Source organism: Capra hircus, chromosome 20, assembly GCF_001704415.2.
Source record: "Capra hircus breed San Clemente chromosome 20, ASM170441v1, whole genome shotgun sequence".
Taxonomy (NCBI): domain Eukaryota; kingdom Metazoa; phylum Chordata; class Mammalia; order Artiodactyla; family Bovidae; genus Capra; species Capra hircus.
This window is the reverse complement of record NC_030827.1, coordinates 4,788,271-5,049,324: the sequence shown is the minus strand read 5'-3', so window position 1 is coordinate 5,049,324 and position 261,054 is coordinate 4,788,271. Positions and strand designations below refer to the sequence as shown.

General features: G+C 45.3%; 4 protein-coding genes and 1 pseudogene across 5 annotated transcripts; 1 reads left to right on the top strand and 4 right to left on the bottom strand.

Moving 5' to 3' along the window:
• On the top strand, positions 83,079 to 86,031 carry NKX2-5 (NK2 homeobox 5). The gene is made up of 2 exons (XM_013972667.2): positions 83,079 to 83,585; positions 85,099 to 86,031. Exons 1-2 carry the CDS (start codon positions 83,255 to 83,257, stop codon positions 85,737 to 85,739), a joined length of 972 nt encoding a protein of 323 aa, XP_013828121.2. The 5' UTR covers positions 83,079 to 83,254; the 3' UTR covers positions 85,740 to 86,031.
• LOC106503300 lies at positions 121,966 to 122,471 on the bottom strand (annotated as a pseudogene).
• On the bottom strand, positions 140,723 to 150,785 carry BNIP1 (BCL2 interacting protein 1). The gene is made up of 6 exons (XM_005694537.2): positions 150,601 to 150,785; positions 148,359 to 148,451; positions 147,030 to 147,121; positions 146,109 to 146,210; positions 144,352 to 144,470; positions 140,723 to 141,290 (listed from the first exon to the last, which is right to left on the bottom strand). The coding sequence occupies exons 1-6, from the start codon at positions 150,682 to 150,684 to the stop codon at positions 141,094 to 141,096; spliced, it is 687 nt and encodes a 228-aa protein (XP_005694594.1). The 5' UTR covers positions 150,685 to 150,785; the 3' UTR covers positions 140,723 to 141,093.
• CREBRF (CREB3 regulatory factor) lies at positions 154,982 to 213,432 on the bottom strand. 2 transcript variants are annotated; one of them, XM_005694535.3, is made up of 9 exons: positions 213,264 to 213,432; positions 189,734 to 189,929; positions 187,329 to 187,454; positions 184,806 to 185,892; positions 178,421 to 178,615; positions 176,365 to 176,554; positions 174,865 to 174,938; positions 167,334 to 167,456; positions 154,982 to 160,640 (listed from the first exon to the last, which is right to left on the bottom strand). In XM_005694535.3, exons 2-9 carry the CDS (start codon positions 189,740 to 189,742, stop codon positions 160,525 to 160,527), a joined length of 1,920 nt encoding a protein of 639 aa, XP_005694592.1. In that variant the 5' UTR covers positions 189,743 to 189,929; positions 213,264 to 213,432; the 3' UTR covers positions 154,982 to 160,524. The 2 variants fall into 2 exon arrangements, with proteins under 2 accessions (XP_005694592.1, XP_017921086.1); XM_018065597.1 differs by lacking the exon at positions 213,264 to 213,432 and adding an exon at positions 211,723 to 212,414 and having other exon boundaries at positions 159,731 to 160,640.
• On the bottom strand, positions 226,281 to 254,536 carry ATP6V0E1 (ATPase H+ transporting V0 subunit e1). The gene is made up of 4 exons (XM_005694534.2): positions 254,342 to 254,536; positions 249,601 to 249,648; positions 234,630 to 234,759; positions 226,281 to 226,773 (listed from the first exon to the last, which is right to left on the bottom strand). The coding sequence occupies exons 1-3, from the start codon at positions 254,443 to 254,445 to the stop codon at positions 234,666 to 234,668; spliced, it is 246 nt and encodes an 81-aa protein (XP_005694591.1). The 5' UTR covers positions 254,446 to 254,536; the 3' UTR covers positions 226,281 to 226,773; positions 234,630 to 234,665.

The window sequence follows — 261,054 nt, the reverse complement described above, 5'->3', positions numbered from 1 at the left end:
CTAGTGGCAGGGGTGGGGGTGGGGGACATCTGAACTCGAACCCAGATCCCTGACTCTAAGTCCACATGCTTTCCCCTTCTTCAGGCCCAGATTCTTCACATGCGATTTATTTTTAATTTAAACCAATCAGTACGATTCTATTTTACACAGGGCTTAAAGAAAGAATAATTATACTCTTATATTTATAGCACCAGGCCTCCAAGGAATTCTGCTTTAGAATGGAAAGGAAAATTGATGCTCTCACCTTTCCTCTCTGCAAAGACTCAGATTTTAGTTCAGATTAAGGGAGGGGAGGAAAATCATGGAGTCTGATCACTTTTCAGTGCATATGAGTAATTTTTTTTTTAAGATGCTTCTTAAGTGTTTCTAAGGAAAGCCTTTGGGGAGTGGCTGGCTGGAGTGACCGTGCAGGCTGAGTTTTCTCCACTAAACCCACCAGATCGCCAGCCCTGCCTTGAGACGTCAGGCTTCGCTGAAATCTTCACCACCGCCATCACTCTCATCATGATGGCTGCAGTTTCCTGTGAATCTGTTACGTGCCCCCTGTGCTGCTTGGTGCTTTACAGATATCATTTCTGAGCTTCATTTTACATATGAAAACACTGAAGCCCAAAGGCATCTTCATTTGCCTAGAGCCATCACAAGGCTAGCAAGCTCCAGAGGGTGGCAGGGCTCAGTCAGCATTCTCTTCTATCTGTCGATTACCCCTGATGTGAAAATATGGGTTAAATACACCCAGTGTTCAGAAACGCAGCTACCTCCCTCCCCTCAACGCTCAGAATTGCTCCAGTCCACTGGTTCAGGAATGATGAGGCTGTGGGAGGGCTAGAAGATCTTCCAAATATGCTGGATTTAAGCAAAGTTTTCAAAGGAAGCTGGGGCTGTGGGTCCCACAATCTGGAGACAGAAATCTGAATTTATTCTAAAGTTGACAAAAAAGAAAGCCTCCTACTGAAGAGGGAACAAGTCTTGGCCAGAGAACAAGTTTCATGTGAAATTGTTCTGTGGAGTCAGAGAGATCAATACAAGCCTAGGGCTAGGAGTCATATGAGGCTGCTAGCATAAGAAGTTCAGTTTTTATCACTCCCCAGAAAGAACATGCAACTCAAAAGGCACTCCCTAAGGAGAAGTGGGGGAAAAGCCACAAAGCCAACCTAAGCTGATGCATGAAATGGGCCTGTTTCACTCAGCAGGATGAACCCTGCTGTCCCACAGGACCTGGGCATGTGCCCACCACACCATTTAACATCAGGTCTGCCTGGGTGAGCTAAAGCTTGGGAGAGACAAGAGAAGCCCCTCCAGGAATTCTGATGCAGGTCAATTGTTCACAAGGTACAGAGGAGAACTGGCTAGTTCCATGTTCCACTGGAGAGTTTCCAGAGTTTTCTGTGGCTCTTAAAGCAAAGCCCACATAAAAAGCAGTGGCACACTGACAAGGATGGGGACCGCAGGCTTACTCGCCCTCACAAGCCATGAAGAGCACTCAGCAGAGGAGGAGGGGCACCAAAGAGGGCTTTGTGCAGGGAAGACAACTAGGCCCCTGAATTTTGTCCTGATTGTTTTTTGCTGTGTTAGCAAACAACTCCAAAACTTAGTAGATTGAGACAACAATTTTATTTTGCTCACAATTTTGTGGGTCAGAAACTTAGAAAGGGCTCTGCTGGGTGGCTGGTCTCTTCCCCCAGTGGCGTTAGCTGCCTTCCCAGATGGATGGATGTGCCCTTCAAGTAGTCAAGGTGACTCCTCAGTGCTCCCAGTCCCTTCCCCCTCCCCCTTCTTGCTCTTTCTCCATGTGACGTCTCACCCCTGAGGCCTTGCAAAGTGCAGCCATTTCAGGGTGGTTAGTCTCCCTTCTTTCATGGTGACTGGCTTCCCCAAGAGAGGCTAGAGAATTTTACAGCACACTCTGCAGATATAAACTAGGGTTTGGACTTCATCCTTGGAAATGAATGTCACAAGGGCAGAGACTCTCACTTCTGCACACAGTTTCATGTCCCTCCAGTGACCTTGCCATCACACAGCTAGAATGAATGAATGAATGAAACCTCTCATCCAAAAGGATGCCAAATTGTCAAATCAGATAAGTTTCTATTCACTTTAACTTTTAAAGGAAATGTGCCCTTGTGTCCTTGTAAGGAGCACCAACATGTCCGTGAGTCAGTGGGTGGGTGTCAGAACTAAAGGTCACAGGGAAGTCTAATAATTTTGGAGTCAGGAGACAGAATATTAATCCAACCACTCATTGTCTTGCACCTGGTAAATCTTTATATTCTTTTTAAAATAACAACTGAAAAGAGTCAGGACTGGCCCCGAGATCCTGGCAAATCAGGTACACTTTCTCAGCTACAAAATAAGGAAACTGACAGCCACTCTATTCTCTCACAAGGGGTAGTAAGGAGGAAATGACTGAAGCTATACAGAAGTGGCAATACACAGAGGATGCTTTGAAGAGCCTGGATGCCATCTCAACGGTGGGGACTACTTCTCCTGGCCGTTTTGAAAGGCTTGTGTCTAAGTCAAGAGCACAGAGAGGATGAGCCAATCCCATCCTTTGCATTGTCCTGGTCTGAGGTCTTCTACAGCCAGGATAGAGGGTCAGCCCCACACGGCAGCCTAGGAGGGGCACTGAGGCTAGAGGTGGTCTAGAACCGGGCATGAAGGGGCAGAGCCTAGCTAGAGGGCTGAGGGCAGCCCCTGAGCCACTCCCCAGTGGCAGACTGGGCTGGGGAGCCACCAACAGCCTGGGGAGCAGAGGGCCTTCCTGCCAGGCTCTCCTGCTGCAAACCTCAAGGCAAGGGACCCACAAAAGAGCCGGTTCATAAACTCCTTAATGAGAAAGGAAAGCAGAGACTGACAGAGATGAGGGAGGAAAGAGATTCGGGGCCAGAGTCCACTCCACTGGGTGCCAAGGTTCCTGAGAGTTTGACATTTGGAAAAGATCTGGCCTGGAGGAGCCAAGGATTCGGGACAGGACTCCTTCCGGCTCCCGGGACTGTCAAGAAGAGAAGGAGGGGGAGGAAAATGACTCAGCTGAAATAAAGAGAAATGTATTTTTTAAAAGGGAAACGACAAGAGGCACAAAGGAATGAGATGGAGCCCCAGGACAGGGTCCAGATGCCTTCTCAGATGAAGCGGGGCCAATCTGCAAAACGCTAACAAACTCACGAGGGCTTCCAGACCAAGAATAACACCTCGAAAATGAAGAGCATCTTCCAGGCTTGCCAGGCCGACGCCCTCAGAGCCCTCCAGGTCTGGAGTCCCCAGGGGCTGGTGCCCACCTCTGCAGGAGAAATGCTGGGATTGACCCAGCAGCACAGAAGCTCCTCCAGAGTTTTGACTCTGAAGATGGGGGCAGTTTTTGCATAGAGGAGTTAGACAGAAACTTATTTCACATTCAGGCTCACACTCACCCAGCAGGGCAAGGCTGGGAGGAGGGGCTAGAATGCCCTTCAACTCCTCCCTGGCTTCATTCCATACACCAATCCCTGAGGGGTGGGGGAGGCGTGGAAGCAGGCTCCCTCCCTGGAAGCTGATGCAACTCTCAACACTAACCCCCTACCCCCAACAGCCAAGGGCAGATGACCCTGATTGCAGAAGTGTCAATGGACACTGAAAAGAGATATGAGAATAAAGAGAAGCTGCTGGTACTTCCATGGGGTCCCGTGGTTAGGGGACTGGTTCCATCCTTAGTTTGGGGAAATAAGATCCCACAGGCCACGTGGTGTGGCCAAAACAAAGGGGGTAGCAGGGTGGTCATTAAAAAAAAGAGAGAGAGAAGCCGCTGACTGACAACTCTGCATCTCTGTCCCCCAGATCACCCAGTGCTGGGTTCATGGTGGGGTACACCTCCCCCCAGCATGGAACTCACATTTCTAGAAGAGGAGAAATTAGGAAGAAGAGGTCAGCTCAGCATGGCCAAAAAACTGTGAACCCCTCGCCCAAGTCTATCAGGCCCATCAACCTTTCCGAGTTGCTTGGCATTTACCCAGAGGCTCCTGTCACTGGGGAAACATCATGTGTCTTGGGAGGATGCAAAGCAGGGAGGCCAGCCTGCCGGGGAGCACAATGACACGTGCAGGGGAGAACCCGGGAGGGAGTCAACAGACCAAAGCCAGCTGTCCCACTGTCCAGAAGCAAGGCTGGGGTGGGAAGCCTCCCCTGACAGTAGCCCTACATTCTAGCAGAAAACAGGAAGCCAGAAGAGAATTCCTGGCCCTCTGCACGCTGGGTTATCCCAGCACCTCCGAGACGAGAAGCTGTCCCTCTGGACCACTCAAGTGGCTGCCAGCACCTGGCAGGGGGGCTTCAGGCACCCAGAAACCGAGAGCGTGGGGCCGACTGGCTGCCCTCTGAGGTCGCTCCCATAGCTGTGGCTGCCCTGAGGTTCCTTTACCAGCCTGGGACCTGCTACACAGACAACCACAGGCAGCGTGGGGAGCACATCCACACCTGTCTTTCCAGGGCCTGGGACCTCGGAAACCGGTTTGGTGAGGGAAAGCAGAGACAGAATTAAAACTGTGAGAGATCTGTTAAGAAAAACAGCGTGAAAGGCCAGGTGAAAGGAAGAAGCAGGCAGGTGGCGCCTCAGACTGAAGTGCGGGGCTGACACCCAGGAAGGGAGAGAGGGAAGGAAGCAGCGCTGAGCAGGACTGCAGGCAGCTCTGAGAAAGTCTCAGCCAAGAGGGTGCGGAGCCCGGGGATGCCGCTCCGTGTGGGCAGGAGTGGCGGGCTCTGCCCCAACCCCCACCATGAGCTCAGTCATTGCCAGGAGCAGCCTGGGAAGAGGGCGGCTAGGGATGCAGACAGCGATGGCACAGCGGGGGGGTCTGAGCAGCACCCTCCTACAGCTACCTAAGAGCCAACGCCTTCTTAAACTTTAGCCAACGCCTTTCTTAAACTTGGGCTCCCCTGCTGCTCAGATGGTCAAGAATCTGCCTGCAATGCAGGAGACCTGGGTTTGATCCCTGCGTAGGGAATATTCCCCAGGAGAAGGGATTGGCTACCTGCTCCGGTATCCTTGCCTGGACAATTCCATGGACAGAGGCACCTAGCAGGCTACAACCCATGGGGTTGCAGAGTCAGACAGAACTGAATCGCTACCGTTTTTTTTTTAAACTTGCTTGGTACTAGGTGAAGTAAGTCCGACAAAGACAAACACGTCTCTCATATGTGAAATCTAAAAATGATACAAATGAACCTATTTACAAAACAGACTCACAGATAGGAAACAAACTTTTGGTTACCAAAGGGGAAAGCTGAGATGGGCATAAATTAGGAATTGGGGGTATATATAAAGTAGATAAACAAAGACCTATAGTAAAGCATGTGTATAGCACTCAATATTTTGTAATAACCTATACAGGAAAAGAATCTGAAAATCTGAAATATATATATATATATATATATATATATTCATTTTCAGATTCTTTTATCTTTCACTTTTCATATATACATATGTGTGTATGTATACGAATCACTTTACACATGAAATTAACACAACATTGTAAATCAACTATACTGCAAAAAAAAAAATTAATTAAAAAACCAAACAACAAAAATAAATCCTTTAACAGAGCATTCAATTCTTGAAAGAGGTTCTACCAGCCCTTTGGTAAGCCCTTTGATAACCAAAACAAGTACAAGAATTAAGGTAACACTGATTGGCAAACTAGAAGGCCCCCACTAGAAGTTCGCAAAATGATGGCTCACAGGTCACATATAGCCTGAGGTTCTGTTTGACTCACACACTGATTTTTTTTTTAAGTTAAATTAGTTGCCAGCACAGAGGAGCCACCAAAATCCAAATTTCCAGCTTCCCTTCAAAAATAATAATATCCATCCGTCCTGAGACTTCCCTGGTGGTCCACTAGTCAAAATTCCACCTTCCAGTGTAGGGGACATGGGTTTGACCCCTGAGCAGGGAACTAAAATCCCACATGCCAAGGGCAACCAAGCCCAAGCACCGCAATGCAGACCCCGCTCACCACAACCAAAAAGGCCTGACGCATCCAAATAAATTAAAAAAATAATATCCATCAATCCTGAGCCCACATTCCAGCTCACCACAGTTCTTACTCCCTACTACTCCCTACTACTGTCTTACTCCCTACCTGCTTCCCTCACGTACTTGACCAGACTGGCTTCTGCAGGCCTCCTGCCTACACTCATGGACGCATCTCAGCCATTCATGGCCATTCCATTTCCTAGGGGGATGAAAAGAGGAACATTTAGAACATCTAAAAAGAGCTCTGGGTAATGAAAATATAGCAGAGAAAAATGAAAAAGAATCAATAAAACAACTGGGAGGTAAATTCAAGAAAATCCTTCAGAAAGAGACTAATTACGGAAGAGAAAGAAGATCAATCTAGGAGATTTATCCCATCAGAAGGACTTCCAGAATAAGGGAGTGAGAAAATGGTAGGGAGAAAATTATCTAAGAAATAGTACAGAATTGAAGCACAAGAGCTTTCAGACTGAAGAGGCCTAATGAGGACCCAAGACAGTGAATGAAAAACTCCCCAATAATATGTATCCTTGAGAAAGTTCAAAATTCCTAAGGGTAAGGGGAAAGCCCAAATGCTTCCAAAGACTGGAAAAGACTTACAAGGAATCAAGATCAACATGTACACACTGCTATATTTAAAATGGATAACCAACACTGACCTGCTGTACGGCACAAGGAACCCTGCTCAATGTTATGTGCCAGCCTGGATGCAAGCGGAGTTTGGGGGAGAATGAATACATGTATATGTGTGCCTGAGCCCCTTTGCTGTTCAGCTGAAATTATCACATTGTTAATCGCCTATACCCCAGTACAGAATTAAAAGATTTTTTAAAAAAGAATCCGTAAGGCCTCAGACTCCTCACCAGCAACTTTGGAAGCCAGAAGACAAAGGAGCCATGCTTCAGCATCCTGCGGGAAAGTAACTCTATCCCTAGTCAGATTATCAATTAAGTGGAGTACAATCCAGATATTTTTCAAACATGCCAGGTCTCAAAAATTTTCCTTCTGAAATATCCTTTCACAGGAAGCTCCTGAAGCTGCATGCTGCCAAAATAAGGGAGTAAAATTAGAACAAAGACATAATCAGATCCAGGAAGCAGAGACCTAGCCCAGGAGAGAGGGAAGGGGCTTCCCAGGACGATGATGAGAAGAGTCTAAGGACTTCCCTGGCAGCCCAGTCACCGTGCTGCCACTCCAGGGAGTGGGGGGTTCAATGCCCTGGTCTGGAAATTAAGATCCCACATGCCATATGGCATGCCAAAAAAAAAAAAAGTCCAGGCTGACAGTTGAGCAGCCAGCCCCCCTGGGAGCAGAGGCCCATGGGGACTGCAGAGGATCACTTCATGGTCTGGCCAGAGGTCCTGAGGGCTAAGTTAGTGATGGTTAAATTACTTACAGGAGACTAAGCAAACCAAAATAAGAGAAAGACTGGATGGGCATTTCACAAAGAAGATCTCCAAATAGCCCATAAGCACATGAAAAAGTCCTGGACACATCAGTCAATAGGAAGATACAGATTAAAACGCTTATGATCGTCACTGTCTACCCAGCAGAACAGATCAGACAAAGAATAACAGAGTCCCAAGCACGGGAGGGGCAACGAAGAAACTGGCTCTCTCATGCGCTGCCAGTGGGGCGCCGGTGGTCCAAACACTGTGGGAAACTCTTCGGCAATTTCTTAGAAAGTTAAGCATATGCCCATCCTATGTCCCAGAAACCCCACTCCTAGGAATACACCCAGAGGAATGAACACAAACAGAGCCACTACTAGCACAAGAATGTTGAGTAACTTTATGCATAACAGCCAAAAACTGGAACCAGCCCTAATGTCCATCCCACTGGAGACGGATGAACCAAGCACGATTCTTCCATCCAAGGAATACGAGCTGGCAGTCGGAAGGAAAGAGTGACACACACAACCGTGTGGGCGAAGCTTCAAAACACGAAGAGGGGAAGGAGACAGGAGAGAACACAGAGAAGACAGAAAAGTATGCTTGCAAAAGTTCACGCCCGGGAAATACAATCTGTGGGGTGAGAATTCAAAATACTATTGTTTCTAGGGGATCAAGACTGACAGGTATTGACCGACTAGGACAAAAGGGAAACTTCTAGGATGACATGGTCCTGGTGTCACAGGCATATTGTATTTAAAAGTCATTAATCGGGGAACTTAAAATGCACTTTATTATGTGTTAATTTATTCCCCCAAAAAAGTACTGGGGGGGAAAAAGAAAATGAAATAAATTTTAAAATTATTAATTTCAGGAAAAATAAAAACATATTAAAAAAAGAAAATGTTACCATAGGACACTCCCTGTAATATGGACCTAGTTTGGCTGTGAACTGTGAACACAGTTCTCATAGATAAATATACTATATATGGATTCAACCAGAAATCTCTATTGGCAGGATGAGCAGAAGAGCAGCGTTTATGTATTGCAGAGGGCTGGGGGTCAGCAAAGAGAGACAAATCCTAATATTTTATAGAAAGAAGTCAACAGATCATGTGTAAAATCAAATATACAAATAAACAAGACATAGCAGTGAGGTGTGTTCAGCAGTGAGGCTTCTAAATGTAAATACAGGAAGAAATAGCTGAAGAGCAGCAAGTGGTTGCCTCTGGGGAGCAGCATTCAGTGGTGGGGAGGTGTGGGCCAGATCACTTGAATCTGCTAGAATTAAGTTTGGCAAAAAGAAACAGGAACCCAAAACAAAATCCCTTAATTAAAATGGAAATGTAAAAGTCTAGAGATAGACAACCTAGCACTGCTCCACAAAGGTCTCAGAGATTCAGGCTTCTTTTTCTCACTGCTATACCAAACACTGGCTCCAGTTTCAAGACCACCTTTTGCTTCAGAATGGCTGCTCCTGCTCCAGCCATCAAATCCACATTTCAACCAGTGCAATGGAAAAAGAGATAAAGATGGTAAAAGGTGCCTATTTCCCCAAAGCAACCCCACAACACTTCTGTTTAAATCTCACAGGTCAGAACTGAGTCCCACAGTCACTCCTAGCTGCAAGGGAAGCTGGAAAAAATCTTCTCTAATCTGAACAGCCATGTGCCAACCATAGAAGAGGGTAGTCTCTGTCATTAGGACCCATGTTTAAATTTTTTAACTATATATAGGTATCACTTTGATGTAAAGATAAAAATTTGAACAAAAAGAAGTGCCATGAGCAGTCAACAGACACAGTGAAGAACAGTTCTGCCGCATTACTGTACTGCAGGCGGCATCAGTGCCAGGTAGGCAGCAGAAAACACCAATGATGCATAACCACCACCTCAGTCTTCCCACCACAGCAAGGGAGCCAGAGGGGGCCCAGAGGGAAAACTAAGGAGGTGATATATGGAATTAAGGTATTGGGTGGTGCACGCTGGGGCAAGAATCCACCTGAGGGCCAAGTAACTCCACAACGACAACCTTTCAGATAGCCCCAAGTTCTGAAACCTTTCCTAGCCTTCCACATTTAGAACAGCTTTTAAAAAGATAAAAATCACACAAGACCCCAGAAAGGTAGAAACTGCTATTCCTCCTTTACAGATAAACAGACTCCCAGAGGTTGAGTAACTTCCTGCAGGTCATATCTGGAGAGGCTAGGACTTGACCTCAGGAATCCCCAAGACAGAGTCCTGGTTTCTCTCCTCCATGACACAGGCACTCCTCCAAGGGGTCTGGGCGGCCACCCGAAGCTTTTGGATTCTCTGCAGAGTCACATCAGGCCTGTCAATAAGTCACAAGATGCCATGACTCATCTGAAGACAAGATAAACAACAGGGAGGCCCGGTGGGATGAGAGGCCCTGTTTCCTAGGAAGTTGCCTTCTGCAAAGCTGAAAGAGTACACAGTCAGCAGGCAAGAGCCTCTTCCGCAAACACCAGCGCAGCAGTTTGCAGACAAAGAAAAAGCGCTGCTGGTCCTGGAGATGGGTGGCAGAGCTGGGAGCCATGAGTTATTTCCATCCTGAAAGGGCTTTTGTCAAGCCCAGGCCACGAGCCTGAGCATATAGAATTCCAAGCCTTTCCCTTCCAATTTCTCCAAAACCAGAAGGGAAGGTCCGTCTGCACTGATCTAACATGAGTTCTCTACTGCATCCCTTCCAAGAATCCCAAAATGTAACCAGTGTTTCTGGATAAAAACTGCAGACCCTCCAAGCGACCTTGGGGTAACCGTTTCCTCTTCCTGCACCTCGGCTCTCAGGGGAGAATAAGATGGCTCTCAGGGAGACAAAGGAGATTTGTCAGAGGGCGGGAGCTTATTGCCCCCAGCACCCAACCAACCAGGTCTGTCTGGACACAACAGGCTCATGGGACCAGTCAAAGCCCAGAGGCCAGATGGCCCAACAGGAAAGTGGCAGGTAGTCAGGAAGGGTGGGGCAGAGTGTGCAGAGGCCAGCAGAAGGGACCCAGCCCAGGGCTCAGGGACAGGGCTCAGTCCTGCAAAGACTCAGGCCACAAGAAGAAGTCTACTGTCAAGTGAAGGATCCAAGTAGAGCCTTGAGGCTTGGTCATCAGGAAATATGACAAGAGATAGGCTTGCTGGACTGTAGGTCAGAATGAGGACATAATGCTGATTCAGCCAGAGAGAACTCAGAGGAAGTTTTCACTCTCCCTAATCAGTCACGGAGATGATGCCAGAGTCTGCAATTGAGGCAACTCCGAATGTTTGGGGATGAGAGGACAGGGAAGCCCCAGAGTGCTTCAGGAAGCAGCACGTGCCTGGCCACCTCCTTCCTGTCCACCTGCTCATAAGGACCTTCTCCACCAAATCATCACAGCCAAGCAGGTGGCCTGGCCAAGCCCCAGGACTCTGTGACAACACTCAGAACAATATCTTGCTTATTCATGACCTCTTCTTGGCCACCTCCAGTTTGAATGGACCTTCCCAATGCATGCATTTCATCTCTGACTCAATTCTAATCTTCTATCACTATTGGCTCAGCAGTAAAGAATCCACCTGCCAATGCAGGAGATGCAGGTTTGATCCCTGGTTAGGGAAGATCCCCTGGAGGAGGAAATGGCAACCTACTCCAGCATTCTTGCCTGAAAAATCCCATGGACAGAGGAGCCTAGTGGGATACAGTCCACGGGGTTGCAAAGAGTTGGGCATGACCGAGCAACTGAGCACACACTGTTATTTTTTTTTCACATTGTTATTTAAAAATGACTGACTCTCACTCGATCCCAGCACCATGCAGGTACTCAGAAGAGCTTAGTAAATATCTTTGTCTTTGACTACACTTGAAAATAATATATTTAAGGAGATTAAAAAAGAACTTCATGAGAAAATGACAATATAAGGACAAAATGATGCTATGAACACAAAAGTCACAAATCCTGAGGGAGCATTGAAAAAATAAGTAAATCAGAGAGAGGGGCCATTAATCTGGGAGGGCTTCTTAGAAAAGGTAAGTTTTGAACCAGCTACTAAGAGAAATAGAGAATATATTAGAATTGCAAGCAACAGCAATCTAATTCAAAGTAGCTTAAGCCCAAAAAGACAAGAAAAAGTAGGAAGGGGGAGGGAAGGAGTCAAGGAGGAAAAACACAGGGGAACTGCATTGACTCATGAATGAAATGTAGGCATGGCTGGATCCAGGTGCTCAGATAATATTATCAGGAATCCACCGTTCTCTGTTCTGGTTTCCTCTGTGATGGTGTCATTCCAAGGCTGGCCCCCTCTAGGGTGGCTCCCTAGACATGGATCCTACAGCTTAGCAACTTTAGGAGGTAGAGAAAGCTTCTCTTTTCCATAGTTTAGAGGTACTCAAAACAAACAAACAAAAAACTTTTGTTGTAAAGAGATTCTGAAGGTTTGTTTTTGCAGCTTAACTTGGTCTATCCTGACTAATACATGCCCTGTATGTCTAGCCTGGGACACAGACTCACCCCTATAGTCAGCAGAATATGCTGATCTGATTGGCCAGGCTGAAGCAGGGTATGGTGCTCTGATTGGCCAGGCTGAAGCAGGGTATGGTGCTCTGATTGGCCAGGCTCAAGCAGGGTATGGTGCTCTGATTGGCCAGGCTCAAGCAGGGTATGGTGCTGTGACTGACCCGACTGAGCTGCACACCCAACGCGGGAACCAGGAAACTGAGGCCAGCCCCACCTTAATCATGTGGGCTGAGATTTCCTCACAGGAAAATCAAGATCCTGTTACCAAAAAGAAAGGGGAATATTCTCTGGGCAGCAAAAAATCTAAAGAGCTTAATACACACTTGGCAGAAAGGTGAAAGGAACCTGGGCATACTTCACAACCACGATTCTTGCATCTGGGGCCCACCGTTCTGTCGGATGATCCCCCTCCCTCCAAGGTACTCCCTGTCTTCCCAAAGGAGAGTCCCCAACCAAAAGCTGGGTTTCGGAAGAAAACTTGCAGCACCCAGAGAAGGGACAGGTGTATCCCCTCACCCCATCTTTGCAGCTCACCACCTGCTCTGGCCAAGACACCCAGCTGTGAAAGCTCCCGGCAGTGCAGGGAGGCTGCAGGCATCCAGCGGCGGCCTGGAGGCCCAGCGCCCACACCTGCAGCCTCTGAGGGCCCCACCAAATCCTGCCGGGACCCTCCCAGCAGCAGGCGCGCGGATGCTCACAGGGCACTCCAGCGGGGCCGGCTCGTCGGGGAGCTGAGCGCAGCGCATCAGCACTTTCAGCTCTATCATTCCCTTACAGACTTTTAACCTCCTGGACGGAAGAATTCAGTCCGGCTTGTTGCCTCTCTCCGCTGACTCGAGAATCCAGCCGGAGTCGCTACGTCACACTTCCTGCAGCAGCCCAAGGGTCAGGAGTTCACCCGCTGAACCGTTTGCCTGGGGAGCCGTGGTCCTAATAAGCATGACATCCTCCCCCAAAGCTTCAGCAGCTGTGTTTCCCCCTGGCTCGGAAGGGAAGGAACCAAATAAAGCAGCAGGAGGAATTACGTGGTGCAGAACTGCTCAGCGTGGGATTCCAGGTCCAAAGGTCAGATGCTCAATTATGGTTTTGAGGAGGTCAGGCTTGGGGGTTTTGCCTCAGTTTTCCTGTTGCTAAAATGGAGGGAGAGGGGATCGTTTCTGGGAAACGAGCGGTGTCTGATAAAGTAGGAACTTCACCCAGGTTCCAACAGTCGCCCAAAACCAAGCCAACCCTTTTTTATAGAGAACTTTCTAGACTGCCAAACCCACCCTAGGTGCAGAGAACTGCAATCCAGCTGAGCTTGCATCTTCAATTCTCGGTCTACACTTTTCACTGGATGAAGCAGAAATCTGGAAGGCTGAACCACCAGCTGATGGCTTAAGGCCCCCAAGCATCTCTCCCAGGCGATGGAAGACTGGCAGAGGGCTAGAAGCTGGGCAGACAAAAGTGTCCCAGTCCCTAGAACCTGTGCTCCTACATTATTCCTGGGAGCACCAACGTAAAAGAGATTTCTGAGAACTCACAACCTACCACTCACCACCAAAGGCAACAGGAGCGGAGAGATCGAGGGGCTGCAAAGTTTGGGAGGGGGTTGAAGAGGAACTAAACACCTGACTAGATCAGAACAGGCGAGAGAGAAGGGGGCTCCTGGCTGTTAGTCTAGGACTCAAAATTATTATTATTTTTAAAACCAGTAGGAAAAAAATTTAACCTGAATGAAACACCTCTGTGTACTAGGCTAGGGAGCACACAGCCAAGTATAAAGGGCAGAGCCCATTTGGGGGGCAAGACTGGCTCTAAGGCACTTGTAATGGTGCTTCCAAAGGACGCATCTAACAAAATCACTTAAATGGAAATTAGGCCAAGTCCTGGCAATTGTATTAGAGGATTTTCGTTGCCAGTGGCAGCCACCCAGTTTAAACTGGCTTAAGCCAACATCGGAAATTTACTGCCTCACTGGCCTAAAACAAAAACCAGGGGTTCGAGCTTCAGGCGTAGTTGGATCCAGGCTCAGACAGTGCCATGAAGACTCAGCCCCCTCCTCTCAGCCCTGCTTCCCTCCACACCAGCTTCATTCTGAGATGCTATGTGGCATCCCCAGGAGGCTGAAGGCTTACAACCTCCTTCCTGCTAGCAATTGCAGAGGAAAAAGAGCTTCTCCTTCCCAAGGGCCTTCATTGACCCCTTTTGTGGCACAGTCATTGTGCAGGGAGAAGGATCCGTTGATTGGTCAGACTGCAGCCATGGACAGAGTTTCATATGAGGGTCTGGAACTTCATGAGAAAAGCCTGGTCTGGAGATTTTAAAAAAAAAAAAAAAGGACTCATTGGGATAGAGATGTTACCAGTTTTGCTATTACTGGGCCGTGGGGTCTTGGGCAAGCCAGTGACCCACTGTGAACCTCTGTCTCCTCTTCTGCAGAAGAGTGACAGCATCTCCTGCAGAGGCCAACTAAGAGAACTTAGGTGAATTACCTAGCACAGAGTGTTCAACAGATAGTGGCTGCTCTTCTATTTTTCTGGGTTTCCCAGGTGGTGCTAGTGGTAAAGAACCCGCCTGCCAATGCAGGAGACCTAAGAGATGCAGGTTTGATCCCTGGGCTGGTAAGATCCCCTGCAGGCAGGCGTGGCAACCCACTCCAGTATTCTTGCCTGGAGAACCCTATGGACAGAGGAGCCTGGGGTCGTGAAGAGTCAGACACGACTGAAGTCACTTAGCACAGCACGCATTCCTTTTTCTATTTGTTTCTCACTTGAGTTGCCCCTTGCCTGTTTCTACCTTAAGACTGCTGGAGGCTCACTCTTCGGCACTCTTCAGTACTCTTGCCTGGAAAATCCCATGGATGGAGGAGCCCGGTAGGCTGCAGTCCATGGGGTCACTAAGAGTCAGACATGACTGAGTGACTTCATTTTGACTTTTCTCTTTCATGCATTGGAGAAGGCAATGGCAACCCACTCCAGTGTTCTTGCCTGGAGAATCCCAGGGACCGGTGGGCTGCCGTCTATGGGGTTGCACAGAGTGGGACATGACTGAAGCGACTTAGCAGCAGCAGCAGAATCCTGGGAAGAGCTGGGAGAGGAGGGGGCCTCCCGAGAGAGGAGGGGCCTCCCGAGAGAGGAGGGGCCTCCCGAGAGAGGAGGGGCCTCCCGAGAGAGGAGGGGCCTCCCGAGAGAGGAGGGGCCTCCCGAGAGAGGAGGGGCCTCCCGAGAGAGGAGGGGCCTCCCGAGAGAGGAGGGGCCTCCCGAGAGAGGAGGGGCCTCCCGAGAGAGGAGGGGCCTCCCGAGAGAGGAGGGGCCTCCCGAGAGAGGAGGGGCCTCCCGAGAGAGGAGGGGCCTCCCGAGAGAGGAGGGGCCTCCCGAGAGAGGAGGGGCCTCCCGAGAGAGGAGGGGCCTCCCGAGAGAGGAGGGGCCTCCCGAGAGAGGAGGGGCCTGGGCTGCCAGGCCTTATTACAACTACCCTCTGTTCCCTTTGGCATGCTTCATCTTGCAGCTGTGGGCTGGGAGATGGGGATTGGCCATGCCAGGTGCCAGCCAGAATGCCAGAGCTAGAGCAGGGAGTTCTACCTGAGACATCGCAAACTATCAAAACTACAGGGCCTCTGCAGGGAGAGCGAAATGCAGAGCCTCCAAGAATGCACCTCTGATACATCATGGCAGGAGTGGGGTTGGGACTGCTGCGTCGAGTGAGTGGAGACAGGGAAGGGAAGCGAAGATGAGCAGCGGAGAAGTGACCCAAGGAGTCCTACCACTCGCCAAAGGCCGGGAAAACACAGCCTGGCCGCTCCAGGGCCAAGACAAGGCCATCCCTGAGTTCTAAGGGACTGGAGAGATTCTTTGAATTCAGAAAAACATCAGAGTAACTCCACCCGCTGTTCCTGGAAGGGGGCCATGGGATGACACCAGCAATCCTGGCCCAGATGTGGGTTACGAGCCGCCACAAGGAAGAAAGAGCAGGCCACTGATTTGGGGAGGCTCTTCCCAAGCCCAGCCATCCTGCCTTCCCTTGGCCTTTGCCTTTTTAAGAAATTCTCTCCAGGACTTCCCTGGAGGTACAATGGTCCACTGCCACTGCAGGGGGTACAGGTTCAGTCCCCGGTGGAGGAACTAAATCCCACATGCCACTCGGCGTGGCCTCAATAAATAGATAAATACATAAACATTTCTTTAAAAAAAAAAAAGATTCTTTTGTGGAGAACCTCCCTGCAGACCTTCCCAAGGGTAGGAAGTGTCCTGAGCAGGGGAGGTGGGCTCCAGCAGAGCACTTGCAAGAGACTGAATGTGAGCAGGTGATGCTGGGTTTCTGTCATTTCTGGACTGGGGGACCCTGGACAGGTCCCATTTCCTAGTCCAGGAAGCTGGAATAACCACCAGTCACCTCTGCTCAGGGCTGGGCCCAGACAGGGGCAGGATGAAGGAGGGAAGGCAGTGGGAGAGCTGTGAGCCTGGGGGAAGGTTCAGGGGCCCTCCTCACTCCATCCACCAGGCAGCAGGCCCCCTGGATCAAGCACACCCAGCGTGGGGGCTGAGGGCAACTTTTAAAAGACCTCTAGCTCTTCCCCTTCAAGCCCAACCCTGGCAGCCAACCTTGGCACATCACCGGCCTTCTCTGAATCAGAATTCCTGATCTGAGTGGCACTAAGCTTGCTAGGAAGCAACAATGCACCTGCGTTTGCCTTGCTGCTGCTGCTGCTGCTAAGTCACTTCAGTCGTGTCCGACTCTGTGCGACCCCATAGACGGCAGCCCACCAGGCTCCCCCATCCCTGGGATTCTCCAGGCAAGAACACTGGAGTGGGCTGCCATTTCCTTCTCCAATGCATGAAAGAGAAAAGTAAAAGTGAAGTCGCTCAGTCGTGTCCGACTCTTCGCGACCCCATGGACTGCAGCCCACCAGGCTCCTCCGTCCATGGGATTTTCCAGGCAAGAGTACTGGGGTGGGATGCCATTGCCTTCTCTGTTGGAGTTGCCTTGGCTGCATTCAAATACTGGCTCTAAGCCTTATTCGGTCTGTAATTTGGGGCAAGTCATTTCCCCTTCCTGGGCCTCAGTTTTACAGTCTGTAAAATGGTGATAATTGTCTCTATGTTGAATGACGTGAGCTTTGTGACTGGCACATAAAAATCACTCAGTGATGGTAAACTGCTATGATTGATTGTTGTTGTTAGGTTTAGGGGGAAAAAAAAGAGGTCTCCAGCAAAACATTTCAAAATTCACAGATTCAAGAGAGGTGACTCAGAACCTAAAATCCAGTTTTATTGCTCCTTTAACTACTGTTCTGCTTTATTGTCTCCAGGCGCCTTCTTTGCAAGATCGCCCAAACATCTGCCTTTGTCCATCAGTAGTCCAAAAGTAGATGCTAAGAAATCCAGACAAGCAAACGCAAAAAGCTAATATCCCAGCTTGAAAACTGGACTGCCCTGCAACGTTGGCATTTGATCAAGTGCATGGGTACCCAGGGAACACTCGGTCATGGGTGTGGCTAGCAGACAGAAGTCACGCGCAATTTCCCAAGGGGGCTTGCAGGCCAGAAAGGGCCCAGGAGCCACGTGGCAGCCCTGTGTCATTCTTCCTGTAGAAAAATGACATTGAAAAAGTCAAAGTGTTCATCGCTCAGTCGTGTCCAACTCTTTTCTTTTTTTTTTTTTTAATTTTTGTTTATTTTTTTATTTTTTAAATTTTAAAATCTTTAATTCTTACATGCATTCCAACTCTTTTCAACGCTATGGACTGTAGCCCACCAGGCTCCTCTGTCCATGGAATTCTCCAGGCAAGCATACTGGAGTAGATTGCCATTTCCTTCTCCAGGGGATCTTCCCGACCCAGGGATCGAAGCCGGGTCTCCCCGCATTGCAGGCGGATTCTTTACCTTCAGAGCCACCAGGGAAACCCATGAGTGTGTCCTTCTTCCTATACTGGTTTGCAATCACAAGCAGCAGAGCCTCAGCAAGCCCTGGGGGAGATTTGCACAGATTCTCTTCCATGTCTCCTCGCCTCCTTGCTTGCTCCTCCTCTTCCCTTCTCCACATTTATCTAAGAACCAAGCTGCCCATCTGTGGGTCATGGAGAAATTGAGGGCACATCCCTGACCTGAGATGGAGGGAGAAATCTAGAGGGTTCAAGGAGGAAGGAGCCTCACCTCACCCTCAGTGATACCCACTCCCTCTCTGAGACTTTGATTTGGCTGAATTTAAAATGAAGTTGGCCCCCTCCTGCGCAGCAGCTGATGCCAAAGATAGCAGGAGGTGGGAGGGAAAGGTGCTGGGGCATGGACAAACGGAGCAAGGCCAGGCAGGCCTTCCCCAGGTGAGCCAGATTTTCACACTAGTGGACCCTGGAGCTGGGTTCCAGCAGCAGAGCCTTTCCTGGGGTGTGAAGGTAGCTCGGGCAGTGAAGAGAAAAGCAAGAGAACAGAGGCAAGGGGGGAGGTGATGAGAGGCAGGGAAGGGTGAAAGGACAGATGGGGAGAAGAGGAGAGCCTGAGGTTGCAGCCAGCTTGGGGGAGGGGTGGAGGAGAAGGCAGTTGGCTTCTTCCATGCAGACTCCCCCTGCCCACCTGGCGGGCTACACAGGTGTCCCCAGCTGTCCCAAATCTAAGCCAAGGGCAAACCCCTGTGTGCTCTGTGTCCACACACTGCAGACCGTGTGTATGGTCTTTGTCAGTCTTACAGAATGAGCCTGCACAACTCCAGGGAGCCCCTGAGCGCCTTGGCACCAGCGCTGGCCCGTGGTTGCGTAGCCCACAGCCAGGGCGGCTGCGCACCACGCCCTAGGGAGCAGCCATCCCTGCCGCACTCTCTCCTCCACCTCCACCTCTCTGGCCTTGTCAGCCTTCACCCCAGCCATGCCCCTGACGGGTGGTGAGGATGCAGCGTGGCCACAAAGGCAAGGGCCCAAAGAAGGAGAAAGAGCCGGAAGCATTAGACCCGGAACTTCCCTGGTGACCCAGTGGCTAAGACTCCAAGCTCCCAATGGAGGGGCCCAGGCTTGATCCCTGGTCAGGGAAATAGATCTTGCATGCCATAACTGGCACAGCCAAATAAATAAATATTTTTTAAAAACACTATCACCACAACAGTCACATGGGAAAAAGAAAAAGAATACTAGACCTACTCTCTCCCCCATTAAAGGGGCCAAGTGTGTGCTGTGTGCGAGTCACTCTGTTGCGTTCGATTCTTTGTGACCCCATGGACTATAGCCCACTAGGCTGTTCCTGTCCATGGAATTCTCCAGACGAGGATAATGGAATGGGTTGCCGTGCCTTCTCCAGGGGATCTTCCCAACTCAGGGATCAAACCCAGGTCTCCCGCATTGCAGGCAGATTCTTTACCATTTGAACCACCAGCGAAACCAAACAAATAATAGCCTTGTTGAATCCGCTGCAAGGTAAGGCTGCCTGCACCCAGCTGCTCCCACCTGTGGCATCCTGCTGGCTGCTGAGATGGGAGCTCCCAGGCCATCAGACACAGGTGGGCCCACCTCCTCCAGGCACACACCTGCCATGGCAGCCTCCTCTCCTGCCTCAAACTGGACCCCACCCCAGGCCATGCTAGACCCAGCCCCGTCACAATCCAGGAGGACACAGGCAGTTTCCTACCCAAAAAGAATTCCCCTAAATCACCTTCCCACCTGCCTGCCCCATTTTTGTAAGTGTTATTAAAATGGACATTGAGACTTCCCTAGTAATCCAGGGGTTAAAACTGCGTGCTTCCAATGCATGGCATGCAGGTTTGATCTCTGGTTGGGGAACTAAACTCCCACGTGTCATTTGGCCCAGCCAGAGGAAAAAAGAAAAAATGGACATTGTTTAGACATCTTGCTGTGTGAAGCCAGACTCTCTCTCCCAAACTTAGGGGATAAATTATGCTTCGTCTATGCCAGCCTTGGTCATCCTGTTCCTCCTTGCCAGTGAGAGTCCAGGAATGAGCATGTGACTCAGCTCTGGTCAATGAGATGTAAGAAGTCTGCCAAGATTTTCTGAGGTTGCTGACTAAAAAAAGAACACTGTGGAGAAATGCCCTCTTTGCCATCTTTCCTGCTCTGTGTGAAGACGTGAGACCTGGAGCATCAGCAGCCACCTTGTGACCTAGAAGACAACTTAAGGCCAACACGCCAACGCTAAAGATGGCAGAGTCGACCGAAAGAACACGTGTTGCTCTCACGCAGCCATCATGAGATTGCTGAGCCAAAGCTGGAACTGCCCTCTCCAGATTCTTTATTGGTGAAATAATTAAATGTTTCTATGACTTAAGCCATTGTGAGTAAGGTTTCCTGCACTTGCAGCCGAAAGCAGCCTAGATGGTACAACAGTCAGCAAGTCCCTCTCCAGTCACCCTGGCCAGGCTTGAGGTGCCCTTACCCAGCAGCCAGACCTCACACACATACCTTTCTTGAGTATCCCAGGCACCTGCCCATTCCCACCTGGAAAAGAAACTCCAGCCTGCTTTGCCTGTAGAGGGTGGGATGACCACTAACCAACCTAGGGTCCATGAACTCCAACTCATTCTGTCCCCTCTGTTCATGTCAGCTGTCTCTTAGCAAGCCACAGCCTCTCTGGGCCTCTGTTTCCTTGTCTGTAAAATAAGGGTGATTTTTTAAATTGCCTTATTTGCTCATAGCATATCAGAATGGAAACTAGATGAGAGAGGACAAGCAAAGACATTTTGTGTATTTTAAAGTGCTCATTATTACTAAAATCATCTCTGGATGGGGGGCACATAGAAAAAATATATAAATTGTTGTGGATCTGTATACTTCAACGGAATGAATTGTTTGATAGGTATGATTCAAAAAACGATGTAAAAATCATTTAATACATATGTATGTAGTGTATATATATATGTGTGTGTGTCTATATATTCATTGTTATCAAAATCGTTCTTGTGATGATAAAAGGTTTTGGAACAAGCAGGTCTAGGTCAGACTTCTGCCTCTGCCACTTAGCAGCTGTGTGACTTTAGGTGAGTCACTTACCCTCTCTGAGCCCTGTTTCAGCTTGAAAATGGAGAGTTAGTTGCTCAGTCATGTCCAGCTCTTTGCAACCCCATGGACTGTCCTGCCTATGGGATTCTCCAGGCAAGAATACTAGAGTGGATTGCCATTTCCTTCTCCAGGGGATCTTCCCAACGCAGGGACTGAACCCAGGTCCATACCCAAGAGAATAATATCTAACTCACAGGGCTTGAAAAAGATTAAATAAGATAGTGTGTGTGTTCCTGGCCCCAAATGGGTGTGCAATAAATGTCAGTTCCCCTTCTCAGGGGACCCCTGCGGTTTGGCCATGGAGTGGCTTCCCTCCACCATTCACAGAGAGTCCAGGTTCTTGTTCCAAGTATAGTCAGTGACCACTTCCGTCAGAAGCACTGCGGTCCTTCCAACAAGCCCCTGGACTGGCACCTACACAGCCAAGGTCTGGGGAGCCTTCTGCTAACAAGCATAGCCCTGTCCCCAACTCAGCCCAGTCCCCGAGCTCTGCGGTTTAGACAGACTTAGTGCTCTGAGGGCCAGGTGCCCAGCCCAGGTTCCTGGATCCTCGCCACACACCCCGAGAGGAGGGAGACAGTCGAGATCTCTCTCGTTCCACGAGGCCATCTGATGGAGGAGTGGGCAGAGTGTGTTGGCCTAGATCAGTCCCTCCAAACCTGTAAACTCCCCCTCCCCTCTCCTTGCAGATGAGACTTCAGCGAGCAGGGGGCCTTGAACCTCAAGAGTCCCTGAGCATCCAGCCCTCACTGCCCACGCTGGCACCCTTAGGACCTGGCAGATGCCTGTACAGGGCACCGCTCCTCCAGGCCCCGAGCCTCTGCAGCTGGGCACAGCAGGAAGGGCTGCAACCAAGGCAGGCTTGCTTTCGTGGCTGCCCCAAGGATGGGCATCTTGGGCCTGCATGCCCAGTGGCCCCCACGAGTCCCAGTGCTTCAGCTGGGCCCCTGGGGCTTCCTGAGTGGCACCCCTCCCTCCTCACTCTCTAGCCTCCCCCTCCTCCCCACACCAGTCCCCTTTCCTGCCTCCTGGCCTTGCTCTTGCAATCCCTGAGCCCAGCTGACGGGGATTCCAATCTCCCTATCCAATCCCCAACTGTGTTCAAGGCCTGACTCATTCCTCCCCTGCTCCAAGAAGCATTCCTGGACACCCCATCTGATGGCCTGTAGTACTGACTATCCCTCCCGCAAGTTGAAACCTGTGGCATGTTCTAGAGTGTACATTTGCTCAACTGGTTCAATATGTTGTGTGGGCTCAGTTGTGTCCAACTCTCTGCGACCCCATGAACTGTAGCCCGCCGGGCTCCTCTGTTCATGGCATTCTCCAGGCAAGAAGACTGGAGTGGGATGCCATTTCATCCTCCAAGATATCTTCCTGACCCAGGGATCAAGCCTGAGTCTCCTGCACTGGAGGCAGATTCTTTACCTAGGAAGCCTCTGATTCTGTACGGCTTCCCTGGTAGTTCAGCTGGTAAAGAATCCCCTACAGTGCAGGAGACCTGGGTTCGATCCCTGGGTTGGGATGATCCCCTGGAGAAGGGAAAGGCTACCCACTCCAGTATTCTGGCCTGGAGAATTCCATGCACTGTATAGTCCGTGGGGTCGCAAAGAGTCAGACACGACCGAGCGACTTCCACTTTGCACTTTTTTGGGCTTCCCAGGTGGCTCAGATGGTAAAATGTCTGCAATCTGGGAGACCCAGGTTCGATCCCTGGGTTGGGGTGATCCCCTGGAGAAGGAAATGGCACCCCACTCCAGTACCCTTGCCTGGAAAATCCCATGGACAGAGGAGCCTGGTGGGCTACAGTCCATGAGGTCGCAGAGTCGGACATGACTGAGGGACTTCACTTTCTTTTCACTGGGCACTTTCTCTGTACAAAGCAGCAAGACAGATATAGTGCAAGATGACAGGCCCCTAACCCCCAGTGAGAGGATGGAACACTGCCTAGGACTCTGGCTCACGGCACCTCCCCAGCAGCTGTGAGAGCCATCCTCCTTTCCTCATCTACCCTGCAGCCTGGCCTTTTAGAGCCCTGGCAGCAGCCCAAGGACCACCCATTCTACAGATGGGGAAACTGAGGCTCAGACACTAAGCAGCTAGCTATGAACACGCCACTAGTAAGTGCCTGACCCTGGATCTACAGCCAGTCTGTGTGGCCCCAGAACCCACAGGAGTTCCCTCTACGTCAAGTAGCTCTTATATTAGGTGTCAACAACATGTTAATTGCCCCATTCATGCTGGGGTTTTTTTTTTTGGGGGGGGGGCGGGAAGGGCATGCATGGCAAGCTCCAATACTTTGGCCACCTGATGTAAAGAGCTGACTCATTAGAAAAGACCCTGATGCTGGGGAAAATCGAGGGCAAAAGGAGAAGAGGGCAGCAGAGGATGAGATGGTTAGATAGAGTCACCAACTCAATGGACATGAACCTGAGCAAACTCCAGGAGATGGAGAGGGACAGGGAAGCCTGGCGTGCTGCAACATGGGGTCGCAAAGAGTCGGACACAACTTAGGGACTGAACTACAACATGGCAAGTGGGATCTTAACTTTCTGACCAGGGATGGAACCCACACCCTCCCACTGGCAGCCTGGAGCCATCTTAACACCTGGACCCCCAGGGAAGTCTGGTGCTACATCTTTCTTCCCCAGTGTTTTTCTACTTTTTCCTGGGGTCTCCTTAGTCCTCGCCCTGCGTGCTGCACACACCTTTGGTAGCTGTACCTTTTCAGTTAGCTTCCTTCTCTCTGAAGATCGCCGTCTATGACTTCTTTCTTCTTCCATAAGCGGCGAGTTCGTTTCCGATTTCATAGCGCCACCTTGCGGTCACGGAGAAAACAGCGCGTTTTTTATCAAGTGGGCAAAGGGAGGACGCCTCGCTGCCCTCTTAGTTCAGTTCAGTTCAGTCGCTCAGGCTCAGTTGCGTCCGACTCTTTGCGACCCCATGGACGGCAGCACGCTAGGCCTCCCTGTCCATCACCAACTCCCGGAGTTCACCCAAACCCGTGTCCACTGAGTCAGTGATGCCATCCAACCACCTCATCCTCTGTCGTCCCCTTCTCTTCCTGCCTTCAATCTTTCCCAGCATCAGGGTCTTTCCCAAGGAGCCAGTTCTTTGCATCAGGTGGCCAAAGTATTGGAGTTTCAGCTTCAGCATCAATCCTTCCAATGAATATTCAGGACTGATTTCCTTCAGGATGGACTGGTTGGATCTCCTTGCAGTCCAAGGGACTCTCAAGAGTCTTCTCCAACACCACAGTTCAAAAGCATCTGTTCTTTGGCGCCCAGCTTCTCTTGGTCGGGAGATATTCTATCTGGCACACAGTGTTTCCAGCACAGCCTGATCCACCTCCCGAGGAGCTCACGCTTGCACTGCCTCCATTACAGCCACCCTGCCCGCAGGAAACAGACCCGGCAGGCTTCCCCTCCTCATCAGGTGGTTTCCTGAGAGTTTGACGGCCGCTGAGCACACTTAAGTACGAACCAGAGGACTCCCGGCCCTTCGGTGGAGTCCAGTGCTCTGTCAGGGCCCAGGCGGGGAAAGGGCCACCCCAGCAGAGGCACCGGAGGCAGCTCTAAAGTGACCAGCAGAGAGCTTATGCCTAGGTCTGCCCCAGAGCCCCAAGGATGTCTTTCCGCTCACTCAGGAAGAAACGTGTGAAGAACAGTCCTCATTCTTACGACCTCATTTTCAGTGATAAATGCAAATATAACACTGACGGACTGGATGACCTTTCTTCTTTTTACCTAAACAATCACATGTTACAAAATTGCACCAAAAAATCTGGAAGTATGTTAAATGTTAATGGGGGTTATCTGTGAGTGGTGGGATTTTTAATATACTTTTCTATATATTCCAACATTTTCACAATTATCCTGAAGTGCCTTTATCACGAATAGAAGGGGGAGAGGGCAACATGGAAGATGTTTATTTATGGAGTTGTAGTATAGGAATGTGCCTTGAACTGGAGGCCCAAAGCCCAGGTCCTCCACTCACAGGCTGGGTGTCCTTGGACAAGCCACCTCCTTAACCCCCATGTCTCCCCCATAAACTAGAAATAATTTATCTACCTACCTTACTGTGTTAGTCTGAGGGCTGAAGGAGATCATGCATGTGGAAATTCTGGCATGAAGTGAGCCTTCATGAGTGCTCTTTGAGTGAATAGTGTTATATATAGTTAGTATCGAGCAGTTCAGCGCAAGTGACAGAAACCCACCTCAATCCAGTTTAAGAAAAGCAAGAAGACAGAATCTGTTAAGTCACAAAATTGAGAAGAAGAGGGTTTCGGGCACAGCTGTATCTGGTTGCTGAACAAGTGTCTTTAGAGAGCTGCTTTCTCCCTCTCTCTCAATTCTTTCCCTTGTACTGGCTCAAATCTCAGACAGGCTCTCCCTGGAAGTGGCAAGATGCCCTCAGCCAGCTTCAGCCCACATCTCATCATCCCAGGCCGTGGGCCCTTAGCAGAGAGAGTGTTTCCATCCCCTGGGATTTCTGACCGAAGTTCCTCGGCCCTCATCCGAACACCAAGGCAAGAGTCTGACTGTCAGGCCTGGGAAGTCATAAGAACTCCTCCGGGAAAGGCAGTCAGCGGCGCCCCACCCAAACCATGTGCTCACCCAGGGAAACTTTGGGTACAGTTACTACAGAAAGAAAGAAATGGCAGACTTCCCCAGTACACGCCTGCGTCAATAACACAGCACAAAGGCTGTCGTGAACATAGGGTCCCACCTCTCTTAAGAGAGAGATTCTGATAATTAGCTTCGACACTTACGCCAAGAGCTACCTTGGAGTGAGGAGCCTGGGCTGGGGCCCGGAAGGCATGCTCTCTCCTTCCGGCCTGGCCCACGTGACCTGGAGTAACCCGCCTGGGCCTCAGGCTCTCCACCTGTCCGGGTAGGGTGCTGGGCTAGGACCCACACTCACATGCCTCCAGACTCAGGCGGGTAGCGAATGAGTGAAGGGCCGGCTCTGGGGCCACTTGCGAGCGCACATCCTTTAGAAGGCTAGGGTCCTTTAGAAGGCCAGGCCTCGTTGTGTTGTGAGGGGGGCCCCGTGGGCCCGGGTTGTCTGGCTTTTCAAGGTTTTCTGTGAAATCTCCTGACTTGGCAATGTTGGAAACTGACTTAATCGAGGTGATGGCCGCACACCCCTGGAACTATGCCCATGACTGAGAGAGCCACGAAGCTGTATGCTCCAGGGGGTGAATTGGATGGAATGTGGTTTCCATCTCAAGACAGCTGTTGTAAATGAATTTAAAAGCTTTCTAAAATGAGTGACAGAAGCCTTTAAAAGAATGAACCCCCATATCTACTGCAGCATGGAGGAACCTCAAAATCGTTATGCAAAACGAGAGCAGTCAGTCACAAAAGGTCATCTATCACACGATTCCTTTTATATGAAATACCCAGAATAGGCAAAGAGCATTGATTGTTGCAAACTATTATATACAGACTGGATAAATAACAAGGTCCTACTATGTAGCACAGGAAACTATATTCAATATCCTGTGATAAACCATGATGGAAAAAATATGAGAAATAATATATCTAATATAAATGCATTTATATACACATATACCTGAATCTCTTTGCTGTGCAGCAGAAACTAACATGACATTATAAATTAACTATACTTCAATTTTTTTAAAAAGCCTGATGCTAGTAGTGGCCAGGAGGAGAGGGAAGTCGGGAGGGATGAGTTTCCTTCTGGAACAATCAGACTGTTTTGGAATCCGATTGTGGTAAGAATTGTACAATATGGTGACCACACTAATTGCCACTGAATAGTACATGTTAAAATGGTTAATTTTATGTAACAAGAACCTTACCTCAATTTTTGTGTAAGTTTTAAAACAAGTAAAGCACACCCATGGACTGGACTGCACCCAGTAGCTGCCGGCTTTTAGTCTCACTAAGGTCCCTTCTAACCCTCAGATCCCATATTTCCAGGGACAAAAAATGTCAACTCCTGTCAGAGGAGCAGCGGCAGGCTCACCGCAGTTTACGGCCAAGAGGAAAGAGGCATTCTGTCTCCTCGAAGCAGAACCTCCCCACGATAATTTGAGGCCAGAAAATAAAAGTCTGCTGGAACTGGAACCAGGCCAAGGTTTTCGGTTTTTTTCTAACTGCCCTTTGCCACAATGAAGGGCAACGAATTGCATCTGGGTGACAGCAAATGGACCCTGTTGACACGGCCCAACTTTAATTTTTGTGAAGTTAATAATTAGGCTGTCATCCCTCCGCTCCAGAGCAATTAGTGGCCTGCAGAGGGAATGAATGGGCTCTATTATCAAGGGGAATTATAAATAGAAGGAGGCGCGGGGCAGCTCTGCACAGCGTCACCCCTGCCCTCTCGCACGCACCAGAGTCCCCACCAGCCCGACTGCGATCACTTGCCTCCAGCTGACAGCTTGAATCCCAGCTGCCATCCAAAAGGGCTCTAAATTCTGCCTGTCATCCGGGCCTGACTTTTTATGCTGTCCAGAGCAGGGCCGGCAGCCCCGCTGAGCCGCACGAGAGCCTGCGTGAGATAAAGGCCTTTGTTTCGGTGGCCTCCTGACTCCGGGGTCTGGAGGTGTCTGGCGCTGAGCAGAAGGGGCTGGGCTCAGCCTGACAGGCCGCGGTGTTGGGGACACTGAGCGACAGCCTGCTTGGTGATCCCCCAGGTCAGCTCGGTTTCCCAGCAGGAGCGACGGCCCCCCAAGTCCCAGCCAAGGAGGGAGGCAGCTCGGGTTCACATTGGGACCCTTCCTCTGCTTGTCTTGCTTTGTCCAGCATCTCGGGGAAGTTCCGAACCCTCTTTGCAAACTCTTACATGAGATCAGATCGAGAAGGGGTTTGATAGTTCAAGAAGGTAAAGCATTTGTCCCCGTGAACTGCAGTTACCAAACAATGCAAATTACAATAATGATTATATTACATGTTTCAATACACTACATGCTTTTTGTTGTTGTTCATTTACTTGGCTGCGCTGGGCCTTAGTTGTGGCGTGTGGGATCTAGTTCCCCTACCAGGGATTGAACGTGGGCCCCTGCATTAGGAGCAAGGAGTCTTAGCCACAGGGTCACCAGGGAAGTCCCCAGGACCTTTTTATATAAAGGTCCCCAGGCCCTTTCTCACTTAAGCTCCCCCAGACAGCCCTATGAGATAGGTGCTGTCATTATTCCCATTTCACAGGTTCAGAAATTTAGGCAGCAAACAGTTTTGATAACTTGTCCAAGTCTCATTGCCACTCCGGCTCAAGTCCATGCTCTTAACTATTATCTCTATGGCTTATGCTTGAGTCAAGGAGTGACGCAGACCGGGGTGGGAGACAGGCCAGGGCAGTGGGTCCTGAGCTGCCCTGGAAACACCACACCCAGACTAACAGAGGAAGCAGCCGCTGACGGGGTGCCTCAAGGGGACCGAGATGCTGATTTTTTTTTTTTTTTCAAGAGAAGCTGGAAGTCTAAATTTAACATGCAGTTTGATTTTCAAACATTGGCAACTAATTCAAAGCTTTTAAAAACATTGCAGAAACAAGGCAGCTCTTTGAGGCGCCACTTGGCAATTCTGATGCAGAGTGATGCTCCTGACTCTGGCCCCACCTCTGGCCTCACTGGGATTCAGTCTCAGTTAAGTGCAGCCTCTTGACTCTGCCAGGCATCTTTCCACCGAGAGAAAGTGAGAGATTGAGAGAGAGAGAGGTGACAATCCACCATCCAAGGCTGGGCTCTACCAATAGTTGTGTGACTTTGGACAAGTCACTTGCCCACTCTGGACCCTAATTTTCTCACTTGTTGACTAGAGGTGATAGTTCCTGTCACAGGGTTACTGGGGGGTCTGGATGAAAAGAACGCAAGGACCAAGCCTACAGATAGACTGTAAGTCACCTCCCTCAAAGCTCAGTTGATAAAGAATCCGCCTGCAATGCAGAAGAGCCTGGTTTGATTCCTGAGTTGGGAAGATCCCCTGGAGAAAGGAAATGGCAACCCACTCCAGTATTCTTGCCTGGAAAATCCCCAAAACTGTAGCCTGGAGTTGCAAGAGTTGGACACGACTTAGCAACTAAACCACCACCAAGGCACCTCCCAGATGTGGGAGCTTCCTCACCCTGTGGTCCACCAGGATGGATCAAGGGGAAGGACCCCTCAATCCCATGCAGCCCCACGTCCTGCCCATCCACCCACACAGCCTGTGATGTCAGGAGCCCACACACCCCAGTCCCGCCTGACCTTGTCTCCACAGCTTCTAGAATGGAGACTGCCTGCCTGCCTGGACCAAGAGAGATTGCAGGCCAGCCTCTCACATGACACAGAATTTCAAAATTAAAATGGTACAGACGAACCTGTTTGAAAAGCAGAAATAGAGACATAGGCATAATGAACAAAGGTATGGAGACCAGGCGAGGAACGGGGGATAGGAGGAATTGGGAGCTTGGGACTAACACAGGTGCACGATTGACTATTCTTAGTCACTCAGTCTTGCCCGGCTCTTTGCAGACCCATGGAATGTAGCCCACCAGGCTCCTCTGTCCGTGGGATTTCCCAGGCAAGAACAATGGAGGGGATGGCCATTTCCTTCTTCAGAGGATCTTCCCATCCCAGAGATGGAACCTGCATCTCCTGCATTAGCAGGCAGGCTCCTCCCCACTGAGTCACCAGGGAACCTCATGCACGATTGAGACTGTATATAAAACAGAAAACCAGTGAGAACCTGCTGTGCAGTGCAAGGGATTGCACTCAGTGATCTGCGGTGACCTGAACGGGGAGGAAATCCAGAACAGGCTTCCCTGGCGGCTCAGTTGGTAAGGAAGCTGCCTGCAATGCAGGAGACCCCGGTTTGATTCCTGAGTCAGGAAGATCCCCTGGAAAAGGGAACGGCAACCCACTCCAGGAGTCTTGCCTGGAAAATTCCATGAACAGAGGAGCCTAGTGGGCTACAGTCCATGGGGTCACCAAGAGTCAGACGCGACTGAGCATCTCCATGGGGTCACCAAGAGTCAGACGCGACTGAGCGTCTAACAGCTGATTTACTTTGCTGTACAGCAGAAAATACACAGCACTGTAAAGCAATTACACTTTAATAAAAAAATTTTTATTAAAAAATTTAATAATTTTTTATTAAAAAATTATTTTTATTAGAAATCACACAACCATCTCTATCTCCATAAATAGTTTGGTGCGTATTTAACTAAGTATTTTTCTACATAAAAACAGAAACTATGCCCAGTATGCTTTCTATGAAATGGGAACCAGAGGCACGTGGCAGCCAGCTTTTTTATTCACTGTCTTGGATATCTTTCTGTGCGTTAGCACATATACCATACTCATGAGTGGTGCCACAGAGTTTCGTTATTTTTTAAAGTGGTCTCCTGTAGGTGGACATTGCTTCCGATTTATTTACGGACACAAGCAGAACCACCATGAGTGTCCCAGAACCTGTAACTCTAGTCACTAGGGGTGGGGGTGCCGTCCATGTCTGGCCAATTCTCAGCTCTGGAAATGCTGAGTCGGAGAGGCTGGTAGAATGCAAGTCTTTCCATTTTCTTTGACTTACGCGAGTTATCTTAATTTTTTCAATGTATTTGCTAAGGAAAGTGAATAAACTGAAAATAGACACCAACTATTAAAATCACCCTTGCGACCCACTCAGATATCATTGATCACAGTAGGTTAGGTGTAGCTGCTTTAAAGACTGGGACTAAAATTCAGAGCTTGCACTTAGGGTTTACTATTTAAACAGAGGGAAAACCCCTAGGGGTTTTCTTGAGACCCTTGCAATTACTCTGGATGGGGAGGGGTCACTGTGTCCTCCCTGATGGGGAACGAGACTCAGGCCAACAACATGGGAGAGTGAATGATGGGAAAGAAATTGGTAACTGGAGCTGAACTCCAGGAGAGCATATGGCCATGGACAGAGGAGACATAAGGGGAAACCAGTGAATCAGGAGGCCTTGCTGGGATCTTGACTCTTGACCTACTACCCTGGTGGTCTTGGGCAAGTCACTTATCCCCTCTGACCCGTGGTCTCTTCCTCTGAAATGGGTGTAGTAGTCTGACTTCACAGACACATGAAGAATCCAGCTTGATGCGTGGCATATAAGTGTCCAAACCTCATTGGTTAAATCGGAATCCAGGAAATTCCCTCTGCAATCAATCTAATAAATTCTGTGACTTCATGAGGGATTACTCAGATGGTAAAGAATCCGCCTGCAATGCAGGAGACCAGGGTTCCATCCCTCGGTTGGGAAGATCCGCTGGAGAAGAGAATGGCAACCCACTCCAGTATTCTTGCCTGGAGAATTCCATGGACAGAGGAGCCTGGCGAGCTACAGTCCACGGGGTGGCAAAGAGTCGGCCAGGACTGAGTGACTAACACGGGCCATTGAGTTAATTTCTTTATCAATTGACTGATGAGGACAGCAAAAACGGCTGTGACTGATTTTGATCTCAGAATAGGCTGGCTGTTTCGCTGGCTGTGACTGATTTTGATCTCAGAATAGGCTGGCTGTTTCGCTGCCCTAGGCTATCTTAACAGATCTTCTTAACAAGGCCCACTATTGTGTTTTTTTGGCAGGTGTACTGGCTAACAGGCTGGCGATGTAAGTAAAGCCATACCACGGCACCTTTGTGAGAGAAAAATATTTTTGCTTGTGAGGTCCCTTCATCCTGAGAAGGAAAGTGAAGTCGCTCAGTCGTGTCCGACTCTTTGCCACCCCATGGACTGTAGCCTACCAGGCTCCTCCTTCCATGGGATTTCCTTCTCCAGGGGATCTTCCTGACCCAGAGATTGAACCCGGGTCTCCCATACTGCAGGCCAGATGCTTTACCGTCTGAGCCACCGGGAAAGCCTGAAACACCCCCTCATCTTCTCTTTAGCAACATGCAGCTTGCAAAGCTGACTAAAGATTTGTCTCTGCAAGACGCCCACACCGCCCGACCCTCATGTTGCACTGCTTCAGCCCACAAGCCTACAGTTTGGGCACAGCACAAACACGCACCTCACACACACGTGTGCACACAGTGCTCTCACATCTGTGCTTGCTAAAACTCTCTGCCTGCTTATGTTCCCACATCAGGTCTTCCCAACTGAAATGTAAGCTTCCAGATTCAGTTCAGTTCAGTCTCTCAGTCGTGTCCAGCTCTTTGCGATCCCATGAATCGCAGCACGCCAGGCCTCCCTGTCCATCACCAACTCCCAGAGTTCACTCAGACTCATGTCCATCAAGTCGGTGATGCCATCCAGCCATCTCATCCTCTGTCGTCCCCTTCTCCTCCTGCCCCAATCCCTCCCAGCATCAGAGTCTTTTCCAATGAGTCAACTGGCCAAAGTATTGGAGTTTCAGCTTCACATCAGTCCTTCCAATGAACACCCAGGGCTGATCTCCTTCAGAATGGACTGGTTGGATCTCCTTGCAGTCCAAGGGACTCTCAAGAGTCTTCTCCAACACCACAGTTCAAAAGCATCAATTCTTTGGCACCCAGCTTTCTTCACAGTCCAACTCTCACATCCATACATGACCACTGGAAAAACCATAGCCTTGACTAGAGGGACCTTTGTTGGCAAAGTAATATTTCTGCTTTTCAATATGCTGTCTAGGTTGGTCATAACTTTTCTTCCAAAGAGCAAGCATCTTTTAATTTCATGGCTGCAATCACCATCTGCAGTGATTTTGGAGCCCCCCCAAAATAAAGTCTGACACTGTTTCCACTGTTTCCCCATCTATTTCCCATGAAGTGGTGGAACCAGATGCCATGATCTTCGTTTTCTGAATGTTGAGCTTTAAGCCAACTTTTTCACTCTCCTCTTTCACTTTCATCAAGAGGCTTTTTAGTTCCTCTTCACTTTCTGCCATAAGGGTGGTGTCATCTGCATATCTGAGGTTATTGATATTTCTCCCTGCAATCTTGATTCCAGCTTGTGCTTCTTCCAGCCCAGCGTTTCTCATGATGTACTCTACATAGAAGTTAAATAAGCCAGGTGACAATATACAGCCTTGACGTACTCCTTTTTCTATTTGGAACCAGTCTGTTGTTCCATGTCCAGTTCTAACTGTTGCTTCCTGATCTGCATACAGGTTTCTCAAGAGGCAGGTCAGGTGGTCTGGTATTCCCATCTCTTTCAGAATTTTCCACAGTTTATTGTGATCCACATAGTCAAAGGCTTTGGCATAGTCAATAAAGCAGAAATAGATGTTTTTCTGGAACTCTCTTGCTTTTTCGATGATCCAGAAGATGTTGGCAATTTGATCTCTGGTTCCTCTGACTTTTCTAAAACCGGCTTGAACATCCGGAAGTTCACGGTTCACGTATTGCTGAAGCCTGGCTTGGAGAATTTTGAGCATCACTTTACTACCATGTGAGATGAGTGCAACTGTGCGGCAGTTTGAGCACTCTAGATTAGGTACTTTCTAATTCTTGGATACACTAAATATCATTCACTGAGTATACACCATGCACCAACTCTTCCACCTACATTATTTCATCTATTCTTCTTCAAAACTCCACATGATTCAAATGGCATTATGTTCAATTTACAGAAGTGGAAACTAAAATTCAGAGAGGAGAAGTAACCCATTCAAGGTCACAAAACTTAGCACTTAAGGTGTACAAGGCGGCACTCAACAGGTAATTCAGAACAACTGGAAGGATGGACGGATGACTAAACGGGTGGTGGGTGCGTGGCTGAGTGGGTGGATGGGTGAAGAGACAGGAGACCAGGGCAGGTCCAGGTTTACCTGACTGCAGGGAGCTCTTTCCATCTGAGCATGTGGAGCTCCCACCTTTTTGCGCCCAAAGTAGGCATGGTGCAGGCACCTAAGTACTGCCAAACATCCCCCAAACACAGAATAGCATCCTTTTTCCAACCAGTTCCCTTAGCAACAAGGCTGGGTGTTGGATTCAGCCACAGGTCAGGGTGAGCCATTAGGGGAGGACCAAAGATGCTCCTCCCTCCCTCACAACGGGAATGGGCTGATAAGCTGAGGATGGAGAATTTGGGTGGGATTCTTGGGCTTCCCTGGTGGATCAGATGGTAAAGAATCTGCCTGCAATGCAGGAGGCCCGGGGGTTCGATCCCTGCATCAGGAAGATCCCCTGGAGAAGGGAATGGCAACCCACTGCAGTATTCTTGTCTGGAGAATCCCAGGGACAGAGGAGCCTGGAGGGCTACAGTCCATGGGGTCGCAGACTGAGCAACTCACTTTCACGCAGGCTGATACAGGAGGCGCCTCCTCACCAGACCACAAGGGGGCAGCATCTCCCTGCACCCGCCCACCCGAGGGGCACAGGGCTGGGTGAGGAGGCTGCTGCTGGGTCAGCAAGCTCCACCCCAGTGTCCTCATCCGGCCCTTGCCTGTCAGTTCACCCCTGCACAGGCTGTTGGGGCGCGGGGGCCATGGCTGGGAGTGCTGAAGGAAACAGTGCAACGACCAAAACCACCGCCCTTTAGAGGGCAGCTTAAAACAGACGTGGCACACACAGCTCAGCCCTGAGCAGCCCTTATGAAGCCTGTGGCGCCTGCCGGCTGAGGGAGAGTCCCCAGTACCCCAGGTGAGAAAAAGCAACAGGCCGAACGCGCGTTTAGGGCAGCCTCGTCTGTGTGAATTGTAAACACGTGTACATCAGTGCGTGTGTTATTCGTGTGATGCGAATGTGTTCTGTGATCTGTGCAAAGGAAAAATCTTGAAGAAATTCCACACAGCTGTGTGACTTTAGAAGTAGCTTGCACTTTTTCTTTTCAGCCTGTACATGTTGTTTGAATTACTTTTTTGCCATTGGAAAATATTGATGATTTTTTTTTAATTAACAGGTTATCTGGAAATTGGGAATCTGTGGAGACTTTTGCTTGTTTGCTTTTTCTTTTTTTACACTGTCTTGGTTCTTTAACCTAATCAGGAGGAGGAGAGATGTTTAGGGCTTGCTGATGGCTCTGCCTTCGTAACCATCCCCCACTCCCCCAAACCACCCCAGCAGGAGGCCCAGTTGGCAGGGCCCAGCTGCAGGGTGCCCTCTCTCCAGGGCAGGGCGCAGGTCCAGCCCTGGGCCACTGGGCCCCAGCACCCCGAACTGCAGGGAGGCAGGCACCATCTAATTTGTCCGAGGCTGCCTTTGAGGAGTCACAGCAGTCCACTAGGTTCCTTCCAGGTAAGGCCCCTAGCCCCTGATGCAGACGATGAAGCTTTGCAGCAGGGCCTCTGAAGCAGAGCTGGGGTGAAGAGCAGGGCCCATGGCGTCATGAAAGCAGCAGGCATGGCCTGGGGTGTGTCAGTCCAACCTGGGCTCAGGTCAGCACTGTTCTAACAGTCCAACAGCAGACAGGCCGGGTGTAGTAAGACGGGTGGGGCTCCAGAACCCAGTAGACTTGACGTTGAGTCTGGCTCCTGCATCTCAAGGCTGGGTGACTTTGGGCCACAGATTTGACCTCTCTGAGCCTCAGTTTTCTCATTTGTCAAATAGCAGTTATAACTGCTAAGAGCATTGTGATAACTAAGAGCACTGTTATGAAAGTGAGCATTGATCAGACTCACAGACATAAAGAATAGATTTGTAGCTGCCAAGGAGGAGAGAGCAGGGAAGGGAAGGATTGGAAGTCTGGGCTTAGCAGATAGAAACTAGTATATGTGGGATGGATAAGCCACAAGGTCCTACTGTACAGCACAGAGAACTACATTCATTATCCTGTGATAAACCATAATGGGAAAGAATATGAAAGAGCATATATGCGTGCATGCTCAGTTGCTTCAGTTGCATCCAACTCTTTGTGACTCCATGGACTACAGCCAGCCAGGCTCCTCTGTCCATCAGATTTTTTTCAGGCAAGAATACTGGAGTGGGTTACCATTTCCTCCTCCAGGGGATCTTCCTGACCCAGGGATTGAACCTGTCTCTTCTGCAGCTCCTGCACTGACAGATGGATTCTTTACCACTGAACCACCTGGAAAGCCCCAAGAGAATATATATATACACACACACATATATATATATACACATATACATATATATATATCTGAATCACTCTGCTGTATAGCAGAAATTATCACAGCATTTTAAATCAACTATACTTCAATAAAATTCAGAAGAAAAAAAAAAGAGGGGGGAGAACTGATATGCACAAACCACCTAAGAAGAGATCAGCATATAGAAGGTATTTGATGAATGGTGACCACACTAATTACCATCATTATTACCTTCTCCTTCTCCTTGAAGGAAAATCAACCATCAGACTGAATGGAATGAAAACTGAATCCAGAGAGTCTCCAGCCTGGTGACTGTGAATCTGGTCCATCTCTGAACCAAACTGGCATCTTCTTATGACTGCTGAGGACGCTGCTCTTCCCTCAGCCCTACATCTGAAACCAAACCCCCAGCCCTGGCCTCTGCCCACCCTCATCCACCCCTATCCAAGGCATAGGCCGGGCTTCCAACCCTGCAGTTCCTACAAGTTCTCACTTGAAGGCAATATTGAGCTTCGAATTTCAACCTGTCCAGGCGCACTCATCCTCCTCAATTCTCCAGCCTCCAGACCAGTAGAACTAGGCTGCTCATAACACAGAGCAAAAGACACACTGCTTCCTGTCACCTAAATGTAGCACTGGCTGAAAAATGTAAAAGGGTTTCAGCAGATAAGGAGCAAAAATGAGATGAACAGGGGGGACCTATGTATGCCTTTGCAGACTCATCTACGTCCATGGATGGAGGAGCCTGACGGGCTATGGTCCATGGGGTCACAAAGAGTCGGACATGACTGAGCAACTAACACGCTTTCACTTTCTACGAGTGATAAAAAATTGCAAGCAATGTAAATGACTGATAACTAAGTAAATTATAACATGGCCACTTGAATAAGCATTTAAAATTCTGATGATGAAGATAATGCAGCAACTTTGGACAATTCCCTAAGTGAAGAGAAGAATGCAAGTTTTTTGTATATTTTTACTGCAGCCATCTAAAAATTAGATTTGCTTGTAGAAGAAAAAAAAAAACGAGAATAAATGAAAAATTAAACAGCAGAGGCGAGAGGACTGGGGGTTTCAGATAGTCTGCTGTGCAGCCGTGCTGTTTATTCCTTCTTTTTAATATTCAGGACTATTTCATGGGTGTTGGCGGAGCTTAATGTAACAGAAAACACACACTGTAATAACACAATCCACACGCTTCTGCCCACTGAAGTCACAGATTATTCACAGCACAGACCCATCTGTGCGTGGATACAAATATTCTCTAGAGAGTTGCTGAGACACTGTTCCACTGGAGACAGGAGACAAGCACCGTTCTAGGCTTCATTAAAACACAGTGGAAAATAAGAATATGTGCGTTTATTAGGTTATCTCTCTTTACTATAGAAAAGCAGGATGTCAAAGTGAGGGAAAGAGAATGGAAAGAGATACTATTCCATAATAATAATCCCTAATTTGGGCAGACCTGGTTTGTCTCAGTAATGACGTGCCATTTATCAAGCATCCCCTTGCATTAGGAGCCAAGCCACGGCACTTCATGTATATTACCCCACGTGATACATACACTCAACCATTTCATGAGATGGTAGAATTTGGTTTCCGCCTTTTATAGTTGAAAAAACGGAGGCTGCGAGAGGTCCTTTGCCCAAAGTTGCGTTGCTTGTTTGTGACTGGGCCAGAATTGAACCCAGGTTGGTCCCCCTTTCTGAAACCTGTGCTTCGCACACAAGGAGTTGGAGCTCCCCGGAGAGGCAGATAGAGGAACCCCAGGGGAGGGGGGCCCAGCAGGCAGGCCCTGGGCGTGGCTTTGAGCACTAAGCAAGGAGCCGAAAGTATCACCAGACACTTGTCTTCATCCTAAGGATGGCACGAATGGCACCTTCTGCTGCTGGGCGGGATTAAAGGAAAGCATTTGGGGGGCAGGAGGGCAGGGGCAGCGTCAGAAGACGTTGGCGGGGCCTGGTCTCCACCTTTGCTTGTCTCCTGTTCCAGACCTCTGGATTGCGCGCCTCTTAGCATCAACGGGTGAGAGTCCACAGCCCGCTGGCCCAAAAGCCTGGGCGCCGCCCATGCGGGCAATCTCCAGGTTCAAAGAGCTCCATTCGGGGGACTTCCCTGGTTAAGACTTCACCTTCCAAGGCAGGGGGCGGGGGTTCAATCCCTGCTTGGGAAGCTGAGATCCCACATGCCTCACAGCCGAAAAGCCAAAACATAAAGCAGATATTGTAACAAATTCAATAAAGACTTTAAAATAATCCACATCAAAAAAAAAATGAAGTTCTATTCAAACCACATATTCCCAGGACTCAGGTGAGCAGAGCCCATGAAATCAATGTTGACCAACATGCAAATGGGCTAAAAGAGATGATTTTTCATGAGACAGTTTGGGTTGGGTTGGGTTGAACTAACATCTGTATGTCCAGGGACTCACCAAGGAGGCAGTGTTAGTGTGTCCATTTCACAGATGAGAAACCTGGGACTAGAAAGAACTTTCCAAGGCCCCTTAGCTGGGAAAGTGTGACAGCCTCCAGAGTCAAGCTCACTGTAGCCCCTGCTACAATGTAATGCCTTCTGCCTGCCAGATGGCTTAGGGAGGAAAGAGGACAAAAACTTCACAGCAACTTCCCTGCACCTCAGGCTCTTCATCTGTAAAATGGGCCAATGATAATAACAATACCTACCTCAGAGTGTTGTGAGAATAAGTTCGCAGGTGTAAATCTATACATGTCCTCACTCAGCAGATAGTAGTTGTTGACTAGTATTGAGATTATAGAGTCAAGACTTGGAAGGAACAAAGTGGCCTGGTCTGACATCCTTGCAACTGCCAGTTGCTTAAACTGCAAAGACGCCATCCTTGCTGCATGAGGGGCTTGTTCTTTCAGGAAGACATTCATGATTAGAAATGTCTTCCTAATGTGTTTGGCTAATTCTGGTTCTCATGACATACGTCCGCCCCCGGGTCTATTTCTGCCCTGGAAGAGAGAGAGAATAAAGCCAGTCCCTCCCTGAGCAGTGCTTCCGAGCTGAGGAGGAGCCCCCCGCCCCTGGGGCCCCCCGGAGCCCTCCCCAGCGTGCCTGCTCCAGGGCCCCCTCCCCACTCAGCATCCTTGTCCCTGGAAGCCCAGAACAGGATATAGGCATCCAGCTGGACCCTGCCCCCTCCCTGACCCTGGGGACTATTAATGCAAAAGTGATCCCCTTCTGCCTTACACTGACAGGATGGAGGAAGAAAAGACACGGGCAGTGTAATATGGAACGTGAACAGGACGGTTGTGTCTGGGGCACTTTACAACGTGATGAATCTCAGTTCATGACACTTGCCAATTTCTCAGCTTCAGCCCCCAACCCATTCTCGCTGACTGCTACAGCTTCCTGGAGTGTGGCCTTTGTCCTGGTTTCTGTTCTAGGGGCTTTCTGGGCCGCAACCTTCCTTCTCTAGCACACCCGAGCACTGAGAATAAGCCAGGCAAACACATTTCTGTCTATAGGGCCACAGGCCATGGGGGCCAGGCCTGCCTGGAGCCCCCTCCACCAGCGTTCATCGCTGGCACCATGTCCCCCCTGCACTCAGGGGAGAACCAGGCTCTGGGCCGACTGCTCACAGAAGCAGAGCTGGCCTTTTAAGTATCTTTATCTCCCAAAGGCTGCAGGGAGCTGGGACCACTCGGGGTGCCGTCTCTACCAGAGGAAGATGTTAATGGGCAGCGGGAAGAACATAACAACACAGGGTTGTTGTCTCGTCAGGATTCTTCTGAATGTGTGGAAGTGTCCTGGAAAGTTACATCTTCATTCCGAGTCTGGGCTAAGAGCTTCTCCCTTGGTGCACTCCTCCCGCCCCGCCCCCCCCCCCGCCCCTACCCCCCCCCTCCCGCGCCTCCATCTCAGACTTACCGCCACACTGCAGTTGTCTGGTTACTGATCTAGGTCTCTCCTTATGGCATGAGTTCCTTGAGGGTAGGGATGCATGTCCCTTTGTATTTCAGTTCCCCAGTGCCCAGAGATAGAAGATGATCCTGGTGTTGGTTGAATGAATTGATATAATGGATGACTACCACTTAACCACCTGATCCACATTCTGTACTTCCTCTTTTATAAATATTCTATTTGGGATTTAAAATTTTTTATCTTTTATTTCAACCGTGCTGGGTCTTCATTGTGGCGTGGAAGCTCTCTAGTTGCCCCGCAGCGTGTGGGATCTTAGTTCCATGGGATTGAACCCGAATCCCCTACATTGAAAGGCAAATTCTTTACCACTGGACCACTAGGAAAGTCCCAACATGTTCTGTACTTTTGACGAAGCTACACACCCATGGGCAGACTTCCAGTTTCAAGATGGAAGAACTAAGATTTTCTTCTTAGAAATCAACCAAGGACCAAAAAAGAAACACATACAAACTCTATCTTCAATAAACCAGGAAACATCCGTAAGCCTAACTCCTATATAGAGAAGCTCAAGTACATAGAGAAATGTAAATGACCCAGCAGAGAGGAAGCAAGGCAAACTCAGGGATCTAAAGGATAGGGCTCAGGGGACCTACACTTTGCTCTACAGAACCCCAAAAGGCTCAGGAACAGCAAGCCTCAAATTCTCACATCAGATACAGGTTGAACAGGGAATGAAAATAGAAAACTTTTGGAAAAAAATCTCTTTAAAGAGACACAAAGTCCATCAACTGATGACTAGACAAATAGGATGTCCCATATCCATACAATGGAACACTGTCCAGCTTATCAGAAAATGAAGCGCTGATGCATGCTGCAAGAGAGAAGAAGCTTGGAAACATTCTGCTAACTGAAAGAAGCCAGACACAACAAGTTACACATTATGTGAGTCTATTTAGACAAAATGCCAAGAATAAGGGAGTCCGGAGAAGGCAATGGCACCCCACTCCAGTGCCTGGAAAATCCCATGGACGGAGGAGCCTGGTAGGCTGCAGTCCATGGAGTCGCGAAGAGTCGGACACGACTGAGCGACTTCCCTTTCACTTTTCACTTTCATGCATTGGAGAAGGAAATGGCAACCCACTCCAGTGTCCTTGCCTGGAGAATCCCAGGGACGGGGGAGCCTGGTGGGCTGCCATCTATGGGGTTGCACAGAGTCGGACACGACTGAAGTGACTTAGCAGCAGCAGCAGAGAGACAGAGGGTATATTGTGGTTGCCAGAGGCCGAGGAGGGTGGAGTGGAAAGCGACTCTAATGGTTACAGGACTTATCTTCGGGATAATGAAAATACCCTGGAATCAGAGAGTGGTGATGGCTGCTCAACCTTGTAAATGTACAAGCAACTGAACTGAACACTTTAAAGGGATAAATTTTGTAGCATGTGGATTATATTTCAATTTTGTTAAAAGACACAAAACCTATGATCAGCTTTTTCTGGTTTAAATATGAACTAGGAGACAAGAGTCACCAGAATCTTGAAGAACATCTTGACCATAAAAGACAAAGACAGGAATATATAAAAACACAAAAGAAATTCAGAGCAGAGAGAATGCAGGGCTCCGAAGAAAGCTTCAAATACTTGCTCCCACAGTAAAAGAGTTTTAGCCAAAGGGTTTGGATAAAATAAAAGATGGCAAAATAATCCTGTATAGTCAGTCATTTCTAGCCATCCTTTTTTAATAAAAGCCCTTGTGGCCAGAGCCACGAATTATCCACCAGTCTCTTCCCCCTTCTTTCTTTCAATCACAGAACCCCCACCCGAGTCTGGCTGCCCAGGTAAAGACCGCGTCTCCCGGCCTCTTTTGCAGCCGGGGTGACCGCTGACCCATTGCTTGCAATGACTTGGGAAGATACTATGTGCGTGACTTTCACATCACTTCCTCAAAAGAAAACTGCCTACACTCCACTCCCTCTCTTTCCCCCATCACACAAGCTGATTCAGGGTCATGATGACCAACAAGACAGAAGGAATCTGAGTCCCCAGATAATGCAGGTGAGCAGAGCTGTCTCCTTGCCCCACGGTCCTGGGAGGGGGGTCCTACCCGAGCTCCTGGTCTGTCCTATCCAAGTGTTTACTAAACTGGCACTGGATGTGACGGGGAAACACAGGAGCCAGTTACAGAGGGACTCCCTGCTTCACTCAGTTCTACAGTCAAGCAGCAGTGAAAGTGTGTCCTTAATTAATTTGTGTAATACATACACATTTCAAAACCCAACATATGTAAAAATGTATATTACAAAGGACTTCCTTGATGGTGCAGCGGATAAGAAGCCACTTGCCAATGCAGGGGACATGGATTCAATCCCTGGCCCAGGAAAATTCCACACGCTATGGAGCGACACAGCCCATGCGCCGCAGCTATGGGGCCCACCCTCCAGAGCCGGCGAGCCGCTGTTTCTGAAGCCAGTGCGCCCAGAGCCCATGCCTGCAACAAGAGAAGCCGCCGCAGTGAGAAGCGCATGCGCCTCAGCCGGAGAGGAGCCCCGCTCGCCACAGCTGGAGGAAGCCCGCGCACAGCAACGGCCAAAAAATCAAAGGTAAGTTTCAAGATCCGGATCGTGAGAATTCCCCTTTAAGTTTACCTGGCCAGATACCACCCTACCTGCTCCCGTTACTGGTTTCTTGTGGATTTTTCAATAATTTCTTTGTTGTTGTTCAGTCACTCAGTCAAGTCCGACTCTTTGCGACCACATGGACTGCAGCATGCCAGGCTTCCCTGGCCTTCACCAACTCCTGGAGCCTACTCAAACTCATGTTCATGGCGTCAGTGATACCATCCAGCCATCTCATCCTCTGTCGTCCCCTTCTCCTCCCGCCTTCCATCTTTCCCAGCATCAGGGTCTTTTCCAATGAGTCTGCACTTCACATCAGGTGGCCAAAGTATTGGAAGTTCGGCTTCAGCATCAGTCCTTCCAATGAAAAGGTTGATTTCCTTTAGGATTAACTGATTGATTTCCTTTAAGTTTGATCTCCTTGCAGTCCAAGGGACTCTCAAGAGTCTTCTCTTACACCACAGTTTAAAAGCATCAAGTTTTTGGCACTCAGCCTGCTTTATGGTCCAATTTTCACATCCATACATGACTACTGGAAAAACCATAGCTTTGACTATACAGACCTTTGCAGGCAAAGTAATGTCTCTGCTTTTTAATTTAATAATTTCTTTATGCAAATATAAATATAGGTCCTTATATTTGCTTCTTATTTACACAAAATAGTTTTCTACATTCTACACCCAACATTCTACCGTGGTACCACTTTTAAGAATCTATTCTTAGAAAATAACTGGAAATGTTGTTGTATGACCAGAGATATTAATTGCAGCATTATTTAGTTTTTTTTTTAAAGAAAGGAACCCTTAATGCACAAAAACAAGAAGCTTAGCTACAAAGATTAAATTTACAGAAAGTACTCCATGACATGAGAAAATGCTTATGATTTTATGCCAAGTGGAAGGATAAGATCAGAAATACAATGTGTCTTCAGCTATGTAAAAAACATGTATGGAAAATGAAACAAGGGACTTCCCTGGTGTGGTCCAGTGCTTAAGAATCCACTTTGCAATGCAGAGGACACAAGTTTGACCCCTGATCAGGGAACTAAGATCCCGAATGCTGCAGCAACTGGGCCCACACGCCACGACTCCTGAGCCCGTGAGCCAAACGAGAGTCCACGCACCACAGCGCGACCGGCAGGCGCGCCACAGCTAAGACCTGGCACAGCAAAGAAATAAATCAATATTTTTTAAAAAATAAAGAAAATGAAAGGAAAGTGCCACACCTAAATGTCAGCAGTGCTGTTTGTCAGTAGGTGAAATTATTTTTTCTTCTGCTTCTCTGGTTCCCAAAATGATGACAACAAGTTTGTAATTCTTCTATATAATAGGAGAGGCGATGGGACAGGGGAGGGGCAGACATAGCCCCTCACCTCCTTCCAGAGGTACCTGCAAGGTGGTTCATGTCAGAGTGACTCTGAGCAGGGAGGGTAGAGTAGGGCTGAATTGCACTTTCCTTTCCTCCGCTTGGAATCCCTTGGCCCAGATGCTGCCTTCTTGTTCGCCTTTCTTCCGCTTGCTCCCTGATGATTTCCAGGCCCATGTAGCTGAGGGGGGAACCCACTGCTGTTCCAGGTTAAGGCAGTGGCATCAGAGGTTGAACCTTCGTTATGAGAGGGTTGGAGCTTTAAGTGTGTCTCTCCTTTCACCCCGAGGACTGAATGTTCCCCAAATAAAATGCTGCCTTGGCTTCTCCTTTGCCACCACCCACCCAGCACTCTGGCCCGTTCACATCCACCACTAAGCCCCATCCAGACACGTCCCACCCCGGGCCAACCCAACAATGGCTCCATAAATCTTCCGTATTTTCCCACCTTTCTTTCAGTTAGGCCAGAATGCATAGTATTTCCAATGCACAGTATTACTTGGATTTTTAAAAATTAGTAAGTATTGACTTTAGATAAACAACAAAGTCCTATTGTATAGCTCAGGGAACTATATTCAATATTCTGTGATAAACCATAACGGAAAAGAATGCGAAAAAGAATAGATATGTATCTATATTTATGTATAACTGGGTCACTTTGCTATACAGTGGTAATACAACATTTTAATTCACCTATACACCCATACATCAGTAAAAATTAAGTACTGACTTTAGAGTATATTAAGACAGAATACAACAAGGGTCTCAAATCCATGATTTCTTGAACATTATTACTTGGGGTAAGGCTAAATTAAGTTTTAAGGTTAAAAAATGTAGGTCATGTCAATAAAAATATTATTTTAATAAATATATTATTTTACTTGATATGTTTGTTCATCTTTATTTATATATGATTTATCTTACAAAAAATAGCAAGGTCTAGGAAACTACATTAAGGTGTTAATTTCTTTCAGTGTTTTTATGCACACCTGGGAGGGGTAATTCGTTGTCATCCTTGAAATCCCCACCGTGAAAGGCCGGCCTGGGCAGAGACGCGCAGATGGAGGGGGAACCCCACTGGGGGCGTATGGGAGACCACACTAAATGTACTGTTTCTCAGCGTCTATCCGAGCATCTTCCTGACGGGGTCTGCAAGTACCCAAGGTGAGAGGCCAAGGCGTGGTGTTGTCCCTTTTCAGCCAGGAGAGGGCGTGAGTCTGCAAGCAACCTGCGGGGGCAGTGGGAGAAGCCCCCTCCTCACGCACCAGGGCGAGGAGCAGATCCCACCTGCTAAATGACAGACTGTGTTTTCAAGTCACTTGCTGAGGTCATCCAGTCCAATCCTAGGGAGACAGAACATACTTTAGAAAAAGCTCTCCATTTCCGAAAAGAAGAGGATTTCCCCCACCTTCTCCAAGGCGGAGGGTACCGAGAGAGGGGCGGAAACAAAGATGGACCAAGTTAAATAGAGCAAGGCCTTTTAATCCACTTGCACTTCAGTTTGGGACTCTCCGGCACTTGGCACTTTTCCGGGCTGCCTGCAATGGGGCCCTTCAGCACTCCTCCCATGCAAGTGTGGGAGGACACACGGGTGGGAGTGGAACGGGGGTGGGGGACAGGCGAGCGGCCTCCTAGACTGGAAGACTTCGGAGGATTAGGACAGTGACGGGTGTCTTCTGCAGGGAACGCGGCCAGCCCCCACCCCCACCTCCCCCAAGCCCGGGGTCCAGCCTTCGCCAGCTACCCCAGAGCCCAGCTTCTCGGTGGGTGCGTCTCCGTTCACGACTCTGGACATTTAGGGGGGCTGGCGAGGGCTTGGCAGGGCTGGTCCCCACCAACTGCCACCTTGCTGGGGGAGGGCAGAACAGCAGGTGGGTCCCGCAGGAAGGCACAGTTTGCCTATGTTGGCATCTGGCAGCATCACGCTGCAGCTTCCACGATATAAATACAGGCAGCGAAAATAGCTAATCCCAGATAACAGCAGTGTAATCACCCAGCGCCCGGCCTGGAATCCCAGAGAATTTGGAGGGAGCAGCTGCAGGGGCTGCCCCCTTCACAGCCCACTGCCCCTGGGTGGCCCGGGCTGAGAGTGTAGGCCAGCAGAAGCTGGGGGGCGGGGAGCAACTGGAGGACAGAGGCCTGATGAAAAACACCTCTAATCGCCACTCTGCCTGGGGAGAGATGGTTTTTCTAGAAGGACCATGAGAATTCTGAGCTTGCAGCAATGTGAACCTGGTCTCCCAGCGTTAGCTGAGACATGTGATGATATACATGGAATCATCTAAGTTTGCTTTTTTTTTTTTAAATTCTGGGTATTATTATCAGCACTGGTGTCACTATGATCCTCCAATCTGGAAGGTCAGGGCCTCTCCCATGTCCCTCCCACAGTCCTGAGAGCCAGGGTGGTCGGTCTGTGGCTGGCAACCCCAGGCTCTTGAACTCAGTTCTGACACCCTGGCTGCCCTGAGGGGTTACCACTGAGGTTCCGAGCCGTGCGGCCACTGCTCCTATGGAGACCACCAACCAACCATCTGGGAGAAGTTGCTGGGCTTGCTGTCCTCAGCCGTTCTGCTCAAACAGCACACTTAATTAGGGCAGGCTGGGATGACGCAAGCGGCTCAGGCCTCCCCTGTCCTGTTTCTGCGCTCCTTGACTCTCTGGTTGGTGGACAAGCCGTCCGCAGCCACCAGTCCCGTCTGTCCGCACACTTCTCTGTGCTTCGTTCTGGCTTCCCAGGTTGCTTCTGAAGGGCGCTGGATACCTGTCCCTTCTGAGCGTCGTGAGGCGTTCTCTTGCCCAGATGCAGCTGCAGACAGAGCCCGAGGCCCTGGAGTCAGCTCGGCCTGGGCCGTTGTGGATGGACAGTGATGGGTGAGGCCACAGAGGGGCTCAAAAGTAGGGTGAGGGCTGGGCCTCAAAGGTACATGTTGGTGAGCACCCAAGCCATTTGATGAAAGTGTCATGGGGCTTCCCTGCTGGGTCAGTCAGTAAGGAAGCCTCAGGAGAATGCAGGAGACTGCCTGCAATGCAGGAAATCCAGGTTCGATACCTGGGTCAGGAAGATCCGCTGGAGAAGGCAATGGCAAGCCAGCCCAGTATTCCTGCCAGGGGAATCCCATGGACAGAGGAGCCTGGCAGACTGCAGTAAGCATCATTACTACCCTCTGTCTCTCCAAAAAGAGGAGAGAGGAACAGTCCAGAGCAAACCAGAAAGAACGGGAAATAGAATCATTTGTCATCTCTGTACAATCCAGGGCTGACAGAGAACCAGACTCCTCCATCTGACGGGGTTGTGAGAGGCTGTTCTCTGATGCTCTTGATTGGAGAACTCAACTTATTACAAATAATGCTATGTTCGTTTGGAGTTTCGTGACCCTTTACCACACAGGCTTTATTATAGTCACTGCAGAAGGAAGTCACTGTGTTCTTTCCCTGGAATACTATCATAAAGACCAGCCGCAAGTGTCTCGGTGAAGAGCAGACCCCGAGCTGTGCAAGTGTGTGATCCTCCGGCTCAAGATAGCAAGTAGAGTAGACGGAAGGTTTGCCTGCCTCAGAGCCCCCAGGCCCATGTGAGGTGGAGACCCTTGAAAGAAGGGCCTGTGAGGCTGAAAGGCCACCACAGCAAGCTCAGCCACCAAGATCAAATTTGAAGAGTAGTTGATGACATGGGGAAATGTTTACAATTTTATACTAAGTGGGAAAAGTGCATATTATATGATCTCAACTATGTAAAAATACACATGTAAAAAGGTAAAAGAGCCACTCAACTAAATATGTTCTGTGCTTTTTGTTGGCTTAATCAAATTATAATTTTTTTCTTCTGTCACACGAACCCATCATGCTGTGGGTTTCTCCCAGTTTCTTTCCTTTCTAAAGAAAAAGCACCGGGCCTGTCATCTGTGCATTAAAGAAACCCATGATTTCCTGGCTATGATTACTTTGGCTAAGGCTGAAAAAAAGTTTTTAAGTTAAAAAATAGAGTCAAATTAAAATATTAAACAAAATTAAATTAAAATATTAAAAATAATACTTTGCCTAGTTGTGGCAAACAACTGATGTTTAGGAAACTCTACATAAGGTATTAATTTTTAAAAAGAAAAAAATTTAAATATGTACCAATGTCTGACTTGGTGAGAGATAATCCATTTCCACTCCTGAGATTCCTGCTCTCAAAGAGGGACAGACAGAAAAAATGAGAGAGCTGGACAGAGCTCCACAATAAGCGTAGAAGGTCAGAGGCCCCTAAACAGGGGGTAACACTCAATTCCCTCTTCAACTGTGGATGAATCCATGAGGCTCCAGCTAGAGTCCCTGCCTGGTCCAGTCAGCCTCAACCTCGGTCCCACATTGCACATCCACTACAGCCCTTGGGAACAGCCCCCGGAAGACTGACATCAAAGATGACCCTTGAGGGACTTCCCTGGTGGCCTAGGGGTTGGGATTCTGGGCTTTCACTGTGGTGGTCCAGGTTTATTCCCTGGTCAAGGAAGATCCCACAAGCTGCGTCGTACAGCCAAAAAAAGTTGACTCGAGATCATAACTATAATGCATCCTAACTATATCTAAATCTCTTGCTCCTCATCACAAAGGTTTTTCTTTACATACTGAGCAGAAAACAAACCTCCAAATAACAACAGGATAAAGGGAAATGCCATTTGTTGAACACATATGATGCACCAAAAAGCATACTAGAGACAGGTTACACTTTACTTAATGTCGCCCTCACAACTAAGAGATGGATTTTAGACCGTCTATTTTACAGGAGAAAACTGAGCCTCACAGAGGTTAGAAGACTTGTCCAAGGTCATCCAGATAACAGTGGTCAAGCAAAGATTCAGATCTGTTGAATCTGACACCCAAGCCCAAGGTCTTTGCAACAAACTATACTGCTCCTTGCCTCTGGAAAGACTTACCTATATACAAAAGGCAATGAGGGGGTAAGAGGAGGAAGGGAACATGAGCTGAGGTTGACAAGATTCCAGGTGACTGATAACCTTTCTCCCCAGATATTTCAGCACTGGGAAGACACATGAACTCCGAAAAAGAAAGAGAAGGGAAAGAAGCAAAGGCTCAAAAGGAAAGGCATGGGGCAGCACAGTGCAGTCAGCTTCCCGGCTCTGTGCTTGCTGGGTGACTGCCTGCTGGCCAGGATGTAAATGTGGGTTTCACTGCACAAGACACCAACAGGCCCAGGTCTTCCGTCTCTGCCAGACGGCAACTCCAGCTGTAATCTAATCACACCCCTCAGAGCCCCAGCCAGCAATCTCTTTCCCTCACCCTGTCACAAATGCCATCACAGTGCATCACAGACTCCCCTCACACGCACAGCCCGGCGGAACACTGGGACCCATCTTGGCCACACATCCACAGATGGGCAGGGTCAGCCCTGCTTCTGCACGGCGCACCAAGGCCAAAATAAGAGTGAGACCCAGAGAGGCCCCTGCAGCTGGCAGACCTGGCTGGCCGAGTGAGGTCACGACACAGAGGCTTGCTCTCAGCTGAGGTTCCTTGCTGTTGCACGCTGTGGATCTCCTCATGAAAAGTTACTAGGGATAAAAATGAAAGAAAAAAAGATAATCCACGCATGCTTCCAGAAATACAATTAGTTTTTCAAAGGTGTGAAGAAACATTTAGTAAAACGCATCTGATGATCCAGATTTAAGATTTGACTGCTGTAATGAACTGCATACCATTAACTGACCTGATGCTTGGAAAGTCACAGAAGGGCCTGCCTGATGCAAACTGCGTGGGCACCACCACCCCTGGCTTGGAACCAGCGTGGGCCCATCTTCCAGAAGAGTTCAGAGACCACTGAAAATCTCAGGATGAGGATCAAGGCAAACTGGACTTCAGCACTTTTCATTTATATTGGATCCCATGTTTCCATGTAGCTTATCTCATTTGTTCCCTCAGTAATCTGTGAGCCTGCTATTATTATCTTTTTTTTTTTTTTTTTTTTTTTTGGCTGCAGCATGCAGCTTTCAGGATCTTAGCTCCTGGACCAGGGACAGAACCTGGGCCCTCGGCAGTAAGGGCACCGAGTCCTAACCACTGGGCTGCCAGGGAATCCCCTTATTGTCTTCTTGTAACTGAAGAGGAAAGGAAAGCCCAGGGCCCCATGGTCCCATAGCTACTCTGTGGCAGAGCTCAGACTACAGCTAAAATCTGGAGGCGTGAACGCTCATCCCCCGTCATAGCGAACTAGGTTATAGCGAACTGGGTTGTTCAGACCACCTGCCATTCTGCTAAGGACACATGGCAAAGCTGCGGAACAAGCACATTCTTAATTGAGCAAATGGGAGGAATTCACGAGTTTTTGGAAATATATAAAGAAGAAGAATATGGCAAAGCTCTGCTGTTATGTTCCCTGGCCCATTTAAAATTAGAAGATTATTAATAGACTCAAAGGCAGTAACAAAATTACCCTGCCCTTCTTCTTGGTAAATGTCAAACCATAACTATTATTTTTATTATGACTATTAGTCCTAAGTAGCGATGGCTTTGCCTCAGGAGTCAGGCTTTATCACTAACGCATGCAAAGGCAGAATAAACGGAAAGAAAAATCGATATGTACTTGTTTTAGCAGTGGTTTCACTGTAAGAATTGTGCCCGCCAGAATATCTTTTGAGAAAGGAAAGGGGTAGATCCAGTGAAATGTATTGTCACCTTACACTGTTATTATTTGTGAATGTTTGTGTGTGTGTGTGTTCAGTCATGTCCGACTCTTTGCGACTCCATGAACTGGGTCTCACCAGGCCCTTCTGTCTCTGGAATTTTCCAGGCAGGAATACTGGGTTACCAATTCCTATTCCGGGGGATCTTCCTAACTCAGGGATTGAACCTGTGTCTCTTCCCTCTCCTGCACTGGCAGACAGATCCTTTATCATGGCAGCACCTGGAAAGCCCATAAACATCTGTTTATGCTTTTAATAAAACTGGTAATTATTCAAAGTGAAAAAAAAAAAAAAACCCACACACAGAAAACCTGCTTAAAGACATCAGACAGCTAACAAAATAATGAAGAATTACCAGCCAGGACACAAAGGAGGAAGGCGGCAGCGAGTCCATTCTTTGAGTTGCTTTAAGGCCTGGGGGCATTTGCTAATTCTGCAAGTAGTGGCTGAGTGGCACTTCTGACATCCTCAACGGGAAAGGAGGGCAGAAATGGAATCTGAGACCTGCCAAGAGTAGGACTGGGGCTAGCTTTGGACTGGAACTACAAAGGGATGCTCTCTCCAAATAAGTGCGAATCAGAAGTAGACAGGCAATTGCAGAGAAGACAACTTGGCATTAAGTATTCCAAAGCTCTGAAATTAGATTTAAGTAATCCTGGATTGTTGGTGCCCCAGGAGCCCGGGAGAAGCCGACAGAAACCTTCTTAGAAGGAAAATAACTTCATTGGCGGTCTCAAGTTGATTATGCAAGCAATTTTGCGAAAACAATGCCCCAAAGCACAATAAAAAATACTAAGGCAAAAGGGATATAAAGCAGTATTGAAAAAAACAAAAACACAGAAAAATCAACACACAATGGGGACAGACCCACAGAAATTCTAGATATCGTCATTGCCAGAGACTTTAACGTAATGGTGCTACCACATTCTAGGAAATAAAAGAAGTAAAAGATAAGACAGAATTTTGACAGAGAACCGGACACTATAAAAAAAAAAAAACAGATGCATCAGAATTGGAAAATATAATAACTAAAGGAAACAACTCAGAGGATAGTTTTAGTCTAACAAAACGGTGAACTATGTTAGGTCAGAAGAAACTATCAGAAAAGAGTAAGAAAGACAGATGGACGGCAATACAGAAGACAGGGCAAGAGATGTAAACGGCAGTGAGATCCAACATGTGTGTTATTAAGGGCCCGGGAGGAGAGAGAGGGAAATGTCAGGAGCAATGTTTGAAGAGATAACAGCTGAGAATTTTCCAAAAGTGATGAAAGACATCATCATACCACAAATTCAAGAAGGCCTTACAAATCCCAAGCATGATAAATAAAAAGAAACCCACACTTTGGACACTGTTTTAAAAGACTGCTGAAAACCAAGGATGAAGAGAAAATCTTAAGAGAAGCTAGAGGGAGGGAAAAGATGGATTACCTAAAAAAGGAGCAGGAATCACGCAGTCAGCTGACAGCAACAATGGAAACAAGAGGGTGATGAGACCGCATCTTCAGCCGGCCAAAAGAACTTATGCCCCCTGACTGCAAGTCCGGTTCTTGTACTATGCTGCCAGCCAACTTTCATTCCTTACTGGCTTCGAGGGCTCAACAAACCTGAGTCCAGACGCTAGCCATTAGATGTCAAGTCTTTGCTAGTTTTCTGTACAATGCAGAAGAGAAAGATTTAATAGAAAATGTATACCAAGCACCTGGTATTTAGTAGCTCAACAAAAATGAATTCTTGCTCCCTCATTTTATTTCTTCCTCCCTGAGACTCTGATATCCCCTCAAATAAACATCATTGACAAATACTTTTCCCCCTTCTCTGGTTTATTCTCGTGCAATTCAAGTCCTAGTGATTTGCTGAACCATGGTTCTATTACACAGATTTAAGTTTTCTGGGGAAACTGTGGGCTTTATCCCGTCTCACCATCCTGACTGGTTCCTTCTTCTTGAGCTCTCCTTCTCGGTCCTGTATTTGGATCTTTCGATTATAGCCCCTCTAAGGCAGAACTCGCCAGCCTGGCCACCCTACCTCCTGCCTGCCACGCATATGAGGTGACTTCTTTTCTGCAGTGATACATCAGATACTCGACTGCATTAAGGTTGGAGTGCAGCTATATTTTAGAAGACCAGAAGTTCAAACTTGACCACAGCAAAGCTAGAGCTCCAGGGAGACAGTAGCTCCTCGCTCGATCATTTGATCGTAGGTCATCAGCTAACACTTGGTGAGAACCTGTCACGGATCAGGCAGCGTATAGAGCGTGGCCAGTGCAGAAGCAGGACATGGCGCCCACCCCTAAGACACTCCCGGTCTGTGGAGGAACAAACTGTTTCAACAAGTACCAAAATAAGGTGTGAAGAGTTACAAGGAGGAGGAAACTAACTTGAACAAAGAAAAGACTAGTCCCGAGCCCTCTTCTCTCTCTACACTCTCCCTGCTTAATCTCCTCGATTGCCACGGCTTTAAATACCATAAGTACACTGAAGTGAAGTAAAGTGAAGTCGCTCAGTCGTGTCCGACTCTTTGCGACCCCGTGGACTGTAGCCCACCACACTCCTCCGTCCATGGGATTCTCTAGGCAAGAATCCTGGAGTGGGTTGCCATTTCCTTCTCCAGGGGGCCTTCCCGACCCAGGGATCCAACCCAGGTCTCCCGCATTGCAGGCAGATGCTTTAACCTCTGCACCGCCCGGGAAGCATTGATGGGCTCCAAATCACACCCAGCCCAGATCAATCCACTAAACCCTGGAGTTTGACAACTGCCTTCTAGAGGCCTGGATGTCTAAAAAAATCTAAAAAGCAACAGATCTAAAGAGAACTATTGAATATCTGCCTCGTATCCCATACCTCACTCTCAAACACATACACTCACAAACCTGATTTTCCTCAAGTCTTCCCCACCCCAGGAGATGTTGCTAGTTACCTAAGCCAGGCACCGAGGTACTGAGGTGTTATCCTCAGCTCTCTTTCCTTTATTGCCCACAGACCCTATCGGCACCACACTGGGCTCTACTTCCAAAACGATCTTGTTGATGAGTTTGAGTCTGTGAGCTCATTTTCTTCCATCAGTAACCTTTCTTCCTAAATGCAGGAACTTTGTTTTTCTTTTCCTTTCTATGTGATTTATTTTTACTACTGTATCTCAGCTCATGGAGCAGTGACTGTCACTGAACAGGTTTTTGATACATCTATGTTACCAGCTAAGAATGTCAGGGAAGGTGTCGGTGGGGAGAGGCTGGATGATATTTCAGCTGTGTATTAAGTGTTTACCTACTGGAGAAGGAGGAAGGGAACACCCAAAAGAGGGACTAGTTCAAACAAAGAGAGAGAAGCAATAAAAAGGGCAGAGTCCCTGATGGCTCAAGTGGTAAAGAATCCATGTGCAGTGCAGAGACACGAGAGACCCGGGTTTGATCCCTGGGTCAGGAAGATCCCCTGGAGGAAGAAATGGCAACCCACTCCAGTGTCATTGCCTGGAAAATCCCATGGCCAGAGGAGCCTGGTGGGCTACAGTCCGTGGGGTCGCAAGATCGGACACAGCTGTGCACACGCATCGTCAACAGCCAAGACTCAGAGGTCAGGAGTGCTGTGTTCAAATTGCAGCTCAGCCCCTAGCTCTGTAATCTTTTGAAAAGTAGCTTCTTGATCTGAGAAAAATGGAACTAATGCTACTACATTCTTAGAGCTGTGTAAAGAATTACATGAGAATGGGCAAAGCACACTATGTGTATGAAATAAACGGTAGTTTTATTAATATGAATTCATTAGAATTACACGTGTATAATGAGTAACCATTTTTTAATCACTTGATGTGGCTAGAATATGGGATGCATGAGAAATTTCTGGAAAATGTGACTAGATAGGTTGGAGTCAGAACACCTGAGGTCAGGGGACCCTCAAAATCATGTAGCATCAGCGGCCAAGTGACCACAGCTCTGCAGATTGTTCTGTCACTCAAAGGGGATCGGCATACTGTAGCCTGAATGCCTTGATGCAGGCTGTATAGCAGTCAGCTAATGCAGGTAATTCTCAGCTCTGACAGCGGTATTTTATCCGTCTATGGCTGCATAACAAATTATCCCAAATCTTGGCAACTTAGGAAATAATGAACATTTATTCCTTCATACAGTTTCGGTGGGTCAGAAATACAGGAACAACTTAGCTGGGTGTTCTGGCTTGGGAGTCTTTCAGGAAGCTATAGTCAGCTGCAGCCATCTGAAGGCTTGACTGGGGCTGAAACACTCACTTTCAGCACTGTTCAGCTGGCTGGCAAGTTCAAGCTGGCTATTGGTAGGAGGCCTTAATCACTTGCTGTAGAGACCACAGGGCTGCTTGAGCACCCTCACAATGTGGCAGCTAGCTTCCCCCAGAGCAAGTGATCCAACAGAGAGACAGGATAAAGTCACAATGTCTTTCACGACCTAGCATAGCAGATCATACACAGCCATTTCTAATTCCTTACTGGTCACCAGGTCAGCCTTACTCATTGTGGAGAGGGCTGGGGGCCTTAGTTCTTCCCCACTTGGCCTCTTATCTTTCCAGAATGCCAGGAAGTGAGGATCACTGAGGGCCATCTGGGGAACCAGCTACCACAGTTGGCCAGAGCAGAGCTGAATTTTCCCTCCCTTCCTAATGGATGGAACCAAATAACTAGGCTGAAAGAGAAAGTACAAAAATATAAAGCAGAACAGGACTGTTAAATGGATAAAGTAATAATAATAGGATAATAATAATAATACCTATCATTTACTGTTTCCCTCATACTAGGCAAAGGCCAAGATCCTTCCATGCTGTTACCAGGGTTGACAAACTATGGCCTGTGGGTCAAATCTGGCCCACAGCTGGACATGTGAATAGAATCTTAATGGAATTCAGCCACACCCACTCAAATATGCACTGGTTATGGCTGCCTTCACCTACAACAGCAGCTGAGCAATTGTAACAGAACATTACGGTCTGCAGAGCCAAGAATATTTACCACCTGGCTCTGTCAACCTGTGCTCTCTTTCATTAAAAATCCCTAAAAACCCCTAGTTCCCTGGTGACAATGCAGGTAGACCTGGGTTCGATCCCTGGGTTGGGAAGATCCCCTGGAGAAGGCAATGGCAACCCACTCCAGTACTCTTGCCTGGAAAATCCCACGGACGGAGGAGCCTGGTAGGCTATAGTCCATGGGGTTCCAAAGGAGTCGGACACGACTGAGCAACTTCACTTTCAAAAACCCCTAAGGTTAAAAAAATTATTTAAAAATTAAAAATCCCATGAGGTAAGTGATATTACTTTCCTCATTTTATAAATGAAGAAACTAACAAGATCAGATAAATTAAGTGGCTTGCTCAAGATGTTATTTACTGTAAAGTTCCTATAAGGGAGCCCAACCTCAGGGTCTAGATTATGCTGGGCTAGGAATCAGAGATGCTGGCTATTCTGAAGAGCTATGTGACTGAGCAGTTACTTAATGTCTTGCTCCTCATTTTTCTCTGCTAATGATTGGTTTTTAAATGTCTGTTCAACCACTTTAGGGAAAGTCAAAGGATAAATATAAAAGGTGAATGAAAAAATGGCAAACACTTCAACAAAAGTAATTAGTAGTCTTAGCACGTGATGCTAAGGCTTACAAAGAGAAAGAGCTCTGGGAGGAACTCCTAGAGAAGGAGCTCAGTCACTCCTGAAAAACAGACCACCTAAAGCGTAATGACTGAAGGCAATGATTTATTACTGTTCCTGACTCCGTAGGCTGGCTAAGTGGTTCCTCTGCTGGTTCCCCCTGAATTCATTTATGTATCTGCTTTCAACCAGAGCAGCAGTTCTCAACCAGGAGTGATCTTTCCACCCACCCAAGAGACACCTGGATATGTCTAGAGACATTGTTGGTAGGTATTAGTTTCATTTAGTGGGTAGAGGCTGGGGAGGCTGAAAAACATCCTATAGTACCCAGGAACCAAATATCCATAGTCGTGAGGTTGAAAAACCCAAGCTAGAGAGTCACCTGAGCCAGGTAATTCAAGATGCCCTCACTCACGTGCCTGGCATTGGTGCTGGCAGTCAGCTAGGGGCCTCAGCTCTCTCTTCTCGTCCCCCAGGAGGCTAGCCCAACCTCCTACCATCATAGGCTCAGGGCAGAGTCCCAAAAGGGCAAGGGTGGAAACTGCAAGGCCTCTTGAGATCTGAACTCTGGAAATCATCCAAGGTTGCCTCCATCACATTCAACTGGCCAAAACAAGTCACAAGGTCAGCCCAAATTCTAGGCAGCAGGAGAAAAGATTCTACCTCTGCTGGGGAGAAGCAGCAGGGTCACAGTCAAAGGGTGTGTATACCAGGCTGGGAAGAATCTATGACTATTACATAATCTACTACAAGAAATAAGATTAAAGATCTTTCAGCTTGAGCCCCACAGCTCAGGGGGCAGCTCTAAGCCAGAGGTTCTCAAAGTGTGGTTTCCGGACCTGCAGCCTGAAGGTCACTTGAGAACTTGTTGGAAACACAAACTCTCAGGTCCTGTCCAATCCAAGTGAACCAGAAACACAGGAATAGTGACCAGCAATCTGGTGTTAACAAGCCCTCCAGGTGATACTTCTGCTCATTCAAGTTTAAGAATTCCCAGCCCCAAAGGAGCGAACAGTTCAGATGTCCGAACAAGCCCAAGAAACTGGCTTGAAGGAGGCCAAAGTACCCCTCCCTGCTCCAGCGCACCGCTCCCTCATCTCCGGTCGTTCACCCGAACACAAAACTCTCTCCTTCATAAAGGAATTTGGTAGAAATAGTCTTGACACTCCTGACAAAATCATGTCAGCCGTCAAGGGGACAGGAATGTGAGCAGCTAGGACTGCTTGACAGAGTCTGCAGGCCAGGCATGAAGTAAGCCAGGAAGGCAGAGAGCCCTTTTTGGGAGCAGGAGCAGAAGAACCAGAGGACTCTTTTATTTATTTATTTATTTTGTTACTCAAAATAATAGTGAAGGGGAAAGTTTGCATTGAATAAAATATTTTTAAGGCTTAAAAAAAAAAAATTCTAGCAGAGCCCATTTAGAGGTTGTTTTTTGTTTGTTTTTTTTTTTTTAATCCTCAGACCAGAACTTAAATTTGCATCACTGATAAAGAAACAAAATGACAGGGAATTTCCTGGTGGTCCAGTGGTTAGGAGTTCAAACCTCCAGTGCAGGGAGCACGAGTTTGATCCCCGGTTAGGAAACTAGATCCCGCATGCCACATGGCTCTGACCAAAAGAAAAAAGAAACAGAATGATAAATATCACATGATATTGTTTATATGTGGAAAAAGAAGTGAGTTTATTCACAAAACAGAAATAGATCGACGGACATAGAAAGAAACTTATGGTTACCAAAGGTTACCCTGCTATATATAAAACAAATCACCTACAAGAATCTACTGTACAGCCACGGAATGCTACTCAATATTTTGTAATAACCCATAAGGGAAAAGAATTTTAAAAAGAATATATATATATATACACATATATATATAACTGAGTCACACTGCTGTATACCAGAAATAACATCGCAAATCAATTATACTTCAATTAAAAATAAAATAATGTATAATTTTTTTAAAAAGCAGAATGAGGCAATACTGCTAGCTGAAAATCACGCAGAGGGCAGTAAGAACGCCTGCCTTCCAACCCCACTGTGTTCTGCAACGCTTAGGCGAAACCAGAGGCAGATACAGTTAAGTTCCCAAGCTCCCCTTGAGTCCCATCTGATGACTACCCCCTGGTTTTTTGCTTTTGTTTATTCTAGAAATTAGTGGAATAGTTTGTGACCTGCCTGAATACTGCCAGCCCAGTGCTAGGCAGGGGAACACGAGATTCTGCACTGTCCCCATGCACCAGGGAGCCTCAGGCTGGAGGGGTCACTGCGAGAACAGGGCCTAGGACTCAGAGCCTTTCCCACCTCCATCCCACCACACACAGGGGCCAGCTCCTGATGGAGGAGCACGACGTGAGACCCCTGACAGTGTCCATTCAATCCCAGTCAAGGTAAACTCTCCCAGATTCTAGATAAACCCCATGAGCCAACAAAAGGACCCATCTTTGTTTAGCACAAAAAATGGCTCAGCAGCCTAGGATATTCACCATCTCCAAGTCAGGGACTAAATGCAGGACTCCAGAGTCTCCTGAAGGGCACACATTAGGGAGAGGAGAAGGTCAGAGGACTTTACTGGCATTAATATAGGTCTTTCTGAAAATTGACTGGATTTTAGCATTGTAGAGGCAGCTTCCCACAGTGGTGAAGCCCTCTCACTGGAGTTATGCCTGCAAGAGCTCAGTCACTAACAGCCAATCGCTAGGGGATTTAGGAACTAGATAGAGAATTTAAACACAGCAGTTTCCAAACAGGAACCACCATGAAGACAGGAAGACTCTCCTACATTCAGCCTTTCTATTTCAGGAACTGGGATTCTGCATAAAAAGATCATTTGCAATAAAGATTCCACTGTTTTAAAGCAAAACTTTGAGAACAACTGAACTGGAAGATGGGCAGGGTTCCTTCCAACTTTCAGACAGCTGAATTTGGGTATTAAGCATCTGGGTGCCCAGAATATAGTCAATAATACCTAAACTATAATCACTCTCCCTATAATAATCTCTAACATATGGATATAAATTACCATCACAGCATAAACAACCCAGCACAACACTGACTTCCCCTTCCACTGAAAACATTAAGTTCATCCTGCTTGGCTTGAACAGGGGTGGCAGGGTGTTTCATTATTTACCTTTTCCTCTTCTTCGCTATGAGAAAACGGTGATGACATCTTTTTGGCCAGATGGAACTGATGCGAGATTTATGGAGCAGCTGAGAACTGTCAGAGCCAGGCCAGGCCAATCCCGCAAGACAATGACTGTGGCCTTTTCATCAAGGAGCATGTTACTTTCTGGAATCTACTAACACAAGAGGTTCGTATCTACCCAGTCATCAGCAAGATTATCCCAACACCCCACCAGCTGCTGCCACCCAATCCGGAGGCCTCCGCTTCTGCTCTTGAGGGACAGCATGTGAGCACGCAGGGGTCTCACCCCTCACCCACCATCACGCCACCCCACCCCCGCCCCGTCCGGCACCCACCACCCTCCCAGAGTGGGAAACCTCATCCAATGCCTTCTCGGTTACAGAGATTTTAAAAATTAGTCACACAGAGGAGGGCGGGAAGAGAGTGGAGGTTTCCTGAAGGAATCGGTAACAAGATCTGGGCTGTTTCACCTCGAGGTCACGACAGCTCAGACTGTCCCTGAGTTAGCACTGAGTGGTCAAGAATAAAATCACCCTCTGCAAACCCTCTGCGGACTCGTCCACCATCTATTAATACTTTGTACAAAGAGCTTCCTTGAGGAGAGGCCTCCAGCAGAGGGGCTTCCCCATTCATGGAGCATTTCGTTTTGGAGATTTTGATCCTTCTCTCACCACCACCCTCAGAAGATGGCCCCAGTGCCTGCCCACCCATTATCAGAAAGGAGGAAAGGGTAGAATTGGAGACTAAAGTCCAGCATTGGTATGAAAGAGGGGTTCAGACGAGCTTCCCATCCTTATCTTGTACAGACGCACACAGGGACCCCTACGGCCTTGGTGACTGCACGTCCTGCTTGCTCTGCACTGGACAGTCCCAGTTTGTCTCTCCTACTGTCCCAGGATTGCTGCTGATGTTACTGCCTTTCTCTCTCAAAAGCCCCTGTTTGGACAATAACCTAGATAGTCCCTCTATCCCTGGCCTGGTCACCCTTATGCTTTTCAGTAAGATTTTTTTAAAATGGAGGGCTATCTGGAAAGCCCTAGATAGCCCTGCAAGTCAAGAGATGTGGGGATTAAAAAAAGAGAAAGAAACAAAGAGATAAAATAAATTTAAAAAAAAACAACAACAAAGAACAGCAATGTTCATTGTAACAGGCAAACATGGAAACAACCCAACTGTCCATCAGTAGAAAATGGTCTAATCAATCCAGGCTGGTAATATGGAATGCTCTGCATCAATTTAAAAGAAAAAGGTGGATCTGTATATACTAACAAGGGACGCTCTCCAGGCAGTTTGATAAGAGAAAAATAGCAAATGGTTGATCATTGCAACATGAATGATCCAGTTTTCTTTTCTTTGTAACTATGAGTGTAGATGTACAAAGGACCTAGAACACTGTCTGTCTAACAGGAATATAATGTGAGCCACTATGTAATTTTAAATTTTCTAGACCCATATTTTTACAAAGTGAAATTTATTTTATAGAATCCAGTGTATCCAAAGTACGATGTAAATCAACATAAAATATAATTAACTTTATTTATTTTGTACTAAATTATCAAACTTGTGCTTACAGCAGTCTCAATTCTTACAAGCCACATTTCAAGGGCTCAAAAGTCACATGTGGCTTATGGCTATGGTAATAAGATAGCTCAAGGCTAGAAGGATGCACACCAGGTAACAAGTTATCTCTGGAGAGGAAAGTGGAGTTAGAAAAATGGAGTGATTTGTAGAGGATTTTGAAACTTTCTACAACATATTCAATACCTCAGTTCAGTTCAGTCACTCAGTCGTGTCCAACTCTTCGCTACCCCATGGACTGCAGCATGCCAGGCTTCCCTGTCCATCACCGACTCCTGGAACGTGCTCAAACTCATGTCCATTGAGTCTGTGATGCCATCCAAGCATCTCATCCTCTGTTGTCCCCTTCTCCTCCTGCCTTCAATCTTTCCCAGAATCAGGGTCTTTTCTGATGAGTCAGGTGGCCAAAGTATTGGAGCTTCAGCTTCAGTATCAGTCCTTCCAATGAATATTCAGGACTGATTTCCTTTAGGATGGACTGCTTTGATCTCCTTTCAGCCTAAGGGACTCTCAAGAGTCTTCTCCAACACCACAGTTCAAAAGCATCAATTCTTCGGCGCTCAGCTTCCTTTATAGTCCAACTCTCACATGACTACTGGAAAAAACCATAACTTTGACTAGACAGACAGACCTTTGTTGGCAAAGTAATGTCTCTGCTTTTCAATATGCTATCTAGGATGGTCATAGCTTTTCTTCCAAGGAGCAAGCATCTTTTAATTTCAAGGCTGCAGTCATCATCTGCAGTGATTTTGGAGCTTACATAAGTTTACAAAACAAGAACTGGAAAAAATTTTAAAGCAGCCAGAACATGAGATGGGAAACTAATAAAATCTATTAATGAGGTATGAAGAAACAGTATTAAAATCAATTCATCAGTCAAAGACTGTTTCCATTTTTAAAAAAGTTTGACCCCCAGCAGCCTCAGGGACCATGGGGCTGCACTAGCCTGCCCAGTAAGTCAGCTTCCTCAGTGCCCACTTGGCTGCTTCTCCATCTAGAAATGGGGAGCCGTGGGGAGCCACGGTGCCTCCCTGAGGAGTCTATCACATTGGAGGAACAGCACGGTGCTCTCAAATACTCAGGCTGAAGCTCTGTCAAAGAGCCAACAGGCAAACCAGTGCCACCAAAATAGCCTAGAGTGTTTGTTTTAAAATGTAGAGTCTTGAGCCCCACAAAACAGGAGTTTCTGAGGCAGAGCCCAAGAACTCCAGGGGATTCCTAAGCCCAAGTAGGACACAAAAGGATATCTTTTTCTTCGAGCCGGATTTCCACTGCCAGGTTCCTAGCTAAAATCTGATTCCACCTAGAACATACTGCCAAGAGCTGGTGGAAGACAGGAAACCCACTCAAATTTACCCTGCCCCACCCTGGAGGAAGACGATCTTCCACTGTATGTGCTGAAAGATGCTTAACGGCCTCACAACTTAAACACAGGCCACCTCTTGGTATAGACTTCCTTGTCCAGAATTAGCCCTGCTTCTAACTCTCCAAATCAGAGAAAGCTGAGGCTGAGGGGTCTGTGCCTGCCCTCGGCCCCTGGGCCTGCCGTGGGAATGCGAAAGGTGTTTCTTTCCACTTCCGCCACCCAAGTGATGACACTGGGACATCTGGGTGACAGGTTCTCCCTTAAGGTGAGATCTTCTATCTATGCGGTTTTGTTGCTGTTGTTGTCGTAATTGATTTATTTAATTGGAGGCTCATTACCATATTGTGGTGGTTTTTGCCACACAACGACATTAATCAGCCATGGGTGTACATGCGTCCCACCAAACCCCTCTCCCACCTTCCTCCCCATCCCATCCATCAGGCTTGTCCCAGAGCACCAGCTTTAGGTGCCCTGCTTCACGCATGGAACTTGCACTGGTCATCTGTTTTACATATAGTAACATACATATTTCAATGTTATTCTCTCATACTGTCCCAAGCTCCTCTTCTCCCACATAGTCCAAAAGTCAGTTCTTTACATCTGTGTCTCTTTTGCTGTCTTGCATTACCGTCTTCTTTTTTAAACATACCAAAGGTGCAATTCACTATTAAAAGGGGTGGCGGGGGCCCCGAGGCAATTTCTTCAAAGGTATATTCTTAACAGTGAAAAATTATTGCTTCCATGTGTATAACATCTTTCTCCTAAAACTCAATAACCAGAAATTGACGGGAGGTGTCAATTGAGGTGTGATCACCCTCATTGTACAGAAAAAAAAAAAAAAAGACAGGAGGCTGAGCGGGTTTAGGGAGGTAGGTGTGGAGGGAGAAAGTAACCTTTCCACTCTCTGTTTAGTCTTGGAATGGCGACCTCGCGAAGCCAGTGAGGGCCAGATTATGTGCTGGGCTCCCCTACCCCGCCCCCTTCACACAGAATAGCTCCCTCGGACATAAAATGATTCACTGCCTACTTCACCCCCACTCAGCCACATTTAACTGATTAAAAGGCCCTCTCACCATCGTTAAACAAGCAGATGAACGTTTTCATCAAAGCTAAATGCCCTTTAATAATCTGATGCCCACTCTCCTTCCGTGACACCTGGCCTCTGTCCGTCTCCGCGTAGACGACAGGGAGAGAGTCTTCCTTCTCCCCTCACCCACAACAGATCTCTTCACACTTGGAAACTCCTTTCCCTGGAAGTTTCTCCCCGCCCCGGCCCACCCCACCGCCGTCTCCACCTCCATCGTCACCATCTCTCTTCTCTCTTGATCCCTCTTTTCTCGTTCAATCTCCCTCCCTCTCTCTTCCGCTTCTACAGGAAAAGCAACCAGCAGCGCGGGCAGCGGCAGAATGAAGAGCCGCAGGCGAACCCTTGTCCGCGGCGGCCTCCGAAAGCCAGGGCTAGGTGAGACGCAGGGGACCCCGGAGCGCCGAGGACGCCGAGAGCGGGCGCGGGCGGCGCCGCGGGGACCGTCCGCCCACAGGTCCCGCGGTTCCGGGAAGACCTCTCTGTGCCGCTCTGCCTACTGCGCTTCAGAGGGAGAAGAGCCTCTTTGACCTGTGGAGTGCTGAACGGCGGAAACCGAGAAGATCCGGCACTCCAGGCCCAGGCCCCGTTCTCCTGGAAACCCCCTCCCCGCCACGATGCTGCTGGGGCCTGGACACCGCCAACCGCTCCGCTGCTGCTCAAACTCTGGCCACGTTAACTTCACCCAAGCCTTTCCCTTCTGCTGGTCTGACCCCCCCACATGGAACAACAACAGCAACCCCTGAGTTGCCTCCCCTGAACCCTCCCTGGAGGGAGACGTAAATAAGCAGGTAAACCCGACCAGGGCGCGCTGGAATTCTGAATCCCAACCGCAAACAGATCCCCTTCCTAGGAGGGGCTGCGCACGCGCGTGGAGTTGCTCTCAAGTCACTGCGCATTGGATTTCCAATGCTCAGTCTGAAAGTATTTGTTGTACACCCACAACCTGCTTGGAAGTGTGTTAAAACGTATTCTCTGCCTTCAAATACCTGAAGACAAGGTCATGCAGAGACTTAATAAAATGACAAGTAGTGCCCAGAGGCAAAAGGTTACTCTTACTCTGCACAATTATTTAACCGTGGTACTATGGTTTTATAGTTCAAGCAACAAAATGATTTCTCACACCTCCTCTGCTCCTCACCCCTATATTCCCCAAGCTCCACTCCAACCTACAACGCCTACGAACATGCCTCTAAAAAAAACTTTTTTTTAAGAGGAGGGTGCGGTGGTGCAAAAAGAGAAAATATTAAGGCCCTCCAGCCACTTTATTTTGAAACTCTGGAGGGAGGGGGCGATGATCTAACATTGGAGCCGAGGAAGGCCTGAAATCATCTTGGGTAACTTTCCCATAGTAGGCCTTTCAGCTCTTTTTCCCTTACACCTTATATTCTTCACTCTGGGATAACCCTGTCACCAATACTACTACTAAGAATCACTGTTTATTGTTTTTTTGTTCAGTCACTCAGTTGTGTCTGACTCTTTGCAACCCATGGACTGCAGAATGCCAGGCCTCCCTGTCCCTTACTGTCTCCTGGAGTTTGCTCAAGTTCATGCATTGAATCGGCAATGCTGCTTATTAAGTACCTGCTACCAAGCAAACAGTAGGCTAAATCATTTTGCCTGAATAAAGTTCTGGTTATCTATAACTGCCTAACAACAACAACAACAAAAATCCCCAAACTTAGTGGTATGAAAACAACCATTTTATTATATTCACTGCTTCTTTGAGTTAGGAGTTTGGACAGGACGTAGCAGGGAGGGCCTGCCTCTGCTCTGTGAGGTCTGGGACCTTAGTTATGAAAACTGGAGCAGCTGGGTGCTGGAGTCATGTGGCAAGATCATCACTCACAGGTCTGGCTCCTGGAATCACTGTGAAGTGGGTTCATGCAGCGCTGCCAATCAGCAGCTTTCACATGGTCTCCTCCCAAGGCTGCAGCTTCCTCACAGTGTGGTGGCCTCAGAGGAGTCAGACTTCTTACCTGGCTCCAAAGCAGATGCTCCAGCAAACAGCAAAACAAAAGCTACGTGGCTTTTTCTGATCTTACCACATAAGTCATGTGGCGCCACTTTTAGAGTATTTTACTGGTTACATTGATTGAAGCAGTGACAAACCTGCCCACATTCAAAGGGAAATAACCACCCTCCCAGCCAACCCCATGGGAGAAATGTCAGAGACTCTTTGCTTTATAATACTATCCTCTTTAATTCCCAAACAATAATCTTTTGAGGAAGCATGAATATTATTCCCATTTTACAGATGGGAACATTGAGGTTCAGGGAAGCTAAAGAATCCAAACACCTGTACTCCAAAGCCTGAGCTCCAAGTCATACCCCAAAGACTCACTGCCTGGCATTTATGATGCCTTCCCTTGCTCTGGATGCTCCCCAAAACCATCCCCAGCCCAAATTCCAGGACCCTCCTTTCCTCGCCTCTTTCTGTTGGTTTACTTGCTCTGAATTTCCATCTGTCCTAGAAGTAGCCAATGATATTTCCACCTCCATCCCATCTTCACCAGCTCTAGGACCCAAGATAGAAATTTCAAGGAAGGCAGCCCCCCAGATTTGACCAATCTGTGATATCAGCTACTTATGGCTCCTCGTGGTCTGCTAGGCCAGAAGAGGGATGGCCTTTGTCCTGTGGAATCCCCACTGCCTCAGGGCAGCTGCTGTGGTGGGCTAAAGCCCCATCATTCACTCAGCCATTGGCCCATGGCCAGCCCTAACTGGGAAACAAAACCCCACCAGTATTTGAGTATCCCCTTTATATATTATTATATCATGTGCCTTAAAATTAAAAAATGAAGTCTTTAGAAAGACAAAAGGGAAAATGGTAAAAATATTTGTAGCATAGGATAAAATTACAAAGGGATACTAGCTAATATAAAGAGCTCATAAAAATCAATAAGTAAAAACTAAGATCTCAATAGATAAATAGAAGATGTAAATAGGTGGTACATTTTTAAATGAAAAATACAAATGGATTATAAACATTTGAAAATAATTTAAAAGAATTATAGTCTGCTGTTTTCACCTCATATATTTACAAAGATTCATAAAATGAGAATTCACAAGTTGCTTTCCAGAAGGCTTATACACAATTATATTCATGTGTAACCCATGTTCCAAGAGGAGAGCAGCTGTTCTTGAGTTCCTCTTGAGGAGAGCTGTTCCTCTCCTGAGGAGAGGCGAGGCAAGGATTGGGACCTTAAAGAGGGACAGGATGTCTCATCTACACCTCTACATTTACATGGTCTATGTTTTAGAAACTCACGCAACTTAAATTATTCCACTTAAATTGCTATATAAAGATTTGATCCACCACTATTTATTAAAAAAAAAAGATACATAATAGTGAATTCAGCCCTCTCCTTCAAATCCAATGAGTTTTATTGGAGTCTCCCCTATCTAATGAATGACTAAAATATTCTTAGAAAAAACAATGCTCCAGCAACCATAAGGAAAATAAGCAGAATCAAGCATATGTTATGTATCCAAGGAGTTTACCATGGATGGCAGAGCTGGTTGCTCAGAACCCAAAGAGATACTAAGCCACAGACACTGCAGACATATAAATCAGCAGTGCTACTGCTTCAAGGTCGGAAGCATGTCACTAGGCCAGAGCCAAAAATAGATGTTGTGGCATTAAGAGAGTAAAAATGCAAATCACAAACTGGGAGATGATATTCGCAATAAGTAAATATCCACCAAGAGGATAGAACGCCCACAAATCAAGAAAAAGACAAAGGATTTAAACAATCACTTCACGAAAGAGGATGTTAGAAAATCCAATGAACATTTGAAAAGTTGCTCAGTTTCATTAGTCAGTAGGAAAAGCAAATAAAACCACACTGAGACAGTCCTACACTGCAAACAGAATGGCTTAAATTTAAAACAGATAATACCAAGTGTTGACAAAAATGTGGTGCAACTATAATTCTCAAACACTGCCAGCGTGAGTATAAGCTGGTACAATTGTAAATCAGCAAACTGTTGAGTAGAATCTACTAAAACTGAATTTATGAGTATCCTATGGGCCAGCAATTGCACTCAGAAATATGCCCAACAGAAATGTATACGTGTTCAACAAAAGACATGTATGAGGGTGTCCACAGTAGCACTCACTATTCATAACAGTCAAAACCTGTAAGCGAGAGAGAAAAGGTCTAAAAAAGAATGAAATATTGCCATTTCCAACAACATGGAGGGACCTAGGGATTACTATACTAAATGAAGTAAGTCAGAGAGACAAATATATGATAGCACTTATACGTGGAGTCTAAAACATAATACAAGTGAGCTTATTTATGAAACAGAAGCCAATTCACAGACATGGAAAACAGGCTATGGTTACCAATGGGAAAAGAGTGGGCGGGATAAATTAGGGGTATGGGATTGACAGATATAGTACCATATATAAAGCAGATAAACAAGGATTTACTGTAGAGCACAAGGACCTACGTTTGGTATCTTGTAATAATCTATAATGGAGAGCCATTTTTTAAAAAAGAACATATATATATATATATATATATATATCCAAATCACTTTGCTATGCAACTGAAACTGACACCATACTATACATCAACTATATTTCAATTAAAAGGGGGGGGAAATGGGGGGGGCACTTCCCCGGTAGTCCAGTGGTAAAGAATCCACCACGCAATGCAGAGGATATGGGTTCAATCCCCGGTTGGGAAACTAAGGTCCCATATGCCTCTGAGCGCCTAAGCCCGCCTGTTGCAACTACTGAAGCCGGAGTGCTCCAGAGCCCATGCGCTACACCTGCCGAGCCCACACGCCACAACCAGATCCCACACGCTGGCAACAACAGATCCCGCACGACACAAGGAAGATCCTGCAAGCTGCAATTAAGATCTGACACAGCCAAATAAATAAAACTTTTTTAAAAAGAGAGAGAGAGAGAATGGGTCAATAGTAGTAGATTCATACAACAAAGTGTTAAACAGACATTCAATGAGCTAACTTCAACTACAAACAATATAGACGCATCTCCCAAACATATATTGAGTAAAAACCAGCCAGACACAAAGAGTATATGTACTACATAGTTAGCTATATGTGACATTCAAAAACAGGCAAAACTAACCTATATTGCTAGAAGTCATAACAGTAATTATCATGTGGGAAAATGGAAGGGGCTTACTGGTCATGTCCCATTTCTTGAAGTGGGTTCTAGTTACACAGCTATGTTCAGTTTGTGAAAATTCACAGGGCTGTTTACTTTTGTGCACTCCTGTGTGATGCTGGAATAAAAAGTTTCCAAAAACTGGGACACCTGCAAAGCCACACACATGCTTAGTGAGGGGTAGCATGCGTATTGCTGGACTGGATTAGGGCTTAGGACACCCAGGGTTTGTCATAGGAACAAAGCTCACTTTCTTACCCCAAAGAGTGTCTTCCAAAGTCACTGCTCACTAAGTCACTGCTCAGGACCCAGGAACCGGCTGAGACCTGTCCCCAGCGCTGCCCAGTCCCACAGCCTCTCTCGCCACTTCTCATGGATGAGAAATACAGCTTCCCCTTAAGAAAACTGCCTAAAGTTTCTAGAAGAAGATGGCCACATCCAGGAAGAGAGCAGTGTACTGAGGATCCACACCTGATCGCCTTGGCAGATCTCACCACTCTCAATTCTAAATGTCCCAACTTTCCCACCTCTCATCCCACGCATACCTGTTAGAAGGAAAGAAACAAAGCACCCCGGATTCCTGCTGCAGAAAGTTCATTCAGAACTGCTTTTGGTGAAGGCCCCTGCCTGGGGGCATGGGGGAAGCAGCCCTCTCCCCGCCCCACCCCCCATCCAGGAGGACCAGCTCCAGGTCAACCCCATGAATAACTAGGTCACCGTGTAACTCAAATGACCAAGAGATGGGGGCATTGGGCCATGGGTTCAGGGTGCAGTTCACATTCTGCTAGTTCCAACACAGCCAGTGACCCACCCTGCAAGAATGTACAGCTAGAGTCTCCCCTCCACTGCCACCAACAAAATGTGTAATAATCAATTTGGTATTTTTTAATTACACATAAAATAAAATGGAAAGGCCCACCAGGAACAGGAAAACCCAGACAAGGCCTTAAAGAACGGGAAGATTTAGAAATGCCTGCTCCTCTCCGTGAGAGAGAAAGGCGATGTTTCCCCTACACAAGTTCCCCCACAATAATTTTTATTTGGATAAATAAATCCTGGTAAGTGAGAATCCAAATTTCCCCAAGGCCTGTATTTCTCCCCTGGATGTGTTTGGTAGGTGGTCCTTCCTCAGCAGTTGGGATAATCCTGACGATCCTGGGCAAGCTGGAAGGGAGCAAGTCTGTAAAGAAGCCAAGAAGTAATCCCCGCGCCCCCCCCTCTTCCCCGCTCCCCACTCGCCGCTCCCCCGCTAGACTCCCAGCGTAAGAAAGAAACCTTGTAAGGAATCATGAGACTGGAAATTAAGGGAGGCTGAATTTCACATTATCTAGATGGTTGGTGAGTGTGCGCATCCTTAAGGGGACGAATGGTATTTGTTATTTTTATTGGATTATTTTTCTTAAAAAAAAAAAAAAAAAAACACGCCAGAAACAACCGCCTTTGATACAGAAAGAGAAAAATGAGGAGATTCGGGTAAGCGGGCTTAGAGGGTCAGGGCCCACCGGCAGGTCATCACATCTAAAAACACTTCTCCGACAAGCCTGGCCTGCACATCTCCGCGCAGGGTTCACCGCGGGAGGGGAAAAGCCGAGAGCGGCCCCAGGGCCTTTGCGAAGGCTAGAAGACCAGCCAACCTGGGTGGCCTCTTTCTTCTGCGCCCTGTCCTCAGACCCGGCTGTAGGCTGGGGAGGCGCCGCCGCCAGAGGCTAGAACCGCGGCCGGATTGGAGGTCCCACCCACGCTCGGGGGCTCGAGGGGTTCGCGCCTGTGCCCTCGCGAGCCGCCCGGAGGCCGCAGGCTGCGGGGCGAAAGGCAGCCTGGCGTGCGGCAGGAGCGTCCTGAAGCCCAGGCGGCCTCCTCCAAGTGACAAAGCCGATTTTCCTCCGGACGCGGGCAAGCAGGGTTGCCCACGAGTCGCCAAAGCGCTGCTCTCAACAACTGTTTTCGTGGTTAGAAAAGGAAAAAGAAATCACCCCCACCCTCGCGAGTAATAGGCACCCCAAGGCGTCCCCCAGACGGGTCGGTTTCAGCCTGTCCGTTTCGTCCTGGGCCCGAGTTCTAGCCGCCGCTTTCCCGGCACCTTCACCCTGGCCCCCGCCTCTTCTCCCCACCCTCCCAGACCCCGAAGGGGCGGCGGGGCCTGGCCGAGGGCGCTGCGCGTGACCCCGAGCGGAAGGGCCCCAGTCTGGGTCCTAATGCGGGTGGCGTCTCCCTTGACAGGCGGCGTTTGGGGACAACAGCGGGGACGGGAGATAAGGTGACATACCAGAGCAGATTTGGTGCGCGCGCTGATACTCCTCTCCCGACAGGAAACGCGGAGCTATTTAAAAGACCCTATCGATTACTTTATCTTTCCCGGAGGAAAGCTTCTTGCCGAGACAAAAGATGTTCCCTACCTAGAGATACAAGGCCACAGCCCTCCACACACACGGGGACGGTCTGCACACGCAACGCCCAATGAGGGCGCAGGGACAGACGTGCCCCGGCGTGTGTGCCAAGCACGGCTCTGGAGGGCCAGAGCGGCCAGGGGAGCAAGGGGAGTTTCACAGGATTGTCCGCTGTACCCTTTGAAATATTTTTGACCGTATGCACTTGGAACACACACAAAGAAAGTACCTATGTACTTAAAATACGTGTCTGGGTACCCGTGTCGTTTCAACAAATTTAAGGCGCGCCAGTAAGCACATTCAAAGCGGGTTTGCTGGTCTCTGGGAACGTATTCCGTAGATACACGTCTCAAAAGTAACCGCTCCACTGTGCTCTAAGTGCGTGAATGTCTACAACAGTCGTGTGTACACTTAAAGACTGGGGACGCGTCAGCACGGCCCCTTAGACTCTAAAGTTCAGCGTGTGCTCTTCTCGTGTCTGAATTCCCGCATTTCGCCGATCTGTTGCGAGCGCAGAATGCCATCAGCCATATCCCCTCTGCTGACGCTGAATCTGCTCTGGAATCCCGAAGTTTGTTGTCCTCCGGGTCCCCTGCGCCATGCCCCAGGGAAGCTTTTAAGAAATGCCTACTGAGCCGAATTTCACGGAATCGAATTTTTGTTTTTTTTCTATGCAGCGATTTGCAATCTAGGCTTTCGCAATGTGCTCCACGCGGCTGTGAAAACTTCACCGCGTTTCGCAGAGCAGGCTAAAGGCGGGACAAGGAAGGAAGGTGCGTAAAAAGGAAAGGTGGCGATCGCCCATTTCCAGACCAGGCCGCAGCAATCCAGGGTGGAAGATCCGGGGGCCGCGGTGTCAGCCCGAGCCAGGGAGGCCTCACGGATTCTCGAAGACCTCTCTGGAAAGCCGCGGCTGACGACCCCAGCCGGAGCCCCAGTACTGCTGACCCCGAGACGCGCCCCCACCCCCGAGCTTTGGGGAAAAACAGGCACCGGTTCTCCCAGGGCGCTTCCTCCCAAAGCTTCGCGTTCTTGCCAAAGGCTCTTCCAAAGCCGCGACTCGCAAGCTGTCCACCCACCGACCGCGCAGGTGTGACCCGGCCCTAGAAAATCCATTTTCCTTCTTCAGGGTTTTCCGAATCGTTGTCTACCCAGTTCGAATGTCACCTGACTTTTCCAGCTGTGCCCTTCAGCGGTGGGATCCTGAGTGACTAGTTGCAGCGGCAGCGTCTCGGTTCTCTCCGCCGCTCCGCGCTGTGTTCACTGGAGAGATTTGCAGCAGGAAGGTGAGGCGGGGGACCGTGGGACAGAGGAGAAAGCACGAAATTAACACGAAACGACAACGGAAGTTTGAAAGCGATCTGGGAAACCTTAACACGAGTTTTAAAGCGGGTCGCACCTACGGACGCAGGATAAATCGGTTATAGAAATAGACTCCCCAAAGCAGAAGAAAGTGGCTTAGCCAAAAGATGCTGTTAACAAAAACTGTCAAGTCAGAAATGCAAAGGCGTCGGCAAAAGGTAGTTCCTCTTTGAAAAAAAGAAAACAAAAAAATATTTTTTAATGTATAAGAATCCTTAAATTTGCAATAAATGTCTCTAGAAGGATGTATATCTGTTTTCAGCCAGTAACCACTTGTGTGGGGGTGGGAATTAACTGCGAAGGGGCAAAAGGAAACCTTGTAAAGTTATGCAAATATTTTTGTATTAAAAAATTTTTTTTTGTAATTTGTGGTGCTCCTTTTACGGGTTTATTCGTATGTCGAGACTCATCAAACAGTACAGTTAAACTGAGTTCGTTTTGTTCTAGGTTAATTATGCCTCAATAGAGTTGATTTTTTTTTAAATAAATAAATAAACCCAGAAACAACTTTGTCTTTAGGGATGGGAACTGGGTGGCTGGGGGAGAGGCCTGGGATACTTTGCATTGTATTACCCTTTTTATGTGTTTATTTTGGGTTTTCGTCATTGTTTTGTTTTTACGGTGTATTACTTATTCAAGATATATAATGAGGATATTCTCTGATGTGAATATAAGGCTATTGTTAAGGAAACCAACAAATGGAAGAAGATGCTAGTACATCTCCTTGTAGGAATAAGAAAAAGTGCACCTTGCCCAAGTCCAAAACATATTTGGGAAAGTGAAACATCTTTAAGGTATGTTCAGATTTGTTTCACTTGCTTGTTTGCTCCTATGTTCCAGATACCAACGGAAAATGAGGACCTGAAACTTTTCTGGTGCTTGCATACGGTGTGGGTGGTTGTCATCTTCTTGAGGACTGGAGGACTTAAAGGGCAGGCCAGCCACGGGAGCGCTCCACGCAAGGCCACACAAGGCTTTCCTGGCCACTGTGCCCGGTATCCCACGAGTAGAGAGCACTATCCCGCTTGGAGCAAAAATGCGGTGGCCCCTTGCGCCGCCGGGAGAAGGCCAGATCCCAAACACCGTAAGAGTCCTCCCGAAGGCGGAAGCAAGGTCTCACTGAGGCTAAGCAGGCCGGCGGGATCTACGGAGCCCAGAGCGGCCGGCCAGGCGGGGCGCAGCCTCTGTGGACCCAGGGCCTGGCCCACCTCCTTATGGAGAGCAGGGACTGCAAGGGTCCCACCTCTGAGTGGGGAACCAGATATAATATGCCTCCATTTATCGCCCTCAAGATAGGGAAGAGTCATTTTGGCCTTGTTAGGACAGATTCCAGATCTGGTTCCGACTCAGAGCTATTTCAGATAGAGTTTTGGAGGCTGGCCCTCAAGAAACAGATGGACAGTGGGTCCAAGGCCAGGAGCCAGAAAATCCAGGACCTGCCAGAACGGCTAGCCTGGGGGCAGGGCCTGCGTGGGGTTAGCAAGCCTTCCCGCCAGCCTCATCGACTGCCACACTCACAGACACCAGACCAACATCACCGTCAAGCAACAAGCCAGGGCACTGACTAATGTGGGGGAGCTGCATTCCCAGTGACCCCCTCAAAACTGGGGTCTAGCCCTGGACCAAAGAGAAGGTCAGGGAGAAATCAGGAGGGCCAATTTGCTGAGTGGTGTTTGGGACCACTGAGGTCCTGTTCCTCCACGCACGTGTGTTAAGTCCTTTCAGTCATGTTTGACTATTTATATCCCTGACTGTAGCCTGCCAGGCTCCTCTGTCCATGGGATTTTCCAAGCAACAATACTGGAGTGGGTTGACATGCCCTCCTCCAGGGATCTTCCCCACCCAGGTCTCTTAGCCATCTGCATTGGCAGGTGGATTCTTTACCACTACCACCACCTGGGAAGCCTGCCCCTTGATAGTGCTGCGAAAAGCTCACCCCACTCCATCTGAAGCCCCACTGACCACTCTCCTCACTCTTCCTACCACTAATGCCCTAGCTCCAGTTCTCTCTCAGACCAGAGACTTCACTGGATGGCTGCATGGGCAGAAGTTTCAAACTAGACACACCTTTGATTTGTAAACTCCCAAAATGAGGGGTGGGGCCCATGTAAATGTGCATTTTTGAAATGTATCCCCAGGGGATCCTGGCCTAGCTGTTTCCACAGCCCAGGAATCTCTTCCCCTTTTGTAAAGGTATAACTTGATTCATTATATTTGGGGTTTATCTTGTTTTTAAGTCTCTTTAAAGGTAATAGATGCATGTGGTAGGCAACAAAAACAAAACAAAAAACAAAAGGAGGAAGTTGTCCGTAAAAATGTACTAAAACTCATGTTTTATTCCTGACCTCCCCTCCTCCATTACTCTTCCCCAGAAGTTTCCATTATATTTTGCTTACCCTTCAAAAAAAGAAATTCATATAAGCACACACATATATATACATATGCCCATATTTAAAATAGAAATTCTACATCTTGATTTGATATTTAATGTCTCAAAATGTATCCCTAAGAATACATGCAAATGAAGTAATTTTTTCTCATGGCTGCTAGTTTTCTGTTTTATTGGTGAACATAATTTTTTTCCAATCAATCTTCCAAGATAGATATATTGGTTTTTAAAAAATGTTTTGATTCTTTAAAAAAAAATTAGAACTGCAATGAAAATATTTTTCTATACATACATGTGTATAGAATACCCCTAGAAGTGTAAGTATTTGTTCAAAGGGCTTATATATTTTTTATTTTGATAGTACTAAATTGCTCTGAAGAAGTTTACCAATTCACTTTCAATCAACAATGTAAGAGTCACTAGGCAGAGTAATTATCAGACTTTGTGATCTTTATCAAGCTGACGAGTGAAAACATTTGCCTCGTGGTTTGTGGTTTTTTAATTTCTTCCTTCCTTCATTCCTTTGTACTAGCAAAGTTCTGCTACTCATGGCCAATTTTTCGATTGTTTTGCTGTGTCATTTTCTTGTTGATTTACAGAAACTCTTTTCATATTGTGGAAGTCAGAGGGGTTTTGGTCACTATTTCTAGCACTTAAAATGTGCGTCATTTTGTCTTTGATTCTATTCTGTTTTGTTTATTAAAAAAATATTTATGTATTTATTTGGCCTCCTTGGGTCTCCCAGTTGCAGCATGTGGGAGCTTTAGTTGTGGCACAAGAACCCTTCATAGTGGCACTGTGGGATCTAGTTCGCTGACCAGGGATCCCCCTGCAGTGGGATCAGGGAAGTCCCTCCACTCTGATCTTGTTTTGTTTTTGTTTACTGTACACAAGTTATTTTTATGCCATTAGGTGATACAATCAGTTCCTAGGTCTTTAGTTCTGCTTATCCGCTCTTCCAAATATATAAACACTACAAACTTATTATCCTAGTCATCTATAGCACTGCTATGTTTCATTTCTTAAGTTTAAATTTTTAATCTCTCTGGAATTAAAATATATGTAGTGTGAGATTCAGAGAAGGCAATGGCAACCCACTCCAGTACTCTTGCCTGGAAAATCCCATGGGCAGAGGAGCCTGATAGGCTGCTGTCTATGGGGTAGCTAAGGGTCGGAAACTCACTTTTCACTTTCATGCATTGGAGAAGGAAATGGCAATCCACTCCAGTGTTCTTGCCTGGAGAATCCCAGGGACGGGGGAGCCCAGTAGGCTGCCATCTATGGCGTCGCACAGAGTCAGACACGACTGAAGCGACTTAGCAGCAGCAGCCGCAGCCGCAGTATGAGATTAGGGCTATCCAGGTATCTTAGCTGGTAAAGAATCTGCTTGCAATACAGGAGACCCCGGCTCGATTCCTGGGTCGGGAATTTCCCCTGGAGAAGGGATAGGCTACCCACTCCAGTATTCTTGGGCTTCCCTGGTGGCTCAGACAGTAAAGAATCTGCCTATAATTCGGGAGACCAGAGTTGGGAAGCTCCCCTGGAGGAGGGCATAGCAACTCACTCCAGCATTCTTGCCTGGAGAATCCCCATGGACAGAGGAGCCTGGTGTGCTACACAGAGTCTATGGGATTGTGAAGAGTCCAGCGTGAATGAAGATTAAGCACAGCACCGTGTGAGAGTAATCCATTTACCTTTCCCTAACATCACTTTCAATTTATGTGGAATGTGTGCTGTATGGACCACACTCCCCCAAATAGCATAATGTCACAATTAACAGGTACCTTATTTCCTATGTTAGCCAGTTTCATTTTGTAAGTTAGACAACCACCAATACGCCTCTGCACCCTTCCCAGCTGCCCAGGTGAGTCCAAGTAACAACACGGGATGTTTCTCAGCACAGCTGGGAAGGGACCCTAAGTACACCTAAAACCACCAAGGAGGGGCTCCCCTGGTGGTCCAGGGGTTAAGGCTTTACACTCCCAATGCAGGGGCACAGGTTAGATCTCTGGCTGAGGAAGTAAGATCCTCAGTGCTCTCAGGAAGGGAGGGAGGGGAGCCAGGGGGAAAAAACACCAAGGATACAAAGATGAAACCAGTAGCCAGAGAAGAAAAAGAACGTGCTCAAGATGAGCCAGTCAAAGGAGCAGGGCTAGAACCCAAAACTGGCTCACTGTCTAGCACTCATTTGGTACAATTCTGCCTCCTTCAGGGTCCGTGTGTCTGGAGCTGTGCAACCCCCGTCCGTCAGTGTGACTCAAGGATGCATGGACTCTGGTGGTCCAGGGGTTAAGAGTCCCCGTTCCAGTGCAGGGGACGTGAGTTCGATCCCTGATGGGGGAACTGGGATCCTACGTGCCAGGGGGCAATCAAGTCCTATGTACATGGCTACAACCGAACCTGCACTCTGGAACCCACACCCCGCAGCCAGAGAGAGGCCTGCGTGCCGGGGTGAAAGATCCCACAGGCTGCAACGAAGATCCAAAAAGCCAAAACCAAATAAATAAACAACTTTTTTAAGAGAAAGAGATGCAGAAATCAGGCCAAGTATCCATTAGTGACTAATGAGTCACCTGGAGGCTGGGTGGAAGTTCTGGCCCACTCTTCTAGGCCTTTCTCCTGGCTTCCCCCACCTGACTGCACACTTTCACACATACACACACACAACACCTAGCAGCCAGGCGGATCTGCCTGCTCTTTCCACTTCTGTGTGCTCCAGGCCCTTCTTATGGCTGAACAACTTTTCTTTCCACTTCTGTGTGCTCCAGGCCCTTCTTATGGCTGAACAACTTTTCTTTCCACTTCTGTGTGCTCCAGGCCCTTCTTATGGCTGAACAACTTTGGACAGACAGTCTTTAAAGCAGCCCAGAGGACTTCCTGCCTGTCCCAGCAGGCTAGAGAAGGCTAGACCCTGGGGCAAAGGAAGCCGCAAGGCTGACAGATTACAGGGGCCTGGGGGACATGGAGATAGTATTTCCAAGACTCGACTCAGACTGACCAGAAATCAAGACCAGTGCACAACAAACGAAATGTGGAGCCTCTTGTTCAAAACTTACCAAGAATTTCCAGACAGCAACAACAGAACACAGGGCCCTTCTAAGTCCAGGCCCTGTATGGGTACACAGTTGGCACACCCATGAAGCCAGCTTTCAGGGAAGGATAGGGTTAGTTAAAGGGGCAGGCAGAAGGGTCCCCCCCCAGATTTCTACAGCTCAGATTTTAGGGTAGAAGTGAACTGGGGGATTAGTCGTAATAGTCAAAAAGCTGGAAACAACCCAAATGTCCATCAACTGATGAATATAGAAACAAAATACGGTATACCCATACAATAGGATATCATTCTGTCATGAAAAGGAGCAAAGTACTGATACGTGCTATAACATGGATGAACCTTCAAGAAAATATTATGCTAAGTGAAAGAAGCCACATGTTATGTGATTCCATCTGTCTGAAATGTCTAAAATGGGTCAATGTATAGAGATTAAGTAGTAGTGATCTCCAGCTGGGGAGGTGGGAGATAGGGGAGGGTGTTGGGATTGGTGGCTAAAGCCTACAGGTTTCCTTTGGAGATGATAAAAAAATGTCCTAGAATTAGTTGTCATGATTGCAACTCTGAAAATACTGCAAGTCCTTGAATTGTATCCCTTAAATGGATGAATTATATGGTATGTGAATTATATCTATTATCTCCCAATAAGTTGTTACCTAAGAAGAAGAGGAGAAGATGAAGGAGGTGGAGAAGGAGGTGGGGGAGGTGGAGGGAGTAAGAAATGGAGGAGATTGTGGAGGAAATGGAAGAAGAGGGGGAGGAGGAATTTTAAATGTTTCCCTCCCCTCTCTCCCTCACTCAGGTGAACTATATGTCAGAAGTCCCCTTGGCTTTGGCGAAGCCCGCATCCCCAGTCCAGCAGCCTGGCCCTCCTCTCTAGCTATGTGGGGTGTGTACTGGGGGAGGGGGTCGTGTTCTGCTTCCTCTCCAGAGGATACGGTTCTAGGAGGCAGCGACGTGTACTTAAAAAAACAATAATAATTCACAGTTCAGTTCAGCCACTCAGTCGTGTCCAACTCTTTGCGACCCCATGGACTAAAGCACGCCAGGCGTCCCTGTCCATCTCCAACTCCCTGAGTTTACTCAAACTCATGTCCATTGAGTTGGTGATGCCATCCAACCACCTCATCCTCTGCCGTCCCTTCTCCTCCTGCCCTCAATCTTTCCCAGCATCGGGGTCTTTTCAAATGAGTCAGCTCTTCACATCAGGTGGCCAAGGTATTGCAGTTTTAGCTTCAGCATCATTCCTTCCAATGAATATTCAAGACTGATTTCCTTTAGGATGGATCTCCTTGCAGTCCAAGGGACTCTCAAGGGTCTTCTCCAACACCACAGTTCAAAAGCATCAATTCTTCAGAGCTCAGCCTTCTTTATAGTCCAACTCTCACATCCATACATGACCACTGGAAAAACCATAGCCTTGACGAGATGAACCTTTGTTGGCAAAGTAATATCTCTGCTTTTTAATATGCTGTCTAGGTTGGTCGTAACTTTCCTTCCCAGGAGTAAGCGTCTTTTAATTTCATGGCTGTAGTCACCATCTGCAGTGATTTTGGAGCCCCCCAAATAAAGTCTGTCTCTGTTTCTACTGTTTCCCCATCTATTCTCCATGAAATGATGGGACCGGATGCCATGATCTTAGTTTTCTGAATGTTGAGCTTTAATCCAACCTTTTCACTCTCTTCTTTCACTTTCATCAAGAAGCTCTATAGTTCTTAGCTTTCTGCCATAAGGATTCACAGGTCTGTAGTTAATCCTGTGTTCGAATCCTGAAATTGTCCCTTTCTGTCTGTGTGACCCTGAACAAGTCACTTCACCTCTCTGAGCGTCTTTCTCCTCTCCGGAGAGATCAAAATAAACTAATCCGGGATGACGTTCGAGGGCAAATGGCTCCTCCAGCGGGAGCGCAAGACACTGGAACCAGCTGAGCCCCTGGAATAAGGCAAGTCCGGGGCAGGCAAAAGCCAGTGCCGCGGAGCCCGCCCGGACTCTTTCGGAGCCCAAGCGAGGGCGGCAGCCCCTAGAGATGCCCCCAAGTCTCAAGCCCCGGCCCGGAAGGAAGCCAGGACGGCTGAGGGGCCCCGCGGCCGGGGAGCCAGGGAGCCGGGGCCAGGGCCGGGAACCGGCCGCAGCGCCGCTGCTCATCCATCAGCCGGACGAAGAGCAGAGGCGCGCTCTCGGCCCTCTGTTTGCTTTCTCGCCAATTATTGCCGCGCCGTAGCCCCTTTGTTGATACAGTAGTCCGAAAAAGTGCTAATGTTCATTTATCAGGGGGCCTGCCGGGGACTCCCACGAGTTGCGATTCTTTCCAAAATATAAACACGGGGCGAGCGTCCCAGACAGAAATCCCCATCTGTTTCCCCGGCGCGGGCCGAGAGCGAGGCGTTGTTGAAGATAAAGCCGAGGATAACGCCGCCTGTCTCCAATGGACGTCTCCCCGGCGCATTAATGACATTCCCGGTGATAGTTCCAGCTTATCTTTCAATTAATCATATATACCTTTTGCGGCCGGCCGTGCTGATTGCAGGAAAGCGGGGGCCGGCTCAGGTCGCTCCGATCGCTTTTCAATTAATAATATTTTATGTGCGCAGAACGCGCTCCAGTCACCCTGGAATTTGGCTCATCTCAAAGCACCGACTCTTTAAAAGGCAAGGAAATGGATAGATTTTCGATCTCTCCTCTCTGCCCCCTTTTGTCTTTCTCTCTGTCTCTGCCTTTCTCTGGACTGAAGGCTGTTTGTTTGTCCTACTAGTTTGGCCAAAGTGCGGCTTAGAGAGGCGGCCAGGTTGGGTCAGTCGCCCTTGGGAAGGAAGATGCATCCCTGGTGGGGAGAATCAAGTTTCTTCCTTCCCCACCTCCTCACTCTTCCCCCCGCTCCTCCCCCCTCTCCCCCAACCACTGCAGCTTCACTGAAAAAAAACAAAAATGTTTTTACTCAGAAACTGTGAGGACTGCAAAGAAAAGTTAGGAATTACTCTTCAATTACTCTTAGGAATTATTCTTTGTCTGCAGAGACCAACATGGGTCACTTCAATTTGGATTTTGCATGTATATACCCAGTTTTGCCCTGTCTTCCTCTCTTTGGCAGCGCTAAGGCCTATTTTAGACCCAAGAGAAATTACCAGATTCACAGAGGGTGTAAGGGGTTGAAAGTTATCGATTTTATTCAAATATGGAAGGTTTTCTTTCCTCTCCTTTTCATGACACCTGACCCACAAAACTATTTGTCAGCCTTAGGGACCTCCTCCATGCCCCAAAATAGGTGATAAATCTTCACCGCCTTGATTTGTAGAGGACATGCTGAATTTTTCTCTTCCTTCAGAACTCTCTCTTAAAACACACACACATACACACACACACAAACTAAAAACAGAGATCCCGGATGCAGCCTCAATGTCCCCCATTAAACGGTAATATTTCAGGCGTCGGCTCACACTAATCTTTCAAACTGTCATCGCCAGCCGCCCGGCCAGCCCATTCACTTAACAGCGCTCCCAGGACCCTCGCTCCCAGCTCTTTTCAGCGAGACATTTAATTGAATCGGATGTGCCTCGTTTGCCAGACGTCACCGCCTCGGCGATAGGCGTCCTCTCCCACTCCCCAAAAACATTCTTGAAAGGAGAGGTGGGCCCCCAAGCTGGGTTAGTTGAGGGCAATTACTGTACTACTGGCGGAAAGCCCGATTCGAGGTAGGGCCGAAGACAGGCCACTGATCTGGAGATCCGTCGAGGGAGAACACGGGCTGGGAGGTGGGCGGATGAGGAGGGTTCCTGGGGCTTGAGAATTCTCCACATTTGAAAAAGAGTCATCTCTACGAAAGACCAAGCTAACAGTCTCAGAACTGACCGTGGTCCCCGGCTGGAAGACTTGAAGCGGGACTCCCCCGCTGGCCCTGGCGGCTGGCGCCTGCAAGGCGAGTCGGAGGGCTCTGAGACTCCGCGATGGCTGTGCAAGGCTCCGCTCCCCTTTGCCCTAGCCCGGGGGCCACAGGTCCTGGGAGTGCGGATCTGACTAGGGGCTGGCAGAGTCCCAGCGTTGGGCCTACGCTTGACTCCTCGCGCGCCCTTCTCAGTGGCGCTGTGCAATGGTTCACTGTCAGGCTTGAGGGGCGCCTTGAGCGCGCAATGCGGAGCCTAAGGCCCTGAGCCCTGTCCCTAGGTTGCCTTTCGCCCCGTGCTCCTTTCTTCTGGTCCAAACGCTTCTTCCCCAGTTCCCAACTAGTCCTGCGCCAGGAGTCGAGCCCTACAAGGCTCCGTTCTGCGAGTCCGCGGGCTCCCCCGGACTTCCCACGGAAGCCTGAGTCGTGGGAAATCTGCGCTTTCCCCCCGACAAGCCTCGCCATCGCTAGAGATAGGATAAGGTGGAGACCTTAACCTGGGGCCATTCTGTCTGCCCGGACCCTTCCTGAAATTGTACACAAAATAGAATGCCTTGCTACAGTTTTCTGGGGGTGAGCGAAAGGCCCTACAAGTTTTAATCAGATCTTCCAAGGGACCCAGAGGGATGAGGCGGACTAGCACAGAGCTAGCCCAAGATCTGAAACACTCAAAGACTGGTCTGACAGAAGATCCCTACTTTACTGATCCTGGGCTAAAAATTAACACCCCCCCGCAGGCCCTCCCGGCATTTGCCTGGCCCCCTGCCGCCTCGCCGCTGCCACAGGGGCACCCCACTCGCAGCCAGCCCAGAGAAACCTTGGGTGGCTGGGTTCAGAGGAGCCCGACTGCCTGAGACCTAAACCTGAGCTGGGGACAGAGGCCATACAGACAAAGGCCTAGGCAGGGAGGGCAGGTGGGGAGAAGGAGGCCACAATGACTGACGGGCCCTGAGCTAAGACTCCCCAGAAGACAGCTCTACTCGAGTCGCTGAGCTGGCCTGCTGGGATTCTGGACTTGCTTCGTTATTAAGAGGAGGGCTGTCTCTGGGGGGTGGGGGGGGACTGGCAGTGACTGGCGCCCCCTGGAGTTGTGTGTGTGTCACTTGCCCTGTCAGCGGTGCTCCCCCATCCCACAACCACCCGCCTGGCTTTTCAGCTTGACTCACTCCAGGAGTTCCCAGGGCCTGGCCTCTTGGAGAAAGGCCACCACTAGGCCTGTGAGCCAGCTACACAGAATCCCAAATTCTCCAGAACGCCTCCCTTCAGCCATCACCCCAGAGCAAACTCTTTCTCCAATGCATCTCTTCCTATTCAGACTTCTACCATACCATCAGTAGTAAATAAACTCCTGGAAATAACTCCATCCCTGAAGCCGCACCCACCCACCCACCTACCCACCTACCCACCTACCCACCCAATCCTTCACTTTCCTATTCTGTTTCAGGTGCTGAGGAACATTTCCTAAAACCCCAGATCTACCCAACCCGGCCTAAAGGTCGGATTCGGAGAACAATCACGTTCTTTCTTATGCTTGCATCCTAGTAGGATTTTCAGGCTAACGCTAAGGACGAATCTTAGGCTGCAGGAGCGAAAGGAGTCTTCCAAATGCGTCGCGGCCCCTTTAAAAAGCTCAGCGGGATTTTTTTTTTTTTTTTTTGAGCCGTATGACTATATTAGGTGACACGAAAGTGCTCATCGCTCCTGTCAACGAGGCCCCCGGCCCAATGGCAGGCTGAGTCCCCCTCCTCCGGCCTGGTCCCGCCTCTCCTGCCCCTTGCGCCCCGCACTACCTGCCGCCTGGCCACATCCCGAGCTGGAAGGCGGGTGCGCGGGCGCGCGGCGGGCACCATGCAGGGAGGCTGCCAGGGGCCGTGGGCAGCGCCGCTCGCTGCCGCCCACCTGGCGCTGTGATTCGCGCGCCGCCACCATGTTCCCCAGCCCCGCGCTCACGCCCACGCCGTTCTCGGTCAAAGACATCTTGAACCTGGAGCAGCAGCAGCGCAGCCTGGCCGCCGGGGAGCTCTCGGCGCGCCTGGAGGCCACTCTGGCGCCCGCCTCCTGCATGCTGGCCGCCTTCAAGCCCGAGGCCTACGCGGGGCCAGAGGCCGCGGCGCCCAGCTTCCCCGAGCTGCGCGCAGAGCTGGGCCCCGCGCCCTCGCCCGCCAAGTGCGCGCCCGCCTTCTCAGCCGCCCCCGCTTTCTATCCGCGTGCCTATGGCGACCCCGACCCTGCCAAGGACCATCGAGCAGATAAGAAAGGTGAGGAGAAAACCCAAGCTCCTTCACTTCCCTGGGATAGCTTTCGTCCCCAAACCTCGCGGCCCAGAAACTCTGGCGTGAGTATAGAAGAGGCGAGTGCCTGGGCGGATGGTGGAGCAAAGGGGGCTCCGAATGTGAGAAGCGAGGTTGTTGCCAGGGCCCCTGGGCGTCCAGTCGGAGGTTTAGAGGAAATGCTGGATCGTGGTTATCAGAAACAGGAGAGGAAATAAAGGGAAAATATTTATATGTTTTTTCCGGCCTAACAAAGCCCCAGGCGCAGCAGCCCTGCTCCTGGATCTGTTATGAAGTTGAAGTTGAGCGATCTGTTTGTGGTGGACACAGCGAGAAAGATTCTCTCTCTCTATTTTTTTAAAGGTCTTCTTGAGGATCTGACCAAAACCGCTGCAATTAAATTGCTGCACACCAGAAGTACTTTTACGCGCAATTGGAGGAGGTCCAAGACCTTCTCTAGCCTACCCGTTTACCCGGGGTTTCTGGGGTCTTTCCTCCTTTGTGCAAGGAGAGTGGCGTCATTGAAAACAAGGATCTTGAATTTAAAAAAATGGGATACCTCGGACTCAAGAATGATTTTAGCAGCTTTCTTTTTCCATAACAATTTCCTCACGCGGCCAGAGCCTAGAGTGTCTTTCCTGGAAATAGAAAGTGTCTCCCGAAGAAAGGCGTGTAGCAATGGAAGAGATGACTGGGGGAGGTGGTCGTATCCCCGCGCACATCCCGAGGTCGGGGGGAGGCTGGCCGGGCAGTAGAGAATGCGCGGCGGGAAGACGGTAGCCCAACGCCGGGTGGGCAAGAACCCGGGGGCTGAGGGCGCGGGTGTAGGGCCGCTGTGAGCCCAGGAAGGGTCTTGTGAGCCTAGAAAGATTTGTCTAGTAGCAGAGGGAAAGTCCCGGAACAGCTGCCGGCAGGCACTGCGGCTTGAATTGGTCCATGCGGATTCGAATCCATTTCGATTTCGAGGCAGGTTCCAAGGCCGCCTGCCCACCCACTGCTTTTTGGGCGCTGCACAATTCTCACAGCATTTGAACGGGAGCCTTCGCTCACCGAAGCAACAGCCTATTGACGTTCTGTTTCTTCGGTTGCCCTAATTTTGAGACAGTGTGACCAATTCTAGGGGCAGGCCTAGGTCTCCTTCCTTTAACTTCGCAAACCAAAGCCTTCCTAATGTCTTTCACTCCAGCGCACCACTGAGCTGTATTTTCTTTGCCGCCTGTCTTAAGTCACTGTCCATCTGTCTCACCAGAATGTGACCTACCCGAGAACAGAGACCTCTCTTGTTCTCCAGTGCCCACAGCCGTGCCCGGCACATAGTAGGCAATCAACAGAAGCTGGCTGTCGAGCGGAAGCCCAGTGTACCGTACAGACTGCCGCAGCCAAGCTACAGGCTCCAGGCGGGACAGGGGTGGCGCCCACTGGGGCCCATCGCCCGGCGAGAGCTCCGGGGGGTTGGGTGGCCGTGACACAGCGTCTCTCCGCTTTTCTGTTCCCCGCTCAGAGCTGTGCGCACTGCAGAAGGCGGTGGAACTGGAGAAGCCAGAGCCGGACAGCGCCGAGCGACCCCGCGCGCGACGGCGGAGGAAGCCGCGCGTGCTTTTCTCGCAGGCGCAGGTCTACGAGCTGGAGCGGCGCTTCAAGCAGCAGCGGTACCTGTCGGCTCCCGAGCGCGACCAGCTGGCCAGCGTGCTGAAGCTCACGTCCACGCAGGTCAAGATCTGGTTCCAGAACCGGCGCTACAAGTGCAAGCGGCAACGGCAAGACCAGACTCTGGAGCTGGTGGGGCTGCCGCCGCCGCCGCCCCCGCCGGCCCGCAGGATCGCGGTGCCAGTGCTGGTGCGCGATGGCAAGCCTTGCCTCGGGGACTCGGCGCCCTACGCGCCAGCCTACGGCGTGGGCCTCAACGCCTACGGCTACAACGCCTACCCTGCCTACCCCGGGTACGGGGGCGCGGCTTGCAGCCCCGGCTACAGCTGCACCGCTGCTTACCCGGCCGGGCCGCCTCCGACGCAGACGGCCACGGCCGCCGCCAACAACAACTTCGTGAACTTCGGCGTCGGGGACTTGAACGCGGTGCAGAGCTCTGGGATTCCGCAGGGCAACTCGGGAGTGTCCACGCTGCACGGCATCCGAGCCTGGTAGAGACGGGACCGGTCTGGGAGGCCTCCGACCGATCCCACCTCTCAAGAGGGACACTGACTAAAGAGGGGAGAGGGAGGGCTCCCGACACGATCCTGCGATCCCTCGGATGGATGTCACATGCTCTCCCACGGAGGCTTCGGAGCTTTCCCACCCCGTGCGCCTTTGTCCCCCGAGAGGGAGAGTTTGTGGCCAGGTTTACGCAGCTTGTGGTGAGTGAAACGGCAGCCTGGTGCCTAGCTGTGGCCCCAGGAGTGCCCTCCGGGCGCCCAGGAGCATCCCTAACCGGAGGAACACCAGCCCATTGGGACTGGGAGCCTGGGAGCAGCAGGCTCCGTTAACGGCCGCCTTTCCCCAAGCCTGGGCCGGGCGCCCGGGCCCTTGCTGCCTTGCGGCTGCCCCCCCACCCTCACCCCCACCCCCACCCCCACCCCCACCCCCACCCGTATTTATGTTTTTACCTGTTTCTGTAAGAAATGAGAATCTCCTTTCCATTAAAGAGAGTGCGCTGATCCGGGCCGTGTGCTTCTTTCAGCTTGCCATTTTTCAGAAACTGAATTTTGGAGGGCAGAGGCAGCCGACCTTGAGTTGTAGGGATAGGTATTCACTGAGCACATTGATGTTGATATAAATAAAGGCTCTCCTGTGCTGGGTCCTGTGTTAGGTACTTTCTGGGGTTGCTCACGTCATCCTCAGTAACTCTGGAAAGGGAAGTTCTGTTTTAAAGGTTAGCAGACGGAGGCCTGGAGAGGTCTAGTGACTTGTCTAGAGACAAATAGCCAGTGCTGGGAGAACTGAGGTTCCATTCTGGGTCTCATTACAGAGACTGAGGACATCAGCCCAGAGGTTCCAACCTCACCTCCTTAAACTCTACTGCTCCTGGCGCTGTTTAAAGTAGGGGGCATTAAATGGAAAGTAAAAGCGCCTGAGTCCTGTGAGATTGCAGGGCACCCGAACTCATCCTTCTTAGAATAACACTGCCTGCAGTCCTTTTTATAGATGGAAAAACCCAGAACCAAAGCCCTTGTCAGGGTTCTCAGAATGCCCCAGACCAGTGATACTCAGATACGCCAAATGGAAGTGCCGCATGGGTCCTGTGGTCTGGCCTCACCGCTGCTCTGCTGGGTGGAGAGCAGAGCCTGGACCACAGAGGTGACTAAAGGACCTCGACCGCCTCCTTCTGCGGCCAGGCCCCATAAATTCTCCCCCATTTGACAGTTTTTTCAGCATGTAACGAATTTTGTCCTAGCCCTGACCAACGAATGCTACTGTGCGGATTTTACAGACGAGAAAATTGAGGCTCAGTGAAATCAAGCTAAAAACCTGCTCACTGTGGGAGTTTCTGGCTGTGTGCCCTTTTTTTTTTTCCCCATCAGTAAAATAAGAATAACAAAAATACTTGCTCGGAGTCCTGGACCACCAGTTCGTAGGGGCTGACTGCAGCTCCTTTACCTCCAGCTCCACTCAACTCTCTAAAAGGGAGGAAGATGGGAGGGCGTCAGAGGTTTTACGTTCCTATGGAATATGGGTTTTTTTCTGGATTTTGCCTGGAAAGTACCGGCCTGGTTGCCTGGCCCCAGGGCTCTCGGTGGAAGACAAAACATTGCTCCTGGCACATCCTAACCTCTGGGAAGAGCCCCTAAGCCAGGCCTGGGGCCATTCTGCTGTCAAGCCAAGGACCCATCGGCTCGGCCAGTGCCTGTCTGTCCCTCAGGGCTCTGCCCACCACCCTTGGGGAGAGGGGAAGATGCCAGGAGACTCTAAGTGCTAAGAGCTGAGCTGGATGCCGCTTATGATACAGGGATGCAGGGTGTATGGGCTGAGCTCTGTAAGGAAGGGGGGAAATGCTGCCTCAGAGCTGGGCTCTGGGCCCTCAGACTTTAATCTCTCTGAGGGCTGTGGGAGGGGGATGTGTTCAGCCCAGGCTCGCGCTCTGCCTCCTGTGCCTACAACCCTACTTCATGCCTTCAGCACTCTGAGATGTACGCGGCAGTCCCATCCCCTGGAAGGGCACCAGACCAGTTCTTGATTCAGACAACCCTTTCCTGCCAGGCTAGCCACAGCAGGTGGCCTAACTCACACAACCAGGGAGATCCTTCTACCTGGAGCTCACCCACATTCTTGTCTTTCGTCAGTGTCCACTACCTCCTGGGGGTCCTGCACACCTCTGGGCCTTTTTCCCCTTGCACTCAGCTACAGTAACACTGTGTGCGCGCTCAGTCGCTCAGTTGTTTCCGACTTTTTGTGACCCCATGGACTGGGGCTCGCCAGGCTCCTCTGTCCCTGGAATTCTCCAAGCAAGAATACTGGCGCGGGTTGCCATTCCCTTCTCCAGGGGACACCACCCAGAGATCGAACCCGTGTCTCCTGCGTCTCCTATATAGGCAGGTGGGTTCTTTTTGGCTGCACCACCTGGGAAACCAGCCTTTTTTTCTATGACATTATGCTAACAGTAACATTAGAGAGAAAAAATCTTTCTCATATTATCCCGCGAGGTTTTCCTATGATGCCTCCCTCTCCTTCTTTGTCATCCTTCAGGGACCAGCAGAGTGACTCCAAGGTCTCTCACAAAGGGATAAGGAGGGCTGGCTGGCTCTGGCTTCACGGAAAGCCAGGCCTACCGGCTAAATGCTTAGGGGAGTTTGCTGATCTAATCCATCTTAATTTGCAAACCGGGAAGCTGAGGACCAGAGGTTAAGGCAATGGTCAAGGTCATACATTCCCTAAGCACAGAGCTGGGAAACCCACCAGGCAGATACCAAAAGGCAGGGTGGGGACAGCGTCTGAGAACGGAGAGCCGGTCTCCTGAAGATGCAGGGGACCTTGCTGTCTGCCCTGGGGCAGCCCACGCTCTCACCAGTGGGTGGGATCTCAGGCCTGGTATCCAGGCTCATTATGGAACACACTGTAGTCGCAGAGCCCTGGGAAGCAGCACACAGCTCTTGCCGGCTGAGGGTGTGGGGTCCAGGAGCCAGAGGGCTGAGGGTCAAGGGGTCGTTACTATCTTAAACTAATGACGCCTGCCTTCCCGTAGCGATCCCTTCCCGAGGCAAATCGGCAGATTTGTTTTCCAAGTATATCCTATAAACGACGCATGCTGAGTGAGAAATTTCAACCAGGACAGAAAAGTGAGAAAGCCCGGGCGCCTCCGAGGTGGCAAAGCTCGCGGAGATAAGGATGGTGCGGGCGGGCTCCTTCTATCCGGGGCTCTGAGGGTGCGCGTAGAGAAGTAGTTATATCTAATAGTTTAAAAAAGAAATTAGACAACTACCGGCCTCACCGACCCAATGGACATGAGTTTGAGCAAGCTCAGGGAGATGGTGAAGGACACAGAAGCCTGGCGTGTTGCAGTCCACGGGGTCGCAAAGAGCCAGACAGGACTGAGCGACTGAACAACGGCAAGCCCCTGCGGTTAAAAATTGAGAGATAAGCGGTGACATTTAAAAGAAAAAAGCTGGCTCCGCAGGCTAGGATGTAGTTCCCTCAGCCCAGCGCCGCCCTGCACAAGCTGGCAGAGGAGAGCCCCGACTGGGGATCCCCAGAATGGGAGACTGGAGACCTCCTCTTGCTTCCTCACGATACTTCCAGCCAGCAGACACAGGTTTTGCCTAATCAGAACAGCTCCCATCTTATTTTGTAGGGCTTTCTGCTTAAATCAATGCCATGCAGCTCATTTCAATACTTGCATTTAAACAAATTTGCGGCAGACCCACGAACTTGACACCTTGACATCAGCCGGAAAACCTGCGCAGCTACTGGGCAGGCTCACCCGTCCTGGCTGGGCCCTTGCCTTCTCTGGGAGGTGTTCCCAGCTTAGGCCGCTGGCCCCTGGGGAGCCAACAGATCCACCTAGCCCTGGGTCTTGCTGACCTCGCTGCTAGACGGAGTTCCTGGAAAAAGGGACCCGCAGCTTAGATTTCACTTGTTTATCATTTGTGGAGCTTACTGTGGTACTAGCGCTGTCCTTGCTCTAAAATAAACCCATCTAACCGTCTTTCACATTTCTGAGTTCTGCTGAGGAATCCATCTTAGGCCCAGAGAAGGGGAATAACTTGCTCAAGGTCACACAGCCAGAGCTTGGTTTCAAACTGAGGCAGTCTGACTCCAGAGCCCAAGAGCAAACAAACGTTTCATCCTCAGTTCAAAGAGTAGGCACAAAAATGTCTGTTGATTGATTGAAGGTAGGTATGGTAGTAAAACTAGCTAACAACTCTGCAAACATTTCTGTGTGCCAGACTTATCAAGCATACAAGGTAAGCATGATTATTCCTCACTTGGGGCAGGAGAGGAGACTGAGGCACGTAGAAATGGCCCACCCAAGCTCTCACAGTAGGGGAGGCAGGGCAGCTGGGATGCGGGGAGGGGGGTGGCTGTCCTGCACCACTCTGATGCTTCTCAGGAGAGCTTACTGCAGAAGGGCGTAGGCAGTGAGCAGGCTGGTTCCCTGGGGCCACGATGCGCTCCCCACCCCGCTCCCACCCACAGCTGCCGAGGATAACAGCGGGGATTAGTGCCTAACATCTGTTCTTGCTTCCTTTGTGCCAGGCCCAAAGCTAAGTGCTGAACCTGCGAATCTCATTCCGTCATTTCCCAAGGAGGAAACTGAAACTCAGAGAAGTTAAGGACTTTGACTACCTAATGCCACTCTGGCAGTGTGGCCTGGGGAATCCTAGGCGGGAATCCAGATGGTTCCAATAGAGGCCTGGCTCTTTGAACTGCTCTCAGGGGTTGCCAAACTTGCCTGAAGACACAAACTGCTGGAGTCTGGGACAACCTCAACCCCTCCCTGCCCCAGCTCCCTTGAATTGGACTCCTTGGGGAAGGCGCCTGCAAAACCACATTTATAACCAGGTGATTCTCATCATCTGGCAAGTTGGAGAACTGCATCTTTTCCCAGAGGCCTCTGATTCTGCAGGCTCTTCTCCTGATGGCCTGGGAGAAGCTGGAGTCAGGTTTCCCCTCTCCAGGGCCTGCTTTTCCATCTTGGGATCCAGTGGCTGAGCACAAGCCTGGTAGCCTAGTGACCCTGGGAGCGGGGAGGAGGGCAAAGGGAGGGAAAGAGGAGAAGTCGGAAGAGGTACTGGGGACACAACTGACATAGCTCAGCCCAAGAGCCGCCCTGCGGCTTACAGAGCCAGTGCCTGCCAGCGCTGCCTGCACGGACGGCAAGGGGAATCGCGGGAGTGGCGGGGGCGGGGGGGACTCTTCAGGGACAGTCCACCTGTGCTGGCCAAATCCTAAGCTCCAGCTGGAGCCCCAGAGGGGAGTAGGGTTGAACCAGACTCCATAGGCATTTCACTTCAGTTCAGTTCAGTGGCTTTGCGACCCCATGAACCGCAGCACGCCAGGCCTCCCTGTCCATCACCAACTCCTAGAGTTCATTCAAACTCCTGTCCATCGAGTCAGTGATGCCATCCAGCCATCTCATCCTCTATCGTCCCCTTCTCCTCCTGCCCCCAATCCCTCCCAGCATTAGACTCTTTTCCAATGAGTCAACTCTTTGCATCAGGTGGCCAAAGTATTGGAGTTTCAGCTTTAGCATCATTCCTTCCAATGAACACCCAGGACTGATCTCCTTTAGGTTGGACTGGTTGGATCTCCTTGCAGTCCAAGGGACTCTCAAGAGTCTTCTCCAACACCACAGTTCAAAAGCATCAATTCTTCAGCGCTCAGCTTTCTTCACAGTCCAACTCTCACATCCATACAAGACCACTGGAAAAAACAGAGCCTTGACTAGACAGATCTTTGTTGGCAAAGTAATGTCTCTGCTTTTCAATATGCTATCTAGGTTGGTCATAACTTTCTTCCCAAGGAGTAAGTATCTTTTAATTTCATGGCTGCAATCACCATCTGCAGTGATTTTGGAGCCCCCCAAAACAAAATCTGACGCTGTTTCCACTGTTTCCCCATCTATTTGCCATGAAGTGATGGGACCGGATGCCATGATCTTCGTTTTCTGAATGTTGAGCTTTAAGCCAACTTTTTCACTCTCCTCTTTCACTTTCATCAAGAGGCTTTTTAGTTCCTCTTCACTTTCTGCCATAAGGGTGGTGTCATCTGCATATCTGAGGTTATTGATATTTCTCCCTGCAATCTTGATTCCAGCTTGTGCTTCTTCCAGCCCAGCGTTTCTCATGATGTACTCTGCATGTAAGTTAAATAAGCAGGGTGACAATATACAGCCTTGACATACTCCTTTTCTTATTTGGAACCAGTCTGTTGTTCCATGTCCAGTTCGAACTGTTGCTTCCTGACCTGCATATAGGTTTCTCAAGAGGCAGGTCAGGCGGTCTGATATTCCCATCTCTCTCAGAATTTTCCACAGTTTATTGTGATCCACACAGTCAAAGGGTTTGGCATAGTCGATCAAGCAGAAATAGATGTTTTTCTGGAACTCTCTTGCTTTCTTGATGATCCAGCAGATGTTGGCAATTTGATCTCTGGTTCCTCGTCTTTTCTAAAACCAGCTTGAACATCTGGAAGTTCACAGTTCATGTATTGCTGAAGCCTGGCTTGGAGAATTTTGAGCATCACTTTACTAGCGTGTGAGATGAGTGCCATTGTACATAGGCGTTTACAGGGTGCTGAAGTTTCATCTGGCCCTCTGTCCACTGGAGGCTGTAAAAGGTTTTGTCATTTGCTCTCTTTAAGAAGTTAAAAAGCAGCCCAGCTGAATTCTAACACCAAACCCTCCTCTTTCCAGCACACCACCAACGAACCCCACCCCACTGAAATTCCATCCTACAGAAATCTCAGTTGCTGCACTGGCTTACTTTAATTCTGCCTCTCACCCCAAAGTAGTTTCCTTTGCCTTCAGCTTCTTAGGGTAGGTTTACCTCCCAAGGTTGGCACGTTCCTGCCTCTGGGCCTTCGCACTGACTGTTCCCTTTGCTTGGAATGACCTTCCTCAGATATCTGCCTGCCTGATGCTTCATCTGTTTCAAGTCTTTACTGAGATGTCACCTTATGAGCCCCAGCCAACTATCCTATTTAAAATCACATCCTGTGTGGTAAAAAAGGAATCTTTCTCTGCACTGTTGTAGGAATGTAAATTGGTGCAGCCACTATGGAGAGCAGTATGGAGGCCCCTCAGAAAATTAAAATTTAAATAAATTTTAATTTATTATTACAATTAAGCATAAATTTGCCATATGATCCTACAATCCCATTCCTGGGCATATATCCAGAAAAGATGAAAAGTCAAAAACATGTGCACCCCAATGTTCATAGCCGCACTGTTTATAATAGCCAACACTTGGAAACAACCTAAATACCTATCAGCAGATATATGGACACACACACATAACATAATATTATCCAGTCATAAAGAAGAATGAAACAACGCCAGTTGCAGCAATATGGATGGACCTAGGGATTATTATGCTAAGTAAAGGAAGTCCAAATGCCATGTGTGTTACTTATATCTGGAATATTTTTAAATGATACTGATTTACAAAACAGAAACAGACTTACAGACACAAAAAAGAAACCTTTAGTCACCAAAGGGAATAGATGGGGAGTGGGGAGGGAGAGATAAATTAGGAATTTGAAATTAGGATATACATAATACTATATATAAAATGCATAAACAACAAGGACCTACTGTATAACACAGGAAACTATATGCAGCATCTTACAATGAACTATAATGGAAAAGAATATGAACAGATATATATGTGTGTGTGTGTGTGTGTATATATATATAACTGAATCACTTTGCTGTATACCAGAAACTAACACAGCATTGTGAACCAACTATATTTCCATTTTTAAAACAGAACTAAACCAACTATAAATATATTTATTGACTATAAGATAAATTTATTCTCCTAATTTTTCATTTCATCTTCAAGACAATGTTCCAAACTAATCTTTCTTTCTGTTTTTTTCCTAGAATTCTTTCTTTTTTTTTTACATTTTTGGAGTCTGTTTATTTTAAATGCTTTTTTTCCGTATGTGTTTTCTTTAGAAAATTATGACCCCCTGATCTAACTGTCTTAGAACAGAACTTTCTGTTACACACTCACAAATACATAGTCTTGGATTTGAAGTTTCTACCTCCTGAACTCCTACCCATCCATCAAGGTCCACGTCATATGGCCCTCCTTTCTGAGAGTGTCCACCGTTGTTAGAGAACTGACTTTGTAACTTGGCAGTCACCATAGTGTCTGACTCACCTCTACGCCCACAGTGCTCAACAAAGAACAGGCTACACAGTAGGTGCTCTCATCTGATAAATGAATGAATGAGTAGGTGACTGAATAAAGCCTGCGTGTGGGAAGCAGCACACCCACAGATCCATCATCTCCTGGACTTTTTACACTCATGGCATTTTAAGTCCCGTGGTAACACTCTCTCTGCTACCGAAGTGTGGGTTCCATGTAGGAAAGACAGTGTGTGCCCACCCTGCACAGAGCCTGCTCATAGCAGGCATGTGATAAAAACGCAGTGCCTGAGGGATTTCCCTGCTGGTCCAGTGGTTAAGAATCTGCCTTGCAATGCAGGGTACATGGATTCAGTCCCTGGTAGGGGAACCATGATCCCGTATGCCAAGGAGCAACTAAGTCTGCAAGCTGCAACTATTGAGCCTACGCCACAAGTGAAGAGCCTGCAATGAAATGTCCCACCTGCTACAAAGAACCGGCACAGCCAAATGAGGACGTAAATAGATATTTCTTTAAAAGTATGCACTGCCTGAATGAAGGAACTGATTTGCTTATGCTGACTTGTAAGGTTAAAAGGTGCGTTTCTGGAAAAATATTTTTTTAAGAGTTTATTTGAGCAAAGATTAATTCAGATAAGGCAGCACCAAACTGGAAGTGGCTAGGAGCACGGGAGCCAGGGCGAAGACTTCCACTGAGGAACTGCCAAAGCAATGCAAAGAAACCATTTGACTGGCTGTACTTTACTTGGTTGGCTGTGTGTGATTGGTTGTCCCTCCTGTTGTGGGTTTTTAAAAAATTTTTATTGGAGTATAGTGTATTTATAATGTTAGTATAGTGTTAGTTTCTACTGCACTGCAAGGTGAATCAGTTATACATATATTTTTATCTCTACTCTTTTTTAGATTCTTTTCCTATATAGTCCATTACAGAGTATTGAGCAGAGTCCCCTGTGCTATACATGCGTGCGTGCTGAGTTGCTTCAGTCATGTCCAACTCAGTGGGACCCTCTGGACTGTAGCCCGCCAGGCCCCTCTGTCCATGGGGTTCTCCAGGCAAGAATAAGAGTGGGTTGCAGTTCCTTCTCCGATGCGATAAAGTAGGTCCTTGTTAGTTATCTACATTGTATATAGCAGTGCTTATATGTCAATCGCAATCTATCAGTTTATCCCGCCCCCCTTTCCTCCTGGTGACCATAGTTTATTTTTCACATCTGTGACGCTATTCCTGTTCTGTAAATAAGTTCATTTATACCTTTTTTTTTAGATTCCACATATAAGCAATATCATATTTGTCTTTTTCTGTCTGACTTACTTCATTTAGTATGATAATCTCTAGGCCAATCCATACTGCTGCAGATAACATTCTTTCTTTCTTTTCAGCAAAATTCCATCATATATATGCACCTCATCTTCTTTGTCCATTCCTCTGTCGATGGGCATTTAGGTGTCTTCCTAAAACAGTGCTGCACTGGGGTGCATGTAAACTTTTGGATTATGGTTTTCTCCAGATAAATGCCCAGGAGTGGGATTATTGGATCATATAGTACTTCTGTTTTTAGTTTTTTAAGGAATTTCCCTACTGTTCTCCATAGTGGTTGCATCAACCTACATTTCCACCAATAATGTAGGAGGGTTCCATTTCTCCACACTCTCTCCAGAATTTGTTTATGGACTTTTTGATGATGGCCATTCTGACTGGTGTGAGGTGATACCTCATTGTAGTTTTTTCTTTCTTCTTTTTTTTTTTTTAATATTTATTTGTTTATTTGGCTGCACCGGGTCATAGAACCATGTTGGAACACGCAGGAACCTTCAGTCTTTCATGGCAGCACTTGGGATCTCTAGCTGCAGCATCTGAACTCTTAGTTGCTACATGTGGTATCTTGCTCCATGACCAGGATCGCACCTGGCCCCTCTGCATCGGGAGCTCAAAGTCTTAGCCACCGGACTGCCAAGGAAGTCTCTCATTGTAGTTTTAATTTGCATTTCTCTGATAATTAGTGAAGTTGAGCATCTTCACGTGGTTTTTGGCTATCTATATGTCTTCTTTGGAGAAATATCTATTTAGATTTTCTGCCTATTTTGAAAAAAGAATTTTAAATAGGCCTATTTGCAACTTACTCATTCCCTTTTCAAACTTCCCTCCTTTGCTCCTCCTTGGCAGCCCTGAAATTGGTTCAATACATATTTAGCAAATATTGTGCAAGGCACAGGGGAGCCCACCAAAGAGCAAGATCCCTGCCATCCTGAATCTTTGGTTCTGATGGGGAGACAAACAGTAAACAGATAAATACATATATAAGGCCATTTAAGACAGTTATCTTTGCTGAGAAGAAAGTTTGGCTAGATGATATGACAGTGGTTACTGGGAGAGGGTAGGTGGTGGGGGTAGGGGGAAAGTAAAAGTCGCTCAGTCGTGTCTGACTCTTTGCGACCCAATGGACCATAGAGTCCATGGAATTCTCCAGGCCAGAATATTAGGCTGGGTAGCCTTTCCCTTCTCCAGGGGATCTTCCCAACCCAGGGATCGAACCCAGGTCTCCCACATTGCAGGCAGATTCTTTACCAGCTGAGCCACAAAGGAAGCCCAGGGGTAGGGAGAGAGGTATTGTCCTTCATTTGTATTGTTTGACCGATGCCCTGGGTTCTCACTGCTGCGCGGACTTTCTCTGCCGCGGCGCGTGGCTGCTCACGGCAGTGGCTCTCTTGCGGAGCACAGGCTCTAGGCGCCGTGCGGGCCCAGCCGCTCTGTGGCATGTGGGATCTTGCCAGATCAGGGATCAAACTAGAACAAATAATTTCACCACCTGTATGGAAACACAAAAGATCTTGAAAAGTCAAAGCAACCTTGAGAAAGAAGAATGGAGCTGGAGGAATCAACCTTCCTGACTTCAGACTTTACTACAAAACTACAGTCATCAAGACAGTATCATGCTGGCACAAAAATAGAAATATAGACCAATGGAACAAGATAGAAAGCCTAGAGATAAATCCACACCCCTGTGGGTACCTTATCTTCAACAAAGAAGGCAGAAATATACAATGGAGAAAGAACAGTCTCTTCAATAAATGGTACCAGGAAAACTGGGCAGCTAGGTGTGAAAGAATGAAATTAGGACACTTCCTAACACCATACACAAAAATAAACTCAAAATGGATAAGGACCTAAACAATAAGACTAAAAACTACAAAACTCTTAGACGAAAACATAGGCAGAACACTCTTTGACATAAACCACAGCAAGATCCTCTATGACCGCCCCACCTAGAGTAATGGAAATGAAAACAAAAATAAACAGCACCTGATTAAACTTAAAAGCTTTTGCACAACGAAGGAAACTATAAGCAAAGTTAAAAGACAAACCCTCAGCATGGGCTTCCCTGGTGGCTCAGAGGTTAAAGCGTCTGCCTCCAATGTGGGAGACCCGGGTTCGATCCCTGGGAAGATCCCTTGGAGAAGGAAATGGCAATCCACTCCAGTATTCTTGCCTGGAGAATCCCATGGACGGAGAAGCCTAGTAGGTTACAGTCCATGGGGTGGCAAAGAGTCGGACATGACTGAGCGACTTCACCTCACCTCAGCATGGGAGAAAATAATAGCAAATGAAACAAATGACAAAGAACTAATCTCCAAAATATACAAGCAGCTCACAAAGCTCGATATCAGAAAAACAAACAACCCAATCAAAAAGTGAGCAGAAGACTTAAAGAGACATTCTCCAAAGAAGACATAGAGATGCCTTCCACACACAGATGTCTATGTCTTCCATCTACACATGAAAAGATCCTCAGCATCGCTTGTTATTGGAGAAATGCAAATCAAAACTACACTGAGGTATCACCTCACACTGGTCAGAATAGCCATCATAAAAAAAATCTACAAACAATAAATGCTGGAGAGCGTGTGGAGTAAAGGGAATCCTTTACTGTCGGTGGGAATGCAAATTGATATAGCCCCTGTGCAGAACAGTATGGAGATTCCTTAAAAACCTAGAAATAAAACTACCATGCACGCGTGCTCAGCCGCTTCAGTCATGTCGAACTCTGTTCCTCTATGGACTGTAGCGTGCCAGTCTTCTCTGCCCATGGGATTCTCTAGGCAACAATACTGGAGTGGGTTGCCATGCCTTCCTCCAGGGGGTCTTCCTCACCCAGGGGTCGAACCTGTGTCTCCTGCGTCTCCTGCAATGCAGGTGGATTCTTTACTGGTGGGCCACCCGGAAGCCCATAAAACTACCGTATAACCCAGCATTTCCACTACTGGGCATATACCCTGAGAAAAGCATAACTGAAAACATCCTTGAGTTTCATTGTAACATTATTTATAATAGCTAGGACATGGAAGCAGCCTAGGTGTCCATCAGCAGATGAATGGATAAAGAAGTTGTGGTACATATACATGATGGAATATTACTCAGCTATAAAAAGGAATGCATCTGAGTCAGTTCCAATGAGGTGGATGAACTTAGAAAGACAAATATTGTAAATTAATACATATATATGAAATCTAGAAAGATAGTACTGATGACCCTACTTTTGGGGCAGCAACAGAGAAGCAGATATACAGAACAGACTTTTGGACACAGAGGGAGGAGAGGGTGGGATGATTTGAGAGAATAGCATTGAATCATATATGTTACCATATGTAAAACAGATAGCCAGTGGGAATTTGCTGTATGAGGTGGGATAGGGGTTCAAGAGGAAAAGGATGTATATATATATACTTATGGCTGATTCATGTTGATGTCTGGCAGAAACCATCACAATACTGTAATTATCTTCCAATTAAAAATAAAAAAAATAAAATGACATTAAAAAACACAAACACATGGTGCCCTGCATTGGCAGGAAGATTCTTAACCACTGGATCAGCAGGGAAGAGTCTAGGGGAGGTATTTTAGACTTTGTGGTCTGGCAAAGTCACACACTGAAGGTGACGTTGAAGTCCTGAAAGTTTAGCTGCAGCAACCATGGGAAGATCTGGGGAAGAGAGTTCAAGGCAGAGGGAGCAGCTTGTGCAAAGGCCCTGGAGTAGGAATGACCTTGACATGTTCAAGAAACAGCAGGTGTGGTCAGAGCTTAGGTGGTTAGGTGGGTGGGTGGAGGAATATGATGTGGGGTTGAAGAGGTCAGCCTCATAAGCGTAAGGCAGATTGACTTATTGGTTACAAGTCTCCACTCCCCTGTGTAGTATTTCTGCTGCTGCTGCTGCTGCTAAGTCGCTTCAGTCGTGTCCGACTCTGTGCGATCCCATAGACGGCAGCCCACCGGGCTCCCCTGTCCCTGGGATTCTCCAGGCAAGAACACTGGAGTGGGTTGCCATTTCCTTCTCCAATGCATGAAAGAGAAAAGTGAAAGTGAAGTCGCTCAGTCGTGTCCGACTCTTTGCGACCCCATGGACTGTAGCCTACCAGACTCCTCCATCCATGCGATTTTCCAGGCAAGAGTAGTGGAGTGGGGTGCCATTGCCTTCTCCGTAGTATTTCTACCCGTACTCAAATTTCTCTGACTCTTGACTTTGGACTTTGATAAACAGATGTTAGCAGATATGACACAAGCTGAGGCTTGACATGTGCTCTCCAGGAGGGGCTTACTCTTCTATGTTTCTGCCATTGCCATGGGAAGAAACGGCTCTGCTAGCCCATGGGATGAGGAGGAAGAGAGACGCCTGGACCTGACCTATGGACCAAGCCTCTGCCAAACTTCATCCAACCTCCTTAACCAAACTCCAGCCAACCCAAAGACATGTGAACGAGAAAGCTAATGCTTTCAAGCCATTGGATTGGTGAGGAGGTTTGTTTCACAGCATTATTGTGGATACAGTTGGCTAATAGATGGTCATTGCAGGAAGGAGGATATGTAATTAAAGCGTAATGAGGAGTGAGCTGGGAATTCTTTCTTTCATGGCCCTTAGGTGGTGGCAGGCAGGTGGTCATGGGGACAGTTGAGTTATACTCTATTTGTCCTTTCGTGGAGCACAGAACATGACTTCATTTTCTCCCATCACATTAAAGTTAGCGTGGCCTTGTGACTTGTGAGCATAAACAGTATTAATATGCCACTTCCAGATGAAAGCTTTAGGAGCCAGCGCGCTGTTCTAGCTGTCACTCTTCCTGTCAGGACAATCAGTAAATCTCACTTCATCTCCCAGATTTTGCTCCACTCCCACTCCTCCCAGCTTGGTCCAGCCTACCATATCTCTGGCCTGGGTGACCACAGGGGCCTCTAGCTGACCCCCACCTTTTCACACTGCTTCCCTGTGGTAAACAGAATAACCGACGCCCATGCCCTCATCCCCAGAACCTGTGATCGTGCCAAAACAAAAGCAACCACAGAAAAACAAACCAACAACAAGAAGCAAACGCCCATGCGGATGATTCAGTAAAGGTTTTGAGATGGCAAGATTGTCCCAAATTCTCTGGGTGGGCCCCATGTGACCACGAGGGTCCTTACGAGAGACCAGACAGTGAGAGTCAGAGGGGATGTGAGGATAGCAGGCAGAGGTTGCCGCGGTGCAGCCAGGGGCCGACAAATGCGAGCGATCTCGTGAGAGTAGAAAAACAGGGACAGACTCTCCCTGGAGTCCCCAGAGGAAGGCATCTGTGCCAACACCTCAATTCTAGGACTTCCGACTTCGTGCCTGTAAGACAATAAATCTCTACTATTTTAAGCCGCTGTTCACGGTAACAGAAGACGAATCTACTTCCCTACAGTCTGTTCTCCACTCAATAGTCAGAGTGACCTATCGAAAACTGTAGATTGGATGCTATCACTTACCTGCACAAGGTCATCCGGGTGTCCCCCTTGCTTGTAGGGCATTCTGAACTCCTTGCCTGGGAAGTTCGCCCTGCCCGCTTCTCTAGCCCTGTTGCTCACTCCTGATTGCCACTTCCTGCCTCACTGGCCTTTCCTCAGCCTCCTCCCGCAGATCCCTACCTTCTGCCCATGATGTTCCTCGTCTCACTCGTAGCCTGTATCTTCTTCCCCCAGGACTCAGCTTGAATGCAGCTTTCCCAGAGAAGAACTTTCTGAGCCCTAGGCTAAACTGGGTGCTCCCATGTCCTCTGTTTCAGCAACCTTCTTAGAGTCTGTGGTTACACATTTGCAGGTGCATTGATATATCGTCTTCCCTTCCAGACTATAAGCACCAGGAGGGAAAGGACTTGGCAATCAGAGCCAATACTTGCTGAGTGATTGCGAAGTGTCAAGTTGCGCTTGCAGCATTCTATTGAATCCTCACAATAATTCTGTAGCTGGACATCATCCTTATTCTTTTCATAGGTAAGGTCCAGAGTCTCAGCGCACAGGACACCAAGAGTAAGGGGCAGAGCCAGGACTGAACTCAGAACCCAGGCATGCTGGTCCAGAGCCCGTTCTTTAATTCACTGGTCTTTATTGCTTCTGTCTGAGTCATCACTACCTGGCACACAGCTGGTGCTCAATAAATATGTGGCAAATGAATGCTGTTATCTAGAGCTACATCACAGGGCTGAGGATGTGTGTGCCCCTAAAGCTGGACAGACCACAGCTGCCTTGGTTAACATACAGCACACAGATGAAAAGCAAAAGATGGCAACACCAAAGTATTTGGAGCCGTCCGTGATCCGACTGCGCACCCGTCTCCTTTGGCGCCCTGTCCCTGGAACGGCAGGTCCACGAATCCCGGCAAATGGGAAGCAGTCAGACAGGAGACGGCAAGAGCGAACGTCAACATTTTAGGACTCAGCAAACTAAAACGGACTGGAATGGGTGAATTTAACTCAGATGACCATTATATCTACTATTGTGGGCAAGACTCTGTTAGAAGAAATGGAGTGGCCATCATAGTCAACAAAAGAGTCTGAAATGCAGTACTTGGATGCAATCTCAAAAATGATAGAATGATGTCTGCTAGTTTCCAAGGCAAACTTTTCAATATCATGGTAATCCAAGTCTATGCCCCAACCAGCAATGCCAAAGAAGCTGAAGTTGAACGGTTCCATGAAGACCTACAAAACCTTCTAGAATTAACACTCAAAAAAGATGTCCTTTTCATTATAGGGGACTGGAATGCAAAAGTAGGAAGTCAAGAAACACCTAGAGTTACAGGCAAATTTGGCCTTGGAATGAGGAATGAAGCAGGGCAGAGACTAATAGAGTTTTGCCAAGAAAATGCACTGGTCATAGCAAACACCCTCTTCCAACAACACAAGAGAAGACTCTATACATGGGCATCACCAGATGGTCAACACCGAAATCAGACTGATTATATTCTTTGCAGCCAAAGATGGAGAAGCTCTATACAGTCAACAAAAACAAGACCAGGAGCTGACTGTGGCTCAGATCATGAACTCCTTATTGCCAAATTCAGACTTAAATTGAAGAAAGTAGGGAAAACCACTAGACCATTCAGGTATGACCTAAATCAAATCCCTAATGAATATACAGTGAAAGTGAGAAATAGATTTAAGGGACTAGATCTGATAGATAGAGTGCCTGATGAACTATGGACAGAGGTTCATGACATTGTACAGGAGACAGGGATCAGGACCATCCCCAAGAAAAAGAAATGCAAAACAGCAAAATGGTTGTCTGAGGAGGCCTTACAAATAGCTGTGAAAAGAAGAGAAGCAAAAAGCAAAGGAGAAAAGGAAAAATATACCCATTTGAATGCAGAGTTCCAGAGAATAGTAACAAGAGATAAGAAAACCTCCCTCAGTGATCAGTGCAAAGAAATAGAGGAAAACAATAGAATGGGAAAGACTAGAGATCTCTTCAAGAAAAGTAGAGATACCAAGGGAACATTTCATGCAATGATGGGCACAATAAAGGACAGAAATGGTATGGACCTAACAGAAGAAGAAGATATTATGAAGAAGTGGCAAGAATACACAGAAGAACTGTACAAAAAAGATCTTCATGACCCAAATAATCACGACGGTGTGATCATTCACCTAGAGCCAGACATCCTGGCATGCAAAATCAAGTGGGCCTTAGGAAGCATCACTATGAACAAAGCTAGCGGAGGTAATGGAATTCCAGTTGAGCTATTTCAAATCCTAAAAGATGATGCTATGAAAGTGCTGCACTCAATATACCACCAAATGTGGAAAACTCAGCAGTGGCCACAGGACTGGAAAAGGTCAGTTTTCATTCCAATCCCAAAGAAAGGCAATGCCAAAGAATGCTCAAACTACCACACAATTGCACTCATCCTCTCACGCTAGCAAAGTAATGCTCAAAATTCTCCAAGCCAGGCTTCAGCAATACGTGAACCGTGAACTTCCAGATGTTCAAGTTGGTTTTAGAAAAGGCAGAGGAATCAGAGATCAAATTGCCAACATCTGCTGGATCATTGGGAAAGCAAAAGAGTTTCAGAAAAACATCTATTTCTGCTTTACTGACTATGCCAAAGCCTTTGACTGTGTGGATCACAATAAACTGTGGAAAATTCTGAAAGAGATGGGAATACCAGACTACCTGACTTGCCTGTTGACAAACCTATATGCAGGTCAGGAAGCAACAGTTCGAACTGGACATGGAACAACAGACTGGTTCCAAATAGGAAAAGGAGTACGTTATGGCTATATATTTTCACCTTGCTTATTTAACTTACATGCAGAATACATCATGAGAAATGCTGGGGTGGAAGAAGCACAAGCTAAAATCAAGATTGCCAGGAGAAATACTAATAACCTCAGATATGCAGATGACACCACCCTTATGGCAGAAAGTGAAGAGGAGCTAAAAGCCTCTTGATGAAAGTGAAAGAGGAGAGTAAAAAAGTTGGCTTAAAGCTCAACATTCAGAAAACAAAGATTATGGCATCTGGTCCCATCACTTCATGGCAAATAGATGGGGAAACAGTGGAAACAGTGTCAGGCTTTATTTTGGGGGGCTCCAAAATCACTGCAGATTGTGACTGCAGCCATGAAATTAAAAGACACTTGCTCCTTGGAAGGAAAGTTATGACCAACCTAGAGAGCATATTAAAAAGCAGAGACATTACTTTGCTAACAATGGTCCATCTAGTCAAGGCTCTGGTTTTTCCAGTAGTCATGTATGGATGTGAGAGTTAGACTATAAAGGAAGCTGGGCTCTGAAGAATTGATGCTTTTGAACTGTGGTGTTGGAGAAGACTCTTGAGAGTCCCTTGGACTGCAAGGAAATCCAACCAGTCCATCCTAAAGGAAATCAGTCCTGAGTGTTCATTGGATGTTGAAGCTGAAACTCCAATCCTTTGGCCACCTGATGCGAAGAACTGACTCATTTGTAAGGACCCTGAGGCTGTGAAAGATTGAAGGCAGGAGGAGAAGGGGACGACAGAGGATGAGATAGTTGGATGGCATCAATGACTCAATGGGTATGAATTTGAATAAACTCCTGACAGGGAAGCCTGGTGTGCTGCAGTCCATGGGGTTGCAAAGAGTTGGACACGACTGAGTGACTGAACTGAACTGAACTGTCCCTGTTAAATGTACGGCTTGCAAATATCAAATCACTATGTAGTATACCTAAAGCTAACATAATGTGGCATGTCAATTATATTTTGACTTTTTAAAAATATGTAATCTGGGGATAAAGAATAATTGAAAACTATATTTTAAGAAAGATATATGTATATATATATATAAGTGGAAAGTGTTACTCAGTCGTGTCTGACTCTTTGCGACCCCGTGGACTGTAGCCCACCAGGCTCCTCTGTCCATGGGATTCTCCAGGCAAGAATGCTGAAGTGGGTTTCCATTTCCTCTCCAGGGGATCTTCCTGACCCAGGGATTGAACCTGGTCTCCTGCACTGCAGACAGATCCGTTACTCTCTGAGTCACAGCAGAAGCCCTTTTCTAAATATGCCCATATATATCACTGTACAGACCATACTGAATCTGTCTGCTATAAGCAGAAATTAACACATTGTGAATCAATAAAATTTTCAATTAAAAATTATTTTTCAGGGTAAAGCGCATAGAGTTTCATCTTGTTAGAGCTGAAACCAAGTCCCACCTTAAAAGTGTTTACAGATAAGGAGAGAGCCATCCGGCCTCACTGGAGAATGATGGCTTTAAAACCTGACAGCATCTGCTGTCGAGGAAATGCACTATTTGGCCCTGCAGGAATCATCTTCAAAGCCAGAGAACCTGGTTTAAGCATGGCCTTTATAAGAAGCTAATCATGGCCTGACTCCCACCAACCAGATGGCTAGGCTGCCTTCCCCTGGTGGAATAAGGGGCCTGCTCCACGCAGCTGTCCAAGCTTGGAGCTGACATGAAGATGCTGGAATCCGTCTGCTCCGCTCTTTCATCCGCAGCCTCTGGGACCTGCAGTCCGGAGTCAAGAGTCGGGTGAGCCACAGGGGCTGCGGCAGGTGAGGCCTCGCCAGCAATTAGCTTCCATGCCCAGATATTTGCTCCTTTTCATGTTCCTAATCTTTTTACCAGAAATACCTCGGATTTTGTTCCAAGCTATACTGGGAGCATTACCCTCTTCAGAGGGCATTGGGAAGTCAGTGGTTTTCAACACTGAGGTCCCTTTGGAGAATGGCCCTCACACTGAATTATGAAGCTCCAGAAGCATCACCAAGCTACTAGGGAGAACGGCAGTGTTAACGGAGTACTCCTAGACAACAGCTTAAGAGAGAATTTTGTATCAAAAGAAAAATTAGGTAAACTGGACTTTATCCTAATTAAAAACATGTATGCATCAAAGGGTACCATCAATAGTGTAAAAAGGCCAACCCACAGAATGAGAGTATGTATTTGCAAATCATATATTTAATAAGGAATTGATATGCAGAATATACAGAAAACTCCTACAACTCAACAACAAAAAGCAAACAACTAGAGATTCCCTGGTGGCCCAGTGGCTAAGGATCTGCCTGCCCAGGTAGGAGACACGGGTTAAACCCCTGGTCTGGGGCCCGTGGGCCACAACTACTGACACATGTGTGCCTAGAGCCTGTGCTCCGCAACAAGAGGAGCTGCCGCTTGCTCCACAGCTGGAGCAGGCCTGTGCACAGCAAAGACTTGGTACAGCCAAAAACAAATAAGCTAACTTTTCAAAAATATATATAAAAAAAAACTGGAGTTAAAAATGGGCAAAGGAACTTAAACAGACATTTCTCCAATGAAGATATACAAATAAGCCAATAAGCACATGAAAAGATGGTCAATATCATTAATCACAGTGTGCGTGTGTGTTCAGCGGCTCAGTCATGTACAATTCTTTGTGATCCCATGGATTGCAGCCCTCCAAGCTCCTCTGTACATGAAAATTTTCCAGCAAGAATACTAGAGCAGGTTGCCATTTCCTACTCTGGGGCATCTTCCCAACCTAGGGATCGAACCTGTGTTTCCTGCATCTCCTGCCTTGGCAGTTAGATTCTTTACCACTGAGCCATCATTAATCACCTGTGAAATACAAATCAAAACCACATACCCATTAGGATGGCTACCATCAAAGAAAAAGAAGCGGGTGGAGGTTGCTGACGATGCAGAGTAGCTGAAACCCTTGTGCACAGCTGGTTGGGATGTAAAACGATGCAGCCTTTGTGGAAAACAGTATGGCAGCCTCTCAAAAAATGAAACATAGAATAACCATACGATTCAGCAATCTCACATCCGCATACATGTGGGAAAGGAGAGGAAATAGGGATAAAAAGGTGTTCGTGCACCAATGTTCATAGCTGTGTTACTCACGATGGCCGAAATGTAGGAACAGCCCACGTGTCCGATAAGTGAGCAAATGAAACGTGGAATATGTACACAGTGAAATATTATTCAGCCTCAGAATGGAAGGAAATTCTGACGTATGCTACAAGATGAAGGCTTTATGCTTAAATGAGCCAGCCACAGAAGGACAAATACTATGCGATTCCATTCATATGAGCCCCCTAGAGTAGTCAAATTAATGGAGACAGAAAGTAGAATCGTGGTTTCCAGCAGCTGGGGGAGTAGAAAGTGGGGAGTTAGTATTTGATGGATAGAGCATTTTAGTTGGAGAGGATGGAAAACTTCTGGAGAAAGATGGTGCTGATGGTAGCGTAACAATGTGGATGTACTTGGGGCCACTGAGCTACACGCTTTCAAAAAATGATTAAACAGTAAATTTTATGGTGTATCTTACCACAGTGAAACAGAAAAGACGGTCAGCCAAGTAACTGAACCACAGAATCACCCTTGACCTTGTCCCCCTCCTCAGCTCCATTGGTAAAGATAGAGTGGGTTATAGAGCTCTCTGGATTTACATTCTAAATATCTGTAGCAGGCTGATTGCAAATCAGCACCAGTTATCCTGCTCTCCATAAGCCTCTTATCCTTCTCCATCAGAGGGCACACAGACTGAAAACCACAATCACGGAAAACTAACCAATCTGATCACGTGGACCACAGCCTTGTCTAACTCAATGAAACTATGAACCATGCCCTGTAGGGTCACCCAAGACAGACTGGTCATGGTGGAGAGTTCTGACAAAACGTGGTCCACTGGAGAAGGGAACGGCAAACCACTTCAGTATTCTTGCCTTGAGAGTCCCATGAACAGTATGAAAAGGCAGAAAGATAGGACACTGAAAGATGAACTCCCCAGGTTGGTAGGTGCCCAATATGCTACTCAGTGGGGAAATAACTCCAGAAAGAATGAAGAGACGGAGCCAAAGAAAAACAACGCCCAGCTGTGGATGTGACTGGTGATGAAGGCAAGGTCCGTTGCTGTAAAGAGCAATATTACAGAGGAACCTGGAATGTTAGATCCATGAATGAAGGCAAATTGGAAGTGGTCAAACAGGAGATGGCAAGAGTGAACGTCGACTTTTTAGGAATCAGCGAACTAAGATGAACTGGAATGGGTGAATTTAACTCAGATGATCGTTATATCTACTATTGTGGGCAAGAATCTGTTAGAAGAAATGGAATAGCCATCATTGTCAACAAAAGAGTCCAAAATGCAGTACTTGGATGCAATCTCAAAAATGACAGAATGATCTCTGTTCGTTTCCAAGACAAACCATTCAATATCACGGTAATCCAAGTCTATGCCCCAACCAGCAATGCCAAAGAAGCTGAAGTTGAATGGTTCTATGAAGACCTACAAAACCTTCTAGAATTAACACCCAAAAAAGATGTCCTTTTTATTAGAGGGGTGGTGGTTCAGTTGCTAAGGCGTGTCTGATTCTTGCGACCCCACGGACTGTAGCCCACCAGGGTCCTCTGTCCATGGGATTCTCCAAGCAAGAACACTGGAGTGGGTTGCCATTTCCTTCTCCTCATTATAGGGGATTGGAATGCAAAAGGAGGAAGTCAAGAAACACCTGGAGTAACAGGGAAATTTGGCCTTGGAGTACAGAATTAAGCAAGGCAAAGGCTAATAGAGTTTTGCCAAGAGGAAAAACTGGTCATAGCAAACAACCTCTTCCAACAACACAAGAGAAGACTCTATACATGGACATCACCAGATGGTCAACACCAAAATCAGATTGATTATATTCTTTGCAGCCAAAGAAGGAGAAGCTCTATACAGTCAGCAAAAACAAGACCAGGAGCTGACTGTGGCTCAGCTCATGAACTCCTTATTCCCAAATTCAGACTTAAATTGAAGAAAGTAGGGAAAACCACTAAACCATTCAGGTATGACCTAAATCAAATCCCTAATGATTATACAGTGAAAGTGAGAAATAGATTTAAGGGACTAGATCTGATAGACAGAGTGCCTAATGAACGGAGGTTCATGACATTGTACAGGAGACAGGGATCAGGATCATCCCCAAGAAAAAGAAATGCAAAAAAGCAAAATGGTTGTCTGAGGAGGCCTTACAAATAGCTGTGAAAAGAAGAGAAGCAAAAAGCAAAGGAGAAAAGGAAAAATATACCCATTTGAATGCAGAGTTCCAGAGAATAGTAACAAGAGATAAGAAACCCTTTCTCAGTGATCAGTGCAAAGAAATAGAGGAAAACAATAGAATGGGAAAGACTAGAGATCTCTTCAAGAAAAGTAGAGACACCACGGGAACATTTCATGCAAAGATGGGCACAATAAAGGACAGAAATGGTATGGACCTAACAGAAGAAGAAGATATTATGAAGAGGTGGCAAGAATACACAGAAGAACTGTACAAAAAAGATCTTCACAACCCAGATAATCATGATGGTGTGATCACTCACCTAGAGCCAGACATCCTGGCATGCAAAATCAAGTGGGCCTTAGGAAGCATCACTACGAACAAAGCTAGTGGAGGTAATGGAATTCCAGCTGAGCTATTTCAAATCCTAAAAGATGATGCTATGAAAGTGCTGCACTCAATATGCCAGCAAATGTGGAAAACTAAGCAGTGGCCACAGGACTGGAAAAGGTCAGTTTTCATTCCAATCTGAAAGAAAGGCAATGCCAAAGAATGCTCAAACTACCACACAATTGCACTCATCCTCTCATGCTAGCAAAGCAATGATCAAAATTCTCCAAGCCAGGCTTCAGCAATATGTGAACTGTGAAATTCCAGATGTTCAAGGTGGTTTTAGAAAAGGCAGAGGAACCAAAGATCAAATTGCCAACATCTGCTGGATCATAGAGAAAGCAAAAGAGTTTCAGAAAAACATCTATTTCTGCTTGATTGACTATGCCAAAGCCTTTGACTGTGTGGATCACAATAAACTGTGGAAAATTCTGAAAGAGATGGGAATCCCAGACCACCTGACCTGCCTCTTGAGAATCCTATATGCAGGTCAGGAAGCAACAGTTCGAACTGGACATGGAACAACAGACTAGTTCTGAATAGGAAAAGGAGTACATCAAGGCTGTATATTGTCACCCTACTTATTTAACTTCTATGCAGAGTACATCATGAGAAAACTGGGCTGGAAGAAGCACAAGCTAGAATCAAGACTGCCGGGAGAAATATCAATAACCTCAGATATGCAGATGATACCACCCTTATGGCAGAAAGTGAAGAATAACTAAAAGCCTCTTGATGAAAGTGAAAGAGGAGAGTGAAAAAGTTGGTTTAAAGCTCAACATTCAAAAAACAAAGATTATGGCATCTGGTCCCATCACTTCATGGCAAATAGATGGGGAAACACTGGAAACAGTGGCAGACTTTATTTTTTGGGCTCCAAAATCACTGCAGATGGTGACTGCAGCCATGAAATTAAAAGACGCTTGCTCCTTGGAAGGAAAGTTATGACCAACCTAGACAGCGTATTAAAAAGCAGAGACGTTACTTTGCCAACAATAGTCAAGGCTCTGGTTTTTCCAGTAGTCATGTATGGATATGAGAGTTGGACTATAAAGGAAGTTGAGCTCTGAAGAATTGATGCTTTTGAACTGTGGTGTTGGAGAAGACTCTTGAGAGTCCCTTGGACTGCAAGGAGATCCAACCAGTCCATCCTAAAGGAAGTCAGTCCTGAATATTCATTGGAAGGACTGATGCTGAAGCTAAAACTCCATTACTTTGGCCATCTGATGTGAAGAGCTGACTCATTTGAAAAGACTCTGATGCTGGGAAAGATTGAGGGCAGGAGAAGCAGGGGACGACAGAGGATGAAATGGTTGGATGGCATCACTGACTCAATGGACATGAGTTTGAGTAAACTCTGGGTATTGTTGATGGACAGGGAGGCCTGGCGTGCTGCAGTCCATGGGGTTGCAAAAAGTTGGACATGACTGAGCAACTGAAGTGAACTGATCCATCTCTCCCTGAATCATGTCCTTCACAATGTGACTTTGGTGCCTCTCTCATCAAGAAGTAGAGTCTATTTCTTTAGCCCTTGCAGCTTGCTTACTCCAGTAGGATCTTATAAAAGTGGTGTGCCAGTTTTGATGTTGTCCTCAGGAGATCTTGACTGCTTCTGCTTGCTCTATTGGAACCCTGTCACTGTTATTAGAGTGAGCCAGAGGTAGCCAGCTGGAGGGTGAGAGACTATATGAAGAGAGCCCAGTTATCCGGCTCAGGTCATCCCAAACCATCCCACAGCCAGGGGGCCCCAAACGCATAGTGAGGCCAGCCATGATCACAGAGCTGACAACACTCAACTGACATGAGTAGGCCCTGCCACGAGCAGAAAACTGGCCAGTTGACCAGTAATCTCAAGAGCAATAATACATGTTTATTGTTTGCAACCATTCTTGGGGTTGGGAGGAGGGTTGTTATGCAGCAACAGCTGACTGACACAGTACCGCCACCACCACTGTCTTCTACTCTAAGGAAGCAGATTGACCTTAACCTTAGTTTTCCATCCTTCTGAGAACCAATTTTTTCAATGGCTAATGGGAAGGAAACTTTACATTTAAAAACTTCAGCAGAATATGTCGAGACACTGATTGATTTGCTCTAATTTTTAAAGATTTTTTTACCTTTGATGAGTGAAGCATTTTTCAGGTGAGAAATGGCCTTCTGTTACCTCTTTGATTCTTGTTCTGTTCCGATTTTTCTTTTATGCTTGTTTCTCTTTCTAGTGCACATAAGCTGGGTGCACGATGGATCTGTGGGGCTTTTCGCCATGTTTCCTACCCTCCCCTTCATGTCCTTGCTTCAGTCTTTTTCTCTGTGCTTTGAGAGCATTCCTCTTTAATTCACAAATTTGGTATTCTGTAGTATTCAAATTCCTGTCGCTTCCTCCACGACATTTTAAATTTCTGATCATCATGATTTTCACCCCCTAGAATATTTTTCTGATTCTCAGATTATCTTCTTTTCATTACTGTTCAACCTTGTTTTCCAAAGGCTGTGTCCTTTCAGATCTTACTGAGAAGATAAATGAGAACTTGTTACATACATCCCTGTATGTATATAAAGATGTTACATACATCTTTCTGCTGCTGCTGCTAAGTCATTTCAGTCGTGTCCAACTCTGTGTGACCCCATAGATGGCAGCCCATCAGGCTCTGCCATCCTTGGGATTCTCCAGGCAAGAACACTGGAGTGGGTTACCATTTCCTTCTCCAATGCATGAAAGTGAAAAGTGAAAGTGAAGTCACTCAGTTGTGTCCAACTCTTCGCAACCCCATGGACTGCAGCCTACCAGGCTCCTCCGTCCATGGGATTTTCCAGGCAGGAGTGCTGGAGTGGGTTGCCATTGCCTTCTTTGAACATCTTTCTGACTTTTAGTAATTACATTTTAAGGGAAATTATTCCTTTTGGACTATAAAGAAAGCTGAGCGCCAAAGAATTGATGCTTTTGAACTGTGGTGTTGGAGAAGACTCTTGAGAGTCGCTTGGACTGCAAGGAGATCCAACCAGTCCATCCTAAAGGAAATCAGTCCTGAATATGCATTGGAAGGACCGATGCTGAAGCTGAAACTCCATTACTTTGGCCACCTGATGTGAAGAACTGACTCACTAGAAAAGACTCTGATGCTGGGAAAGATTGAAGGTGAGAGGAGAAGGGGACGACAGAGGATGAGATGGTTGGATGGCATCACCGACTCAATGGACACAAGTCTGAGCAAACTCTGGGAGCTGGTGATGGACAGAGAGGCCTGGTGTGCTGTAGTCCATGGGGTTGCAAAGAGTTGAACATAACTGAGCGACTGAACTGAACTGATTGCTTTTGGGGGTTTTTTTTGGCTGCATTGTATAGCTTGTGGGATGATCTTGTTCAGTCCTGACCAGGGATCGAACATGGTCCACAGCAGTGAAAGCACCAAGTTCTAACCATTGGACCAACAGAGAACTCCCAGGTGACTTTACCTTTAATTCCTCTAGGTAGACACTTTCTTTTGATCTGCTAAATTCTTTCCATATTTTAGGTAATTCTGCTGTTTGTTCATTCTTATAGGAATGGTGGTTTTGGTAACCGGTTGAGTGGTGGTGGTGATGGTGACAGTGGTGGTGATGGTGGTGATGGTGGTGGTGGTGATGGTGGTGATGGTGGTGGTGGTGATGGTGGTGGTGGTGGTGGTGGTGGTGATGGTGGCGGTGGTGGTGGTGGTGGTGGTGGTGGTCGTGGTGGTGATGGTCGTGGTGTTGATGATGGTGGTGGTGGTGATGGTGGTGGTGATGGTGGTGATGCTGGTGATGGTGGTAGTGGTGGTGATGCTGGCAGTGATGTGGTGGTGGTGTTGGTGGTGGTGGTGATGGTGGTGATGGTGGTGGTGGTGGTGATGGTGGTGGTGGTGATGATGGTGGTGGTGATGGTTGTGGTGGTGATGATGGTGGTGGTGATGGTTGTGGTGGTGGTGGTGGTGGTGGTGATGGTCGTGGTGTTGATGATGGTGGTGGTGGTGATGCTGGTGGTGGTGATGCTGGTGGTGGTGATGCTGGTGTTGATGATGGTGGTGGTGGTGATGATGGTGGTGATGGTGGTGATGGTGGTGGTGGTGGTAGTGGTGGTGATGGTGGTGGTAATGGTCGTGGTGTTGATGGTGATGATGGTGATGGTAGTGATGGTGGTGGTGATGGTGGTGGTGGTGGTGATGGTGGTGCTGGTGGTGGTGATGGTGGTGGTGATGGTCGTGGTGGTGGTGGTGGTGGTGGTGGTGTTCGTGGTCGTGATTATGATACGGGTGGTGACCTCACTCCGTGGCCTTGTTAATCCTCATTGGTCATCTCAAGCAGCTTCACCCTGACTCTATAGGAGAGGTTCCTGGGGGCTGTGGTCACCTGGAGTCCTTCTCTAGCTGGTCTTGACTGGGGTGGGAGGACCAGCCACATCCTACACCATAGGCAAGCAGAGCCTGTCACTGACCAGTCCTTAGAAACGGAGTCCCTGTGGGGCAGACAAGGACTTGGCTGGGAGAGCACAGGGCATTTGAGCAGGGAGGGTAGGGAGGCCTTCCATGGAAGGGGCTGTGGGGTAATGGACCAAGCACTGGTTTTAGCACCCACTGCCTTACATTATTACCCCAGCTCTGCCACCATGAGATCTTGGGGGGTTACTCCACCTCACTGAGCCTTGATTTTCTTCACTGTAAGATGAAGCTAATAGTGCTATTAGCACACTAATAGTAACTCAACAAATGTTACTTCCCTTTCCCATTTTCCATGAGTCTCAGTTCAGGCAGGAGGCTAGGCCTAGGGCAGTTTCCATCTGAGATGCCAAAGCCGAGATTCCCCACAGGCAACCTCAGGCTGGTGGAATTGGAGGTGGGGTGTCATGGTTAGAGCGCAGACTTTAGCCCCAGACAGCCCTGAGCGCTGCTTCTCAGCTGCGTGACCTTGGCTGATACACGTGACCCCATTGCACCTTGGGTCCTTAGGCATTGTGGGGTTAATGCTGTACTGCCTCGTGGAGCCGCTGTGAGTGGATGTTGGGACACGAGAGCACTCTTTGAACGGTGTTTGTGAAAGGATTTGGCAATCCCTGAAGTGGGTTTGTAGAATGTAGTTTGAAGAGAAATACAGTGTTTGCTGTGTGCGCTCACTGGCCAGGAACCAGCTGGTCTGAATGTTTCTTGCGAGAGAGATCAACAAGGGCATGCGTCCTCTCTGCTGTCACTGCCCAGGTCACCGTGGCCTCATTCAGAGTGGGCACGACTGGCCTGGAGAGGGGCGAGCTAGCAACCCTCCCTCGGCCATATTTGACCATCACACCGTCAGAAAGGCGGGCTCAGCAGGCGCTGCTTTCATGCTGTCCTGTATTTACCCCTCACTGGTCTGCCCAGGAGACCGGGTGTGTGCTGATCCCTGCCCAGCGCCTCCCCGGCTCCCAGGGGATCGTTATCACAGGACACAGACCCCTTATCTCCGTTGAAGGCTCAGGCAGCAATTTGCTTTCAGGTTGAAACCTCCTCAAATCAATTTCAGATGCTTTGTGTGTGACAGCCTGTGGCTGCGGGCACCTCCCTGGTCCCCTTGACGGGTCTCTGCCTCTCGACAGTGGTTCAGAGGAGCTTTTGGAAACCTTTTACCCTGCCAACAAGTCATCATTCATTCATGCACTCAATCAGTGTTTATTGAGACCTTGTGCTGGGGGCTGGGGATAGAAGCGCTCATAAGATATATATGAGGACACGCCCCTTCCTGCAGCTCATAGTGAATAAAATCATCATGCGGTAATGAGTGCTGTCTTATGAAGAGCCAAAAGAAAGATAATAAAAAGATTGCTTTGGATGGTGTGGTAAGCTCAATGCTGCTGCATTGGGTCCCCAAGAGGCACCCCCCAGGGGAATATCATAGGTGCTCACCCAAACTTCCACATCCTGCTGGTTCAGAACTTTTAAAAATTATTTCTTTATTGAAGTATAGTTGATTTACAATGTTGTGTTAATTTCTGTTGTGCAACCAAAGGACTCAGTTAACACATATATACATTCTTTTAAAAATTCTTTTCCATTATGGTTTATCCCAAGATGGATTGGAAAGATCCCTGGAGGAGGAAATGTCAACCCACTCCAGTATTCTTGCCTGGAGAATCCTATGGGCAGAGGAGCCTCGTGAGCTACAGATATAGGGTCCCAAAGAGTCGGACACAGCAGAGCCACGCACTGTGTAATATAGTGGGACCTTGTTTTTTATCCATTCTAGTAATCGTTTGCATGTACTTACCCCAAACTCCCAGCCATCCCTCCCACCCTGCCTTCCCCTTGGCAACCAAGAGTTTGTTCTCTCTGTCTGTGAGACTTTCTGTTTCACAGATAAGCTCATCTGCGCCATATTCTAGATTCCACATATAAGTGACAGCACATGGTGTTTGTCTTTCTGTCTTGTTTAGTGTGACAATGTATGGCTGCATCTGTGTTGCTGTGAACGGCATCGTTTTGTTCTCTCTTATGGCTGAGTAGTTTTTCATCCTTATATGCACCACGTCTTCTTTATCTACTCATCTGTTGAACATTTCGGTTGTTTCCATGTCTTGGCTACTGTGAATAGTGTTGCTATGAACATAGAATACGTGTATCTTTTTGAATTAAAGTTTTGATCAGATTCATGCCCAGGAGTGGGATTTCTGGATCATATAACAACTCTATTTTTAATTTTCTGAGGAACCTCCATACTGTTTTCCATAGTGGTTGTGCCAACTGACATTTCCACCAACAGTGTAGGAGGATTCCCTTTTCTCCATACTCTCTCCAACGTTTGTTATTCGTACACTTCTTAATGATGGCCATTCTGGCTCAGAAGTCTTATCAACATCCTGGGATCATATCCTTAATTCAAATGTTGCCCATGCTATGTGGGCTGAACTGTGTCCCTATAAAGATATGTTGAGTGTCTCAGCATGTGACCTTATTTGGAAATAGGGTTGTTCCTGATATAATTAGTTAACATGGGGTCATTAGGGTGGGCTCTATGGTGTCCTTACAAGAAGAGGAAATTGGACACAGAGACAGATGTGCACCAGGGAAGATGATAGAAAGAAGCAGGCAAAGAACAGCCAAGAGACGACATAGACAAGACTGGAGCGAGGCAGCCGCGAGGCAAGGAGTGCCAAAGACCACCGGCAGCCACCAGCGGCTGGGGGGCAAGGAAGGCTTCTCCCCTAGAGCTGCCAGAGGGAGATGGTCCTGCGAGCCCTTGATTTCAGACTTCCAGCCTCCAGAGCTCCGAAAATATAGTTCTCTGTTGTGTAACGCCACCTACTCATGCACCAAGTCCTCAGTGAGCAGTTGCTCTGTGCAGACCCTGTGCTAGACCTAGGGACACAGCTGGGCCCTGGGGCCCGGCCGAGGGGTAAGCTGGTGAAGGGCCTGGGGCAGAGGCGCCAGGTCCAGGGCACCATCATGGAAAGGCATCTACGGGTGAGACTGGAACCAGAGCCAGAGGAGGTGTGAAGCCATCCTCCCCAGCGGACAGAGCTGGGAGGGGGACTGTAAGACGGGACTTCCGGGGCAGCCCCTCCCATCCTCTGGGCTGTGGTCATCACCAGGTTGTTCTCTGGATGGGCCCAACACAGCAGATGAGGCTTCTACTTCAGAACCTCCAGTCTCATCCAATAGTTAGGCCTCCCTGAGATTGCCCCAGACGACACTGGATGGAGTTTGGGGGCATCCCCAAAACTCTCCATTCACGTTTACCAGGGAGTCACCAGTTTAACCCACATGACACACAGGGCTCACTCAGGGCCATCGTGTCAGCATTCTGCTTGCAAGGCCCTGTGTGTCTGCCCCGTGCCACTTCCTCCCCAGACCTGTTCTCACATGTTGACCGCATGCCTTGCCCAAGAAGAGCAACTGAGGTTAAGATCCCTGACTTCCTCAGACTATTGATAACATTCCAGGTATCTATTGCTGTGGAAGATAACCAACCTGTGCTTAGTGGCATCAAACAACCACCATTTAACTCTTCCATGGGTCAAGAATTCAGACAAGACACAGTGTGGGCGACTTATCTTTGCTCTGTGAGGTTGGGGGCCCCAGCTGGGTGACTGGAATGCCTGAGGCTGGAATCCTCTGCAGCCTCCTACACTCCCCTGCCTGGTGCCCAGGCTGGGATGACTCGAGGGCTGGGCTCATTTGTAATTGACAATCCAAGCATCTACATTAGCTTCTCCATGCGACCTGGGCTTCCTCACAGCATGGTAGCCTCAGTGTCGTTGAACTTCTCACCTGGCAGCTGCTTCTTCAAGGGCAATGGAGCCAGAGAACAAGGCAGAAGTGGTATGGTCTTTTATCACCTAACCTTGGAAGTCATATAGAATCACCTCCAGTGTATTCCATCAGTCAAAACAGTCTCAAGCCCTTGGAGATTGAAGAAGAAGGACAAGGAGCCTGTGGACGTAGACACAGACCCCTCCCGCAGAGGATATGTGTCAGACAATTTGCCACTATGTTTCAAAACCACACAGTCAGTGACAAGAAAACCTAGGACAAACCTAGACAGAGTGTTAAAAAGCAGAGACATCACTTTGCCAACAAAGGTCCATCTAGTCCAAGCTATGCTTTTTCCAGAAGTCATGTATGGATGTGACAGTGGGACCACAAAGAAGGCTGAGCACCAAACAACGGATGCTTTCAAACTGTGGTCCTGGAGAAGACTCTTGAGAGTCCCTTGGACAGCAAGGAGATCAAACCAATAAATCCTAAAGGAAATCCACCCTGAATATTCATTGAAAGGAATGATGGTGCTGAAGCTCCAATACTCTGGCCACCTGATGTAAAGAGTTGACTCATTGGAAAAGACCCTGATGCTGGGAAAGATGGAGAGCAAGAGGAGAAGGGGGCAGCAGAGGATGAGATGGTTGAATGGCATCACTGACTCAATGGACAGGAATTTGAGCAAACTCCAGGAGACAATGAAGGACAGGGAAGCCTGGTGTGCTGCAGTCCACAGGGTCGCTAAGAGTTGAACACGTCTTAGCAATTGAACAACAGGTAGGAAACCAGACTCCCCTCAGATGAGGGGACACTTCACTTGGCTGACAGCCCCTGGCCCTCCCCTCAAGCACAGGATGAGGTCCAAATCCCTCGGCATAAAAATCAAAGTCCACACAGCCTGTCCCGGACTGCGTTCCACCCGCCTCCTCTAGCCCTCTGGACTCTCCCTGAACTGGCCAAATGCTTTCACACGAGTGTGCCACCGCCTGGCCAGCATGGGCCCGAGGACCCATGACCCTCAAAAGATCTCATTGAGGCCACAGCTCCTGGGATTATCCCTCCAGAGGCCCTGAGTCCCCAAGGGGACACAGAAACCCACCTGGAGCTCTAGATCCTCAGCCTAGAGGTGATGCCCTTCGTTCCCCACTAACGAGTCAGCCACCTGTCTTCCCTCCTTGAACTCTGCTCCACTTGAAGCGACACAGATCCCCAGCTGGGGCTTCAAAGGCGTGGGGGACGGGGGGATTGAGTGGCCCTAAACACAGGAACCAGAGCTGCTTGCGATCCTCTAGAGTTCCCGCCCAAACTCATAACTATTCGCAGGCACAGACAGCTGAGCTCTGTCTGCGCTCTTGAAAGGGCTGCCTTTGAAGCTGGCAGTGGAGCGCTGAATGGCTCCCCTGAGTGGGCACCACAACCAGAGAGGAGGAAACGGGGCCACACCTGGAAGGGCCAGACTGTTGAAAGGACCCATGGCCCCTGCCAGGAGGTGAGAAGAGCACTAGGAGGAATACACCTCCCTGCCAGTGACCTCTGGTCCTGAACAAAGTGATGACCGTGGGATCGAAGGGGACTGAGAGTCCAGGGGCAGAGCCACTTCCCATTTCAGCTGGCAAGCTTCAGCCCAGCCTTTCCCTGGTGGACAGTGAAACTAGAAGGGAAAGCCCTTGCTCTTTGGAAGTGGGAGCTCTTTCCTTCCTGACTCCATTCATTCATTTGGTCTTTCCATCATTCAACACAGAGTGACTGAGAGCCCACTGTTTACATGGTCCTGCTGGGCTCAGCACTGGAGGTTGCCGGGTGGCCAGGCCAGCTCCCCCGCCCCCAGACTCTAAATGATCAGACCAGCATAAGTTCATGTCCTGGTCCAGCTTCTTGCTAGCTGAGTCTCCCTGAATGGTGGCCCCTCAAAGATACATCCACCTCAAATCTCTAAACCTGGGAATGTGACCTTATTTGGGAAAGGAGCACAGAGCAGGGGCTTGGGAAATGTTGGCCATTTTCCAATTGTTCTGAGCCCCCCGCCCCACTGCCTGGCTGTGAACGGAGTCTTGGTCTCCAGTGAATTTCTAAGTTGGACCCTGAAAAAGAAAGATGCAAAACTTGATTTTGATACCATGTAGACATTTTAAGGGCGTCCGCTCATGCTACCTGCCACCCTGAATTGCCTGCATTCCTTGGCATTTTGTGTGAAGGTCCTCGGGCTCCTGGACAAGAATGAACTCTAAGAGGATTTGACAGATCAAATTCACAAGTGTACAAGCTAAATGCACTCTGCTCTTGAACTCCTGCCCTTGAACGGCACTGTGTGATGAAGCATGAGTGAAATGAACCCCAGCAGCCAGGGTGAAGCCTTCTTTCTTTCTTTATATTCATCTTCAATAACTCCGAATATTTAAAGGCTTTTTAAACTTTTTGTTTGGAAATCATTACAGACTCACAGGAAGTCACAGCAATAGTACAAACAGATCAGGGTTCTGCGGACCCTTCGCCCAGCCTCCCCTAGTGGTGACCACTGCTTATACAGCAGTGGCCACTGTCAAAAGCAGACCGACCTGGGTATAAAACTGTCAACTATTATTCTGTTCTTGCCAATTTTTTTCACGTGTGTTCATTTTTGTGTGTGCGTCTATGTAATTTTATCCCAGGAATAGACTGGGGTCACCACCACTGAAATCAAGACCCAGACCAGATGCATCCCCACATAGGACCTTCCTCATGCCTCCCTTCACAATCACAGGTACGCATACCTCGTACCCTGGCAACCTCTAATCTGTTCTCCATCTCACTAGCTTTGTCATTCTGAGAACGTTATATAAGTGGACTCGCAGAGTAGGCCACCTTTGAGATTGGCTTTCTTCACTAAACATCATTCTCCTGAGATCCATCCAGAGGGTTGCATCTATGCACAGTTTAATTTCTTTTACCGCTGAGTAGTATTCTATTGTAAGGATGAGCCCGATTTTATTTAGCCATTCACCCGTTGAAGGACATTTGAGTTGTTTCCAGTTTGGGCTGCTAAAGATGATTTGAACATTCGTCTACAGGTTTTTTTATGGGTGTATGTTTTCATTTCCTATGAGATAAGTACCCAAGAAAATGTTCAGTTTTAAGCTTCTCTATTATCTGGAACAAGTCTGCTAAGATGTCATGATCTGCAGAGACTTCAGAATTTGTGATTTAAAACACCAGCTAGTTAGTCATTTTTCTAAAGAGAAATCATCTTGTTTTCACACTGATTTTGTAGATGGGGCTCCTTCTATATAGAATCTGCATATGGAAGAATATTTATATGCTCTTTTTGTCAGAGATAAGTGTGTTAGTCTCATAACCAATTTAAAAAGTAGAGAAGAGACAGCCATTGTACCGCCATTCCACTTTCGGTGACACTGAAACCAGTGGTTCATGTGGTTTTATTTTTCGTTCTATCAAGCCTGAACTGTCCTAATGGACCCCCCACAGGCTTAGTGGTAGCATTGCCCCCAAAGGGGACACATTCGCCACAGTGGTAGCAGTGTCTGTGTAGAGACGCAGACTCGCACCAGCAGCCTGGGCTGGGCCTGTCCAGACGCCCGCCTCCATCCTTCCCTCCCACCTCTGTGGGCCCCATCGTGGCCATACCCACTGTACCTGAGCACCCAGAACATAGCGCCTCCAGACTCAAGGCCCTTCTTATCTCATGCAGCAGGCCCTCTGCCGCTGACTACAGTCCAGCATCCCAGGAGACAGCAACTCCTTGGCTGCACCCAGCATCCAGCTCAGACCAGGATGTCCCATTGAGGCCTGGCCACCAGGGGCCACCATCAGGCCCACACACTCATCCGGGCTCCCTGTGTTGACTCACAGCCCAGGGCCTCCTGTGGCCTAGGAAGAATGTCAGCCGGAGAAAAGGAACCAACAAGACGAAAGCCATGGTTTTTTGCAACCATCTCTTTTGCTGTATTTCATTCGTATTTGCAGAAGCAACAGAACAGAATATATAAGAGGACCTTGCTTTGTTAAAAAAAAAATAACTTGCCATATCTCATCAAACCTAAGATGCTCTAGTTTGTAAGACTACCACTGTTTTATGTACCACAAAGAAAGAAAATGTGCTTCTATTTAAACCACAACACATGACTGTAAGACATCTTGAGCTCAGAGATGCTCACAGTAAAGCCATGTACATCTTGGAATCAGCTGAAATTCAGAATACAAAAGTTAAGAAGCACCTCCTGGAATGGAAACAGCTCTTCTCTCTGCGTGGAGCACCCCATGCCCACCTGGGTGACTGCTATTTACTCTAAGAGCTCAGCTCAGATATCTCCTCCCAGGAAGGATGCCCCAGGACATTTGGACTCTATTCTGTGAGCACAGAAGTTGCAAAATGATGGACTGTGTGTCAGTCTGGTGCAGAGATGTGTTTTGTTTGGCAGGGTTTTGTTTGTTTTGTCTGTAATCAAAACTTTTTTTGAAAATCTGATATCAAAATAGGAGAGAGCTATTGTATGCCTTAAAATTTAAATATAGCTAAATTAACTACAAAATTAATTAAATACATAATTATGTTATCTTGGTAGAGTAACAAGAATTACTGAAGTGCTAAGGCTTTCTGTGATGGAATACAAATTCGGGAAGTTCTGTGGATCATCAGTGTTGCTTTCTTCTAAACGAACACCCTACTGTGAATCTGGCCTTTCTTCCTGTCGGCAAGCACAACAATGTATGACAACCGAAAACACTGAGCATGGCTGAAAACCACGGTGATCTTGCAGGAATCTGGACATTGTACATCCATAAGGTAAGAATTTGGAATTTGAACCAGCCATTTCTTTTTACGATTTTATCTTTCCCTTTTCCAAGGAAGGATGCAGTAAATCTCTAGCCAAATGCATGTTGATCCTTTCACAAGCCTCCCCTGTCTGGATCGCTAAGGTGACACCCCTAGCGAGCAGCATGTGACCCAGAGTACGGCATCAATTTCCAGGATCCATGCAGGGTGTTTTTGTTTATCTTTTGGGTTTGTTTATCTTTTGCTTGTTTGTTTTCTTCTTAATCAGTGGCTAACATTTAAGAGTCAAGAGTTTCAAAAAATCCAACTATCTTGCTTTTCTAGGAAAACCTGAACATGCGACATTCCTGAGCCGGGGTCCCTGCTTGGCCTAAAGATGCTTGTGTTATGACCCCTGCCACAGGCAGTAGGAGCACAGACCGATTCAAGGAGGGTATGGCGTGAGCTTCTGAAAGAGGGGCTGATGTCTCGCACTGATTTAATGAGGAAAGACTGATTGGGATCAGTCAGAAGCCGCTGGAGTGATGCAGGCAGGAGATGGGGAGGCCTGAGCCAGGGTGGGGCTGCATGTAGAAGTGGGGGCCTCTGTGACCGACCAGGGAGGAGAGCTGAAGACATGAGAAAGGGGCTTCCCTGGTGGGCCAGCGGTTAAGACTCCGTGCTTCCGCTTCATGGGCTTTAATCACTGGTCTGGGAGATATGATTCCACATGCTACATGGCTGAAAAAAAAGGACATAGGAAACAGGCTGAGTTTCTGGCTTTGGCACTAGAGGCCAGGCAGGGTGAGGGAGGCTTTCCGGTGGGGATAAGGTTGCAACCCAAGCTGGCAGCCCTGGGGTTGATAAAGGTTTTGACACCCAGCTTCTGCATCCTGTCACTGTCCTGTTTAAGCAGGCACCCCTCACCTACCTTCTGCAACCTTCTGTCAGGGGAGGTCTGGTCTTGGGCCAGAGCCCTGTGATGAAGCTGAGGATTGGGCTGAATTTCAAGAAGAGCCAAATCGCAGGCTTTGGTGTAATGCTAATCCCAGCTCTGGGTTAGACCAGTTCATGGTCAATGGAACAACTGGTGATAAAGGGGAAAGTAAGCTGCAAAGGCCATCGAGGGGCTGCGATGGGACCTGGGGAGTTTGCAGGGAGAATTTTTGCTCTAGGGCCACTCTGCTCTTCCCTGAAAGCCGTGCTGGGGAGGGCACTGGCCTGCCAGTGTGTGTGCATGTGTGGGTGCTCAGCGGTGTCCTGCCCTCTGTGACCCCATGGACTGCAGCCCACCAGGCGCCTCTGTCCATGAATTTTCCAGGACAAGGTACCATTTCCTTTTCCAGGGTGGCCTGCCAATTCCATCCTCTTAATTTCATCCACTTCCAATACCCAGAGGCTATATCATTAAGGACACTTGGAGTGCAAGTAACAGAAACCCAAAGTAGAAGAGGCTAATTTTTGGCTGACCTACCTAGGGAAACCAGAGATACACCTGGTTTCAGGATTGTCTGGATCCAGGGACTCAAATGATACCAACAGGATGCTATCCGTCTGTCTTTCAGCTCTCCTCTTGAATGACTGCCCCCAAAGACAGTCACCCTATAGCTTCAGAATCCCCTCCTTCAAGTTTGTTGATCCCAGATGAAGGGAATGCTTCTATCTAGAGAATTCCAGCAAACATCCCAGGACTGATGCTTGGTGGCCTGGCTTTGGTTATGTGAGCCAATCACTATAACCCCAATTATCCAACTCTGGCATAGGGGGTTAGGCGTGTACCACCCTGACCAAGACTGATAGTGGGCAGGAGTGGTTCCACAGAGGAAAATCCCAGATGAAGGGGACTGGATGCAGGGCAGGCAGACACACAGGATACCACCACAGGGCATTTGCCTTTCAACCCTGAGGTCAAAGGGAGGGGGAGCTCCTCGCCTGCCCAAGGGGAAGGAGTGTGGGAGTCTCCCAGACCATCTCCTAGGCAACCAAACATCCTCCTCTGTGCTCAGCTAGACCCACTCCCCCACCCCTAAAGAAAGGGGGGAAGGACCTCTGGATAGCCAGGGAGCCCCCCTCCCCCACCTTGACTCTGCTCACACCTGTTTTACATCACAGCAAAAAAACCTAGGGAAGGAAACAATTTTGAGTATGTTAAAGTACATAAGGAAAAACATTAACCATGTCAGTAAAGACTTTCAAATCAGGAGGGACTGGATGTATTTGGGTCAGAGGATTGAGAAAATTCTGGATCACTATCGTTGTCCACTCACAAGTATCTCTGCTATCGCTTTCCAGGATTTTGGTTTGGAAAATGGTTAATAATTTGGTTTCAGCTGCTGCCACATTCCACACAGGCCTTGGGATTACACAACCACTTTTGTTCCTGAGAAGAGCTGAGGGTGACGCCTATAACTTGCTGGATTGCGATGTTTGAAGTCAGCGTGGTGTGGAGTAACATGAGCAACAGGGCTGAAAGATGGATGTAAATGTTAGCCTTGAAAGCTCGCCTTCCTGCGTGAATCCGTTTTCCAGAAAGAAGATGTCTGAGATCTCTTTTCTGACCTGCGGTGAGTCGGCGCCCCAGGTGGGAGGGAGCTGAGGAGCCCGTGAAACGCTCTGCTACCTGGGAAAGACACACGTGGAGGAGCAGGCCTTAGAATGGCTTGCCCCGTCCCACCTTGCTCAGCACGAGAACTTTAGAAGTCCAGACCCTACCGCTCGAGAAACCTGAAAACCACCTAAATGCCCCCAAAAGAATGGAGGTGGGTGGGACCACCAGGTTCATTCACTTACTCAGCAAATACCACTGAGTGCCTTTTATGTGCCAGCGACTATCTCTGGGTAAGAGGTTTCCCGATAATTTTTTTCCTTCTGTAGAATTTGTCAGTGTTTTCCCAATAAGCCTGTATCACTTTTATCATCAGAAAAAAAAAAAAAAATCAATGATCTCATTCAGTGAGCACAAAATCAACAAAAGGAGCTCATGCTCGGAGACCACCTTGGCAGTGGGCAGCAGTTACCTATTGCTGTGTAACAAATGTGCCAAACGTACAAAAACTAACAACACTCATTCATCCGTTGTTATTTCCTCTCGTGGTTCTGGGGCTTGTCCAGGCTCAGCTAGAGATGTCTCAGTTTCTCACGCACATTTGACATCAGATGGTGGCTGATGCTGGAATCATTTTGAAAGTTTCCCCACTCACACGCCTGGCATTTAAGGCTGGCTGTTGCTGGGACCTCATGGGCTGGAACACCAGCAAGTAGGCTCCTTGTGTGGGCTGGGCTTCTTTACAGCATGGTGGCTGTGTTCCAAGGGGGAGTGTCCTAAGAGAGAGCCAGAAGGATGCGACATTGCCTGATGACCTTGTCTCAGATGTCACACAGTAACACTCCCACTGCAGTCATAGAAGCAAAAGTCAAGAAAGTCAGCCTATATTCGAGGGGAGAGGACTTAGACTCCATCTTATGACGGGAGGCTTGTCAGGAAATTTGCAAATATCTTTAAGAGGGACTACACCGTGTTTTCCTGAATCAAAGCTCCCAAGCACCTCTGTGATCTTTCAACACTAGCAGTCATCCTTCCCACCACCCTGTGAGTTCCTGTCTTATCTGTCTTCTCAGCATCCCTGCCCCCACTTCAGACCCTCTACTCTCAGCAGGAGACCTGGTCCCCTCATGAAAGGGAAACCAGACACAGCAGATGTCCCCACGCATTCGTACTCTTAGGGCTGAATCTGAACCCCCTTTCCAAGGTGCCCCCTCTCTTCTCACCTCCTCCACAACCTCACCCAACCCACTGGTCCATCCTTTCTCTCCCTTTTCCTTCACATTCTTGGAATGTGCTGTTTCCTGACCTTAAATAAGCCAGTCCCTCAGAGCCTGGGGGAGGGAACCATTCGGAAAGTTATTGCAATCAGGCGGCCCAAGTCAGATCAGGTCAGTGGGAAAAGGCAGGAAAGGGTCGGCCAAAAGCAAGTCCCCTTTGAGCACGACTTTGAGGTTTCCAGTTTTTTGTCTCATGCATCATGGTATCTTTCTTACTAAATATGTCAGACTGAGTTCCCTCTGTCCTCTTAAATCCCAGAGCAGCGAGTGGGCATGAATCCTGCTGTGAAGAGGCTGAAACACAAAGCCTTTCCAGAGACGCAGAGTCAGGAGGCAGCAGGAGCAGGGACCTGGGGCTGAAAGTGCCTTTCTCAGAGGCTGAATCAGTTAATCCTCGCCTAGAGGAGGGTGGCCGCTGTCACTGTCTGCAGACTCCCTATGGCGGTGTGCAAAAATGCTCGCCCCAAGCTTACTAGTTAAGTCGAAACTGACTGTGATGAACCTGCACACAGTACCAGGGCGACGTCAAAGCTGCACGGACACCCAGGGAGAGGATGGAGAGCCTGGCAGGCGTGTTGTAATGCTACGGGGTCACAGTTCACGCTCATCAGCATATTCAACACCCCATCCAACTGTGTGGAAACGACTTCTTAAAAGGCAGAACAGCTTTGGAAGAAACAATATCGCCTAAGAAACCTAGAAGAGAAGTCGTAAGTGACAAAGAAAAACCAATCAGGACGCGTCATTTGTACTGGATACTGTATGGCATTATTTCACGTTGAACACAAACACACTCACTGCATGTGTGAAACAGTTGTTTAAATGCTGGATATTACGCTGAAATGTCTAACTATCCCAAAATATCTGATAAGTTGTGAGGACAGGCGTCTAAGAGTATATATTTGCTGTGATGTTTGGGGAAATCGGTTGGGATTTCTGGATGGACTGGATATCAGGATGGTTCTTCTCCTTCAGATCAAGGATGGTGCATCCTGGTGCCTTCTGAAGTCCACAGTTCAGGATAGGAGTTCAGGACTGGGGTGATGAGCAGTGCTTGTCCCCAGTTCCCCACCCGATGCCAGACCCGGTCATCACAGGTCTTCACGGCTGCCGCTCTGCTGGGCAAGACACCGTATGTGTCTCATTTCAGTTGTGGATCATAGATTTCCAGTTGAGGGAGAGCATTTTTCCATCCTTTACTGTTGTTTGTATCTCTTGACTCCCATTAACTGCCTGGGCACAGAGAGACCATCTCTGACTGGTGCCCTGAGCTCGCTCCAGTCTAACCTTTAGAAATTCCCAGGGTCTCTGACAGGCTCCCCCACAGGCAGCTTTCCAAACGGGGTAGACAAGCACATTCCAAGAAGCAGGGCTGTCTGAGCGCCGCTGGGAAGGAGTCTGACTCCGGCACCTGGTTCCTCTCTGGGCTCCTCTGCCTTCCTCCCAGAAGGGGAGGTTGGGGGCCTTCTAGGCTCTCCTGGGGAAGTGCCCAATTAAACACCAGCTGGTATGGCCAGAGAGCAGGCACAGTGGGAGGCACGTGACCAAGGGTATGTGCCACTCTCTGGGGCTTTTGGGACAGCCTTCCACACTATAGAGCCACTCGTCATTTGGAAATGCCGAAAGGAGCCGAGAGGCACGTTCAGCCAGATGGTCCGACTGTCCTCCGTACGCTCTAAGACCACGTGGCTCCACACGGCCACAGGCTCCCCGACCTTCAGAGTGACCTTCATCACTGAAGGGCACTGATCACCTGCACTTGTCCCCTCAGGGGTCCCTGTGAGCAGAGGGCTAGGGGAAGGGGCCCTGAGTTTTAGACAGTGCTGGCCTTCTGACTTGATCGGTAGTGGGTTAGAGAAGATAACGACATCTCAGTGTGTCTTGCTCGTTAATTGCTTTCGCATGAGAGCAAGTCCCCCAAATCACAGAACCAATCACACACAGACACTAGCGACTGAGCAAAACTTCTTTAAAAACAAAACAATTGTCCCCTAGATTCACTTCTAATTTGCAAAGTGCCCTCTTATTTATCTATTTTTTTCAGTTTATCCGCCGTCAGAGCCTGGGTTTTTAGTCTCTCCTGACTGAACAACATGGGGCCTCAGAGAAGCCAAGGAACTTGTTCAGCATCAGAAACACTAGAGCCGGGGAATGTAAAAACTGTCTGGAAAGCAGTCTGGCAGTCCTTTTAAAGAGTTAAATCTAGGGTTATCCCATGACTCAGCAATTTCAGGTACATTTCCAAGAAAAGTGGAAACATGTGTCCATACAAAAACTGTTACAAAAGAATTTTTTTTAATTTTGAGATATATATATTAAAAGAAGACCCATGATAACCAATGTTTGTTCAATACATTTTTAAAATGAGAAGGGAAAAAAACTCTTTCATGAATGTTCCTAACATACTCATGATAGCCAAAAAGTGGAGACAACCCTAATGTCCATCAACAGACAAAAAGATAAACAAGACTTTCGTGGCGGTCCAGTGGCTAAGATTCCATGTGTCCAGTGCAGGGGGCATGAGCTTGTTTTCTGGTTGGGAAACTGAGATCCCACATGCCATGCAATATGGCCAAAAAACTTACATTTTTTTAAAGAAACATCAACAAAATATGTAGACTGTGGTCAGTCTATACACTGGAAGATTATTCAGCCACGGAAGGAATGAAGCTGAAAACAGACTATGACAACATAGACGGACCAGAACCATTATGCTCTGCGGAGGAGGCCAGGCCCCGAAGGCCACACTGCATATGGCTCCAAGCACGGAAGCATCCAGAAGAGGGAAACCTACAGAGATAGACATAGATTAGTGGCTGTTTAGGGGTCGAGGGGGGGTGGATTGGGGAATGGAGGCGTAATTGCCAACAGGCACTGAGTTTCTCATCGGGGTGATGAAATGTTCTAAAATTGTGGTGATGTCTGCACATACCTGTGAATATATTGATGCTAAAACCATTGGATTGTTCACTTTAAGTGATAAATTGTACAATGTGTGAATTAAATCTAAATAAAGCTATAAAAAAAAAACAACTATCAAAGCCAAGACCTGCCATATGAGCTTTTGAGTATAACTTCATCTCCTCTTTCCACACATCAGGCTGCAGGTCCATATTATTAGTACAACGCATGAAGTGCCTGATTGAGCCCCGAGGCATTTGCTGGTTGATGAGTGCCCACAAGCACCAGTGCTAGCGAACAGCCTGATTACGTAACCTACCCAGGAAGAAAGGATGTATGCTAATAAAAATGTAGGATTTTTAAAAAGGATGTATGTTAATAAAAATATTAACCAGTTCTATTGCAGGGGGAAAGTTAATAACTGAGATACCCTTTGAACTATGGGACGGATTAAATGTGTCACGGAGCACGATGCAATCACAAAAAATTATGTACCAAGTAAAATCTCAAAGTCCACTAACCGAGAACAGAGTAAATCATTTACAGCGTTTCCCCACAGTGGTGTGCCACAGAGCCATTTCAAAGAATGTGGCAGCTCTGTGAAAACTAAGAGATACTGATACAGGTGCAAAACTGTGCATAGGATTCTTCCACTTGTATAATTTTATATACACACCTGTACATATATACACACACACAGACCCACACATATACTTGAGTACAGGGACAATATTTAAAATATTTAGCAATTGATAGAGCAGATAAAATTGTGGTGCTGGAGAAGACTCTTGAGAGTTCCTTGGACTGCAAGGAGATCAAACTAGTCAATCCTAAAGGAAATGAATCCTGAATATTCATCGGAAGGACTGTTGCTGAGGCTGAAGTTCCAATACTTTGATCACCTGATGTGAACAGTCAACTCATTGGAAAAGACCCTGATGCTCGGAAAGATTAACGCAAAAGGAGAAGAGGGTGGCAGAAGATGAGACAGTTAGATAGGATCACCTACTTAATGGACATGAACTTGAGCAAACTCCAGGAGACAGTAGAGGACAGAGGAGCCTGGCATGCTGCAATCCATGGGGTCAGAAAGAGTCGGACACGACTGAGCGACTGAACTGAGGGTACCATCCAGTTAGCATGGATGCTGGCAGACCACGTTGAATATTAAACCTGAATTTGTGAATGATATATTAGAACATTTCTGGAAGGAGATATAAGAAGCTGATGTCCGTGACTGTGTATTAACTAAGGAGCTTTTGACTGAATGTAAGATTATACCCAACAAATACTTAACTTTTACAACTCAACAATAAGAAAACAAACAACCTAATTAAAAAATCGGCAAAATATTTGAATAAACACTTCACCAAAGAAGATATTCAGATGGCAAATAAGCATATAACATCATTAGTCATTAGGGAAATACAAATTAAAACCACAGTAAATACTGTCACACACCTACCAGAATGGCTCACGTTTAAAAGGTTGACCATACAAAGTGCAGGTGATGACACAGAATAACTGGAATTCATTCACACAGCTGGTAGGAATGCAAAATGGGGCAAACATTTTGAAAACACTTTGACAATTCCTCGAAAATGTAAATATACACTTATATGATCCAACCAGTACTTTCCTAGGTATTTCACCACATACAAACGAAAGCATAAGTTTATACAGAGACTTCTACATGAAAGTTTACATCAACTTTACTTGTTATAGCAAAACCTGGAAATGCTCATTATTCAGCTTGGACAAACAAACTGTGATATATTCACATGATGAAATACTACCCAGCAACAAAAAGGGGCCGACAACTGACACATTGAACAGCACAAGAGAACCTCAAAATACTTATCCTGAGTGAAGGAAGCCAATGGTTACACTAAGTGAGAGGAGCCACAGTCCCCAAATAGTGTGATAATGACAGGAAGCAGGTCAGCGGTTACCTGGAGAACATGCAGGAGCGGGGGAGGAACAGTGAGGGCCCATTGACCACAAAGGGGCGCCCCGCTTCTGGGGGTAACGGGTATGCTTGTCACCTTGGTTGTGACTCTATGCGTATGTCAAAACTCAGTTGTGCAGTTTAATTATGTGCAGTCCATTAATTATCAATTTCATCTCAGTAAAATTGCTTTTAAAGTAAAAAAAAAACACACAACAGTTCATACAACCTGAATTAATATATTTTTGAGAAAATAGAAAAGAAAAATGCACAATAATGTACTCCCAAATGTTAATGGCAGTTCTCTCTAGATGGGATTATGACTTCTTCCTAACTTTGAGGGGAGAATTTTGTTCTGATCAAATATGTGCTCACTCAGTCGTTGTACAGCTCTTTGTGACTGCATGGACTGTAGCCCACCAGGCTTCTCTGTCCATGGGATTTTCCAGGCAAGAATACTGGAGTGGGTTGCCATTTCCTCCTGGAGGGGATCTTCCCAACCCAGGGATCTAACTCGTGTCTCCTGCCTCACAGGCAGTTTCTTTACCTGCTGAGCCATCAGGGAGACTCCCGTGATTAAATACACTTGCCAGTTGTCCTGCAAGCGGCATGTCTTGTATTGCTTTCATAATATGAAACTGCACTCTGACCAAAGGAAGCCTCCACTGACAAGAAGCATCCCACAGACAGCTTCCATTAACTGGGGTGAAACTCCTAAGCTAAGGCAATCTGGAAAGGGTGGTTGAACGCTCAGATGCACCCCATCACTACATCCCAAGGTTTGGAATCCACCAAACCCTAGCTACCCCTTCTGATATCAGCCCCATGATTTCCTAGTGGGAACCAACCCCTCCTGTCTTTCATTCTGTGGTTGGTGGAAGCAGGGTTGTCTCCACCCCCGTGCTGAGCCTGACCAGTCAGGACATCTGGCCCCCTCGACTGCAAGAATGAGGGCAGGGACCAACGCAGGGATTTTCGGGAACTCTTCGAGAAAAGGCCCTCTCTTCTGGGGTTCCAAGCTAAGAGGATGTAAGTCTGAAGCTGCCTGTGGAGGAAGAGGGAGACTTGCCACCTCAGGCAAGTCCCCTTGAGAATAAAGCCAACATGGAGAGAAACAGGGAGATGAAGGGAGATGAGTTCCTAACATTGTAATTAGAGCACCTGAATCCAGGTGTGATTAAAGGCACTCTCCATGTTTTATGAGCCAGTGAATTCCCACCTAAGCAAAAGTTTAGGTGACTGCCCTGATCCTAAATGCCCCTCACCAACCCCAGGTCAGCAGGCATCCTCACCCCCTCAACCCCTCCCTTTAAACCTCTTCGGTGCTGGGTAGGGTCCGCATCAAGACGGAGCGGCTAGACCCTGCGCCCCTATTGTTTGCCTCCCTTATTCTTGCTGTTGAGAGAATTCCAGAGGCCCTGGAGCCCAGCTGCCTGATTTGAACGCTAGATCCATCAGCTCCTAGCTGTGTGATCTGGGGTACGTTTCTGGTCCTTTCTGGGTCTTAAACTGCCTCAGCTATGATAACACTACCTACCTTATAGAATTCCTGGATTAAGTGAAAGAATAAGTAAGCAGTCAGTAAGTTTATTAACATCATCACCGCCGCAGAACATAAACACCTTACCAAATATTGTTTTTGGATCTCATTATAATTGCTTACCATTCATTTTATTTTGACTACCTTTTACTGTTTCTAAGCAGTCTAAAAGAGTTGTCACTTTGCTCCGAGGGTTTCGGGGGCCCCTTCTAGGACACTCACCACCTGCTGCTCTGTCTGGCTCCAGGTCTGTCTCCCACAGGCTGCAAGCTCTGCAAGGCAGGTGGAATTCTCAGTCCTCGGGACCCAGAAGAGTGTAGCCAGCATTCACATGCAGGAAGATTCTGGAATCACTAGGGGGATGAAGTCATTCAGGAAAGCAGTCAGAGCTTGCAGTGTCTAATGAGTCACACCTCCTTACTCCTCTGATCCCCTGGGTTCGAAACCTGTTTGGGTGGAGCCAGAGAATGCCCTGGAAATGCTATGGAGTGCTAACCAGGAATACCCTTCTGAGAAGTGCTAACACTTCTGTCAGGAGCACTCTTGTTTTTCAGACCAGTCAAGCTGTCAGATTAAAACTGATGGGCCATTTCCTCAATTTTCAGCCCATATTCATTGGCTATTCTGTGGATTCATTTCATCCGGGGCAAAAAGAAAAACAAAAAAAAAAACCTATCGGGAGAGGAGGGGAAGAGCAAAGACCTAATAATAAAAAAAGAGAACATTTTACACTGAGTTAATTCTACCCATTGACTTTTGTTTTCTAGATGGATTAGGAAAGATGACGAATTTGTCCTCGTCTGTTCTGTCCCACTCTCAGCCCTTGCCCATTTGGGAAAATCTGCTCCATCCCTGGTCCTGAGTCCCTGCCAATCCCCGCATTCTCTTCTTGGCCTAAGCGCCATTTCCCCCAAAATAAAGTCTCAGAGGGAAAAGGGAGTGGATGCAGCGGCCACTGAGGTCATGGTGTGAGCGCTTGGCCTGAGTTTTGCCTTTTAATCCTCCCAGCGCCCCTAAGAGAGGTCAGCGCTGTCGGCTGTTTCTGTGCTCGAGAGGAGGGAACCACAGAGGGGCAACCGCTGCCAGGGAGAGGGCAGCTCACCCAGGCGGCACTTCTGACCACCCCCGCGGCGCTGTGCTGACCGACACGGCAGGCCCTGGGGCTTTGCTGCTGGGTACTGAGAAGGGGGTGACAACACCCGCCTCCCCTCACCCCAGCCTGCAGCCCTTCATTCCCGACAGCATGGCTGAGACTCCTGCCTGGTATCTCTTAGATTAGCCCCCAGCTATTTTTATTCTGCCCCTTGCTGAGGGAAGAAACACAAGTTTGGACAAACCCTCAGGCCGGGCGCCAGGGGAGACCACCACTGCCAAGGAAGAAAACAGAGCTTATTTCACACCTTACTATCTTTTTAAAAACATCTTTTTTTCCTTAGAAGCATTGCCAAATTGCGCCACCCTGCCAGACTGCCTCCAGCAGGGCCTTTTTGACCCCCTAAACTCACTCACACAACGGATGGAGGCAGACCTTGAGTCATGGGGACTTGGGCCTGTTGAATTAAAGTCCCATCTCCTGGGCTAGTGGGAAGAGGTGTTCTGGAGAGGCGCTTGCTGATGGGAAAAGGAACCGGAAGAGGAAGTGGGAGGATGTCAGGAACACAGGGAAGCCTGGAGAAAGCCAGGCTGTGCTGGGAGGGTGAGGTCAGGGCTGGGCCAGGGTGGGGACCTCAGGGATGTCTGAATGAAGGTGACGGGGTCCAGAGCTCACCTGAGAGGAGATAAAGCTTTGAAAACTTTTTTCTACTTTTGAATCTTATTTATTGAAAGTTTTAAAAATGTATTTTATTGAAGTGTAGTTGATCTACAATGTGCTCATTTCTGCTGTACAGCCGAGGGGCTCGGTTACACATACATTCTTCTTCATATTCCTTCTGTTATGGCTTAATCACAGGATACGGAGTATAGTGCCCTGTGCTACCCTATTTTTAAAGTTTTGTTTTGTTGGAGTTGGTTGCAACGCTGCTTCAGTTTCTGCTGTATACACAGACATGTTCTTTTCCATAGTCTGTTTCCGGAACCTTGATGATGCCCCTCTAGATGACAGTGACAGCTCCGAGGACATGGGTGGATGGCCTTGCCTTTGAGAAGAGGTAGTGCACGAGGGTGAGGAAGACCCAAGCCAGCACTTTAGGCTGAACAGAAGATCAAGCAACAGGAGGCAGGAGTGGCCGAGGAGGCAAGAGGAAAACAGAGAGGGGTGTGTCACAGGGGCGGGAGGTCTCCGGGGAGATGCAAGGAGCGCTGGCCAATGCTGAGGAGGCAGGCGGGGCGAAGGCCTTTAGACCAGCAGCCTGGAGATAACTGATGACCTTAGCAGAGCTTGTTTTGGAGAGAATGATGGCAATCGTTTCAGTTCAGTTCAGTCACTCAGTTGAGTCCAACCCTTTGTGATCCCATGGACTGCCTCCCTGTCCATCACCAACTCCCTGAGTTTACTCAAACTCATGTCCATTGAGTTGGTGATGCCATCCAACCATTTCATCCTTTGTCATCCCCTTCTCCTCCCTCCTTCAATCTTTCCCAGCATCAGGGTCTTTTCCAATAAGTCAGTTCTTTGCATCAGGTGGCCAAAGTATTGGAGTTTCAGCTTCCGCATCAGTCCTTCCAATGAATATTCAGGACTGATTTCCTTTAGAATGGACTGGTTGGATCTCCTTGCAGTCCAGGGGACTCTCAAGAGTCTTCTCCAAAACCACAGTTCAAAAGCATCAATTCTTCGTAATAAAAGACAGATCGAAGGAGCCTGGCGAGTGTGAGCTGAGGAGACGTGTCACAGAAGTCTGCAGAAAAAAGAAAGACAAAGCAACGGCTCAGGAGGGAAACAAACTCTTCCATGTCTTTTCCAGAGGGACGCCCTCTGCCTGCACAGGTCCCCCCAGCCAGCACCCAGGACACCGGCTTCAGTGTCATTCTGTGCTGTCCCGAAGGGCAGGGCCTCCATTCCTATGCAGTCCTCGGGTGCCTAACACACACAGGGAGCTCAACAAACAGTAGATGCTTTGGATGATGTTGACCACAACAATGACAACAGCAATGGAGACAATGACGGAAACGCAGACTCTTGGGGGTCGGAAATCTCCTGTTTGGATGATTAGAGGAACAGGCAGACTCCGAGAAATCCCGCTGGCAGAGTGCCTCCTCTGCCTCTGGCCGTCTCCATCAGTCCCTGTCTGCTGGCTCCTCTTCCCTCTCCATCCTTATTTCTTCTCTTCTATACTTAGGTCTCTGGGTGATTTCATCTGACCTCATGGCTTTAAATTCTGTGTGCCAGAGATTTCCAAATGGAGGGTTTCCAAACCTGCCATCTGTCACTTTGACCTGGGTGTCTTTATGTAGGGCACAACTTTTGAAAGAATGACCTGGCCCAAGGTCCAACATAAACGGATTAGAATCAAATGGGACCGAGATGGCAGACAAGCCTAGACCTCGATCCTGAATCAGCCAGTGAAGCGGCACACCCAGAGGTGCCATGACACCAAGGCGCTGTCAAAGACTAAGGCGCGGGTCGCAGCCCAAACCCTGGAAGCCTCCACCCCTCCCCCAGGATATTGGAATAACCCTCCCACTCATTAGCATATGAAGTTGCCCAGCCTATAAAAACCACCCCACATTTTGCCGCCGCTCTCGCCCTCTGCGATGGAGGGTGCTGTGGAGTGTGCTTCTCTCCGAATCTGAATAACTACACTTCTTACCTATCACTTTGTCCCTCACTGAATTCTTTCTATGATGAGACATCAAGAACATGAGCTTTATTAGGCCCTGAAACCAGGTACCGCGGGTTTTGGCTGGGTTCGAGTTCCAGAATGTGTGTTCAAGTCCCAGTCTGAGATAAACGGTTTCATTGACACATCTCAATGTGTCCAAAGCCCAGCTCCTGACTGCCTTCCTCCTTTGGTTACTCAGGGCCAAAATCTCATAGTTCTTTTCTCTCCTTCTTTCAAAAATGATATCCATTCCTTAAGGAAACCCTGTCCAGCTGGGTTGGTTCTCCCTTCAAAATACCTCCAGAATGTGACCACCTCTCGCCACCTCCGCTGCTGTTGGCCAGGTGCAAGCCACCATCACCTGCCCCCAGGGTGGCCGCCGTTGGCCACCGAACTGGTCTCCCTGCCCTGCCCGTGCCCCCTTCACTTTTTTTTTTTTTTTAGAAACAAACATTTAAGACTTATTTATTTGGTTGCAAGGTCCCAGTTGCAGCACACGGATCTTCACTCTTGGTTGCAGCATGCGGGATCTTCAGTTGTGGCACGTGAACTGTTATTTGCAGCCTGTGGGATCTAGTTCCCTGATCCGGGATCCAAGGTCCCCGTGCATGGGGATCTCAGAGTCTTAGCCACTGGACCGCCAGGGAAGTCCTCAGTATCCCTTTCATTTTGTTATCGACACATAAGTCATATGAAGCCGCTCCTCTGCTCCAAGCCCCGTGACGGCTCCCGTGTCCCTTAGAGCACAAGGCCAGTCCTTCCAGGGACCTACAAAGCAGTCACGATTTAGTCTCCCACTCTCTTTGACCACCTTTTACTCCTGCCCCTCTCACTCTCTGTTGTAGCCATGCTGACTTCCTTGCTAGTCCCCACATTTGCCAGTCATGGTTCAATTTTGGTTTTTTTCCCGCCAGATCAAGCAATTCTCCAACATCAGCTACCCACTCCAGTATTCTTGCCTGGAGAATCTCATGGGCAGAGGAGCCTGGAGGGCTACAGTTCAGAATTGCAAAGAGTCGGACACAACTGAGCAACTAACACTTTCACTTTTTTTCACCTGGAAATAGCGTCAGATCTCCCATATTAAGTCCTCCGGGACTCCTCGCGGCCCCATTCCACCACCCCCACCTCGACTCCAACCACAAGTCCAGTCTGTCATCTGTTTCTGACCAACAGGCTGTAGATGGGAGGTTCCCATGAACCCCTCCTCCTCGGGTCTGATTAGTTTGTTAATGTGGCTCACAGAACTCAGAGAAACACTTAATTTACAAGAGCAGCACCAGCTTATCATAAAAGGAAGTAGCTCAGGAACTTTCAGATGGAAGAGACGCAAAGGCCTAGACGTACCCGAGGTGGAGTGTCCCCACTCTCCCAAAACGCGCCTGTCCCCGCAGCCTCCAGATGCTCACCAACCTGGAGGCTCTCGGAATCCCATCCTTCTGGTTTTGTGGAGGCTTCATTACATAGTCATGGTTGATTACATCACTGGCAATGGGTGACTGAACTTAGTCCCTGGCTCCTTTCCCATCCTTGCAGGTCAGGGGTGGGGCTGAGAGTTCCAACCCTCTAATTATGTGATTGTGTCCCCTTGGTCACCAAGCCCATCCTTAGTGCTCTCCCAAGTCACCTTATGAACATAACAAAAGACAATTTTATCACTCTCCTTCAGAACACATTCCTATGATTTTAGGAGTTCTGTGCCAGGAACATGACGAAGATATTCAATATACTGAATATATTCAAACATATTCTGTAGCTTATTAAAAATCACAGTGTCACAGATGCCCTTACTGCAGTCCTTTGCTCTAGATGGTCCCTGAGTGGTGCCTTCTTCCCCCAGCTGTTCACTCTGCTCAAACCTCGCCTCCTCAGTGAGGCCAACTGTGACCCCCTTACTTAATATTCCAAACCTTCCCTCCTTCCCCCCTTTCCAAATCTCCATTAGCTAGTGCCACATTTCCCAAAACACTTATTTTCTAACACAATAAATAACTTATCTAGTACTTTTTTTTATTGAAGTGTATTCAGGTATCAATAATATTAATTTCAGGTATACAGCATAGTGATTCAGTATTTTTGCAGATTAGACTCCATTTTATTACAAGATAATGGCTATAATTCTCTGTGCTATACCCTATATCCTTGTTTATCTACTTTACACTCAGCAGTTGGTATGTTAACCCTATACTCCTCATGTGTCCCCCTCCCTTACCTCTCCCCTTTGGCAATCCCATGCTACAAGTTCCAAGATGGCAGGGAATCTTTGTTTTGTTCACTGAAAATCCCTAACACAGTGCCAGGGACAAAGTAGGTGTTCAGTAAATATCTGAATAAACAATCCCTGGAAGACTGTTCTAATACTTTAATACCATGACTATCGGCTCAGCAAAGTAAATAAAAGCTTGCCTTACTGTTTAACTTATGGTTGTCAGAGGGAAGGGATAATTAAGGACTTTGGGAACGTCATGTACACACTGCTATGTTTAAAATGGATAACCAACAAAGACCTATTGTATAGCACATGGCACATATGTGCCAGCCTGGATGCGAGATGGGTTTGGGGGAGAATGGGTACATGTATATGTATGGCTGAGTCCTTTCGCTGTTCACCTGAAACTATCACAACATTGCTAATCGGCTATACCCCAATACAAAATGTTTTTGATGTTCAAAGTTTTTTAATTAAAAAAAATTAAAAATTAAAAAGTGAATTAAGGTAATTCATGAAATGTCTTCCAAAAACTATACAGGTGAACTTTGTTCATTTGCATGTTTGCTTAAAAAAATATATATATAATGCAAGAAGATCCAACCAGTCCATTCTGAAGGAGATCAACTCTGGGATTTCTTTGGAAGGAATGATGCTAAAGCTGAAACTCCAGTACTCTGGCCACCTCAAGCGAAGAGTTGACTCATTGGAAAAGACTCTGATGCTGGGAGGGATTAGGGGCAGGAGGAGAAGGGGACGGCTGGATGGCATCACCAACTTGATGGACGCAACTCTGAGTGAACTCCGGGAGTTGGTGATGGACAGGGAGGCCTGGCGTGCTGCGATTCATGGGGTCGCAAAGAGTCGGACACGACTGAGCGACTGAACTGAACTGAACTGAACATTTCATTTGGATGAGTGGAAATAGTCTACAGCAAGACCATAAGCATGAAATGTGAGCACTGCCCCCTCCTGGCTGAACATGGAGACGCGGCCTCCCGCACTGCCAGCCCCAACGGGGACAAGCTAGGCTGGCACATGGGGGTTGAGAGACATGCTGTTGAAGGCGTTTCAAACTGGGTCAAACTCAACCTTATTTTCAGAAGGAGGCAAGAAGAAGAATAACGTGTCAAAGGCAGAATTTTAGGGAGTACACAGCCCACACATTTACATATTATGAAGAGGATGTTGACAATTAGTGGGAAGGAGTAAAGAAAAACGTTAAGACAAGACAATCCTAAAATGATCACATCCATCTGCTGCACTTACAGCTGGAATCTGAGTGGGAATTTCCCATCTGTGCTTTAGTCTCAGCTTTAATTTGACTATAAATAAGACACACGCGTGCACAGCTTACAATGAGCAGCTTCTGGGCCAGGAGCTGTTCAGGGATGATCCATATAAACTGTGTGCACACACCAACTCAGAACCCACTCAGTACCCTGGTCAGTCTGAGGTGTGCAGCCAATCTCTCATAACTTGGTCCCAGGATGATCTGACACTTCATAACGGAGGCCTGAACGTGGACACCCTCTGCTCAAACAGATGCAAACAGAACTTCTGATACCCAGGCCAGCCTCCCCTGGAGAACCTAGCTGTTTGCCCCAGGAATTCTCAGGGCCCAGAGGCCTGACGGTGGCTGGACTGGGAAGCCTGTGGCTCAGTCAGACGGAAGCGGCACTTACTACTTTGCATTCTTCTGTGATTCTCAGATGGACTCCACAAGCATCTACATATGAACCATCACCCGCCCGCCCAGGCAGGGAGGTTGAGGCTGAGTGGCCTAAGGTAACCTGCCACGGTCACATGGTTCCTTAGCGGCAGAACCAAGACTCAAAACCAACTCTCTTAACTAAGGTTCAAATCCACACATTCCTTCCACTTTCTCCTCTGCCCCCACATTACCCTCCCAGGGCCTCTGGGGCTATAAATAGTGGGGGAGGCTGGGATTTTGTGGGTGAGGTCAGCCAGGCCTTTAGCACAAGGAGACACTAACATCTCCCAGCCGGGCCTAGCTTGGGCCCTGCTACCCGCCAGGTCTCAACAGAACTCAGGCCCAGACAGGCCCCAGCTTATCACTGGCTTCACTCTCTGGGTTATATTTAGCCCTGGCCCTCACAGAGAAAGGTGTGGGCCAGCCCCTGAGATGGCGCACACCCCAGCCACTGTGCGCAGAGAGGGCGTCCGCCTTGGCCTCTTCAGACGCTGCTGCGAGCCGCCGCCAGCGGGAGGTGCACCCTCCTCCCTGAGGGCCTGCGTGATCTTGTCTGTCTTGTTCGTTGAGGGACCATGGAAGCCTCTAGAACACTCTGTTTCTGTGTGGCTGTTGCTTAAAAATTCTTTGCTGAGCGAACAAGTGAATGATCTGAGTTCAAGTTCTAGATAGCTGGACTTCAAGGACAGGCACATGAATTCCCAGAGGAATGCCTTAGAAAACCAAATGCATTTCATGCTATTAAATACAGTCAACTTTATTCAAGGAATGGATGTTTTCATCGTCCTTCTCCCCTTCTTCTCTTCCCTCCTCCAGATCTAGCATTAAGGCTGCAGAGGGGGAGGGGGACATGGGAGGCCGGCCCGGGTGTCCCACGTGATTTCACCCGCAGTGCGTGAGGGCTCTTGGCGTCCCTGCAGGGTCCTGATGACAGGCTCCCTCCTTGTCCTCTGCTCAGCCCGTGACACCAGCCCCCTGCAGAAACTCGTGGGGCTGTGTCTCCATCTCACCTGCTGAGCACCTGAAGCAGGCTGGGGCCAGAGTTCAGGCGTGCGGCCAGACCCTGACAGCAGAGTTCAGAGGGCAGAAGCTGGCAGCTCTCAGATCTCACAAAAACGGAAAGAGCCGTTTTTTCAAAATATAGAGGACTGTAGCAAGGAAGAGGGCCAGTGCAAGGAAAATGAGAAGCTTGTCTGTCAGCTCTCGGCGATTGTATTTTGTGATGAGCTTCCGTCCCAACTGGATGGTCCCTGACATGGATTTGAATTCTTCATTTGCATCCAGGATAGTCCGTGAAGAATTAACTGAAACAAAAGGGAGGGAGCATGACTCAGACACTGTATGACTTTGCGGGCTGGGTTCCCGGTGTAACACTGCGCTTGGGAGCAACTTCCAGGGCCAGGACAAAAGATGGGAAGACAGGCAGCGCAGAGAAGCTCAGAACAAGGACAGGGCAAGGAGAGGCAGCTCCCTGGGTTCCATCCAGCTCAGGGAGGGATGAGGTCTGCTTACACACATGGTCACAGGGCCATAACTAGGGAGGACTCCTAACCTGACACCTTAAACCTCCTCCCAACGAGGACATCAGCAGGGAAAAGGGCAGAAACGTGTTCCTTTTCTCATCACCAACCTCCACTTTCTGAAGGAGGCAGGCGCTGCTGAGAACCGGTGGTCACAAAACTAACCCAGGGGACCGTGGACAGCACTGTGAGCTCTCTGTGGGGACAGGACTTTGCACCTGCGAGGTGCACCCTGCCAGGATGCCTGCTGGTCAGATATGCTCTTTGCAGGATCGTGAAAGAGATGGGGTGTCCTGGGCCCTGCCGCTCACCCTCATACAAGCTAGTCCTTCAGTCCAGGGACGCTGGCTGTAGTGTTAAACACATGATGTCCGTGCTCCAGCCCCCTGGGAAACCTACGGAGAAGCATGCATCCCTTAAGGTTCATTGCCTCCCCGTGACAAACGAACTGGAGAGCCGGTTACTAGGCCTGACACCTGGGGAAGAAGGCGTACCTGGCAAGACTCCTCTATAAAGCCATCATCAGGATATCCCCGGAGTGAAACGCTGTCAAGTGAGAAGGCTGGGTGTGAAGGACAGCATGTGAGATGTTTCCATTTATGTAACAAAAGAGGGGATAACTAACACCTGCTTGCGCTATGCACGCTGGAGAGTCTCAGGAGGCTACGAGACAAACTGGGAGCAGTGGGCGCCTCCAGGGAGCAGGCCGGGAGGTCTGAAGGCAGAGCTGTTCCCGCCTGTGCCGTCCAGAGCTGTGCAGCCGGTGCTGACTGCAACAAGTCACGCACCCCCTGAGGGAGTCAAAGGTGCCCCATTCAAACCTCAATGTCCCTATAGGCAAATACCCGCACAATTTCAGAGATTCAGTGTGAAAAAAGAAGAATGTAAAATGTCTCTCAATAATTTTCCCTATGAATTGCATATTGAAATAAATATATTATTACAATCAATCTCATATATTTGTTTTTACTTTTTTTTTAATGTGCCTAGTGAAAATTTTAAGTATGTGGCTCCCATGACGTTTCTATGGGACAGTGCTGACCTGGAGGGTTTTTCCCTTAACTATGTCATTCATATTACCTTTTACAAAATTACAAGCTAGTAAGCAAATAAACTACCAGAGGAAATGGAGCAGTAGCTTGAAAAACACAGAGGGGTACAAACAAACACTCGTGTAACAAAAGTCCCTCTCATTCCTCTTTCTCCATGCCTGCTGCCACACTGAAAACCTGGCTTTTCCTTTTAAACTTTCTTTAGAGAACTTTAACCATCACAAAAGCAGACAGAATAGAATCATGAAATGCCATGTGCCACTGCCCATACCCAAGAACCATCAACTCCTTGGTAATCCTGTCCCCAAACAATTCTGGCCCCGCTACAATTTTGCAGCAAACTGCAGACATCATATCCTTAATGGACTTAAAAAAAAAAAAAAAAAAGACAAAAAACTGAAGTCCTAATAGATTTTTAAGTCAAGCTGAATTTATGAGTCACAGGCAAGGATTAATAACCGTTCTTTCTTTGATGGCCATCTCGCCTATAACGTGTGCCCCCAAAACAACCCTCAACACCCCAGAAACCACCAGGATCTGTGTCCCCTTCTCAGCACGTAACTCTATGGTCAGTTTCTGATCCGCCTGCTGGGGGTGGGTGCCTGTTACTCACACCAGAGCACAGAAGCCCTGGACTCCAGGGCCAGGTGGGCTCCTCCCTCTCACATTCCCCTCGGGCCATGGCCCCAGTGCACACTCAGAGGAGGTGACCAGCTGGTTCCGAGCCTAAATGCCCAGATGAGTTTCAAACATAGGCAGTGACCTTGGGGACAAGCTCCTTGGTTTCCTTTTTGCGTCTGCCTGTTAGGATAGTGCACTGGAAACAAACAAGCAAAAGAGTGGTTCAGAATTGCAGATAACTTCTAGGGGTGATAACGGTATTGCTTTTTGTTTCTTGTTTCAAAAGTCTCTTATCTTTTAGAAAGATATATGGAAGCATTTATACGGATGACGTCTGAGATTTGCTTCAAAGTCATCAAAACGGGGGCAGAGTGAAGACAGAGTTGAGGCTGGCCAGGAGCTGGCCACAGCCGCAGCTGGGTGGCGGCTCCTGGGAGTCGTGTCCCCGGCTCTCTACTTTCGGCTCTGTGCGACTCCTCCAAAGGTGTCTCAGCGTAAACCCTCTGCCTCTGTTCTCCTATAGGGAGGATGCTGGGAAAGGTGCTGGGGAGAACCAGATGGTCTCAAGAAGCTCAGCCTCTGACCGTATCTTTCAAAAGGAGCTCACAGGCCTTCCCTGGTTGTCCAGTGGGAAAGACTCCACGCTTCCACTGCAAAGGGCATGAGTTCGATCCCCAGTAGGGAAACTAGGACCCCACATGCTACACAGCGCAGCCAAAAGTAAAAAATATATATATAAATATATAAATAAAAGGAGCTCACAGGAAAAATAACACTGGGGAGTACAATTCTAAGTGGATGTCCTAGTAGACCAGCTGGCAGCCAATAACTGATCATCTCCTTGCCTGGCCAGAAGGGTCCCCAGAGCCCGAGATGAAAAATAGACTCTCAAGCCCCTTCTCCAGGCCTGTTGGCACCCACTCTCCAGGAGAGAGCCTAGGAGTTCTTCCAAACATTTTGATGGGGTGTGTGGATCCTTCAGTACAACTATAAAAACCAAAAAGGGAAATGAGAGCAGTGCATCCCAACTGGGTAAGACCACGCTGTCGCAGAAGTAAGAAGCCACACAGATCAGTGAAGGCGGGGCAGATGTGGGCAGAGGTGGAGGAGCCCGGGGGTGAGGGCCTGGAGCCCAGCGGCAGCCTCCCACTGCAGGCCTGGCCTGACTTTACCCAGCGTCTGCATGGCTTCCTCGCTCTGCTGGACCTGCTGGGACATCATCCTGCTGATCCCCATGAGGCTCTCTGTGATGGCGCTGGACGTCTGGGCCAGGCTCTCTTTGGCAGTTTTCCTAGAAGTACAGAGGAGGAGGAGGAATGTCAACAAAAGCCTGGCTCAAGAAAGCCCCGGATTCAAACAAGATCCCACCTTCTAATCTATCGAATCAGCATGTTTTTTAAATGGTCATACTTAACGGTGGCAAAGGACTCCCCCTGACAGCTCAGGGGTGAAGAACCCACCTGCAGCGAGGAGACTCGGGAGACGCGGGTTTGATCCCTGGGTTGAGAAGGTCCCCTCAAGGAGGAATGGCAACCCACTCTAGTATTCTTGCCTGGGAGAGTCCATGGACAGAGGAGCCTGGCGGGCCATAGTCCATGGGGTCACAAAGAGCCTGACATGACTGAGCGGCTCAGCACACCGCAGTGGTGACAAGGGCATGCGAGCGCACGCACGTGAAGACTGCCGGTAGGGACGCCCACTGGTGCTCCTTCCGAGAGCCAGCTGGCGATGTGTGTTAGGGGCCTTAGCAACGCTCACGCCTTTGACCCAATAATCTCATCCCTGGGAATCTCTCCAAAGGAAATACACAGAATGTGGACAAAACTTTACATACCGACGTGTGCCCTCGTGTGTTACTCATAATACGGACATAATGAGAAATATAAACCCACACAAGCAGGGGATTAGTTATAAAGAGCTTTTTAAAAAAACAGGCAAATCTTTGTGAAGATAATAATACTAAGTGAAGACCAGGAGACTATGTTTAATGTTCAGTTCAGTTCAGTCGCTCCGTCGTGTCCGACTCTTTGCGACCCCATGGACTGCAGCATACCAGGCCTCCCTGTCCATCACCAACTCCCGGAGCTTACTCAAACTCATGTCCATTGAGTCGGTGATGCCATCCAATCATCTCTTTCTCTGTCGTCCCCTTCTCCTCCTGCCTTCAATCTTTGCCAGCATCAGGGTCTTTTCAAATGAGTCAGTTCTTTGCATCAGGTGGCCAAAGCACTGGAGCTTCAGCTTCAGCGTCAGTCCTTCCAATGAACATTCAGGACTGATTTCCTTTAGGATTGACTGGCTGGATCTCCTTTCAGTCCAAGGGACTCTCAAGAGTTCTCCAATATCACAGTTTAAAAGCATCAATTCTTCGGTGCTCAGCCTTCTTTATGGCCCAACTCTGACATCCAAACATGACCACTGGAAAAACCATACCTTTGACTATATACACCTTTTGACAAAGTAATGTCTCTGCTTTTTAATATGCTGTCTAGGTTGGTCACAGGTTTTCTTCCATGTGTCTTTTAACTTCATGGCTGCAGTCACCATCTGCAGTGATTTTGGAGCCCAAGAAAATAAAGTCTGTCACAGTTTCCATTGTTTCCCCATGTATTTGCCATGAAGTGATGGGACCAGATAATGTATGGTACCATGCTGATTTTATAAAAAATATGGAAGAAAAAATAATGAAAGGAGGCAATATATCAAAATAGTTGTGAACAGCACAATTCATACTTTCACTTTGTGATTCACATTTTAATTTTACCAATTTACTAAAAATAAGAATGTATTTCTTTTATAGTTAAAAAAATTACTTATAAAATATCAATTTTATGCTGAAAACAAGAGAGGGTTCCCCACAGTAGGTTTTGCACCTTGCCACCTGCTGTCTTTCTGTCATCAAAACCCAGAAAGACAAGAAGATACATACCTTTGCCGGAATAGGTCTCCTCCCTGAAGAAGCTCTGCTTTCTCTAGGTTGTCGATAGCAATTTTGCAAGTGAGGTTAGCCTTCCTCCATGAGGTCTGATTGCTGGAATTACCAAAGCCATGTGTGAGTTTCTCTTGATGCCGACAGGCTGTCAGTCAGTTCAAGTCACAGTAGGCTTCCAGCCAGGGAGTGATGGGGAGGCCACCTGTGTGTAGCCCAGAGTCCGTCACCCTTCCCACCACATCCTCTTCTTGGCTGCCCCAGAAACTGTTTCCATTCTCCTACCACCCACAACAGTCCCTTCCCCCAGGGCAGCCAGAGGGAGAAGACCGGTCACAGCGTCCCTGTGTTTATAGCCTGCAATGGCTCCACTAAAGGGTAGCATCCAAACTGCCCAGCTGGGCGCACGCGGCCCCGTTCAAAGTCATCTCCTACACATTACTGTTCTGCCCGCAGCGTGGCTTGGTTCTGCTCCTGGAGAACTATGCCTCGTTCATCTTTGTTTCACCAGTACCCAGGACAACAGTTACTGACCCATTAGCTTCTCCGTCAATATAGGCAGTAAGAGGCAGAAAATCAGTACAAGACACTTTTCTTCAATATTCCTTCAAGGTTTGCTGCTCTTTACACCAGTGGTCCCCAAGCTTTTTGGCACCTTCGGTGGACTTTTTCTGCTATCAATTCTCTTTAGATTAAAAAGGACCCTATATTACAAAAGCAACGAATTTTTTGCTTTTTAAAAAATATAAAATACAGCATAATGTTAAATATGCTTTTGTACACTATACACAGTCCCAGCTACCAAAGAGCCCTGGCTTACCCCCTAGCTTCAGCAGGTTTATTAGGCAAACTCAGGCACAAGCCTCACCGGGAGCAGGCGGCCCAGAGGAGGCCACTGGCAGGAGGCCAAGCCCCACCCACCTGAGCATCTGCTTTTTGTGATTCTCCACTTCTTGGAGCAGAACTTGCTTCTCTGACTCTCTGTCTTGCTCTTTAGCCGACTGCTCAAGCTCCTTTGGGAGGAAATCAGCTCTAAGTTAAAATGATTTTGAAAGGTAATGAAAAACTGGAAAGCACTTCTATTTCTACCAGTTATGCAACAGCACTTGAAAACCCTCCTAGAACAGAAGACTCAGGAATGCTGGTTCATACACAACAAACATCCTTTTACATAGAAAGCTGTCTAAAAGGAAAGAAAGGACCATCCTCAAGAACTCAAAATGAGAAAGGAACTATGAGTCACAGCAGCCTTCCTGTGAGGGGTGTGAGGCTGCCCTGGAGCAGGGGATGAGTTCCTGCAGTCCAGGACGTGCCTGAAAGGAAAAGGAAAAAACTACAGTAACACAGGAGCCTACTGATCCCACTCTGAGATATGATGGAAATAACACACTGCTATCTGTTTCTACAGGCTCTCAGTCTTGGTACATATTTCAGACTGAATGGCAAACACGGTTTTCAAGTCCATGTGGGGACAGAAAACAAAGCCTTGGCCACCTGAGGCTGGGAATTGGAACTGAGACCACTGCAAAGCCAGGAGCACAAAGGGATACTAATACCCTCAGTGAAAAGGTGAGCTAGGAAAACGTCTGTCAACCAGCACAGAGAAGTTGTGGAGTTTTTTGTTGTGAGATGTGGCTAGAGGGATATAAATGTCTCTCCCAATTATAACTATGGCACTCCCCTCACATGGATCGAGGGTCCAAGTTCATCCTTCCTGAGTGGTTCAAGAACCTCCACAAGGAGAAACGAACATAAAAAGTGCTCCCAGACCTGTGGTAATCCCAGGAGACCTGGCAAAAGCAAATGCAAAAACCTCTGAAGAGACTGACATTCAACCCAGGTCGCACGAAAGCCCCACAGGTAAGGCCTTCTGAAAAGAAAGACTCAGAGCCCCAGATAACCAAACACCAGGACACAGCCATCCACCTCAGTGAGGGGCAGCAGACCTCACTTTCTTTTCCTCTAGAACTCTCTCTGCTTCTCTGTGACAGAACTTCCATTTCCCCCACCTTGCCTCCCTCCCTCCCTTCTTCCCACACACCCATTCTTCCAATCAACGATGGTGCCCAATCTATACCATCATGAGGGATATGCAGCGAACACCAGGAACAGTCCTGCTGTCATCGAGTCTACACTCCACTAAAGAATCTAGATTTTAAACAAGTCATTAACTTAACACAACGCGAAACCTCTCCAGTGCACATTCTTTCCTTTCCCCAGGCGCAGCGTCCCAGCTCCGCACTCACTCACCTGTATTCTGTGCCGCAGTTGCTGAAACTTCTCTTTCACTTTAGTGTTCAGTTCGGTAAGTGCACTTAATGGTCCTGAACAATCTCGAATATCCTAGGAGACATTGAAGAGATGAACGGGCCTTTCTCAAGGCAATGAGAGGAAATGACACCAGCTGTACAATGAGAGAGTTGGCTTAGACCACAACTAAGTTGGACCTACTGGCTGTAATTCATCCTAATCTCTGCTGTTTACCTCTGTTAACACAAGCAGAAGCATTATAATTTACATTTTTTTCATCCCTCTTTGGAGTCAAGTCTGAGCGAGCAACATAGAAGCATAAGCAGAAAGACAACAGTGCGACTTCCTTGGTGGGACCGTGGATAGGAAATCCGATGCTGCGGAGCAACTAAGCCCGCACACCACAGCTGCGGAGCCTGCCTCTGCAACTACCGAAGCCCTGTGGGGCCTAGAGGCTGTGCTCGGGACCAAGAGAAGCCGCAGCAATGAGAAGCGCATGCGCTGCAACAAAGAGTAGCCCCTACTTGTGCGGTCAGCGAAAGCCCATGCGCAGCAGCGAAGACTCAGTGCAACCAAAAATTAATTAATAAACACGTTTTTAAAACCAGAAACGGACTAAGGAACTAATAAGTCTTGACGTTTAACAGAACACCACCATTATGAAAGACTTAAAGCAGCTTGCATACCCGGCAAGAACGAACACCTGAGAGGGTACCATAACTTCAGGTCTTTCCAACCTAAAAATGAGGATGCTAAATTCTCGGCATATGACAAGACGAACCTCTTTAACTGCTTGAACTAATTTTACAAACCATCTATTAATATTATAAATCACAGAGTTTACAGACATGTTCAAATGTAGATTTCGAATTTGTTTCTGGACATTCAGAATTACCAGGGCCAGGTAAAAAGTAGGCCCTAGAGCCAGACCATGTGGATTCAAATTCTAGTTGCAGCAATTTATCAGATGTATAATCCTGAAAAAGTTACTGAAGCTTCTGTGTCTGTTTCCCCATCATTACCCACTTCATAACCAGGTACCCACATAAAGGGCTTAGCAGGAGTTGCCACACTGTAAGGATGTGCTAAATCTAGCTATAATCAATTGTTCTCTTCAGGAGAAAGTGAATCTTAGAGAGTGCAAAATGGGGCTGAGGCAATTTAGATCACCTGAAAAGCCAGTTTCATTTTTATGAATCCTAAATTAATTCTTCTAGAATTGGCCCAAATGTTTTGTAGTTTATACATGGGAAAGGTGAAGTTCAAAAAGTTTAAATGTTTGTATCAAGTTGTTCTTGTTCTCTGGATTACTCATTAAATCACAGTTCCATGCAACATTTAACGGCTATTAATTTGGTTTATTTTGCACCTGATTTCCGTAAGGAGCTTACTTTCCTTCACCTTTTACCACAGCTAGATGAAGACTCTTACTTAGCATCTAAGGTTGAGTAACACTGCTGGAAATGGAAACCATTTGCCCAAAAGAAAGGTTTAAAACTCTTGGTCTCTTTTTGATAAACTAAAGGAACTATTTCTACATTCCCAACTCTTGCCTATGCCGACTGGTTCACTGAACTATTACCTTCTACCCTTAATTGGCTTAGGCAAAGGACCTCAATCGCCCCATCAGTTAAACGAAGTAGACGCCAAGAATTTTTTCTAGGATGACTTTCATTATCCGCGTCCCAGTTTTGCCATTATCTACTTTCTGCTCAGGCAGACTCCTTCCTCATTTACAAAATCACAACTACGGTCTAGGTCACGTTCATTTCACCCAGTACCTCCTGGGTGGCCTTTGGTGCCACCGGGCATCAGACCAGCAGGGGGCGAGGCTGATGGCCTACAGGACGCTACTAAAGCATGAGGAGGACGGGATCAGAAGGCGGGGCCAGGCAGGATGACAGGTATGTTTTGAGGCTGGCTGGGGGTGGCGAGGTGACGGCCAGGGGTGTGTAGGGGAGCGGCCACATAGGGGAAGCCCAGTTAGAAGTGGAGGTAGAGGAGGGGGTGTCCTGGAAGAGGGCGAGCTAACGGCAGTCGGACGGAATACCAAAGCCAACGATCCAGGGGAGGGGCCATGGGGCGAGACAGTTGAGGGGTAGTGGGCAGGGAGCTGGGCCAGTGGCCTCGGAGACATGACCAAGTGGGGAGAGCTCGGGAGAAGACCGCTGAGCTCACATAAGGCCAGCTGAGCTTGGATTTAGGGCTTCTGGACCCTGGCGGGGATCCCGGGCATTAGTACCTGGATAAGCGCCTTCACCTCCAGATCGAATTTGACAATCTCTTGGTTACAGATACGGACGTGGACATCTTGGGCAGCAGCCATGTTGGAAATGCCGGCTACGGGAAGCCGCGGAGCCCAAGTTCCAACGCGTTTTCGCACCGGCTTCCTTTTTAGCCTCCGGGTCTTACGGCAGCGCCCCCTAGAGACCGGGCCTGAGGCGAGCGAGGGTGGTGGCGCCAAGTCCTGTGGCCTTTGCCTGACACGTGGGAAAAATCAGTCGGCCTCTTGTTGTGGACCTAGAAGACGTAGAGAAAGAAAGGAAGGAATTATCAGGACGCTTTAACAGGGGCGTCTCCCCATATTCTGCCCATCAGCCATTCTAATGACTGCATATTTTTTGCACAGGGGGGGAAAGATTGGAAGAAAAATATCCATTGGGATGTCTCTGGAAGGTGGAATTAAACAATTTTTTATACTCCTTTAAACTTTCTTGTATTTTTCATATTTTCTACAATGAAAACAAGTTGTAGGGTGAAATAAGAAAATGACAAATGTTATCATTATTTTTTAAAAATGTATGAAATTCAAGGTAGCTTGCTAGGGTTAACAACTCCTGTCAGTTCAGCCCACGGTTGGAGGGATCTTTCTAAAACGCCCAACTGATCAAGTCACATTCCAACTTACACCCCTTCTCTGACTCCTGGCGTTTCCCTTTTGTGTGCAATTGGTTTTAATAAATATACTTTGCTGGAGTAGTTTTGACGGATTAATGTAGTTTTTAATGGAAATATAAGTGAGTCGCTTAGTCCTGTGACTCCATGGACTGACTGTAACCTGGCAGGGATGTAACCCTCCTCTGCCCATGGGATTTTCCAGGCAAGAATACTGGAGTGGTAGCCATTTCCTTTTCCAGGCAGATCTTCCTGACCCAGGGATTGAACCCAGGTCTCCCACATTGCAGATTCTTTACCGTCTTTAGAGCTACCAGGGAAGCCTTAAATTACTTAATGGAAATACTTAAGAGCACACCCTCAACAGATGGAGGCTCTTTCATTGTATAATTATTATTAACTAGTCCAAGTTTCTTAGCTGGATCTCAAGGGCATCAATCACCCCACCAGCCCTGTCTCCTTCCTGGATTCTTCAAGCTCTTTTTGGAAGTCTAGTCCTGGAGAGAACACCCTCCCTTGAAGCGTTCATCACACCACTGCATCTAATAGACTGGCTGGGCAACGCATCTTGGGCATCTGCCCTGGCTTGAATCCTGCTTGACCACCCACTTCATCTCTCTGTGCCTCAGTCTCCTCAGAGGCTCACTGCCGGCAATCCCAGCATTGACTGGAGGGCTAAATGAGGCAATACAAACAAGCGCCAAGCACACTGTAGTAACGTGGAGCGTGGGGAGAATGCAACGCACACGACTGCCTTACTGTGGCACTGGCATTTCTGAAGCACTTCCCTTGTGCCAGCCACTCTGTACTAAGTGCTGTATGTGTATCATTCTAATGTAACTCTCACAACAATCCTGTGAGGTAGAATCATCCACTTCTTACACATAAGGAGACAGGCAAGGAGAGACTAATGACTCACCCAGCCCAAATGGAATTGCTAGGTCAAAGGATAGATGCATTTTAAAATTTGGGTACATGCTACTGAATTGCTTTTCAGAGAGGTTGTATCAATTTACACTCCCACAAGCAATGCAGTACTAATGCCTGCTTTCTCACAGCCTTGTACACATGGTGTCTTTACAAACACTAAGATTTTTGCCAATCTATTTAAGTGAAAAGTGCCATCTTTTAATTTTCATTTCTCTTATCATGAACTGAAAACTGTTTTTCTTTTACTATCTGTTCATTTTTCTATTAGGTTGTTGGTATTTTTTGTATCAGCTCCCAGAGCTATTTACATACTAGGAGGATTTGCCCTGAGAGATGAGCTTTATCTTAGTCAGTAGAATTTTGACTTGGCTTACGGTATTTGGGGCCTTAAAGAAGTTTTATTTGAATTCTTTTGCATTTAGACCTTTAACCACTTTGAAGTATGTGTTGGCTTATGGTGTGAAATATACAGCCAAGTTTACCTCCTCCAGAGGAGTACCCAGTGTTCCATCACTATTTTCTGAACAATCCATCTTTTTCTCACTGGTTTCAGATGCTGTATTTACCATATAAATTCTTACATCTGAATTTACTTCTACACTTTCCATTATATTCTCTTGACCTACTACTCACTCATGCACCATAATGACAGCTTTATTATTACAGTTTAATGTGCTTTAACGTTAGGATCAGGCACCCCATTTTTTTCTCCATGTGAACTTAACTGTAATTGTATTGGTATGTCTCACTGGGATGGCACTAAATCGTTACTTTAACTTTGGAAGACTGACGCCATTGACCGCTCCTGTTTAACAACTTCGTCTATCTTTCCATTTGTTCCAGTCTTCTTCTGGGTCATTCGTAGTATTTTAATGTTTTCCATAGAGCTTGAACATTTTCTGTTAGGTTCATTCTTGGCAACATCTTAAGATTAAAACCCTTAAAAGAAACTGAGGTTGATGTTCTTCAAGTCACTCAAACGTTCTGGATTCTTAAGTAGAAGTTCCCTATTCAAGACAGTGAAGAAAGCCGAAGTCTGCACGTAGTAGATGGGCCCACGTGATCTTGGGCCCCTTTCCCATCATGCTTCTTGCTGGAAATTCCTCTTCAGCCAACGGTGGCCAACTGCATCTCCAAGGGGCAGTTACAGAAGGAAACAACATAGCTCTTTTCTCCATGCTCCAACACATTCCCTTCTAATAAAAAAGACTCAATTCTAAGCCCTTTAGCTAGAGGCCAACTTTGAAGGATAGGTAGAGTTTGGTGACCTGCACTCCCCATCACCGACTACTGTCATGCTCTTTTGCTCCCATCACCTGTACCTTCTAATCCTGACTAGCTTTTGGCTACTACACCTACTAGGTTTTGGCTTTAATTCTTTCTGGTTTTCAAATCCTAAGCGCACTGTCTCCCTCCTACATAGAAAACCATCCAAATATGGCCTGTGACTTGCCTGGTCGCTTACAGGAGAGTATGCACGGCCTCTTGAGTGCTGTGAGCAGACTGCCATCTGAATTGAGAGTTCTGTACCAGGTAAGTTGGGTCTGGGGTGACTCCACACCAGTCAAGTCTAGGTCTAGTCTGACTCTTCTGTAAAATGGACATGATCATCTACCTGACTGGGTCACAGAATGCAGCAGGTGACTTCCCTGATGTAAAAGCACCTAGCAGGGGCTTAATAAATGCCACCCTAGCCTTCCAGGGCTTTCTAATGCTTTCTTCCTATTCTGAACCTTTCAGTTTGGACATGAAAGTAATTCTGAACTAATGTTTTTTTCTCTGGCTAAGGTGTTCTCCTGGTTCTGAAATCAGTGTCGGCAAGGAGGGACAACTGAACCACCCATCTCACTGCATGCTACCCACAGAAGGTTCAGTTTCCTAAGAGCTCTACTTGAAGGGCTCACCTCACCCAGCTCCTTCAAATTCCCAGACCTCGACAGAGGCTCCTGTGACATTAAGTCCTCAAGCAGAACCAGTCCATGAGAGGCTATGTCCACTCTGCTTCCTGACTGCCTATCACTCAAATGAAGCGAAAACGGCTTCTTCAAGGGACCAGGGATATCATGAACACAGCCTGTCAATTCTCTTAACAGCCCCCACTGGATGTGGTACCAGTGTCCTTGAGGTAATGTCCTCTGTAGTGATGTGCCTAGAACCCTTTGCGTGTGTAAAGCTCTTGTGTTGTTCTGTGGTTCTGTTCAGACCATGTGGCCTCCCTCAGCAAACTGAATATATTCCTGGAGGTCTCTTTAACTTCCTCCCAGCCAGTACCTAGCGCACAAGTCTTTACAGAGTAACTGCTAAACGAATGTCTGCTGGCCGAAGGAACATTGCTGCAGTGAGGTTCACTCAGGTCCACTGATTTAATGGTTCTATGTACACGCCCAGCCAAGCTTGGAGATTTACTGAGAATTATGAAACACACATACAAAGCTTAAGTCAGGCAAGACTCAAAATACTTTATTTCCCTCAGAGAACTCACCTGGCCAAAGAATCAAGAGGAAGAAATAAGGATAAACCATGTTCTAAACTATCAAGAGTGTGTTTCTGTCAATAAATAATACTATGTAGGAGCAAATTTTAACTGGCATGTTGAAAAATCAGCTCTAAGTGTTAAAAAATGTTATCTCTTTGTACACTACACCAGGAGAGGGGCAGTGCTATCAAGAGTTCACTGCTGTCTCTAGCTCAGAATTTTGTTGCAGTGGCTTACTTCGAAGGGTGGATGGTCACCTCAGACAGCAACAGAAAAGCAATGGGAAAAGGAAGGACGAAAACACGAGGCAAACAATTGAAAACCTTTTCTTTTCAGCTTTTTTTATTTTAAATTACAAAGGATGTTGCATACACTGATGAATCTGTATCTGACTAGAAGTGCTGAGGGGCTGGAAGGCGACAGAAAACAAAGGCAATGACTGTATTGCCTTTTCCTCTGAAAAGAAAAACTGCACAACTATTAACCAACATTTAATAGAATAATTTTTAAACAGCTCATGCGTCAACAAGATAAAATTCTTTCTAGACAACAGACAAGACTGAATCCAATAAAAAGTTTCATAGCTCCAGTTGGCAGGGAGGGAAACAAAACTACAGAATATTCATGATCGCATTACAAACAGGTCCTACGCGCTATGCCAAAGAGGTCGCCACATTGTATGAACAAATGCTTTGAATTCTTGCCCTTCCACTCTTCTCTTGTGACTTCTTATGTGCAGTCAGCCCTAGTATCACTGTTAACCACAAATGCTAAGTTATAGGACAAATCCTAGGGAAAGAAGGTTAAAAAAAAAAAGCAGGCAGTGGAATACAGTGTCATAAAAATGTGGCGAAAAGGCAGATACAGTACACACACATTTCTGTTATTTGGTTCTGAAAAAAACAAAGGGCGAAGGGCAAGACACAGTAATCAGTCCTGCTCACATCCACCCAGGATTTAATCAGCTACACAATTGTGTTTACACTGCTATGAAAGAGGCAAACCTAGTTCACCCAAACTTGGCACATTGAAATACCCAACTCTGATGTTCCTCACTAGTCACCAAGTCGTCAATTCCAAAATACTATTCAGAAGTAGTTTTAAGGTTTTGTTCCCTCACCACTACCCCCAAATCTCTCTTTCCTAAAGGAAAATGGCAATTTGGCATAATTCAGTCCCTAGGTGTAATTTCTACGATTTCAGTCAGTTTACTCAGCACGAGGATTATGCTTCAACACATAACCCCACTCGCCTACGGAAGGGTATAACCGTCAGTAGTACATTGTGGTCATCTTCCCCAACATGCTTATTCCTTAAAACGAAACCACCGTCCCTACAGTTGACATTCATGGTTACATCCCAATGTGTTTGAAATATTAAAAAAACATGGAGTCATCTTCTCATAATGCCCTTATTAAGATTACAAAGATTACAAAAGAATCCACAAGTATTACGGCACTGTGTGAGACTTATTTGTCATGATCTGAGGGAAGAACAAGACTGCAGTTCTGTGCAAAGTTGTGGAAATGGCCTCAGTTCCATGGGAAATGGTATTCCACAACAGACTTCACTAGAAGGATAATTGAAACCTTTAACACTGAAAGCATAATTCAATGCATTCTCAAAATTCAAGTTTCAAGATTTGGAGAGATGCTAACATTCTGTTACATAATTAACTAGAAAATACTTGAACAGCATTTTAGGAAGACTATATAAAGAAAGGGAACATAAGTTTGTGTTAATTCCTGCTGAAGGCAACTTGAATTCGTTTCTTAGAAAGTTAACTAAATCTTAGCAGCTAAAATATTTTTAAATGTATGGAATAAAGAAAAGCACATCCATTCTTGACATTTTGGTGAATAAACTAACAGCTTTATTAATGAAGGCAAACATCAGATAATTGTATGAATATTATATATAAAAAAAGAAATCCAAACTAACAGCATTGTATTCCAAAAGTACTGTACTTCTGTTTCTTTTAAAGAGACTTGTCATCTGTTTTATAAAACAAACAAAATGAGTACTCTTTTCCTAAAAAATTCTGGAAAAATGAAATGGTCAATTTCAAGCTGATGAACTGAACACACCTTTCTTTAAATGCAGACTATTGCTAAGGAGCAAATAAAGTCAAGCATCAGAAAGAAGATGTATGACAAATTCATGAAAGTTAGGAAAAAGGGATGTAGTGAAATTACTGCTAATCTTTCCCCCTCATATTCAAAGACCATTCAAAACTGGTCTTTCATACAAATATAAAATAACAATAAAGAGAGGGAATTTAAAACCATACTCATCTGAAATCCTTCATGATGTTTTTATAATAGCTCTGATTCTCTTACCAAAAAGTTCAAAGTGAAAGAGTTAGGGAGTGAAAGGGAATGAAGACGTTTTGTTTTAAATGTACAAGTAAGGCACAATATAAAGCCACATCATAATCTGTCATGAAGGATATAGGAAAGGACAAGAATCGTACATGGTACAGTAGGACAAGCAATCATACTGACTGAAAAAGTGTGGCACCCAATTCAAAACTCAGACAAGATCTTAACAAGGACAACCGGACAGCATGCTTTCACATGGAGACAAACTCTATAAAGAATCCAGTGTATCTGAAACGAGGAAGAATATCGTTTGTTTTTTTAAATCATAGTAGTACTAGAGTCAAAGTTTATAACTGCTTTGGGAACAATGGGTTTATTTGAGGTGAATTCACAATGCTTTCACTTAACGTAAGATTCTGGACTTCATTATGAGCTATCTGTATACCATGAATGAACACAGAAAACCTTTAGAGAGCTCTTCTCTAATGATCTTCACCCAAAAATACATGCCACAATTTTCAAAAACAGAACATGTACAATTGTTGGGGTTTTTACGTTACCCTTATAAGATTTGTTTGTGTGATACACTAAACGTATATATTTTAATGACAATAGAGGAAGCAGATTATTACTGGCATTAAAGTACAACCATTTCTAGACGGTTTTAAATGCCACAGAGTCCCCTGGTTAAAATGTAAAGCTGCACAGCTTGCCTATGTCATCTTTATGATAAAGTTAAAACAGCAAGAGGATTTAACTTTCACTCTACATTTTACTGCCAGGTTTTTATTTAGATCAAGTATCGCTGCAGCATTCTGACCAGCCCAGATTTAGCAGCAAATGGCAGGAATCATATAAAATGCAATTTTTTTTAACAAAGTGCTTTTTCTAAGATATACATACATATATAAATAGGTAGGTACAAAATAAAGTGTCAACATTAAAAAGCTCAACTATTTAAAAGCTTTTAACTATTTAACTTAAGTAGTACATATAAAACACTGAAATGCAAGGATATGGAATCTACTAAACAGATTCAAAGTCTTTTTTTTTTTGAAATGCAAGACCAAAAAATCAAATTCTGGTTCACAGACAAGAAAAAGGTATAAAAAACCAGAATTCCTAACAGAGCAGCTAGAAAGGGGCAATTTTATAAACCTCATCAGCTGAGTCTCTACTATGAAGTGATTTTCACCTGATTGCAAAACTGCCATATTTTGGAACATATTTCAATTTCCCAGACACACTCTGTCAAAACTTCATATACCTCCAAGATACAAACCTGTGCTTCGCCTTCTCCCATCTAAAAATGGAAAACACTGACTGATAAGCTTACATTCTATTAAACCATTAGATCTGAGCTTATCTGTTTAGTGTGGATGCACTAACCATGTACATTTCCGCCAAGCACACAGGTAATCTTGTGCATCACAGTCCAGCTAAGGTGTTAAGACCATCCTTCTCGGAGATTCTTCATAATGTCAAAGCATGAAAGCAACATTGCTCGGTTGTTACTGTGCGTATTAGACCAAACCTTTATAAGCTACAGCTTCATGTGCTATCACTTACAAATGGGAGAGGGCGGTGGGCAGAAAGAAAATAAAAGGAAACATACTGTATAGACAAAATATAATTTAAAAGAAATTCTCCAAGGGGTGTGGAGAAGTAGTTGGAGAAATAGATATTTTCCCAGCAGCTAGGTCTGAAATTTTTGGTTTTTTTTTTCTGGCTAAATAGGATTTTTTTTTTTTAAGATAGAATTTTTAAGTTATCAGTTTTCAGAGTTCAAAACACAAAATCTGAAAATAAAACAGTGAGAGAGACAGGATGGAAAGATTTGTAGGGAAGGTTTATAATGCTGCCTTGACATAAGAAATTTCTCATCAAGAGGTAAAGCTTTAACATAGTTAGAACACTGACTAATGAAGCTGTTTTGTGTGAACAAAAAGAGCACCTAAAAACTAAATGTGTTAATATTTCTCAGTTCTAGAAACTATAGAAGAAGAAGTCACATGTTAAGTTTGAAGAAGCTAGTTTGAAAATACCTGTACAAAAATATAAAAATCTATAAATTTTTTTGTTTTTGTTTTAAGCTTGTGTTGATCTTTGAAAATATTACATGCACAATAATACATCAATTGGAAAAGTGGCAACTAAAGACTTAGATATTTTTAGCTTTTTTCTTTCTTTACATATATATACATAATACAATAAAAATAATCTGTATTTTGGTTGTTTGGTGGAAGTATACTACAACAAGCTAAATAAACTTTTTAATTTTCAAGGTCAAAAACTATTTTACCAATAGCTTACTAAAATGAAATATATTAAAATTTCCTACAATAAGTGCAGAAATAAAAAGACTTACAGACACCTAAATGGCCACCAACTTATCTACTATGGAAGCGAACTAGAGGAACAGCAAAATAATATCTGTGTGTGTGGATGCTCCTTCTGTAGATAATTGGACCCAAACAGAAATAAAATTCACAGTTCAGTAAGATCCCTAACCCTGACCTTTTCGTTTTTCTTTTTTTTCTCCTTTTTTTTCATACATTCATACAGTATCATGTAAGCTGTGCAAAACTTTACTTAGACTGGCAGTTTGCCATATCAGTTGCATTTGTCTTTGGTACAAAAAATAAAACAATCGCAATAATGTGCAAGTATTTGTCTTCTTCCGGTCAAGTACCGAAATATGAGTTTTCTAGAGCCATCTTTTTTTTTGTTTGTTTTTTGTTTTGTTTTTTATACAATACACAGACTCTGTGGCATATATCTACATTTCAACATAGTCCTATATACATTCAAAAATTTTGAAAAAGAGTTGGAACAAAAAAACATTTAAACCCCATAATTTTTCCACCTATATATCTTGTTTTTTTTCCTCATTAGGGTTTTCATCATACAAAATATTACCAGTTTTATAGTTTCCCCAAAATACAAGGCACAAAGAATATGCTTTTTTTTCTTACTTGCACAGACATTATATATATATATTTATATATATATTTATATATACCATATAGAGCTCGGAAAATGAACATCTAATATGGCACATGGGCGTGAGTGCTGGGTTGTGCCATGTACAAGTGAGAGTAACAGTTGTGGAAAATTAGAACAAAAAGCAATAATTCTAAAAACAATCAAAACTGACTGTTTAAAAAAATGCTTCCTCAATTTTTTTGTGTGTGGTTCAGAGCATAAACCTGCCACAATATTTGGCGTTTACTATTATCTTCACTCTTTCAAAGTGTCTTGTCTTGCTTTAACAGATTTTGTAATCTGTATCTAAACACCTATTTAAATGTATGATTTTCAACTCTGATGCCTGTAGCAGTTTTAACCATGGTTTATGCTCTGAAAAATGCAATAATCAAGTATTTTGGATCATGCTTCACTTATGCTACTTAGTTCTTAAAACAATGTAACCTAATTGCAAATGTTTACATAATGCTAAACTGACATGCAAAACAGAATGAAAATTTACAGTGAATAACGTGACAAACACAGACATTTCTGACCAGTGGTCCAATGAAGCTGATTACACTTTTGATGTTGGTATCCTTAGTCCTACAAGGCCTCCAGTGGGATTGCCTTCTGCAGTCTTCTCTAACACTTGGTTAACAAATTCTGAGGTTTGCCCAGCAACTGGGAGACCTGAAGAAGAGAGTAAAAGGCACACTTAGATATATCTGAAGGTAAGGAACAGGAAAATCTGAGGGTCAGGGGTGGCTCTCAGCTTGATGCGACTCCTAAATGAGTGCTTGCTGCTTGCTACTGCAGCCCAGAAAATAATTCTACCCACAGTAACTAGTGCCCACAAGACTAGCAGCATCAAACCAAGAACAGTCCAAACCCAAACCCCAAGCCTGCCAACAGACACTGTTTCCTAAAACCTGCCAACAAGTCTTCTTTCTGTTCTCTCACAGCCAGTCTCTTCTAACTGCTTTAACTTCACTGTATCTCATGGATGGGCTTCACCCATGTGACCAAAAATACGTATCTACAGGATGTTTTCAGTCATTTTTTCATAAGGATACAATCAATTTTATGTGCATTTTTCTTCATTTTAAAGGTAAGTGGATAAATAAGCAAACTTGGAAGAGGAAAGAAAGGTGGGAGATACTGCATGTATGTTGATTTTTTTCTCTTCCTCATCCTCTATGACTGAGGTTGAAGATATCTGATTTATTGATTTTCAATAATAGAGGTATATGTGTTTGAAAATGTAATAAAAAATAAGCAATTAAAAGGAGATGGAAGCAGAAAATTTTATTTAGTAACTGCTTATAAAAAGTTGATATACTGTAAGAGTATTGACACCACCTTAACCATGTGATCAAATTCACTGGGACCAATAACTGGACAAACTGATACTGTGTGTTTCTTCAAGACTTTTTTTTTTTTTAATGTGGACCATTTTTGGCTCCCTAACCAGGGATAGAACCCACACCACCTGCATTGGAAGGCCAAGTCTTAACCATGGGACCATATTATGTTTCTTGATTGACATAATGAGAAAGATATAACCTACAACGTATTCTTGCCAAGAAAATTTAACTGTATCTGATCGGGGGAAACAGATGAATTCAGATGTTGGGACATTTTACAAGATTAACTACCTGGATTTTTTTATGGAAAGAAAAAAGACTAGGAGACTGATTTAGATTAAAGAAGAACAACAAAAAACTAAATGCAACTCATGATCCTTAATCAGATCAAAAACAAAAAAATTATAAAGGACATTATTGAGACAACTGGGGAAATTTAAATAGGAACTCCACATAGACGTTATAGCGATGTTGAACTAGGAAGTGACAGCAGTATCATGTCTAGGTAAGAAAGTGTCCCTGTTCTTGAGGAACACATGTTGAAGTATCAGTTAGGGATGAATAATCATGTTTGTAAGTTATTTTCAAATATTTAGGGGAAAATGTAGATGGAGGCAGAACTAAAGCAAATGCAGCAAAAATATTAACACTGGTTAATCTAGTTGAATGACATGCAAATGTTCACTGGACTATTTCTACTTTTCTTGTAGGACTGATATTTTAAATGAAAAGTTGAGAAAAAAAATTAAGTACACATTATAATTAAAAAGTGAGCCTGCAAGACAAAAATGCAGAAGTAGAAAATAATCAGAGGACACATACAAAATGAAACTATAATAATATGGATGACAACAGAATACGAATAGCATGACAACAGAAAGCAAGAAAGTCATATGAACAATCCTAATAGATCTTTTGATGACAGAAGTTAAAACCAAACATGTATCAATAAATAAAAATGAGTGAAACACATCCATTAAAGAAAAACTCCTGGGGACTCCCTTGGCAGTCAAGTGGTTAAGAATCCACCTTGTAATGCAGGGGACATGGGTTTGAGCCCTCATCCAGAAACTAGGATCCCACATGCCATGGGGCATGCCCGGGTCCCACAGCTGCTGAGCCTGTGCTCCAGAGCCCACACACTGCAGTTACTGAAGCCATGCCCAGAACCCACGCTCTGCAACAAGAGAAGTCACCACAACGCGAAGCCCACGCACCACCACTCGAGAGCAGCCCCCACGTGCCGCAACTAGAGAAAGCCCAGGCACAACAGTGAAGAGCTCATGCGCTGCACTGCAGCCAAAAATAAATCTGTAAAAAAGAAAGAAAAACTCCTATAGCCAAACTGTAAGTTATATATAAAAGTCCAGGAGTGAATTTACGGTATTAAAATGAGGTCTACATTTTAATCTAAGACCTTTTACAAAGAGATCTCATATAAAGCAATACAGAAAGACTGAAAATTAAAGGGTAGGCAAAAAAGACAATTCTCAAAATGAGAGAAAATAGTTACAAATGAAGCAACTGACAAAGGATTAATCTCCAAAATATATAAGCAGCTGATGTAGCTCAAGATCAGAAAAACAAACAAACCAATCAAAAAATGGGCAGAAGACCTAAACAGACATTTCTCCAAAGAAGACTAGATGGCTAATAAACACAGGAAAAAATGCTCAACCTCACTTGTTTGTTAGAGAGATGCAAATCAAAACTACAATAAGGTATCACCTCACACCAATCAGAATGGTCATCATCAAAAAATCTACAAACAAATGCTGGAAAGGATGTGGAGAAAAAGGAATTTTCTTGCACTGCTGGTGGGAATGTGAATTGATACAGCCACTAAGGAGAACAGTGTGGCGATTTCTTGAAAAACTAGGAATAAAACTGCCATATGACCCAGCAATCTCACTGCTGGGCATATACCCTGAGAAAACCACAATTCTAAAAGACACCTAGATGTCCACTGACAGATGAATGGATAAAGAAGTAATCGTACATATATACAATGGAATATTACTCAGCCATAAAAAATTTGAGTCAGTTCTGGGGAGGTGAATGAACATAGAGCCTGTTATACAGAGTGAAGTCAAAAAGAGAAAGACAACATCATATATTAATGCACATATTAATATATGGAATCCAGAAAAACGGTACTGATAAACCTATCTGCAGGGCAGCAATAAAGATGCAGATATAAAGAACAGACTTGTTGACGCAGCAGGGGAAGGAGAGGGTGGGATGAACTGAAAGTAGCTTGCAAACATATATATTACCATATGTGAAACCGACAGCCAGTGCGAATGTGATGTAGCTGCAGGGAGCTTAAGCCAGCTCTGTGACAACCTAGAACGATGGGGTGGGATGGGGATGGAAGGGAGGCTCAGGAAGTAGTGGACATATGTACACCTACTGCTGATTCATGTTGATATATGGCAGAAACCAACACAACATTGTAAAGCAATTCTCTTCCAATTAAAAAAAAAAAACTAATGTGGAGGTTTAAAAACTTTTCTATACATGTACATTTCTGGATATCCTGATATGTTTATGTCATTGTTCCATCTGAAATTCTGTTTTTCCTTTATCTTGTCCTAATCAAAGAACAAATTATAAGTTGATTTCCTCAATAAAATCTTACCAAAAAGAAAAAAAGGTAGGCAAAGAGTTACCAAGCAAATATAAATAATAAGAAAGTTATATTCATGACTGTAATATCAGACAAGATTGAATTCATGAAAAAAGCTGTAATCAAAACCAAAAAAACATATGTTCTTGAAGATAAACTCATCTATAATGAAGGGGATGTAACATACAGCACGGTGGCCACAGTTAGTAATACTGTTCCATATATCTGAACGTAGGTAGGAGAAAGGATCTTAAAAGGTCTCATCACAAGAAAAAAATTTAGTTAACTATGCATACTGATGGATGTTAACTGGACTTATTGTGGTGATCATTTTGTAATATATACCAATATCAACCAGAACATTATACACCTGAAACATAAAATGTTAATCACACCTCAAAAAATTAGAAGCAAAATGAAAAAATTCCTGAAGTTAAAATTAAAAGGAATGTAAGAGTGCAAATAAACACAACAGATACATCTGAGAGAAGAGTAGTGAAAAAGGAAAGAATTTTAAAATTAGAAATGAAGAGATCTTCCTAAATTTGAGAAAAAGTGAATATACCTCAGAAAATACTGAAGATAGACAAAGAAGATTCAATCCACAAATAGTAAGTGTCCCCAAAAAAGAAAACCATAGCAAGGTAACAAATTAAATACTAAAAGATCTGAAGTTATTTATTGAAAGAGCACAGAGTGTATATGTTACTACCACCCTAAATGACCAACTCCAAGACATAGTCTAGTAAAGTTACTAAGATTTAAATAAAAAGAAAAAAAAATCCTGCTGACATCTGGGCAAAAACAGTAAATGACATAGGGGAAAAAATCAGACAATTATTAGCTTTTCAAAAGCAATATTTTATGCCAGAATAAAAATGGAGAAACATATTTAAAATACTCAAGGCAGGAAAATGTGAGTAAAGGACTGTATTTGGTAAAACTGATAATCAGGTATAAAGGGAAAAGCACAAACTTATCAATATATAAACGTTTAAATTAAAAAATAAAAAGGCAGGAAGAATTTTTTTCTTACAAAACATTAGATTCCTTTCTCTACCTAACATAGGAAGACTATGTAGAAATAAAAGTCTTTTAGGGAAAAAAACTCAAATGTTTACAATGTAATATGGTAATATCAACAACTCTTACTGAGCATTGAGAATATGTGTTCAGTAGTATGCTAAGTGCTTTACACGTACTCTTTCCATTTAATCCACACAACTGTCCACATTTTATAGATGAATAAAATTAGGTTGAGGGAAGTGAAGTTACTTCCCCATGGTCCTTAGGTAATAAGTGGCAGGGTCAGGACTTGGATCTAGAACTGATTTCAAATACTTTCATTTTAACCATTATGCTAAATGAGCTTTTGTGTTTTTAAAACATGTCTTAATTTCCGCATATGACCAGTGGATATTGCTAGAGCCTAAGAGAAACCACCAGCATTTTTTTTGTGTGTGTAAAAAGATAGGGAACAAGGTACGCAGAACCTAAAGCATCTTAAAATAATAAAAATGTTTCAAGAATGAAGATAAGTGTCCAGTGGAATCAAATGTTACACAGAATGTCAAGAAAAATAAATCCTCAAGGAAGTCTACTGGACAAGGCACTCAGTGGGCCACTTGTGAATTACACAGACACATACTAAACTATCTAGAATGAGCGTCAGATGACGAGGCCCAGCGATGACACATGGGTCTAGTGCAAGCGCCTGCGACGGGCAGAACTTGCTCTACGCCTGGCCCCCCTACTTGTCGGCTTGTTGTCCTATAGCAAGTTACTTACTACCGTGTTGGGCTTCCAATTCCTTATCTGTAAAACCAGGATAATACTACCTCCTTCACAGAACTGTGGAAGTAAATGACTAAACAACCTGAATAGTCAGATCCTGGATCACAGTAAGTACTATAAAAATGCGAGCCGTTTACCCATTTCTAGACTAACAAACTCTTTTTTCTTGTCTCTTAAATCTCTCTGTCATATCATCTCCACTGGCCTGCAAACATGAAAGTTGTCAAATTTCATGAAATCTTCGGGTTAAAATCTATATGCAGTGCTAATTTTACTAATGATTCCCAACTGCCGTTCAGAAACACTAGTATATTTTACATTCATTATGAACACAATGCTGACAAGAGAAACTAATAGTCATTTCAAAAATCATGAGAAATTTACTAAGTACATGGAAGTATTCAACGTGCATTTATTTTCAATGAAAGAAAATGCAATTATTTTAGCAGCAGATTTGGTATACAGGGATATTTCTGTATAAACAGAAATAAAATATTCTTGCTCACTCCACTCCATCTAAGAATCTTAATTTCTTCATAGCAATTACCACAATATTATTATTATTTCTGGTTTTCTGTTTATTCTTTATGCTCCATTTTTAGACTGCAAGCTTCTTAAGAAGAGTAGCAACAAAGTCTTTGCTTAATCCCTGTGTTCCCCAACATCTGGCACATAGTAAGGCATTGAAAAAATTTTGTGGAATGAGTGAATTTATAATAACTGGGTATCAGAAAAGCTGTCTTAAATTCTAAGACATTTACAATTGAATTTTTTAAAATAATAGTGTTTGGCACTCTGAATTCAGGTAACGAATTAATGATTGAAAAGTAAGCTTTAATTCTCTTAAGTGAACTGATTCAGTATACAGTAAGCATTCTGGGGAAAAATGAACTGGAAGAAAATTTTCAGGTAAGTGAAATTTACTACTATACAGAACAATGATGTAAGAACCAGTTTTTAAGAGACAATCTTAGAAAAAACACTGTTAAACAAAGAACCAATTTTATGATGCTTCAGGGTTTCCCCAGACTGTGTTATGCCGTAATGCCCTTGGGATGCTACTGATCACAGGCTGATCTGATTCGCTCCTGTGGCAGCTAAGCTCTTGGTTCTCTAGGGTTCGAATGTCTGTCTACTCTAGCTACCTCTACCCTCCCTGTCAGGTGTCACTCTGCCTGACTTCTGTTTGGCTGCCTCTCTATTCCTCCCTATGTGGCACAATCTGTTCAGGGATGGAAAACCAGGTAAGCAAGTCTGTTAGAATCCTGGGAAAGAGCAAAACAAGTAGGTAAGAACCTCTAAAAGTATACACTGCAGGCTTGACAAGGTCAAGGACCTTTATTTTCCCCAAAGAAGGTTAAAGTTGCTAGAAGTTTATCCTTCCCAAGTGTTAAATAGTTCAGTGATGAAGTCTAAATAATAAGTTGTAGTTACCAGCAGGATATGTTTATGAATGCTAAATCTTCTCATAAAGGAAAGTAACTACAATGAGAGCACTTGAGTTTTTCCTTCAAAAAACTTTTACTATTCCCTTGAATCACATACCTTACAATGAATGTTATTATTTGTTACTAATTTATCCAGTATTCTTCTTACCAAGAGTATCTTTAATGAGGATTTCAAGCTTCTGTCCCATGTTGGGTCCTCTCTCCTCTCTTGGATTCTGTACTCGGTTTACAATCTCTTGCTTGATCGAGTTGATTACAAACAATAAATTATCTGTAAGACAGAAAAGGACACTTGGAACATGTCACTAACATGGAAAAATTTACTTTTAATTAAGTAATAACAGATAATTAAAAATGAAGAACATATAAGAAAACATTAGTAAATGATGGCTGTAAGCTTTCTTATCCAAAGTGATTAATTTCAAATGATGTGCCACTTTTGTAACAGCTGCAGACATGTATCAGTCTTCCCTATTCTGTAAGCAATTTGTCCTACTTGCCTTCACAGCTTTAAGACCTATGACAGTGTCTGATACTGACTCAGAGTTTTAGTAAATGTTTATTAAATAAATCATAGCTCTTTAAAGACAAAGCTTTAAAAACAAAATTCTCTGCCTTTAAGAAGCTTTAAAAAAAGAGCAAATTTAACCAAAAGTAAATAAGGAGGAAAATAATAAAGATAAGAGAAATCAATAAAACAGAACACACACAATAGAGAAAGTTAACAAAGTCTTAAGCTGGTTCTTTGAAAATATCAATATTGGTACTCATTCCCACCCTAATCCCCATCCCCAGCTAGACTGCTCCAACACCTATAGCTAGAATGAAAAAGGGGTTATCACTTTAAAACAAAGCCATTATAAGGATAATAAGGAAATGCTATGCTAACAAACTAAAAAACTTGGATGAAATGAACAAATTTATTGAAAATGTTACTTAACATGAAGAAAAGGAATATCTGCACAGCCCATTTCTAACAAAGGAATTGAATTTATCCAAAAATACTACCAAAAGAAAACTCAGAGGGTTTTAATGTAAAATTCTATCAAATATACAATGAAGAAATAAAAGCAATCTTATCAGACTTTTTCAAAAAAGAAGAAAGATCATGACTGAATTCATTCTATAAGGTAGTGCCCTCAAATACCAAAGCCTGACAAAAACATTACAAAAAAAGATAATTAACAGACCAATATCCCTTTTGAATATAGACCTAAAAATCCTTGACAAAGTATTAGCAACAGACTAAAATATCAAACTAGAATCCTGCAAAATCTTTGCAATAGACTCTAAGTAAAAAGTAAAATACATCATAACCAAATACAGTTTATTCTAAGAATGCGAGGTTGGTTTAATAAAAAATTAGTTTATATCATTCACCATATTAACAGGGTAATATGTGATATAGTACCAGAATAAAGGAGAACAATGATTGTTCCAATAAATGCAATTTAAAAATAAAAGAAATGACAGTATTCCCTATCTATTCATGAAAAATGAAACTAGGAAAACAAGGACACTTAAAACAATTGAGGGCATCTCAATTACCAAAAAACCTACATCCAACATCAACTTAAAAGTCAAAGTTTCCCCTGCAAACAAGGCAGTCACCACTTCTATTCAAATGTCCTAAACACTGCAAAAGGCAAAGAACAGAATTAAAAGGCACAGAAATCAAAAGGAGTAAATAAGGCCATTTCTATTTGCAGGTGACAACTACTTACACAGAAAATTCCAGAGCATCTACACACCTACTATTGGAACTAATAAATTTAGCAAGAAAATACGGCAGGAGTAATACATGGAATTCTTTGGTGGCCCAGTGGTGAAGCATCTGCCTGTCAATGCAGGGTATATGCGTTTGATCCCTGGGCCAGGATGATCCCATATGCCTCAGAGCAACTAAGCACAAGGGCCACAACTCCTGAGCCCACACGTTGCCACTACTGAAACCTGAGTGCGCTGGAACCCGAGGTCTGCAACAAGAGACGCCACTGCAGGGAGCAGCCTGTGCACTGGAATGAAGAGCAGCCCCCGCGCGCCACAGCCAGAGAAAGGCCCAGGCCCAGCAATGAAGATCCAGCGCAGCCGAAACGCAAGTGTTAAAAAGAGTACAAAGTTTCATTTTACATATTAGCAACAACAAATTTGAAATTTCAATGAGTCCATTTACAATAACATCAAAAATATAAAATATTCAGGAATAAATCTAACAAAAGATGTTCAAGCACTGTACATTGAAAGCTATAGAACAAGTCAGAGAAATTAAAGAAGACAACCAGATGGAAAGAGGTCCAAAGTTCATGGATTGGAAGCCTCCATTTTGTTAAGATGGTAATTCTCTCCAAATTGATCTATAGATTAAAGCAATTCCAATCCAAATTTCAGAAGACTTCTTTTATAAAAAGTGATAAACTGGCTCCAAAATTGATAATGGTCATGCAAAGGACCTAGAAGAGCCAAAACAACTTAGAAAGAAAAGAACAAAATTGGAAGACCAACAAGGACGAACACTACCAAGACTTTTATGATCTACTACTGGGAAATAGATGGGGAAACAGTGGAAACAGTGTCAGACTTTATTTTCTTGGGCTCCAAAATCACTGCAGATGGTGACTGCAGACATGAAATTAAAAGACACTTACTCCTTGGAAGAAAAGTTATGAGCAACCTAGATAGTATATTCAAAAGCAGAGACATTACTTTGCCGACTAAGGTCTGTCTAGCCAAGGCTATGGTTTTTCCGGTAGTCTTGTATGGATGTGAGAGTTGGACTGTGAAGAAGCCTGAGCGCCGAAGAATTGATGCTTCTGAACTGTGGTGTTGGAGAAGACAGTCCCTTGGACTGCAAGGAGATCCAACCAGTCCATTCTGAAGGAGATCAACCCGCGGATTTCTTTGGAAGGAATGATGCTAACGCTGAAACTCCAGTACTTTGGCCACCTCATGCGAAGAGTTGACTCATTGGAAAAGACTTTGATGCTGGGAGGGATTGGGGGCAGGAGGAGAAGGGGACGACAGAGGATGAGATGGCTGGATGGCATCACTGACTCGATGGACATGAGTCTGAGTGAACTCCGGGAGTTGGTGACGGACAGGGAGGCCTGGTGTGCTGCGATTCATGGGGTCGCAAAGAGTCGGACACGACTGAGCGACTGAACTGATAAAACTACAGTAAGATACTGCATATTCACATAAAGATAGACAAACAGCTCAATGGAACAGAATACAGAGTCCAGAGGTAGATCCATACACATAGGATCAACTGATTTAACCAAGGTGGAAAAAAAAATCAATGGAAAAAGGAAATCCTTTCAAAGAATGGTGCTTGATCAACTGGGTATTTGTTTGTGAGGAAAAAAAACAACTGTAAAATCTAAAACTATATAAATACTAGGAGAAAATATACACAAAAATACGGTTTTGAAGTTGGCAAATTTTCTAATTAGAACACACAAAAATATAAAATGAAAGACTAACACATCAGACTTCATCAAAATTAAAAATTTTTGCTCTTTGAAAGATGTCAGTGAGAAAACAAAAAGGCAATCCAAAGATTAGTATAAAATATTTTCAACATATATATCAGGTAAAGAACCTGTATCTACAATAAAGAACTTTTAGAAGACAAAATTTTTAAATGGAAAAATATTTTAACAGACATTTCACCCACATACATACAAAATATATAAACAGCCAATAAGCAAAGATGTTCAACATCATAAATTAATGAAATACAAATTAAGACCACAATGATATACTGCCACATATCCATCAGGTTGATTAAAAGTAGGAAGACTGACCTTACCAAGTGTTAGCAAGAATATGGACCAACTAAAACCTCCCTATACTGTTTTTGAGAATGTAAAACGGTATAGCCACTTTGGAAAACAGCTTGGCAGTTTTTTATAAAGTTACTCACAGAACATATGTCCACCCAAACACCTCCACAGGAATATTCATAGCAGCTCTACAGACATATGTCTATAGTAGTTATAGCAATAGCAAACAATCTTAAATATTCACCAACACGTGAATGGATAAACAAACTGCAGTATATCTAATACAGTGGAATACTACTCAACAAAGAAAACCATTTAACTATTGATATGGATGGAGAAATGTTTAAATAAATATGCAGAATGAAAGTAGCCAGGCAAAAGAGAAGAATGAGTGTAGGATTCCATTAATATGAAAGTTTAGAAAATGGACACTAATTTATAGCAGCAGAAAGCAGACTGTGGTTACTCAGAGATAGGAAGAGAGAGGACCAGCTTACAAAGGGGCACTAGGAAACTATTGGAGATGATCAAAATGTTCACCATCCATTTCACATGTATATACATATATCCAAAGTAACCATTTAATACTCTTTAAATATGTGGAGTTATTTTACTTTAGTTATACCTCAGTCAAGTTGTGGGGTGTTTGGGGGGAACACACCTCCAGTTTCAACACGTGTAAGTCCTATGGTCTGAAATAAATCTCTACTACTTCAGACACTGCTTTGAAATTAATGATTTGTTATTCCTTATCTTGTAAAACTTAGAAGAAACCAATCTAGACTAATACTGAAGGGGGAAATCAGAAATAACTGGCAGGGGGAGGGGAAATAATTTAAAACTACATGCAGAGACAATATATTTAAAAATGTGTCACTAAACAGGAAAGCACAGCTGACTCCCTAAACCACATGAAACAAGAAATTTATGCTTGTTTCTCAAATAAACAAGAGAGAAAACCATTAATTCAAATATAAATAAGGACATTTACATGAAGGCTGGACTGATGAGAAGCAAAAAGCCTCCCCATCCTCAATAGGTAAAGCAAACCAGCTCACTGTTTAAAAGTGAGAAGAGCACTAAAAACTGAAACAGCAGAACAGCTCTTCCCAACCTGGGCAGTGTCCATGCCAGAACACTGGGGGCAGGGGGGCAGAGGTGAAGGGCTCTACCATCAAAAACTTCTAGGTGAAGAGATAAAAGCATCTGGCTCAGAAAGTGAGGACCAACCTTAAATTTGTAAGTCAGTCAGTCGCTCAGTTGTGTCAGACTGTTTCATGACTCCATGAACTGTGGCCTGCCAGGCTGTTCTGTCCATGGAATTCTCCAGGCAAGAATACTCAAGAGGGCAGCCATTCCCTTCTCCAGGGGATCTTCCCAACCCAGAGACAGAACCTGGATCTCCTGCATGCAGGCGGATTCTCTACCGTCTGAGCCACCAGGGAAGCCCAAAGTCTCTTACGAGATCCCTCCTGTTCTGATTTCATGATCATCTAAGAATCTTCCAGAATTTTACCCTTATATAGCTTGTCTGGGGATAAACTATGTTAATCAGGATGAAGGTCCAGTCCTCTTCGCAGCTTTACTTCTCATTCTGAGTCAACAAACCTCCATTTGACTCACAGAGCTCACAGAGTTCCTGTGAGCCTTGGTAGAAGGAATCAAGAGGAGGAAGAGGTTTGGCAGCATAGGACACAATGAGGATGACAGTAGTGGGCCCTGAAGCTAGTCCTTGGAACAGTGCTAGTTGATGACAAAGTAAAACAGGTAAGGACAATACGGTACATTTTTCATAAACCTAACTTTAGTCTGAGATAATGCCTGTCTTAATTTTCTAACACTAAAATATTCTTCCCTGTATGAAATGACAGTAATTGTAGATGATATTCGTTTTAATGTCCTCATGTGGCAAAATATAAAGCTGGCAGCCCTATGGTTCCCAAGTCCCAAAATTTGTTTCCCATGTCACTGATTTTAGAAACCATTGGGTCAATAGGTAATGGATAAAAGTGTTCCACAAAGCAGTAACAGTGACTCCCAGATATTTAGAGGAATCAAGGGCACCATTCCCTTGAGAGATATATGTATGTGGGAAGAACTTGCAAACCCCATGTAATCTGGCAGAAACCAACACAATATTGTAAAGCAATTATCCTTCAATTACAAATAAATAAATGTAATTATCAAAAAAAATACATGTGGCAAACCACACAGAAGTAGCAACTATTACATTGCTTCTGACATGTCTTCTAAACCAAGTCAAGGTTGCGCTTCTCAACACTGGAAAAGAGAAGCTTGTGAGACAGATGTGGAAGAGAAAAATGAATGAGAAGATCCTTTTCCTCTGTGCTGACTAACTGAGAAGAAAATGCACCTAGAGATAAGTTTTTTTCCTACATGAAAATATCTACAGGCTTTAAGTTAGCTTTGGAAATAAGAAAAATTAAAGGCCATCAAAAACTCAATTTGAAATAGAGAAACACATTCAGAAATATACATATTCCTGGCTCTTAATCCATTTCCCAATTGTTCCCCACCCCAGAACACAGAAAATATGTGTTTGTGGGCCTACACATTCATATACACAAGCACAAAAATATATGGCCATACAGACGTGTATGATTATGGATAAATTTATTAACTGAACACCACACAGTTATATGCCTACATGCATCCAGAGAAAAAGAGACCCAGAAGGGATCCAGTGACCTACCACATCTCCTTGCATTGTGAGTCAGCTGGGTTCTATTATAAAATAGGGGTGGTCCTTATTATAGAAGATCAAAAGCAGAGCTTCCCCACCCTCTAGTTCACTATAAAAGGGTTCCAAGTGTGTGAGATGATTCGCTTTCCCTGATGGCTCAGCTGGTAAAGAATCCACCTGCAATGCAGGAGACCTGGGTTCGATCCCTGGGTTAGGAAGATCTCCTGGAGAAGGGAACAGCTACCCACCCCAGTATTCTGGCCTGGAGAATTCCATGGACTATACAGTCCATGGAGGTGCAAAGAACTGGACACAACTGAATGATTTTCACTTTCACCCCACAGGGACCTCCTCCCATGAGCAGCCTACTCCCTTATACTCTAGGATGCCTTAGAGATGACAGTTTTCTGCATGTGCCAGGATGTGAAAGATTAGGAAGCACTGATCTAAACCAACGGATCCCAAATAAGTACTAGAATGGCTGCGTAGGAGTAATCTGGAGTAACATTAAAAATATGGATTTTGGGGTTCTACTTGCATAGATTACAGTTCAGAGAACCTGGGCAGAAGTCTAGAAATCTGGAAACACATTTCCAAACTATCCACTCAAAGGTTAAAATATACATTAGTCAATAAAGCTGTCTAACTTCGCACACAACTGTAAAATCGAAGTCAGAGATTACCATGGTCACAAGAGGAGATCTGGCTTGGGGAGCGACATATAGACACTAAGAGAAGAACATGAATAAGTAAGAGTATAGCTTACTGAGTGGGTGAACAAAAAAAAGAGGCTGGCCTGGACTTCCCTGGAGGTACAGCAGACAAGAATCTACCTGCTAGTACAGGTAGTACAGGTTTGATCTCTGGTCCAGGGAGATTCCATATACCACAGGGCAACTAAAGCCCGTGCAGAAGTACTGAGCCCAAGGTCTGGAGGCTGCGAGTCTCAACTACAGAGCCCACAGGCTGCAGCCACAGAAGCCCGTGCACCTAGAGCCTAGGCTCCGTAACAGAAGAAAGCCCGAGCAGCACCCAACACCCAGTGCTACCGAAGACTAAGCGTTAGATCAAAGAGGCTGGCCAAAAGCTGGGCAGAACACAGGGAGAGCAAATAACAAAGCCAAAAGTAATAAGAAGAGAGCAGTCAGCAAGGGAAATGGAGATCACTCAAGTTCATGTACGTGTAGGCTTACCATATTCTGTGTTGAGGCCCCATAATTTCACTTTATTAGCTTCATACTGTGCTTTTTTCTTTAACCGACAAGCCCTGGGAAAGAAAGAAGCAATTACTTCACTTGTTTTTTTAAAGTGAACATTCAGAATATCCTTTTTGCTGCTGTCATTTTCTAATAGCAACCGAAAGAATCAGTCTACTAATATTTACATCAAGGGCCTCAATTACCCAAAACATACAATATAACCATTTATCCAAACTTATTTCTTAAAATTTTACCATTCAAAAAATAAAGCTATGGCTACTATACCAAAATAAACAGAAAGTGACAATCAAGTGTTGTAGAAGATGTGAAGTAAGTGGACCCCTCTTATGTTGCTTGAGGAAATGTAGAGCAGTACATATAGCTACTTTTGAAAATAGTAAATGTTTTTTTAATTTACTTCATTACTTTGGAAACAGCTACTTTGGCATTTTCTTATAAAGTTAAACACACTAGGTATTTACTCAAGAGAAATGAAAACTTATGTTCACATTAACACCTGTAAGTAAATGTGTGTGTGTGTGCTCAGCTGCCCTGTTGTGTCCAACTCTTTGAGACCCCATGGACTGCAGCCTGCCAGGCTCTGCTGTCCATGGGATTTTTCAGGCAAGAGTACCAGAGTAGGTTGTCATTTCCTCCCCTGGGGATCTTGCCAACCTAGGGACTGAACCCACGTCTCCTGCACTAGCAGACAGATTCTTTACCACTAAGCCACCTGAGAAACTCAAGTAAATGTTTATGGTGACTTTATTCGTAACCACCAAAAATTAGAAACCACTCAACTATCCTTCACCTGGTGAACAGATACACTGGAGTATTAATATATCACTTCAAAGGACTATTACCATCAATAAAGAGTATCAAACTGTTAGTCCACACAACATGGATGAATCTCAAATTCATCCTGTGTGAAATCAAAGCCAGACTCAAAGGCTGCATAGAATGATTTTGTCTGTATTCTAGGAAAGGCACAACTGTAGGAACAGAAAACAGGTCGGTGGTTGGGAGGAGTCAGGTGAGAGAAGGAGTTCACTTTACAAAAAGGCAAAGGAAAATTTTTAAGGTGGTAACAACGTGCAGTATCTTGATTATGGTTGTGGTTACATAATTGGACGTTCGCCCAAAACTCACAGAAGAATACACTAAAAGGGAAGACAAGTAAATTATACCTCAATAAAAAAAACCCTGACTTGTTGCAAAGCAAACAAAAAGTAAAGCTATGATAAAATTTTTCATTTTTATACTACAATATAAGGCCCTTGAGTTCATTCACTTCTCCCCTTTAAAAACTTATTCCATGAAGCATAAGTACCATCATTTATTTTCAAAGGAAAAATTATAATACTCTCATTGTACTATTTATAAAAGGATATTTCTGAAAAAATGGCTGAAGGCCATCTCCTCTATGAGAGCTCACTGAAGTCTAACCTCACCTCCCAGACTTCAACTACAGGAGTGAACATGATTAGCATTTACCTGGAAGCCAGCTTATTTTTCTCCTTCCTTGACCTTGGCCGGGCTGTTAAGGGAAGCTCACTGACTGGAGTCAGATCACTAATCACTTTATTCAGCTTCCGCAGTTCATTGCCTATCTGGAGCAGTTTTTTAGGGTTTGGAGTCAGGTCTTCCACATCTGTTCTCCGAGACTTCTTGACTGCATATTTTCCTATAAATGATTTAAAAGAAGTTTAAGTGAGATCATTTTATTTAACAAGTGATATATTTTCTATAGACATTTAAAAATCCATCTCTCTCTTCCCTTTTCTTTTTCAGCATATGAACAATCTTACGGAAGGAGGGCTAGACTCCTCTCCTTCCCACCTTGTGAGAGCAAGAAATGGAGGCAATATGGCACAACTCTATCCTTTCCCCAACCATTCTCTGTCTTAAGGTTTGCAGCCCCACCATGAGCGACTCTTAATTATCTGCGTGGAAGTAATAATCAAACCTCAGGACTATAGTGCAAGCTCATCTGCACACAAAAATCAGGGCTCAGATATAACATGTGGTCAGGAACAAATCTGGAAATCTTACCCAAACCGAGACATTTATACTGCTATGACTGAAAATATGTCAGACATACATATTCCTGTGTTGAACACAAAAGTCCAGCAAACAAGGATTGCCTTTTCAGAGACTCTGTCTTCAGCCAGTTTGATAAACAACAGTACAGAAGACTCAGAAAGACCTTCCCTACCACTGCAGGCAAGAGGGATGGCTCTGTCCTCTTATGGCAATACCCTGAACAACTTTCCTAGAACTCATTACATGCTACCTGGACCTGTTTATTGGACCTGTCTTTTCATTTCTTGCAGAAAACTGATCCCAAGTCAAAAACTAGGTCTTTCATTCACTGAAAGATAGTAGAATACAGACCTGAGTGCTATGGAAAGGGAAAATGAGGTACAAATATACTTCTGATACAACATCTGTGTCAAAAATGCTTAGCAACTGAAGTCTGTAGCATGAGCAACTACTAAACTGTTTATTGAGCTTCAGACCTACTAGTGCCCTCCACCTTCTCAGTACAGATTTTGGATTAAGGTAAAAATAAAATCTGTGCAGAAGAAATTCTCCTCAATTACATCCTCTTGGGTTCACAGTCAAAATCTGGCCTAAGACTATAAGCTTCTCCTGATTCCTACTGTTTAGTTTTTCCTACTCCTTTCCTTCTCTCCACAATTATTCTTCCTTTCTTTTCCTTTCTATTCTCTCTTCTCCCACCACAATTTTGATTCCTATCTCCATGTTTACATTTAGGCCTGGAGACTGGGTAAGAATGAAAGACAGAGGTGCCGGAGCCCATTCTCTTCCTCCTCAATCATTCTTTCTTGCTAACAGCAGCTGCAACAGGTCAACAATCAGCAGGCTCCTGGTCATTTCCTGGGTAGGACAGGTAGACTAAGAAGTGACTAGAAGTCATTTTTACACAAGCTTTCCTCCTTGTTTAGGTGATGGCTGTTAAAACTGAAAACAGCTATTCACTAACAAAGAGCAAGCATAGCAAATACAGCAGCTCTATTGTTCTACTCTCCCATTTGTTAGGCGGGGTTGAACCTATATATAATGTTTAATGATTAAGTATTGTGATTTACTATCTCTATCTGAAAGTGACTTAGAATATTAGGGACAGATGGTTACTAAGCCTTATCATGGTGATCATGAAATGAACTGAAAGCGATTCAGTCGTGTCTGACTCTGCAACCCCATGGACTTAACAGTCCATGGAATTCTCCACGCCAGAGTACTGGAGTGGGTAGCCTTTCCGTTCTCCAGGGGATCTTCCCAACCCAGGGATCGAACCCAGATCGTCCACACTGCAGGCAGATTCTCTACCAGCTGAGACACAAGGGAAGCCCTTGTGGTGTTCATGGTGCATGCAAACGTCACTACGTAATACACCTGAAACTACAGTAACGTAATATTGAACGTCAACTATATTTTAAAAAGAAGAAGAAGAAATAAAGAAAAAGGAAGGAAAGGGAGGGAGGGAGGGACACACACAACACGTATGATCAAAATCTCCTCTTACCATGGTGTAAGCCATTTTTCTGATACATGTTACTTGGCAAGGTCTCTCGGTTCCATTCAGATGGCCTCAGCATCCTCTCTTGCTGTGATGGTGTGAGTTGCTCACTGTACTCCCAGAAGTACCTTCTTTTACCTCTCTTCCGAGAGGTAATTGAAGTCATCTCCTTTAAGTCTTCCACAGAATCATTTTCATAGCCTTAAAAAAAGAAAATGCCCAGCCCCCCCAATATTTCTTAAGTTTCACAAATTTTAATAAACTAATCAAGAAAAACAAAAAGATTCCTTCCATTTACTACTTGACACATTTTACCTGAAAACATCATCAGCATGTCAGAGATAATAAATAAAATCTGTAAAAATAACATTTAATATAGATATTTCTAACATAAAATATTCAGAGATTAATAAACAGAAATAACTACACTGTATATCTTCCTTAGGTTTCTCTTTGGTTAGTATACGACACTTTTTTTGTATCCTCACCTAAGATTGAGAGAATAATGAAATCCAGCCACAGGAAGACAACCCAATCTAAAAATGGGCAGAGACCTAAATAGACATTTCCCCAAAGAAGACATACAGATGGCCAACAGGCACATGAAAAAGATGCTCAATATTGCTAATTGTCAAAGAAACACAAATCAAAATCACAATGGGTAACAGCTCTCACCAGTCAGAATGTCCATCATTAAAAAATCCACAAGCAATAAATGCTGGAGAGGATGTGCATGTTGACAGGAATGTAAGTTGGTAGAGTCACTATGGAAAATAGTATGAAGGATCCTTCAAAAACTAAAAAGAGAGTTGCCACAGGATTCAGCAATTCCACTCCTGGGCATATATCCAAAGAAAACTCTAGTTCAAAAAGATACATGCATCACAATGTTCACAGCAGCACTAATTATAATAGCCAAGACTTGGAAGCAACCTAAATGTCCATCGACAGTTGAATGGGTAAAGAAGATAGAATACTACTCAGCCATGAAAAAGAATGAAACCATGCCATTTGCAACAACATGGACAGAAGTAGAGATTATCATATTAAGTGAAATCATACAAAGAAAAATAAATATCATAAATAAATGATATCACTTATATGTGGAATCTAAAATATGATACAAATGAACTTATTTTACAAAACAGACTCACGGACACAGAAAATAAACCTGATTACCAAACAGGAAAGTGGGGAGGAATAAATTAAGAGTTTGGGATCTGTGGACAGAAACTACTATATATATAAACAACAAGATACTACTGCACAGTAGGGGACTATATACAACATCCTATAGTGAAAAGAACATGAAAAAGATTTTATGTGTACATAATTCAGTCACTCAGCTGCACACCAGAGACTAACGCAACACTGCATGAATCAACTATGCTTCAACTTTTAGAAAAGGAATAGTCTCAGGAGTGATGATGGTACTTAGAGACTATACAATTTTTTTTATTTCTTCTGTCTAATATTTATGTCTTTGAAACATTTCCAGACAGAAAGCTGTTGCATTTCTCAGATGGTAACCTACCAGGCAGAATTCTTTAAGGCGGTAGTGGTTTTCTTCCTACTTCCCACCCTATCCTTTTCGTAAAAGTACAAGAATGACAGTTCTCACGCAGGCTATTCAAATAAAAACATATGCCTATTCTAACTAATATTTTATCAGAAGCAATCTGAATTTACTTCACTTTTTAAGAAGCTACTTTCCCTACTAATTTCAAAAAATAATTCTGGGCCACTGGAACTCCTGGTTTGACCCAATACAGGATGATCTGTAAAACTAAAATATCCTCAGAGCACATCCATCTTAAAAGTACAAATGGGCTGTGCACAGAATATGTTGTTGTTTGCTAAGTCACATCCGACTCTGTGACCTCATGGACTGTGTGTAGCACACCATGCTCCTCTGTCCTCCACTATCTCCCAGAGTTAGTTCAAATTCATGTCCACTGAGTTGGTGATGCTATCTAACCATCTCATCCTCTGCTACCCTCTTCTCCTTTTGTTTTCAATCTTTCTCAGCATCAGGGTCTTTTTCAACAAGTCGACTCTTCACCATCAGGTGGCCAAAGTATTAGAGCTGCAGCAACAGTCCTTCCAATGAATATTCAGGGTTAGTTTCCTCTAGGATTGACTGGTTTGACCTCCCTGCAGTTCAAGGGACTCTCAAGGCTTCTCTAGCACCACAATTTGAAAACATCAATTCTATGGCACTCAGCCTTCTTTTTGGTACAGCTCTCACATCCATACATGACTACTGGAAAAATCATAGCTTTGACTATACCTCAACGCAGGCAGATGCTCCAACTGAAACACTCCCATCAGTGTTAAGAACTGGCGTCCCACATTTAAGTCCACCCTAGCCCAAAGTATAAAGGAAACATTTCACATGTAACTTTCTCAGGCAACCCATCCCCCTGACACTTTATTTGATACGCTCCTCAGGTGGCCTAGATTTCTGGCAAAACACTGTCTCTCTCATTTAATGAATGTACTCACACATTTTGTGAGTACTCACAGATATTCATCTGAGGCTTTTAAGAACCTGGTAGGAAGAGGTTATTAACCCTATTTACATAAACATGCTCATGGAGGTTTAAGTGATTTGGCAAAGCTGGGACTGGCTCAGGCCCCATGACTCCAGCTCCAATTTGGCTTCCTACTTTCCTGTATCTATCCAGTTGAATGGTCTGAACAGAATTTTTTCCCATATATGTTCCATGTTAAATCCAAACAGTCATAAGGGTTTGAACTTCCCCTCTCCTATCCAAATTAGTTATCAGTTCTGCTTAATTCATATGTCCAGCCTTTTTCCAAAAAAGTGTTTAAGGGTATCTGTTTTCTTTAACCTAAAACTTTCTAAAGTATATACCATCAATTCACAATAACGTGTGTGTACACACACATACATACACACAAAGGATTTGTTAAAGTCTTTCAATTAAAAGACTACTGTGATCAAGTAGCATGCAGAAAAATTATTCAATATATTCCCAGATCACTGGTCTTGCATTTAAGATGATTAAATATTTCTTAAAGTGTGTTCTTAGGAACACTATTACTGTGAACTATGCCCTCAATCCCAAGTGAGCTCTGTGGTCAGATAAGTTTCAGAGACACTCCTCTCGCCTCTCTCACAAGTCACAGTGCCCAGAAGACCAGCAGACCACGACAGCACAGCAGCACACAAGCCCACGAAGCTGCGAGCTGCCCGGAGACAAGAGCCACGCCGACTCTGCTGGCCTCTGCACAGCCAGAATCCAGTACACACAGCGTCCAGCACAAGACAGATATACCCCCCCCTTTAAAGAACAAATCAGTGATCTGTTTAATGTACAAATGTACATTTCCCATGGAGACTTTTCTATTTTCTTTTCATTTGATGGATCACCATATTGATCTAATTCATTCCTTCCTGACACAATTACCAAAAGGTAGTCAAAAAGGTGACACCTAAACTTCTGATCACACACCTTTGATTAGTGCAGGTTACTGCCATTAAGCTGGTAAAGCCAACCATGAAAAGGTTTAGTAGGAATTACAAACTAAACTCGCATTCTGGGGACCTAAATCTTAGCCTTACAACCACGTAATCCCATGACCCCAAACAGTTGTTGCCTGTCCTCAGAAAAGGCTCTATTAAAACTTGGGAGCAAGTCCAGAGCAGAGACTGAAACTCCATTTTACACCTTTCCTGGAGCTTTGTAGACTCAGGCACTGTTGTAGCCAACTGCCAAGAAACAGCATCAAGGGAGCTAGTCATCACAAAAGGGCCTTTGTACACTGTCTGCTGTAAATTAAACCAATCAACCCTCTCTAAAACTAGCACTCTGAAGAAACTATCACCATCCCACTTTTCTGCTTCAAAGAATTTCTTCTTGCCTCTCACCAATTCACATTTGTATTCTTAAAGTAGCCTGTTTAGCTCTTTTTTCCAAGAAGGGAAATTTTCATCAGCAAACGTGAATAAATCCCCAAAATACCACAAAATATCATTGATTTGAGGTTAAAGCATTTCATTTGTTGACATTTGCAAGAAGCATCCAAGTAATCCTAACCAAAGAGGTTTTACTTCAAGTCAACTGGAAGCGAGTGCATTAACTGCCATCCAAACATTTAGCATTGTTAAATTGCACCAAGAGGAAGGCGTCACCTTGCCAAGGGCTAGCTAATGCATCTCTGTTTTAAAGTGGTGTTGGCTGCTTAACACCAACAAACTCGCAAATCAGGGTTCTCCTACCAGGAGAGGGCAAGAGAATGTGGCAGGACAGAAAAGCACCAACCGTAACAAGGTTTACCCCTCCCTAAGAGAGTCAAAAGACAGAAAATGGAAATGCAGGTCAAGTTATGAAGTGGTTTCTCTTCATGGACCTACTCATCTCTCAACACATTTATCCAGGTGAAACCAAATCAAAAGATCAAGGATGAACTTAAACTGGAGTTAAAAGTCAAAGAAAAGTGAGAAGTGGGAATTCCCTAGTGGTCCAGTGGTTAGGATTCCATGCTCTCACTGTCAAGGACCCAGGTTCCATCCCTGGTCAGGGAACTAAGATCCTGTCCAAAAAAATTTTTAAAAGTCAAAGAAAAGCAAACCTAAACCCAGAAGCGGAATAAACAATAATAGCCCTTGCCCGCCTTGACTGGTGATGGCAGAGTTTACTCCCTCAGAAATATTTGACTATTTAAAAGGAATATTTATATATTCCTTTTAGTGTCAACTGGTAAAGAAATTTTTCTTCTCTACACTTTCCATTTCCTAGTTATTACTCCTTGTCTCAATCCTTCCCCTCCCTCCTACCCTAATTCTAAATATGGGATTCAGAACAAGAGGGCTGACCTGTCAGGCTTTAAGGACGACTAACAGCACTCTGGTCTCCCCATGGGAGGGAGCTACATAACTTACCACTAACTGCAAAGACAACTCTCCTTCAAACACCTCAAAGCAGATTCATTAACTGGCTGAGAGAAAAGTTTTCTTGGTAAGCAGAAAAGACAACTGGTTCTATCACGACTATACTGAGTACTGCTGCTGCTGCTGCTAAGTCACTTCAGTCGTGTCCAACTCTGTGTGACCCCAAAGACGGCAGCCCACCAGGCTCCCCCGTCCCTGGGATTCTCCAGGCAAGAACACTGAAGTGGGTTGCCATTTCCTTGTCCAATGCATGAAAGTGAAAAACGAAAGTGACCGACTGTTCGCAACCCTATGGACTGCAGCCTACTAGGCTCCCCCGTCCATGGGATTCTCCAGGCAAGAGTACTGGAGCGGGGTGCCATTGCCTTCTCTGTACTGAGTACTGAAGTAAACCAAAGAAAATGCATAAACCCTGTTCTTCCACAGCAAAATACCTTTTCCTTAGTTGAAACTCCACCCAAGTCAAACAATTTAGTTGTATCAAATGCATAAATCTAAGCATTTATGCAACAGAAAAATTTCACTAAGAGGAAAGTCTCTCAGCAATAATATGCTTCACTGGCCACAATACAGCTACTGCTGCACCTTCTATGGCTAAAAAAACCTTTCTAAAGATTAAGTATCAATGTTTATATTGCCCCAAATTCCAACAACAAAAGGGCTCTCTTCGACAATTCATAAAGTTTTTAACAACTTGGTCTTTTATGTAGAAGTTATAGTATCAACATTAGTTTTGAAGAATAACTTTCATTTAAATGTGAAGATCTTCACCTCTTTGTGAATTTTTAACTCTGTGCCACTTGGCAATACCATTTTCATAAATAAAAACTGCATGGTCCAACAGTGACAAGAGCCCAACCATGTACATGCTAAAGTGAACCAGTGCCCCAGACGTTTCATTTTCTTTTTCCCTTTTATGTATAACGTGCTGTACATAAACAGAGCAGAGACGCCCTCATGCTCATTAAATTAAAGCATGTATTTTTCTTCAGTGGAAAAATACTGTGCAAATGAAAGATGCAGCAGACACAGAGAAAAAGCCGTCTTTTACATTATTCATCCAACAGGCTTTGTTGGTGATTAGGCATGAGTAATGCAAACCATCATCACTTGATTCACTATTCTTGGGATTCCAAACTTACCTTAAGTCTAACAGAGGGACAAAGGCAGAAATAGGAACATTTTTAAACCCAATCAAGTTTGGCATCTTTACACAGCTGCTAAAAGAGTGACAAATCAGGTCACTTAACATAAGATAAATTAAGAAGCAGCCCTCAAGGAACCAGCATATGAGCCACACATGAGCAAGAATGATAATTTTAAAACTGTTTAAATAGATAAAAAACAATTACATATCCAAGCCAAGATACTAAGTCATTTAATCTCCAAACTCAGACAAAGAAAGCCTACAGCAGAACTTTCTATTTCAGGAGAGCAGGACACAGTTTGGTAAGCCCCCAAACAATGCAATACCTGGTTCAGAGAAAGTGTCACTAATGTCATCGTCCTTGTCATCTTCATAATCCTCTTCCTCTTCTTCCTCTTCCTCATTTTCAGAAAGTTCATGCTCGCTGCCAAATCCTTCATCATGGTCCTCATCATCAACATCCTCCTCATCCTCCTCATCTTCTTCAGGACTGCATTTGGTTGGCTGCTCACCCAAGTTGTCAGAGACAAAAAGGGAATAATTGTGCTCTTCTTTTTTCTGGGATGAATCTGAGACCGATGTGCTGGCAGAAAGGCTGCTACTCTCTCCTGCTGCAACTGACCCAGGCCCCTCCTGAGGCAGGGGACTGAGTAACAGTTCCTGGGCTTCTTTAAAAGGCAAGGCTGGAGTGGCATGACCCTGCAGAGGCTCCGTCCCTCTCTTCTCTGGTCTCTTGGCTACTGCTCCACAGTAGCAGGTGTTTTCCTTTGCTGCATCTGCATGAACCTGGCTCAAGAGAGGCCGGCTCTGCTGCACTGGGTTGATCTTTACCTTTGCCTTTTTCACATAGTCTTTACATTCAACATGAAAGTTCACTTTTTCATTATGATACATGTTGGTCTTCACCATGATTTGTGTGCTTGAAGTGGGTTTACTTGCCTTTTGGACACAGTCTGACAAAGGGACCTCAGCTTGAAGAGCCTTAGAAGAACACACAGGGGCAGCTGCTCTGCTTGTGATCTTTTTACCAGGGAATGAAGAGGCCAAGGGGTTTTGTTTGACACTGAAAAGTGAATCAGGGTAATAAAGGGAATCAGAAACAGACTGCGAGTCCTCGCTATTGAGCTGGGCCAGAGTTGGAGTTTTGCTTATGACCTCTTCATCTTGGTAAGGGCTAGAAAAGTCATCAAGACCCAAATAATCCACTTCTTTTGTTCCCCAGATGTCACAGCTGGTTAGTTTGGTGTACTTCGTTAAGTCTTCACAGTACGTATCCCACTGTTCCCAGTTTGAGGTTAAAGTACCCTCATTATCTAGGACATCTGTGAAAGACTCCAGATTTTCAATGTCTTTGCAGTCCTCCAAAGAAAGGAAGTTGTCTCTAGGATTCTGTTGGTAGTTCATCTCTCTATCCTGAGAAAGGTTAAAAAAAAAATCACATACCATATTTAAGGAAAACATTAATAACCATATCCTCACTTTCATATATCAGGTAAACAGTACTCAACCTTTGGTCTGATTTAAGATAAAGACTACTTACATGTCACTCTACCATTCCATTTAGTATCATTTCCTTGGGCAAGGAAAAAAAAGAGGGAAACTATGTCCCCTGAGGAACTTAGGTATGGTCAAGGGCTCTTGAACTTCACTACAAACACTCTTCCTGAAAAAGTTTACATTTCCTGATCTTTAACTCAGAAAGGATTTGGGGATCTTCTTAGAAACAAGTTTCATTTATAAAGCAAATAATAAAGGCCTTTCCCTCATCATAGAAGAATCTGTCCTCCTAAGTCAGAACTTATACACAGAGTGAAGAGCAATCCACAGAGATCTGAAACTCAGCCACAGAAAGATGAAATCTTTGGAAAGAACCTGTACCAACTCTTGGGCTTGGGGAATAAAATACTTTTCTCATTAGTACTGTACTTCTCATGAGTAGAGATATAATTTTTAAAATGTCAGTATGACTATGCAGCCATTAACAAGAATGCACGTAAGCTCTAATGTATTAAGATGAAAGGCCACTTACCACGTTATGTTAGAAAGAGTTAAGTTACACAATACTGTATTAATGACATATCATACAATTTAAAATATTCATATATTAATTTATTATTAATTATACATGCATAGAAAAGCTCTGTTGGTCTTAATTACCTTTAGGGAGAAGGTTTGGTAGGTGGAGGCTCAGTAAGAAAATGAGGAAATTTTCAGTTTTCCAGTCTGTTTTTGTTCTGTATCAATTTTTCCATTTGTTTGTTTGCTTTGTTTTGTTTTTCCTTTTGCTTGCATATGTCTCTGTGTGTTTTACCAGTTTTACTGAAGTAGAGTTTACATACAACGAAATTCACCTCTACAAAGTGTACATCTCAATAGTTTTTTTAGTAAATTAACAAATTTGTGTCAGCTTTCCAGTTTTCATATACCTATGCTGCTTAAGTTGCATGTAATTTAAATTATTCTTAAATGTCTATTTACCTCAAGAATAAATGATAAGTATATTCACATATTGCTTGGAATTGCTATTTTTGCCTCACATTCTCTGTAGTACATGCCTTGCTCAATGTTATCATTCCTAAATATCCTAGCTGGAAAGTCTTTTAACTGTTAAGCTAAAAGATGGCTTCTCATCCTGTCAAAAACTAGATCTAAGGATGTTTAGATAATCCTTCCTCCTACTATTTTCAGTGGCTTCATACATCCTGCCAAAATACTATGACTGAGACTAATATGCATTAAGTTTGGCCTAATCACATTCTTTTCTTTTTAGGCCTTTATAAATAAAAAAAAACTATACAATACCTTTACCCCAAATTGATTAAAGCAGAATCCAAGAAAATGTTACTTACCAGTTCATACATGAAATCTGGATCTGAACTGTTTGCTAAGAGATCTGTGCTCATCAAAGTCTGTTCTGAAAAGGTGTGGCTTCGAAAGGCATCCCCAAAAGGCGGATCCATTCCGCTTACACTAGGCTACAACAGAGTGATTTTAATTTGCTAAGTTAAAGACTGCTTCAAGGCCAATTTATTACATACAAGACCCACCACCATATCTACTAAGTAATTATTTTCAGAACAATTTTGTATTTTTTTTCTGCTTAACATTAAGATAACTCTAAGATGCATTAAACATAGGAAAAGGAACAGAATGGCAATGGTTACTAGTACCTAATTTCTAAAAACTAAAGCTTATTTAGGCCCCAGAGTCAGCACATAGTACCCTAATGAGTACTTTTATTTATTAGTTATATAACATGTCTTCAAATCCATCTCTAACAACACTAGCTGTTCTAACTCCACAAAGTAGAGGATCCCCTGTCATTTCCTGGAGTCAGCAGAGGTAGCAAGACAGTCTCACTCTATACTCCTCAATGAACTCAATATCTTATTTCCCCACAACAAGTGAAAGACCATTTGGGGATCTCTAGTCCAAAAATGCCTCCAGGAATGTGATAGAGATAGGATGAGCCAAATATCAAAAAATCTGCTGAGTGAGGCCAGTAACTGGGACATGAACTCAGTAGCCTTAATCTTGATCCCTAAGAAGGGTACAATTTCTATGACAAATAAGAAAGGGAGAAAATAAAAAGACTCGGCATCCAGAGTTAACGCTCCTTCTTTTCTCTTCATCCTCCCTTTCCCATTTCAGTATCTATACAAATCACTCCAGCGTGAGGTTCAGGCTAACACTCCTAAAAAGTGGCCCAAACAAGTCAAAGTCCTCACTTTGAAATCTAACTTGGATAAAGAAGGAAGATGGGAAAGAATAAAAATTCCCTCTTTACCTTTTTGTTATTTTCCAAGTTACTGTCAAAACTTAAAAATTTATATTATAGTCTACTTGTTTATATTTCTCTATTCATATACATAGACTTTCTACCTAAGACTGACTGACCCATTTTTACACACTCTTTCATCATGGTTTCCTTTATGGTTATGTCCCACCCCAGGGATGGGTGGCTCGGTTGTAAAGAATCCACCTACCAATGCAGGAGCTGTGGATTCAATCCCCGGGTCAGGAAGATCCCCTGGAGAAGGAAATGGCAACCCACTCCAGTATCCTTGCCTGCGAAATCCCATGGATGGAGGAGCCTGGAAGGCTACCATCTACGGTGTCGCAAACAGTCAGACACAACTTAGCGACTAAACAACTTCCCATCCTATTCTTTTGTTTTTAATCTTCTGCAACCTGTTGGGCTGCAAGCTCAAAGTAAATGTTTTATGGACATAACTTCAAGTATTCAATAACAGCAAATGAAACTGTGAATGGGAAAAAACTTGAAACAGGTATGTGTAGTCCACCTGGTCTAGTGGTTGGGGTGGAGATAGGCCACTGGTCCACAAACCCCTTTCTTCTTTCACTGCCTACTAGACCATCTCAGCAAGTTGTTGATTTCCTGTGCTCAAGGCATAGTTCTGGCTGGCCCCACATAAAACCACCTTACAGTCCCTGTCCTCTCATTATTTCTAGGTTTTTCACCAGCACAAAAAGGGAAAGGATAAGAGCTAACCATTGGAGGGAGAAGGGAGGACGTTTGGACATGCAGAGCGGGGGAATAGGAGGACTTCATTTATTCTTTCAATGATTGCCTCAAACCAGTAATTACCATAACATAAATAAATAGTCATTCTTAGACATGTTTTGTGGGTGTGTGTGTGTGTGTGTGTGTATCTGGGAGATATATATATACATATATATATATTATATAGGGGTAGGGGTGTGTGTGTGTGTGTATCTGGGAGATATATATATATATACATATATATATTATATAGGGGTAGGGGTGTGTGTGTGTGTGTGTGTGTGTGTGTATCTGGGATATATATATATATATAATATAGGGGTGTGTGTGTGTGTGTGTGTGTGTGTGAAAGAGACACTGCAGTCCCTCACCATTTCCTCCTAATTGAATCCGATGGGCATGAAGGGAGAGGAACAATGGGAAACAAGAAGATACAGGGGAATGAAATGGGCTTTCTGTGGCAGATTAATGTTCCAGGGAGTTGGTTTAGCCCCCTTAAGAGTCAGCACTTCTGTCACCTTTTAACCAGTTTTTCGTTCACATTGCTCCATGTGTCAAGCTCACTAAATTTCAAAGCTGTGGCAAAGGCAGGATATCTATTCAAAGCCAGCTGACAGCAGCAGCAGAACGTCTTTACAAACAGCACAGAGTCGCACTAAGACCCGGAGAACTTACCGACCTGGCCGCAGCAGGAACTAGAAAACCCTGCCCCTGCCCTGTGTGATTTACCTGAGGCATTTCCAAGCCCGGATCCTGAGAGTCTGAGCCCAAACTTCTCTTTGTTCTTGTTTGTAGATTCCTTTCCAGCTTTACTTTTATTTCAAGACCAAAGATGATTTTCACAACAAACAGCAGGTTTCCCAGGATGCCTTCAAATCAACTGCTTGGATCACTTGTTTTTTTCTCTTAATAATTCTGTGCGAATCTGTCAAACAACACAAAGTAACTTCACTGAAAACGCCACTAAAAACAAGTTGACCTTTCAAAAAAGACATTAACAAGGAACACTTACCAGCACTGTGATTTTAATATTAAGAATGTGGCTGTTTTTAGTACCAACTATACTGAAATTCAACATCCGTCCCTTTGTTTCTATAATAGGACTGGTCAATAACCAATTGGCACAGTTAAAAAAGAAAAAAACAAACATTAACGAAATTAACATAGGCCCATTTTTCCTGTGATCTAAAAATGTATTTTACTTCATGTTAAAATAAAGCTCCCATTCACTTAATGCTTTATATGAGGAAACATAATATATCAACAATCCCATCTATTGGCTGGATGGCATCATGGACTCGATGGACGTGAGTCTGAGTGAACTCCGGGAGATGGTGATGGACAGGGAGGCCTGGCGTGCTGCGATTTATGGGGTCGCAGAGTCGGACACGACTGAGCGACTGAACTGAACTGAACTGAAGTGAATCTACATTTTATATCCCTCATAAATCTACTAGAAGAACAATAAATACATAATCTAGAATTTAACATATCCTTTACATTAAATGGGCTTCCCTGGTAGTTCAGATGGTAAAGCGTCTGCCTACAATGTGGGAGACCTGGGTCCGATCCCTGGGTCGGGAAGATCCCCTGGAGAAGGAAATGGCAACCCACTCTAGTATTCATGCCTGGAAAATCCCATGGACCAAAGAGCCTGGTGGGCTACAGTCCATGGAGTCACTAAGAGTCAGACACGACTGAGCGACTTCACTTCACTTCCACATTAAATAGGGGTTTCCCATGTGGCTCAGTGGTAAAGAATCCACCTGCCACAGGAGAGACAGGTTCAATCCCTGGGTGGGGAAGATCCCCTGGAGTAGGAAATTGCAACCACTCCAGCAGTCTTGTCTGGAAAATCCCATGGATGGGGGAGCCTGGAGGGCTATAGTCCATGGGGTCGCAGAGCTGGACACAGCAGAGCACGCATGCACACACATTACATTCAATAAGATCACATTCATAAAGGCATATGCACATTATTCTTTGAGTTATAAGTGAAAGCTGTCCTTGAAGTAAGAATTATTCAAGTTTTGAATATGCGTATGTTGACAGGGGAAACAGGAGTAAGTACTACTTTCCAGAGTGCTTTCAAGGGTTAAACTAAATGACTTCAAATCACCTGGCAAAGGGTCTTGAATGTGGTAGAACCTGACAGGTTAGTTCCCTCTTCCCTCCTCTGTGAAGGCATTAATCAAGAACTAAACAGCTATACCTACTTCATCATCTCTTTCTGGATAAGTGGTCCTCAAAGTGTGATCCCAGAACCAGTAGCATCAGTATCAACCTGAAAATTTGTTGGAAGTGCAATTCTTGGGCTCTAGCCCAGATCCACTAAGGCAGAAACTGTGAAAATAGAGCCCAGGAAAGTGTTTTAACAAGCCTTCAGGATGATTCTGCTCCTCCCTAAAATGTGAGAACCTCTGTTTTACACTAAATTCCTTACTCTCATTCAGTCTAGACGCAGTATTATTTCTTAGATTGATGCAGAGTGCCAATTTAAGCTATGCTGCCCTCTGTAGTTAATACATTCTCTGGCCTAGAGCTTTACAGTGGTAAATATCAACTGCAGAGACCTCTTGCTGAACAAATAAGTGAGAGTCAACAAGGACTCAGTAACTGTTCTAGTCAGTTAGATTAGTACTTAAATTGAATATCATCTGCATTGCCGAGATCTTTGTTGGGCTCTTCTCTCTTGCTGGCTGTCATTCCCAGGGCACTGTTCTAGCCTAGGAAATACCTTCAAGTGCTCAACCTGGGCCTAGAAACAGCATGAACTATGCATCTCAATCCAGTGCTACAGTTTAAATGGACCGATGCCTGCTCGTGCCAAAGGCTAGTTCTGGCCCGAATGCCCTTTATGTGGCTTCATGCCTTGAACCTACTGCTGATATGCAGTCTCAGTCCTAACTCCTCCCCTGACTCCTGTGTGAAACAAGGTCAGCTGTCTTTTCCAGATCTATTACTTAGATCCCCCTCCCCAAAAAACACAAAGCATTCAAGTGATGCATTCAACAAAGTGTACTAATTAGCGTGTGTGTGTGTTAGCTGCTCAGTCGTGTCCAACTCTTTTGTGACCCCATGAACTGTAGTCCACCAGTCTCCTCTGTCCATGGAATTCCCCAGGCAAGAATACCAGAGTGGGTTGCCATCCCCTTCTCCGGGGAATCTTCCTGATCCAGGGATCAAACCTAGGTCTCCTGCATTGTAGGCAAATTCTTTACCATCTAATCCTGGTCTATAAGCTGGATCTGGGAGAAAAGTTTGATACTCTTTTAAAACCTGAAAGTTACCATTTCTAGCAACAGGGTTAAAGGCGCAAGAAGATGTTCAGTTCTCATCAAGATATATTTACTGGCATCTACTATAAACACTATGTACCAACAGTGTGGTTTGGCATTTGCTACAGACACCATGTACCAAGAGTGTGATTTATCAGGGAAACATTGGACAAAAAAGGCTAAGTTCCAGTCACAGCTCTCACTTGAAAACTCTACAACATTGGGTAGGTCAATCTTTCTAAACTTCATTTTCTTCATCTCTAGAAAGTAAGTAATATTATTCCTGGCTACCATATTTTCTAAGCCATAAAAATTCCTTTTTTTTTTCAACCATCTGAGCCACCATTTGTTGGGCTCTTTTACCATCTGAGCCACCAGGGAAGCTATAAAACTTCCATATGAATACAAATATTCATTTAAAATGTTGTTTTAAACACATGGCAGCAGAAGAAACTTGTCAATGCATTAGCAAAAAGAGCACTTGTTTGGGAGACAAGAGGCTTGGATTCCAGTTTTGCTTCCATAATTAAATAGGAGAGTGACCAAGGTGTCAGAGTAGAAGGAACCTAAATGCACCATCTCTCATGAGCACACCCAAATCACAACAATCTGCAGAAAAAACACTGCTGAAAAAGACTGAAACCCACCAGAAAAGATCCTCAACAGCTACAGACATAAAGACAGAAAACCACAATGAGATCAGTACAAGGAGCAGACTTGCAGTATAATCAAATTCCATATCCCTGAGATTGGCCAACCGCAAACTGGAGAATGATTACATTACAGAGACTCCCCCACAGGAGCCAGAGTTCTAAGCCCCGCATCAGGGACCCCAGCCTTGGGATCTGGCACCAGGTAGAGGAGTGTCTAGAGCATTTAGCTTTGAAGGCCAGCAGAGCTTAATTGTAGAAGCTTCCCAGGGAAATAGAGATTTCACTCTTAAAGGATGTATTGCTGTTATTGTTGTTCAGTTGCTCAGCCGTATCCAACTCTTTGCCACCCCATGGACTGCAGCACGCCATGCTTCCCTGTCCATCACCAACTCACAGAGCTTGCTCAAACTCATCTCCATTGAGTCGGTGATGCCATCCAACCATCTCATCCTCTGTCGTCCCCGTCTCCTCCTGCCTTCCATCTTCCCCAGCATCACGGTCCTTCCCAATGAGTCAGTTCTTCTCATCAGGTGGCCAAAATATTGGCGCTTCAGCATCAGTCCTTCCAATGAGTATTTAGGATTGACTTAATTTAGGATTGACTGGTTTGATCTCCTTGCAGTCCAAGGGACTTCTCAAGAGTCTACTCCAACACCACAGTTCAAAACCATAAATTCTTTAGTGCTCAGCTTTCTTTTTGGTCCAACTCTCACATCCATATATGACTACTGGAAAAACCATAGCTTTGACTAGATGGACCTTAGTCGGCAAAGTAATGTCTCTGCTTTTAATATGCTGTATAGGTTTGTAATAGCTTTTCTTCCAAAGAGCAAGTTTCTTTTAATTTCATGGCTGCAGTCACCATCTGCAGTGATTTTAGAACCCAAGAAAATAAAATCTGTCCATTGTTCCGCCATCTACTATTTGCCATGAAGTGATGGGACCAGATACCATGATCCTAGTTTTTGTAATGTTGACTTTTAAACCAGCTTTTTCACTCTCCTCTTTCACCTTCATCAAGAGGCTCTTTAGTTCCTCTTCACTTTCTGCCATAAGGGTGTTATCATCTGCATATCTGAGGTGGTTGATATTTCTCCTGGCAATCTAGTAGTAGAAAACTACTAAAGCTCACCCGTGAACTTGGTAAAGTTGCTGAATACAAAATTAATATACAGAAATCTGTTCCATTTCTGAATACTAACAAAGAAATATCAGAAAGAGAAATTAAGGAAACAATCCCATTTACAATCATGTCAAAAAGAATTAAATACCTAGGAATAAGCCTACCTCAGGAGACAAAACACCGGGACTCCAAAAACTATAAAATGTTAATGAAAGAAACTGAAGATGACACAGATGAAAAAGATATACCATGTTCTTGAACTAGAAAAATCAATATTATTTAAATGACCATACTACCAAAGGCAATCTACAGATTTCAAAGAAATCCCTATCAAATTCACAGAACTGGAACAAAAAATTTTTTTTAAATCTGTATGGAAACACAAAAGACCCTGGGTAGCCAAAATAATCTTGAGAAAGAAGAATGGAGCTTGAGGAATCATACTCTTCAGACTACTTTAAAGTCACAGTAATCAGAACAGGATGGCACTGACATAAAAACAAGACACACAGATCAATGGAACAGGACAGAAGGCCCAGAAATAAACCCCCACACTTACGGTCTATGACAAAAGAAGCAAGCACACACAACGAAGACAAAACAGTCTCTAAGTGGTGCTGTGAAAACTTCATGTTAAAGAATGAAATTAGAACACTCTCTAACACCACACAAAATAAAATTATCCACTCAAAATGGATTAAAGACCTAAATGTTAAGGCCAGATGTTGTAAACTCGCCAGAGGAAAACATAGGCAGAACACTCTGAAATAAATCACAGTGATTTTGGGGGGGATTCATCTCCTAGAGTAATGGAAATAAAAACAAAAATAGAATCTGCCTATCGATGGAGGAGCTGCGGAAGAGCCTCTGGTTCGATACTTGGATTGGGAAGATCCCCTGGAAAAGGAAATGGCAACCCACTCCAGTATTCCTGTCTGGGAAATCCCACGGACAGAGGAGCCTGGCAGGCTACAGTCCATGGGGTCACAAAGACTTGAACACAACTGAATGACTTAGAGCACACACACAACTAAATTTAAAAGCTTTTGCACAGCAAAGGAAACCATAAACAAAAAAGACAACTGAGGACCTGGGAGAAAACATTTGGGAACAATACTATCAACAAAGGATTACTTTCCAAAACATACAAAGAGCTCAGACAGCTTAATATCAAAAAACAAACAACCCAATCAAAAAATAGGCAGAAGATCTAAATGGACACTTCTGCAAAGGAAACATAAGGCTAGCCATATTGCACATGAAAGATGCTAATTGTTAAAGAAATGCATATCAAAACTACAATTAAGTATCACTTCATGCCAGTCAGAATGATCATCATTAAAAAAATCTACAAACAATAAATGCCAAAGAGGTTATGGAGAAAAAGGAACTCTCATATATTGCTGGTGGGAATGTAAACTGGTGTAAACATTATGGTGAATAGCATGGAGATTCCTTAAAAAACTGAAAACAGAGCAATCATATGATCCTATAATCCCATTCTTGGGCACATATCTGGAGAAAACTCTAATTTGAAATATACATGCACCACAACATTCACCGCATCACTGTTTACAGAAGTCAAGACATGACGGCAACCTGAATGTCCACGGACAAAAGGAATGGATAAAGATGTCGTGTGCAATGGAATATTACTCAGCCATAGAAAATAATGAAATGACGACATCTGCAGCAACATCAATAGACTCAGAGATTATCATACTGAGTGAAGTATCCCAGATAGAGAAAGAAAAACTGTGTAATATAGCTTATTTCTGGAATCTAAAGAAATTATACAAATGAGCTGATTTACAAAACAGAAATGAACTCACAGACATAGAAAGCAGACTTTTGGTCACCAAAGGGAGGTGGGGGAGATGAATTAGGAGTCTGGGATTAACATACACACTATTATATATAAAGTATATAACCAACAAGGACCTACTAAAGAGCATGGGGAACCATGCTCAGTATTCATAATAACCTATAAGGGAAACGAACCTGAAAAAGAATATATATATATATGTGTGTGTGTATATACATATATATGTGTGTATATACATACGTATGTGTGTTTAACTGAATCTCTGCTGCACACTTGAAACTAATATAGTACTACACATTAACTATATTTGAATTAAAAAAAAACTAAATAGCCTTATGAATTAGAATAAGTTGCTATTTCTTACCTCCCAGACTGAGGAATTACAATTATTCTCTCTTAACTATGTAATAGAGATGTTATAAGAATCAAATTATATATTAAATTAAGATGTAGTAATGAAATAGATCTGAAAGGTGATTATTATCAACAGGTATATTTTGCCAATGCATTATTTTCTCCCATAGCTAGTCCAGCTCAGAAACTCAACATCTGTGACAGCTGTTAGCAACAAGGCTGTATATTTTAAAGACACCAATTCCCAAAGACAGGGTATCCATTATGCAGAGAATGGAGCTCGTTCTCCTGGGAAAAAAGTCTTTAGCTGCTCCTCCTAGTCTCTTGCTGCTACTACTGCTAAGTTGCTTCAGTCGTGTCCGACTCTGTGCGACCCCAGAGACGGCAGCCCACCAGACTCCTCTGTCCCTGGGATTCTCCAGGCAAGAACACTGGAGTGGGTTGCTATTTCCTTCTCCAATACATGAAAGTGAAAAGTGAAAGTGAAGTCGCTCAGTCATGTCCGACTCTTCCCGATCCCATGGACGGTAGCCCACCAAGCTCCTTCGCCCATGGGATTTTCCAGGCAAGAGATGAGACGTGGGTCAATTCTACCTCAAGCAGCAGGACCTTTATAGTGACAATAAAGTCACCCAATCTCTACAACTGATGACTCAAGCTCACACTACCAACTATCCTCATTCCCAACATTTCGCACCCATTTCACAGAAATGCTTGGTACTGTTCCAAATATCTATTGTGAAACAACCAAGAAGAGACAAACTCCCCAACCAAAGCTGCAAGAGAAAAAAAGAATAAGGGCTTCTATAGCAGTTACCATTAAACAGGATCTTCCATAATGACACACTGCTCCAAAACTACCTCCTATACCAAGGAGTCATATACAAAAGGCACATTAGATAGCCAAGTAACACTGAGGAGGAGGGTGTAGTAATATGCTTCTGGGGGAAGCCTTCACACTTCTGTGGGCTCAAGAATATCCATATTCTACTCAAAGTTTTTGATATTAAAGCATGTAAAAAGTTAATGATCATTTCCAAATGTCTGACCTAAGGAATATCTGTTCCTAAGAATTTTAAACGGTTACCCAACAGAAGTGTTGTGAGGTCAGGAAAATATCATGTTAAAGCTGTTACACTGCCTTTAATGCAGAATCTCTCGGAAGCTTTAAGATACTAACTTCTAATGAGCATTATATATCACCAACAGATGAAAAGAGCAGATCTCATTTCTCAAACTTATTTGATCATAAAATCCTCCACCCTGCCCTCAAGCTGACCTCAAGGACTGGTGGTTACGCCAGAAAGAAACAAAAATCCAACAATGACAGCTAAGGGAAAGGCTAAATTAATTCCCCTAGTTATTACTTCCTCATTCACAGCTCTAGCTCACTAGTCCCCAGTACAGTTTTATGAGTCTCTCAAGAGAGAGGACTGTAGTTCATCAGAAATAATATTCACCAGTAGATTTTCTGTACTTGGGCTCATTCAAGACTATTCAAGAAGAGCTCCTAGGTGCAGGAAGATACTTCAGTAACAGAGAACTACTTTTCTAAAGCATCATCCTAAAAGATGATGCTGTGAAAGTGCTGCACTCAGTATGTCAGCAAATTTGGAAAACTCAGCAGTCGCCACAGGACTGGAAAAGGTCAGCTTTCATTCCAGTCCCAAAGAAAACAATGCCGAAGAATGTTCAATTACCACACCATTGCACTCATCTCACATGCTAGCAAGGTAATGCTCAAAATTCTCCAAACGAGGCTTCCAACAGTACGTGAATGGAGAACTTTCAGATTTTAAGGCTGGATTTAGAAAATGCAGAGGAACCAGAGATCAAATTGCCAACATCCGCTGGATCACTGAAAAAGCAAGAAAGTTACAGAAAAACATCTACTTCTGTTTTATTGATTACACCAAAGCCTTTGACTGTGTGGATCACAACAAACTGTGGGAAATTCTGAGAGATGGGACTACCAGACCACCTGCCCTGCCCCCTGAGAAATCTGCATGCAGGTCAAGAAGCAACAGTTAGAACCTGACATGGAACAACGAACTGGTTCCAGATTGGGAAAGAAGTACATCAAGGCTATATTGTCACTCTGCTTATTTAACTTCTATGCAGAGTACATCATGCGAAATACCAGGCTGGATGAAGTACAAGCTAGAATCAAGACTGCCAGGAGAAATATCAGTAACCTCAGATATGCAGATGACATCACCCTTATGGCAAAAAGCAGAGAGGAAGTGAAGATCCTCTTGCTGAAAGTGAAAGAGGAGAGTGAAAAAACTGGCTTAAAACTCAACAATTAAAACACTAAGATCATGGCATCTGGTCCCACCACTTCATGGCAAATAGATGGGAAACAATGGAAACAGCGACAGACTTTATTTTCTTGGGCTCCAAAATCACTGCAGATGGTGGCTGCAGCAATGACATTAAAAGACACTTACTCCTTGGAAGAAAAGCTATGACCAACATAGACAGCATATTAAAAAGTAGAGACATTACTTTGCCAAAAAAGGTCCATCTAGTCAAAGCTATGGTTTTTTCCAGTAATCATGTATGGATGTGAGTTGAACCAGAGAAAGCTGAGTGCCAAAGAATTGATGCTTTTGAACTGTGGTGCTGGAGAAGACTCTTGAGAGTCCCTTGGACTGCAAGGAGATCCAACCAGTCAATCCTAAAAGAAAAGAGTCCTGAAAATTCATTGGAAGAACTGATGCTGAAGCTCCAATATTTTGGCCACTTGATGCAAAGAACTGACTCATTGGAAAAGACTCTGATCCTGGGAAAGATCGAAGGCAGGAGAAGGGGACGACACAGGATGAGATGGTTGGATGACATCACGGACTCAATGGACATAAGTTTGAGCAAGCTCTGGGAGTTGGTGATGGACAGGGAAGCCTGGCGTGCTGCAGTCCATGGGTTGCAAAGAATCAGACACGACTGGGCAACTGAGCTGACTTCTCTAAAGCAATGAGATGGGCTGAATGATTTATTTATAAGCAGCAACAGTACCACCTGAAGACAGTCACAGCTTCAATCTCTTTCATGGCCCTCCCCACCAGATCCTACCCTAAGCTTTTCTGGTTTTCTATTTGAATATACGTTGAGGTTTACTATGTTCATTAGGCAAAGTGAAAGGTCAAGCAGGATGACAGGAAAGGCCAGAAGACTTCGTGTAAAGGTTCATTCTCAAGACTGCTCACAACACTAATCCAAACTTTAAAAGCCAAACCCCAAGAGCTGACTAGTGTGACCCAGGCAGCTCACACATATCCAAGAGCTCCTAAATTGTGCCCCTTCCCAATCTGAGGGTACCAGCTAATTCCTAAGAGACCATATATTAAAAAAAAGTTGACACAGAGAAAAATATTGTTGTTTAGTCACTAAGTCGCATCCAGCTCTTTACAACCCCATGGACAGTAGCCCACCAGGCTCCTCTGTTCACGGGATTTCCCAGGCAAGAATAATGGGAAAGGGTTGCCATTTCCTTCTCTAGGCAAGAGAAATAAAAATTGCTTTCTAAATGAAAATCCCTATAAATAGGCCGATACTGTATATGATGGTTACAGTCCCTAGAGGTCCCCTTCTATGTGGCACCAACTTAGGCCACGGCTCTTTTTTATTATCTTGAAGAAACCAGTTCCTCACAATGGTAAACAGCACGCCTGAATCATCAGAGGTGATGTTAAAAAAATTTGACACACCCATCCAGGATGGTTAACAGTCAAATAATGGAAAGCAACAAGTGTTGGTGAGGATATGGAAAAATCAGAAACGCTGTGCGCTGCTGATAGGAATGTAAAACAGTACAGCTGAGAAACAGTTTAGTAATTCCTCAAAAAGTTAAACACAGAATTACTATCTGATCTGGAAATTCCAGTCTGGATACATACCCAAAGAAATCGAAAGCAGGAACTCAAACAGATGCATGTACACCCATATTCACAGCAGCATTATTCACAAGAGCCAAAAGGAAGAAACAATCCCAGTGGTCATTAACAGATGCACACAGTGGAGCATTATTCAGCCGTGACAGGAATGCCGTTCTGATACATGCTGCAACGTGGATGAGCCTTGCAAACAGCATGTTAAGTGAAACAAATCAGACACACAAGACAAATATCATGCGAGTGCACTTAAATGAAGTACCAGGATAGGCAAATTCATGGGGACAGAAAGGAGAGAGGCTACCAGAGGCTGGGAGAGTGATTATTTACTGGGTAAAGAATTTCTGTTTGGGGTGATGAAAATATTCTAGATATTTCAGAACAGTGGTGATGGTTACACAAAACTCTCAATGCATTTAATGCCACTGAATTGTACACAATATGGTTTAAATGGTAAAATTAATGTTTAGTTTACCACAAGCCAAAATTTTATGACTATCATTATTCTGACTTGCCACACGCAGCTTACAGGATCTTTGTTCCCTGACCAGGGACTGAACCTGTGCTTCCTGCAGTGGAAGCCCAGAGTCCTAGTGACTGCCAGGGAATTCCCCACTAGGAAAATTTTTTAAACAATGTTTGCGGTAAGAAAGGCCACCACATTTACATTGTTATATAAATTATATATCACGGTTTATTTTTGATTGTTCCTAAATGCTGCTAGTTTATGTTCATCATTGCTTTCATGTGGCAGAGTTCTTGGGTTCTCTCTCTGTAGGTGGTAATCATCCTGACTGCTAATTTAAATAAATCATTTCCCCTGCGATTTAATCCCCAAGATGAAAGAAAGGGGAGAGGGAGGAAGGAAAGACCGCCACACATTCCATCCAAACTGCTACACTTCAAATGCCCCACTCAACAATTCTTTTCCTTTAGAAAACTACTTAGCAAGAGTTGAACAAAACAGACCTGCAGAGGCTTACTAAGTCAAGCTGTTTTACCAGTCACCAAACCACTGAGGACGCAGAGGCTGACTAGAAAACGTGGGGGCTGTGTTCTCCCTTCATCACATTGTGTAAATCCTATGAACCTGTCACTCCCTTCTACCCTTCAACAGCAGCTCTCTAGAGTCCAACATTTGGGAAACAAGCAAGCAAATTTCAAACTAGATGGTTATCCTAAATAGATGTTAATCCAGTCGGGATGTGATCCTCCAGCCATAACACCTTGTGAACTCCTCATCCCTGGGCAGCCCAAGAGTCTCCTTTTATCCTCACACTCAGAATTCTAAAAATAAGGAGGTAAATCGGGTTGGTCACAACACTTTAATTAAGTAAAACAGTTAAAACCATGTTTTCCTGAAAATCCTGAGGAGCTAAGAAAATATACTAAATCTCAAAAGTGATCTCTCCTTGGAATGCTGTCTTAGAGAAAGACACAAGCCTTCTCAGAGAATTCTACTCCTTTCCAAAATCTTCGTTGTTGTTCAGTTGCTATGTCATGTCTGACTCTTTGCAACCCCATGAACTGCAGCACACCAGGTTTTCCGGTCCTTCCCTATCTCCCAGAGTTTGCTCAGACTCATGGCCACTGAGTCAGTGATGCCATCCAATCATCTCATCCTGTCACTCCCCAAACTCTGGCTCAACAATAACCAGAGACAGCACACAAGAGCTTATTTAAGCCACTTTCGGAACCAATAAGAAAGACTATTAAGGCAGGTTTCTTTCAGTGTGAGTCGAATGAGAAGAGTTTTTATTTCTGAAAACCATCAACTATAAAATACTAGGGTATTTCTGCAGTCTTCATACCTGCCAATTAAGTTGTTTGGACCATAAGAATAAAAGCGTGGGATGGTTTTAGACAGAACCGAAGAATGTGTTTCTAACCACAGCCGCCCTTGACAGCCCATGACAAACGCTCAGTTTCTGCTTGGTGCTACTGCTCGCAGACTACGAAGCGCACTACTACGCCGTGTCACTGGACACAGCTTGGTGGAGTCATCAGCGTGAGCGCTGAGCAGCACCCTCACGCTCTGCCCAACCGCCGGACTCTGCTTTGAAAGGTTCACCCAGGATCAGAGTTGCCCAAGGCCACTCAGTAAATGGATGCCTCTGTGCAAATCTATCGGACTGTCTCTATCGTCAACGCCTCAAAGGTCATCTCCAGACGACTCCCAAATCTGTGTCTCCAACCTAAACACACCAGTGAACCATCTCTACTATCTGAGACGCAGGTTATTTTCCTGGATCACTTACAGCCCATGACCTCAGACACAACATGCCACCTCCCCACTCAAACGTTTATTCTGTTAGTAGTACCACCATTATCAGACATTCAGGCATGTAACACTGATCTCAGCCTTGACTCTCTTCCTCCTCCTCCCCACTTGCTGTGTTTTGAATGATGCCAGCCTCTTTATTAAAAATACACCGACAATTTAACCTTGAACAGAGGATGCATGTACCTGTCTGACTTTGCCTTTCCCACTTTCTCAACCCCAGCTTGGAACCTTATCATTTTCTATTTACTGTCCTAATAATTGCCCTACAGATCTCTTTGCTTCCAACCTTTCCCTCTCTCCACTTCTTATGCTCCATTATCAAATTATTCTCCCTAAACTACCACATCATATTAGCAACGTGCTCATAAGTTTTCAGCAACTAACATTATCTCCTGGATAATGTTCAAAATACTCAGACACAAAGAAACTATCTTTCAATACCCCAACTTCCACCCCTCTCTAATAAATATAACATTAGTATCAGCTTAATCTTACAATCTCCCCCAAGTCCTCACTTACAATCCCGCTTCACTAAGGATCTCCAGCAGTGAGACTCTGGCTTCTCATGCCTTTGCTTATGTTTTTCCTCTTTCTCCTCCCAAATGCTTGCCTTTTCTATCAGAGACTGTAAAACCTTTAAGAACGAGTATCATATCTCATGTCTATTAGTGCAGTGTCAAGAGTGATGCTTTGCTTAGCACGAGCACCCAGACAAGAGCTCCATGAGCAGGGGATCTCCTAAGACCGTAGGGCATTCCAGATAAGGAGTCAGAGGTGTGTCATTCTTCATGCAGAAAGAGGACATTACAAAGAAGTCATTCAATATATATTTATTCAGCATCTTTCATGCACTCCGAAGTATCTTGTACAAGCTTCGACAAGCTTGTTAATCTGAGTCTTGACCCACTCCTCAATTTTTTTTTTTAAATTTCCAGGAAAAGTACTGTTCAAATTTCAGGCAATTTTAAAGATATTAAGTAATTTTTGTCTAGGGAGGAGAGGATAGAGGAAAGAATAGGATCAAAACTTATTTAAACCAACTGAATCCAGGCACTAGACTAATACATGTTACACTGTTCTCTCTCCTTTGCTTTCTCTCACACACACACATTTTTAACTAAGACAAACATTTTATTCAGGTTCAACACTGGAGTTTTAAAGAATCATTTCACTTTCTGAGCTGTTCTGCAAAAATCTGCAAAACATAAAACGGAACGATACAATTAAAGGTAGCAGCACAGAAACAGCAGAGCCTGCGAGAGCACTCCTGAGCCACGCAGCAGTGCGCCAGGGAAACGTCCGCTTGGGGCTGACCCTAAGAGCGCCGGTGCTCTTGTAATCAGAGATCTGGGCCCTTCCTCAAAACGTACTGTCTCCTCACTCCTTTCTCAGAGTTGATGCCTTCCAAAAGTAGCATGAATGTATAGACACTAGAGGCAGGTTTTAAACTCCCTTCCAATTCCTTCCTTGTGTGAAATGGGCTATTATATGCCACTGGCTCAAGACTAAAAGGGTACAGAGGTTATGGCCCAAGGGCTACAGAGGTTGTGCACACAGTTTCGCAGTCTTTCTTTCTACACTGAGAGATGGTCGCTGCCTCTTTGGCCCCACTACTCCTGAAAGGGCTTCCCTGGTAGCTCAGCAGTGAAGAATCCACTGGCCAAGCAAGAGACGTGGGTTCAATCCCTGGGAAGATTCCCTGGAGAAGGAAATGGCAACCCATTCCAATATTCCTGCCTGGGAAATCCCTTGGACACAGGAGCCTGGCAAGCTACAGTTCACCGAACTGCAAAAGAGTCCAACAAGACTGAGTGACTAAATAATCACAACAAAATGAAAAGCAAACCCTAGATTCAAGATACAAAGTTCTGCTTTAAAACTGAGTATTTGGGATTTTGTTCCACATTCTCACCTGTCTTATCTGTAAATACAAGAATTCCCCAGGGATACTGTGATTCATGATAATATGTAAAGAATCTAGCCCTGGCACAAAACAGACACTCAATAAATGATGGCTATTTTTTGTTTTCTGATTCCTTTCTTGGTGTAAGATGTTCCTTGGATATGGCTGCTACTAAATATACAAACCTAAATTCAACATGGAATCCTAACTTGAATTCCAAACTTAATTATCACAAACCCAACTGCCTGAAACTAGGGTGAATACAGGATATGCAGGCAACACAGGTTATTTAACACCCTTACTCCCGCTTCATGAGGGTGAAATGTTCATCATGCTGGTTTAATCAGCAAAACAATCTTTGGATTCACAAGGTAGTTCATAAAGTTGCAAACTAGTCATCTCTGTACACAATAAAGAACTGGAGAAAAAATTAACAAGGAAAAGGGCTTCTTCTGAGAGATTATTGCTTTTATTATTCAGAAAATCACATACATTTTACCTCTTTTTATAGTCATTTATACTGGCTTCACCAAAGAGTCTGAGTAACTCAAGGGAATAGATTTAAACAAAACTTATCTTTGTACCTAAAAGACCTTACACAGTTTCTGAAGAACACACACACATACACATACAGTTTAATTTACACTACACTTGTCTCAACAAGGTTCAGAATAAATCAAAACAAAGGAGGTAGACTACCCCAACTGCTGAGAAAACATAGCTTTGAATAGAATCAGCAGCTAACAGCAGAGAAATACAAACAGTAACCAGAACCCAGTCCCATTCTTCCATTAGACACTCATAATTCTTATATCCCCTTAAGGAGAGTAGAGAAGAAAATTCATTTACAGTAACTTAATAGTTTTTAACTTGGGAGTTTGGGAAACCAGCAAGTTACTGTGCTAAGGTCTAAAACAAGGTAACAAGAGCCTAATAAGTTCACTCTACTAAGAGTATGCATAATTTAAAACAAGAGACAAAAACTGAAGTTGCTTTTTTCTTTGTTCATTTTTGTTTGGCTGTGTGGCTTGTAGGTTCTTAGTTCCCCAACCAGGGACCGAACCTGGATGTTGACAGTGAAAGTACTGAGACCTAACCATTGGACTACTGGGGAATTCTCAAAAAACTGAAAATTCAAAGCAAAGTTCTCAAACTGAATCACAGCCATAAATCAATGCCTACCTATGGATTTTGTTCAGCCGACACAGCAGTGTTTATAAAAAGTTAAAACTGTCAGAACTTAAATTGTAAATTTCATATAAAACTTCTGTATCCTGTTATCGAATACCACTCTCTTGAGGAAAAACAGACCTGACAACACTGGGCACACACTCCCGGCAAGACCACCTGACCCGGAGTGGAGAGCCATCACCCGACACTGGCCTGTGCCCTCCAGCTGCTCCAGTCACCATCCAGTCCTATTTTACAGGTGGAAAATCTTCAAGATTCTCAAAACGACAGGCATGCAAGCTAAGGTGCCTCAGTCATGTCCAACTAAAAGGGACCCCATGGACTCTAGCCTGCCAGACTCTGCTGTCCACGGGGATTCTCCAGGCAAGAATACTGGAGTGGGTTGCCACGCCCTCCTCCAAGGATCTTCCTGAACCAGGGATCGAACCCACATCTCTGATGTCTCCTGCACTGGCCGGCGGCTTCTTTATCACGAAGTGCCACCTGGGAAGCCCCTCAAAACCACAGCTGGCAAAAAGCCTGTTTGTTGAGTATAGCTAACTCCAGGACTTTCTTAAATTCTTAATCATTTCGCAACTCTGCCTCCAGGTGAAATGTAATGTGAAAACAGGTATTTAAAAGAACTATACAGGAATGTCTATAGCATCTTTATTCGCAATAACCTAAAGTCTGAAAGCAGCCAAGATATCCATTGACAGGTAAATGGACAGACCACATATCATACGGTATATCCATATGATAACAAGTGCTCAGCTGATACTTGAAACAACAGGAATAAATCTCAAAAGCATTAAGTAAAAGCAGTCAGACTCAGAAGACAACAGATTCTATGACTGTACTTATATGAAATTACAAAAACGAAAAAACCGTGGTGGCAGCAAGTAAATAGTAATTGTGGCCGGAGTGAAGAGGGGCATGAAGGAACTTTCTGTGGTGAGGGAAATATTCCACATCATGACTGGAGAGGAGGTTAATAACTGCACACATTTGTCAAAACTAAAAATTGAGTGAATTTATAAAACCTGTACCTCAATAAAGCTAGTTCTACAAGAGGCATTCAAAAAATACTATAAAACTAGAGAGAAGACTACTACTATCTCTACCTGGGAAAGTTTGGGAAAATTTCAGGAAAAGGTGAGATTTGAATTGGGTCTCATCACAGAACAAGTTTAGGGCACATAAGAAGTAAAAAACACAGAATGTAAGTAGTAATATTCTGCACTGTAGCCTATGAGAACAGGCATCTCTGAATATAAAGGAAAAATACTTCAAAAAAGGAAATTCACAGAAATGAATAATTAGTACCTGGATAAGTATCAAAGGCAAGTTGATCACACAAGATTTCCTAAGAGGGAATCAACTCAGACATTTACTGCTCTTTATATGCAAAATTAACAGTACTGCGAAAGAATTTTTGTTTTCTTTTCAAACAGAGCAAGAAGAAAAGGAAAAGGAACCTAAAGAGAGTAAAGGAAGGGATGGAGACAAGTAGACGAAGTAAAGGTAAGGAATACGCTGCGTCAGAATAAAGGTAGCTGGTGTCCACAGATGAGAAAACAGAAAAAGGGAGGCATGTGAGGCCTTGATGAGGGGCTAAAAGGAAAACTAAAAACCAGGGGAAAAGAGACCAAAGTCAGAGCGCAAGAGAACAGAGGCCTGGCAGAGGAACGCAGACCAGAGGAATCAGAGGGAAGGGAGAGCAGGAGAGTTCTTCCCCCCGAATCCCGCAAAGCAGCCCCTTCCTCTGCTGTTTCTGCCTCTGCCTCTGCCGAAGTCTGCGCATACCCAACCCCACTCCATACATCTTGTACACCCTTCAACTTCTCTGACTTCTTTCACTAGTCTTCAAATCCCAGTTTAAATGCCATCTTGTCTGGGAAGCTTTTCCAACTTTTCCAGGCAGAATCCACGTTGTCCTAAACACCATAATGTTGAACTGTAATATCTGTGTCCTCTACTAGTCTTTGGGCAACCCCAGCAGAGGAGTCAGTAGTGAGGATGAAACCCTCACTAAAGAGCAGTTTGAAAAACTATAAAGTCCACCTAGTCTTCTACGATTCCCAGGTGACTCAGTGGTAAAGAATCTGCCTGACAAGCAGGAGATGCAGGTATGATTCCTGGGTCGGGAAGATCCCCTGAAGAAGAAAATGGCAACCCACTCCAGGATTCTTGCCTGGAGAATTCCATGGACAGAGGAGCCTGGCGGGCTACAGTCCACGGGGTCGCAAAGAGTAGGACACGACTTCGTGATTAAACTAGTAAGTCTTCCATAACAAGTCTTAAAGCAGGATGCTTGAAGCTTTTCTGTTTAAAGGGTACAGTGAGGGAATCCCCTGGTGTTCCAGGAGTTAGGACTTGGTGCTTTCACTGCCAAGGGCCCCAGTACAATCTGTGGTCAGGGAACTAAGATCCTACAAGCCACACAGTATAGCCAAAGAAAGGAGTACAGTGTATCTTTCAAACAAGAGTACATCTACCTTACCAGCAGTGTCTCCCTATATGGTCAGAGGGCATTTTTAAGTTTTGTTTTCATTTCTCAATGAATGGCACATATAAAACAGAAGGAAAATTACACCAGGAATAGCGTATAGCATTCAAAGTAGGAAATTTATCTACAGAATAAAAGGAGGAGCTTCAATTTGCCAAAACAAAACATTACGTGGAAGAAAGCGTTAAGTGTTCCACAAGGATCTGAAGGAAACTGAAGGACAGAAAACAGCAAGCTCATGATGCTCTCACGAGAAACTTGTCAATGTCAACAATACCCAAAGGTAAGTAAGTGAAAACATGACTTTGTAACAAAACATGTAAATATGGTTTGGGTGTTGTCCAAAGGACAGAATGACAAATGATCAGAGTTACTGGAAATTAGTGAGGAAATGAATAGTTCAGAAGGCTGCTGGGGGTTAAGACTTCCAACACAAATTTTGGAAGAAATGTCATGAACTGCTGAAAAGGCTTACAAGGCTTAGCAAGCAATGGAATGAGATGGTACTGCATTCACAAAGTACCACTGCGTGTGTGCTACGTCACTTCAATTCTGACTCTTTGTGACTCTATGAACTATAGTCCACCAGGCTCCTTTGTCTATGGGACTCTCTAGGCAAGACTACTGGAGTGAACTTCATGCCGTCCTCGGGATCTTTCCAACCAGGGATCAAACCCTTGTCTCTTGTGTCTCCTGCATTGGCAGGCAGGTTCCTTACCACTGTGCCATCTGGGAAGCCCACTGCAGGCCCTGCATCAAACTCTCTCCACATCTAACCCAAGTCATTGGGATAAAACAGACTTATTAGCAAGAATGATTTTACATATTTCTCCCTAAAGGGACCCTTGCTCACAGATGAGTAATTATCCCAAACATCTAAGAAGTAAGAAATTTTGCTCACATTTGTCAAACATCTAGAGACCAAGTGTGCCAAGAGCTAATGACAAATTCACGGGGCAAAGAACAAGGTTTTTAGTTGCTGTTTTCTTGGAAGGAGTACTTGAGTCTAACTAATGGAATGTACCTAACAACAACAACAACGAAAAATCAAGGGATTTTTAAGAAATCATCGAACTAGCCTTCCTTACAAAAAAAGGTCAATTTTAACATGTAGACTTTTTGTTTGATGAGCAGATGGGGACTAATTACTCCCTTCCAACTAAGAAAAGCCCAAGGTCTCTACTAATAGCAGACTGACTTCACTGGCTTCTATCTAGAAGTTGTTAGCAATCTACTCATTTATTTAAGCAGTTCAAAAACACTAAAAGGTGTTAGGCACTGGGCATACAGAAATAAGAGGAAGACTCTGACCTCAAGTTGCTCGCTGTTAAGTAGGTAGAGAAATACTGTAGAGTGCAGAAAGTCCTAATAAAAGAGAAACGGAGAGGCACTCACTAAGAGAAAGAAAATTAAATACAGATTTGGTAGGCGGTTTCAAGCAAACCCAAAGTATTAGCATATTCAAAGTACAAGAGTTTGAGAATAACAATTTCCCAACAGCCCTCTGTGAAATAGAAAAAATCACTAATCCTTACCATTAACAAATTAATAAACTGAATCACTCATAGGCAAACATAAGTTAACCAGAACTAGAAACAAGATTGAAGGCCACAGGATGCTTTTTGGTTTTAAGAGGTCAATATATAATCTTTCCTAAATTCTCATGCTCACCCTCAAATCCAGTTCGAATCAACAGGACTGGTGAAATACTACATAAAAACAAAATGGAAAGCTACGCATGAGAAAAGTACTTGCCTGTGTAACATTTTTAGTTATGGCATCTCCACTTCCGTGGGCACTTAGCACTCATGATAATTTCCAAGGAAGGGGAGGGGCGGCAACCTACATTTTGGCGGTCTGGTTTGAAAAAGCACCCTATCCTATTTAGGTAATTCTACAAACAGCTCAGGCAAAAACAAACAATGTGGCTCCCAAATTACATGTATGATATATATAAGATCTATGTGTGTTATCTATTCACTGGACCAACTTCTCTCCAAATAGTTAACACACTAAGGTTCTTAGATACATTTTAAAGTCAAATTGTTTTCAATCAGAATGCATCTCTAAAATAAATAAGACTTGACATGTCAACATTTGCTTTAAACAGTTTTTCAGGAAGACATCTATTCGCAAATAAAAATGTAGAATAAAACGTAGACAGGTGGTCTTACTCTAAAAATTCTTCAAGGCATGAGATACATACATTCTGCAAGTGCTCAAATATTACCCAAAGTTCATGTTTATATATGTTGCAATAACTTAACATCCAAGTACTTAAAATCCAGAGACTGATGTCTTGGAACATGGGTTGATAAACTACAGCCTTCAAATACAGCCTGTTCTTATAAATAAAGTTTTATTGGATTATAGCCCTAAATATACTGTCTATGGCTGTTTTCATGCTACAATCTGCAGACCCGAGTAGGTGTGACAGACACTACATGGCCGACAAAGCGTAAATATTTACTACTCCATCCTATACAGAAAGTCGGCACAGGTTACTCTATCTTCGAATCATTAGAATCAATGATCTCACAAATTCATGTCCAGTCTGAGTTCATCTACGCTGAAAGCTGAACTACTGAATATAGTAAAAGAGGATTTGTTCCCAAAACATCCAAGTACAAACCCACACGGAAAGAAACCTCTGCTGAATCACTGAAAGTCATGTAGTTGTCCATCTACACTAAAAATTAAATTTTAAAAGCAAACGGTGAAAAAAATACGTAAAAGCAAACAGTGAATTTAGTTCACAATCTTTTAAAACTTTGCTACAGTAATAGAATCAACATGCAAACTCACTGTACTTTCATTGTCACTTGTACTTAGCTCACCACCACCAGGAGACATATTAATTATTTCTTTATTACTTATACTTGCATCCAAGAACTTACACACATTAAACTAGCAAACCAAGACATAGTTTTTGTAAAAGTCTGTTTCCCCCTGTCATAACAGAGAATGGGATGGTAAGTGGAGGTAATCTTCTAGATATATTAGCCTCTTCTATGCTTATTAGTCTAAAAATTCCAAAGAAGCTTTATTAATCACATAAAAAAGTTATATCCAAATAAGTCTTGTTGAATCTATTTGCCATTCTTAGAATAAGACAAAAAAGGCGAGCAAATACTTTCATTTGCCATAAAAATTATATTTAAGAACTCAAAGTCTATCAAATAATCAGGATTTACATTTTTATATATCCTTAACAGAACCGTGAGTCAATCATATCAAATACAGAAATCGATAAACCATTTATTTACCAATTATTTTTCTCCAGTTAACAAAATAGGCGATAACTGCAAATTCCTAAATAAATACAGTCAACTCTTGAATAGCCCCTCACGATACACCTAAGGCATGTTCCTGACCGTTTAAGTGTTTAACCAAAGATCCATCAACAGCCTGGTACCCTTGAGAATACCAAGAGTCACAGGTTGTAAGGTGATGTTAACATAGAACTAAATTAAGCATATAATACGGCCGACGTGATGTCAAAATAATCATAAAACAAATAAAGTAAAATAAGTGATTTTCTAATTACTCATACCATTCCTTTCATCTTTGGTGTTTCTCCTAGCTATTTTGGATTACAATGGGAAAAAAATATTTAAAAGTACAACCAAGTGACAATCAGTTTACCATAAATCACAAGATTTATACAGAAGTCTCATTTTTTGCTTTTTTAAAAGAATTAAGTCAGATCTTGACCCTATTTCTCACCTGCAGGGTAATCGCAAGACAAGAGTCCTAAAGAACCTTCAAACCTAAATAATTTTCTCAAGACTCAGTTTTCTCATCAAAGTATATTTAAGGGCTATCAATTTATGTAAGCAGGAGGGGCAAATTACACTCAGGACCAGGACAAGCACGAAGGGCCTGATCTTTAGAAGGTATCCTGATGAAAAAAATGGAGACCCCGCCCAGCCCTTAACTTTCTCGGCTTTTCTAGTCCTGGTCTCCTCCGTGCAAAATCCAAAAAAACAGAACTTCCTCCTCACTGCCTCCTTCTATCCGGGGCCTGGTGCACAAATTCAGACGGCTAGTTATCCAAGTACCTTCTTAAGGCAGTCTTAAGGCTCAAGCTCGCTCAGAAACAGCAAAAAGGTTGGCCTTCTTGGGTTAAAGGAGGGCAATTATAGGGTTTGGCGGCCGGTTTGTCAGGAAGCTTAAAGCCGAGAAAGAGGGAGAACCCAGAAACTGAGCTCCATCTACTCCCAGGAACCATCCCCAAGGGGCGGCTAGACTGCCCTCGGTACTTCCCTGCCTCCTCTGCTCGGGTGGGGAGAGCGGTGGGTCGGGGTCAGGCTCCCCTGAGCTACTTCATCGTCCCCTCGGACTCGCCTTCGGACACCCGAAACGCCCCCGGCCCGGTTCCCTTGCCCTTTGCCCTGTCTCCTCCCCTCTCAGTGACCCACCGCCACCGGTCCCCTCCCATCTAACATGGCCGCCCCACCTGGCCCACCCCCGACACAGCCTAACCAATGGGGGGGGGGGTCCCATCACACCGCCTCCCCCAAGCCCATTGGCGCGTCAGCCTCCGTCTGCCTGCTCCATTGGATGGTAGCATCTGCCACTCTGTGCCGAGAGCTCCGCCTCCAAGCCGATTCAAGATGCTTTGAGAAGACATATAAACAAATCCCGGGAGGGAGGCCCCTCTCGGCAGTCACTGGGGCGGGGACGAGAAGGGGGAGCGGCTACCCCCGAGACACCCCTGCCTGGACCCCCCCAACCGCAGCCCGCGCCTCCTCGTCTCCTGCTAGCCTGGTTCCAACCTTCGTGGCCCCGGCCCTTCCTCACACGCCCCTCTCTCTCCTCCCCCGCCAGCCTCGCCTCCCCTCCCTTCCCCGGCCCCTCCCACCCGCTCGCTTCTCTGACAGGCCGGTTGCCGGCTGCCACGGCCCCGGGCTCCGAGGCAGCAGTAAAGGGCCAGGCGGCCTGGCAGGGCGGACGCTCGGCACTGCCCACCCCTGGCCTAGCCTGCCGCCCGCCCGTAGGTCCCTCTACCGCTGCCCCGCGCTTTATATAACCGTCCCGGGCCAGGGGTGGGGGAGGGGAGCCGGAGTCCCCGTGACCGGCAGGCGGCAGCCTGCAGCCCGCGCGCCCCCAGACTCGGTCCTAGTCCCGGTCCCCGCCCCGTGCCGACCCGGCCCAGAGCCTCGGCGCTGGCGCCTCTTAGGCCAGCGGCCCTCCTCCGCCCCCCGCCCGGTTCGTCCCCTAGCCCAGGCGCCTGCGGGCTCCGGGCCGAGGGCAGCGGACCTCACCTGTGGGTGTGGGGGCGGCTCAGGCGCTGGGTCTGGTTCCACTGCAGGGGCCGCGGCCCCTCTCCATGCTGCCTCGGGTTTGTTTTGTTTATGTCCTTCCTGACGGGTTCCCGGAAATCGCGTGACTCGCCCCCCTCACGTGGGCCGCGGCGAGGAGGAGGAGAGAGGCGGGGGCCCGCCGGCCTCGGGCCAATCGCGAAGCGCCCCGCAGCTCGGCCAATCAGAAGCTCGGGACGGCAGAGTACCCCTATCACATGACGCGGGAGGGGCGGGTTGCCGGGAAAAACCAGGAAGAGGGGGCGGAGCGGGGGCTAAGCCTGTCGCTGCAGCGTGGGCGTGGGCCGTCTCTGATAGTTACACTCGCGTTTGTCCGGGATGTTTCCAACCACTTTCACGTCTAGCATTCTATCTAATATTACAACTACGCGGCGAGGCCTGAAGTGCCCGTGTGCCATTTTACAGTTTAAGTTTCCTGAGACTTGAGGGAAGCTACGAAAACGGCATTAATTTAGGAAGGGGGATTGATTGCATCCAGTGTTTTATGTATGTCCACAACAACCCCATCTGAACCACTTAATTCAGTGAGAAACTGACCTTGCCTGCAGCTGTTCGTGCATTCTTCCAACTTATTGCGCACGTTTGCTCCAGACACTGGATTTCGTGCATCTTTAAAACGGCGTTATGTACACAATCGTACATACAGAATGCTACTAGAAGCGCCTAGACAGACAAGCCTATATAAGACTTTGATCTGAGTGTTTATATATGTGTGTGTATGTTCCCTAAATCTGTTCATAATAACACTCAGTGGTAATATACCAATTTTTTAGACGGGGAAATTAAGGTTCAGAAAAGTTAAGTTACTTGCACAAGGTCAGGAAGCTTGTAAATGACCCAGCTGAGACTAGAACCCAGTCCTGGAGTGGGTTGCCAGTGTAGTTTAGCAGCTACTAAAATACTTTTGTCGGAGAAGGCAATGGCACCCCTACTCCAGTACTCTTGCCTGGAAAATCCCATGGGCGGAGGAGCCTGGTAGGCTGCAGTCCAGGGGTCGCGAAGAGTCGAACACGACTGAGGGACTTCACTTTCACTTTTCACTTTCATGCACTGAAGAAGGAAATGGCAACCCACTCCAGTGTCCTTGCCTGGAGAATCCCAGGGACGGGGGAGCCTGGTGGGCTGCCGTCTATGGGGTCACACAGAGTCGGACACGACGGAAGCGACTTAGCAGCAGCAGCAAAATACTTGTGCACACAATATTAATAGGTAAGGATATGTAGGTACCAAAGAGGAAAGTAAAAGTGAATCTTCCCTCTGTATCCTTCAAAATGAAGTGAGGGAATGAATACTTTCCTTACTGCACAGGAAACGCGTGCATGCATGCTAAGTTCTTTCAGTTGTGTCTGACTCTGTGCAACCCTATAGGCTGTAGCCCGGCAGGCTCCTCTGTCCATGGGGATTCTCCAGGCAAGAATACTGGAGTGGGTTGCCATGCCGTCCTCCAGGGGATCTTCCCCACCCAGGGATTGAACTGGTGTCTCATGTCTCCTGCATTGGCAGGGGGATTCTTTACCACTAGCGCCACTGGTAGCAGGATTTTAATTATTTTCTCGAGGCCAACACTTTGTTGTTACTTAGTCACTAAGTCATGTCCAACTCTTTGCGACTCCATCGATTGTAGCCACCAGGCTCCTCTGTTTATGGCATTTCCCAGGTGTGAAGAGTGGAGTGGGTTGCCATTTCCTTCTCCAGGAGATCTTCCCAACCCAGGGATCAAACCCGAGTCTCTTGCACTGGCAGGTAGATGCTTTACTGAGTCCCTGGGGGAAGCCCCAGGGCTAAGATACCACCTTCTAATTTTCCATATCAACTGGAGTTTAAAAACGAAACCCCAATAGAAAAACTAGCTTGCGAAGTATGAGCCAGGTTCCTCTCACTCATTCATGAGATTCACGCGTTAAATCTCCATGGAATACATTACAGATGATCCTCACTCGTAATATCATGTTTGGAAAAACTGCAGCAGATGGTTAGCTCTCCCACTGTTACTGCCCTTTGAATATAGGTATTTTCACCTCCTCTCCTGGGCAGCAGTTCCTTGGGCTCAAGGAGCACCCAGATTCTTTTCACAGCAGGAGGCTCTGAAGCTCTTACCAGTGAATTACGTTGTATTCCCGCCTTTGCATCTTCTGTTGCCTTGGAAAGGACAGACTTTTGGCTAAGAGACCTTTCCATCAAGGTTTATTAATGACTGTCTCCTGCTCTGAAGTGAATGAAATCACTGACTCCTAATTGATTTGTTTCTCTGAGTTTTATCCTGCCAGATTGTGCCACAGTCAAAGTTGGCAGGGAGTTAGGACTCTGGAATAGCATTGCTTTGAGTTTCAGAAGGCTCTTCTTGTTCTAGTCACAAAGTGGTAACAAAAGGCCATCACCACTTCCGACATGCTTGACGTTGATACTGGCAGAATCATTTCATACTGGGATAGCTTGAATCAGAAAAATATGTTTTACCAAATATGAGACAATGAGGTAAAAAAGTAATACTTAAGACTCCACTGAATTCTTAAAAATAATTTTTATTTTGTGATTAGGTAACATATATACACCATGCTAAATTCAAAAGGTATAAAAAGTATTTAGTGAATGTTAAATCTCTCTCCCACCCCTGTTCCCTGGCCCCTCAGGTCTCCTTCTCAGAACCAACCAGTTACCCACACTCTCCGTATCCTTCCAGAGACTCTGTGAATGCAGATTTTCATCCACTTTACACCCTGATGTATTTGAACCACTATTCTTGGTGCCAAGACCCCAACTGGAGCTTTACCACCAACTATGAGACCCAGAGTGAGGGGCTTGACCTCTCTGGATTCTAATTTCTTCACCAGGAGGAACTGGATTCTTTCTGTTGCTTCTCTGAGTCCTAAGGAGTTAAAATATCTGCTATAGGTCCTAACTCTCCTTTTGATCTAAAGTTTGCACTCTAATTTTTCATTAGAGCACAGACTGAGCCCGGCCTCCTGATCATGCACCCATCTTCTAAATGAGTGTTATCCTTTTGAATCTGTGTTTTCTTTCCAGACCCCTCCAGCCTGTGTGATATGTTAAGATTTCACAGCTTTGGAAGTGAGATTAATTAACTCAACACTGGAAGATCTCCAGGAAAAGCTGTGTCCTTCGGACACTTTTGAAAACCGATTTTCTTCCTGAGAAAGCTGGAGTGTTGCTGAGGGAGAATCTAAAAGAGATATTAATTGATGCTTGGGAATTGACACCCATTCCACTTTCATCCCTCCTAAAAAATATTCTTTGGGGGAAGAGGAAAGATCAGTTCTTCCCATTGCCTCAGCCTCTCAATAGAATGCAGTGTTCTTTATGTGACAGTTCTGAGCTTTGGTTTCTTACTTCTCTCAGAAAGCGCCAAAGTTCAGCCCCAAATGCACTTCCATACGTTGACCATTTACTTGTTTCCCCTGATTCCTCGTCCTCCAAATCCCAAAACATGTCTGCCAAAGGATAGGAGCTTGTGGTCAGAAGGCACAAATTAATCTCCAAATCCTATTCAACCTCCACAGCTTCAGATCCCATATCTTTTATGAAGTCTGTTTCTATCATATCTCCCTTTTTTAAAAAATAAGAGGTGCTTTTTTTTTTTTAATGTGAACCATTTTAAGTCTTTCCTGAAATTGTTAGAATACCGTTTCTGGCATGTGGGATCACAGCTCTCTGATCAGGGAGAGCTGCACTGGAAGATGAAGGCCTACCCGCTAGACTGCCAGGGAAGTCCCTACCATATCTATTTTGGCCTTCATTAATCTCCTTCCTTCTACCACCCAACTGAGAATTTAATATACTCACTGCTTTGCATAATTTGTAATATGTCTGTTGATGTTATTCTATTAAATCAAGGGGCATAAACACTAATACATCCTTGAATTATGGAGAATGCTTAGACAGCAGATTCAAGCTTGCTTGGTGACGGGTAAAGGAAGAGAAAGTAAAAACTAGAAAAACAAAAAACCTGACATTTGTTCAGTGCCTAAGGTATACAGGAAGACAGTCTCTACCCTGGAGGAATTCAGAAAGCGGTAAAGACTTGACTTGGGAAGCTGAAAATTCAGTAGAGTTTGTAAGAGGGGAAGCCCTGACCTGGTTGTTAAGAACATGATACATAAGTGTTTCAGGGCCACTTGCTTGCTAAATGATTTGGGCAAGTTCCTAATCTATCTATGCCTTGGTTTCTGTCACCACCTGCCTCACAGGTTGGTTTTGAGTGTGAAATGCGGGGCCTGATGTCTCATAGGTACTCAACAGTGTTGGTCTCCCCCTCCTCCACCTTCCAGGGAGAAACAGGACTGGAAGTCTCTTGGAAGAGAAGCAGCAGCCGAGAAGGGAAAGAAGTGGCATGGCTGGAGAGGGCAGCAAGCAACTCAGGCTGTTTGGGGACACCATTATCTTCCACGGCAGCATTTCCATCAAAATTGTTTTGTCTGTTTCACTAAGACTGAAAATTTCTAGGACATCTAATAATTCCCGTGGGGTTCTTGTTTCTTTGCTTTGATTTCTTTTTTTTTTTTTTGTCAGCACTGAGCTGAACATACAGTTAGTATCAGCCACTGTTACTGATAGCAAACCAGGAAGCGAGGGAATGAGAACAATCTAGCATTTGTTGTAGGAAAGATTCCCAAAGGCCAGGTACAATAAGACCTTCTTGTTGGGGAGGCCAGAAGTAGGAGGATAAAAACAAAGCGGAGGAACAGACTGATAAGAAGCAGGAACCAAGACTTGTAGCCAGAGAGCAGTTTGCTGAACTACAAATAGAGGCACATTCCAAAAGGCCCAATCAGGCGTAAAACTGAAGCTGGATTTGAAACACAGGAAGTAAACAGTCCAGAGAGGTCGCTAAAGAAAAGTAATAAAAAGCTCAGAGAATTGAGGGTGAATTTAGGGGGTCCTGTGTATCCAAGGTTTCTTCCCCCTGCAAATTCACAGGGTTTCCCAGGTGGCACTAGTGATAAAGAACCCGTGTAAGAGACCTGGGTTCGATCCCTGGGTAGGGAAGATTCCTTGGAGGAGGGCATGGCAACCCACTGCAGCGTTGCTGCCTGGAGACTCCCGTGGACAGAGGAGCCTGGCAGGCTATAGTCCATGGGGTCGCGAAGAGTCACGCAGGCACAAATTCACAAGGTCATAAATTTCCTTCATGCTACAGTGAAACCAGGGATGGTGCCATCAGTTTTTAGTTTTCCGCCTGTTTTCACAAGGTCCAGCCCAAGAGTGGGTGCACAAGATAAATGGGTGTGATGTACCTGCATTCACACTCGAGCCACACCACGCACAGAGCCCATTAACAAACCTGAATGCCAGCTGTGGGCTCTATCCCGTGGCAGGAGGAAGCCTCATTAATCTAACCCCAGAACCTGGTGCCCTTCTAGGGCTGCCTGCCTTTCTAAACAGGCCCTCAGAGCACTGGTTCCCTGCAACCTAGGTGGTACGTCCATCACTCAGGCCAGGCTTCGGCCAGGATTCTGACGGCAGGAGTGCTGGTGAGCTGGCTACCACTGCTCCCTGGCGCCCTGACAATCTGTCGCCTCATCATGAAGACGCCTGCCCATGTTGCCCAATCACCTCTTCCCAGTCTGACAAAAGCAGAAGTCGCCTTTGGGGAACTTGGGAGCAGCAGATGAAACCAAATGGGGATCAGGACAAAGTCTGGGGCAGTTCCTCTTTCCTCCTAGCAAAGGAAGCAATACAAAGATTTAGGCTCCTGCCAACTCCACAGGAGAAGAGGACCAGGTCAGTGTTTTCTTTTCTTCTCTGGTTGGGGAACAGAGAAGTGGGGATTAAGGGAATAAGTATTAGAAAAGAGGGAAATACTGCTTTTTGCCTTACCCCAACCCAGTCACACTCAGGTAAGGTGTAAGGCAACAGGGTCTGGCACCCAACAAACCTAAGTGAAGGTTAGTTATTCTTGTTATTATTAGTAACAATGGCTCTGAACTTTTCTGGGGCTCTGATGAAAGCCACAGACTTGCTCCCCAGAAAAACTCACCGAAGTATACACAAATCTAATTTTGCTGGTGATTTTAGGGAATATGCAGCTATCTGTGTAACACTCTGATTAGGACCCCTTGAGGTCAGACGGACTCTACACCAACCAATAGAACAGTTGCATAATTTGCAGGTCCAAGTGCAAAATGAGAATGTAGCGATCCCTTGTTCAAAAATGAAGAATTTCATGACGACAAGAGCACAACAGTCAACCCAGTACAGGACCCTTCTCCGCATGGCATGGCTGCACAGGTCCCACACCCACCCAGCTGGCTCACCAAGACCCAGAGCTCTAATTCAGGCAGCTGTACCTTTGCTTCAAGCAAATGCAGTATCTCAAGAATGGAACTTACAAAAAAATGCATTTGAAAGCTGGCTGCCCATACGACTCTTACTGAGCAAGCTTGTAGACATCAAACACTTGAACGCCAGAGATCCTGCCCAGCAAAGCTTTTGCAGCCTGGGGGGAAAGACCGGTAAATTATAACAGCTGTGATGACAGGAATCAGCCACAGTTGCTGTGGATACCAAGAGTGGCCATAATTTAGGGAGCGGAGCACCCCCAGGGGCTGACTCTGGGGTGAGGACACTGAGATTAAAAGGTGCTAGGTGTTCCAGGCAGAGGGAGGTGAGAGAAGGGACAATGCTTTTCCCAGACCTGCACTCTCGTGCAAATGAGACGTCATGCCTGAAAATCGCACTTCTGCCCCTGCTTTTCAGAAATGTCAGCAAAGAGCAGGCTGTGTGCCCCTCCCTTGGACACTCAGGTGTGGGTGAGGGCTGTTCCTTTACCACAGGTGCTGTAGAAACAAACCATAGTGAAGAAGCTAAAACTGAAAGACATCAACGAGGTCACGTAAGGAAGTTTACCCTGGGACAAAATGCCATGGAGACCCAGTGGCAGGCCGGGACCCTGCCATCAGGCACCTCTGGGACTGAATCCCATTACCTCTAAGTAGTAGTTTGTGGCCTTGTGCCTCAATGTTTTCATCCGTAAAATAGGGATAATCGGAGTATTTATCTAGTTGGGTTATTGCGGGTATTGAATGCATTAACATGTGAAGCATTTAGAACAACATCTTGCTTATGCAGCTGCTACCTAAATGCTAGCTATCATCATTAGCAACAGGACTGATAACAATGATGGAAAAAATGGGGGTGGGGGTGGGGAAGCAACTGCAGAAGGGTCCCAGAGCTCAGAGATGGGAAGAGGCTTGGGTGTGGGTAAGTGAGGAAGGGAAAGTTGGAGGCACTGTAACCACACCCTCTGAAAGGGCAAAAACTTTGGAATGAGAGGACCTTTGATGGGACTTCTGGGCAGAACTGCTTAAGTCATACAACCTTTGTTGACCTCAATTTCTCCGACTGTGCTCAGAGGAATCCTGTGTCCCACTTACTTCTCTCCCCACCTCTAAAGAGGGGGTGCTTCTCAGGTCTCCAGCCTACACTCTACACACTCTCTTCTCGGTACCCATACCCACACCCACAGCTTCAGGTCTCTCCACGCTGGTGCCTCATGCTCCCACCTTGAGCCTGGTCCTCCTTCTCAACCTCCAGGCCCAAGTAGAAAGTGCCCACTAGGTATCTCCACATGGACACCTCAGGCACCTGCAAACTCACTGTCTGTGACTGAACTCATTATGGCCCTGAATCTCAGTGAAAGTTTCCATGGTCCACCCAGCAGAAACCAGAGTGTGATCCCTGACTCCGCCGCCCCCCAACGTCCATCAGCCATGTGCTTGTGCTAATAAATATGGCCCCAGTACAGCTACTTCTCTGACGTCATTTCACTTGTTTCCACAATCCAGGACCTCTCCTCTCCTCGACTCTGGCAACAACTTCATCACTTGTCAGCCTAGAACACTTCACTCACTCCTGCTTGCCTAGCTCTTCCTCATCCTTCGGGTTTCTCCTTAAAGGTTACTTCCTTTAAAAAGCCTTCCTCCACCACGCACGGAGTGTTTCCAGTTGACTTAACTAGCAATCTGTACTTGCTAAGAGGTCCTGTACCTCTACTGAGGTTCACTGCTAAACTCTTAAGTTTGTTCTAGGAGGTCAGGGACTGAGTTTCTTCTGTTTACCACTGTCTTGAGCAGCGAAGAGCAGAATAAAGACCAGAAGCTGATAATGCCTGTTGTACGTTGCCAAGAACCTTACGTGGTGTGCAAAGTCACACTTAGCTCCTTAACTCACATTTCCCCAGACACAGCGCTTCTACAAAACATCTGCTCCTCTTGTTCCCTTTCGGGATGGCACCCACAGCAGCACCACACTTTGGACAGTGGGGAGAAACTATGGGAAGCGTTTCACAATTCTGACAGCAATTTAAATAGAAGCCTGGCTGGATTCAGGTGGGTAGCCGTCTTCGGTGCTGGGCATCCTCAGCTGAATACTCCTGTTTGGGAGCTGGCTGGGAAGAAGTGGGAGTTGGGGAAGAAAGGGCCAATACATTTCACAAGGAGCAGAAACAGCACCACCGTCTGAATGAAAGGCTTGCTTGGAGTGGTTGGGAGTGGAGGAACAGTGGGGCTTTTTCTAACCCGTGTGGGACCCCAGAGCATTCATACCCCAGGCTTCCCCTTTTCTATGTGGGCAGAATCAAAATCAACGCTCCCTTTTCATTTCCCCACGTTGTCACTGTGAGCACCTACACAAAGGGAGGCTGGCGTCTCAGCTGAGTGCTCCACACTCCGTCCTGCTCGGTGCAAACACATAATCAGAAGTGCTGTGTGAACGCGTGGATTTCACTGGTTCAGAATAGCTTCAGTGTTTTAATAAACCTAGCTGACTTAATTTCCCTTCACCCTGAATTACTCTAAAAAAAAAAGTATGTGTGTGTTTGTGCGTCTGAGCAGGCGTGCGTGTTATATAACGTTTGAATAAGTACTAACACTATTCTGACAACATTCCCCCCCAAAACACCATTTTTTTCCAATTATAAAATACATGCTCTTTGTGAAAAATCTGGAAATACACAAAGCTGTAAAAGAAATAATCACAAGCAACAATTATTTGGTCTATTTCTTACCAGGTTTCTTTCTATGCACATAAGTTTGAAATCCTGTGGGCTTCCCCCCGCCACCCTTAACGTAATATCCTATTATCTTTCGTTATTAAAGAAACTTATTTTTTCCTCTTTTTATTCAAATATTACAGCTTCATTGGAGAAAATGCTGAAAAGGAAAAAGGAAATTAAAATCATTTGCAATTACCATCCAGAGGCAATGTTAATAGTTTATTTGTCTTTTCAATTTCTTTTCTAGGTATATATTTTGGGGAAAAGATTATTAAATGCACCAGGATATTCCTCTACTGGATGCAGCATGGCTTATGTGAGCATCTCCTTCTGTTGAGCATTAAGGTTACTTTTGATCAGTTCTGGTATGATAAGTGTTCTTCACAATAGCACTTTACATTTTTTTTCCTCAGAAGAATTACTTCTACAATTAATTTCATACATTCAATTCTTAAGAGAGAAAACAGAAATGAAGGAACGGGGAAAAAGCAATACATAATTTTTGCTTAAGCGTCCATCGCCATTTTAAATACATCTGTTCTTCAAACAGAAGAGAACTCTTACATAGAGGAATGGGGACAAAACTATTCTAAAATGCCGGACGTATATTTTAAAATATAATTTAAATATAATTTTAAAAGGAGCAGTTGATTTCAAATTTTTGGAAGACAAAGTCCAGGGCCAAATCTTCTATGAGTCTGAGCAACAGCTTAAAATAATTTTGCATCCACATGTCAGAACATCTACCACACTTAAAATGAAAAAGAAAACCCAAACAAACAAAAAAACAACAGAAAAACAAACAAACAAAAAAACTGGCCAGAAGAAGTAAACAAAAAGGTGCTACTTCTGAATCGATACCCAGGGAATATACAATAAAAAAGTGTTGGGTCAGTGATAAGGGCACAGACATCATTACATGTTTAAGGAAAAAAAGAACAGTGTTAAAAGAAAACAACAACCCTCAGATGACATCTACACAAGCATGCCAGAAATCCTCCTGTTCTGGTATATGACCTGGTAGAGCCTGGAAAGGCAGGAAGGATGTGGTCTAGACACTTACGCTATGATTATTTCAAAGAGATCCATCGCCCCGCTCAGAGATCAGGCTTGGAGCCTGGTGTGTGTCTTTTATTTTTATGTAACCCAAGTACAAATGACTAAACAAAAGGGAAACCATATGTTAAAAAAAAAAAAAAGTCAGCTACCCCTCTGGGGCCTATCTTCATAGAAAAATATAATCAGTGGGTCCTAGGGATTTCATCATTTCTTCAAAAATATCCTTTGTGTATTATCATAATTTACAAATCATCTTTACCACCAATACCTCATTTGGTAACAACCTCATATAAGCAGAAAAGGGCAGGCATTATCACCACTTTATAGATGAAAAAAACTAAGGCTCAGATATTAAAGTGATTTTCCCAAAGCCACATTACTAGAAAGCGATGGAGTAATCGCAAAGCTAGACCCTCTCCTAGTCTAATGCTCATCCCAGGCCACACCATGTTCACCGGTCCAGATTTTCCAGAGGAAAGAAACACTTCAGTATCCTCTCAAAGGGCTGGATGGTGCTCCTTCCAACCTGGGCCCTGGCAGGCACTGGAGCAAGGGCAAGGGAAAAAGTGTTCGCAGGTGTTCATCTCCGATTTTGCCTGAGTTGCTGTAACAAAATTGTTCAATTATTAGGGAGGAGGTGAACAGAAAACATGTATCTGAGTTTATACATTAACTGCATTTAATATTCTTGAGAATTTCATACATGACGAAACAGACTCAAAGGTTAAGTGACTAGTTGGGCCAAGGGAACTTACTGAATTTTGCCCACGAAATCTGAGTGGATCTCATCATTCCTTCATTTCAATGACAGTAATACATCTGGGTGGTGACAGAGTCACAGAACCTGGCTGTTAAGGGCTTGAAATCTGTCTTTCAGTGGGACATGGGGGTAGATTTGAGATGGGGTAGGGTACGGGAAGGAGGTGTCTCTGATCCCCAGTCTGCCTCGGAAATGAGTTCCTTTCTTCATCATAGGCTTCATGCTGAGGCTTCAGTAGGGCTTTGGTTTGGAGAAAACCTTCTAGGTTCAGGCCTGAGCTGCTGCTTTATTAGGGCCTTTACCTTCCCTGAGAGCTTACTGAACAGGATTTTCCAAACCTCCCTTGCACACTGCAGTTCCTTCAGTGCTCACATCCCTGCTGTGAGTGCAAGCAACACACGAATCTGCCCTACCTCTCTCTGTAGGAACTGAATCACACCAGAAGGCAAGCAAGCCCGAACGCAAAGAGCAATGTAATCCAGCTTGCCCCACTAATGTTTAACCTCCAGAAGTATAAAAATGGATTTATACCAAGTGACAGAACAAGGTAGAACTCAGGGACCTGGATCAGCCAGGGTCATGACCTTGGCCTTCAACTATGTCATTAAATCGGAAAGGTGTCCAACCACGATCGTGAGTGAGAAGACCCCCGCAAGAGCTGCAGGGACGCTACTGTCCAGGGCTGCTGTGCTGGACCCATGGAGGCTCCTCCAGCTCACGCCGTGCTGAAGTCAGGACAGGCAAAGGCGCCACTCAACGAAAGCACCACGCCAGGGACAGCGGGAGGCTCAGCTTCAAACTCACGGTGGTCTTCTGGGAAGCAGGCTGGGCTGGGAGCGTGAAAGGTTTCAGACTGACCACCACTAATGCTGGGCAATAGGGCCTGACTCAAAGAACGGTCACACAGCTGCTCGCAGGTCACACACCCCCAGCCATGATCAGGGCTCCAAGCCTGCGGCATCCTTTTATGTACCCACAGCAATCACCAGCACTGCTTTCTTAGATGACAAATAACAACGAAGGGTCAAATAAGTTCCTCTGAAGGGAGACAGCTTGGTCATCCACAAAGGCAGAATTCTTCCCTCCCACCCGAGCCCCCGAGTCGGCTCCTGGCCAGTGCAGCTCTGAGAAGGCGGGGTGCAAGGAAAAAGTGCTCTGGAGTGGAAACTGGAAAACACGCATCTCCTCCTCCATCTGCTGCGGACCAGCTCCCTTAAATTGGGCAGGCAACCCTCCTTGTCTGGGCTGTGATTCCTTATTTATAATAAAATGACGGGGTAGCAGGTATCACCATGGTCCTTTGACATCAAAACTTCAGTGTTTTCTGGATGCCATGAAATTACCTAAAGAAGCTTGCTTGCTGCAAATGTAAAGGGTGGAGTGGGCTCCTAGGGAAACTTTAAGTTCAAAATGAAAGAAAAGGAGGAAAAGAAAGAAATGAAAGCAGGAGAGTCACACCAACTTGAAACTCTCTTTGGTCGTAAGAATAGCAAAGCAATGAGTTCAGATAGTTTAGGAGGAAAAGAAAAGTACAAACTGCAAAACAGGAAACCCATTCTTGGCTGGCTGTCAAAGAGCCGTGAGTCGGTGAGAATTTAGATCCATTTTCATTTTAATTTCTTAAATCCAACACTGTCCCCAAGTTACTGAAGTATTGGGATGCCCACTACTGAAACACATGATGTTGTCCCCGTCCCAGGCTCCTTAACCGCTTGACTGCTCCGTCCCATTTCTGACAGGGAATGGTCCAAGGAGCTGCTGCTTCTGGTCTGTCCCTGTGGCTGGTACTGCCCCTCTACCTGCTCAGCATCACGACTATGTGTTCATGGACAATGGTGAAACACGGCCTTGATCTCTAGTTCTGTGTGTACCAACCTTACCTCCCAGTAGCCTTCCAGCTCTTGAATTTGCAGGGACCCAATACCCACTTCTTTGTCTCCTCCAGTGGCTACAGCAAGCACTGAGATGTTTATTGGATCGTTAAGAAATGTACTTACCAGATTCCTCAGTCATCTCAAACTACACAACCAGGTTGATCCATCCAAGCTAAATTTGGATGTACAAAATCATTTTTCAAAAAGGTCTTATCTAGAGATAGAAATGAGCTTATTTAACAAACACCAAAACCAGGTTTACATAGAAAGCAGAAAAATAATTTATTCCAAACAGATGGCAGAAATAAGAAATTCAACCCGAAAATACTTTGGTATAATTCTGTGGGTCAGATTTTCCCTGGAAAACATGTTCTCCTACTGACTGCCCCACTGCAGACGTATTGTCATGTAACAGTCTTTTAAACACTCCGCTGATTCTCATGTTGTGAGCAGGCAGGAGCCATCTTCAAATCCATCAGTTCCAAGGAGAGAGTAACATTACTTCTCAGAAGACCAGCACTTTCCAACTCAGAAGAGTACATAAAGATTTTACAGAGGCAGCACAGTTTAGCTTAAAGAGGCACATCATTCAAAGTGTAAAAAAGGTGACAGGAAAAAAATACTGCATTGTAGAAAAAGATATTCAAATGTGGGTGAATGTTTAAGGCAGTTGATGGCCACAGCGGGCACGTCAAGGAGGTGGTCTGGGTATGGAGGTGATTTTACATCTAGAGGAGTTGTCTCCATGACCTGCAAAACAAAACCGTTCCAGTAACTGGGCCTTTCCAGCATCCTCAGGAGAGCAAAAGGGTGATACCGAGAAAGTCAACCAGGCTAATCCCTTCAAATGTTGTATTGGCCAAAAGGTCTGTTCCTGTTTTTCTGTAATATGGTATAGAAAAATCCAAACAAACTTTTTGGCCAACCCCATACACAGGTGCTCCATAAATGCCTGAATGAAAGTGTGCTTAGTTAAAACACAAGGTTCCGGCAGGGCTGTGACAAGAAGTCCAGTTACCAAGGACAACGCTTAACCAAGTAGCCCAAGTCCTGGTTGACAGTGCTGTAGAAAACTGGAAGAATGGAGTGGACTGAAACCAATTGCACTGGGGTCTGACAAGTTCACTTGGCCTTCAAGAACCTGTATTTGCACTTCTCTGACAACAAGGAAGCCAGGCTCTCACAGGCAGGCAGGCTGGCTTTTCCCTATGTCAAACTCCTCAACAGCAGGCTGCTTGGTACTTGAGATGGCTCACCATTCTTGCCACCCCAAGTGTAGGTGACAAAGGATAATTTTTCTAGAAGTTTAAAGCTGCAACACCACCTTTGCAGAACTAGCAAGCATTTAAAATAGGTATCTTCACATAGTGGTCTCATGAACTCCTTCATGTAAAGCTGATTTTATAATGTTTTATAAATAAAGTCACATATGCTTACTTTTGAAATTAAAAAAAAAAGAAAAGAAAATTAAACAAATAGTGTCTTTAAGAGGTAATTTCCACACAAGCACTGAGTTAGTGGGAAAACAAGCTGTTTATTTAGATAAACCTAAAACAAGAGGTTTATTCAGGTGCAGGTGGAGTGAGGGGCTAGTTAAAATTCAGATGAGGTGTGGTTGTGGTGGGCAAATCTAACAAAGATTGAAGGCTGAAAAACCCATAGGTAGACCAGATGGGCTCTTGAGATTTTCCAAACCAGTGGGCACATCCAGGAGGGTCCACAGTGCTGGGTGATTAAACAGTAGGCTTCCCAAGGCCCCGGGGCCAAGGTGCCAGGAAGCAGATATGAGACTGCTGCTGAGTCTTCCTGGAGCACACTGGGTAGGCCAGCTGTCCTGGAGGGTGGCCCGCTGGGGCAGGACACTGAAAACTGTTAGCTGAAGATGTAACTAGAGGGCTTTTTTTTTTTTTTTTTTTTTTTTTACCATGTATTAAGGAAAACAACCAGAGCAGGCCAGGTAGGGGTAATGGCCAGAGCTACCAGTTTCTTCCTCGGCTTCATAAAACCTTGGATGCGTGCTCGGCCACCCAGTAGGTGCGACTCTGCAAACCCATGAACTGTAGCCAGCCAGGCTCCTTTGTCCCTGTGACTTCCCAGACAAGAATACTGGAGTGGGTTGCCATTTCCTTCTCCAGGGGATCTTGCTGATTCAGGGATTGAACCCGGGTCTCCTGCACTGGGCAGGTGGATTCTTTACTGCTGAGTCATGAGGGAAGCCCTTCGGAAAAACTTTCCTCTAATCTGATATCATTTTCTCTTCTCCTCCTTAAGCCAGTGGAACAGCCCTCTTCATAGATCTGGGTTTCAGGCAGATTATTAATTTTTCTTGAGAATATCTGAAGTAGTGAAATCAGATTGCATGTGTTAATTTCTATGAAGCGCATACTGTGAGACTTCCTTTGTTTAGACCCTTCTGGGCAAATGAACAACCACAAAAGAGGAAAACGAGTCTTCACTTTTGAAAAACCACATAGAGAGGGGATGATTTTCCCTCAAGCTCAGAGATACCAGTTTAAGATCAATGTGAGTGAGCATTATGTTCAGTGGCACAGACTTGTGGTCTGATTTTGGAGTGACTTAAAGAAGCATATATTCTAACCATCTCTCTGATATGAAACAGCCATTGTGAGGAACTCGACCAAAGGGTCCATGTTCTCATTTTGTAAAATAAAGGAATCACAAGGCTACTTTCAGCTAAGATTGAGAATGAAGACAACAGAAAAATATTAAGGCTAGAACCAAGAAATCTGTTCAGAGAAGAATGAGTGAATATATTTTTTTAAACAAAGAACAGATATCATTTTTATCTTTAATTTTTCATTTCAGATAAATTCACAAAATACTTCCTTCTTTACCATAATGTGTAATGTATATATTTATTGTAGGAGATTGACTACAAGAGGGATTCAATCAAACCAAAGGCACGAGTGCTTCACAATTCAAGGCAACGCACTGAATGGACGGCAAAACCGCCAGAGGCAAACACACTTAGGACAGAAGAGAGCACTGTGAAGCCACTGTGGCCAGGAAACACAGTGCAAGGATCTGCAAGCTGGACATTCAAAGAGAAAACATCCGAAGGGATGAAGAGAACGGGTGAGTGGGGACAAGACACCAGGACAATGCTCACCGAATCGTGTGTTTACTAACTTGCCTTCTGAATTAGTGAAGGGCACAGTAAGAGGCAGGAAAAGCTAAGCAAAGTTAATTAGCTTGAGAACACAAAAACAGTGTGGCTAGAACCAGTAGGTCACTGAGGAAAGTTGTGAAAAGAGAGGCTGCGAAGGTGGTTTGAGGGCAGATGTGGCAGGCCTCAACCGCTGAGTGAGAAAATGGGACAGAATCTGCAGATCAATCATTCTTATCTTCTGTGGTGCATGGGACCTTCGGTGACCCTGACAAGCTGTGCTTACAACATGTAACATACAGCATTCCAAACAGCACGTACCCATTAGAATCAGGGACCTCATGATTTACAAAAAAGCTGTACGGTAGCTCATACAGAACTACTGAGTTTCTGGGGCAAGCAGTGATGTGTTCCAGGAAGTGTTGTATCAGGAAGATAAACAAGGTAGTGGTTTGTAGATACCCCGAGTACAGAGGCACCCACTGCAGTAATTCAGAGTTGCAGTGATCAGTTCAGAAATTAGGCTCGCAGAAAGAGAAACAATGATAGACAGGCAGACACGTGGTGAAACAGGCTCAAATGGATTCAAGGAAGAGAAAGGAGAAAGACGCAATCGAATGGGTTCTGACCCTAAGTGACAGGGAAGACCGTGACAGGCCTAACCATGAAGCACCTTGCACTATTAGAACTTTTCACAAGTGTGGCTTAACTCCAACCTCTCAATAGATCGCGAAACCTTTAGAGCCCACAGATTCTTCTGAAATCCTCACTCACAGTGGATCACGGTGCTATCCACCTCGTGACACTCAAATATTTTTGGAATGCATAAGAAAGCAGCTCCCTCAGGGCAGAGGCCTAATAACCAATACTCTAGTCCTCTCTGGTCCAGACTTTGTAATAAAACAGAACGCCTGCCCTTTTAGAAATGCGGTCAACCATACAGACTCATCTAAAGATATTACCATGGTGTGGCTAACTAACTAACTTACAGAACAGAGGTCTGGAGCCACTCTGAGAAGACTCTACGCAAGTGCCACATCCCCAAAGCTGCAGGAAAATGCTGCTCAGTCAGTAAGCCATGCCTGACTCTGTGACCCCAAGGACACGCCAGCCTTCCCTGTCCCTCACCGTCTCCCAGAGCTTGCTCAAACTGATGTCCACTGAGTCAGTGATGCCATCCAACCATCTCATCCTCTGTTGCCCCCTGCACCTCCTGCCTTTAGTCTTTCTCAGCATCAGGGTCCTTTCCAGTGAGTCGGCTTTTCGCATCAGGTGGCCAAAGTACTGGAGCTTCAGCTTCAGCCATCAGTTCTTCCAGTGAGTATTCAGGGTTGATTTCCTTTACAGTGAACTGGTTTGATCTCCTTGCTGTCCAAGGGACTCTCAAGGGTCTTCTCCAACACCACAATTTTGTAGGAAAATAGGACATTGGAAAAATAGCAAACTTGATGTTACAGTTCCAATAAGTATCTCATGAATCGAGGCTCTAGAGGCAGCGCCTCGACTGGCAGGGGGCAGAGATGGACTGAGGACTGTCTTAGAAGTACTGGGTAACATTTCCAGCCAAGAAGCATAATGTGGTATAACTCAGTCTATCAACATATCAAAGCAAATTATGGCAATTAAAGTGTTTAAAGTAACAAAGGACTGGCTAGCTGTAGGTGTCCTGTCTGCAATCAATTCATCTGTATAAAATTATTCGATAGCTTACATGACCGTTCCTCATTTTTCTCCCCTGAATACCATGCCTGGCTTACACCTCCTACTGTCCAAATCTGGCCTCTTAAAGAATCACGTACAGAACTGAATACTTTTCCTTACCAGGTGAGGACAAGTCTAAATCTGGTTTCTGGACTCCTTTATCATCCCAGATGTGTTCAAAGTTCTAAAAGGATTTTACTTAGCTCATTCTTTGAATTTTACCAGAGAAAAGTGAGGTCCTATCTTACGGGTTTCGTTTGCTCCAATGCTAGGCAGAGATCAGATCTCCTGATGTGATAATTCCAAATGCCTAGAGCTGTGGTGCTATCACAGTCACTCCCTCAGACATGGGATCAGCACGATCTAGCGCGCATGGCCAGGGCTGCCTGGTGAGCTCTGTTTCCTGGCATTCTGCTTTCAAAGGAACAAACTGTAACCTAAGGGTTTCAAGCAGTCTTAGTCTGTGCTGTGAACCAGAGTGTAAGTGTTAGGCATTCATCCACCCAGTTGCAAACATGTAATCGAAACCGAAAAGAATGGGCAAATGAAACAGATCCCCACACACAGTGTTATTCAGAGTTGCTGCTGCTGCTGCTAAGTCGCTTCAGTCATGTCCGACTCTGTGCAACCCCACAGACGGCAGCCCACCAGGCTCCCCCGTCCCTGGGATTCTCCAGGCAAGAACACTGGAGTGGGTTGCCATTTCCTTCTCCAGCGCATGAAAGTGAAAAGGGAAAGTGAAGTTGCTCAGTTGTGTCCGACTCCTAGCGACCCCATGGACTGCAGCCCACCAGGTCCCTTCGTCCATGGGATTTTCCAGGCAAGAGTACTTACAGTGGGTTGCCATTGCCTTCTCCAGTTATTCAGGGTAGAAGGGCCCAATTTACTTATGGTAAGAGGCGAAAATGAGGCTCAAAGGAAGGTAAGTGACCGTCTCCACTAGAATGAGATCCCACTCTGAGGCCTGAGGTTCTCAGCTTTAAACCCCAGTCAATATCCTCATAGTCAGTATAGCTAAGGGGAAGGACAAAAAATACAACTTGATGGAAAAAACAAAAAAGGCAGGTTACATACACTCACACTCTCAAAATCTAATTAAAAGGGAATTAAAACCCCTTCGGGCAGACAAAACTCTAAGGGGAAAAAAAAAGCTGCCTATCTATCAGAATGGCAAAAATTCAAGCTATGAGGAAATGGGCACTCTCACACATTGTTGGTGGGAATGTGAAAATAGTACAGTCCCAACAGAAGGGAATGTAGTAAGATCTAGAGGAAGAATTCATGCCTTTAACTCAGAGATTCTATTTTCAAGGACTCTAATCCAAAGATTACTGGTAAAAACACAAAAATACAAAACACATGCAGGATGGCACTGTGGCTTTATCATCAATAATAAGAAAAGACTGGAAATAATCCAAAGGGATATTAATGGCTATACAAAGAATGGAGGAAGATCTCTATACATTGATAGGAGGAGCACTCTCTGGGATATATTTTTCAGTGAAAACAGCAAGGTACAGACTAGCACATGTAATATGACATCTCCCCTGTAACACCTGTGTATGTCAAGGGAGGATGGACATGCATGCCTACATAAACATATGTGTATGATTACCTCTGCACAATGAAACACTGCAAGGATAGAGACATCTATGGATGTATCTTATTTATAATTTTGACTCTGGAAATGTTCTACATATTCCCAAAAAAGTAGCAAATAAAAAAGAAAAAATTACTATAAACCGAACACAAAATAAATCTTTTAAATCTAATTGTATATTGAAATGATACCCACCAGAGAAAATAATTATTTCAAGTAACCTCAGCAAATAGCAATGGCACCCCACTCCAGTACTCTTGCCTGGCAAATCCCATGGACGGAGGAGCCTGGTGGGCTGCAGTCCATGGGGTCACTATGAGTCAGACACGAATAAGCGACTTCACTTTCACTTTTCATGTTCATGCACTGGAGAAGGAAATGGCAACCCACTCCAGTGTTCTTGCCTGGAGAATCCCAGGGACGGGGGAGCTTGGTGGGCTGCCATCTATGGGGTCACACAGAGTCGGACACGACTGAAGCGACTTACCAGCAGCAAATAGCATTTTGTTTTTCAAACAAAGCAGCAAAGAAATTCTATACTGCATTTGATAACCTTATAGTTAGTAGGTATATTGGTGTTATTTTAAAAATACTTTATATTACTTAATTACCACTCTGATTACCCTATAACATATAGTTTAATATGTCCTATAAAACACAGGATAATCCTATATATCCTATAACATCTGGATAATCAAAGTCAGTAAGTTACTCTTCAGGAGCCAACATTTTCAGCATATGTGAATGACATTCAAGTGCAAAACCAAAGAAGTCAAATAAAAACCCTGTAACGTTACACGTGAATTAGAAATACCGACATAAACCTGTGATTTTTTTTTTTTTAATAAGAATGTGTACTTTCTGGCTTTGTCCATGGTAAAGGCTTAGAAGTAACAACCCACCCTACCAGAAACGAATGCACCCAGCAATCAGATGGCTTTGAAATCTTACTTCCACTAGGGGGAAAAGGGTCAACTAAGCTTGAGGACTGACTCACGAACCAGGGGTCCTCTCAGTCAGAAATTTAGAAAGCAACTGGAGGGAAAGCTGATTCCAGGTGAAGAAACACAGAAGAGAGGTCTGGGACGCCCTGACGTTGCCAGAAAAAGAGCGAGCGACAGCACAAGGGCGCAGAGGCTAGTCCAGACAGGTGCCCGTAAGGCCGAAGAAAGGACGGGGCCTAAAAGGATGACGGGCGCGTGGCTGGTTAGAACGGAAAAGGAACGAACAGAAACCCTCACTGGACTCCCTGGAAGCAACCTGGGCACCAATATCTTAGTCTGAAAATTGAAAGAAAAAGTTAAATATATATCCTGCTTTTCTTATCTGATCTGTATTTCAAGGGTACTAAATAACCCTAGTCGATGAAGGAAAGCTTGTTTTCATAGAAATCTTTCACCTAATCAAATACGTGAGTAATAAAAGGAGTAAAAAATTTCCATTTTTCAATTTCTACTGCAATGCAGGCTAAGATCATCAATGGATAAAAATTACTGGATAAAGGTTGACAGAGACCTCTTCACCTGGAGGGATCAGAATCCAGCGCCTTGGCATCACTAAAGATCAGAGAGCCGAGCACTGTGTGTCTCCTGATATAAGGCAACATGAAGTCCACAGAACCATCTAAGTGTGCTTACCAAAAAAGCTGAACCGGAATCTAGGGAAGCATTTAGCACTGACCTCCACTTAACAAACTGGAGAGAGAGGAACAAATGGAATGACAAGTTCTCTGACTCTTGGCCAGTGAATACATCTTTCCACTACATCACTCCTCACTTCTCTGATGCTCAGGAAACCTGCAATTTTAAGACCAATTTTCAAAACGTATCTGTCTCTCTGTGCCAAAGCATTCAGAGACACCCTTCATCTAAAATCTGTCTGCCACTTCAAGTTGCTGAATCTCGAAATACCAAGTATAAAGAGTCATGTTCTTGATCTGTGCCCGAAAGACCACATGCAAAAGTAATTCAAGAATATTCTGGGTAAGAATACAATTTTTAAAAATCCTGCGGATAAATCCTTTGGTAGAGTGAATGGCCTAAGTTCTATTTCTGCTATTCAGCTGTGTTTGCTTTCAGAGCAGCCTGCCCTTGCCAAGTGTTAAAAGAAGAAAAAGCCCAGGCAGACTCTAGCTGACCGACTGACAACACTGATGGGAAAGGGCAAGGGCATAGTCACCTCAATGACTGAGTACCAGTGAGCAGGTCTTCTTCCTCAAGGCCAATGATACTTGAGGTACCAGATGGTTTCATTTTTCAACTGTGGTCCAAAGAGAGGGTTGAGTTGGGCCAGAATTGCAATCAGCCAACTAAAAAATAAGGGGGAAGGAAGCACAACAAAAAGTGGTGAAGTCATGCTGGAAGAGGACCGCTGTAAGTTAGGGCGAGGAGAGTGCTTTGGTAGGATTTAGATCTATTCTGTTCAGACCAAATTTTCGATACATTTAACGTTCATAAAACACATCATGTTTAATGGGAGCATATCTTATTAAAAAAAAAAAAAAAGGCTTCACAGACCAAATCCTGTCTTCATTTTGATACATTATTGACAAACCAACGAAGCTTCATCATAGCATGCCTCTGATCTTTTCATTCATATTCTTAATTCCCTTTCCAAGTAGTCAAGATCTCCTGAATCCATATGACACTGTCATTCAAGAGTGTTTCTGCCCAATCTCAGTTGATCAAAATCACGACTTCTGGGTTGAGGAAAAATCGGTCTACTTTATCCACTCTCCAAATGCCAAGGCCCACAGCCAACGCGACACACCCGTGTTTTCATCTTTTACTTGTTTATTTGCTGACGGCCCGGGGCCTTCGCTGCCGCGAGCGGGGACTGCTCTCCAGTTGTGGCGCACAGGCCTCTCACTGCAGTGGCTTCTCGATGCGTGGAGGGCAGGCTCGCAGGCATGAGGGCTTCAGGGGCTGCAGCTCACAGGCCAAGCTGCCCTGCGGCACGTGGGGTCTGCCCAGACCAGGGGTTGAGCCTGCGTCCCCTGCGCTGGCAGGCGATTCTTAACCACTGGACTAGCAGGGAAGTCCAATACACCCATTTTTACTGGTACAGCCAGGGTTAAATTTCAGCCCACCATCTCCCAATTAGAATGTATCGCTTGAGCACCCCTTCTCTCATTACCATCACCACTAAAATGTGTTACGTATCTGTGGGGCCCCGGTGGAGCGGAACCAAATGGACATCTAACTGCCCTTGCTTACTTCAGATCTAAAGTAATAAGGTATTCCTCTGTATCACAGACTCGATTACGGAGGACATACAATGGTGTTACGTCCTTACTTCAGGGTTAGAAGTGAAAAACAGCACATAGCCCAAAACTGACTTTAAAGTTTTCTTCTACCATTCACAAAGTTCTGAATAAATGGTTTTCTATCTGATATAGGAACCCACATACCCAGTGAAATGTGAAAATCACTGAACTCAGACCAAAGCAAAGAACAAAAAGAAAGACAGTAAATCATACATCTGATAAGGGGCTAATATCGAAAATATATAAAGAACTCATACGACTCAACAGAAAGACAGCAAGCTAACGTCTGGCTATTCACACCATTCCACGGTTTACTTCATTAAACAAATATTTAAGGTGGCCTCAGCACACATGAGAAGAAAATGAAATGGCACCGCCCTCGAAAAGCTGACAGAATACAGCACCAGGAAGGAAATACAGGGAGGTGAAGGAGTAGAGGGCGACGGCGGTAGTGCTCCCGTGATGGGGTGCGCAGGAAGGCCTTTCCAAGAAGGTACTGCTAGAGGGGAGCCCAGAATGAAGTAGAACACACAGTGCCTTTAATTCCTATTCAAAATACGTGAGTTTTTATTTAAAGTAGAAATAAATTGCTCTCATTTACAGGGAGGGTGTCTGGTACCCAAGCCCATACTCTATCTGCTACAGATCCTAGAGGATGGATTTCAGCATCCTAATCTGACGGCACTGTCCTCTCTGCGTGGGATACTAGGAATTGCTTTCTAAGGAAAGTAGATAACCTGCTACAGCAGTCTCCTACTATTTTAGGCCTTTAAATTCCCCTTGAAGAGAGGAAGTAGCCAAATGCAACCAGGCCACGGTCTGGTTAGATCTCGTTTCCTCCATTTGCTGTAATTTTTAGAACTCTCCCAACCAAAGGATCAATAAGCTGATGCTGATGCCTGACCGTCAGACTGCTGAAGAATCTACACACACCAGCTCTAGCAGCTTTACCTACAGGAAGAAAGGAGGTACCAGCCCTCCCCACCCCACCCCAAAAGAAAGCGGTTCTGGGACAGGAAATGTGACACCTGAGGACACTGGGCCAAGACAGCTGCCTCAAGCTGACTCACTTTATAAACAAACGTTAATCCAGAGGAGGTTCTCTCATCTGTCCTTAGGACTCCAGCATTCGACACAAACAAAACACGCGGCCTTGCCGCTGAGGCTTAACATCTCCCTGAGAAAAAGAGAGAGGAGGGCACACGGGCGGACACACTGGAGAGCTGTGACTAAACTGAACACAAACGGCGCAGAGCTGGCAGCCATGGAAAGCCCCACACAGACCCAGGGCTTTCCCGACCCCAGCAGGCACTGGAAGCAGACGGTACAGGCAGTGTCCGTCCTTGCAGACAGACTGAAAGACTGGCCAGCGCTTAGAAACGCTGAATAAAAGCATGCTACGGCCTCGCCTCCGCCTCTTCTCTTTACCAAAAATGTATAATACTTAAGCAAAACAACCATCTCCCAGCACTTTGTACGACGAAGGACAGCACTGCCTCTTGATTCTGACTGCATGGTACAAACAGCCAGAGAGCTTTAAAGAAAAAAATCATGTTCTACTTCACAAATGATCTTTAATTTTCCCACAACATGGTTAAGGAAACTGAGAAGAGAGAGATGATGAGAAGAGAGAGATGAGACAATTCGCCTGTGGTTGATACTACTTAAGCAGCAGCAGCTCCTGAACTCATCATCGGGTAGGGATGAATGTTCCTGCTACAAAAGTTACCTTCTGAAATACTTTTTACCTGACAGCAGTTCAGAAGGCATCAGTTTAGCTAAATCTACACTGTCTGGGAGTTAAGGAAACAAAGAATCCATTTGCTAACTATTGGTGAGGTCCACCACTGAGCCTTTGGTACCTGAGGTAAAAAAGAAATATCCAGAAGCAAGAATGAAGTCCCCTCTGCTTGCTCAGATCAGTATTCAGAAACTTTTTTGAATTTAATTTTACAGACTATTTTTAATGTTTCAAATCAAGCAAAACAGCTTACTTAAAACAATCACCACCACAACAAACCAAAGTTCAAGAAAATTCCTTGGGAAACCGCCCAGGTCAGTTCATTTGAAATTTCGTGGTGGAATTTTTCCCCCTTGTAACCAGCTGAGTTCTGAGCCTGCCCTTCTGGTTACTGCCTGACTTCAGATTTTTCTTTCAAGCTGATAAACACAGTGGAGAACTGGAAGGATTTAAAAAAAAACAGAAAAATCCACTCTGAATTGATGGAAGTGGGTGGAGAAAGAGCTCATATTCCAATGAATCCATTACTTCACGTGTCCAAGAAAAGAGAACTAAATGTTCTCTTCATATTTGCCCAAACTATTCCACATGTCTCCACAACCTGAAGTCCAGCCTAATAACTAACCTTCTGAGCTTATTTAAACTACCGAGGAAGCGACAGCACGGTAACATCTGGAATGGACCAGAGGTCAAGTTCACCTCTCTCATTTTAACAATGAAGAAACTGTGTCCTAGGGAGCTTAATACTCCTGTGGTGAACAGGGAAAGAGCTGGAAAGGGAACCCAGGACTTCTGAGTCCCATGATACTGGGCTGCATCCATGGGGCATTACGGATGAAACACATCAGGCAGTTTAGAGTTCCTCTTTTATTCCACAATTCTTTATCAATGCCACGCTCCAATGTCGGCTTGAAGGGTGCCAAAAGGAATCTCGGTCAAGGGGCCCCGCCCCCGCCTCTACCCCCGGGGTTCATGAGCTTATAAGAGACAAACCAAGAGCAGCGGCAGAGCCTGCTTTGGAAGAGAGAGGAATAGGGTCTTCATCTACAAACACTCCTGGCCACTTTTCATGAGCTCAGCTCTTGGTCAGTAGAATTCTTCAATCACAAAATACGTCCTCCCCACAGAAAAGGCTATACCGAGCTTGCTCAAAATCCTGCTTTGCCCTTTTGTTCCACATTCAGATAAGAGAACAGGGAACAGAGGCATGGCTATTCCCGGTGACGCACAGGTCAAGCAGACAGCGGCTCAGCTTCCCTGCTGGAAAAGCGGACCCGGGCTAGGGCTTCCCTTCCGCGGTCCCCACAGCAAGGGCCCCTTAAGAGGCAGCAGAGACGTGACTTGCCCTGTCTCTACTGAGATGACTTCTGTCAAACACCCTCATTCCAGTCCAATGATGCAAATTCTTTCAAGGGCAGTGATGTTATTAGACACTATTAGAAAGCATGGAATTCAGTATGAGATAGGGTTAGATTCAGTTTTAACTACATCAGAAGTTAGTGGATGGTCAGGGAACTAGACGGCACAGGCCCACAACTAAGAGTTCGCAAACCGCAAATAAAAAGATCCTATATGTTGCACCTGAGACCCGGTGCAGCCAAATAAATAAACATTAATAAAAATTAGTGGAGTGACTCTAGGCAACTGAGCTTACAACCCCGAGCCTCAGTTTTCCTCTGTGTAAAATGAAGATAATAATCTCTGCCCTAAGATGTTAAGAACCAAATGAATAATATACAAAAGTGCTCTTGTAGTAGCTGACAAATAGATGTTCGGTAAATACTAGTCATTGCTTCTCTTTCTCTGTGAGACAGCTAAAAATGTATTCAAGCCACAGAATGAAATACACCCTATTTTACTCTACCAAGGAGTTTCTCCGGCAGCACTGAGTCATGCTCACCTCCGCCTCCTCTTCCACCCCCACCCCGTCTGCAGGAGGCAGAAGTCTAAGACGGTGCTCCCAAATTCTCATCCCCTCGCATATACACCTGTATAAACCGGGGGTGGCGGATATGATGGGAGAACCACCGCCATGATTAGACTATGCTCTAAGATACAGCCGCCTTGACAGGGAAAGGCAAATGCTGCGCATCGCCTACAGGTGGAATTTAAAAAATACAACAAACTAGTGAATATAAAGCAGAAACAGACTCACAGATACCGAGAACAAAATACCGGTTACCAGTGGGGAGAGGGAAGGGGGAGGGGCGTTACAAAGGTCAGGAATTAAGAGATACAAACTACTATGTACAAAATTAGCTACAGGGATGTACTGTACAACACAGGGAATATAGCCAATATTTTATAATAACTATAAATGGAACATAACCTTTAAACATTATGAATCACCATGCTGTACACCTTAAACATAATATTATACATCCACTATACCTCAAAAAAAAAAATACAGCTCGCTTTAAGAAAGGGAAATTTCCATCAATAGATGAAAGGATAAATGTGGTACACACACACACACACACACACAAATATTACTCAGCCATAAAAAAGAATGAGATAATGCCATGCGCAGCAACACGGATGGACCTAGAGATTATCACACTAAGTCAGTCAGACAACCACTCATATGTGGAATCTAAAAAATTATACACAGAGACTCATAAACAGAAAACAAACTTATGGTTACCAAAGGGGAAAGGAGAGGGATAAACTAAGAGCTTAACAGATATACACTATTATATGTAAAAGAGATAATCAGCAAGGAACTACTATTAACACACAGCACAGGAACCTAGATTCAACATCTTGTAGTAACTTATAATGCAAAATAACCTGAAAAAGAATATATATATGTACAGGTATAACTGAATCACTTTGCCGTACACCTAAAACACTATGAATCAACTATATGTGTGCTCAGTTGCGTCTGACTCTTTGTGACCTCATGAACTATAGTCTGCCAGGGGATTTTCCAGGCAAGAATACTGGACTGGGTTGCCATTTCCTACTCCAGGGGATCTTCCTGACCCAGAGATTGAACCTGCATCTCCTGCACGTTGAGCCACCTGGGAAGCCCGTATTTCGATTAAAAAAAGAAAGAAAAGAAAGAGAAATTACTGAGTGGGCTTGACCTAATCAGATGAGCTCCTAAAAGAGACAGGAGTCTTCCTGACCAAGGACATCTGGAGTGTATATACCACGTATTAATTTATTGCCACTCATCTTGTAATGCACCCTGTAATAAGAGCTCTGTAGTAAACAAATGAATTCCTTTTTCTCCTTTAAAGTGAGCATGATGTCAAGCTTCCTCAGCAGAGGGCGCTGGAGGGGCACGGCAGGCAAGGGCTAGAAGCTGGGGGACTGGGTGTGAGGCCACCTGGCGGAACCTGCAAGGCTCTAGCCCAGGGCACGGCCATTCTTCGAGGTAGAGGCGAGGCCTGGAAATAACCTTTCTGCAGCCCTCTCAACATGGAAACCAGAGCCGCTGCTTGGACTACATGCTTTAAGGTCCTCCTGCTCATAGGGTCGCAACGATTCCCAACACATACCCCGGTCACTGATCTCCCATGCCCGCTCTCTTGCCTGCACTCCAGAGTGTGGCCAAGTGTTTGCCTAGCAACTCCAGGCCAACTCCAGCCTGGCCAAACCAATGAACTTCTCCGCTATCTGGTGGGCTGAACTATGCCTTCTCCAGCAAGGTCTGGACCCTTTCCGAGCTGTCTGTGCCCGTCCCTATCTCCCCTGAGCCTCAGGCGCCAGGTGGGGTCCCCTTCTCTCTTACGGCTGCTCTTCCGTCACGGAGTACAGTTAGAGAAAACCTCCTGTGTTTAATCTACCGTATGGTTTCTACCTCCTTACTGAACCCAGACTGCTAGAGGATAAGGAGGACTGGGCAGAAAGGAAGATTCTCTCTTGCTAGCTTTGACAATCGAAGAGCAAGGGATGTGGATAGCATCCAGGAGCTGAGGGCAGCCCCCAACTGAAACCCAGCCAAGGAAAGAGAACTCTATTCTTCCACAGTCATGGGAGTCTGGAAGAGGACCCCAAGATCCAGATGAGAAGGTACAAACTTACTTTCCATTAGCCTGAAGCCAACTCTCTCTCTGCTACGGCCCTTTCACTACTACAGGACAAAACAGGAATATGCCCTATTTTTGGCAGCTCTGAATTTGAATTATCTTTCCTTTTTACTTCCATACTTTCTATAGTAGGCCTTTCAGTTCAAATTCTCTTATCTGCCAAATTATAAATGAAAAGATTATATGGTCAGAGTAAGATAAACAGACTTTCTCATATAGTATATAATAATATGCTGGGCCAGGTACCTAGATTTCCTTTCCACTATCAACAAGTCAAGACATCCTAATACTTCACACGCATCCACGAGAGAAACATAAGCAAGTTTCAGACCAAAAAAACTAAGCGAAGGCAGGTACTCCTCAGAGGGAAATAGTGACTACAGGCTGCTTTCCATACTCTGAGAGCATATACTAACCCAGATTAACTTGTGCTTCTGTTTTCAGACCTCACAGGGCATGAAAAATGGTAGACAAAGCTCAGGACCCATTCAAGGTACAGGGTCTAACAAAAGTTTCACACATATCCCCTAAAAAGCTAAGACCCCAAAGGGTTCTTTCTGTCTTAAGGCAAGGATAAATCAAAGAACACCTTTGAGTGGAATGCTAGGAAAATAAACTGTCTCAGACACCAATACCAAGCAGGAGGGAGAAAAACACCGCCCAGAGAATTAGTCTTTGTGAAAGTTTGCCAGCTCAAATTCATACTTTGCTGTTTTTTGTTTGTTTAGTCACTCAGTTGTGTCCAACTCTTTTGTGAGCCCCTGGACTGTAGCCCACTAGGCTCCTCTGTCTATGGGATTCTCCAGGTAAGAACACTGGAGCAGTTTGCCACTTCCTTCTCCAGGGGAATCTCCTTGACCCAGGAATCAAACCTGCATCTCCTGCACTGGCAGGGGGATTCTTTACTGCTGGGCCACCAGGGAAGCCCATGGTTTTATTTTTTTTATTATTATTTTTTTTTAAGATTTAAAATTTTTTATTTTTTATTTTATTATTTTTTTTAATTTTAAAATCTTTAATTCTTACATGCGTTCCCAAACATGAACCCCCCTCCCACCTCCCTCCCCATAACATCTCTCTGGGTCATCCCCATGCACCAGCTCCAAGCATGCTGTATCCTGCATCAGACATAGACTGGCGAAGCCCATGGTTTTAAAAAAGAATATACTGAGAATTGTATTTAATTTAATGGCACTCTGCTGATGGTCTTAGGCACCTGACAGGAGCAATGTACATCCTTTCTGGAGGAGCCCACCTTCATACCAGGCCTCAAAGAAGTCATACAAATAAAACTAGAGAAAACGGAATTCCCTCGTGGTCTGATGGTTAGACTCCATGCTTTTTTCACTGCCAAGGGCCCAGGTTCAACCTCTGGTACGGGAAGCCACAAGGCGCAGCCAGAAAACAAACAAAAATCCACAGGGAAAACGAACATATGACAGTCAAATGTAACTAAATGCATATGGAAACAAGGCACCATGAGAGAGAGACAGCAAAAAGCAGATATAAACCTGCAAGGACTTCAGATAATGAAATGATCAGATAGAGACTATAAATAAACTGTCTACTATTTTTTAAGAAATAAGATACACTTAAAATATATGCAGGGAAAAAGGAAGAGGGGAAAGAAAGGGGAAGACAGGAAAGGAAAAACTATAATAAGAGCAGCAAAAAGAACTTCTATAGAAATGAAAAACTATAATACTTGAACATAAAAAAAAAGTCAATAGGTAATGTCCTGGTTTTGGTAATAAGTAGCTTATATCAGACTCATTCTATAGACAGTAATTATAAGCTCTGAAGAAAATACAAAAAAATAACTAACTGATGGTACTAGAGAGTGTCCAAAGCAGGTAGAGTCTGAAGGGATTCAATCCTTGAAAGAAATAAGGAACTTTTATACAGCATTTCCCCAGAGGACACTGTCCAGTCTATGTGAAGCTCAAGTTCATCCCTGAATCAAGCATGCAAAGGCCAAGTGCTGGCGGAAAACACCCGCAGGGCCGAAAGGACAGGGCAGAGATCGCTGCCGCTGTGAACGTCAGAGGAGAGAGCTTGGAGTCTCACTCCAGAGGGCCTTGACACACCTCAGACTTTCCACGAAATCCCAGAAGGGCCACATCTTCGTGGAGAACTCATTCTAAGGGCAAAACTGAAATAGATCTGCTCCAACAAAGGGTAAAACCAACCTTCCACAGGTTTAAGGTGGTCAATTAATAATTTAAGTAGAATCCAGAATGTCTATATTCTACAATATCTTGTTGTTGCTCAGTCGCTAAGTCATACCCGACTCTCTGCGACCAGGCTCCCCTGTCCTTCACTATCTCCCAGAGTTTACTCAGATTCATGTCCGTGATGCTACCTAACCATCTCATCCTCTGCTGCCCTCTTGTCCTTTTGCCCTCAATCTTTCCCAGCATCGGGTCTTTCCCAGTGATCTATATCTAGCTTTAGTAAATATCTAGCTAGATTCAATATCCAGCATTTAGTAAAAAATACACAGGCAAAAAAACCCCAAGAAATGTAATCAACAGTCAAGGACAAAGGAATCAACAGAAGCTGAGTCCAAATTACATAGAAGCTGCAGTTAAAAGGTAATGTTTCTCTGACTTCCCTGGCAGTCCAGTGGTTAAGACTCTGTGCTTCCACAGCAGGGGGCCCAGGTTCAATCCCTAGTCAGGAAATTTCCCCACGCCAAATGCACGTGAGGTGCACCCCTCCAAAAGGTAATGTCTCTTAAGCAGAAAGTGAAAGTCGCTCAGTCGTGTCCAACTCTTTGGGACCCCATGGACTATAGTTCATGGAATTCTCCAGGCCAGAATATTGGAGTGGGTAGCCTTTCCCTTCTCCAGGGGATCTCCCCAGCCCAGGGATCAAACCTAGGTCTCCCACATTGCAGGTGGATTCTTTACCAGCTGAGCCACCCGGGATTTACCCACCCAAGATTACTGGAGTGGGTAGCCTATCCCTTCTCCAGCAGATCTTCCTGACCCAGGAATCGAACCAGGGTCTCTTCCATTGCAGATGAAGGAAGCCCAAATCTGGCCTACAAATGGCTGCGTGCTAGAGGGCAAGGAGCTAGAGTTCTATCTGAGGGAAATCAAGGCACAGAAAGGCAAATAAATCCTCCTCCTTCCTATGCTAGCTCATGTAATAAAGGCGTTTATTGTTCTAGAATAAACACAAAACAGCATTATAAGTATGTTTAAAGACTTAGAAGACAAATTGGCTATAAAGAATGAACAGATTGAGAATCTCAGAAAGTAAATTAAAACATTAATAAAGAATCAAATAAAAATTCTAGAAAAAAAAGTTTAATGTATGAACTGAAAAATATTTGGATGGGTTTACCATAAGGTTGGAGATGATAGGAGAAATAGTGAACCTGATGAAAAATCAGCAGAACTTATCCAATCTGAAGAAACGGGAAAAAATTGAAAAGAAAATCAAAGTCTACCATATGTGAAATTGTAGACTCAGAAAGAGAATGAATAGAGAAAAAAAAAAAAAAAGGAATATAGACTGAAATCTTCTCAAATTTGGTGGAAAACAGTTAAGATTCAATAGCTCAGCAAACCCAATCAGAATAAATTCTAACAAAACCACACCTATGCACATCATAGCAGAATTTATACTGAAGAGCAAAAATAAAGAGAAAATCTTGGTAACATTCAGAGCACAAAGAATGCATAAGGAACAATCATTCAAATTACAGCTGAGTTCTCAGCAGAAATAATGGAGGACAGAGATAATGGAAGAGCACCTTTAAAACTGGCTGAAAGAAAAAAAAAATCCTTCAAAAATGAGAATGGGGACTTCCCTGGCGGCCCAGTGGTTAAAAATCCACCTTCCAAAGCAAGGGACAGGGTTTGATCCTTGGTCCAGGAACTAAGATCCCACATCCAGTAACTAGAGAGCCTCCATGCCACAACTACTAACCCTGAGCTTCACAACAAGAGAAGCCCCCACGAGCCCACAACTAGAGACAGTCTACTTGCAACGAAGATCCAGCACAGAAAAATTTTTAAAAATAAAAATAATTACATAAAATAAAGAGGAGGGGGAGAAAAACACAAAATTTAATTCCTGAAGGAATTAGAACAGAATACTGAAAATATTCAATTAACCCAAAGGAGGGCATAAAAGGACAGAGGAGCACAAATGAGTTGAGCCAAAGAGAAAACAACAAACAAATAGTGAACCCAAACCTAGCTATAATCGGTACATTACTTACATTAGTTACATTAATTGTATAAGGAATACCCCTTCGCCAAAAGGCAAAGACAGTCAGAATAGAAGAAATAGTAAACCCAAGCAGTATACCGTCTTCAAAAGGGCACGTTCTAAATATAAAGACACAGATATAATGAACACAGGAAAAGTGGTACAATTATTGATATAAATAAGACAGAGTAAAAACTGAGTTAAGGAGTATTAACAAGGATAAAGATATCTGATAATGTTAGAAATGTTAATTCACCAGAAGACATATGACAATCATATATATGCATCCTTCTAATAACAGAGCTTTAAAACGTATGAAACAAACAAGGATCTTTCTTTTAAAGAGAAATAGAAAAATCCATGATTATAGCGCCCTAGAGCCTGTGCTCCGCAACAAGAGAAGCCTCCGCAGTGAGAAGCCCTCCAGCCTCAATGAAGAGTAGCCCCGCCCACTGCAACCAGAGCCCTCAGTCATGAAGGAAGACCCAGCACCGTCAAAAATAATACACAAATAAAGAGTTATTTTAAAAAATAATCATTTTTAAAAATCACTGATAATAATACATTTTTCATTACAAATTTTCACACACAGCATCGTATTCAAAAATTCACCAAACCGTACTACAACATAATCAGGTCAAATATCATTCAGCCTAGAATCAAGGCCTTCTGGTCTCCGGGTCAACATTTTTCTCTGTCACTCTGCAGGTAAGGTTTACAATTAGTCAAGCGCTTGCACCTTCACAACATAATACGAAATTTCTAATTTACTCTGAAGATGTGAGTTCTGTGACTCAGGGTAAGCTACAACATAACTCAAATTAACAACTAATCTAAGACCAAGAGAAGGTATAGAATAGTAACTAAAAGGCCTGTATGCTTAAGAAACAAAAGTGATCTTGCGCCTCAGACAGGGAACCGTATGTAGAGCATTCAGGCTTTCTCTGCTGAACTAGTAACACAAGCTGGTTGTTCTGGCAGAGATCCTGATTTATTCAGAACTCAAACAAGGTACACCCCATGGAATCTAACCTTGGACTAGAACACACTGGCAAGAGGGAGCATGCCACAAGCAGAAGGCAATCCACAAGTCTGCGGCTGTTTCAGAGCGTAACTTTGCTTAGGAAACCCAGTTTCTTTGGGCATGTCTTACTATAAACGAGGTTATGCTCAAGAAACTATACGTAGAGTGCCAAACAGTAAAGTGATTTGCATTTCAAATTAAATGTCTCACAGAATCACACCCCTGCGTGGAATAAGGAATGTAAACTATTTGGAATTTGAATTCCATCTGCAGGTTTCAGGCAGATATTTTGTAAATAGGATAAATGGTCAAGTTTCCTTCAACAAAAGAAAAAGCAGTTGCATAGAGGCCTCCCTGGTGGCTCACGCAGGAGAGACAGTCACTCCCTGCTCCGGGAAGGTTTCACACACCGCAAAGCGACTAAGCCTGTGGGCCACAGCTACCAAGCCAGTGCTCCAGAGCCCCGGAGCCGCAAGTACTGAGCCTGCCGCCACAGCTAGTGAAGCCCTTGCACCCAGAGCCTGTGCTCCCAAATCAGACAAACCATCGAAACCAGAAGCCCACTGACTGCAAACCTGAGAGGGGACTGCTCACCACAGCTGGAGAAGAGCCCTCACAGCAACAAGACCGAGCACAGTCAAAAATATATAAAATTAAAAAGAAAAAAAGAGAACCTTCAAAAAAATTGCATAAAGTCTATACCACCCAGCTCATTTCCCCATAAAGGCCTCTGGAAACATTTAATGTTGCAACACTGTGTACTAACTACCTTTACCAACACACTGATGACAGTACCGACCCATTGTCAACAAAGCAGCCGCCAGCACACTGGGACAACGAGAAAAACCTAGACAGCAAGAGGCAAGGGCTCAACCAGTTCTTAACCAAGTCACTAAGACTCAAAGTGACACAATTTCCAACCAAGTCCAGTTACTGTATTTTATACTTGAAAGTGAAGACGCAAGGCATGAGACTAATTGGAAAGGTCTCCTGCCTGCTTTAAAGAGAATATCCAGAGAATTAACCAGATTTCAAAGATAGAAAGTCACAGAACACTTTTGCCTCATCTTTGTTTGATCTCAAGTCATTCCTCTGTACAATAATTTTCTCTCTCTTTTAAGATCCCACCATCAACCTTACTGCTCACGCAGCAGAGATCAGAGGAATTTAAAAAAGGCTTTTTCAATCACAGGACCACTCCTTGGCTCCTGGATTGATGAAGAGCTCCCTTGCTGGATTTCTGGAGGACATTTGATTCGGGAGGACAGGCTGGTACTCAGTCACCCCTACTTAGAGGAGGAATTGTTGATGCAAGTACTTCTTCTCATTTACTCTTTAGAGCTAAACACAGCTAGAATAAGAACGCTCTCTATTCACTACCTGTCAGACTTCCATTCCGGGGAAGTGTGAAATGTTTCACACTTCAGGTCTTTCGGGGAAGACCCAAAAAAGCCTCTTCACCTTTCTGAAAAGAAAAGAGTAAAACAAGGCAACCGCACGAAGTCCCATCATCTAAGCTCGCATGTCAAGGCAGTCAGACATCATCCTCAGCCACACTTCCATCACGCTGTATGATTCAGCTTTAAACACGGCAAGCTGCACTTAAGCAAGTAACCTAACGGCCAGACAGCCACAATTCATGGTAATTTAACTCTTTGACAGGGGCAGATTTTGACGTATGCCAACAACTAGAATTGGCTCCTACCCACAAACCTCTTTGAAAAACCTCAATGCAAAAGCCCCAGGATATAAGAAATTCAGATTCAGAGCCACAGAGAACCATGGCTTTTCGTCACAGGATCAGAAGTGCTGCCTCCCACCATATGTGAGCACTAAACAATAGCCAGCCATCACCAATACTTTTCCATACAAGGAAGCTCAGGAAACTAGCAAGCTCTCTTTTATGAAAAAGAACTGCTGGTTTTAAAACAAGCAATCCCTAAAAGGATAAATTTTATGGTATGTGAAATATATCTCAATTTTAAAAAAGAGGGACATCCTTGGCAGTTCAGTGGTTAAGACTCCGAGCTCCCAACACAGAGGGCATGGGTTCAATCCCCGGTCGGGGAACTAACACCCCACAGGCTACTTAGTGTGGCCAAAAAATAAAGAAATAAATACATAAACAAAATAAAAAAAAAAACAAAGACAAAAAACAGAATACTTCAAATGCTGTTTTGCCATTTCTAACAGTATTTGAAAAATATATGTTGAGAAATGACTTCATATAGCCTAAAGCTTTCATTCAACAGTTGATACCATCTATTCAAACAGAAGCCAATTATTAGCATACTTTGATATAGTGTATAGTGAATTATTTTAAAAGATTACCCTTTCTCTGGATTACAATTCCAGTTTAACGTCTATTCATGAGATAAAAGTCATAGTAAAGAATGGCTTTACTGGCTTTATAACACGATATTTAAGTGAAAAGAACAGGCTCAAATACTTCATGGAAGTAAAATCTAAAGCAGTATGATAACAATTTCCAGCTAATTATGATTGAAATAAGTGCCAAATAAATTACACCTGTATTGTCAGAACTGAGCATCTGCACAATTCTTAAGCAACATACTGAACAGAGGAAAATATCTTCTTTCCAATCTTAAGTTACTATTTCTAGATGTTACGCCAAGAACCAACCCCGATTAAACAAAAGTATAAAGTTTCATGATTACCATGAAATTTAACTTGGTTAAGTTTCTTGATAACCTTAACTTAACCAAACTTAACTTGATAACCAAAACTTAACTTGATAACCATGAAACTTAACTTGATAACCACTTACTTAACTTTTAATCACACATATGATAAATACCAGAAATAACTGATTATTATTTTAGAAATTAACTACTTACAAGAGATAGCAGCAAACTGAACAGGTCACCAACATAGTGATGATAACTCTGGGGAAAAAAACAGTGCAATCATTAGATGGCCAAGCGAACGTTGTAGGGGGTTAAGCTCCCTTCCCAGGTGATCAAGCTGGCAAGGACTGCACTCCAGGAAAATGGATCTGATCTGCTGACACACCAGTAGACATCAGTGTGCCCTGCGCGCACTCGGCAGAATTCTACATAAGTCATTAACATTTGTATATAAGGGAATGTGTACTGATGCCACAGTTTAGAGGTCTATTCCAAACCCATCTAAAACTGAACACAAAAGGCTGCAGCAGTAATTAGCTTTGATGCCCAAGTAACTGCCCTATCTGGTAGTATTCTCTGCTATGAAATGATACTATACTTTTTAGCCTTGATCTCTCCCCATCTCCATTTCTTTCTGAAAAAGTTAAACCTGGATCTTTGAGCAGTTGAACTCTGACATTTTAAAAAATTGAACTTGTGATATTCTTTTCACTTTCTCTTTCTAAAGGCTCCCCTTTGAAATCTCCTACTCCCGAAAAGCTCCGCCACTTTCATCCCTCAGATTTGTCGTCATCTTGCTCATACCGCCCCTGCACCTGCAGTCACCAACCGAGAAGGATTAGTTCTTTGTTTTTTGGCTGCTCTGGGTCTTAACTGCAGTATGCGGGATCTAGTTCCCTGACCAGGGATCGAACCTGGGTAGCTTGCATTGGGAACATGGAGTCTCAGCCACTGGAACACCAAGGAAGTCCTTAACACCTTTAAGGAACGCCCATCATCTGTAAGAACGGTTTCCAAATATGGCATCTCCACACCCCACAGAATACGCAAGACTATCTCCTCGAAGGCAAGGAGCAAATATCACAACTCCTATATGTGGTGACGTCTAACTTATCCTTTAGAAATTCTGTGCGTGCCTGTGTGTGTGTGTGTGTGTGTGTACATACATTTACACACACATATACATTCCCCCCCCGCCCCGTGGTTAATATGGCTTGTCCATTCACTCATTCAACAGACTCAGGGTCCTGCATGTACCAGGCTCTGGAGAGAGAGGAGAAAACAAAAGGGATGACGTTTAGCAACAAAAAGGCTCCTGGTGAGAGGGTATCAGGTTCAAAGAGGACAGAGGCCTGTGTGACTGAGCACAGCAAGGAGAGCCTGGCAGAAGTGAGGTCAGAGGTACCTTACAGCCTCTGAAAGGAAAAGGGAAGCTATTTGGGAGGGATTTGAGGAAAGGACTGACAAAATGGGGCTTCCCTGGTGGCTCAGATGGTACAGAATCTGCCTGCAATGCAGGAGACTTGGGTTTGATCCCTGGATTGGAAAGATCCCCTGGAGAAGGGAATGGCAACCCACTGCAGTATTCTTGCCTAGTGAATTCCATGGACAAAGGAGCCTGGTGGGCTACAGTCCACGGGGTTGCAAAGAGTCAGATCCAACCAAACAGCTAACAACACTGACAAAATCTGATCCAAACTGTAATAGGATCTCTCTGCAGGGTGAAAACAGACTTGGGAAGAGGAAGCCAGGGGAAAAGCAGAAAAACCAGTTAGAGGAGAGTTGCACTAATGGACCAGCCTGGTAGCAGTATGGGTCGTGAGAACTGGTCAGACTCTAGATACATCCTGAAGGCACATTCTGCAGCAAAATATGTACCTCATACATTAAGCTTGTAATATAATACATACATAAATAGGCATTAAGGTTGCACTACCAAATTTTAATGGTTTCATAATAAAAATGTTTGAAGGTCTATAAAATCAAGTTCAGCTTCTTACTTGTCATCAGTTCGCTCCATTCCTCCTTCTCACCCCTCTACCTTCAAACAGCATTTCACTCCTGAACATGGGTGCCCTAGTGTCCCCAAAAGCATCATGTTTGTTTATCCTCCATCCCAAGCTCCGGTTCATCTCCTTTCATTCCCCTGCCTCAACCCAGAATCCTTCCCTCCATCTTCCTCTTCCCCAAAAGACCACCTCAGAGAATGGGAACAGCTGAGGCCCCTTTGTACTATTCATTGAACATTGGAGAGCAAAAGGTCCCTCGGGGGAATTCCCTGCTGGTCCAGTGATTAGGACTCCGAGTGCCCAATGTGCTGGGGAACTAAGATCTCGCAAGCTCAGAGGTGTGCCATGGCCAAAACGCACAAAAATATCAGCTCCTGATGTGCTTTTTTTCTGAATTATGGTCTGCTTAAGTGTTTAGGGGTAAAGTGTCACAACGACTGCAACGTGTGCTCAAATGGTTCAGCAAAATTATGTATGTATGTATGCACACCTGGATTCAGAGACAAAATATAAAGCAGATATGCATGTTAACATTATTGAATCTAGGTGGTGTTACATAACACTTACACTGCTCTCTTCTTCTGTATGTTTACCAGTGTTATGTCTGAGAAAAATGGAGCCGTGAACCCTTGGCACACTAATCCCCGCGCTCTGTCGCCACCCCCCCCCGCCCCCACCCCCCTCACACCACCTGAAGTTTTTAGAGAATCTCTGGATTCCTAGAGGACAGTGGGAAATCATAAAGAATAGGAATGGTTAGGAACCAGCATTCCAGGTACAGACTTCATTGTATTCCGCCCTTTTTCAGGTGCAGAAAAGATGACAGTAAGGGGCTTGCTTTAGGTTACACACAGATTCAGAAGACCTTTTTCCCTTTTGCCCCCTTTTTCCCCCATTTCACGAGGTCCTGAAATCCTCCTAATGACCCAAGTTTCTGCATTTTGACATGCAGGGATCTCAGAGAAGAAAATTTAACAGCAAAAACTCCTTTCTCTCCTTCTCACACAGCACCTTTACTCATCTCCTTAATGAAGATGTTTTCAATTCTTCAAATCAGAAATGCTCTCCTGCATTAAAAATTCACCATACTCCTTGAAGCAATTCAGCCCCTCCGTTTAAAAAAAAAAAAATTATCTGCAGTCTTTTCAGGAGGTAAATGAGAACCAATAATAATTTAGTACTAACATTTCCTTTACAGTGAGGAAATAGGAACATGGAAAAGTTAAATTATCCAAGGTCATAGGGATCATCCAACTGGGAGCAGTGTTTCTCAAAGTGTAATACAGTAACTCCTAGGAGACACCTTGTGTTTTAAGACCTGTTCGATCCTGCCAAGAGCCGGAAATAACAAGGGCTGGGGTGGAGGCTATGAATTAAATCCAGATAACATATTACTAGCAGGTCAAACCTGAATCGTAACACTAGGACTACAAGCTGAGTAGCCCATGGACCACAGAAGGCACTTCATTACTCTGGGTAAGAGCAATGGCATCAAGGCCCAAGGCTGGGCACAGTGGGCCCCAAACGGGGAGCTTCAAGAAAGAAGTGGTCAGTGCTACCAGCACATTAATAAACGCTTTCTGAGCATGGAGGCTGGAAAGACAGTGGGTAAGGGAAGAGCTGAACACAGAATCACAACAAAAGAGCACTTTGTTGTTCCCTAACTCTAGCAGGAGAAACAAGTCCAAGGAATTAAATCTGGTTAGCACAAATTGTTCTAATAACCTGAGAATTCCCATCTATTACAGGCTGGAAAGATGACCCTACATAACTGATGCCATCCGAGGAGGGGAGTAGAGGGGAGCAGAATGGGTGGACCTCATGCCATCAGATGATAAATTCACCGACAGTTTTTACTTTTTAAACAAATTATGATTTACTTGTAAGCTAGATGAAAGGAACGGGTCTAACACAAGTTTATTCCAGACAGTAAAAGCGGTTCAGGGCACAAACTATTAAGTAAGAGCATTTTCTTTCCTTTAATAAAGGCAACAGATCACTCAACAACCCTTCAAGCCTATGCATGTAGAGCACTGTGAAGTCACCAATTAGTTTCAAAGAATAAAACAAGAGATGGTGTTCCCCAAAATCTGTGATTCATAATAAGCTTCACCCCACATGATCTTGCCGCTGAGAAAAAATGACTAAAAGGCAAAGAGGAACCAGAAAGAGGGTTTCCAAAGCTCCTTTGAAGATAAGACTATTTCATACCATAATAAAAAAAAAAAGTTTACTTACAAAACAGATAAAGCTCTATTTCACAAAGAAGCCGGGGGAGCGGGGGGGAGTCTTTCTTAACCAATCATTCTAAGAGCTTGTTATACTCATACACAAGTGCGGGAGCGCCCTTCGAAAGGTATGACGCAGGGGTTTCTTAACAATACCTCCTGCGCTTTGGTAATTAACCTCGCTCCAGATCAAGCCCCAACTCGCTCCTGGCGCCCACTAGCAAGGCCTGGGCTCAGCGCTGCGGCACAAGGGTGTGCTGTGCAACTGCGACAGCCTGTGAGGCAGAGAGGTCAATTTCTGTTTTATTTATTTGATCCGTCTCTTTAAAGTGTAGGCAAACGAGGCCTCATTTGGGTAGACAGCGGGGCTAGGGCGACAGCCGTCTGGGGACGAGCCCCAACTTCTCCTCGAGGAGGGATACGTCCATTTCCGACGGCACCCTCCCCACACAGGGACGCGAGGAGAAAAAATTCCCCCAAAGCTTCTTCCTAAGGAGGATCCGCCGGAGGCCACCCTCTTCAGTTCGGGCTAGGAGACACTGAGGCTGCCGCGACAAGGAAGTCGGGGGGCTGCCGGGGGGTGGGGGGCCGAGGCCTGACCGCAGGGCGGGATCACCCGGGCAAGGTCTCCGACCGGCGCCGTCGCCCCTTTCCCCGCCCGGCCCGGCGGGTTCTCACCGCGCTTCCCTCCCCAGGCAGGCCTGGCGCACTTACCCCCGGTTGGGACCCTTAGGGATGAACCAGGGCACCAGGAAGCCGACGATGCCCCAGAACACGCTCATCACGATGAGAGGGACCGTGAGGCCGGTATACGCCATGGTTGCTGCGCGAAGCGCCAGCCCCGGGCCCGCCGCCGCACTCGGGTCCCACCCGGAAGTGTCAACCCCGGCCGCGGGACCTGCGCGCGCAAAGGCCCGCCCCCCGCGTCCCCACGTGACCGCGCTCGGGACTCCGCCCCGTCCTCCGCTGGGAGAGCGCCCGGCTGTTGCTGTGTAAAACACTCTGGAGCCCCAGAGCTAGAGATGTGTCATCAGGGGCTCAGCACAGTTTTCAGATAAGAAGGTGGCCCTTATAAGAAAAGTGTAATTATTTACAGCCTTATCTTCTTATGCAACAAGCATATATAGAGAACTTCATCGTAAGTTTCTGTTCAGAATTCTGTGTGGTAGCCATTGGGTCATGAGCTTTAAGTGCTTGAGTTTCGTTTTGAACACCTCACGACAGCCTATGACGCCGTTTAATTATTATCCCCACTTTGCAGGTGAAGAAACTGAGGCCCAGGAAGGAGGTTAAGGATCTTGCTCAGGGTCATATAGCTAAGTAGCAAAACCAAGATTCAACCTTTGTTGGTGTGATTTTCAAGGCCAGTGCTCTTAACTACTGCCGTACTGAATGACGTGGACTGTGCCAGGTTTGGAGGCTTACAGGAATCAGACACACCTACCCACAGGGAGTTCACAGGCTGGTGAAAAGACGGACTTTGAGCAGGCCACTGAATGCAGTGTGAAGGTAGGTTGGACCACTGTGCATGACTTTTCCACCCCAAGTCAGTCTTGAGCTGAGCCTTGAAAGAGGAGTAGGGATTAGCCAGGGTAGTAACAAGAAGGTAACAAGGAATTTCTGATGCTTGCTAAGGATTTGCACACATGTTCAGTGTATGTGGGGCTTCCTTGGTGGCTCAGAGGTTAAAGCATCTGCCTACAATGCTAGAGATCTGGGTTCAATCCCTGAGTCGGGAAGATCCCCTGGAGAAGGAAATGGCAACCCACTCCAGTATTCTTGCCTGGAGAATCCCATGGACAGAGGAGCCTGGTGGGCTACAGTCCACGGGTGGCAAAGAGTCGGACAGGACTGAGCGACTTCACTTTCACTTTCAGTGTATGTGACAACCTTGTAACAGGAAGAACGTAATTCTCAGAGAAGTTGATAGAGCTTTCAGGCAAAAGCAACATGGAAAGCAAATCTAAACCAACCCAGTGTGCTTTACCCTGGACCATGATTTCCCTGTGATAGTCACGTTTCCCTCCCTTGCATTACCTCCTGATTTCTTTCCTCATTCAACTAGAATGAATTCTTGGATTAAATGGGAAGTTGGACCAAAGATTTGTGACATCTCTTCAAACATGATTTCAAACCTTTACCTGAAGGACCAGGTAGGAAACTAGCTGGTCTCTTGTGTGCTCATCCTGCCCCTTCCCAACAACTCGGTCTCAGCAGAAATTCTGTTGTTCTTAAGTTCCATTCCAGGCACCACCTTCACAAGACCTGTTTCATTCTGTTAATGCATGTCTTGTGGCCTTGTACTTGTTTGTGTGTATAAATCAACCAACCCTTTAGCAGAGGGCAAACTCCTTGAGAATGGGTGCTGTTTACCTGATCTGTCTTCCTTAGAAGCATTTGATGCCTAGAATGTGCTCAATAAATATTTATACAACTGCAATGAATAGTTAAAAAAGGGTGACATCAGCCAGAACTAAATTAGAGAAAAAAGCTTGGTCTTTCTTCCCATTTCTTTTTTTAAAAGCTTATTTCTCATTGTGGCATACAAATATACATAACATGAAACATACCTTCTTAACCATTGTTAAGTGTACAGTCCGGTGGTGTTAAGTATCTTCACATGATTGTGCACCAGATCTCCAGAACTATTTTATACCCACTAAACAAGTCCCCATTCTTCCCTTCCCTGGTTCCTGGCAAGCATCATCCTACTTAATTGTTTCTGTAAGTTTGACTACTCAAGATACCTGATGTAAGTAAAATCATAGAACATTCGTCTTTTTGTGACTGGCTTATGTGTCACTGAGCATGATGTCCTTGAGATTCGTCCATGTGGTAGCACGTATCAGAATTTCCATCCTTCTTAAGGCTGAATAATATTCCGCTGTCTGTACAGACCACATTTTGTTTTTCCATTCATCCTCGATTGGATAGTTGGGTTGCTTCCACTTTTTTTGGCTACTGTGAAAAATTTCCCCCTCTCTTAGATTAGTGCAGTGTTCTCTTTTAAGTTGATCTTGGTAAGTCTGCCTTTTGCCTTGCCTTCTTAGCAGCCTCTCTGAGAAGCAGATGTCAGAGCACAGGCATGTAGCTGTTCAGACACTGGTTCTGTTCAGACACTGGGCTGAAATCTGTTTCAGCCGCTGTGGAAGAGAAAACACTTTAATCTGGGTATATATATATATATGTGGGCTAGTATTGGCCAATAGCTCCCTCTATCAGTCAGTCTGTCAAAAACCTTTTATCACACATTCCAAGTGAAAGCTGTGGAGAAGGCCGAGCTAGGGTTCAGAGACCCTCCAAATGAAGAAATATTCTCTGGTTTCAGGTCTCCTGCAAGAAAAAAAATGAGACTTTGGGCAGCACGGTCCCAGGACTGCTGGAGAGTCCTAGAGACTCTCCCAGTGGGTCGGCCAGGTCCTCTCTTTTCTAACCACCAATCTAGGTGACGCTGAATTTGACACTGAATTTTCTTCTTTGCTTCACCAAGAACACCATTGCAACAGGTTGATTGCAGAAGCATTATAAGAATCCGTTTGTTTTCTACTAAGCCGGATATAAAGGAACTGTGCACAATGTCACTTTTCTGGCTACTTTTTTTGGTTTTGTTTTGGAAAAGGTAGTTATTTTCTATAAAAACATTAACATGTTTTGAGTTTATTATTATTTTTTAAATGAATTAAAATCTTACAATGTTAATGTCTAACATGGTGAATTATTTTGATAGATGTAATCCACATAGTAAAGGTCTTTGGGTCCTCAGTAACTTTTATTTATTTTTGGCTGGGTCTCTGTTGTTGCAAGTGGGCTTTCTCCAGCTGAAGGAAGTAAGTGGGAGCCACTCTCCAGTAGCGGTGTGCGGCCTTCTCAGAGCACTGGCTTCTCTTTCGCAGAGCGTGGGCTTTAGGGCGTGTGGGCTTCATTCAGTAGCTCTGGCGCTTGGGCTTAGTTGCTTTGCAGCTTGTGGGATCTTCCTGGACCACGGATTGAACCCGTGTCCTCTGCATTGGCAGGGATTCCCAACCACTGGACCACCAGGGAAGTTGCTCAGTAATTTTTAAATTAGAGGAAAAGTCTCAGAGGCAACTTCAATAGGATAGAGTAAACAAGAGTGGACCGAAACGTTACAGTGCAAACCCCCCCAAGGAGCTCCTAAACAGGAACACGGGGTTACAAAGCCACAGTCATAAAGCCCCTTTCCAAGTTGACTGAGAAGGTTGGAAGTGAGTGGAGAAGCGGAAACTCGAACATAATTTACTGCTGTTTACTCCGCTCGTGTATAGGGAAAGTGTACTGTGGGCCGACACCACTGATTATGGCAGCTACCAGGTTTTGACGGCCACTCGTCAGTCATTAAACAAGGTGCTCTGAATTACCTGTCTCACTGAGTGCTCACAACACCTAAGTAGGTGTTATTAAATTCACTCTACATATTAAGAAAGAGAGGCTCAGATTTGTAACTTGCTCAAAGTCTAGCTGTTTTAAGAGATAAAACTGGGATCTGTATGTAAGTCTTTGTAGCTCCTGTTCTTCCTAGTAAACCACGCTCCCTCTTCTATCTCAAATAGTAAATCACCAAAAGGAAAAAACCCCTTAAATTATACACTACTTTAAAAGATAGAGACATCTAACACATAAGATGAGACCTTTGAAAACCTGTTGCAGAGTTAGCTGCCCTCATATTAGGGATAGGCTAGGATGTGGTTGATTTAGTTATTTCTGATGGACAAATAATATTTTACTAATATTGATGCATATTTGTATTGTAATTATGGTGTTCAGGAAATAAATCAACCTCATATCGCTAATTAAATTTGGATGACCAGCCATTCTCATGAAGACTTATTCATGGACCAAACTTTAGTAAAAACCCAATCATGTATGTATGTATGGAATATTTCTAGAAGGATACGGAAGACTGGAAACAGTGACTGCTTCTCGGGAGAACTGAGTGACTAAGAGTCAGTGGGACAAGGAGACTGACTTTTCACTGTCTACCTTTTGTACCTTTCATGTTGTAATGTATATGCATGTGTGCGTGCTAAGTCGCTTCAGTTGTGTCCAACTTTTTGTGACCCTATAGACTGTAGCCTGCCACTCTCCTCTATTCAGTTTTTTTTTTCTTTAAAGAAAAAAACTAATTAAAAAGAACAATGAACAAAGACCCAAGCCATTACCAGATTGGAACTGCTCAGCTCTATAGTCTATAGCATCAGCAGAGTACAGAGGACTCTTGGTTAGTAAAGCTCTGCCTGGTTCCCAGATCTTATTACTTCCTTGCTTACCCAACTCACGTGGAAAGCCCTGTAGCGGAACACCTCAGACCCCAGTGCACTGTGAAAGCAGACACTAGGAAGGAGTTATCTGCAGTGTGAAAGTTTGGAGTTTTTCCAAAATAACACAGGGGACTCACTCACGTAAGTGGACACCTGCAAATTTGATGAAAAGGTCAGTAGGAAACTACTTAATTCAAACTCATTCCAGGAAACATGCTAAACCCCCCTCCCCAGCCGGAACCTTGATAAGCAGGCTTGATAATGCCAGGCCTATCCAGCTGGCATTCTACAGTCCCAAGTTCCTGCAGCAGCCCAAGCACAATACTGCTGCCTTTAAACCCTCCCGCTTCCGTCAAGAACCAGCATTTATCCAAACTCCCTGGAGAAAAACTTTTCCAGCATTTATCCAGACTCTCTGGAGAAAAACTTTTCCCTCTATTCCTGCAGACAAACCCACTCAGTCTCCTCAGAAAGACAGTAGCTGTCACTTGCTGAGTTCTCTATGCTCTACGCACAGTATCTCAAGTAGTAAGTCTTGACGACTCTATTTGGTAGGTACTCATTTCATCTCCATTTTATAGATAACCATACAGGCCCAGAGAGGTTAGACCATTTGCCCAGAGTCACACAGCTAGGAGATGACAGAGCAGGGATTAGCTCTCAGCTGATGCCGAATTCCTGCTCTTGATCATGCACTATTTTTCACATGACTGATGATAAGAAGTTTGGTGTGATTTGGGGGAGATTACAGTTCTCAAAACTCTTATGTATCACTTGAACACGGTGCTGAAAAGAAACCAAATCTGATTCCTAGGAAATAATCATCATTTAAGTGTAATGGTGAGAGTAATGGTTGGAGCCTAGGGCCCAGACCAGGAATCAGAAGATATTATCTTACTATAAATTTAACCTAGTTTGAAATCGTTTATTCAGATTTGGGGGCCTAAAACATGTGTTATCAAGAGTGAAGACAAAAATTAAAGAAACAAACTCCAGCCCTTACTGGTTGACCTACTCATCATGCCTGCTAGACACACAGCTCAATGCGCGGATACAGTCGCCATGTTTTGGGCACCTACTATATTTTATGTGCTGTGATTTGTAGACTCCTGATCCACAATTTCCCAAATTTACCTAGTCATAAGTATCATACAAGGGCCATGTGAAGAGGTCTGAAGAGGCCTCTCTCTTCAGACCTACTGCATCACAGAATCTCCAGGCAAGGAGGCAGAGACTGTTAGCAAGCACCCACATTGACTCCTAAAGTCAGTGGGGTCTGGTGGACTGCTACTTTAATTTTCAGTCTTGAAGATCAGTGTTTCTAGCTGCTTACATAAAATAGGGAGACAGGCTCATAAAAAGGGCTGACCAAAGACCAGAACAGGACTTGATTCAAGATCCCTCTGACTCCAGAGCTGGCATCATTCTGCTCACTCTTAACGCTGCAGTCAGAACATGCATATGGAGTTCTGTGGTTTGTGATCTTATCAATCTTCTGTGAAAAATCATTGAGTGCAAGGTGAATGTTAGAATTGGAAATAATGATAATAGCAGTATTAGAATTTATACACTCATACTTTCAAAGTGTGCTCAGTAATAATAGCCCATTTGATCCTGGCATTTTATTTCGGCATTTTCCGAGACAGGAAGGCAGTGCAAGTATTATTTTCTCTTGGCTCTGACAGTAAAGAATCTGCCTGCAACGCAGGAGACCTGGATTTGATCCCTGGGTGGGAGGGTCCCCTGGAGAAGGGAATGGCTACCCACTGTATTCTTGCCTGGAGAATTCCATGGACAGAGGAACCTGGCCGGCGACAGTCCACGGGGTCACAGAGTCGGACACAACTGAGCGACTGACGCCTTCTACTGAGAAAATGGAAGCTGAGATGAGCAGCTTGCTCGCAGGCCTCTGACCACCCAGTGGCAGAGCCGCGACTGGCACCTGGCGGCTGGTGAGAGTGCTCTTCCCACTGCAGCACTGTTGCTGCAGACAGATTCTTCTGTTCCATACGTCTGGGCTCGCATCAGACTCTAACAAAGGGTTGCTAAGAGGAGAGGGAGGAACACCAGAGCGGGCTGATGCGGGAGGTGAATGTCCTCTGACGTGCCGAGGCCTGGGTTCAAATCCTAGCTCTGTCTCTTATGCTCTCT

What these genes read in the sequence shown, in the direction of transcription:
- NKX2-5 (XM_013972667.2), top strand. Translation starts at nt 83,255, where the DNA reads ATGTTCCCCAGCCCCGCGCTCACGCCCACGCCGTTCTCGGTCAAAGAC. An exon ending in CCATCGAGCAGATAAGAAAG is followed by an intron (nt 83,586 to 85,098) that starts GTGAGGAGAAAA and finishes TTCCCCGCTCAG; the next exon opens with AGCTGTGCGCACTGCAGAAG.
- BNIP1 (XM_005694537.2), bottom strand. Translation starts at nt 150,684, where the DNA reads ATGGCTGCTGCCCAAGATGTCCACGTCCGTATCTGTAACCAAGAGATT. An exon ending in CACAAAAAGCAGATGCTCAG is followed by an intron (nt 146,211 to 147,029) that starts GTGGGTGGGGCT and finishes TGGTAATTCCAG; the next exon opens with CAATCAGACCTCATGGAGGA. An exon ending in GGAGACCTATTCCGGCAAAG is followed by an intron (nt 144,471 to 146,108) that starts GTATGTATCTTC and finishes CTGTACTTCTAG; the next exon opens with GAAAACTGCCAAAGAGAGCC.
- CREBRF (XM_005694535.3), bottom strand. An exon ending in CAGATTTCATGTATGAACTG is followed by an intron (nt 185,893 to 187,328) that starts GTAAGTAACATT and finishes AACCTTTCTCAG; the next exon opens with GATAGAGAGATGAACTACCA. An exon ending in GAAAAATGGCTTACACCATG is followed by an intron (nt 176,555 to 178,420) that starts GTAAGAGGAGAT and finishes AATCATTTATAG; the next exon opens with GAAAATATGCAGTCAAGAAG.
- ATP6V0E1 (XM_005694534.2), bottom strand. Translation starts at nt 254,445, where the DNA reads ATGGCGTATACCGGCCTCACGGTCCCTCTCATCGTGATGAGCGTGTTC. An exon ending in CCTAAGGGTCCCAACCGGGG is followed by an intron (nt 249,649 to 254,341) that starts GTAAGTGCGCCA and finishes TTTTTTCCCCAG; the next exon opens with AGTTATCATCACTATGTTGG. An exon ending in TCAGTTTGCTGCTATCTCTT is followed by an intron (nt 234,760 to 249,600) that starts GTAAGTAGTTAA and finishes CTTATTTTTTAG; the next exon opens with TTGGCTGATTGCAATTCTGG.